This window comes from Episyrphus balteatus, chromosome 1 (assembly GCF_945859705.1).
Source record: "Episyrphus balteatus chromosome 1, idEpiBalt1.1, whole genome shotgun sequence".
Classification (NCBI taxonomy): domain Eukaryota; kingdom Metazoa; phylum Arthropoda; class Insecta; order Diptera; family Syrphidae; genus Episyrphus; species Episyrphus balteatus.
The window spans coordinates 152,887,700-153,176,057 of record NC_079134.1 but is presented as its reverse complement, the minus strand read 5'-3'; the positions used below and the strand labels follow the sequence as shown (position 1 = coordinate 153,176,057).

At 29.3% G+C, this 288,358-nt stretch overlaps 8 protein-coding genes across 9 annotated transcripts; 4 read left to right on the top strand and 4 right to left on the bottom strand.

The window, feature by feature from the left end:
* The first annotated feature begins 15,861 nt into the window (after positions 1-15,861).
* LOC129905567 (ADP-ribosylation factor 2-like) lies at positions 15,862-16,650 on the top strand. The gene has a single exon (XM_055981065.1). It carries the CDS (start codon positions 16,060-16,062, stop codon positions 16,630-16,632), a length of 573 nt encoding a protein of 190 aa, XP_055837040.1. The 5' UTR covers positions 15,862-16,059; the 3' UTR covers positions 16,633-16,650.
* Positions 16,651-28,474: 11,824 nt separating this feature from the next.
* Positions 28,475-29,299, bottom strand: LOC129911413 (uncharacterized). The gene has a single exon (XM_055989215.1). The coding sequence runs from the start codon at positions 29,297-29,299 to the stop codon at positions 28,475-28,477; it is 825 nt and encodes a 274-aa protein (XP_055845190.1).
* Positions 29,300-71,670: 42,371 nt separating this feature from the next.
* LOC129917422 (diuretic hormone receptor) lies at positions 71,671-190,834 on the top strand. Of its 2 annotated transcripts, XM_055997689.1 has the most exons (13): positions 71,671-71,818; positions 137,970-138,228; positions 143,689-143,887; positions 144,090-144,183; positions 144,457-144,550; positions 148,847-148,927; positions 149,194-149,264; positions 149,480-149,590; positions 162,496-162,684; positions 162,941-163,065; positions 173,121-173,192; positions 190,332-190,494; positions 190,785-190,834. In XM_055997689.1, the coding sequence occupies exons 1-13, from the start codon at positions 71,816-71,818 to the stop codon at positions 190,809-190,811; spliced, it is 1,488 nt and encodes a 495-aa protein (XP_055853664.1). In that variant the 5' UTR covers positions 71,671-71,815; the 3' UTR covers positions 190,812-190,834. The 2 variants fall into 2 exon arrangements, with proteins under 2 accessions (XP_055853664.1, XP_055853665.1); XM_055997690.1 differs by lacking the exon at positions 173,121-173,192.
* A 19,527-nt stretch (positions 190,835-210,361) lies between these two features.
* On the top strand, positions 210,362-211,133 carry LOC129905707 (28S ribosomal protein S28, mitochondrial). The gene is made up of 3 exons (XM_055981248.1): positions 210,362-210,661; positions 210,726-210,847; positions 210,907-211,133. Exons 1-3 carry the CDS (start codon positions 210,428-210,430, stop codon positions 211,073-211,075), a joined length of 525 nt encoding a protein of 174 aa, XP_055837223.1. The 5' UTR covers positions 210,362-210,427; the 3' UTR covers positions 211,076-211,133.
* Positions 211,134-213,507: 2,374 nt separating this feature from the next.
* LOC129906155 (regulator of nonsense transcripts 3B) lies at positions 213,508-219,058 on the top strand. The gene is made up of 4 exons (XM_055981811.1): positions 213,508-213,767; positions 213,851-214,430; positions 217,912-218,651; positions 218,709-219,058. The coding sequence occupies exons 1-4, from the start codon at positions 213,663-213,665 to the stop codon at positions 219,042-219,044; spliced, it is 1,761 nt and encodes a 586-aa protein (XP_055837786.1). The 5' UTR covers positions 213,508-213,662; the 3' UTR covers positions 219,045-219,058.
* Positions 219,059-220,955: 1,897 nt separating this feature from the next.
* On the bottom strand, positions 220,956-222,202 carry LOC129906856 (uncharacterized protein C16C10.8). Its single transcript, XM_055982808.1, has one exon. It carries the CDS (start codon positions 222,061-222,063, stop codon positions 221,014-221,016), a length of 1,050 nt encoding a protein of 349 aa, XP_055838783.1. The 5' UTR covers positions 222,064-222,202; the 3' UTR covers positions 220,956-221,013.
* Positions 222,203-223,872: 1,670 nt separating this feature from the next.
* Positions 223,873-227,395, bottom strand: LOC129906386 (probable hydroxyacid-oxoacid transhydrogenase, mitochondrial). Its single transcript, XM_055982134.1, has 5 exons — positions 227,267-227,395; positions 227,129-227,201; positions 226,687-227,061; positions 226,484-226,625; positions 223,873-224,713 (listed from the first exon to the last, which is right to left on the bottom strand). The coding sequence occupies exons 1-5, from the start codon at positions 227,317-227,319 to the stop codon at positions 223,971-223,973; spliced, it is 1,386 nt and encodes a 461-aa protein (XP_055838109.1). The 5' UTR covers positions 227,320-227,395; the 3' UTR covers positions 223,873-223,970.
* A 2,542-nt stretch (positions 227,396-229,937) lies between these two features.
* Positions 229,938-274,095, bottom strand: LOC129913033 (reticulocyte-binding protein homolog 2a). The gene is made up of 9 exons (XM_055991380.1): positions 273,893-274,095; positions 273,571-273,661; positions 245,161-245,203; positions 234,018-234,293; positions 233,640-233,907; positions 233,331-233,578; positions 232,938-233,268; positions 231,233-232,877; positions 229,938-231,172 (listed from the first exon to the last, which is right to left on the bottom strand). The coding sequence occupies exons 4-9, from the start codon at positions 234,284-234,286 to the stop codon at positions 230,838-230,840; spliced, it is 3,096 nt and encodes a 1,031-aa protein (XP_055847355.1). The 5' UTR covers positions 234,287-234,293; positions 245,161-245,203; positions 273,571-273,661; positions 273,893-274,095; the 3' UTR covers positions 229,938-230,837.
* Positions 274,096-288,358: the final 14,263 nt, after the last annotated feature.

Below are 288,358 nucleotides of genomic sequence, written 5' to 3'. Positions count from 1 at the left end.
CATTAGCTAAATATAATTAAGAGATTGATTTTTGATAAGTCTAAAAAAATTACTGAAAAAATAAGCTCAACATAAAAATTGAATTCCTGAAAGCTTCGTGTATAAAACCAAATTCTTCCCCAAAATTAATTTTGTATTTTGTATCCCACCCGTGACGGAAAAAAGACTAGTTTATTTGGTAGCATTTTTATATATTTTTTAATATTAGCCCTGTTTTTTTCTACAACTCAGTAGCTATACGTTTTTTGAGTTTACTCGAAAAATAAAAACAAAATAAATACCTACTTGTGGCGTAATCCGAACGATCTAAAATGTTTAAAAATTGTTGAGTTGTGCTTATTTGCTCAAAGCTTAAAGTCTTTTTTCATTCTTTCCTCTAGTTTCCGTTTCCGTGTTAAATGATTACTCAGAGATATTAAGATTCTTTGGAAACTTCAATGTGAGACATTTCTTTTGGTCTCGTGGTTAGGTGGCATCTCAACCAATTTAGTGTGCAAAACTGAAGATAAAGTGGAATGTACAGAGGCGCACGTTGAGTTGCCGAGGCCCCGGAGCAAGTCTCCTTTGGTATTTGTTTGACGTGATAACGTCTTATACAGGGTGTCCCAAAAGTTAACGTCGAAACGAAAACGGTAGATAGAGTAGGTGGTGACAGTTATCAGAAAAATAATAAAAAAAATCGCAGCCATATATTTTGGGAGTTATGGGCATTTGAAAAAAAGTCGAAAAAATGGTCACCCTGTGACGGTTTTTCATATGCCATGACTACAAATCTTAATTTTTCTCATTTTTTTCTTTTGTTACGGAACCTTGAATAACCCTGCTATCAAATGCATTCAAAAATTTTAACTCCGCTGCATCAGTTTTAAAGAAAATATTACTTTTTTACCCAACTTAGTACTAAAAAATTTTACATGACTCTAATTCAATGAGCCGTAGTGTAAAAAAATGCACTACAATGTTTCGGCAAGTTGCCTTAAAAGTTAGTGTGTTCAATTCTCTTTTCAAAATGGTATAACATTGTTGAGAATATTCCATAAATAACCGAGATAAATTTTTTTTTCTTAAGAAATCCGACTTTTTTATGAGGTAATTTTTCCATATTATTCAAGTTTTGTACCCTTTCAGAACCTTTCAGAATACAAAAACTTAAATAATATGGAAAAATTACCGAAAAAAAAGTCGGATTTCTTAAGAAAAAAAATTTTATCTCGGTTATTTATGAACTATTCCCAACAATGTTATACCATTTTGAAAAGAGAATTGAACACACCAACTTTTAAGGCAACTTGCCGAAACATTGTAGTGCATTTTTTTTACACTACGGCTCATTGAATTAGAGTCATGTAAAATCTTTTAGTACTAAGTTGGGTAAAAAAGTAATATTTTCTTTAAAACTGATGCAGCTGAGTTAAAATTTTTGAATGCATTTGATAGCAGGGTTATTCAAGGTTCCGTAACAAAAGAAAAAAATGAGAAAAATTAAGATTTGTAGTCACGGCACATGAAAAACCGTCACAGGGTGACCATTTTTTCGACTTTTTTTTCAAATGCCCATAACTCCCAAAATATATGGCTGCGATTTTTTTTATCATTTTTCTGATGACTGTCACCACCTACCCTATCTACCGTTTTCGTTTCGACGTTAACTTTTGGGACACCCTGTATATCGATGAACCATGGCAGCCACCACAAAAAAGTGACGCCATTTTCTAGCGTTCCACTCTCGCACTTTCGCAGTGCGGAAAAAATTTCAATTTAAAATTAAAAATAAACTTTTAGAGATACAAAAATCTTCTATAGCTTATTTGAAAGAAAATAATCTCAAGTTAAATACATTTGAAGGATTTTAAAAATGTCTATCTTTTAATAGGGTAAATAGAGGTAAAACAAAATTTCAAAAAATTGGCTATTTTCTAAACGCGACAATGAAAAGAGTAGAATTTTTTTATCAATAGATAAATTTATTGCAAGACTGACAATGGTATTGAAAAAATTCTAAAAAATTTCAAAACCAAGCTATAAATGGTTTTCTAAAACTAAAACATGAGGAAGAACTTTGACAAAGTAGTGATTATAGGTAGGGGAATTTTTTTTGACAATTTGAAAGACGTCATTCGAAAGGGGTTTAATACAGTTTTTTTTAAGTCTCTGCGTTTTGAAATATGAATTTTTGAAAAACACCTACTTATTTTGGGGTATTTTTAGGTGAGTTTTTATTTTTTAAATTTTTTGTAGCATTCAAAAAATCTCAAGCTTATAGAAAATGTAGTCTATGACTGTGCGCATACATGTGGAAAAAATTGGTATTTTTTTTTGGTATACTTTTTGAATTAATAACGGGTTTTTTTGTCCCAAGTTTTTTTTTACCTTTTTAACGGTTTTTTTATTTTTATCTTTTTTTCTTCAACAGATATATAAATGAAATTTAAATTGTAGATAGATAATAGATGGGACTATATCTGTGCAAAATTTAAATCAATTTTGTAGTCACAATTTTGAGATAACAATAAAATAAAATTTTATTATTCAACAGGTTCTATCTTTTGATCTAAAGCAAATATGTACAAATTTGATTTAACTTTATTGAGCATCCTGGTGATGTTACCTTTCATTTGATATATCAAACATAACTGTTCATTAACTACAAGCTACACAATGTTAAATTGAAAAACTTGCGAAATACCTCAAAACACCTGTGGAGATCTGTTGATCATGAACAGCCACCAGTGTGGGAAGTACCGTAATCTCAGTTTGGAATTTCGACATATTTGGCTTTAAAAAATTCTAACTTTTTTTCTAGGCATCGCAGAAATAAGATTAAAATGTCATATGAAAGGTGAAATTATAAGCTTTTACATGATATACAATTTTTATAGGTTGTCTAAAAAAAATTGATTTAATAGCGTGAGAATATAAAATTATATGTTTTTTTTTTTTTGCTTTTTTTTGATGAAAATTGATCGAGTTCAAAAAATTCTCGCACTTTTTGTAGATGCCTAATAGACATGATCGATATATATATTTTGAGCTGAAGCAATAAGCTTTTAAGTGGTATAAAATTTATTATAGGTTGTTATATCAAAAAAATGAATTTTTGGGTGATGGATTTTTTCACTTTTTTGTCATAAGAAATGATTGTTTTAAACAAATTATTTTAATACTTTTTGCGCATTGTGAAAATTTAAAAATGGTTTTGTTATTTAGAAGAAATATTTGGCTTTTTAGTGATATAATTTTTTTGTAAGCTTTTAAAATAAAAAAATTAATATAATGAGAAAAGAAAAGAGGTAATTTTGTTTAGTTTTTTTTTTTGTAAATTATGATTGTTTGAAATAAATAAACGCTTCAATTGACTTATTTTAAAAGCACACAACCTTTTTTGCCCCAATGGTGTGTACGCCCCTGGGAATGTAACCGATTAAAGTAAAGATTCTCTCTTTGTTAAACAGCTAAACATCCCTTTAAAAAGCTATAAAACTTAAAATTTGCCTAAACAGAAATTGCAATTAGTCCAATTGTTAAAAACAAATACTCTCAACAATCAAAATTTTATTTACATATATCAAAATATTCAATGAATTTGTATTTCATTAGAAAATAAGAGTTTTGTTTCTTTGTTTGTAATAGAATATTCTCTTAAATCATTTATAAATTCTCAGTAAAATGATTTCTTTCTTTAACAAAAATCATAAAGAACAAAAGTATTCCTCTGAAGAGTTCTGTATCAATATTTATGAATTTATCATAATAATATTTTGCCTTATTCAACCATCAAAATTCCAAACTCACATCATCTTCGACACAAAAAACTTCTACACACATTGTTTTTGTGAAATCATAAAATATCAACAAAAAAAAAATACGTCTATCGAATTTTCTTAAATAAAGTGAAAGACATGTGGAAAGGTAAAGAATGGAAAAGTTTATTTTTTTTTTTTTCTTGAGAAAGAAACGTGAAATGTAATATTTATATCCATTGGATTCAACAAAAAATATTCTATTATAAAGTTTTTTTTTATATTATTTTGTTCGTACTTTTGTTTGTTATTGTTCTAAAAAAAACTTTTTAACGAAGTCATACAAAACTTTGTTGCATCAAAATTGGGTTTTATACCTACTTTTGGCTTAATTTAAAATTCTCAAGAATTTGTTTTCTATGAGATTATCATAAAATAACAGCAATATATCAGTTTTCTTTTGTTCAGTTTTTTCTTTTTTTGTTTAAAGTTAAGAGAAAAAAACAATAATAAATTTTGTTATTTTGGTGTCAACACGTGCATAAAATGAAAGATTATTGTTATGATTATATTACACTGAGAGAAAAAAAAATCATGTGTGCAATTCATACGTGGTAGAAGTGAAACCTTAAAAAAAAAATTTTCGTAAAAAAAAACTACCTATTTTGTATTCTGTCTCCTTTAAATACATGTTTTTTATAATGACAACCTATATTAATTGTATATCATCTGAAAGTTTATTGTTTCAGCTCAAAATATTTATATCGTCCATGTCTATACAACATCTACAAAAAGAGCTAATTTTTTTCAAACCAAATCACTTTTCATCAAAAAAGCAAAAAAATCAATCTTTTTTCTCTTTTAACACCATTAAATATAATTTTTTTAATGACAACCTATAGTAAATTTTATATCATCTGAAAGTTTATTTAACCTTTTATATGACGTATGAATCATATTTGTACCATGCCTAGAAAAAAAAAATAAGACAGATCTCCACAGGTGTTTTGAGGTATTTTTCAAGTTTTTCAATTTAAGATTGTGTAACTTGTAGAGCTCGTACAGTAAATTGTGATATATCAAATGAAAGGTTATGTTATCAGCATGCGTATTAATGTTAGATCAAAAGATATAACTTGTGTAGAAAAAGAACATCTTTTTACCGTTATCTCAGAATTTTGAGTATGAAATTAATTGAAATTTTGTACATTTATAGTTTATTTAATTACCTATCTACAGTACAAATTTCATTGATCTATCTTCTTCTTCTTCCTTTTTCTCGGCGCTGTTATGATCTCGATGTCGAGGGGATCATAACCTTCCCACGTTTCTGCTTCACACTAGTGATCCGCCTGTGGGGTTCGCCGGGTTGACCTCAGAAATCGGCGGCAAGCCTCCCGGTTTTGTATTGTTCCGTTTCTGAGGCCAACTGAATGCTGGTGTTTTTGCATTTGCTTGTACCAGGAGTTTTTAGGCCTACCTTTCTTATTATTTCGTGTTGGAACGTTGTATGATATTGTTTTTTTGATGGGGTTCTCAGGATCTCTCCTTTGAACATGGCAATACCAACTGAGTCGGTCGTGTTCAATTTTTTGGGAGATGGTGTTTTTAACATGAAGGCTTCCTCGGATCTTCGTACTTCTAATTCTATCAAGCTTTGTTACTCCTGCTGTCATACGAAGCATCTTCATCTCAGCTGCCGTTAACTTACTCTCATACTTTTTGTACATTGTCCAACATTGTGAACCGTATGTGAGTGCTGGACGCACAACTGCGGTGTAGAGCCTTCCTTTCATTGATCTATCTATTAAAACAAAAAAGTTATAACAAGTTGAATTTGCGTGTCGCGTTTTCGTTTCATCTTGTTTCAAATCGCTACGATACTAAAGAAGTTTTTACTTTAAAAAACGCAGAGTTAAATTTGATATGGTAAACGTTGATTCTTTTAAAGATCTTTCATGTAAACTTAAGTAGCCCATATTTTTAAACCTTTAACAAGAATGCAGTAGGTATTTATTCACAAAATTTTTTCTCTCTCATGCATTTAAAATTTCCAAGATATTTACCAAACAGAAAAAACAAAAAAAAACGATCATAAAACAAAAATGCCAGAAAACAATATTACAGAAATAATAGAAAATAATACCCTCGTGTTGCATTGTTATAGTTAAACGCGAATTCGAGCAGAATCTCTATACCCTAAAGGAATAGAGATACGAATGATGCAGTTGCACTACACAAAAATATCCTTTCTTAAACAATATTTTGCAAACTCCACAAGAATGATGATGGTATAAAGTCTTTGGCTGTTGTATATTATGTTTTTGCCAGATGGTGTGCAAGTAAAGTCCTTACTCCTATCGTCTTTATATCCTTTCTAAGTATATTCTAGTCCAGTGAGCACAATTTCAATAACTACTACTCAAATGATGAGGGAAGGGGTTTCTTTTGAATAAAAACACACCAAACTTGAAAGGCTTTTGAACGAAGTTATTTACATAACAAAGTTTTCAAATCATTGATATTGTACTATGTAGGATGTATTCTCTCATAATAGTGTGAGTTTTCAGAGTTTGAGTAGGATTTATTGTTTTTTTTAGAGTTTTGTGTTGATTGAAGGAAAAAAACTTTCAAAACTTGTGGCAAAACTTGTGTGAAGATGCACCTTTATTATGCTGATTGCGAAAAAAAGATTTAAATTCTTTCATCAGGAGTGAAAACTAGCTCGTGCAACATCAAAAATAAAACATCTTCGTTTTTTTTTTAAATATTTTTTTATATTTTGCGTTAAAAATAAAATAATTTTTAAAGTCAGACTTAGCTTAAAATAACTCCAAAAATACTGAGTGGGATTCCACATCCTTAAAGAAAGCTAACAAAAAATATCATATTTTTGTGTTTTTATTATTAATATGTTAATGCCCTGAGAATTTATTTGTGTTTCCATTTACATGGTGATTGTTTATTTCAAACAAATATTCGAATTTTATTCAGGTTTTGTAAGGTTACAAGATTATAACAAAAAAAAAACTACATCGATAGAAGAGGGGATTCATATCTCAAAGATTTTACATTCAATTACATATTTTTTTTCTCAAGAAGAACAACATACAAATCTTAAAGAAATGTTTTTTATACCATTATCCTACGCTGTCTTGTTCTTATTCTTGGGGATATACTCGTATAATGCCTTTAGCTGTTTATTTTTTTAAATCAGTCCATTTACAAGCTTCAACAACAGATATTTTTTTTTTTTTTTGTTTTTTTTTTTTCATTTTTGGCAATAACACTTGGGGAAATTGTTTTAATCAAATTATTTAAAATGTAAGAATGAAGGAAGAGAAATGGGGTGTGTTTTTTTGTATGTAAAACTTCCGTGAAATAAAAAATTAGATTTAAAAATATGTTTGTTTTTATTAATATTTACATAAATTTATCGTATTGTAAGTCGTAAATAGCGCGGAATTAGAAAATTTATGAAGATATTTACTGTGTCAAGAAAAACACATTAGGGATATGATATACTAGGATTTTATTTCCTTATATAAAATATTGACAGAAACTTATGCTATTAATGGAATTTAAAACCCAGACTCCAGACTGAACACTGTAAGGTGTTTTGTTAACCAATTTATGGGCTACTAGGTTTACAGTCAAAATGGACACTCAATACCAATATGTGTTTTTTTCTAACGTACCTACTTAACTTCAGGGACTCGGAAATTACATTGATTTTTTGACGTGATAACGTCTTATAAATCGATGAACCATGGCAGCCACCACAAACAAGTGACGCCATTTTCTCCCGTTCCACTTGAAATTTTTCGCAGTGCGGCAAAAATTTCAATTGAAAATTAAAAATAAACTATAACAGATACAAATATCTTTTATATCTTATTTGAAAGATAATAACCTAAAGTTTAATACAAATAATAAAGGATTTTTAAAAATTCCGTCATTTAAATAGGGTAAATAGGGGTAAAACAACATTGCAAAAAATTGACTATTTTCTAAACGCGAAAATGTAAAGAATTAAATTTTTTTTAATCGATAGATAAATTCATTTCAAGACTGACAATGGTATTGAAAAAAATTCTAAAAAATTTCAAAACCAAGTTACTAACGGTTTTCTAAAACTTAAACATGAGGTAGACCTTTGACGAAGTAGTAATTATAGTAGGTAGTAGAAATTTTATTTTGAGAATTTGAAAAACGTCATTCGAAAGATAATAAAAAAAAAACTAAAGGGTCTGATACGGATTTTTTTAAGTCTCTGCGTTTCGAAATATGAATTTTTGAAAAACACCTACTTATTTTGGGGTATTTTTAGAACATGTATATGACCGTGCTCATACATGTGCAAAAAATTGGTATTTTAAATTTTTTTTATTTTTATCTTTTTTTCTTCAACAGTTAAAAAAATTAAATACTGTAGATAGATAACAGACAGGAATATATCTGTGCAAAATTTGAATCAATTTTGTATTCACAATTTTAAGATTACTGTAAAATAATGTTCTATTTTTCAACACGTTCTTTCTTTTGACCTAGAGCAGATAAAAATTTAATTTTAACTTTATTGAGCACGCTGATAAAATTACTTTTCATTTAATATATCACACATAATGGTACATTTACTACAAGCTACACAAAACACAATTTTAAATTTAAAAAACTTCAGAAATACCTCAAAACACCTGTGTAGAGATGTTGCCAATGGCCAGCCACCAGTGTGGGAAGTACCGTATTTTCAGTTCGAAATTTCGACATGGTTGGCTTTAAAAAATTCTTACTTTTTTTGTTGGCATCTAATTTCAGCGTCATATGAAAGGTGAAATAATAAGCTTTTTTTATGATATAAAATTTAATATAGGTTGTTAAAGAAAAAAATTAATTTAATGGCGTGAGAAGATATAACAGAATGATATTTGTAGATGTCATATAGACATGGGCGATATAAATATTTTGAGCTGAAATAATAGGCTTTCAGATGGTATCAAATTTATTATATGTTATTATATAAAAAAATGGAATTTTGGGTGATGGAAGTGATTTTTTCACTTTTTTCATAAGAAATGATTGTTTTTAATAAATTATTTTAATACTTTTTGTGCATTGTAAAAATGGGTTTATTTTTTAGAAAAAATATTTGGCTTTTTAATGGTATAGATTTGTTGTAAGCTTTTCAAATAAAAAAATTAACATAATGAGAAAAGAAAGAAAAAGGTATTTTTTTTAGCTTTTTCTTGTAAATTATGGTTGTTTGAAATAAATAAACGCTTCCATTGACTCAATGTAAAGAAAAGCACTCAACTTGTTTTCTTACGATGTTATCACGTAAAATCATCGTCAAGAATCAAGAAATTTAGAAACAAAAAAAAAAACCTAACTCTTACCGTGTATGATACGACTGTACGAAGCTTAATGAATCGAGACGAACGAGAACAAAACACCTGTGAGAGATCGTTTTAATTTTGACATGGTTTTCATAAAACTAACTTTTTTGTAGGTGTCGTACAAATCTGGTTGAAGCATATTTTTAAAGGTGAAATTATAAGCTTTCTAATAATATAAAATGTATTATGAGTTGTCAAACAAAAAATGGACCTATCGAGATGGAAGAAAAATATGTCTTTTTTTAATTTTTTTTTATGAAAATTGATTGCATTAAAAACAATCCAGCTTTTTTTCTAGATGTCGTACAAACATGATTGAGGTGAATATTGAAAGAAAGAATATTGAAAGCTAAAATAATAAGCATTCAAATGATATAAAATATCAAGATAAATACAGACAGAAGGACAGACAGACGGAATTGCGGGACCCACTTTTTTCGCATTCTCTATTATCGTTATGTCATGTTTGATTGTTATCTCAAGTTCGATTTTGTTTACGAATCCTAAACATACCCTATAGTACCTACCTATATATATATCGCAAGTAAAATTAAGTATAAATGTTTCATACCCAGTTTTGATATTCTAAGAATAAATTTAAATTTAGTTTTTGTTAAAAGTTATACATTTAAAAAAATAAAAAATATAAAAACTCATATGCTACAATTGATTTATTAAAAATTGAAAATTTATTCTTCATTTAAAATCATTTCAGCATTTACTTTATCCATTAAATTTAAATCAATTTTTCAATTATCAATTCAATAAAATTAATCAGTGATGTTTTTACAATAATAATGATATGTAATTCTTTGTATTTGACCATGCAGAAAAATATATAAACAGAAATGAGTTTAAATTGATTAATTTGCAATTTCTTGCCGAAGGGTGTTTCAATAAAAGTAGTGTAGATAAATATTAATAATGATTGCTTAAATCATTATGGGATTTGATATTTATTTTTATATTACTATTATGTAAAGTGACAAGTTAAAAGTATTTAGAAAGAATTATAAAATAAACCATAATTTGTTTAAAAAAATTACTGTCAATTTGCTAAATCTTTTATTCCTTACAAAAAAATTTATAAAAGCTGTTTCCATAAAAGCCAATAAATATTTCAACATTTTGCTACCTAGTTATTAAATAACACTCTTTTTGAAATAGGTACCCATTATGATTTTATTTTTAATTTTTAATAAAAAATTAAATATGTATGCAATTTAAAAATAACCTTTAAATGATTTTAATCTATTTTTGATTTTCAAAAATAATTTCAATTTTTCAATTCAGTTAAAAATAATACTTTTAAACCATTCGAAGTATTCCACTGAATGGTGGGTAGAATTTATTTATATACATATAATTCGATTATGATTCAATACCCCAAAACTTTGTATCTATAATGTGAATATTAATTTTAACTGAGTTTCAATTATTGAATGAAAATTAAATGCGGATACTAATTATATTTCTTTTCCTAGAAAATATCCATCCTTTATGAAAACACAATTATATTAATACTTCCTGAAATAATATCGTAATCTCCCAGTTCCCAATCATGATAGAAATAGAATCTAGTAACAAAGTTGGTGGACTTTTAAATGCATTTAATTAATATAAAATTATTGTAAAAGTTCATAACTTGCAGACATTTCGGTATAACCTTTTAAACCAGACAGACTTCAAATATTGTTATAAATATTTCAAGGTTTTATTTTCAATTTTCAATTAAAAAATAGGAAAAAAAAACATTAAACATTCTGGGACTAATTGCACAAGCAATTATGAACAAATCGGTGCCAAAAGTCGTAATAGCTGACAATTGGCAAATGATGAGCAAACAAAAAAAAATGTTACAAAAAAAAAAACCAAACGAACAAAAAGAAAGTTAAGATAATTGTGTCTCTTATTTTTTTAATTCAGTTTTTTCTTTCTTCAATCTTACCTTTTTTTTATCTGAAAGAAAAACATTTACCTAAAAGTAATTCTCATCATCACCATAACATTTAACGAGACAAATTAATTGGGAAAGGCCAATTATATCACAACAGAAAATGCTTCCATTTCTTTTGAGATTTTTAAAAAGGACCAGACCAACCACCCCATTTTATAGTTCGGTCATAATATTTATCTATCATTGTTTTTTAAAACAGTTTTTAAACACATAAATTAATAAACTATTTTTCATAGGATATTCGTTTACACGGTATACAATTCTCGGAATTGTATAAAGGAAAAGGAAAAATGAATTTCAAGAATGTGGAACAATATTATTATTATTTCTTAGAATTGGGTCTTTGTAGTTGGACATAAGATAAATGAAATATAAATTAGTTGAAATTGGAATGAAACAAAGCTCTTAAGTTAAAACTCAATTAAATTCAACAAAAATATTTTACCCTTATCATAATACTGATGGAAAGGAAGATAAGATGTAGATACATGAATCCAATAAGAAAGAAAACAGAAAACTAAAATAATGAAAATAAATTCATAATTTTTGTTAATATTTTGTGCACTTTATGAATAAAATTGAATTTAAAAAGTATTTTATGACCTGTAGTCCAAAAGTCCATCATATGAAATATTGTGTGTTACCTACATGATTTTGAGATATGTTTGAATTTCTGGTGTAAGAACTTATTTGAATATCATGTAAAAAGATATTGGATTTCCTTATGAGCTAAATAGTCTTTTTTTAAAGTGAACAGTCACACAGTCGTAACAGTCACTTGGTAAAAGCTGTGTGAATTGAAAGTAAAATTTTTGCACAAAAACGTTTGCAAAATAATTTATAAATTAAAAATATTTAACAATATTTTTGTTTTTTTAACGGAACAATTAATTTTTTGAAACTTTGTCATTTAAATAATTTGTTAATAAACATATTAATTTTTGTTTAAATTTTCTTGATAGTTTTTTCTTTGAAATTTTTTTAATACATTAATAAAATTTAAAAAAAACTTTTTTTTTTTAAATGAGCTCTAACGGTTTCAAAATTCTCAAAGTTCTTTTGTTTTTTTTCTTCCTTTAAAAAGTATTTATAAAAAGTTGTTCTAATTTGTCAAGTTTTACATTATTTCTTTAAAGATTTTACTCTTAATTTTTTTTTAATGAAATTTAATTAATAATACTCTTTAATCAATTACACTGGTCTGCAAAATTTAACTTTTTTTTTCTCCTTCAAATAATTTTTTGATATTATGAAAGATTAGACTTTCCTGAATGTAAATCTGGTTTCAGAAAAAATCTATCAGGTACCATTTTTGTAAAAATGATTTTTGAAAAATGTGAGTAGTTTCTAAAAAATCATCCTTTTAGATTCATTTGAACTTGTATAAAATTTAAACTATTTGTCGCATTGAGCTCAAATTTGGAGGACTTATTCTTCATAATATGATCTATCGATTGACACTAAATATGTTCTTTTACATTTATGTTTACTCATTTTTTTAAATACTGATTGACAAAAAAAGCAGACATTTCGAAATCCTTCACTTTTTAGTAAATCCTACATGAACAAAATCACCTTTATTAAGGAAAATGTAAAATATCAATGCTAATTATATTTTAAAAGTCAAATATGTAAAGAAAACCAAAACAAAATACATTAAACAAAATTTTTACGTGTTTTGTAATTTTATATACAATTTTTCTATTTAGAAATATCTTATTTGTAATAAACCATTCGATAAACTGCCTTGTTAAGCTTCAGATTTGTTTCTCCTAGAAACAAAAGTACACATTTCTTTTAGTTTTTGATGTGCTGAGATAGAATCCGAAGTCAAAAAAATTTTATCACGTCAGGATTTTAAGATATGCGCATTAAAGTATCACAACGTCAAGTTTTTTTTTTAGAAAATCTAAAAAAAACTACTATATCTCAAAAACCAGAGCTGACCGAAATTTTTTGAGTTCGCATTCAAAATCAGCACACTAAAGTTCATTAGAAAAGTATACTTTTGCTCTAGGGAAAAAGATATATTAATTTTTAGAGATTAGTTTCTTTATGGTAAGATATGCCAAACCTACTAAACTTACTTAAATTAAGATATCTCGGAGAAGAAAAGAGATATTGAGAAGATTGAAACTGAATTTGAAAGAAAAAAATAAGTTTTTTCATAAACCGTATCAATTTTAATTGAAAAATATTACATTATGCCAAAATATTTCTTCGAAAACAGCAAAAAATGGTTTTTTGAGATTTTCTAACGGGAATATCTAAAAAACGTGACCTGCTATGTCAATTCTGACTTCGGATTCGGAATCAGCATACAAAAATCCTTTAAAAACGTATAGTTTTATTTAAAGGAGGATTTCCTTGCAGACCAGTGTTATTACATAGAAGTTTTTAATGTACTTACCTAACCTTTAAAAGTAAGAACGCGCCACCCAGCCATTCTTTTTTTTTTAATTCAAAAATTTGGTATACCTAGTTATAAAAAGTTATATAAAATTTTTTTGGTAAAAAGATACAAAATCAAAAAATAATAAAATGCACGATTAGGTCGCACGTCCTTGCACTCACATATGTAAAAAGCTGCTTGGAATATTAAAGCTTTCTAAAACTCATAAAAGATTTTTTAAGGAATACAAAAAAAACTTAAAAATTTATATAAATTTTGGTTAAAATGAATTTGACCTCCAAAGGAAGTATGACATTTAATTTATTTGCTATACAAAGAATTTATAGAAATTTTATTAAAAAAAAAATATTTGGTATGCTATTAAAAAAAAAAAACAATAATGATCGACACATAAAAAAAAGTTTCAATGAAATTCATTGATCCGTTTTCAAAAAAAAAAAATAAAAATTCGAAAATTAGCTGTGTTTTTTTTTCACAAAAAACCAAAAATTATCTGTATATTCTTAGCTACATTTTAAGACCATGATCATTAACATTAGTTGCGTCGTTCTTGTGTTATAAGCGTTTGAAGGTAGCCATATTGAATTTTTTTTCGATTTTTTATTTCTAATTTTTCGAAAAAACTTTGGTAATTTTATATACATATCTGTTCAACAATCTTATCAGGATCCATTTAAGACTTTTATCTGAAAAGTGCATTGCGTATATCTCGAGATATTAACATTTCAATGCAACCATGTCAAACAAATTTTTGATTATTTTTTTCTATGAGAGTTTTTTTCAAACCTCGTTTTCTCCGCTTTTTTTTCTTGTTAATATTTTCAGATATTTCTGTATGAACGCAACAATTAAACTACCTTGGCACTACTGTTTTTATCGAGAAAAAGTAAAATCTGGAATTGTCTGGATTTTTCAAAAATCTATACAGATAAAGTTTTTGTTGTTTTTAACACGTAAATTGTTTTGATTTCAAAAATCTCGATGTCGTTTTTTTGCACAAAATCTATATAGATAAACAAAAAAACACACCTATTATTTTAAAAATCGAAAAATATTTAAAAAAAAATTTTTTTAAGCACCCCAGCACACTACAAACTTTCTATCGGCCGACAGTTTAGTCGGTCTCTTAATCAGAATGAAAATGTATGAGAGTGCGCACACTACAACGATTAAGTATCGGCCGATCAAAAAGTTTGTTTGATCGAAAAAAAAAGTTTGTTTTGCTACACAATCGCCTTCAAACTAAAATATTTCCTAGCGACCCGACTGTTTAGTCGGCTGCCTGTGCGCACACTAGGAGCCCAACTCGACTAAACTATCGGCCGATAGAAAGTTTGTAGTGTGCGGGGGCTCTAAGACTATAACAAGGCTTTTCTACAAAATTTCTGTGGCAAGTAGGTACCTTAATAACGGCTAAAAAAATATTTTTTTAGTTTTAAAAGTACGACCTTACCTACTTTACGCATAACATGTATATTTTTTAATCTAAATCGTTAAAGCTTTTTTTTTTTTTTTGAGAAAAACAACCTTTTCCATTCTGGTCATATGGCAAGTAACGTTAATATTGGTTAAAAAAAAATTCCAAACACTTTTAGTTATGTACTTTGAAGTAAATCGCTGTAGGATGTACGTCGACAAAGAGAATTACAGAACAGACAAAATTTCGAGATCAATTTTTTCTCCATTTTTTTATGTCGTGAGTTGATAATGCATTTCCTAGCCAAATAAAATTTTTTGTTCAGGTAAGTTTTTTTTTCTGAAATTTTATTTCACATGCTTGTGGGACAAATCGAATGATTTATGGCGGTCACTGTGGTGTATGAGTGACTTTTTCAATTAACAAATTTCAACTGTTAATATAACATGTTTTTGCTCATCAAATTATGTACGCGATCCAACTTTTTATGATGATTTTGTATCCTTTAATTTATTAATATAATTTCAATAAAATAATTTCAAGGTATTACTCAAAGTGTTTTAAAATTATTTACGTTTTTGCAAAAAAAATCACCTCACGTGAAATTTGTTTTACTTTCATTACGTTTCATACTTTTACTATATACATAGGAATACCATTCGCAAGAGTTTTAGGTTTTATTTTTTCAACATTCTTATTTGAACTTTTTGCAACCTACTCTTATTCGTCATCTGTTTTATATTCACCAAAGTTTTTATGGTTTCAATTCTGGCGGTATTAAGGTATTTCTTTAATTTATTTTTTATTTTCCCTACTTTGATTTCTTTAAGAAAGTTAAACCTGAAAATCAAATTTAAAATTTAATCAATAAACGCGTTAACCAACTCTTTAGAACCTTTAGAGAACAACCCGAATAATTACTTATTATTCAATCATAGCGACTTTGTGATTATTAAATCACTTTTGACATTTCAACATCTTTTTGCTCATTCATTTATTTTGTGACAACAAACAAAAAAAAAGAAAAACAACTTCCAAATTAACCTCAGTAAAGTTAAAAGGTCCAAGGCCAAGGACGACGTCAACGAAAAAAAAAAAGTAAATTTATAAAAAAAGAGAATATCAACATCCAATCCATGGGCTTAACAATTTCCTCTCTGCTAAGTCGCCTATTTGGCAAACGACAAATGCGAATACTAATGGTTGGCTTGGATGCGGCTGGCAAAACAACAATTCTCTACAAACTCAAACTGGGCGAAGTCGTTACAACGAGCATTCCGACAATTGGCTTCAATGTCGAAACTTTGGAATACAAGAACATCTGCTTTACTGTTTGGGATGTGGGCGGACAAGCCAAAATACGTCCGATGTGGCGACATTATTTCCAAAATACCAAAGGTATCATATTTGTCGTTGATTCAAGTGACAGAGAAAGAATTAACGAAGCTGCAAAGGAATTAAATGGCATTCTGGTGGAGGAAGAATTGCGTGATGCATTGCTTTTGGTTTATGCCAACAAACAGGATTTGCCGAATGCAATGACAGCAGCTGAATTGAGGGATAAGCTGCATTTGCATCAGCTGACCGCAAGGAGGTGGTATATACAAGCTTCTTATGCAACACAAGGACATGGATTGTATGAAGGACTTGATTGGTTGTCAGAGGAATTGAATCGGAGAACAGCAGTGCCAAGTCGAGATTCGTTTTAAAAGAATTTTCGTGTGTGTGTTTGAAGAAAAAAAAAGACATAAAAGAAACGACAAACAAAAGAGATTGTGTTTTTAATTTAAAAATTGTTTTTCAGATAAAATTATTGAGTCAAAAAAATATGTACATATTCTAAAGTATTTTTAGGGCCAATTTTTCAATAGTCAGATAAACCTCAGATAGAGCTTATTCCTGGGAATAAAAGTTTTTTTTATATTGACATTTGGCAGTTTTTATTCATCTGATAGTCTAACTGACGATTGAAAAATCAGGGCTTAATTAATTAATTTTATATTGACTGTGTGTTGGAGTGAAAGAATCGAATAACTGACCGCTTTCGTTAACCGACGCGACGTCGTCGACTCTTCGAATTATAGTTTCCAAATGAGGCATAACAATAAGATGTCAAAGTATTTAGAGCTTTTTTTCCAACGATATTATGAAGATTACATTTTATTAATATGTGATATGCACTTTTTTAGAAAATGTCAATATTTTAGTTGAACGTTTTTCGCAAATAGCTATTTTTCATACACTTCATATATCCTAAGGTAAGTGGCGTAGCCAGAAAAAAATTTGGAGGTGGCTGGAAAATGTTTCAAACTTTTTTTAGAGGGTGAATGTACAAAAAATTTGAGTGAAGTGCTGTGCTGCGGTACTGAAAGTGGTATAGTAGCATTGCTCTCGACAGCTTCGTACTACTGTCTCCTCCTTTCACATTCAAAGTAGTATTTTTTCAAAGTTCCTGTGTCCCAAACATTTTACACAAACAGCAAGGAATTGGGTCATCCTTAAAAAAAAAAACACTTATTTCGTTCGAACTTTGTCATGTACTGAATTAAAAACTGTTTATAAAGATTTATTCCTATCAGGTTCAGTTTTTAAGCTACTTTTACTCATCACTATTTTCGATATAAACGCAATGTTATGCAAACCGACCGAAAGTGAATCGAAATCACTTTTCAATTTCACGTGAATAGAAATATCATATTCTTCATTTCGATCGATTTCGAAAACTTCGAAATTACTTCGAAATGTCAAAACTGAATTTTAATTTTGTTTCTAAAGTGAAATTACTGCTGCTTTGAACATGGATGCAATTTTATTGGCAATTTTAATGGAAAAAGCAGAATTTTAAAGAAAAAAATAAGAAAACACATTTTGCGACAAATCAAATATGCAAGTGAAATTAAAAACATGGGCGATATTATTGCAAATTTTAAAATAAAAATAATTTAGGTAAAGTGTTAAGCGAATGAGATTGCGAACACCCCCGACCCTCAACGTGACAACGTCAGCTAAGGTTCTTACTCAAACAAACACAAAAAGCCGTTTCAGAGTTTAGAGGGGGCTCGAGCAGCTGAGCTGCCTCTAAATCTATAAGATTTATGAACAAGTTTCAGTTAATCATGTACATTATGATGAAATCAGCTAAATAAGGCTTGGGAGGGCCCCTGAGCCCCCCAATACGCCACTGCCTAAGGGATTGCATAACTGCAAGGCACAAAGTTGCGTTTTTAAATATACATAGTTGCTTAAATTTTAAGACTTTAAGTTTACAAAAGCTAAAAAAATTCAAAGTCTATTGAACCGTTATTAAAAAATATATACTGAATATAAAAATATGAAAAAAAAAAGTTAAAATAAAGTTGGCATGTCATAATACATAATTTAAACTACTAAAAAAAATTTAAACTAAAATTTACATTAAATTCCTTGAGTCTGAGAGATAGCAGCAGATTTTTTGTGTGAAAGGTATCCGATTCATAAGAACTTTACAATCAGTTAAATGATAGACGTTTTATCTGCACCCAAACACCTGAAAGACGAACAAAAATAGCCTAGTTTTCGGAAAATTAAATTATCAAAAAAAAAAAATTTTAAGTGTTGTTTTTATTTACATAACATTAAATTTTATACATGGTTGTATAAAAATTGTTTGTTTTTTTGGCTTTGTGCTTGCCTTCAATGAATTGAAAATAAAATTTGTATTGCAAGTAAAAAAAATTTGCATTACAAAAAAAAATGTTAGGTATGGCAAATAAGAATATTTTGCATAAAAAAAACTCAATGAATTAAATAATTTTTTTTAATATTCGCCGAATTTTTTTTTAAATATCGATCATTTTTCATTATTTAATATAAATATATTGTTGTCAAATATTCAAATCTATAGGTATTTTGGCGAAAAACTAAAAAAAAATATATTTAATACATACACTTTGCATTGATTTTTTTAAATGCAAATTTGTTTTCATTTTCAACGCTCTATACTTGCTCTATAGGGCAAGTATTGGTTTCGTGTAGAAACAAAAAATCGAGGTTTTAATTAAAACCAACATTACGATGATGGAGAAGATCAAAAAAGTGGTTTTCGTCATGTTGTCCGTCGGTCTGTGCGTCTGTGCGTATGTGCGTCTGTGCGTATGTGCGTCCATCTGTACATCGAGCTAGGGCCTAAACGAATGGATGGATTTGCTTGAAACTTGGTACAGATGATTATTACGTAATTCCCTAGACTTGTTTTTTTTATTTTTTTAATATCTCTATTTTAACGCATACCTGCCATATAACGTTTTCGAGGTATTGCAAATTTCTCGAAAACGGCTCTAACGATTTCAATGAAATTTGGTGTGCGGAATACTCTTATCAATTCTAACAAAACTGCGTTTTTAGTTTTTCTCAAAAAATGCGGAGAACGGAAATATGGCGTTGCCGTTTTTCAAAAATTGACATATTTTTTAAGTTCATATATTTCATCAAAGCTTTAGTTATTTTATTTAAAATTTACAGAGATCATTAAGTATAAAATGTTAAACAAAAATATTTTTAAAAACATTTTTGAAAAAAAAAAATTTTTGAATTTAATTTTTAAACTTTTGATTTTTTTTTTTTTTTTTTTTTTATTTTATTTTCTACAAAATCTTAAATTTCCAATAGATATTTAAGATAAAGATACTGTGAACTACAAGAGCAAGAACGTGCGACCCAGTCGTGCATTTTATTTTTTTTTTTTTTTGTTATAAAAATTTTGTTTTCAATGCAATTTTTGTTTTTATTTGCAATATCATTTTTTTACTGCAGAAATTCTTTTGGTGCTAAATTTTTTTTAATTGATATTTTAAATTCCCCAAGGACAGTGCAACAGACCCTACGTCATATGTGGTAATCAAAGCTGTGGATTGGCCTTTTAAAGCTTTTGGGTATTGATGAAATTTATATAAAAAAGTAATTACAATTTTGTATATAATATCATTAAAAGAAAAACTTTTGTATACAGATAATGACTATATATCAATCAATCAAAATTTCTGCACAAATAAAAACGTGTTTAATTAAAAATTATTTTAAACTAATCAGAACTTATAAAAAAACAACCTTCATTGTAGTATGAAATTTAAATATAATTTCAATTTATGAAGCTATAATAAAGATTTTGCAATTAAAACTATTTTTTTTTTATTTTCATGGTCAATGATGATTTTTTTTTATTATACAAAATGATCTCATTAACTTTAAAACCTCCTATTTATTAATAGTTTCAGTCACTGAAAGCACTCATTTTCCACAAAACAAAAATAAAATGAAATCATTTCGACAAGGCTAGTTTTTACAAATCCATAAAATCATTTCCAAATAAAAGTTTCGATGAAAGGCAAATATGAATTATGACTCAATTAAATATAACACACATGAACTTAAAGACTCTTTATAGATTTGGATCAACAGTTTTACACAGCAGTTTCCTCTTTCACGTCACAATCCAGCATATAAAAGATAACACGAGGCACAGCAGATTCAGTTGGTATTAACAGAGTCATCATATTAAATGAACATATCTACTCACTTAAAAGAGTCTTCTAAAGTTTAACGAAAAGGATGTGATGGGTCATAAAAAAAAGATGCTCTAATAGTTTCTGCACAATTAAGCTTTTTATAAAAAGTTTTTTTTTTTGTTGAAGATTTGAGAAGAGTGTTTAAGAATTATTTTTAAGAACTTGTAGGATTTAATAACTAAATAAATCTTATATTTTGAAAGATACCTATGTTTTGAATTTTCAAAAATTAATCTTAACTTATTGAATTTTCCAAAGATTGATTACAAATTGTTTTCTATATTGGAACCAAAAGTTAAATTTAAACTTAATCGGAAATACCTACCTTACATAAAATCAAATTAAGCCTTATTCATTTTAACGTAAGTACGAAAACAGGTAAGCCTATAAAATTGGGTAATAATAATGTATTTTAAAATAATTTAAAGCTTAAACTGAAACTTACCACAAAGTTACAACATATATAGTAGATTTAAGGTTGAAAATTGAAATTCTGTCTGATGGGTGTGTAATTTAATTGAAGATAAACGGGAAACGAAAATCAGCTCAAAGGTAATCTCTTTCCTATTAATTTATAGTGTTTTTTTCTTTATTTTTGTTCAGGGATTATTGATGGCAAATTACAAATAAACCGATCAATAGAGTTGGTAATAAACAGATGTATGTTAAATGCATACAAAAGAAAATAATCAATTATTTTCAATTTTTAACATAAAAAAAAAAAATTATAAAATATATATAGAATTTTTTTTCTCAGTAAATTGATACAAAAAAATGTACTTTTAATACATTTTTTGCTTAAATTTTTATAGGAATTTTAATTTTTATTCATTTTATATAGCTAGTTTCAAAGCCATAACTTTAAACTTATTCCATGAAATTAATTGATTTTTTTTTTACAAAAATATTTGCACAATTTTATTAATAATAAAATAATGCACAATTGGAGTGGAAAATATTGCTTTTGTAGTTTAAAGTAGCTTGAAAATTTAAGTATTTGGCTAAGTTGTAAATAAGAAGAAAATTTCTAATTTTTTTTTTTGGAAAATTTGAATACCTTCTAAAAACGGAAACGTCATATTTCCGTAATTTGGTTTTTTGAGAAAAAAATTTAAACGCAATATGAATTAATAACTAAAAAAAATATCTATATAAGCTAACTTTAAACACAACTTTAACTCAAATTGGGATCAAATACGTAGATTTAAGAATCAAAGTAAAACGCTTAGTGGTTGTCTGTTAAAAAAAAATATACAGCTATTAAACCAATGTCGTTTAGTTAAAAATAAAATGCACGACTGGGTCGCACGTACTTGCTCTTGTAGTACAAAGTATAGTTATCTTAAATATCTATTGGAAAATTAAGATTTTGTTTAGTGTCGAGAAAAAAAAAATAAAAAAAAAATTGAATGTTAAAAAAATTATATTAAACATTTTTTTTTTTTTCAAAAACTTAGGTACAACATTTTTTTTTACATTTACATTTACAATTTTTGTTTGTAAATCTGAATATTATTATTTTTAAAAAGTAATGATGCAAAAACATCATTTATTAGATCTATTTTAATATCCATATGCTGTTGACCAAAAAATTGTGTGGACTTAACACTTTAGAGCCATTTGGTCTTCAAAAATAAACTTGGTCCAAAGGTGTTAAGTCAAGCAAAATCTTTGTTTACATTGATAACAAGGTTTAATTTATAAAAGAAAGTTGGAAATATTAATGTGATTAATTAACTAATGTAAAAATTCTTTTTGAAATAATATAATACAGTAGAAAAATCGCTTTTCGTTTTTTTTTTCTTCCTCTTGACTTAACGCTTTAGGATCAATTTTTTTATTTAAAAATTAAAAATGAATGCAAAAACAAAGGAGTTAAGTCAACTTACGCCCTTAGTACCATACAATTTAAAAAATTTTTGACTTAAACCCTTTGTACCGAATCATTTCTAACAGAAGGAGATACGCTAGAGCTATGGCGATAGGACCAAACGAAAGAGAAAAAAAACTGACTAAAGTCCAATAAAAATCCGAAAATCGATTTTTTTGACTTAACCTTTTTGTACCCGGCATCAAAGATATATGAACTTAAAAATATGTCATTTTTTGAAAAACGGCAACGCCATATTTCCGAATTTTTTGAGAAAAACTAAAAACGCAGGACCAATAAGAGTATTAATTACGTACACCAAATTTAATCGAAATCGTTTGAGCCGTTTTCGAGAAAATTGCAATACCTCGAAAACGTTATAATGGGAGATGTGAGTTAAAAAAGAGATTTAAAAAAAATAAAAAAAAAAAAAACGGATCTAGGGAATTACGTAAAAATCATCTGTACCAAGTTTCAAGCAAATTTTTTTTCTTCGCACAATATTTTGTCAATGTTTTTACATGACAACCAACTATTAATTATATACCGTTTAAAATCTCATTATTTCAGCTTTAAATATTGTTCTCAATCATGTCTGCATAACCTCTATAAAAAGGTTGAATTTTTTTAATGTTTTCAGTTTTTATCAAAAAACCTTCGATTAACCTTTTGAAATATAATATCCTATAACTTTCTATACTACCGAAAAGCTTATTTTTTATCGTTATCTAAAAATGTGACAGTGAAAATAATTAAAGTCTGGCACAAAAAAAAGTGCCAAAAGTCCCTATAAAATTTCACCTATATAACATAAAAAAGATATAAATAAAAAACGGTTCAAAAAGTTCAAAAATTTGGGGAAAAAAAAGTTTTTCCTGTTTTTCGGTAGAAAATCAAAATCATAAGCAATCCAAATTTTCGAACAAGTACGTATTAGAAGTCCTTTAAGTTTTAGCTTTTGTGCGAGCCTTAAAAAAATTGTAAAAATAAAAAAGAACACTGAAAATCCCCCTACAAAAATTTTTATTTTTCAAAAATTTATATTTCGAAAAGGGCCCATAAACTCCACCTGTCATTTTTATAACAGATCTAGGTATATATCTATAAAAAAAAATTCTCTAAATTCTTCCTACTGTTTAGAAAACATTTTTTTTTAACCATGTTATTTTACCCATATTTACCCTTTTGAATGATTTTTAAAAATCCTTCAAAAACTTTTCATACAAAAGCTTAACCCAAAAAAACACTAATTTTTTTTTACAAAAAAAAAAAACGTTTCTAAATTTTATCTTCCCCAAAAATAAAAAATTAAACTTTTTTTCCAAGATTTATGAAGAAAACAATTTTGTTTCAATGTTAATTTTCAATTGCAGAGAACCAAGTTTCTTCTAGGCTGCAGAAAAAAAAATTAAATTCCATTTTATCAATTAAACTACAAAAACACACAACAAATTGTTTTTATATTGCAATTTTACTCTATATTCCATTGAACTGCAGAGATAAATGTTTACAGATCGTGTATTTATTTTGTGAACTGAATTTTCAATTTATTATTTATTGTATTTGTATTAACAATTTGAATAAAATATAATTGAAAATGAATGCATCCCAGCACGTGTACAGGTTTTTAACATTCTCTCTGTTAGTTTTGATATTTTTTTTTATTTATTTTATCAACACAGAATCAATTAATGTAGTACGTACTTGGTACTTCATCAAGCTTTTTATTTGATTGTTAAATAAAATTTACACAAAAATGCTTTATAAATTAAATGTTGTCTTTCATTGAACTCTTTCATAACTTTCATCAACTAAAAAACTCGAATACAAAAAAAGAACAACCACAAAATTTTTGATTCTTAATTGCTATAAATTTTTTTAGCTTTTAGCATTAAAATTGAAAATTAATCTTTCCTTTTAAATCTGTTTAGAGAGAGAGAGAGCTCTCAATTTACCCTTAGGACAAAATCAATAAATCTCCCATCACCTTTATCCTTTTGAATTAGTAATTCCCATTTTAGTTTGTTGTGGGCAAACTTCCAAACCTATAAATCATCTTTCTCTCGGTTGACCAAAATAAAAGAATTTATACAGAAGTTTTGCCATTGACAATCTTGTGTGTGTTTGTAAAACGAAGAGGTGTTTTTCTCCATCAGCAAAGTGCAACAAAGTAAAAACCAATAAAACACGACCAACAACCAACCACACAAAGTACAGAATGGTGTTTGTCATTTTCAAATCCTTAAAAATAAAACCCTTGCAATTGCTTGGAAAGCATCTGCTTTTGCACACTTACCAGGGGAAAGAAAAAGAATAAAGGACAAATGCATTAGGACGACTGTTGCCAGGATACATTCGAATGTAACTACAAATACTGTTTCCTTATACAATTGATTTCTTTTACTTTAAAAGGTGAGGTAGAATAAATGAGTTATGTTGTCAGGATCATATAAAAGGACAAGGATACTGTTTTTTCGCACAAAGCTGTTTCAAAATAAAATATCAAGTATAAAATTGCTTACCTATAAGAATAACAGGAGTTTTCCACAATTCCTTTTTAGAAGAAAAAATAAATACCCTTTTCTAAGAACCTGTACACATTTATAGTTTTCATTTTAAATTTACCACAATTTTTCTTTCAAACTTTCTTCCTTTTGGTCAGAAAAGTTGTTTTATAATTAATCAGCAAAAGTTAATTTAATTTTCATAAACACACAAAAGTTATTAAATCAAAAAGCTTAAACTAATTATAAAAAGTTTCCGGTAAAAATAAAAAAAAAAACTAGGTACTTCCTAAGGCAAAATTCTGTATTTACCTACTCCTTACAAATTATAAACCAAAAAGGATAATCATTTAATTTATTTATCAAATCAGAAAATCAATGAACAATTTAATTATGGTATACCTATGTTTGTAATAATAAGGCTTTTGGAGTCGCAGCTGGATTCAGGCTAGTTAATTGGATGCTTTTGTGCATCTAAGTGAAAGTAATAGATCAAATTATAATTTCATTTTTTTTTTTTTTTTTTGTAGTAAAAGTTAATTATGTGTAAGGCTTTAACTTGTTCGGATTTATGAAAATTTTTGTAATCTGGGTTATGTTATGTTTTATAGGAAGGCATAAATAAATATATTCTTTTACTTTTAGGTGGAATTTTAATAAAAATCGTATGGTTCACATTTGAAACAAATAAAATCGATGGAAAAAAAATTATTTTTAATCAGGGTGTTCAAAAACGGTTTTGTTTTTTTTTTTGCGTTAAAACAAAAATGAGTTTCAGTGCACAGAAAAGTAGTTATAAAGTGCATTTTTTTGGTATTATAATATTAAATTTATATTCTTCTCTGTAAAGAAAATCAATTTTTTTTTCAAATGTAATTAAAAAAAAAAATTTGCACCACCCTAATGTAGATATTTTTTTTATTTGATAAATTGGCTGAAATAATACCTATCCACTTTGTCTTTTTTTAGGTCAAAGCAAATGTAGAAGATAACATTTTTGTAAGCCACCCTAATACGAAAATTTTCAAAAAACTATTTCAAAATTTTCGGTATGGGATAGGTAGGTATATTATTAGGTATCAATTAAACTCCTTAAAAAATAAAAAAAAAATAAAAAACATCGCTTTTAAATAGTTTTTACCTCCAAACGAAGTATGCAATTTAATTTCTTGTGCAACAAGGATTTTTTAGAGAAGTTTTGAATTAAAATTTTTTTTGAAAATTTAAATTTTTATTTTAATATAAGATATGTAAGAGTTACTGAATTGAAATCGGTCGTGTGGTTTATGAAAAAGTAGGACTAAAAATAATGGTTCAATGGGAATTGCCTACCGTTAATAACGGTTCAAAAAATATTGTTTTTATTTCAAAAGTATGACCTTATTTGCCACAATATATTCATTTTTTCTTTATTAAAATTGTGGAAAATTTTTTTTGAAAAAAATAACCTTTTATATTTTGTCATATCGTTAATTTTGGTGCTAAAAAAATTACAATTTTCCCTTAAGAAATTATTGTCCTAAAACCAGTTTAGGCTGCAGCTCGAAATACAGACAGACCTATACACATTTTGTATGTTCTGAAACCAATTATTATTTTTTCATTAGATTATCCTAATGTATAGTCTGACTGTTATCTGTGGTCTAAAACAGATATCTAAGAAAAAAATGCAAAAATGATAACAGTTTTCAATGAATCATAATAAAAATAGTTGTTCTAAAAAATATCACTAATTAGGTACACTGGTCTGCAAAATTTAACTTTTTTTTTTTTAATATTATGAAAGATTAGACTTTCCTGAATCTAAATCTGATGTCAGAAAAATTCTATCAGGTACCATTTTTGTAAAACTGATTTTTGAAAAATGTGGGTAGTTTCTAAAAAATCAACCTTTTAGATTTATTTGAACTCGTGCAAAATTTAAACTATTTGTAGCATTGAGCTCAAATTTGGAGGACTTATTTTTCGTAATATGGCCTATCGATTGACACCAAATATGTCCTTTTAAATTAATGTTTACTCATATTTTAAAATACTGATTTATAAAAAAAGCAGAAATATCGAAATCCTTTACTTTTTAGTAAATCCAACATGAACAAAAACACCTTAATTAAGGAAAATGTAAAATATCAACTCCCATTATATTTAAAAAGTCAAATATTGAAAGAAAACCATAATAAAATACATTTAACAAAATTTTTACTTGTTTTGTAATTTTATACATATACTATTTATCTATTTAGAAATATCTTATTTGTAATAAACCATTCGATAAACTGACTTGTAAAGCTTCAGTTTGTTTCTCCTAGAAAGAAAGGTATACTTTTCTTATAGTTTTTGATGTGCTGAGTTAGAATCCGAAGTCAAAAAAATTCTATCACGTGAGGATTTTAAGATATTCGCATTAAAGTATCACAAAATCAAGTTTTTTCTTGGAAAATCTCAATAAAAACTACTTCATCTCACAAACCAGAGCTGACCAAAATTTTTTGAGTTCGAAAGATGTATTAATTTTTAGAGATCAGTTTTTTTTATGATAAGATATGCCAAACCTACTAAACTTATTTAAATTAAGATATCTCGTAGAAGAAAAGAGATATTGAGAAGATTGAAACTGAATTTGAAAGAAAAAAATAAGTTTTTTTATAAACCGTAACAATTTTAATTGAAAAATATTACATTATGCCAAAATATTTCTTCGAAAACAGCAAAAAAATGGGTTTTTGAGATTTTCTAACGGGAATATCTAAAAAACGTGACGTTCTAGATCAATTCTGACTTCGGATTCGGAATTAGCATACAAAAATCCTTTAGAAAAGTATAGTTTTATTTTTAAAGGAGGATTTCCTTGCAAACCAGTTTTACAGGCAAGCTTATACCAAACTTTTTCTAACATTGGCCAAAAAAAATATGTCATTAATTTTTAACAGACTTCAAATAAGAAATTCGAATGTATTTTTTGTTTGTTTGATACCTTAGAGCTTTCTACTATGAAAACCAATTTGTATGAGTATTTTTTTATTCAAAAGCTGCCACTTTCATAATTTGATCCAGTTTTGATTATGGCGTCCATGAAAAAGAAGTCATTTTTTGACTTTTGTTAAAAAATATTATTCCACTTATAAATACAAATTTCCCCAACAAAACACAAAGTTGCAACCATCAATGCAAATCCCATTAATATCCAAATCCATTTCAAATCTTCAACTTGCATTGCCTTCAATCTTGCATCCAATCCAAAATTCAACTTTTTAACTTTTCCAATACTTAATTGTTTATAAAAAGTCCGTTTCCTCCAGAAATCCATCAATCCACTTGAATGTGTTTCCAAGATATGAAAATTTAAAACATTTTTATAAATTGAATTTTCATTTATAAAAATGGCTGATCTCAAATTATTCAACAAACACAATTCTTCGGACCAGCGAAATAATTTTTGATTAAAGAAATTTTGTTGTTGTTCGTAGATCATCCAAGTGATACTTGATACTGCAAATGCATACTTGGTATTCAGGCTGTCTCTTAGTTTTTTCAAACCATTAAAATTGGTTTCACCTTGAAATAAATTTGAATATTTCTCCATCAAATCAGGTCGCATTTTGTATAAAATATTATCGAGTTCCAGTTGAGTTGTTTAAATTTTTAATCCAGATGATTGGAGAGCATCAAAAGATTTTATCATTTTTTCCTTTGGTATTTGAGTCATGAATGATTGAAGAAATGCGTTGTATGATGTAATTAGCATGATTCCAAGCAAAAAGATCAACGAATATGTGATTTTTGTTGTGAATGAAGCTCGTGGTGTTACAGAAAATGACTGTGCCAGAATTCCTCGAAAACAATCGATATTGAAGAATAAATCACAGTTGAAAAAAGAACCATGTGGCTTTAATACCTTAGCAGCTATTTTCAGCAAAACTGATATCAAAATGAGAATCACAATTAATATTGCAAAGGCTTTCCCATTGATAATAAAGGCAAACACTTTATAAATTGGGATATTAGGTTCAACAGGGAGCATAACTCCCCAATCATACACAAAGATGGGATATGAAAACCATTCAATCGATTGCACTGGAGCAGAACCTGACATATCAATGGTTCCATTTAAAACTTTTTCATAAATGCTCAGAGGCGAAAGTGAAGAAATAATGTTAGAAATGTTCAATGTGATGTTATGTCTCTTAGCAAAAGAGCTAAATAAATTTCCAGTATAACCACCAACTATTTTATCACTATTTCCATTTTTGGATATTATTACTCCAGCTGCCATTGGTCCAAAAATAATAGATAAAGAAGCTGCATTAAGATTTCGAGCTTGATCTGGAAATATGGCATCTGGTCCATGTTCTTTGTCCCAAATGTGTTCCGAAATTGTCAAATTTCCAAAATTACTATAATCGTAGTAAACTGATGAGTTGGAGAAATTCTGGTGAAAAACTGCTATAACATTCACCATTTTGTTTTTCCAGCAGTAATTGAAAATTTTCTTTAGTTCCAAGTCATTTCGTGAAGAATTTTTGAGCACTAAAATTGTTTTACAGAATCGAAGGTGTTGAAGATGTTCCACAAGTTGCTGAAGAAGTAGATTATTTGAATCATATTGAACGATAGTAAGAATATTTGCTTTGAAATTGTCCTTTAAGTAGAATGATGAACCTCCAGTTGATAAAATCACTGGAATTCCAAGCGAAGTTGAAATGTTTCGTATGAACTTGTCATTAAAATGAGGTTTCTTTAAAGATTTTAGAAGAAAAACGCTTTCAAATCGGTCAATTTTTTGAAGATTTTCGATGAAATTCAAAAATTTTAAGTTAAATTTATCTATTTCCATAGATTCAAAACCAAGTGCTGATGCAAAGAAAACAACTAGACTGACGGTACGAGAATTCATGACTGATAGAAATTTTTTTTTAAATCAATAATAATATTCGAGCACAAAGTCTTTTAACAAAATTCACCTTGTTTTATATTTATTGCGATTCATTTTATATTCAACACCATACAAAATAATTGCAGTTTATTGAATTAACTCTTTTTAACTGTTTTTCCAAAGAATATGAACCACGTTTAATTTTAGGTGTGAATAATTAATGTAATAATTTACTTTGACAATTTTATTATTATTGTTTAACATTGTAACTTTATTTTTACAAAACTACAAAGTCTATATTTGGATTTTGATGTAATTGGTGTTGATGGTAGGTAGCCAAGTTCTCCTATGTTGAAATTATGCTGGCACAAAAAGTACTGAGGGGAGCGGGTCATAATTCTGCTTGTCAAAATTCTTTACGACAAAATTCTGCAGGGTCAAAATACTGTAAGACCATAATTCTGTACGTCATTATACTGTAAATACAAAATTCTGTCAAAATACTGTATGAACAAAATACTGACTTGCAAAATTCTATTTTGTAAAATTCTGTACAGCAAAATACTGTATTTTTAAAGAAATTTCCTTTGATAAAAAAAAACACTAAATAGTAGCTTTAAATATAATTATTGACAGTAAAGTTTTAATTTTATACAAACATAATTATTAAAGCAAAAAAGTAAATCAATTCTAGGAACACAAATCAAACTTTTCTTAAACATACAAAATACATTTTACAAAAAAAATTTCAAAATCAATATAAATTTAATTTTTTTTCAAACCGTTTTAGGTATGCAACGTGGTTTAATTCAGATTGTTTTTTTAAATAAGTGTAGTTTTGTTTTCTCTCTCTTTTTTCCGTAGCTCCTAATAAAGTACCTAGATTAATCAGCATTAGAAGCTTGCCTCTTTATTAAGTTGATCTCTTATAGAAATTCATAGTAAACCCTCTTTTAAATATATCTGTATTTCAAAATTCTGTAAAAATGCTGTAAAAAATATCGTTTTGATAATGTAAAAAAGTGCGCGCACACTTTTTTACATAATCAAAGTGCGCGCACACTTTTTTACATAATCAAAACGATATTTTTTACAGCATTTTTACAGAATTTTGAAATACAGTATTTTGACCAACCAGAATTTTGCTATACAGAATTTTGACTTTCAGAATTTTGTTCGTACAGCATTTTGCACATACAGAATTTTGACATACAGTATTTTGGCATACAGTATTTTGAATACAGAATTTTGCAACATACAGAATTTCGACCCCAACCCAGTACTGAGATGTAAAAGTGTACCAAGTTCTAAAGTTTGGGTTCTAATTCGTATCAATAAAATTTTGACAATTTTGATCTGGATCTTGACAATTTTTCTTTTAATTACCGATTTCACTGGTCTGCAAAATTTAACTTTTTTTTTCTCCTTCAAATAATTTTTTGATATTATGAAAGATTAGACTTTCTTGAATCTAAATCTGGTTTCAGAAAAATTCTATCAGGTACCATTTTTGTAAAAATGATTTTTGAAAAATGTGGGTAGTTTCTAAAAAATCAACCCTTTAGATTTATTTGAACTCGTGCAAAATTAAAACTATTTGTAGCATTGAGCTCAAATTTGGAGGACTTATTCCTCGTGATATGGCCTATAGATTGACATCAAATATGTCCTATTACATTAATGTTTACTCATATTTTAAAATACTGATTTATAAAAAAAGCAGAAATATCGAAATCCTTTACTTTTTATAAATCCAACATGAACAAAAACACCTTAATTAAGGAAAATGTAAAATATCAACGCCAATTATACTTGAAAAGTCAAATATGTAAAGAAAACTATAATAAAATACATTAAACAAAATTTTTACGTGTTTTGTAATTTTATATACTCTTTATCTATTTAGAAATATCTTATTTGTAATAAACCATTTGATAAACTGCTTTGTAAAGCTTCAGATTTGTTTCTCCTAGAAACAAAAGTATACTTTTCTTATAGTTTTTGATGTGCTGAGTTAGAATCCGAAGTCAAAAAAATTCTATCATGTGAGGATTTTAAGATATTCGCATTAAAGTATCACAAAATCAAGTTTTTTCTTAGAAAATCTCAACAAAAACTACTATATCTAACAAACCAGAGCTGACCGAAATTTTTTGAGTTCGGATTTAAAATCAGCACACTAAAGTCCATAAGAAAAGTATATTTTTGTTCTAGGGAGAAAGATATATTAATTTTTAGAGATCAGTTTTTTTTTATGATAAGATATGCCACACCTATTAAACTTACTTAAATTAAGATATCTCGGAGAAGAAAAGAGATATTGAGAAGATTGAAACTGAATTTGAAAGAAAAAAATAAGTTCTTTTATAAACCGTAACAATTTTAATTTAAAAATATTACATTATGCCAAAATATTTCTTCGAAAACAGCAAAAAAAATGGGTTTTTGAGATTTTCTAACGGGAATATCTAAAAAAACGTGACGTGCTAGATCAATTCTGACTTCGGATTCGGAATCAGCATACAAAAATCCTTTCGAAAAGTATAGTTTTATTTAAAGGAGGATTTACTTGCAGACCAGTGTTTTTAAAGTCATTTCAAAAATTGCCAAGTAAACAATCAAAATCTTATTGATACGAATTTGAACCCAAACTTTAGAACTTGGAACACTTTTACATCTCAGTACTTTTTGTGCCAGCATAATTTCAACATAGGAGAACTTGGCTCTTTTTTTAACATTAATGTTTTGTTGTGATTTCACTACTTTTTGCAAGTTATGGCTGTAGAATTGAAAATCTCTATATTTGATCAAAATTCAGTGAAAATGGGTGGTTGCCACGCCCCCTGGCTAAAATTCTCAAATTTTAAATTTTTTCCTTTGTATAAACTACCAGCTCTCTACCATTCTACCAAAATTCAAGATTCTACGATAATCAGAAGTGCTCTATAATATTTGATGAAAATTCAGCGGAAATGGGTGGATGCCAAGCCCCCTGAATTGAAAATCTCAAATTTTCCTTTGTATACACCACAAATCATATCACCGTGTAAAATTTCAAGTTTTTACGATAGCGGGAAGTTCTCGTACTTTTGTCATTCATATGAAAGTTTGATATTCTATTTTTTTATTTTCATAAAACTGAGCCATACAAGAATTTGAGAACAACTTTATGTAAAATAAGGCCAGTTAAAAATTTGTCCTAATTTTTGTATTCTCTAAAACCTACAGTTTTGTTGATACGTTTTAGTTACTCTTCACAGATCTAAAACCAACTCAATACGAACCTGTACTGTATATGAAAAATTAGCCTGTTACAATTTTTGTTTACCTTATTTAATGATATTTTTATCTATTTTTAATGGGTTTGTATCCTTAAAGATCTGAACTAAAAAACATCTAGCTAGTTCCGAAAAAAAAGTAGAAGCTTTAGATATTGCAAATACTCAATTTCCCACCGATTTTAATTTTTGTTGAACCTGTTTTAAATAGAAAATATTTCAATCTTTGCAACAATATAACTTAAGACTTCATAAGCTCAAAAATTTTAGAAATAGTGTTTTAAAACATTTTATCCACCTGCACATCAAATTTAGCATACTGTTCAACTAGAAAATCTTAATTTTGATACCTTTTTAAAATAATATTAAGTTCTAATCAAAGGACTCATTTTTTATGAAAATCATTTATTCAATTTATAAAATCAAGAAAATTTGCAATATCTTAAGCTCTAAAACTCCGCTTTATACCTAAATCCAGATTTCGGAGGCAGGGGAAGTGGGGGCAAGACCGCCCCTTTAGTGTTTGATTTTCTTAAAAACCAATAAAAAAAACTTTTATTAAAAATTAAGTCTTTATTCATTAAGTAAATTGTTTACTGTAGGAACTCTCATTATTATAAAAAAAATAAAAAAAATTTGAGAAAAAGATAATAAGTTTACAAAAAATGGGCCTTGCCCCCACATCGGGGTTATACCACCCCGCCATAACGAAATTTGTTGATATAAAGACCGTTTTTTTTATTTTAAATGCTTATTTTTTTTTTTAAATTTATCTTTCTATTTAAAAAAAAAATTAAAAGTTAAAAATTTTAATGTTTCCGATGTAAAAAATTGAACAGACTTTTCACATGAACGATAACAATTTGATGAAAAATTATCAAAATTTGCCGTACCTCTTCGGGGTCTCCACTAAAATTGCTAAAACTTTCAGACGTGATTGATCATACCAAAAGGTACCGATTTTATATTGCAAGTGTTTCTAATTTCATTTTTTTCTCATACAACATAGTACAAAAACGGTCTTGCCCCCACTTCCCCTATAATGAAAAAAGAAGTATGATGTTTTGATATATTCAATATTCTCTACAAAAACTATAAGGTCACTAGAAAATATTCTAAAATGTTGTTTTTTTTATACACTGTTTAGTATAATTTTTCAAAAAAAAAAAAACACAGAAGACAAAAACTGTGTTAAATCAATAAAGGGCATTTTTTAAATACAGAATTGTAACATTTTTAATATGATAGATAGGACAAAAATGCATACTGGCATGACGATATTTTCTAAACATTTTTTGTTATAAAATTTTGTTAAAAAATTCCGAAATTCATTAGTTCCTTCCTATTGTAATTCCAATGTTTACAAATCCTACACAAAATATTAATGGACATTTTTAGTACCCATAATTATAATACCCACTTCCTATAACGACTGCAAACTGGAACTTCTTTTATCCGTATTTCTTTTCAGATGTTCCTTTCTTTCTTATGGAATTCAAAAGAAGAATTCTCCTCTGAACTTGAACACTTATTATCTCTTGTTGGTTACGCAATAATCATGCAAATTCTATATTTTTTTTCTTTTTTTTCTTAAATCCCCTAAAATTTACCATGTTCTTGCACAATTTACAGTAATATAATAAGAATAATGTCAAAATAAAAGCCACCATAAATTAAATCCCAGAGAGATTATTATAGCTCTTAATATTATCCTTAAATTTGTGAATTGCATGTTCACAAGTCATGTTCATGTTCTCACACTCGTATCCTGTTTTATTTTTTTTTATATTTATTTTCACTCCATTGAATAAAAAACACAGAATTCATTTCATTTGAAAAAAATAAAACACCAGAAATACAGTTCCATCTTTTTGACTTTCTAAGCTGGCTGACTATGAAAGATTAAGATTGGGGGTGTCTGTGTCTGTATAATTCTTGGAAGCGATAAATCCTTTTTGGTTTTTTTCCTTCGTAATGGTGAAGATGGTATAACAATTCTAAGAAAATGCATCAGAAGAGGAAATGTTATCGTTGAATTTGATGTTGTGGTAAAGATAGTTGTTTTATATATATTTTAAGTAGTTTTGACTTCAAAGTTGCAATCGTGGTAGCTATTTAAAGTGGTTGTCTTGTCTTTAATGGCTGTCACGAACGTATTTCCACTTAAGGATAAGGATTAGGATTGCATGACGTTGACAGCTTAGGAATAAAATCACTCTTGTCGGCGGATGCACAGAAAAAAAAAGAACTCAAAATGCACAATGTTCATTATTAGCGTTATATCACTTTTTTTTTCTTTTTTTTATTATCTTTATGAATGAATATAAAAGAAAAATCGTGACATGATTTTTTATTACAATTTTGTTTTTTTTTTATGGGGGATGTGGTCTTTGAATTTTTTTAGTAGCTCAGGATTTTTTTACTTTCTTTATTAATACCTCGGTGGGGAAATAGGCTTGTGATAACCCGAGTGAAAATGGAATTCTGCCGCACCACCGCTGCACCACGTCCACATCATTATCAGAAATTTCTACTGCGCCGCACCACCTCTGCACCACGTCCGCACTATGATCAAACATTTCTAAACCGCTTCAACACGGCTGCAACACCACCACACCATTTAAAAAATTTCTAAACCACCGCACCACCACTGCACCATGTCCGCACCATTTCATTTTGAAAAAATGAAAAAAATATGAACAAAATCGCAGTTTTTGTTTTTATTTTTCAATAATCCAAAATTATGTATCATGGTGCAGCGAATTTTTCATACAAAATGAAATGGTGCTGACGTGGTGCAGTAGTTGTGCGGTGGTGGTGCACCGAAATTTTCATTAAAAATGAAATGGTGTGGACGTGGTGCAGTCGTGGTGATGTGGTGGTGCGACGAAATTTTCCTCCAAATGGCGGTGGTGCGGCGGTCAAGATTTTTTTAAATTTTTTCTTTTAAAATTCAATTTCTATTTTTACTCAGGAAAGCAAAGGATATCGACTGAAAAAGTGCAAATATATATTTTTTATAAGTTTTGGAGAAGTAATTTTGTTTTTTCGAGGCTTTTGAATTTTGCAACTTTCGGGGTTTAAAGTAAAACAAATTGATTGACTGATATTTTTAGATGACAGGTAACTGTATTGAATATACAATGCAAACGTCTATCAATATGTTCTATTGAAAATAAATATGTTGTGGCTTTCAATCTATAAATAGTTCATCCCAGACATTTATAAATAACAGACCACATTTTCGTGCACCAAATTTTTAAAACGCCCACAAAAGCAGAATTTCAACCACAGCTAAAAATGAAGAACATACCCAATATATTTTATCAAACAAAAAAAAATATCTTTACCAGGCAAATTTAAGAATATCTAAAATTTAACATCGTTCTGCAAAAAAAAAAAATCAAATTGAAATATTTTTTTACTTTCTGAATGGTAAATGAAAAAGGATACACATGTTGGTGACAGTAGGAGTAGGAAAAAATATGTTTTTTTTTTGTAACATTCCTATTTTCCTATATATGTGAAAAGGATGACTTTTAAATATTTTTTTTTTTTTGTTGTTCGTTTCCTTAAAGAAGTGAGAAATCTAAAATAAGTCACAAAAGGACCGTACCTTTGGATATCCTTTAAATAAATCACTTTTAAAACTGATGTAATGTGCTGAAATGTATTTTTTTAGGTTTTGAGTCATTCATGAAACGAATTAATTGATTTAGCTTTCCAAAGAAAGCTAAAAGTGGACAATCAAAATTGCATAATGTTAACCTACCTTATGACTTGAAAAGATTATTGTTTAAAAAACTGATTTGAAAAAAAAAAACTGTTTACTTAGCTTTTATATTACACATTTAAGTATTTCAAAAATATTGATTTCAAAAAAACCTTTTTCCTTTTATTCTTCGCAATCTTTGCATATGACATGGGTTTGTCGCTTTAATACAAACACACACACAGACTAAAAAAAGAGAACTTGGACAGAAAATATTTTATTTTATGGATTTAATAACACCATCAAACCATTTTGAAAACATAACACTCGATTCAAGTCATTTTCAAACATTATTATAAACTCCCCCAGGATCCTTAAGGACATCGACTCTTTGGGTTATCTTTGTTCAGCACATACCTTCATGTCATTCAAACGAAATGATAGAGGAATGAATTCATGCGGAGAATAGAGAAGAGACATATCATGTAAGGATGATATTGATAAATAAAAAATTCAAAATCATTTATATTATAAAAGCTCATGTGTGTGTGTCTCTGTATTGAACTCTGGAGATACAACGCAGTTTTATACTGGTTTATTGATGAAGGATCGACAAATATATTTTCAGGCTATACCCTGGAGGTATTTTGCTTAAGTGACAGCCAATTGGAACAATGGTTTATTGTTGTTCCAGATTTAAATTGATGTTGGGGAATTTGTCAATGAGACAGATTTAAGATTGTTAAAAAATTTTAAATAAAAATAATGATTTTTTATATTATTTTATATTCAACATTAAGTTGGGACACATTCGGGACACGTTCGGGACACATTCAAGACACGTTTGGTACACGTTTGGGACACGTTTGGGACACGTTCGGGACACGTTTCGGGCACGTTTGGGACACGTTCGGGACACGTTTGGGACACGTTCGGGACACGTTTGGGACACGTTCGGGACACATTCGAGCACGTTTGGGACACGTTTGAGACGCATTCGAGACACGTTTTGGACACGTTCTTGACACATTCGGGACACGTTCGGGACACGTTTGGGACACGTTCGTGACATATTCGGGACACGTTCGGGACACGTTTGGGACACGTTCGGGATACGTTTGGGACACATTTGGGACACGTTTGCGACACATTCGGGACACGTTTGGGACACTTTTGGGACACATTTGGGACACATTCGGGATACGTTTGGGACACATTTGGGACACGTTTGCGACACATTCGGGACACGTTTGGGACACTTTTGGGACACATTCGGGACACATTCGGGACACGTTCGAAAAAAGTTTTTAAATTTCAGTGTAAAAGCTCATTTCCTTATTGGATAATTTAATAAAATTTATAAACCACACCAATTATTATGGTTTATGGATTTATAAATCTAACAATATTTTTGGTTACAAATGGTTATTGTTATAAAACTCAATTACCATTCATGCAAATCCAGCAATTTGAATGTTGTTTATGTTGGAACTTGAATTTATTATACTAAATTTCAATTGCTATTAATTATATTTGAATAGAACCCAACAAAAGGGAAAGAATATTCAATAAATAACAAAATAATATTGAACTTTACGGAACTTTATGAAACTTTATCGAACTTTATGAAAATGCAAAATAATTTCTCCTTGTTTTTGTTATCATTGAAATGATCAGGAATCAAAGGTGAAAAATACAAATAAAAATAAAAAAAACTTTACCTCGTTATATTCTTCGTCCATGCCTCAAAGAGGTTTGGTTTTTTGTTATCGTTTCCCAGCTACACTGAATGGATGAGGGCAAAAAATATAATTATCTTTACTGACTAGACCGATACAAACTGCAATATTCCTGGTAGTCGTGGCCAGGTTCTTTATAGTTTATTTTGTTTTTTTTTTTTTTGTTTTGTTTTTATATTGATTCACTTTTGTAACAAGCAGCAAAAACGAGTAGAGCATAACAACGCGCAGTTAAGCATAAAATATTGCGTATACGCCAGAGTGCACTTTGGTAGAGATAATGGCTGGCGTGAACATCACACCAACACGGCACCCTTTTTGTGTTCTCTCTGTATAGTGTGTAATGGTGATTTATTAATGTTAAGGGCGTAAAACGGTTATAATTTTCTAAAGGAAAGTAAATTGGTTAACAATTTTTGCTTTATATTTTGGTTGTCAGTTTATGGTGGAAGGAAAAATACCTGAAGTACCTATGTTTTTTTTTATTTATTGACAATTGAAACGCTTTTTGAAACTTACAAAGAAAGTCTTGTTGCTTTCATTCATAAAAGAAAAATAATGAGAAGTCCTTTGTATCCCGCAAGTAAGGATATAGCAAATGCAAATTGACGGGAAGTAGTTTTGTTCCTCAAATTGTTTCATATTTTCTAATATAAAAAATTAGTTAAAATATTTTAAAGTGTGGATCGTTTTTTTAACCAGTGCAAAGGATTAAAAACTCATTTTGTCCCCCCAAAACAAATTTAATGAAAAAAACAAATTAAATATTCATTTTTCTAAATTCTTTTAATGAATAAAAAGATATTGAATTATAAACTTTTTCTATTCTTATAATTTTATTCATCATTTAGAAAAAAAAAAAAGTTTTGCATGTCTTCTTTTCGTTTTAATATTTAATTTAATTCATCAAAGGTTTTTTTTTAACTTCCTAAGCAGCTTAAACAATGTTCTTTTTCATTTCTTCAATGACGAAGAACGATGATGGACGATTAGAGAGAGGGAAGAGAAATAAACTTTCTTATAGCTTTAGCATTTTATTTGTAATTAAAATTAAAATTCAAAATCGTAAAAGAAATAATAATTACATTACTCTACTCGTATACCTATACTAAAAACATTAATGGATTTTGATTTTATACAGACCTTCTTGCTAGACCATAAAATTTAATTTGTAATTAACTTTTCACAGACTGGAATTTATAACCTCAAACACACATTATATTCATCTAAGGAAGATGTAATAATTTTCATTTATACTCTAAGAAAATTCATAAGTTAGGTATAGCAGTGATGTGCATATGTGTGGTTGTGTTTTCATGTGGTAGAAGCTAATTTAGAATGATGAAGAAGAAGTGAAATTAGCAGTATGTAACCACAAAGAAGGCAAATTAGACGCAAGGTGGTTTTTTGGCAGAAACAACCAATAAAGTACATATTTTAATTTGAAGTATTAAAAGATCTTTAAAATTTCTGTGTTAAGTCATTAAAATTCTCTCAGATGACAAGATGACATTTTGTAAAAGAAACCTCATTTTAAATAGGTATATTTAAATTGTATCTTTAAAAATGATAAAAAATAACTGTCTATAAATTTTGCGATTATTTTAAAAATGTGGCAATTCTATTTATCCACTAACCGAATTTTTTGAGAACAACTTCTTCTTCTTCTTCCTTTTTCTCGGCGCTGTTATGATCTCGATGTCGAGGGGATCATAACTATCCCACGTAACTGCTTCACACTAGTGATCCGCCTGTGGGGTTCGCCGGGTTGACCTCAGAAATCGGCGGCAAGCCTCCCGGTTTTGTATTGTTCCGTTTCTGAGGCCAACTGAATGCTGGTGTTTTTGCATTTGCTTGTACCAGGAGTTTTTAGGCCTACCTTTCTTTTTATTTCGTGTTGGAACGTTATATGATATTGCTTTTTTGACGGGGTTCTCAGGATCTCTTCTTTGAACATGGCAATACCAACTGAGTCGGTCGTGTTCAATTTTTTGGGAGATGGTATTTTTAACATGAAGGCTTCCTCGGATCTTTGTACTTCTAATTCTATCAAGCTTTGTTACTCCTGCTGTCATGCGAAGCATCTTCATCTCAGCTGCCGTTAACTTACTCTCATACTTTTTGTACATTGTCCAACATTGTGAACCGTATGTGAGTGCTGGACGCACAACTGCGGTGTAGAGCCTTCCTTTCAGCTTAGGGGACATTTTTCGATCACAGAAGATGGCAGAATTTTCCCGCCACTTCATCCACCCTACGCTTACGCGATGATTGATATCGTCATCACAAGTACCTTCGTTATTTATCATAGACCCCAGATATTTAAACTTTTCACACTTGGGAAGCACTACACCATTCAAATAAATGTCAGGAATAGGCCTGTGTGGATCAGAAAATAGGCAGCATAGGTATTCTGTCTTTTTCGCGCTTATGCGGTACCCACTACCTTCTAGAACATCCACCCATACATCAAGTGCTCGTTGCAGGGATATCGGGTCTTCACTTATGATGGCTCCATCGTCAGCAAAGAATAACTGATGCACTTTTGGGTCCGTCACTTTGCCTTCAAGCAGGTAATCAAGAACGGTAATAAAGAGCAGAGGACTCAAGACGCTTCCCTGGTGTACACCTACTGTGATTTCGAATTCTTCGGTGACTCCAGCTGCTCATCTTACTTTAGTAACTGCTCCATCATACATGTCCATAATTATCCGCACATAGGTTTCCGGAACTCCTCGTTGTCTGAGGGCCACCCATATCAGATCTCGTGGTTGTCGATCGAATGCTTTTTCAAAATCATGAGAACAACTAAAAAAGCAATTTTGTTAAAATCACTTATTTACACTTAAATTTAAAAGAAATCGTTAAAGCTATTTTCAAGATAATTGCAATACACATTTCGAAAATTGTGTATAAGAGGCACCACTCCTAAAAGAGATGTCAAATAAATTGCATGACTGGGTAGCACGTACTTGCTCTTATAGTCAAAGTGCAATTATCTTAAATTAAAGCTTTTGATTATAAAAAAAAAAAAAACAATTAAAATGTCAAAAATATTATAACCCAGGGCCTGGATTTGTGTACCCTGTAAAAAAAAATGAGCCTAAAATATTTGCTTAACCCTCTACTGCATGAATTAATATTAGCGGACGAAAAAATTTAAAAATGCTTTACATGGGTTCATTGGGTTGTTTCAAAACGGTTTTCATAAAAAAAATTTGTTTAGATTAATTTGTTTAAAAAATTTGTTTATAAGCCAAATTTGGCTTCGTTTGCATTAAGGGGTAAGAAATTTTACTAATTTAATTTATTCAGATTATGAAAAGAATACAATTAAAAATATCAAAATATAAATATTTATCATTTAAAAATAAAATAAAAGTAAAATAAATACATTGCATTACAAAAGGTTACGAATTAATTCAAATTTTGCTCATTTTAAGACAATGAATCGAGAAAAGCAATTTGTTTTTGTCCGTTATATATATTTTTTCTTGTTCAAATTCTTTCCACTGTCGAAGTAAGTCTTGCTCAAACATTTTCACCCACTCCCAGATGTTAAAAAAGCTAAAAAGTAATAAAATGATTGAAAAATATTATAGGTGAGCCCCCCTCCCCCTAAAATTTTTGTGGTTACGCCGCTGGAAATGGGGTTAACATGAGAAAAATGTCTCTAAGAGCGAAGGGGCTCCATTTCTGAAGTAAAACATAGCTTCCAAGCAAAATAACAATGTAAAGAAACAAAATTTTCCAACAAAAAAATTAAACAGATTGTGTAGATTTACAACCCCTTAATGCATACGAAGCCAAATATGGCTTCCGTACTTTTTACCCTCCCAAGAACTGGCCAATAATTTTTTACAATAAAAATTGGTTCATAGCATACACAATTAGACAATCGATCAGAAATAAATTTTTAATTCCACTTTACTTTCTAAACAAACGCAGTATTTAACACTTAAAGTATGAATATATTCTACACTTTCGATTTCAATGCACACGACTGATCGACTCACCTGTGATCATAAAATACACCTTTATTTTGGGTCGGACACACGAAAAAAACTATCTCTATGGGTTTTCAGAAACACAAAGAAGAGGATTGTATTTAATCTTTACCATTTTTTTGTAACAGAAAAGAGAAAAGTGCGTTCAAACAGACAAAACCATATTTGGCTACGTATGCAGTAGAGGGTTAAAACGACTAACTAATATACCATGAAAAATCAAAAATATTCAAAAAGTATATGAAAAAATTATTTGAATACATTTTTAAAAAATTCAGACTTTTATTAATGGAAAGTTTTCATAGCAAACAGTTAATAAAATAAACAAAAAATTTTTTTTTTTTTTTTGAAATTTGAGAACATTTTATCCTTCAAAATTATAAGGCTTCAATGTGTGTAAATTGAAATTAAGGTTGCACGTACTTGCTCTTATGCTTAAAGTAACTCTAATGTTAAAGCTTTTTATTCAAGACAATTAGGGAAAATTTAAAATTTGATATTTTCAAGAAATTAAAAAAAATAATAAAATCTGTTTTTATAACTTAATAAACACCGTTTTAAATGCTCTTTTACAAAAAACCAAGTATGCCATTTAATTTCTTGTATAAATAAGGATTTTTATAAAAAAAATTTCGAAAGTCGTTAGAGCCGTGTTTAAAAAAAAATAAAAAAAATTTCTAACTTTTATCAAAAAAAAGTTGGTCATATAACAGAAATAGAAAAAAAAACTTTACACATAAAAACTATATATTTTAAAATTTTTCAAAAACCCGTTTTCAAAAATTTGATTTTTCAAAAAAAAATTTGAAATATTTTTTTCAAAATCCAAAAATATGTTTTTTACAAACTTTCTAAAATTTTAATATTACCTTTACTTAAAAGCTTTTGTATAAAAATTTGCGTTGAAATCGGCAGTTTTGTACGAGGTATATTTAGAAACCAAAAAAAAAAACCTTTTATGGCAGGTACCGTTAATAACGGTACAAAAAATATTTTTTTATTTCAAAAGTTGGGTTTAGTCAGAACATGCATGTTTTTTTTTTTTTTTTTTATTTTATTTTTCATGCTATTTCATATGCTTGTTTTAATTAAACAACATGCTTGCTTTAATAAACCTTAAAAACCATGCTTGTCCTGACTAAACCCCTGGTCCTGGAAAAATGGTTTATACCTTTTTGAAAACGTTGTTTAATGTAGACAAGAACCTCATCAAACAATTTTAATTGAAGTCTATATCTAAAAAAAATGGCCTCATAAGTCAACACATACCTATTTTAAATCATAAAATAACTTTAACTCTCTTGGGGCGCCATCTAGTGTCAAAATAAAAATCTGGAAAAATTAGAGTATTTTTTTTTTTTTAATATTTAGGAACTTGATTCAAAAATATCGAACGCCCTAATATACACTTAGGAGCAAAAAAATGGAATCAAACTGGGTTTTGTAAAAACGATAATTGATCAGGATGTAGTTGACACACATGAATGTTAATGGTACCATTGAAAAGCTTGAAATAAAAGCTTTAAGTAAATGAACTTAAAAATCTGTTCACTTAATAAAGATGCAATCAACATAATGAATTATTTGAGGAAAAAACACTGAAATTGAAACAGAGTGTACCTCCTCTGGAAAATTTAACATTAAAAAAATGATGTGCAATTTATTGACAGATAACGCTAATACTATCGTAAGGAAAAAAAGACTGCAATTTGAAACAGACAGTATCTGGAAAATTAACATTTAAAAAAAAATTAAGTGCAATTTATTGCAAGATAGCACTAATACTATCGTATGCATTTTTATATTTCTCCCAAAAACTCAAAGTAAAAAATTCAAGCTTTAAAATGAGATCATGAAACTTTGAAGAAAAAATATTTCCATTTCCATTGCAATTTTTGTTTTTAATATAAGAATTTATTTGATTCCGTTTTTTTGCTCCTAAGTGTATATAATATATATATGCCTATCACTTATTCAATTCATAAACTGTAAAAAAGCACTCAATTTCATATTTTGCCACATCCAGTTCTTTACATACCATTTACCAAGAAAAAAACAAAAATTAAACATTCCAATGTTTATTGAAATGATTTTAAAAACTGATGCTCAAGGCTATACATCAATATTGTTTCCCTTAATTATGACAATGTACCGCACAAATAGCAAACATTTTTGATATTAATTGGCAAATAAAACAGAACAGAGGCAACAGTGCCAGATAAGATTCATAATGACCAATATAAATAATTTATTGACAAAAGGGAAATCAAAACTGATTGTTTTTTTTTTTTTTTTATTTCTTCTTCTTCGAAGCAAATAACAGACAAACAGCTGAGGGATTAAAATCTCAGTCAAACTTGCGATTTGTACGAACTACTATTAGTAGGAGATCCGGCCATAGGACGACCTACCCTCATCGTTATACCAGTTGAGAGTTATATTTTCTGAAAGCTAGTGTCTAAGGAAATAAATTGCACATGGGTTGCCTAGCGATATCCTGTCAAGGCATAGGGTTGCCAGGCCTTAAAGTTCATTTTTGCAAATTTTTGAAAATGCGACCCTGCTTATATGGCAAGCCTAAGAGTTATATAAAAAATATAATGTCATAGGAAATTTAATTTAAAAATTTTAATTTTCAGGATTTTTTAAAATTTGAAGTTTGAGTAGGGTAAACAAAGGCGAATTTAGAAAAAGGGCAAAAATCTATTATCTAAACAAAACGTGATAGAAATAAAATTGAAATTGGAATCGATAGATATTATAAATATATGAAAGCCACACATACAAATAAAAAATGTAAAAAATCTACAACTCGAGATATAGTCTTTTTAGAGTCATGATACTCCAATTCGATATTTGAGAAATAATTCACCAAAAATCAGAATGAAAGATTTTTTAAATAATTTTTATGTGATAAGTTAGGAAAAATAAAATAACTTGACACGTGTCTGTCAAATTTTTAATTTAACTTACCGTTTTTGCGAGGGGATTTTTTGAAAAGGTGCTTATTTTCGTATTTCAACATATTAAAGGAAAAAATCCCGTCATGGGACGACCTGTCCACCTCATTATACCAGTTGAAAGCTATATTTTCCGAAGGCTAGTGTCTAAAGAAACAGTTTGCACATGGGTTGCCTAGCGATATCCTGTCAAGGCATAGGGTTGCCAGGCCTTAAAGTTTATTTTTCATTATTTTTGAATACGCCACCCTGCTTATACCCAAAGCCAAAGAGTTGTAAAAAAAATATTATGTCGCAGGAAATTTAATTTGAAAATTTTAATTTTCAGGATTTTTTAAAATTTGAAGTTTGAGTAGGGTAAACAAAGGCGAATTTAGAAAAAGGGCAAAAATCTATTTTCTAAACAAAACGTGATAGAAATAAAATTGAAATTGGATTCGATAGATATTATAAAAATATAAAAGCCACACATAGAACAAAAAAATGTAAAAAATCTACAACTCGAGATATAGTCTTTTTAAAGTCATGATACTCCAATTCGATATTTGAGAAATAATTCACCAAAAATCAGAATGAAAGATTTTTTAAATAATTTTTATGTGATAAGTTAGGAAAAATAAAATAACTTGACACGTGTCTGTCAAATTTTTAATTTAACTTACCGTTTTTGCGAGGGGATTTTTTGAAAAGGTGCTTATTTTCATATTTCAACATATTAAAGGGAAAAATCCCGTCATGGGACGACCTGTCCACCTCATTATACCAGTTGAAAGCTATATTTTCCGAAGGGTAGTGTCTAAAGAAACAATTTGCACATGGGTTGCCTAGCGATATCCTGTCAAGGCATAGGGTTGCCAGGCCTTAAAGTTTATTTTTGCAAATTTTTCAAAATGCGACCCTGCTTATATGGCAAGCCTAAGAGTTATAAAAAAAATATAATGTCATAGGAAATTTATTTTAAAAATTTTAATTTTCAGGATTTTTAGAAATTTGACATTTTAGAAGGGGAAACTGAGGTAAATTTAAAAAAAGGTCAAAAAGCTATATCCTTAACAAAGAGTGGTAGGAAAAAGATTGATACTGGAATCGATAGACATTGTTAAATTATATAAGTCACACATACAAACCAAAAATGTAAAAAATCTGCTACTCGAGATATGGACGTTTAAAAGTCAAAACCGTGAAATTCGATGTTTGAGAAATAATTCACCAAAAATCAGCACGAAAGGTATTTGAAATAATGTTTATGTTCTTAGAGAGCATAAATAAAATAACTTGGCACGTATCTGCCAAATTTTCGATTTGACTTAGTTTTTGGTTCCTGTGTATTTTTGAAGAATTACAGATTTTTACAATTCAATTCACTGTTTCAGTGTTATTCTTCAAAAATACACAGGAACCAAAAACTAAGTCAAATCAAAAATTTGGCAGATACGTGTCAAGTTATTTTATTTATGCTCTCTAAGAACATAAACATTATTTCAAATACCTTTCGTGCTGATTTTTGGTGAATTATTTCTCAAACATCGAATTTCACGGTTTTGACTTTTAAACGTCCATATCTCGAGTAGCAGATTTTTTACATTTTTGGTTTGTATGTGTGACTTATATAATTTAACAATGTCTATCGATTCCAGGATCAATCTTTTTCCTACCACTCTTTGTTAAGGATATAGCTTTTTGACCTTTTTTTAAATTTACCTCAGTTTCCCCTTCTAAAATGTCAAATTTCTAAAAATCCTGAAAATTAAAATTTTTAAAATAAATTTCCTATGACATTATATTTTTTTTATAACTCTTAGGCTTGCCATATAAGCAGGGTCGCATTTTGAAAAATTTGCAAAAATAAACTTTAAGGCCTGGCAACCCTATGCCTTGACAGGATATCGCTAGGCAACCCATGTGCAAATTGTTTCTTTAGACACTACCCTTCGGAAAATATAGCTTTCAACTGGTATAATGAGGTGGATAGGTCGTCCCATGACGGGATTTTTCCCTTTAATATGTTGAAATATGAAAATAAGCACTTTTTCAAAAAATCCCCTCGCAAAAACGGTAAGTTAAATTAAAAATTTGACAGACACGTGTCAAGTTATTTTATTTTTCCTAACTTATCACATAAAAATTATTTAAAAAATCTTTCATTCTGATTTTTGGTGAATTATTTCTCAAATATCGAATTGGAGTATTATGACTTTAAAAAGACTATATCTCGAGTTGTAGATTTTTTACATTTTTTTGTTCTATGTGTGGCTTTTATATTTTTATAATATCTATCGAATCCAATTTCAATTTTATTTCTATCACGTTTTATTTAGAAAATAGATTTTTGCCCTTTTTCTAAATTCGCCTTTGTTTACCCTACTCAAACTTCAAATTTTAAAAAATCCTGAAAATTAAAATTTTCAAATTAAATTTCCTGTGACATAATATTTTTTTTACAACTCTTTGGCTTTGGGTATAAGCAGGGTGGCGTATTCAAAAATAATGAAAAATAAACTTTAAGGCCTGGCAACCCTATGCCTTGACAGGATATCGCTAGGCAACCCATGTGCAAACTGTTTCTTTAGACACTAGCCTTCGGAAAATATAGCTTTCAACTGGTATAATGAGGTGGACAGGTCGTCCCATGACGGGATTTTTTCCTTTAATATGTTGAAATACGAAAATAAGCACCTTTTCAAAAAATCCCCTCGCAAAAACGGTAAGTTAAATTAAAAATTTGACAGACACGTGTCAAGTTATTTTATTTTTCCTAACTTATCACATAAAAATTATTTAAAAAATCTTTCATTCTGATTTTTGGTGAATTATTTCTCAAATATCGAATTGGAGTATCATGACTCTAAAAAGACTATATCTCGAGTTGTAGATTTTTTACATTTTTTATTTGTATGTGTGGCTTTCATATATTTATAATATCTATCGATTCCAATTTCAATTTTATTTCTATCACGTTTTGTTTAGATAATAGATTTTTGCCCTTTTTCTAAATTCGCCTTTGTTTACCCTACTCAAACTTCAAATTTTAAAAAATCCTGAAAATTAAAATTTTTAAATTAAATTTCCTATGACATTATATTTTTTATATAACTCTTAGGCTTGCCATATAAGCAGGGTCGCATTTTCAAAAATTTGCAAAAATGAACTTTAAGGCCTGGCAACCCTATGCCTTGACAGGATATCGCTTGGCAACCCATGTGCGATTTATTTCCTAAGACACTAGCTTTCAGAAAATATAACTCTCAACTGGTATAACGATGAGGGTAGGTCGTCCTATGGCCGGATCTTAGACTATATAATCACAACTTAAGGTAACTTATTTGCTTCTTGGAATATATTTAAAATTTGAGCATATTTACATAAATTCAATTCTAGTCAATTTTTAATATATTAATAAACTTAAATACAAATTTCTTCAATATTCTTAAAGTTGTAAACTTATTTTAAAATGGCACTTTTCAAGTTTTTAAATGAACTTTTTCATGCAAAAAAGTACGACCCCGTTGTGTTTTAACCCAGAGCCATACTCCTCCTATATAAAAATGAAAGAGGAACATAAAAATCTCCTACATTTAGACCTGCAACTCTGAATTGTTATACACGTTGAACAACAAATACCCCCCAGGACCAATATATGTGCGCCATGCATTATTAATTCACATGCGACCTTAAGGATCACAATGAAAGAAATTTTCCATTAAATAAAAATAAAGAAAAAAACTGTTCGAGGGGAAATATACATAATTCAGATTGCAATTTAAATGCAAAAGAGAGCAAACCAGAGCGGAAACGGAAGTGGAAGATGAGGAAGTGGTTAGTATACAAAAAAGTACCTATGAGATCTTCTGAACTGTCAGGAAGAGTTTTCTTGGTTGTAACTTTGTGTTTTTTTTTGTGAACTCTCTTATTGGGAAAGTTTTTCTTTTTTGTTTATTCTTTTAAGTGAGTGGTGATACCAATTTGTTTCTTGTTTTTCTTTTTTAAGGAATAAAGTACTGATAAAAGTTGTTCAGCAAAGGAACTAAACTAGAAAAAAAAAGATGAGAAACAAAGTAAGTAAAAAGCACAAAATGCATTTCTTTAAAGTTGCTGCAGTCTTGTGTGGGACTTAACGCGAAAAGACCTTAGAGAATTCCAAGAAGAAGAAAATGTATAGTGAAAATAATTTCATTATTTTTATGTGCTTTTAAATTAAATTCAGAAATTTTGTTTAGTTTTAGTTATGAACAAGAATAATTCAGTAAACAAGAAATTGTATGTTATTTTGGAAGTGGTTTTTGTCTTTTCATTTTTGGTCTTATATGACCGAGTGTAAATAGAAATTGAATTTTTAAAGAAAAAAAGAAAAAAAATCTTGACCTCCGCGCCGCACTTCCACTGCACCACCGTTGCACCACCGCCGCAACACGTTCGCACCACTTCATTTTCTATGAAATTCGATGCATCATGATACATAATTTTGGATTGAAAATAAAAAAAAACTATCCGACTAACTCGAACACCAAGTCATGTTTTTACGAACTGGCAATTTGTTGCTTAAGTCAAAATAACTTTGAAGACGAATTAAACATTTGTATAAGTACGAGAATAGAATTTTTGATCATGGTGCAGTCGTGGTGCGGCAGTGGTGGTGCACCAAATTTTGCATTCAAAATGAAATAATGCGGACGTGGTGCAGCGGTGGTGCGGCGCAATAGAATTTTCTGATAATGGTGCGGACGTGGTGCAGTTGTGGTGCGGCGGTCAAAAAGTGGTGCGGACGTAGTGCAATGGCGTTGCGGTGGAACTCAATTTTTAATCGGATGAAAAACGAAAGTCATTTCCCCGGACCCCAAGACTGTGAAAAGAGCTTTTTTGTTCATTGATAAAATTACCTTCAACATATAACAGAATTAACTGGAATATCCCGTATCGTAGGTATCAAAGCCCTTAAATGTAAACTTTAAAAATCGCACAAAATACCTAAAATTAACTTCTTCAAAAATGTGTCTACCTACAAAATCTCTCATTCATTTAAAATCTTCTTTGATGTGACAAAACCCCTTTCAAACCTACAACGCAATGTCACCTCTCAAGATTAATGTCATAAATGTACACATAATTTGAAAAATTTATTCACCACATCATCTCAACCTAAGCTATGTATAATGTCTTCCAGGAGTAGGATTCATGAATAATAAAGAACAAAAAAAAAAAACACACACACTTCAGATAAAAATAAAAAATTCAGTTTTTCAAGCTTTTCATAAAGGAAAAAAGGTATTAATGTAGCAAAGCCTTATTTAGGATGCTGTCAAATAGGTTTTTAATGGTTCAAGAATCAGTCATATGCTAAAAATTATTACCAAATCGTGATGCGACACCTAAATGACTAATATAGCTATGTCCTTTTTTTCATGTCTTCATAAGAATGACAAAAACCCTGCCCTTGTTTTGTCATCGTCATCATGATTGTACGAATAATAAAGAGACTCTATATACTCTTCTTGATTATTTCATAATACAAGTTTTAATTAATGTCGCCTTATGCGTTTGAAATTATAAGTAAAATCCTTAGGGAGAGTTAAATATAGCATGGGTTTTTTTTTCTTCGAGCCTTGTGTACGTGATGAAGTGTTTTTTTAGTGACCTTGACACGTTGAATTTGGTGGGGTGTAAGAATTAAATATTTGTATACGGGTTATGGGGACAAACAAATAAAAAGAGACAAACAATAACAATTCTGTTATAAGAAGTCTTTTAATAAGCTTGTGAAATGTGCGCACAATAAAATTTAAGATGAAAAAAAAAAACAAAAATAAAATAAAATGTGTAAGGTCAAAAATTATTTTAACTTGTCTTTGTTTACCAGATATAAGTAAATAAAATGTAAACAACTTTATAATACCCGCACCGATGTGAAATTTTGTAATGAGGACACTTTCTTAATGCAAAAGCATTAATGTTGCGTTAGCATATATGTATATAAATTTTCAAAAAATAAATTTTCAATTTAAAAAAAAAATAATTTTAAAATTTTTGAAAAATCATTTTTTTTTTAATTTTAGTTTGAGATGTCAATTTTAATAATGGCGTACCAACTGCATTTTAGGAACTACATATTTAAAAAAAAAATATTTATAAAAAAATAGTTTTTTACTTGTAATATAGAGCAAGTTTAGGATTCGGAAAAAAAAACTCGAGATAACAATCAGAAATGACATTACGTTGAAAAGTGAAGAAAAGTAAATTTTTTTCAAAAAGGATTTTTATACAGAAATAAAAAAAAAATTTTTTTGGACGGTAGCTACCATAGAACCTTTTTTTTTTTTGTTTCAAAATATATCTCTTACAAGACTAACCTGATTTCCACGAAAATTTTTATACAAAAGCGTTTAAGTGTAACTCTAATATAAAAATTTTAGAAAATTTTCAAAAAAAAACACTTTTTTTATATTTTTAAAAAAATTTCAAAAAAATTTTTTTTTTTAATCAATTTTTTGAAAACGGGTTTTTGAAATGTTTGGAGATTTTGTTTTTAGGTCTTAACTAATTATTTCCTCAAAATGGCATACCAACTTTTTTTTTGAAAAATTCAATTTTAAAGTTCAAGTGACCTCAACTCCAAAGCGTTTCGCCCAGGTACGACAGTGGGATCATCAGTTAGATCTGTCGTACTCTTATTAAGCGACGACTAATTTTAGTCGATGTTTACCGACATTTATAAAACTCAGTATGTCCTACTTGCGCGAAACGCTGAACTTTAAAATTGAATTATATTCAATCGCTTCACTTAAAATAAAAATAATTTTTTTAATTTTTTTTAGTTACCTATAGGTAATGTTAGAAAATTTGTACAAAAAAAAACGGGTCTAAAAATTTTCAAAATTTTGTTATAAAAATTCTTTTTCATACAAGAAATCAATTGGCATACTTCGTTTTGTGATTAAACCTTTAAAAACGGTGTTTTGTTAATAAATTATAAAAAAAATTTTTTGTATTTTATTACATTATCAGAAAAATATGCTTTAATAAAATAAAATTACCTATCACTTCCCCTATTTTTTTTTATAAAAACTTTTAAGGTTAGAACTACTTTTACAATAAGAGCTAGTACTAGCGAACCCAGTCGTACATTTTATTTCTAAAGGCTCTCCATGATTTCGATTTATTCGTACCAAAAAATAAAGCATGTTTTCGTGAATTTTTTGTGACGGCAAAATTAAAACCTTTTTATGAAAACCAATAGTACATTAAATTATTGATTAAATAAAAGTTTTTCTCGAGTAATAGTGGAGTAACTAAAGCTCAAAAATTGGCAATATTAGGGAACCCGGCCGAACAGCTTAGATTTTGATGATCTTTTTTTTCAAATGTCGGTAATTAAAAATACTTTAAAGTCTATAGATTAAAAATTGCCGGTGTGACCGTTTTGATTTTTTTAAATTTAATTGAATATTTTTGAACACAACGGCAACACCTACAATATTTAAAAATACATTTTTAAAAAGCTAAAAGCTTAGTCACATTTGTAAAATTAAAATTAAGTAAATTGAATGAACGGCTTTTGAAAGAATGGTAACTGAACTCAGATTTTTGAAAAAAAAATTATTTAAAAAATTTTAACATGTCGTTTTTTTTTTCAATTTTTTTTTGGCCACATTTATTATGATTTGAAATTATAAAACAAAATATCAATATGTATTACGGTTTGTGAAAAAAATTAAAAAGTATTTCATTTTCGAAGAACTTTTTTAAATAAAAGTTTTGAAAAAAAATTTAACTTATTTTTTTTTTTTTTAAGTTCAACATCTATATATAAAATTATTTTTTATTTATTTAATAACCCTTACTGTTGAAAGTTAAATAGCAAAAATTTAAAGTTCCTATTTACCACAGTCTTTGAGAAAATTAATTATTTCAATGCAAAAATTCAGTTTTTATCAAAAAAACTTTCTTCTTGTTTTCTGCTTCGGAATTCAACTGATAATATTTATGGCCAAACATTTTTTAAAAACAAATTCATATTTTTTTAGAAAAAGTTTGGAAAAAAGTCATTTTAACTTTTTTTAATGACATTTTTTTAAATTCTGAGTTTGAGGACCATTTTTTCAAAAACTCTTCATTCAATTTAGTGGATAAAAATTTAAGAGATAAGAATGAGCTTCTGGCTTTTTAAAAATGTATTTTAAAATATTGTAGGTGTTGCCGTTGTTTTTATCGCTTAAACGATGGAAGATTGTCCCTTACTCCCTTATATTTTTTTTCCTTAAATTACGTAGAGAATCTTTTGCTATCATTTGTTTTAAGAAATTTAAGCAAAAAAAATGGTTTTGTTCAAAAAAAATTTAATTTTAATTTTAAAAAACAATACGGCAACATCGGCAATTTTTAATCTATAGACTTTAAAGTATTTTTAATTACCTAAGTTTGAAAAAAAAAAAAATCGTCAAAATCTGAGCTGTTCTGCCGGGTTCCCTTATAATTTGCTTTAGTTACTCTACTATAACGCATGGAGGGTTTTTGATATTCGAATTTTCCATTTTTTTTGAACACTTTGAAAACAAAAACGCGATTTTTTGCGAAAAAACGGCTTATTTGTTATTCTTATACAAAAATTTGAAAAAGAAACTCTTCAGCATATTATATACATAAATAGTGTTCCAATATTGGTTTCGAATTTTTTCAATAAATTGGATCTATAGTTTTTTATTTCTTCATTTTAATTAATTAAAATATTATATTATATCATCAATTAATATGTGATTTTTTCAAGGACTATGACCAATTCAATTTTAAATAAGAACTTTTAAGTTGGTGTAAATATTTGAAAATGCTTATTTGTATTTAGACCTTAATATTATATGGTTCAAATGAAGTCAATGCTTAAAAAAACTTTCATATGCCTTACGATAGTTATTTAAGGTGTTTTTTTTTTCCAGAGGAATGACATTGTTACGCAAAATTTATTTCGGGACAACAAAATTATATTGTGCATGATCAAAGGTGTTTTTCAATGGAGAGAATATTGTGGAAAGTGAAGTTGTTTACTCAATTACGACGTACGAGAATAAAAGAGGTCCCGAACACCGAGCCCTGAGGTACACCAGAATGGTGGACGACGAACAGTATGGTTCAGTTAATCTCATCCGCATTTCACCCGTCTGAAAACAGTTCACGAGGTACTCACTTAGGAACTAAACGAAAAGAATTATTTAAACAATTGAATTCTTTTTTCAGTTTCAGTATTGAATGCCTTTGAAAAAAAAAAATGTATAAGCGAATTCTTTTAATCAATTCATTTGTCTACTTAATCATTCGAAATCCCCATGGTAATCAATTTATCATTTAAAGCAATTATGTTTTCAATATCCCTCTTGAGATTAACCGAATTTATTCATAACCCTACTCCACATCATCATCTGGAATTGAACCTATTACCAAGTTGAGTAAAACCATATGGATAATATAAACGGAAACAGAGCCAAATCCCCCACACAAATTACACTATGACAAAACCTTCATTACATGACATTTACCGTTATTATAGACCTCCCTTATAATCGTTTTTGGTATAATTTGTCACATTGGAATTGACAACTCACACTGCGAATTGTGTGTGTTATTCTCATTCCCCACAAAAGTCTCCTAAATAAGATATATGTAGGTATACTTAAGTGGGTGGAGTACTTTAAACTTATTAGGTCCTATAGGGTTCTAATCAAATTACCACCCAAAAACATAATCATACTCCACAGAGAGAGAGAAAGCGAGTCAAAAAGGTTACGATAGATATTTTAAGGAGGACACGACCATCACGTCATTTTATATGGAACACAGAGAAGACTAAACCCGTATACGTCAGAATCAATTTTCACCCATCAAAAGCACCTTCTCTCGTACTCTCATACAAGAATAAATTTCTCATAAGAGATTTTCGTAAAAGGACTCGTACTCATTTAGAGAATGATGTGACCTGAACCTAGGGATAAATTCTATTTTGAAGTGAAAAATAGACAACGACGACAATGACACAAGAGGAGACTCTCGATTTGATTTCGAAAAGTTTGGAACATTTTACAAATAGCCTATTATGGTTTACAGTAGAAGTTTTGAGTTTTTGACCAATACTCGTCCGTTAGAAGCAAAGGTTTTCTATTTTTGCTTTTATATGTAAAATGGTAGATGATGAGTAACACATTTGAGCTTTGAGATGATATCCGTAATAATAAATTGCATGCGATAGAGATAAAACTTTATTAAAAACTTGATACTTTGGATCCGTACAGATTCATACTAAAGAGAGAATAAGAAGAAAACTTTGGCAAACACGATTTTGTGGTTATAATAGTTTTTTTTGTGAGAAGCCTTTGATAGAACGAAAATCTATTTTGTATATGGAAATGAACTTTTAAGGTGGAATTCACCAAAATATTAATATTTAAGTAGGGGAGGAGTGATACTATCTCTTACGCAAGTGGGGTTTAAATAGGCATCCAATTTGTCTTCTATCAGTCTTTTGTGATAGTCAAAAGCTTTGATTATTGGATTTGAAACTGAAACAAACAAAGTTTTCTATTTGGACTAAGGAAAAGAAAAATGTATTTGTTTCATAACACAACAAATCCGTATCAGAGGATTCTGTTGCACAATATTGATGTGATTAAAAATACCAAAATCGAAGTCAGAAATATTCTTAAATGTCACATTTTTCATATAAATCACTTAAAAAGGCGTTTCTATCTCAAAAACGTGACATATAGATTTTTGTATGACTTCGGATTTTATATAAAATATGGGTTGGGGTCAAAATTCTGCCGGGATCAAAATTCTTTTGTCAAAATTCTGCTTTCAAAATTCTGCTTTTCAAAATTCTGTTTTTCAAAATTCTGTTTTTCAAAATTCTGCTTTTCATAATTCTGTTTTTCAAAATTCTGTAAAATCATCTTCTTGAAAAATTATCTGCTTATTTGATTACTTACGTTAGTAATTTTTTGTTTTATAAATGAATAAATTTGAAAATATTAAGAAAAGGTTTTTAATACTAAACATTTCCGAAAATAATTTAAAATTTTTTAATTTGTCAAATAAAGATGAATATTCAAAAATTTTAATAAGAAAAGGAATATCTTGTATCAAACAACATCTGTTCCAATAAGTTATACATTTTATTTGAAAGAAAGTCAGTCTATGCATTTTAAAAAATATTTGCGACACTTAAACAAAAAATTTAGGAAAGTCCCAATGTTGAATTACATTGATGAGGAGTATTTTTCTTATGCATGTGCATATGCTATACAAAAAAAACAGAATTGGCAGAATTTTTTTGTTCAAGTATAATGATGGCAGAATTTTGAAAAGCAGGATTTTAAAAAGCAGAATTTTGGAATTTTGAAAAGCAGAATAGAAAAAAAGAAGAATTTTGAAAAACAGAATTTTCGTTAAAAAAGCAGAATTTTGAAAAGCAGAATTTTGAAGCCAGAATTTTGACCCGATCCCATAAAATATATTAGCTTATGCAAAGATGAGACTCAGTAAACTTAATAGATTTTCTGACAAAAATGCCAAAAATGCAAACAAAATTGTAGAAATATAACCGAACTTTTCAATCTTTGGTGATTTCACAAAAATGAGTTTTTTCGTTTTGACAGAATTTTTTTTAAAATAGATGCCATTTTTGTTTTTTCTTCTTCTTTTGCTGAAGCCTTTTAACGATATGAAATTCCATCTCTCCTTAAAAACGTTTTTCTTTATGAGTTCCCATCTTCATTTTTTCTTCATGAATCCGCATCTCCCTTTGAAACCTTTTTACGCTATAAAGACACTATTTCTTCATGAATTCGCATCTCCCTTCGAAGCAATTTTACTCTATGAAGATACTTTTTCTTCATGAAGTCGCATCTCCCTTTGAAGCAATTTTAATCTATAAAGACACTTTTCTTCATGAAGTTGCATCTCCCTTTAAAGCCTGTTTACGCTATGAAGTCACTTTTTCTTCATGAAGTAGCATCTCTCATTGAAGCCTTTTTACGCTATGAAGATACTTTTTCTTCATGAAGTCGCATCTCCCTTTGAAGCCTTTTGTATGCTTTGAAAACACTTTTTCTTCATGAAGTCGCATCTCCCTTTGAAGCAATTTTACTCTATAAAGACACTTTTTCTTCATGAAGTTGCATCTCCCTTTGAAGCCTTTTTACGCTATGAAGTCACTTTTTCTTCATGAAGTCGCATCTAACTTTAAAAACTTTTTACGCTATGAAGACAGGTTTGCTTCATGAAGTCACATCTCCCTTTGAAGCCTTTTTACGCTATGAAGACACTTTTTTTTCATGAAGTCGCATCTCCCTTTGAAGCCTTTTGTATGCTTTGAAAACACTTTTTCTTCATGAAGTCGCATCTCCCTTTGAAGAAATTTTACTCTTTAAAGACACTTTTTCTTCATGAAGTTGCATCTCCCTTTGAAGCCTTTTTACGCTATGAAGTCACTTTTTCTTCATGAAGTCGCATCTAACTTTAAAAACTTTTTACGCTATGAAGACAGGTTTGCTTCATGAAGTCACATCTCCCTTTGAAGCCTTTTTACGCTATGAAGACACTTTTTTTTCATGAAGTCGCATCTCCCTTTGAAGCCTTTCTGATGCTTTGAAAACACTTTTTCTTCATGAAGTCGCATCTCCCTTTGAAGCAATTTTACTCTTTAAAGACACTTTTTCTTCATGAAGTTGCATCTCCCTTTGAAGCCTTTTTACGCTATGAAGTCACTTTTTCTTCATGAAGTCGCATCTAACTTTAAAAACTTTTTACGCTATGAAGACAGGTTTGCTTCATGAAGTCACATCTCCCTTTGAAGCCTTTTTACGCTATGAAGACACTTTTTTTTCATGAAGTCGCATTTCCTTTTGAAGCCTTTTAACGCTACAAAGACACTTTTTCTTCATGAAGTGGCATCTCCCATTGAATCCTTTTTACGCTATGAAGACACTTTTTCCTCATGAAGTCGCATCTCCCTTTGAAGCAATTTTACTCTATGAAGACACTTTTTCTTCATGAAGTCGCATCTCCCTTTTAAGCAATTTTACTCTATGAAGACACTTTTTCTTCATGAAGTCGCATCTCACATTGAAGCAATTTTACTCTATGAAGACACTTTTTCTTAATGAAGTAGCATCTCTCATTGAAGCCTTTTTACTCTATACACTTTTTCTTCATGAAGTCGGATCTCCCTTTGAAACAATTTTACTCTATGAAGACACTTTTTTTTATAAAGTCGCATCTCACGTTGAAGCCTTTTTACTGGGAAACCGACGAAGTTACGAATACCAGAGTTACGGGCGACAGAGTTACGAGCGTCAAAGTTACGCGAAACCGAAGTTACGAAAAACTAGAGTTACGAATTCTAAAGTTATGTTAAGCTATGACATGTGAATTTTGGAAATACAAACAAGAGATTAACATTTTTCTCATTGGTCAGAACTAAATGATTAAAGCGAAAATGGGTGTTATTTAATCTTATAAAATTTTGATTGGATAGGTATAGATATACATATATGGTTTTGTTTTTGTGAGAAGATCGCAAAAACGTTGAAATAGAAAAAAAAAACATGAGTATACTTATGTAAGTTTGGGGGACATAATTGAATTTAACTTCTTATTTGTCCAAATACGTATTTTTTTTTCTATTAATTAATATAATTATTCATAGCGTATTTTGTAATACCCACTTTGTTATTATTTATATTAAAATAATAACCAAACCACCCCTTTTTTTACTGACGTTATTTTGGTGTGGTGAACTGTTGTTGCAATTGTTGCCAACCCAAAAATCACATGTCATAGCTTAACATAACTTAAGAATTCGTAACTCTAGTTTTTCGTAACTTCGGTTTCGCGTAACTTTGACGGCCGTAACTCTGTCGAGCGTAACTCTGTTATTCGTAACTCCGTTACCATTTCCTTTTTACTCTATGAAGACACTTTTTCTTCATGAATTCGCATTTCTTTTGAAGCCTTTTTACGCTACAAAGACACTTTTTCTTCATGAAGTCGCATCTCACATTGAAGCCTTTTTACTCTGTGAAGACACTTTTTCTTAATGAAATAGCATCTCTCATTGAAGCCTTTTTACTCTATAAAGACACTTTTTCTTCATGAAGTCGGATCTCCCTTTGAAACAATTTTACTCTATGAAGACACTTTTTCTTTATAAAGTCGCATCTCACGTTGAAGATTTTTTACTCTATGAAGACACTTTTTCTTCATGAACTCGCATTTCCTTGACACTTTTTCTTCATGAAGTGGCATCTCCCATTGAATCCTTTTTACGCTATGAAGACACTTTTTCCTCATGAAGTCGCATCTCCCTTTGAAGCCTTTTTACGCTATGAAGACACTTTTTCTTCATGAAGTCGCATCTCACATTGAAGCCTTTTTACGCCATGAAGACACTTTTTCTTCATGAAGTCGCATCTCCCTTTGAAGCAATTTTACTCGATGAAGACACTTTTTCTTCATTAAGTCGCATCTCCCTTTGAAGCCTTTTTACGCTATGAAGACAGTTTTGCTTCATGAAGTCGCATCTCCCTTTGAAGCCTTTTTACGCTATGAAGACATTTTTTCTTCATGAATTCGCATCTCCCTTTGAAGCAATTTTACGCTATGAAGACACTTTTTCTTCATGAAGTCGCATCTCACATTGAAGCCTTTTTACGCTATGAAGACACTTTTTCTTCATGAAGTCGCATCTCCCTTCGAAGCAATTTTACTCTATGAAGATACTTTTTCTTCATGAAGTCGCATCTCCCTTTGAAGCAATTTTACTCTATGAAGACACTTTTTCTTCATGAAGTCGCATATTCCTTTGAAGCAATTTTACTCTATGAAGACACTTTTTCTCCATGAAGTCGCATCTCCCTTTGAAGCCTTTTTACGCTATGAAGACAGTTTTGCTTCATGAATTCGCATCTCCCTTTGAAGCAATTTTACGCTATGAAGACACTTTTTCTTCATGAAGTCGCATCTCACATTGAAGCCTTTTTACGCTATGAAGACACTTTTTCTTCATGAAGTCGCATCTCCCTTCGAAGCAATTTTACTCTATGAAGATACTTTTTCTTCATGAAGTCGCATCTCCCTTTGAAGCAATTTTACTCGATGAAGACACTTTTTCTTCATTAAGTCGCATCTCCCTTTGAAGCCTTTTTACGCTATGAAGACATTTTTTCTTCATGAATTCGCATCTCCCTTTGAAGCAATTTTACGCTATGAAGACACTTTTTCTTCATGAAGTCGCATCTCACATTGAAGCCTTTTTACGCTATGAAGACACTTTTTCTTCATGAAGTCGCATCTCCCTTTGAAGCCTTTTCTATGCTTTGAAAACACTTTTGCTTCATGAAGTCGCATCTCAATTTGAAACTCTCTTGTTTATTTTATTTTATTTTATTTTATTTTAGTATATAGAATTTTTAGAATTATTTCTTGCCAAAGTAGAGGTAGAATTTCTAAAAAATAGCTTTCGGCTTGAAAAAAAATTAAGTACTTAATATACATAGCTTGTAGTTAAGCCAGGAACAAAAAGTGCTGTAAGTTGAAATTCTCCTTATATACCAGCATAATACATAAGAGTTGAAAGGACAAAATGATTGATTCAGTTGTCAGAAATGATGGATTTCACAAAAGGCATTGAAAGGCTAAAAGCACCCAGTTAAACAAGACCAGACAGACACATAAAACGGGATTTCAAAAGTGGATGCCGGATATCCTGTAGACACTAAAAGCTTATTTCATATCGTCCATTACGATATCGAGAATCATATATACCAACCAACTCCCTTCACACCATTCATCAAGTCTATCTTTTTCTGTATTGGGCATGTATATCGGCTCAACCATTGCGATTGCGTCACAAAGTACTATATGAAGAAAAACTACTATCGATTTACTGAAACGTGAAATCGAAAATTTCAGCTTGGAATTGAGTTGCGGACAAATCAAATGCAGAACCTCAAAATGGAAGAGTCACTTCCTAAAATTGTATCTCTGCTATATCACAAGAGTATGATAGGAAAAAGGATATCTACATAAAAGTATAGGCATTCCACCAAAAAACAAGCTCTTCTGATATGTGTGTGTCTGCCCCCGACAATGATTCAATGAGTTCTTCCCACACATCCTGTGTCCTACTTTTCCGCTAACCAAAAATGTACATCGAAGGTCTTTTGGCAAGGATTGCTTGATACTTAAACAAAAAAAAAAAATATGTATTCCTCCCAAGCGGCTAGGAAGTTAGGTGGGTTTTCACGTAATTGAATTTGAAGGATGTCCTTCGGGAAGGGGGAAAGGACTTTTGCTTATACTCTTTTATATTGTTTGGAAACTTTTCATAAAGCTTTGGGAATTTTGTGCGTCTACACATAATACCCACCAAACCGAAAAAAACCAAAGGAAGTTAATAGAAATCGAACAGAACTTTTTTTATACAGATAAATGCTTGGTCATTGTATTTTTTAACTCTTTTTTTTTTACTAACAATAAGTATATTTTAACTTTTTTCAACTTTTATTACATAGTAAATTATATACTACCGACATTTTGAAGCACTTGTGCTGTATTCTCTGAAGAGAGACTTTGACATCATAAAAAAAAGCGAAATAAAGATGTTGGAGAACAGTTTTATAAGCCATTATCGGTCTTGGTGACTAAAATCAAGAGAAATAACCATTTGGAGATTATAAAAAAGTTCGATGAAGGTTAAATTTGGTCTATGTAATAGTTGTGAAGGAGTATTTTTTTTTTATTATCATTTTAAAAGTTTTTGAGCGTTATTTTTTATTACATCTTGTTTAGAGTCTTGAATCATTATCAAAAGGGTATTTCTTTAATCTACTTATGGGATCCGAGGGTCGACAAATCTATTGAAACTATTTATAGGCTAAGACCCGAACCATTAAAATTATATACCGTCATCTATATTAATCGGATAAAGAAAAGGCTTATGTAGAAGGTTGCATGAAGATTTATAGACGAGATAACTTATAAGTCTAACCTTGAGCTGTTTACTAGTATATTTTGGTAAAAAGGTGTGTTTCTTTTTTTCAGGAAAATTATTTCTAATTAAAATCGTTTTTAAAGTCAAAATAAGTACATTTTTCGGGAAACATTCTTCAAAAAACAAATACCTTCTCTTTTTCTTTTATCATTTTCTAACTGTATAGAAGAAAAACTAAATCTCTAAAGAATAAATTATCAAGTCTTTGTGATATGCGTAAAAAGTATTAGAATGATTTTTTGAAATTATTAATTTAATAGAAAAAAGCAAACAAAAATTAACTTTTTCTTCTTCACATAACAATTTGTTAATGTTTTTACATGACATTCTACTAAAAATGTTATACTTTTGAAAAGCTTATTATATCAGCTAAAAATATTTAACACAATCATGACCATACAACATTTACAAAAAGAGCTGACATTTTTTGATGCAATCAGTTCTCACAAAAACAAAAAAAAAAATACTTATTTTTTTATAACTATAAATTTTATATCACCAGAAAGCTTATAATTTCAGCTTTAATTATCCATAAATGTACGATGCCGAAATTTAAAAAATAAGATTACGGTGCTTCCTTCACTGGTTGGTCGTGGCAAATGATCTCTACATGTATTTTGTGTAAATTTTTCACCTTTTAAGATTGGGTGCCTTTTAGAGCATGTACTGTTATGTATGCTACATCAAACTAAAGGGTTTACTATCTACATGAAAAATAAAGTTAATTCATATTTATAAGTGCTCTATGTGAAAAGATATTATCTACAAAAAAAAGACAATTTTTTTTACAGTTATAGCACAAATTTGACTATGAAAATATATTAAATTATGTACAAATTAAATCCTGCCCATTATCTATCCTCGATAAATATAAAATGATATAGATAAACGTTGAACACGGTCAACAAATTCGTGGCAAAAAATATTTTTTCGCGTTTATCGGTAAAAAAAAAATTGCTTAAAAAATCCAATAGGTAGATACTCGTATAAAAATCAGTCTTAAATAATAAATTTAATAAATTCCTGCAAGTTTGAGATTTTTCGCAAACTTTCAAAAATTCCTAAAAATAAAAAGAACATTCCAAAACTTCTCTAAAAATTGTTTTTATTCAAAAATTCTTATTTCGAAAATCAGACCTTTAAAAAAAATTTGAACTGGACATCGGAAGTGGCCTTTTTCTTTCCATTGATGCTACTCAAATTTCTGTACGAAAATTCCCCTTTCTATTGTAACACTCTGTGTTTATTAACTGTTTAAAAAAAAACGTTTATAACTCAGTATTTATATTTTAAATTTTTTTTAATGTCCTTTTTCCAACAATTTTATGTGTCGATTAAAAAAAAAATTTCTACGACTTACCGTTTAGAAAATAAATTTTGTGCTACAGTCTCATTTACCCCTATTTAATTTAACTTTATCACGTCAAAAAATAAATGTTTGTGCTCTCTGAGCCGATGTCCTTTGCTAAGGATACAATTGGACTCAAAAACTGATGTTTTAAGAAAATTACCATGTTCAATTTAAAACTGTCAAAGCTCTTAAAATAAGATCCTTAATCTCAAAAATTTGTCCAAAAACGCAATTTATTTTTTTTTTTATTTGAACATAAAATAAAAAAAAACCGTTAAAAAGATAATAAATTAAGAATCTAGCAGTTTCCATAAAAGGAAATAAAATCGCAAGTAACGTCCATGGTCCATACCAGGGGTTTTCCTCATCCTTAAGAATATTAATTAATTACTTAATTTAATCGCACAATTTATGTCTAAATAAGCAAACAATTTGGTGGGTGTTTTAACAATTTTAACAGTTTATGTCCATCACCAAATCGGTTCATTTTTTATTACAGCAATTTATGAAATTTATGAAAAAGCCCATGGCATTTAATTTTATGATTGTGTCCTTCACAAAAAGAAAAACAAAAACAAAAACATATTAACTGATAGGGTTATTATAATCTGATGTGATGCTGAGTGTTAAAGAGAATTATTTCAAGGATATCTTTAGAAGTGTAAATTCCACGAAATAGAAAATATCCCTTTTGTCTTTTATTTTTTGTGTTTGTTTGTAAATTTAAAGAAAATAGAAGACAAAAAACGATAGAAATTTAAACAAGGAACAAGGACATGCTGAAATGTTGGGAATTGTAAATGTCTTATTGATTATGCCTTAGAGAGTTTTTGTGTGAGAAAAAATGTATAAGAACACTTTTCCTGTGTTTGTGGGGGAATTGAAAATTGTTTTTTTTTCTTTGAAAAGAAGAAAAGCGAAAAACTGTTTTTTAAAAGAAAATCAATTTTTATGTGGAAAAAAAAGAGTAAACTATTTTTTAATAGAACTGAATTGAGCTGAATTGAGCTGAATTTGATAGCTTATTCAATGTTGTTGACTCATGTTTTTAAATTGAATGTAAATATTAAGGAATTCGTTTAGTTTTGATGCCAGAGAGGTTGTTTTAAGTTGTGTTTTTATCTTTTTGTCTAAAAAAAAAACTTTTATTCATTGACGATTTGATAAAATTGAATAAAAAATCATTTTCTCATAGTTCTATTCATTCTACAAGCAAGATATTGATATCTTTCTTATATGAAAAAATGAAAAAAAAAAATTTATCAGAAACAAATTTTGTTCCACAAAAAAAAATTACGTATACGCCTAAGTGACCATTTTTAAAAGCTTTTTATAAATGTTTTGGGTCTTTGGCAATTTTTTTAAATTTTTTAATGTTATGGTATGAAAAGGAAAGAGATAAACCTTTACTGAATTTTATAAAAAAAATGTCTGAATTAGGAAGAGGAATAAGACAAGCTGCTTGCATATGTTTTAACTTGCGATTGTTGTAGGTGCTATAAAACAATCAAACATGATATTTTGATGATAGGGGAGAAGAAAAAATTTTGTTTTCCGATTCTGTCTGTCTGTGTGTCTGTCTCTTTTTCGGGCTACAGCCCAAACTATTGAAACGATATGCTTCAAATTCGGTGGTTACCGGTTCTGGTCGATTCCCTAGAGGTCAAATTAATATTTGTTTGGACCAAATTGACGATCCTTATATTTTAATGATTTTGATTTAACAAATACATGTGTGCCTTTGCAAATAAAGTCGTCCTTTTTGAATAATTAAAAATATTTTTTGAGTCGTTATTAAGGGTACCTTTTCTAGAACGGTTTTTTTTTTTATTTCTGACTTTCTCATAAAGAACATTAACGATTTCATCGAAAACTTTTGTACAAATTTGTTTTTTATAACCTAATTTGTATCAAAAAATTGTAAAAAAAAAAATGATTGTGGATAGGTTTTCGAGACCTGATTTTTCAAAAATTTTTGTAGTTGTTTTTTCAAGCATACTTAGTATTCGGGCTATTTCTTAATTATTAAATGACCAAATTGCAGCTGAATAAATAAGCATGAAAATAATTTTGTTTGATCATTTCAGTTGTTTAAGTACAATGAGTCAAAACATTTATAGAAAAGTTTTTTAATAAAATTTTTGACAAAAAAAAATTCAAAAGTTTTCGAATTCTCTTTATTTTGTATGTAGACCTATACTTTGCAAAGTTAACCAGATATTTTTCTTAAAAATCTATTGATTAGTTATAAAGATATGACCATTTTAAAAACGATACAAAAATTTGACTTATTTTGTGACTTTTCCAAATTCTGTCTATAACTTGAAAATCAAGCTTAATTTGAAAATTTGTAAAATGTAAGTAATTTTTTGTAGAAAATTAAATTTTTTATAAGTATGCATGTTTTTAAAAAGTTAAAAAAAATTAAATTTTTTAAGAAAAAAAAACAACATTTTTGATGTTTTTTTTTAAATGCTCGGATCAATAAAGGTAAACATCTGAAATAATCCGGAAAAAATTATTCTATTGTTTTTTGTTTATTTATTCAGCTTTCAGGTGTTGGCTTTGCGTTAACAACGACAAAAAACTTTACAAAATCATATCTTGAAAACGTTTCCATTGAAGTTTTTGTATTGTGATTTGTATTGAGTGTCCATTTTGATTTAATAAATGTTTCGTTGTACATATACATTTTCATCATTCTTTTATTTCTTTATTTTTTTTTTTTTTGTAGTAAAAACCGTGTATTTGCAATTCGATGGTGTTTATTTATGGTTTTTTATATTTAACTAAATTAAGGCTTGTCAAATAATTCAATCTGCTTGAATAAACTTCAATAAGATGAACAACTTGAATTATTTAATTTCTATACCAAAATACTGCTAAATTTTGTTTCGATTAACTTGCGCCTTCCTCATCAAACGTATGTTTTTTTTTCTTATTCCAGGAACTACCTGGCTATAGAAAAAGATAAATCAAATAGATATAGGCGTTACAACACCTTTCCTTCTTCCTTTTTTCCTATACCATAGACAAGTTGCTCTTACTCCTTAACCGTTAAGATTCATTGATTCGTGAAAATTGTGTTTGCCTTGAAGCAATGCAAAATGAAAATTACCTTTTGGTTCCTTCTTTTTTTTTATTTTTAAGAAAATTATTCCTGCTCTGGAAGCAGGCAGAAAATTCATTTTGATACTTCTTCAATGTTTCCGTTTTTTTTTATTTTATTTCAAGAAGGTAAAAAAAAGTAAAAAAAAATGTATCTTCCTCCACCTTTTCGCTTGATGATGCAGGAAATTGAAATCTAATTTCGGAAGGCAACATTGAAGGATTTAATTTAAAGCTTGAATATGAATTCCTTATTTTTGTAACTCGTTTAATTGCATGACAGTTGTCCTCCAAAAATACTTTTGCAATAAATTTTATTACCAAGTTGAATGGTACTTTAAAAATTTAAAAGCCATTTTCAATGCTGATGCATTTAGTATATTTTGAATAGAACCATTTATCATTTGCATGAGGGAGAAATTACTGGAAAAGAATTTAAGCTTGAATAATCTTCAACTATCGTCCTGACTATGGTCTTGAGGCAATAATTGCATTCTACTATATCTAAATACCATAACATTGGATTGTATAGTTGTAGTTACTAGGGATAAAATTTTGTGTATTATGTAGGTAACTATGTGAAACCCAAGTTGCATTAACATTTAACCTAATTGATTTTGTGCAAGTTGAGCTCTTTTGTGTGTGTTCTGGTATAGAAACAGGACAGAGAGGAGAGTTTATATATAGTTTTTGTATTGGTGAACAAAAGAAGATCAGAACAGAAGAACAAAGTTCTGAGAAAAGATGAATTATTTTGAAAGGTTAAAGGTTCTTCAAGAACAAAAAAAAAGACTCATAAAATATATAATAGACTTGATATTCTATATAAGCTTCTATAAGAAAAGAAAATTAAATATCAAAAGATTATTTGTAATGAAAGGATGAAAATTATTGCATTCTTCGAGGAAGTTTTAGAGTGAAAAGGTTAAAATTTTAGTTATTAAAATTGTTATTGAAAATTTCTTAGCTCTGTGGGTTAAAAGTGTCAAGTTATAAGGATTTTAAGTATTTGTAAAACTTTAATCGCACATAACAATTTGGAAATTGGAGATTTTAAGGTGTTAATAGATCTTCTTGGAAAATTAATTATTTCTTTCTTAGAAATGGCAAGCCATGGTAAATGTGGATTACATTAAAAAATTGATTTATTTTCTAAATCTTTTTCTAGAAATTTGATACTATACATGCTTCCAAATAACTAGTTCAGACAAATCCGCGTTTTTTATTATTTTTATTAAAACTAAATATTTGAAGAGTACATTCTTTTTTTTCAGAATTACTCTACATTAAGAAAAGTTAGCTCATGACTTTTGTCGTTTCAATATGACTTTACAGAGCTTTTAACCAGCTTATTTTTATTTATTTTGCTTTTGGCAACTTCAACAGGAAACTTGTTTGGCTTGCTATTTTAAAAGCAAAGGCCAAACATTTTTTATTTGTAATACAATTTTTTTTATAGTGGAGTACCTAACTAAAGCAAATTATAAGGGAACCCGACCTAACAGAACAGCTCTGATTTTGATGATCTTTTTTTCAAACGTCGGTTATTAAAAATACTTTAAAGTCTATAGATTAAAAATTGCCGATGTTGCCGTATTGTTTTTTTTTAAATAAAATTAAATTTTTTTTAACAAAACTATTACCTATTAAAAATTTTAAATGTCTTTTTTTTTAAGTTTTTCGTAGTAAAATATGAATTTATTTAAAAAATTTTGGCCATAAATATTAACAATTTTGAAAAAAAAAAAATAAACATTATTTCAATTTCATTGGATTTTTTGATACCTACTGAATATTTGCATTTAAATAATTGATTTTCTCAAAGACTTTGACAAATAAGAACTTTAAACTTTAGCTATTTAACTTTCAGCAATATTCAGGGCTATGGAATGAACAAAAATAACTTTATATTTAAATGATGAACTTAAAAAAAAAATAAGTTAATTTTTTTTTCAAACCTTGTATTAAAAAAAATCTTCGAAAATAAAATACTTTATTTTTTTCTTATAAACTGTAACACATATTGACATTTCCTTTTATAATATCAAATCATAATAGCTAAATGTGGCCAGAAAAATTTGAAAAATAAATACATTCTATATCACGAAAAAGTTTTAAAAACGTCATGTTAAAATTTTTTCAATATTTTTTTCTTTTTCAAAAATCTGTGTTTAATTACCATTTTTAATGGTATTACTTAATTTTAATTTTACAAATATGAATAAGCTTCTATCTTTTTAAAAATGAATATTTCAACATTTTAGGTGTTGTCGTTGTGTTCAATTTTTTTTTTTTTGTAAGTCAATTTGTGAGATAATTGCTTTTATCGCCTAAACGATGGAAGATTGTCCTTCACTCCTACATATGTACCTACTTGTTTTCCTTTAATCTCCTAGACAAGTTTTTGGCATTAGTAAATTTATGAAATTTAACCAAAATTTTCAATTAAATTTAAAAAATCAAAACGGCAATAGTGGCAATTTTTAATCTATAGACTTATAAGAGTATTTTTTTTATTTTACAAATAAACGAAATATATAAGAGTATTTTTAACCCTTTCGGACCCAGCGTTACTCTCATGTAACATTTTTTCAAAAATTCGTAAAAAATATTAAATTAAAAAATATTTAAGGTTACGATGGCTTAATTGAAAGATAATAATGCCTAGTTGCAAAAAAAAATTTTTTTTTGTTAATGCAGAAAGTGTTTTGTTTTTTTGCTTAGAAAAAGTAGCATACATTATAGTTTCATAAAAAGTTATTTTCCCAGTTTTCCGACTCTTTTTGGTGGTCAAAGGCAGTGCATGTTACTTACATGTAGCATGAAAAAAACACATTAGTTTTGCTATTTATTATTTTGGAAAATAACTTTATGCTATTCATATTTCTTAGTTGTGATGTTTTTGACCCGATAATACCGAAAAAACATTTTTTAATATGGATTTTCATAGCTTGAGTTCGAAAGGGTTAATTAGGTTCCGACGTTTGAAAAAAAAGATCATCAAAATCAGAGCTGTTCGGCGGGGTTAACTAATATTGAAATTTTTTTAGATTTAGTTACTCAACTATTAATGCAAAATATTTTTACTTTATTGCAAATATTTTTATTTTCATTGCAAATATTTTTCAGTTGGAATAACATCTTTTTTGTTATAAGGCAAGATTTTTTTTTACTAGCAAAAAATATTTTTTTTCAATGCAATTTTTTTTTTTAGTTGCAATAAATATTTTTATTTTAATTAAATTTTTTTATTTGCAATAAATATTTTTTTTAATTTTTAATGGAAAACAAATGCATTAAAAAATTATTTTTTACAACCCATTATTTTATTAATATTTTCACCATTTAGGCTTTTGTTTGACATTTTAAAAAATTCTCAATTGATCAGACTACAAAGATAAGTTTGAAAAAATTAGTTTTGCGACAATTTGTCCTTTAAAATAGGTTTGCCATATAGAAGTAGTGTCCATTTTAAAAGTGGCAACCCTATTTTTTATTTTTTTTTTTTCCTTTTCAGTATCAACTTATCTATAATTCGATTAAAATTTTAACTTCTGAAGTCTTCCACGTGCATTAAAAAATTGATATAAGCTTATGGTACATGATCGTCATTTTTTCGAATTGAGCAAAAGATGTATTTGATTTGCAAAATGGTAAATTCAATTTGTAAAAAGTTTCATTAAACGTAAAAAAAAATGTATTTAGGCGAGGAGACTGAGCAATACATAAACTTCCAATCCATCCAGAAAATGCACTCTTCACAAAAGCTTCATTGCTTTTATTTATTTTATACAGCTTTAATAAAAATAAAACAACAACGTGTGTTAAGTTTTTTATTTAAACCAATTTATTTAACCCTTTTCTGATTTTATTTGATTTATTATTGATTTCAGTAAATATTTATTGTTTACTTTCACGCATTAAAACAAAAGCACACAGAAGCGTGTCATTTATCTATAAATTATTTATCATATCAGTGAAAACGTAAACAAATCACCTCACTAACTAAGCAAACACTATAAATTATGAAGAACTATTCCCTCCAATGTCAAACCCTTTTTTTCTACACCATAAAAGTAAAACACAAATAAAAACATTCAACAACAAAATTATTCTTAGTCCAGGTTAGTTATTCAAATTCCTTCCATTCGAATTCTAAAAAAAAACCTTTTGCAACCACTTTTTTTTTTGTTTGTATCAACTTAATACTATGCTTTATATTGATTAACAAAACAAAAATATTAAATAATTCAACAGGTTGCTTTTATAAGCAAAATGCAAAAAAATTCAAAATCATGCGCATTTTAGACTTTGCAGACAAAATTAAGCTTTTAACTCAAAACATTCCATTTCCATTTCATTCCGTCGACAAAAATTAGCTCAAACTCTCTCACACACTTTCCTACTTGCCTTGTGCGTTTGATAACAATTTGTTTGTTTCAATACAAGGAATTATTTCATTGAGTAAGAAGAAAAAAAGAAATGCATCACATCCAAGCGTTGGGCGCCATCGTGAGAAATGTTTTCATTCAAAATCAGTTTATAACGGTCATCTTAAACAAACGGATGGTTTAGCGGTAAATCTTATTTACACAAAAAAAAAATTAAATCTGTGTTTAAATTTCGGTTGAAATTGTGATTATATTAAATGTGATGAGTGAATATTTAATGAAAAATCAAAATTTAAAAAAAAAGTAGTAGATTTTTTAAGGTCACAACACAATTTTAAAGTGAAAAATATTTAATAAAAAAAATTAAAAAGATATGCAGTAATTTTAAGTGAATAACTGTGTTGAAAAAAAAATACAACTTTATATGGATTAACCCAAAATTGATTCAAAATGAATTAAAAAGGATTAACAAGACGACTTTTCAACTGCCCTCAATCCACCGGAATTTAACATCTTCTCCATAACAAATGGTTCGAAACACTTAACTTTTTTTTGAATAAGCTACTTTTTTTTCAATCTTTTTGTGTCTGAACTTTCCTAAGCAAATTGCTCTCCATGATTAGATTAGCTAATGATGATGCTGATTATGCCACCAGAGCGCTTCGGTGTGATCATTAGGTTTGCCATACTGCCACAATGCAAACCCCTAAAGTGCGCCACCTTGTATGCCTTCTTCTCAGTCATTCTTCATTTAATCATAATGAACCAGTACCGTATTGTAGAAGTGATTTAGCTATCCTACAAAAAAAAAAACACACACCACAACACCCTCCTCTAATCTTCTATTCTTCTTTTTATTATTTGTCATTTTCTTTCGCCTTCGTTTATTTGTATAATAAAATTATATGTGGAAAAGAGAGAGAAATGGGATTCTTTTGACGTCCATCAACGAATATCTTAGAAAAAAAAAAGCTATAAATTCTTGAAGAGGGGGTAACACTGGCAAAGTCTTATTAGATTTAAATAATAAAAAAAAAAATAAAATCACAAATTCAAATCTAATTTGTTTTCTTTCCTTATTTCATTTGCATTTGCACGTCCCACAAACCAGAGATTGATGTCTCTTCGTCATTCTTTAAGTTATTCATTCATGAAAAATCAGAAAAAGTTCTCCACAGGAAAAAAGTTTTAATGTGGTCAAAATCATTAATAAAAAATAAAAAGAAACTTTTTTAATTTCTGACTTTTCAACTTTTGAATATGAAATTCAATTTTTTGTGAAAAAAGAGATTCATCTGAAACTGATGGTTTCGACTTATAACCTTATAGACATTGTAATGTGATAGAATTTCTAGAGACCACGCTAATAAGCTAAATATCATAGAAGCATGAAATTTATTTATGAAGTAGGTACCTATGAGAAAGGTGTATACAAACTCTATCGTTATAGAAACTTTAAACATACCGTGGTTATGAATTTTAATTATGAATTTATGAAGAGAACCTTGAAGTAAATATTTTTGGTTGAAAGTTGTTCTATCTATAAAAGTGTGAAGTAAATGTTTTTGCTAGTTTAAGAAGTTTCATAACTAAATTTAGGATTTAAGGATTATTTAAATTTAGATTAACGTTATATTATAATAATAGTCAGCCTGAAGAAGGTTTGTATTTAATGTACCTATACAGGTTCATGCATCAAATATTATTTATGTATATACAAAGTACAGGCCGAAAGATATTTTTAATGAAATTTTTCAAGTGAGGTCAACAACTGTCTGTCTGCGTTCTGTGGACCATATTTTTGTTTGACTTTACGAAGAGTATAAATACTGAAAATTTCTAGGATATTAAAAATTCTGTTTGTATTGCTTTTAAAGATATATAATAAAACGCAACGAATTTTAAGCCTTTTTGGAAAAAGAATCAATTTTGTTTACCGTGAGTGATGATGAAAGGTTATTTCATAAAGCAAAAACAATGCTGCTTGGAAAATGGAAAATAACTAAATACGATTACTTTTTTTATAAGTTTTTTTTTTTATAAAAATGTTTGAATTTAAAATTTTGAGTTCTAATCTTGGGATTGGCCCTTTTCGAAAAAAGTTGGTATCTTAGAATACAAAAAAAATAGAAAAAAATCAACTTTATCAGATTTCTTAATTTTTTACCGACTTCCAAAAAGGAGGAGGTATTCAATTCATAACTTTGGACTGAGCGAACCAATTTTGATAATTCTTTGTAATGGAAAGCTGGTGGCTGCAATGTGGTCAAATATTAATTTCGTTTTAGCCATGGGAACTATGTATTAGAAAAACCATAAAACACTGTTTTGATCCATGGAAGTCGGTTTTGTTTTTAGATAAAAATGATTATTTATATCTGGGTTTAAAACAAATCAAGATTTGTCAGATTTGTTTTAATATAATAGTAGAGTAACTAAAGCAAATTATTAGGGAACCCGGCCGAACAGCTCTGATTTTGACGATTTTTTTTTCAAACGTAGGTAATTAAAAATACTTTAAAGTCTATAGATTAAAAATTGCCGGTGTTGCCGTATTGTTTTTTAAAATTAAAATTAAAATTTTTTTAACAAAACCATTTTTTTTTGCTTAAATTTCATAAAACAAATGATAGCAAAAGATTCTCTAGGTAATTTAAGGAAAATATATAAAAGGCAGTAAGGGACAATCTTCCATCGTTTAAGCGATAAATGCAATTTTCTAACATTCTGACCTCAAACACAAAAAAAAAATATTTTGAAAACAACGGCAACACCTACAATATTTTAAAATACATTTTTAAAAAGCCAGAAGCTCATTCTTATCTCTTAAATTTAAATCCACTAAATTTGATCAAGACTTTTTGAAAAAATGGTCCTCAAACTCAGAATTAAAAAAAAAAAAATTATATTAGAAAAATTTAAAATGACTTTTTTCCAAACTATTTCTAATAAAATATGAATTTATTTAAAAAAAATTTTTGGCCATAAATATTGAAAAGTTGAATTTCGAAGCAAAAAAGATAAAATATATCACACTTTGGAAAAAAAATGAAAAATTACTTCAATTTAAATGTTTTTTTTTTTATTAAAACTGAATTTTTGCATTGAAATAATTAATTTTCTCAAAGACTGTGGTTTAGATGTTGAACTTTAAAAAAAAATAAGTTACATTTTTTTTCAAAACTTTTATTAAAAAAAGTTCTTCGAAAATGAAATACTTTTTAATTTTTTTCATAAACCGTAATACATATTGACATTTCCTTTCATAATTTGAAATCATAATAAATGCGGCCAAAAAAATTTGAAAACAAATGCATTTTCTATTACGACCAAGTTTAAAAAACGACATGTTAAAATTTTTTCAATAATTTTTTTTTTCAAAAATCTGAGTTCAATTACCATTCTTTCAAAAGCCGTTCATTCAATTAACTTTATTTTAATTTTACATACATGACTAAGCTTCTAGCTTTAAAAAAATGTATATTTGAATATTGTAGGTGTTGCCGTTGTGTTCAAATATTTTTTTTTGTGTTTGAAGTCAATTAATAGGAAAATTGAATCTATCGCTTGAACTATGGAAGATTGTCCCTCACTCCCATATATTTTTTTTCCTTGAATTTCCTAGACAATCTTTTGGCATCAATTAATTTATGAAATTTAAGAAAAATTTTTGAAAAAAATTTGTTTTTGTTCACAAAAATCTTCAATTAAATTTAAAAAATCAAAACGGCAACACCGGCAATTTTTAATCTATAGACTTTAAAGTATTTTTAATTACCGACGTTTGAAAAAAAAGATCATCAAAATCTAAGCTGTTCGGCCGGGTTCCCTAATATTGCCAATTTTTGAGCTTTAGTTACTCCACTATAAGGTGTGATTTTTTTGACGCTGGTTGTACTTAAAAGATATTGGCAATACTGACACCTACGATTTTAAAGACTATTTGTTGAAAAAAAAAAGAAAATTAAATTGAGTCATTGATTTGAAATTTTAAATATTTTTTATGTGATTTCACGAAGGACTTTTAAAAATTAAACAGGCTTTTAAACTTTCAAATGAGATTTTTTGGTTTCACGAAGCACTTTTAAATTTAACAAGCTTTTAAGCACCCTTATAAATAAAAATAAATGCCCATTTTTGGCTCATTTAATTATAAGTTATTATTATAATTTTTGGAGATAGAAAATAATGAAAACAAATTTCTTCTTTGTATTATATCGCATGTTTTTAATAATATTTAAATGATTTGATTACAATGAAGAGCAACACAAAATTTGTGAAAGTGTATTCCGGGTATCTAACAGGAGTTTATTCTTCAATCATGACGATGTTGCTATAAAAAATATTAAATTCCGACTTTCATCTGTATATTAGTTGTTGAGTTTCATTTGATTTATTTATGCTAACAGCATTCATTTTTATATTAAAGAAACAAAAAAAAGGAACTTTGTTAATATTTTTTTTTTTTGCCTTGTTTTTTTTTTTTTGCATTTCGTAGCATTGTTTCAAGACATAATATAACATATTTCTTGCTTATTAGAAAGAAAAAAAAAACAATATACCTATTTTTCCAGGGATGTGAGGTGAACTCAATTTTAACAAAAAATCCCCTTAAATTTCCCTTTTACAGATTGATTAAACCAAAAAGATTTAAGGTCCTGATAAAATTTAAGAAGATTTTTGATACAAGTGGTTTTAGTGTTTGTTTATGAAATTAGATATAAATCTTTGTCAATATCAAATCGATTAGGTATATTGAAAATTTTGGTACCACAAAAACTATTAAAGAAATTGAGAAAAAAAAACAGAACAACATTGAATCAAAGAAATAGTTGACAAAAGAAAATATTTTATTCATCTTGATTTTAATAGATATAATTCCATTTACAAAACCAAAATATCAATTTTGTGTAAAATAAAATAATGGACTACATTTTGAAAAATTAATTTTCAAATTCAAAATTTTGAAAAAAAAAGTGGAAACAAAAATCAGTTCAAAATTTTTGTTTCCACTTTTTTTTCAAAATTTTGAATTTGAAAATTAATTTTTCAAAAAGTAGTCCATTATTTTATTATGCAACAAAATTTTGGACAAATTTTACTTAATGTTTTTTCTTATCTTAACTCAACCTACACGCTCTACCTTTTTGGTACTTACCTCTCGTATATCGTTCCTCTCAATGGTTGCCAACTCAAAAACCACGTTGCATAGCTTTGGTGTTCGTAGCTCTGGTTTTTCATAACTTCGGTTTAGCATAACTTCGGTTTTCCATAACTTCGGTTTTGAATAACTTTGACGCGCATAACTCTGGTATTCATAACTCCATTACTTTTTAATTTCATCTCAATTTACTTCCAATACTTATTTCACCCCTCTCACTCACTCTTTCACTTTCAAAATTAAGCTGTCCGCGGTCGGTGTCCACACTGATGACTTTTTATACCTGAATTTCGAAATTCGAGAATGTCTTCGAAGGTTCTCGTCTTTGCTTCTCGAAGGAGGGGGGGCTTCATACTTCCAGTGGGATATTTTGGATGGTCAGGGGTGCGTTCAGAAATTTTAAAGGCATGTTCACACTTGTTACTAAAGGTGCGTTCAGTTGTTTAGGTATCTTCACAGTTTTAGGTAGATGTTTATCTTAAAATAAGCTCAGTAATTCGTTACAATATAAAAACATTATACCTTATCACTTCTTAAATTTCAAGTTCACTGCATTTATTATATGATTTTTTATAAGTATGTATCCACGTGTATGCATTTATAATTTATATAGACCCTTATCAACCACATTATTTTAAACATGTAACAAAACTTTGACTAGATTGTTGAATATTGGATATTTTAGTGTTAAGATTGATATGTATTTAAATTAAAATTAAAATTTCTGAATATCTATTATATATATTAAAGTTTGGTTTTATGTACGTTCGCTAACCGGCCACACCGGCTAACTTATTTTCTTAATTTTTTTTTTAATCAAAGAGGAATAAGAGGAGAAGATTTAAGGCAAAATAAAATTAAGATTTTATAGGTTAAATAGGGGTAACTCGACATTGAAAAAAGAGGCTATTTTCTAAACGGTAAGTCGTAAAGAGTTGACTTTTTTTTAAATGATAGACAAATTTATTCAATAGTTAAAAAAGGTATTGAAAAAATTCAAAAAAATTTCAAAACCAAGTTGTGAAGGTTTTTTTGCAGTCATATACCTTTGACAAAAGACTAATTAGAAGTACGCAAAATTTTGCACAGAAATTTGAAATACACCATGAGAAAGATATTAAAAAAAAAATTAGGGGTCTAAAACGGATTTTTTTCATAGGCATTGTATTTTGAAATAAAATTTTTTGAAAAACAACCTAATTTTTAACGACATTTTTGAGTAGTGTTTTATTTTTTTGGAATTTTTTAATGTCTGCAAAAAATCTCAAACTTATAGGAAATATAGGTTTCAATTATGCGCATGCATATACAAATTTTTTACCTAATAACGGGAAAAACAATATTTTGTTGTCCCAAGTTTTTTGTGCGTTTTTAACAGTTTTTTATTTTTATCTTTTTTTCTTCAATAGATAAATGAATAAAATTTACAGTGTAGATAGATAATGGGCAAGAATATATTTGTACAAAGTTTCAATTAATTTTATAATGACAAATTTGAAATAACGGTAAAATAAAACTCTATTTTTCAACATATTACATCTTTTGATCTGGAGCTTATAAAAATTTGATTTATCTTTATTGAGCATCCTGATATTACCTTTCATTTGATAACACATTTTAAGCGTGAGAAAATAAAATAACATGTTTTTTTTGCTTTTTATATATATTAAAGTTTGGTTTTTTGTACGTTCGCTAACCGGCCACACCTTCTAACTTATTTTGCTTATTTTTTTTAAATCAAAGGGGAATAAGAGTAGAAGGTTTTAGGCTAAAAAATTAATGATTTTATACGTTAAATAGGGGTAAAACAACATTGAAAATAGAGGCTATTTTCTAAACGGTAAGTTGTAGAGAGTTGAATTTTTTTTTTATGATAGATAAATTTATTGTAAGGTTGAAAAAGGTATTGCAAAAATTCTAAAAAAAATTTCAAAACTAAGTTGTGAAGGTTTTTGTGCAGTGAAAACATCTGGTAGAACTTCGACAAAAGGCTTATTAAAGGTAGGGAAAATTTTTTACGGAAACTTGAGTAACACGATTGGAAAGATACTAAGAAAAAAATTTAGGCGTCTTATACGGATTTTTTTCATAGGCCCTGGATTTTGAAATTTGAATTTTTGAAAAACAACTAATTTTTAGGGACATTTTTGAGAAGTTTTTAATTTTTTTGTAATTTTTATAAGCCTCCAAAAAATCTCAAGCTTATAGGAAATATAGGCTTTAGTCATGCGCAAGCATTTACAAATTTTTAAATTTTTAAATGATTTTTGACTAAATAACGGGAAAAACAAGTTTTTTTGTCCCAAGTTTTTTGGCCGTTTTTAACATAGGCCATATTTTACATAGGCCGCTTTTGCTATTTCCCTTTTTCATTTAAAATGTTAACTAATTGTATAGAGTCGAAAATTAAAAATAAATACAAAAAATGGCGGAACGAAGTCCGCCGGGTCAGCTAGTATTAATATAATATTGAATAAATTAAGTTTTCTGAAAAACCAATTTAATACTTCAATGATATCTTTTGCATATATAATAATTTTAAATTAAAACAATTTTAGATTAAAGCACACCAAACTGACCAAATATGCAAATGACATGTCACCCCTTTTACAAATAATCTCATCAATTCATCATTCTTTCTTCCTCTTTACTTTCCTCTAAGAAAACTTTTTCTCTCTCTCTATCGCTCTCTAAACCAAAGAATCCTTGGGTCTTTTGATGACAAATTCATATGCAAATATTATTTATATTGGAGCACCAAAGTATAGTATAAGAGAATTTGAATCAATTTGCCCATGACCTTCTACTGGGTGATGGTTGGGGTGGAGGGGCTGAAAAATTTCAAACAAATTTCACTTTAGTCGGGATGAATTTTCATGGCGCTTTAAAAATATTTGTTTAATTTTAAATTCAAAGGCTTCTTTCTCTCTCCTTCTGTTTTTTTATTTTTTTCTAAGAAAACGGATTTATTTTGTTTTAATTTAAATTACTGAGAATTTAAATTTTCCCTTTGAATTGGATAGAATGGAGGATAAAATAATTGTCATCCGTCATAAATTATTGAATACAAGGAAAAATACTGTCGTAAGCCTTAATCGAGCTTCAGAAACACTTTTTTATTCTCAGAAATGTAACTTCACACTTTTGAAAATATGTAAAAATATTTAATTAAATATTTTTTTTTTTGATTTCAATGAAACAAAAAGTTAAAATAATAAAAGCAAACTTAAAGTAAAAAAATATTAATTTTTAACTTTAAAAGTCAAGACTTTTTTGAGCTCCTATAACTCTCCTACGCAAACACACACACAAAAACAAATAATTGCCAATATGTTTTCTCCAGTATAATTTATTCCCATTGAAATTGTTGGTTATAATATTACGCCAAAGGACTATTTTTAGAAAGAACCTTGCCAATTGTGCGAGGCAAAATTATTCCCTGCAGTGTTTGTATGACAGAATACTTTTCGATATTATTTATAACCCCTGTGAGTTTGTGAGTGTAGAAAGACATTAAAGTAAAAAAGGGACTGATTGCTTACACACAACATGTACAATTGTAAATTGTTTCATTGGAAGGTGCTACTCAAATAAAATTACACAATTTAATTGACAAATTAACTTCACAAACGTGACATGATATCTGCTCAACGAGGAAAGGAAAAATTTATTTCGATATTTTCGATCGAAATTGAAGAAGGAGGAATTCGTCTCGTTTTGCTTGTTTTAATCATGATACAGCAAAAACATTTTTGGAAATGGAGATAAACTGAAAATTGTTGAATGGATAAAATGAAATCGTAAACGTGGATGCAAATTGTTGAGTTAATTTATTGAGTACTTTTTTCTTCTACAGGAACAAAGTTGATTGATCTAATTAGTCAAACGAATTTCAGTTCGAAGTGACGTTATTGGAAGAAATAGGAACCAATCGATTGAGTTAAGGCACTTAAAATATAAATGAAACTTGATGAATAAATGGTCTTCATGAAGAGAAAAAAAAATCCAAAGAAAAATTTATTTATGAAGTCAAGTGACTTCAAATAAAATTTTTCATGAAGTTAAGTGACTTCAAAGAAATTTTTTTCATGAAGTCATGAGACTTCAAAGAGAGATGAGGCTTTATGAAATAAAATTTCTTCATGAAAGATGTGACTTTATTAAATAAAATTTTTTCATAAAGTCAAGCGACTTCAAAGAAAATTTTTCTTTTAAATAAAATTTTTTCATAAAGTCAAGCGACTTCAAAGAAAATTTTTCATGAATCAAGAGACTTCAAAAAAAATATGAAATTTTATGAAATAAAATTTCTTCCTGAAGTCAAATGACTTCAAAGAAAATTTTTTCATGAAGACAAGAGACTTCAAAGAAAATTTTTTCATGAAGTTAAGAGGCTTGAACTAAAGTAACTTCAAAGAATTTTTTTTCATGAAGTCAAGAGACTTCAAAGAGAGATGAAATTATGAAATTAAATTTCATCATGAAGTCAAATGACTTCACAGAAATTTTTTTCATGAAGTCAAGAGACTTCAAAAAGAGATGAGACTTTATGAAATAAAATTCCTTCATGAAGTCAAATGACTTCAAATAAAATTTTTCATGAAGCTAAAAGACTTCAAAGAGAGATGAGACTTCATGAAATAAAATTTCTTCATGAAGTCAAATGACTTCAAAGAGAATTTTTTCATGAAGTCAATAGACTTCAAAGTTCAAATAAATTCATCATGAAATCAAATGACTTCAAAGAAATTTTTTTTCATGAAGTCAAGAGACTTCAAAGAGAGACTTTATGAAATAAAATTTCGTCATGAAGTCAAATGATTTCAAAGGAATTTTTTTCAGGAAGTCAATAGACTTCAAACACAGATGAGACTTCGTAAAAATTTTTCATGAAAAGAAGAGACTTCAAAGAGAGATGGACTTTGTGATATAAAATTTCTTGGTGAATTTAAGAGACGTCAATTGTTTTTAAAGTCAAGAATACTTAAATGAAAAATATTTAAAAATATCAAAAAATATTTGAATTCCTTGTTTATGTTGTTTATAAATGTATCTTCTTCACTAGCCTTAAAGTCATATTTCAGACACGTATCAGGAGGGTGCTTTATAAAACACAAAAACGATTTGTTTTGCGCCTAAGTCGCAAAGGTTGATCTTCCAATAACAAAAAAAGAAAATGGAAAAAATCTGTAATATCTAAAAACAAAGAAATTTTTGAAAAAAAAAAAATTAAACATTTTTTTTAAATCCAACCTAACCCCTATGAATGATTGCTGTCTCGATCATTTTTATTATTAATTCAAAAACGATTTCTTTTTGTTCTATTGATTTTCTTTAACAGTTAATCTTTCTTTTAATTTTAGCAAGCACATATAGAATACAATTAGAAGACATATTTCTTATTTGAATTTCCATGAAAACCCCATCAAATTGAAACACACTTGACGCGTCCCTGTTCCTATATCCTTTCCCCAAAAAATATATCTTTTTTGCATGTTTAACTGACATTCTATGGTATAATAAAGAAAAGATAACAAAATATATATTTGTGTGTTCATGTTCATATATATTATAATAAAGAGGAAGAACTTTCTTTATACAAATTTCCTTATAAAATGTTTAGGCTTATGCTTGTGGGCTATGTGGTATTTTATAAATGTGTTGGATTTCCGAGATTTATTTGGGGGAAAGTTATTTACATATTTGGTCGTTTGTTGGTTTTTAGAATTCTATGTTTTACCAGAAAATAGTTTTTTTTTTTGGTTTCTGTTTTTCTTAAAATTATAGAGAAAAAAACCCACATAATTCGTTATACAGATGGTATCATCATTTCTAACTTTGTAAAAAATACAACTAAAAAAAGGATAAAAAGAAGACGAGATATAAAAGTTTTTGACTATCATACAAATTTTATATAAAACTTTGTATAAAAATATAGTTTAGAAAAGTTCTTCAACGTACGAAAATAAAAGGCGATATGTTATAAAATAAGGGTTTGGTTTTTAAAAGGGGTAAGTTTTTTCAACAAAAAAAAAAAAAAAACAAAATTCTATGAAACAGATAGTTTAAAATGCAATTTTATAAAAATAAGTTTTTATATATATTCTATTGTAGATAAGAGTTTATTTTTCTGTTTTGGATGCTTGAGAATCCCTAAAAAATTTTAAATATTGTAAAGTTTGCAAATGTTTTTTTAATATCTTCATGTGTTTCCAAATCTTCATGACGAATTTTTCGGGATTTGTAAGTTAGAACACAAAAAGAACTTTCTCTCAATTCGCATATTTTAAATACCAAAAATTCAAAACTAACCCAAAAATGATCAAAACATGTAAATATGTAAGTTTTAAAGTTCTACTTTCAATATACAAAATGGAAAAATCAATGAAATCTCAAATATCTACTTTTTTTTAAATAAATAAAATGATTGAAATGTAACCTTAAAAAATCACTTTTCTTGCAAAAAAATCGAAAAAATCTACTTTTTTTTTTATTCCATCACCTTTAAATATTTTTTTTATATTACAACCTATAATAAATTTTATATCATCTGAAAGTTTATTATTTCAGCTCAAAATATTTATATCAACCATGTCTATACAACATCTACAAAAAGAGCTAGAATGTTTTGAACCCAAAATCCGTTCATAACGTATTGAAATTCTTTCTATCTCTATTGCCATTTAAGTTGATCACATTTACCTATCGGTACACTTTTGGTGTAGAAAATGAATTTTGTATTACCTTGTCGTATTACCCCTGTTTACCCTACTTTTCAATGATTTTTATTTTAATCGCTTCCTATTGTTTAAAAAATGTATTACAAAAAACTATGCAAAATGCCGTAGACGGCATAATGCTTTAAAATTGTAAAATAAAAACAATGAACAAAATATTAAGCAAAAGTCCACCTTAAGTTCAAAAGACCATGCATACATCCATTAATTTTCACAGCGAGAAGTGAAAGTTTTTTAATCAAAAAGAAGCCCTTGTTCATGAAAAAGTATCCTTATGTGTCGTTTAAAAATAAATACAAAGAAGGAAAAACAATTTAAAATAACCCAGTTAATTAAAAAAAAAAAAATTAACTGCATGTTCATATTAAATGCAATTTAAAAGCAGAGAATACTTAATCATGAAAATAATGAATGGAAAATAATGTATAATCTGTCATTTCAAAGTGACCATTTAAACCATTTAATTGTCATTTTTCATTATCTGAAATAAATTTACTATCAGTCTGACCTACATTTTTGACAAAAAAAGTCCTTTTTTCTTGTTTATTTTTTTTTTCAACTTGAAATTCATTAAAAATCAATATTAAAGTTGTACAAACTATTCACAAAGAGTGCAAGGACACTATACCCACTTAAAAAATATGGTTTCAATGTCTGGTATCGACATTAAACCTTTCTTTTTTTCTATCTCTCACTCGTCTTTGATATGGTAAATGTGTGTGGTCCATGGTTTGGTGGTTAAGATGGTGGTGGTATTGGTATGGTAAGGTGGTTTTTATTGTCAACTTCATTTAACGTGTATTTTAGTTTATACTGTGTATATAGTTTTGAAGGAGTCGTTCTTCACTTTTTTAATAGACCAAGATTTTTATGATTTCACATCACACATTTTGTGAAACAAGCAATACTGTGTTCTTAAGAGAAGTATGAGATAAAAAGAGTAAAATATTGTTGGAAGTGATGTGGAGCGATATTAATTAAAAGTTAATTGAAGTTTAAAGTGTGTGGAAGTGAAATAGAATGAGGGTTATATACTGGGTAATGGTAGCAGGACTTTAATTAAAAGCAATAAGTCTTTTAATTGCTTCTATTAACTTGTTGGATCGATATTGGGTAGATATAAGAACTTCTAGAAAATAATTTTCAGATTAAAAAGTAGATATATTATTCTTTGTTTGTTTACTAGAATCTGCTTAATTTATTGTAATGAACTTTTAAATTTTAATTGTCAAAAAAAAACCAAAACTCCAAGAGCTGAGAACTCTAACAAAAATCCAAAAGGTTCTAATCTTCTTAATCTATAAATATGCCTTTTCCTGTCGTTCTGAAATGGGAAGAATTTTATTTTAATTGAAAAAGAACACATTTTTTTTTTAATTTCACAAATGGCCCCGCCAGGAACCGATCCCACGTACCTCTGCATACTAAGCCAGCACCTTACCAGTAGACCATACTCGAATATTAAAGATGAGTGGCAAAAAGGGAGCTAATTGAAACCTCACATAAAAATGCAATGTTTTTTTCTAATGTGTTACAAACATTGCATATCTGCAGGATAAAAGCTTTGCATACTTATTGGTGAAAAACATTTCATACTTGAGAGATGAAAACATTGCATACTTACAAGAACCTCTTGGAACAGGTCTTATGAAAGCCTTCTGTCACTTGAAAATAGAACGGTTCAAACAGGTCTTATAAAGGTCTTCTTTAACTTCTATTTACAAGGCTTCTTCTAAACACTTTCAGATAGCCTTAAGGAGACCTCCTTTTTTTCCAAAATGGATGATTTGCATAAGTAAGCCTTAAACTATAGCTTGCCGAATCGAAGAAAATGGACCTTATGCAAGTAAAATTGTTACTTGGGACCAGAGCTGCCAGAAATCATGATTTAGCATGATTTTCATGTTTTTTGAACTAAAATCATGTTTTAATGTTTTCGTGCCCAAAATCATGTTTTTTTTTTAATCCAAGAGAAAAATCTTATAATCTTTTTGTAAACCAACAATCTTTTTCACTAGATGAACTGTTATTTTTAATGGGGGTTATCATGAAGAAAAATTTCCCTCGAAATGTTTCCCATGTTTTAAATATGGGAGCGAAAATGATCATAAAAAGTTTCCCTCGGAATTTATTGGTATCGGCAATCAATTTTCCAGGGGAATTTAGATATCATTTCTTATTATTTTTTGCTCCGTGGAAATTAATTCCGTGGGAGATTCAGGATCGCACAAAAAATTCCGAGGGAAAAAAATATTCCGAGGGAAACAAAATTCCCCTCGAGATTCACGATAGGGCCCAATAAGTCATTCAATACCTACATGAAGTATGTATATATGAAATTAACCTTGAATAAGTACAAATTATAAACTGATTTATGTTTTCAAGTTTTATTCCCGCAATTTTTGTAATTTAAGTTTTAATTACAATGGCCACCTTTTGAAAAAAAAGTGGGTAAATTACAAAAGCAAATAATTATTTTTTCCTTCAAAGGGCAATTTTTTCCGAAAAAAAAACTATAAACGTTTTGAAGCCAAGATCTAAGAATTCTCCATCATAAAATGAGTTTGATAATTTTCACTTTAAGAATTTTTGCAAAAAGTACCCTGTGTAGTTATACCTCTGATACTTTTTACTATTTTCTAAAATGAAGTCGAAATAATTTGTTTTATTCCCCCCTAGTCACGATGTGGTTGTTCATTTTCTTTCAAATTTTGCTTTTTTTTATAAATCATGTTTTTTGAACTGAAATCATGTTTTTTATCATGTTTTTTTAAATTTCGAAATGGCAGCACTGCTTGGGACGCCAACTGCAGATACGGATAGCAATGCCAAAAAAACACAGCTGTTGTTAAAAAAGAAAAATGTTTCCACTTATTTGAAAATTTAAAAAAACACGGAGGGTTCATCACTGAACCAAAAAGGTACATAAAATTAATGAATTTGTACATTAAATTAATGTAAAAATTCATGGCAAATGAGCCAATGTAAAAATTCATTAAATTTAAGAATCTTTTTAAGAACAAATTCATAAGTGAATGAATCTTTCTTAAAAATTAAGAATAAGTTCTTAAATTTTATGAATTCTGTTAATACACGAATTCGAAAATTTTTGAACATGTTTAAGAAAAGTTTCTAAGATTTTAAGAAAAATTCATACAATCTAAGAATTATTTCTTATAATTTAAGAACAAAGTTTAAGAAAAGTTTCTTACATTTTAAGATTATTTCTTATATTTTATGATTTTTTTCATAAATTCCGTAAAAATTTGAATGAAATGTTGCTTAAATTTTATGAAAAAAATCATAAAAACTATGAATTTTTCTATGATTGTTTTCATAAAATGTAGTACACTTTTCATTAAAATGTATGCATTTATTTATATAGATGCATATAATATACATTACCATTCAAAGCATTTAATTTGTTCCTGAAAAAAATTGTGTTCCAATCAAACAAACAGCAAAAGAAAACAACCCAAAATCTAAGACAAAGAAATGAAACAGTTTTTAAAAATAAAAGAAATGTTTTATTGGTCACTTTCACTATAAATTAAATTAAAAATATAAATATAAATATCACTATAAATTTATTTTTTAATTTAATTTTTCTTTTTTAATTGATGCATCATCTGGAAAGATAAAAAAAAGTTTGTATTAGTAAAATGACTATGTACTATTTGGTTCAAAAAATCAAAATAGAAGGTAGAATTATCTTTTACCTTATTGTAATCGGCAGCATTAGGTTCAGCAGCTGAAAGAAAAAACAATACAAAATTGAATAAGTTGGGGAAAAATCACAATATAAAAAATTTAGGTAGATACAGAATTAAATAGAATAATTTGAGGAATGTTGATAATATTACTTTAAAACAAAATTTAAATATTTAAAGGGATTAAATAACATGCAACACTTACTAAATTCTATGTTTTCCAAACATGATGTGTTTGCTTTATTTTGCAATGACAACTTTGGGTGTACTGGATCTGTTGCAAATAGACTTTAGGATGGTTTTTACGGTGCAGTATTAAGTGCCCTTTTGCCGGTTCTATTATATTTCGCTTTTTTGCGAAAATAACATTGTCTAAAATTGAAGATTACTCACGTGCCTACTCGTTTCACAAAAGTATCTAAATTATGTACCTATAACAAAAAAAAATTTAAATATATTTAATATATATATAAAAGAAAGAAATTTTTAACAAATTAATTATGTTTTTATACTTATCTGAGTATATGGGAAAGAGGCAACGGGAACCAACAAGAGTCTTATACTCTTCAAAATTGTATACGTGGTTTTAAATGCTTAACACTGTATTGTTTTTTATTCACAAACTTGTTTCGGCAACGACTGTTCACTTTGAATATCAGATTTTAAACTAAATCTGCAGAGAAAACTTTCTAAGGCATAGATTCAAAACAACAGTTATTATTTTCTAGATTGATGAAAAAATACATAGACTTTAAGAAAATATACTTAAAAACTCAAAAGGTAAGAATTTTTTCATAAATTATATGTATACTTTCATAGAATTTAATGAATTAATTCTTAAATTTTGGAAAAATATGAATCTCGAACTTAAAAAGTATGAACAGATTCTTAGATTTTAAGAATAAGTTCTTAATACCGAATGCAGGATAACGGTAAAATGTTCGTTATTTTTCAATTAATGAAAAAATACATTCATTTTAAGAAAAAATACTTAAAACACACAAAATTTATGAACTCCTTACAAATGTAATTTTAAACATAGATTTTTTTTAATTTTAGAAGGGAAAAAAGTCAATTTTAAAAATTATTTTAACTCAAAATACAACTGAATGGAAAATAATAGTGAATTTCATTCATAAAAGTATGTCCAGATTCTAAGATTCAGCAAAATATCCTTCAAATTGGAGCTAGAAGTTTATGAATTTATTCATAAACCTTCGTATTTGTTCTTAAAAAAAATTCATAAAAATTTTTTCCATAGGAAAATTTTTATGAAAATTGATTCATAAATTTTATGAATCTTTCTTAAAACTAAACATTTTTTTTAAGAATTTGTGCTTAAATTTAATGAATTTTTCTTAAAAATGTATGAATTTTGGTTTATGAACGAGATTCATAGTTTTTAAGAATAATACTTTTTTCAGTGATTCTTGCTTGGGACAATATTGTAAAAATCCAGTTTCGTAAAACAAAATATCACGAAAAATCTTCAAATGCGGGACTTTAAACCCTGAAAGTTAAAACCTGAAAGCCTGAAATCCTTGAAAAAAAAAATCTCAATTATCACCAAGAATGTACAATTTAAATTGGTCCATTGTGCACTTTGTGATAAAAGCATTAAATTTATATCGTTGGTAGTACTCAATATAAGAGTTATTTTGACATATTGGGCCACCTTGTATTCCATCCGGGAGGGTAGATACAAGCGGTTTTCTGTGTTGCACCCGCATTGTTGCATATCATAGTATAGCTAATGAAACATTTGTATTAATAAAATACATGATTTCGAGGTATTTTTTAACTCCCGATCGAATAAAGTCAATACCAAAATGTCTGGACCATCATGTAAAAAGTTATTGCACTCTTAATAAATAGTCATTTATTTAAGGAACAAGAGCCAAAATATTACAAAGTACTCATTGAAAATAAGTGGTAGGCTGATGAAATTTTGTATGCACGTTTAATATACCATAGAAAAAATAATAAAATATGCCCATCACAATATTTCTGGTTAAAGGGTGTTTTTTTTTGTGCAGTTTATGATAATGAGATCAAATTAATAGGATTGTTAGTACTATATATAATCCTCATTTTATGATATTGGCCACTTAATATTTTACCTTTAAGGGTGTTTATAACGATGCACAGAAAGTAAAATTCAATGAATTTATGTAAAATTTGTGGTTATTAGAAGGCTTGTATACATCCTCCTAGGTAAAATATTATATTGATATACCAACGATATACATAAATTTCATGTTTTTATCACAAAGTGCAAGTTTTTATTGCTAAGATGCTCCACTATAATCTCCGCTTGATATTAACTTTAAAACAAATTGTATAAAGCGTAAAATTTGTGGACCTAAAGAAAAAAAAATATTCCAAACAAACGAAAACGTGGATTTCTAAACGTTGAGGTCAGAATAAAAAACAACCCAATGTCACTAAAGTCCAAAATCTAATAAATCCTAAGTCAGAAAACTCCCAATCTAAAATATCGACATTTCTAGAAACCCAAAAATCTCCCTTAAGTTCCTGTTAAACTGGGAAACTTGAAATGGAAATACCGAAATTTATATCAAACGAAAAATTTGAGCCCTTTTTGAAGAATAAACTTTTAATACCTAAGACACAATAAATTGCATATCCAACATTTTAGTAATCCTAAATCTGAAAATCTTGAATCAATTGAACGCAACTAAAATTGGATTAAATATTGACTTTTGACATCTAATGTTTTTTTTTTTTTAAACAATTTTTTTAACATTACCTATGGATTTAAAAAAAAAAATGTTTTGATTACCTAATTGGACCAAAACTTCTGAGGTGATTCAAAAATTTTATTCTAATGTTTCTTGTTTCTTTATTAGCCGGTTATGATTGGCCATTATTATTACTCAAGGCCAAATACTATGAATGCTTGAAAAAGAAAACCACGAATAAACTTAGAAAAATCTTATTTCTAAGTTAGTTCCTATTTATTTTTACCGAAATTATCGAAATTAGTTTATAATTTATCTCAATGAATAAATATCCCATGTCTCCGACCCACATTACAAACTAGCTTTTCGTTCTTTCACGTACAAATAAGAATACTACTGAAAATTCTTCCATTTCTTTCTTTTACATTAATTTGCATAGAAAAATCAACAAACCCTTTATTTTTCTGAAGAAAACATTATACAAAAATATATAAAAAAAAAATAAATAAGCGAAAGTTGAAGTTCTATTTTTGCTATTTGAATTTCAAGACACGTTTTCGATTCGCATTGCTGTATTTTTTATTGACAACCATTTTTATGTTTGTTTGTTACTTTACTATGGTTGGTATAACCTAACCGCAATAAACAGATTCTGGGAACATCTTTATCTTTTTATTGAGGTTAATATTGCCACCTTATTTTAAATGAAATTTTACATCATGTTCTCTTAAAATCGATGTAATAAATTTTCTTTTACTTTTTTTGCATTTTTATTACACAGTTGTGCGTGATTTATTTAAATTAAATTTTAATGAAGAATAATATGAAGGTAAAAAAACCTTCATATTAGGAAAGTGTTTTTTATTTTTTTCTAGAAAAAGTATAAAGATATTAAATTACCTTATAGAAGCTATTAAGGAAAAAGTTTAACGATAAATTTTTCTATTTAAAAAAAAAAAAAAATAAATCACCTTGAAATTGATTCAGAATTAATTGCTGGATAAAAATAGTTAAATAAAAAATTATATTTCTAAAGTGGATTTAACTTGAAGGTAAAAAAGGATATTTTTAGGGCCCGCACATGGAAATACGAAAAAAAAAAAACAAATTAATGTTAAGTATAATTGTATTTTTTTAACAGTTTTTATTTAATCTTTTCATTTTATATTTTTAAAAATAGAAATCATTCAAAAGTTGTTGTCAAATTATCTGGAATTTTACTTCACATGATTACAGACTATCTCCGATTTCAATTTCTAAGAAAAAAATATTTCCATTTCGAAACAGATTTACATTGTTTCATTAAATTTCAAACGAAACCATCTCATTAATTTGTAGGTAATGAAAGCATAGAATAACATGAATATATGCATGATAAAAATCATTTATAGGGTAGAAAATTCATAGAATTAAAAAGAAGGGGTTTCATTGATACAAAATTCCTCAAATAGCTTTGGTTTGATTCAGTAGCAAAAAAAAAAAAAATACAAATCCGCCCTTGCAAAAGTTTAATTATTTTACGTAGGTTCTTGTTTTAATTTTATTTTTTTTTTTTTTCTCTTTCCAAAGTATAGCAAACTTGTTTGGCCAGGTATGTACTAACAATTTTCCTTGTTCTTATAATTTACTCATTAAAAAGTCATTGCGTTAGAAGGTTGCCTTGTGGGGGCGTCCGTAGTCGAATGGGTTATCCAGGCTTGAATGTTATGACTTTTTTCTTCTAAAAGGTTGCCACACAGCCACAAAACTCTCAGAGAAAGTAAATTATTATAATGTTGTATTCTATGGAAAATGTTTATTAATTTATTTTGAGTTTAGCGCAAGCTTCTACTTCTGATGGTGGTAAGTGAGTGCTGGGATGGTGGATGGGACAAAAGTTCGTGCCTCTGGATTATAATTGTGGAAAATTATACAAAAGGACACACAAGTTAATTATTAATTGTTTTATTATAATGAGTACAATCTACTTCTTGATGTTTAAATTAAAAAATTATTTACTGCTGGGCATAATTAAGTGAGGAAATATGATTTGAATATTAAAATTCAGTTCCGTTTTTTTTTTTTGCCTAGATGATTATAGTTTTTGTTTAAGATTTAAGTATGAATTAAATAAACATATTTAAAGCTAAGAAATTTTATAGATACTTTAATTATAAACATAAAAGTTAAGTTTCATTTCAAAATTTGTTATCAAAATGGCGTAACAGCCAGTGTTGGCCAGTGTTGTTTCTGATTTAAAGACTACTACTTAAATTTTAAGTATCCTGAAAGATTTATACATTTTTTGAAAGAATAAAACCAGTTCTTATATGCACCGTTACAAATTTATTCATAATAAATTACCTCACATAAAAACATAACCTCGAAAACAGCCAAAATGACGTTTCTTGACATTTTCTAATGGTAATATTTGAGGCTCTTAGAACTAAAACGGCCTAACCCACATTTTCAAAAAAAATCAAACTGAGTACCTACACAGATCGAACCGCAATAAAACAATTTATAATATAAAAATACATACCCATTAAATTATATTAAATAGAGTTAAAATTAGAGCCAAAAACTTTTGTCACTCTAGTGGACGCCATTTTGGCTTCGGCGACAAAATTGCCTAAATCATTTATAACAAAAATGTAGTTTCGGAATAAAAAAAATATCAGACCTTATCCCAAATAGCCAACACTCCTAACTAAAAAAAATTACAAACTAAGAATTAAATAATATTTTTTTATAACTTTTACAAGCCAACAAAAAAGAAACCCTGAAAATATGATTTTCTCTAAACTCGTTTTTCTCAAAACGAAATTTTTGGGGTTATGCCGTTTTGGCGCTGAGCGCCTCATTTCTAAAACGGATCCCAATAAAAATTTTCTGACTTCAGGATTCGAGTTCAGCAAAAACTAATAGAAAAGTATATTCTGGTTCTTGTGGCAAAAACCTTGTTGACCAGTGTTATTGTTTTATTTTTATACTTTTAGGAATTGTAAAAATTAAAGTGTGGCTTTATTCTTTACGAAAATTTTTAAGCTTTTTAATGGTGTAATTTTTTGTTTTCTTTTCATATAAAAAAATTGATATACCTACATATAATGAAAGGAAAAAAAATATTATTACTTTTGGAAAAAGTGGTAAATGTATAGTCTCGTCTCATAATCTTGAAACCAATTTTTTTTTAGGATTTCACTTCTACCACGTGTCAAAAGCACACATTTTTTTTTCTTTATACTTGTTTATAAATATAAATTTTCAAACATGAAAAAAATATTATTTAATGAAAAAGTTATCATTCATTTATGTCGTTTTCGATTGGGCGTCCGGAAGCATTCAGAAGCCTTCTGAAAGCGTTTTATTCACAAAAACATGACAGCTTAAACGCTTCTCAGAAGTAAAATTCTCTTCTCGATTTCAAATCAGAATCGACTCAAAATTACTTATACATAGAAAATAAATGTCAAACAAAATTTTCTCGTACAAAATTAAAATTTTTTTATTTGATTATTGACTAACACCGATACAAACTTTCAGAATTGAGTGGAAACGATTCAAACTGTTTTATTGGATTTCAGAATGAGTGAATCCTTGAGTTAAACCAATCGAAAACGACATTATAAAACCAAAATAAATAAAAATAACATATAAAAACAAAATATCAAAAAAATGTTATCATCCCCATTTCAAGAAATTGTTTAAACAAAATTACTTTTTTTTATTTAAAAGTGGGTTTCTTAAGAATGTACTTACAACTCTAAAAAAAATAAAATGAACGACAGGATCTCACGTACTTTCTCTTATGGGATAGGTTGCTTGTAATATTAAAAAATGTGTCTGGCGGTGAGCAAGATATCTCTGATCCAAGTCACTTAAAATAAAAAAAAAACCAAAAGATTAATTTTCAGGATAGACGAATGCAGATGACGAATGTCAAAATTTCGATTTTTGACAAAATGGAGGCTTCCCAAAGAAAAAAATCGTTTTTTTTCACGAAAATTTACACTTTAAAGTGACTTAAAAATCAAATTATTGTCAAAAACCTTTTTCCTAAGTTAATTAACTGGCAAAAGAATCTAAGAAAATTTTGTAAAAATTTCAAGCCGATTACTCCAGCCGTTTCGGAAAAATTTTGCTCACCGCGAGAAACCTGTTTTTTGGAGGTCGTCTATTAGATCTACTACAAAAATAACGGAACCCAGTATTTTTTTTAAATACATAGCGAATTCTTTTAATACAATAAATTTGCTATATGGTCTTTATGTTTATATAATTAAATGCCTTGTTACAAAAAATCCACAAAAAAGGAGGTTTTTTTGCACTTACAGCTAGATATAACCCCTAAATGACAACCTACATCAAAATTATATCATCTGAAATCTTATTATTTCACATTTTATATGACGTTTCAATCATATTTCTGTACGATGCCTACAAAAATGTAAGAATTTTTTAAAGCCTAGAATGTCGAAATTTCAAACTGCGATTACCGTACTTCCTACACTGGCTGGTCTGGTCATCGGCAACAGATCTCCATAGGTGTTTTGAGGTATTTTTTCAAGTTTTTCAATTTAAGATTGTGTAACTTGTAAAGCGTATACCGTTATGTGTGATATATCAAATGGAAGGTAATATTATCAGAACACGTATTAAAGTTAAATTGAATTTAAATATGCTCAAGTTTAGAAGAGATACCCTTGTTTTAAAAACGAAAAAAATGGAATTTTTGAAGTTCGAAACCATTAAAAAATGATTCAAAGAAGTTTATATTGGAGTAAATAAATTTAAAAAAAAATAGGAATTTTAGGACACCTGGCCGAACAGCTCCGATTTTAAGAATTATTTTGTAATATTAAGTAATAACTCTGAACTAATTTTAACCCTAGCGAAACAAAGTATGTAGGTATGTCATTAAATTTCCTGTAGGAAAAAAAAAGGATTTTTTAGAAAAAAAAAATCGTTAGATCGGTTTTTTTTTTCAATTTTGTTATGTACTCATTCATTCAGAAAAAATTGGTACGCCATTAAAAAAGAAATATTTATCACCACATAACATGACAAATGTCATGAATTAGACCACTATGATTTGCAAAAATTTCACATTTAAGCCTGGTACGCAGCTCGCGCTAAATTTTAGCTCCCATACAAATTATCGAAAAACATTTATCAATGTTACATAAAATCTTAAGGTTTTTGAGTACCTAATTAAAGTGTAAATTTTAATAAATAAGCCAAAATTGATTACAACTCAACTTCAACTTTTTGAATCGTTATACCTTAGGGGTCTTAGGAAAAAAAAGTTTCATGACACTTTTTAAATAAAATAACCTGGTCTACAATTCTTGCATTGAAATTTTTTTGATAAGACTAACTGTTTTGCTGAAAATCGTGAAAAAAACATTTTTTGTGACCTTTGACCCGAAGTAAAATTTTTTCCAGGTCTCGGATCGATGAGGACTTTTTAGATTTAACTTATGATGGTGTTAGTCTAATTTGACCGGGCTATAATGATAAAAAAAAAATTCGAATTTAAGATTTTTCATTTTTGCATTCTCCGAGAACATGTACTATGGTATACAAATGTAAATTTTTGTCACACCATCAGAAAGTAGAGATTTTAAGAAACAAAATACCCACCAATTTTTTTAAAAAAGCTGATATTTTCACACGTGAATTTTCGATTGAAAATTAGGGTGTTTTTTTATTATATTCAGTTAAAATAGGGTTAAAAAATAAACATTTTAAATCAAATAAATTACTGTGTATTTGGGACATAATAAAATAGATTTTCACCAAATTTCGTAGAAAAAAACATTTTTTTTTTAAATATAAAAATAAAAAACCAAAAACTCGATTTTTTTAATTTTTCACATAAATTTTGAGGTTATGTGGAAAAATTGTTGAAAAATAAGTTGTAGATCTTTTCGTTACCTACAACTTTGCCATACAACTTTTTTCCATAATGCTTGTAGTTTTTCCAGAAATCGATATATATCATTTTTTACCATTAAAAACTCAACCCTACCACTTCCCGAACTCGGCTCACCCGTAATTTATTTTTCCTTTCATTTTTTATTATATTCACCTCCTTTTCCAATGGGTTTCATCCAACTATGATTTTTTTCTTACTTTTTAATGTTTTTGAAGGCTTCGGCACTGGTCTATGTAAAAATATTAAGATTTTAACTCAAACACCTTTACCCGTTCTTACCACTATTAAATAGAGGAAATTAAAACGTCACATCAAGCAACAGCGCAGCGTCACGAAGAAACTCAAATCGAAATCTTTGATTAACACTTCGCTTTATAATGACATCTAGCATGAACCTAATTAAAATCAAACCAAACCACTTTTCCAATAACCTGAAGGCACACAACAATATAAACTCAATAGCGGTTGTGGTAACTACATAAGGTGTAAATAACCTTTCCCCTTTCAAGTTTCCTTAGTGTCTTATTTCCTGTTAAAGAGATTTTTATTATCACCATTGATTTCTTGAAAGCCTATATATACTTGCCTCCCATCGAAGTATACAGAACAAAACAAAAATCTAATGATTCAGCTTGCGAATCACGTTCTCCGAAGGAACATTCCTTTTCAACAAGGATATCACCATCATCGCCATCATCAACATCGTCATCTTCTTCGTTGTCATAGCTACATGATATCTTCCAGGCATTTCAAGGATGCATTAAAGGTTAACGCTAATGGATCCTTTATCTTGATAAGGTATAAAAGTACAAAAAAAAAAAATCAAAGAGGAATACGAAATTCCTTAAGAAAAGTGGTGGTAAAAGGAGGTTGCTATAGTGTGATCAAGAAATCACTATAGGACCCCTTCCAAAAAAGCACTCTCACAATCCTATCAAGGACGTGTCAATGTGCCGTATCAAATTTCCACCTTTAAAGCTATGAAGAAAAGAAATTTTAATGAAAAAAGATTCTTAAAGTGATATACCCCCTCCAGGACCTCCCATCATCATTTCCCATTCCCTTCAGAAAAAGATAACAAATAAACAATATAAATTCCAAAAAGCCTACAAAATTGATTCTTTATTATAGAGTTCTTCACAATTCAAAAATACCTCGTATCCAACATGAAAATGAATACAGGCTAGACTTTTGATTTTCTCATTCGAATGCCTTTCTATTCATGTAATTTAATTGGAAAATTCAATTATTGATATGGAAAATGTGTATTTCTCAGAGAGAGAGAGAGAGAGAGCAAATATTATCAAGCCACAAGTGTTTTGTGAGGGGGTTTGAAATAGCTATGTATTGGGGTCGTGCCTATTCAATTGAGAACTAATTTTGTTATCTTATTCGAGAAGCCTTTTTTTTTTGTTGAAGTGGGTGTTTGCCAATGGAATGTGACAAGGACTTTTGGACGGACTTGGATTGTAAGTTAATTCTTTTTTTTTTTATTTAGTTTTTCATTTGGGTTTTGTTCAAAAATGTGTGAATAATATCATTTGATTAATTTAATGAAATAAAAGGGATGAACATGAACAGTTTGTTTAGGATTCGATGTGTTTTTTTTTTTCTAGAGATCCTTTGGAATGTCGGTGTTGGTTCTTGGTTCATTTCTTTTGACTCTTTGTAAGTGGTTGAATGTCTAAGGTTTTTTTGAAATGAACATTTCAAGTTGGTATTTTTTTTTAAGTGAAAACTTCTTTAGTATCGTAGTGATTTGAAACAAGATGAAACGAAAACGCGACACGACTTCAACTTGTTATAACTTTTTTGTTTTAATAGATAGATGAATGAAATTTGTACTGTAGATAGGTAATTAAATAAATTATAATTGTACAAAATTTTAATTAATTTCATATTCAAAATTCGGAGATAACGTTAAAAATATGTTCTTTTCCAACACACGTTATATCTTTTGATCTAGTGCACATACAAATTTGATTTAACTTTAATACGCATGCTGATAATATAACCTTTTATTTGATATATCACACATAACGTTACGTGCTCTACAAGTTACACAATCTTAAATTGAAAAAAAAATTAAAAGTACCTACCTCAAATAGTCCGGTCAATTTAGACATCCGAGGTTACATTAATTCCCAGCAAGCTGAAAATTGGTAGGATTGTTGGAAACACCATCATAAATTAAATTTAAAAAGTCCTCATCGATCCGAGGTCTGGAAAAAAATTTACGGCTGGTCAAAGGTCACAAAAACTGGTTTTTCACGATTTTCAGCAAAACGGTAAGTCTTATCAAAAAATTTTCAATGCAAGAATTGTAGACCAGATTATTATATATAAAAAGTGTCATGACACTTTTTTTCCTAAGACCCACCGTGTCTTAGGTATAACGATTCAAAAAGTTGAAGTTCAGTTGTAATCGTCATAATCAGGCCTATTTTGAAAAAAAACTCCTAACTGAAAAGTTCCTGAAATTTCATTATTTTTACTTGCGATATAGGTACTATAGGGCAAGTTTAGGATTCGTAAAAAAAATCGAACTCGAGATAACAATTTTACATGACATTACGATGATGGAGAATGCCAAAAAAGTGGGTCCGGCAATTCTGTCTGTCTGTCTGTCTGTCTGTGTGTCTGTGTGTCTGTCTCTATCTGGAGCTGCAGCCTAAACGAGTGAAGTGATTTTCTTCAAACTTGGTAGTTAGCAGTTTTTGGTGATTTCCTAGAGGGGAAATTGAAATTTTTTTTTTTATGACCAAAACTAATGGTACCTGCCATATAACAAAAATAGAAAAGGTAATTTTTTTCAAAAACGGCTCTAACGATTTTGATTAAAATTTTTGTGTGTAGTACTACACATAAGGGCCAACTTTTTAAATAAAAAAAATATTTTTTGTACCGTTATTAACGGTACCTGTCATAGAACGGTTTTTTTCGTTTCTGAATATCTCGTACAAAATTAACCCGATTTAAATGAAAATTTTTATACAAAAGTGTGTAGGGGGAAGTGGTCACCCTTCGTACAGTGAGCTTAAAACAAAAACTAAACGGTATTCACACACGTGCTTACTAGTGTACATAGACATAGTAGGCGCCGAGCTGCTAGATAAATTTTGAATCCTAAGTGCAACGAATTCGGTCGCCACAAGACTTTTAGTGTTTTTTAGTGCTCTGAGTAATTTTTTTATGTACATTTGATGTCATGTTGTGTTTAAGTTAAGTATGTTTTTGGCTAAACAGTAATGAAGAATTGTTGATTAAAGTGTTAAATTTGTGTTTTAATTATAAATATTGCAAAATCTCAGTACATTTTTTCAAAAATCGATTTTTTTGCATTATGTACAGCTTGGGGAGCATTCGTACAGTCAAACATGGGGCACATTCGTACGCATACGTATGCCCGCCAGTAAATTTTCTTGAGCAGATAACAATCAAAACACGGAGATACAGTTTTATTGAAATGAAATTTAAACCTCTATAATAAGTTTTTCGCATTCTATAGTAAATTAAGGTTGGTATTTTTATATATGTAAATAATAATTTGTTTCAGAATCGTCGAATCGCGAAAAATTAAGTTTTTTATTTGTTTTTGTTTTTTTCTGAGTCAAGTTCAATTAATTAATAAATTAATAAGTAATTAAATGTTTTAAAACTCAAATTTGGCATTTGACAAATCAAAAGTTAGTCAAATTAACGTTTTAAATATCCTGTACGAATGTACCCCATGTGCTGTACGAAGGTACCCCACGGGTGGGGAGGATTCGTACAAAAATCTAATCCCAGTAAAATGGCTATAACTATTTAAGCCTTTGACTTAAAAGTGTCAAATTTTTTTGTAAAGTGTAATAATATACATATTACAAATAAAGTCCATTTTCTCGAAGCTGGAGTGAGTAAATAAATAACTAAAAAAAAATAAGTAAAAACTGTACGAAGGGTGACCACTTCCCCCTAAGTAAAGATAATATTAAAATTTTAGAAAATTTTCAAAAAACGCTTTTTGGTTTTTTAAAAAATATTTCAAATTTTTTTTTTGAAAAATCAATTTTTTGAAAACGGATCAATGAAAAATTTTGAAATTTAGTTTTTATGTGTAAATTAATTATTTCTTCAAAATGGCATACCAACTTTTTTTTTGAAAAATGTTAAAAACATTTTATAAATAAAAAATTATTTTTTTAAAAAACGGCTCCTACAATTTTCAAAAATTTTTTTTCTAAAAATACCTTTTCATACGAGAAATAAAATGGCATATTTGTTTTTTTTTTTAAGATATTTTAAAACGGAGTTTTATTAATTATAAAAACAGATTTAATTTTTTTATACTACTTATGAAATTTCTTCAAAATATCAAATTTTAAATTTCTTGAATAAAAAGCTTTAACAATATAGTTACTTTAAGCATAAGAGCAAGTACGTGCGACCCCAGTCGTGCAATTTATTTAAGCTTGAATTTCGTTCTTCAACGGTTAAGAATATAGAAAAGCAAAAAAAAAATGGAATTTTTCGCCATTTTTCCGATTGGGGCCCTTCTCCCGAAACCATTTCCCTGGGAATTTTTGTTTATAATATGTCTGAATATATACAGGGTGTGCAATAGAGAATGGACAACCCTAAAACGGCTGATAGCTACACTTATGACTGTTCTAAAAACAGATAGAAAAAAGTTCTATCGCAACCAGTTCATAAAATATTGGCTTTTTTTCGTTCATTGTATTTAAATTTTATCATCTTGTGTTTTCGTTCACTACAACCACGAATGAATGAATTTTATTTATTTCTTTTTTTTTATAATTTTCTACAATAATTGTATGAGTACATAAATGCTTAAAAAACTGCATAGCTATTGCACATTTTTGTAAAAAAAATTTTGAAATCTGTTTTTTGATGCAAAATGTAAAAAAATTATTTTATGAAAAATTTTAAACACCTGTGGTATAAAATAATTCTATAGAAACCTAGGTCGCCAACTTTCTTAAAAATATTCTCGTTTAAGGGATGTACGAGTATGTTAATTATATAGGTTCTGGGTCGTTGAATCCAGATTCGAAGTCTATTTTGCCCTATGACGTCAGGTTTTTGAGATATCCTAAAGAAAATGTCAAAACCAAAAAAACAAAAGTTCTTATCTGGGTGTGTGAATATGTTAGTCGTATGTTTTTTGGGTCGCTAAAACCGAATCCGAAGTCTATTTTGAAGTATCACGTCAGGTTTTTGAGATATCCTCAAAAAATATCAGATAAGAACTTTTTTTTATTTTTGTGACATTTTTTGAGGTTATTTCGAAAACCTGACGTGATAGGGCAAAGCGGACTTCAGATTCGGGTTCAGCGAACCAAAAACTATATGAAAATCATAGTCGCAACCTCAGGTCAGAACTTTTTTTTTTTGTGTGTGGCTGTGGAATCTTTAAGGAAAATTGAAAATTATTTTTCAATGTTCATCTACGAAGTTGATATAACAACAATATCTTTCATCAAACAATACTATATTTCATCTGAAAACAAATTCACTCTACCTGTAAAACCACAATACCATTTTACTAACAAAAAACAAAAAAAAAATATAAAAGAACTTCTGAAAAGTTAAGGTTTTGCCATGCCATTGCATAATGCTTAAAAAAAAAAATGTTACCTCTGAAAAGTAGAAATTCAATTTAATTAATTTTTGTTGCAAGTTTGTTGTCAACTTTTTTTCGAGTTTTGTATTAAAGCTTTGTGATTTATTTTAGTTTCTGTTGAAAAAAAAAATATGTATAATGACTGTATAGCAAAATGTTAAACAATTGTTGCGAGGAAAATAATTATTTTACTCATGGAAAAAAAAACATTAAGAACAAAAACTGATTTTTTTTCCTGTTGCCGTATGTACTCAACGCATGGAAAGATATTTTATGGCATAATGTTGTTTCTACTTGTTTAAATAGGCAAAGAATATTGTTTCGGTTCATAAATACTGAGAGTCCTTTTGCCTTTTCAAGGTAAGAAGTGTTAGTTCATTCGTTTTAAAATTTAATGGAACAAGTTTCTTTTTAATGCAATGAGTATTTTTAATTGCGATATATCTATTATCTATAGATACATAACTTTTCAAGTTATGCATTTGTAAAACCAAAAAATTGAGATAAAAATCTGATATGACTTAGCGCTAAAAGAGAATCCAAAAAAAAACGGGTCCCGCAAGACCGTCTGCCTGTCAGTCTGTATAAGGAGGTACAACCTTAACGGGAGGACCGATTGACATAAAACTTGGTATGTAGCATTTTTTGGAGAATCTCAGAAGATTTTTGTAATTATTTTTTTTTTTTTTTGACAAAATATAACGGTAGGGGAGAGTGGGGCCAAATGTAACACTTTTTTCTAAAATCGATGGTTCTCCTACAAATTTGAAAGTGGGTCAACCAGACCTTTTTTAAATTAAAGACCCATGTTTTAGCTCCAAGATCCATCATAAAAATTTAGCAAAACATAACGGTAATGTTGAAAAATAAAGCTTCCAAAAAAAAAATCGTGTTGTTTCAACTTACCCCACATACGGGGTAAAGTGTAACACATACCGGGGTAGGTTGTACCAAGAACTAAAAATAAGAGAAAAATACCTTTATTTGTTTATATTTATTTATTTTTAATTAATAACAATAAAAACAAACCTCAGTCATGAAATTTTGGTGCAAATTTGTAAAAAATGGAGCAAATCCAAGATTTTCAGAGAAAATTTGACAGTAGTCTTAAATAAAAGTTATTCGAATTCATAAATTGTTTTATAAGCTTTATGAATTCAAGTGGTGGTTCAAAAATATGTGTTCCAATTTCAAAATAAATACAAATTCAATTACAAGCATTCATATTCAGGGTTGTTAATTATATTAGGTAAACAATTTTTCAGTATAGGTAGGTTTTTACATGGTACAACTTGCCCCGGAAAAATGTTACAACTAGCCCCAGCATGAAATTTGGCACATAAAATCAATTTAAAAAAAAGCGAAACTGATATAGACATAACATATACACGCAATTTGAGCCAAAACACAGTTGCATATAACAAAAAAAAACACTTAGCACTCTATCTTTTTTGGGTAAAGAGGTAGACCAAAAATAAAATTAAAAAAAAAAAGTTACAAACATGCATTTTTTGGGCACCACTAGTGTAACTTCTCACCCTGTCGTCTAATCTTCATCTGAAGAAAATGTGCCGGGAGATATGCCAAAATTGAGCATTTTTCTCCTTTACGCGTTTCTTAATATTGAAAAGAACATCGCTTTTTTTAGCTGTTAATTCTTACCCCTGTTACATTTAGCCCCACTCTCCCCTACCTGTCCTTTAATTAATTATTTTTCTCGAAATCTGCTTTAAAGATTTTGGTAAAAAAAATCATATGTTAGTTTTAAAAAAATTCTATCTTTCAGTAATTTTTTTTTTCCAAAATAATTATTAACTACTGATTTGATTTTAACGAATTTTTTTAATAATTTTTTTTTTTGAAAATTAAATTTTCAAAATTTTGAAAAATTAAATTTTCAAAAACGGGACATTGTATATTGTTGAAATTTTGGTTTTAGGTATTGATAGATAATTACTAAAAATAAGCATACAATTGTATTTAATTTTTTTTTTAATTATTTATAAAAAATTACGTAGTTTTTTTTTTGTTAAAACAGCTCTAATGATTTTGAAAATATTTTTTTATAAAAATGAATCTTCTTAATAAAAGATATTCAATGCATACTTGTTTTTGAGCTCTATTTGATATAAGATGTTGTTTTTTCACAACTAGGTACCACGTACTTGCTCTAAAAAATTTCTAAGAATGTCAAAGCTCATAACATAATATAGTTAAATAATAATGTTTGTTTAATTGTGTCATTAATTTAGAAGAAACGTATAAAAGTATTGAAATTTGTTTTTTTTTTTTTGACGTGATAACGTCTTATAAATCGATGAATCATGGCAGCCAAAACAAAAATGAGTCCATTTTCTAACGTTACACTCTCGCACTTTCGCAGTGCGGCAAAGAATTTAAATTCAGAATTAAAAATAAACTATTAGAGAAACAAAAATCTTCTATAGCTTATATAAAAGATAATAACGTAAAGCTTAATCCAAATGAAGGATTTTTAAAAATTCCGTCATTTAATAGGGTAAACAGGGGTAAAATTGAAAGATGAAATTTAGGCTAAAATCTAAATGCGAAGTTGTAGAGAATTGATTTTTTTTGCTATAGATAGATGAGATTAATTTAAGAATAACTGCATTTAAGAAAAAATTCTAAAAAATTTTTAAACTAAGCTATAACGTTGTGTTTGAACGTTATACACGTGTTGGGGCTATGACAAAATGATGATTTTGGGTAAAGGAAATTTTTTTTTGACAATTCTAAAGATGCCAGGTGAAAGATGAGAGAAAAAAATTAGGCGTCTGATACGGATTTTTTTCCAACACTCTGCGTTTCGAAATATGAATTTTTGAAAACACCTTGTTTTTGGGGTAATTTTCGATTTTTCTCAAACTTATAAGACATGTAGGTTTTGGCCTTATGCATACATGTGCAAAAACTTGGAATCGTTTAGTAAGCTTTGACTGAATTAATGAAGAAACAAGTTTTAAAAAAACACGTGTTTTGACCGTTTTTAACCGATTTTCATCGTTTTTTATTTTTATCTTTTGTTCTTTAATAGATACAGGAATTAAGTATATGAAGTAATGATAGACCATGACCACGACTAAATGTGTGCGAAGTTTCAATCATTTTCGTAAACACAATTTTGAGATAAAATAAAATTTTAGAATTCGAATATTAAACTTTTATGATCATCCTGATACAATTACCTTTCATTTGGTATATCACACATAACGATAGACTAACTACAAGCTACACAATGTTAAATCAAAAAACTTGCGAAAAACTTCAAAACACCAGTGGAGATCTGTTGCCCCCCGAACAGCCACCAGTGTGGGAAGTACCGTAATCTCAGTCTGGAAATTCGACATGGTTGACTTTAAAAAATTCTAACTTCTCTTGCAGGCATCTTTGAAATGAGATTGATACGTCATATGAAAGGTGAAATAATAAGCTTTCACATGATATATATTTTTTATAGGTTGTCAAACAAAAAAATTGATTACATAGCCTGAGAACATAAAAATAAATGTTTTTTTTTGCTTTTTTTAATGCAATTTGATCGAGTTCAAAAAATGCAAGCTCTTTTTGTAGATGTCTCATAGACCTTATCGAATTATATATTTTGAGCAAAGACAATAAGCTTTCAGATGGTATAAAATTTTGTATAGGTTGTTAGGGAAAGAAATGGAATTAATGACATGAGAAGATAAAAATTCATGTTTTTTTTGCTGTTTTTGATGAAAATGATTGTTTTCAATAAATTTATTTTTATACCTTTTGCGCATTGTAAAAATTTAAAAACGGTTTTATTCTTAAGAAGAAATACTTGCATAATTTTTTTTGTAAGCTTTTAAAATACAAAAATTAATACAATGACATAATAAAAAAGGTATTTTTTTAGCTTTTTCTTGTAAATTATGATTCTTTCATAATAGAAAGCGCTCGTTTTAAATCGGATTTTTCCCCTAACTACTGATTTGATTTCAACGATTTTTTTTATACCATTACAATGTAAATATAATACAAAGTTTTGAAAAAATTAATTTTTGGTGATTTTTTTAATTTTTTTTGAAAATAAAAACGGGACATTGAATATTGTTGAAATTTTGGTTTTAGGTGTTGATAGATAATTACTAAAAATTAGCATACCATTGTATTTAATTTTTTTTTTTTTTAATTATTTATAAAAAAATATGTTTTTTTTTTTTACAGCTCTAATGATTTTGAAAATATTTTTGATAAAAATGAATCTTCTTAATAAAAGATATTCAATTGCATACTTGTTTTTGAGCTCTATTTGATATAAGATGTTATTTTTTCACGACTAGGTCCCACGTACTTGCTCTAAAAAAATTCTAAGAATGTCAAAGCTCATAACATAATATAGTTAAATAATTATGTTTGTTTAATTGTATCATTAATTTTTGATGAAATGTATAAAAGTATTGAAATTTTTTTTTTTTAAGTATGAAAACACCTTTTTAAAGTGTCTAAATTTCCAAATAAAGTATGCCATTAGATTTTTTGTGTAACAAGGAATTTTTTGATTTTTTTTTTACTGTAGGAACCGCTTTAAAAAAATAATTTTTTTTTTTTTATAAAAATATTTTCAAAAATTAAAAACAAAAACAAAATTGTTAGATAAATAGTAAATCAACACATAAAAACAAAATTTCAAGAAAATTCTGTAACCCGTTTTGAAAATATTGATTTAAAAAATATTGATTTTTGAAAGTTTTTCTATATTTTTAAAACGCTTTTCTAAAAATTGATGAAACAAATCCGTTCAGCTGTTTGGGCTGTAGCATGAGATAGAGACAGGCAGAAAGACAGAATTTTAGTTCTTCAAATGGATAAACAAGTCCTTTTTTTTAAGAAATTAATGACACAGTATGAAAGACTAATATTTGATGGCCAATCAAACTTTTACGAAGAATCCAGTTACTTGTTTTGTGTGTTTATAGTACCAATATTTCAACAATACATGTTTTTGGAATAATAAAAATGCTGTCAGATTGATATTATTGTAAAAATAACTTACATGTTCCTCGTACCTTCTTGTAGCATCTGACGGTATATTTATATTCATGAGAATATTTTTGCTTGGTATGTCCCAAGGTAGTTTAATAATAAACATATACAATCCACATACCAAGAAACACACTCTTACAAACTTATGTTTCTTTTCAATATTCCATGAAGTAAACATTGAAAAGCATTCACTCATTTTTCCATTTCCATTTTTATTTTTCAATTTTTCCCAAAGAAATTTGATACCAAACAGGTGTAGGTGTACACTTGTGTTAAACTTGAGCAATGTTCACCTGGTGCTTTCGAATAAAGGGAAGGAGTTTGTATTTTAAGTGAAATTAAATTACATATACACAACGGAGAGTAGGTATAAATTTCAAAGAAAAAGTTAAAAAAAATTTACTTTTTGTTTGTAAACTAAATTATATAAAAAAAAACTGAAAAAAGAAAGATCCTAATAAAAAAAATATTTATAAAAACATTAATAAAATCAAAGTAAGAAAATAAGGTAACTCAAAACCTTTTGAACTCGCCTACAGTTTGACTTTGTGTTATTAAGATAAATCACAAAGGTGTGTAATGTAAGCCGGATAACAAATTTTGTCATACCCATGCAGGATGTAGGTTGTATATAGGATTGTAGTAGGTGAAGTGGTAAGTAAGCTTGTAAACAAGGATTTCAACATGAGGGAATTTCATACTTAAATTATTTACAAGAGTGAGATACTTTATCTGTTGGGATATTTTTTGTTGCTCTTTGAAGGTATTTTAATTCATTCGACTTTTTTCGTATTTCAGCTGAATAATAAAGTATAAGGCTTTTACGTATATACATAAGAAGCTTTATTTTTATTTTAATCTTTATTATCCGCCTTTTTGAAGATTTTTTTAAAAAAGATATCTGATAAACTAGTTGACAGTTTAATTGAATTGATATTCTGAAATACTTGAAATACAGCAAAGGTAGAAATCAGTTTTTTTTAGAAAGGTTGATTCTGAGTATCAAATTTCATTTTGGGTCATCTCAATATCCCGAGAAAAATTACATAGAAAATTTACATGGACCTTTCTGAATCATTTAACGAATAACAATTCTATTTGTTCGAATAGAAGGTATAGGTAAAAAAAAACAAAAGGTTTGCGTTTGCAATAGAATTCAAGGATCAAAATAGTCGATACAATTTTTTTTGTCATAGTTCAATTTTTATACCTCAATTTAAAAATTTTTAAAAGAAGAGTTTTTGAGTTAAATATGGAAAAAATTAACACTCTAAAAGTTTTCAAAGCAAGCATTATTATAAAATCCCTAGATTAAACTGAACGTTGATTTTTATCCAAAATTGAAATAATTTGCTCAAAAAAATTTCGATTCAATTGTTTTGATGTTTACTCAGATTTTGACCCCAAAAAAATTGTTTATTGTGTTTAAATATTTTAGATGTAAAGTTCTTGATTTTTATTAATGTTTATCTTTATATAATTTATAAATAAGTATTTTATACAATGTCATACCTGTTACAAAAAATATGTCAATCAAAATCGTTTGAGCCGTTTTTAAAAAAAAAACTAATTTTGTATAAATATTTTTTTTGGAAAAAGATTTAAAATAAAATTGGTATATGTCATTTTGTAGAAATCACTAATCAACATTTAAAAACAAAATATCAAAAAAGTACAATGTCCGGTTTTCGAAAATTTGATTTTTCAAAAAAAAATTAAAAAATTTTTTTTTTAAGTCAAAAATTTATTTTTTTTCCGAAATTCAATTTTTGGCTTATATTGAAATTATACAAATACTTCTTCACAAAAAGTTTCGTTGAAATCAAATAAGCCTTTTCGGAGAATATCTGATTTAAAAAAAAATGGTTCTATGGCAGGTTAATAATGATTTTCAAAAAAAAAAAATTTCATAGAACATAGACCTTGTTTTAAAATTTACATTTGAATTTTTTAAACAAAATAGTTGGAGTCGTTTTTGAGAAATTTCAACTTTACTAAAATCGGTACACTGAGCCAAAAAACAACGTAAAATCAATCTAAACCACTTTGAATCAATGGAAAATCACTACATTTTTAGCCTAAAGTGGAAAATGATTGAATCAAAGTAGCACACTTTAAATCAAAGTTGTTCACACATTAAATCAAAGTTGTTCACACATTAAATCAAAGTTGTTCACACATTAAAAAAATAAAAAAAGTAAAACTTGCATCCGCTGGGGATCGAACCTGCTATACCTGGGTTGACAAGCTTGTGCTTTACCACTGTGCCATCTCACTTATAAAAATTGATGTGACAAACTGTAAGTTAAGCATAGGACGACTTTTTAGAAAATTAATGAATATATTTTTCACCATTGATTCAATGTAGAACGGATTAAAAATTACTATGCGTTTTTTCTCTGGGTGTATATGACAAGTATATTTAGGGTAGAAGGGGGAGCATTTGCCAATGGGGTACCTTTGCCATCCCAGGTTTTTTTCCAAACCAACAGAATATTAAATACCGAAAAATCATTTTCTGTTGCACATTTATGATTGAAAACTTTCCACAAAGTTTGACAGCTTTTGGCTGGACACGAAATAAATTAGACGCTTGTGTTAGTTTTTTAATGAGAACCAAAATTTGAAGATACATAACCGTCGTAAATTTTAGGTTTTTGTCTTGTTAAATTACTTTTTCATACAAATATCTTTTGAAAATTATGTGTACTATGCTGTGTAGAAGTGATTTTTTTACTGTTTAACTTATAAAAAAGTTATAAGTACATTTTTGAAAGATTAGGTTGTGGGGTGCATTTGCCATTTGTTTTTGGGTAGGTTTTGCTCTGGCAAATGCACCCCATGGGGTACATTTGCCAGAAGCGAGCTTCCTCAAAAGAGGATGGCAGGATCCTAAAAAATCAATCAGTTCTTCGTATTTTCAGCTAAAAAGAAGTTTTGTTTATGATTATTGGCTTTATTTGTATTAACTTTGATATTTAGGTAACTGGCAATCCCTCCCCACCCCCGTGGCAAAGCCTCCCACATGGGGAGGCTTTGCCACATCACTTTTCGTTTTTTTGAATAAATTATTAAAAATAGAAACAATTAATATATCAAGATGAAAAAAATATTTAAGTGAAGATAATAAAGTCAATAATAATATCAGATATACAAAAATTAAAACAAACGTAAAAATTTTGCGTTAAGTCAATTTTCCTGAATCCTGGCAAATCCTCCCCCTTCTACCCTACTGTTATTTTTGGTCCAAAAAAATTAATTCCAAAAACTCCTCTGTAGAGTCTCCGAAAAATTCTACAAACTACCAAGTTTAAAGTCAATGGGTTCGTTTAGGCTTAAGCTTCTTATACAGACAGACAGACGGACAGACGCACTTCCGGGACCCACTTTTTTGGCATTCTCTACCATCGTAATATCATGGAAAAATGTTATCTCAACTTTTTTTATACGAATGCATAACTTGATAATATAGTACCTACCTACCTATATGGCAAGTAAAAAGTGATGCCCTGATTAAAAAAAGAGTGTGTGTACACATGTACACGCTACTGAAGTTATACTTCTCATTCAGTATATGTAAATGAATTTCATTTGATATTTTTAATTTCTATTATTAAATTAATTAATCCACACTTCGTTTTTTTACATTTTTATCAAGTGAACAATAAATTAATTCTTTCATCCTCCTTGCGTCCATGTAGTTTTCAATTTATTCTGTGAAATTTACTTATGTTGTAATATGGAACTTGCAGGGTTGCTACAAAGCTCAAAAGTGAGCTGAGCTCAGCTCACAGCTCAGCTTAAATTTTGAGCTAGCTCACTTTTGAGCTATGTACCATAGCTCAGCTCATTTGAGCTGAGCTGTTGGGTGAGCTGAGCTGAGCTGTTGGGTGAGCTAAGGTAAAGTGATCTTATAGCTGTGATGGGTGAGAGGATACTTTGATTTTTATTTGGAAAGTATAATGAAATATGAAGATATTTTAAACTTTTATAAAACACCATAGCTTAAGATGTTTGGTTCTAGTTATTAATGGAATTATTTTAACACATGGATATTTTTATAAATAAAACAGATAATTTTTCGTGATCTTTTCTCTTGGTTTTTTTAATAGTAAATATATTTCTATTTTTTTAGTAAAATATTTCTTTTTTTATCATACAAAAAATTTCGGTACAATCCGGTTTTTCGACTTTTTTCAAAATTCCGAGAAAATCGCGTTTGAAAGTTGGGGTAAATTTTTTTTTCGAAAAATCCCTGAATCTTTGAACGCTCCTGGAAGCTAAACCGCTTGAGAGCAATTTTTGGGAGTGATGCCAAATGATAGCTTGTGTCATGGGCCTACTCTTTGCACATTGTCAGATTTTTAAAAAATCGCCTTCCATGTTAAACCGCCACATCATGCCTATTTTTTCAGAATCGTGCCTATTTTTTTTTACTTTTAAGTTCTCCCGATTTGAGAACGCGTGGACCTACAGGGATGGGAGTTGTACCCAAATGTATATTAGAGTCCCCGCTACCTTTTAACATCAATTTTTTTTTTCATTTTCTTCAAAATTCCGAGATATAGGCGTTGGAAGTTGGGGCGCTCACTTTCAGCTCAGCTCAAATGAGCTAAGCTATGGTACCTAGCTCAAATTTGAGCTGAGCTGAAATGTGAGCTTTTTGCAACCCTGGCAACTTGCCACATGGAAATTACCACATGCAACTTGCCACACGCAACTTGCCACATGCAACTTGCCACATGCAGCTTGCCACATGCAACTTGCCACACGCAACTTGCCACATACAACTTGCCACATGCAACTTGCCACATACAACTTGCCACATGCAACTTGCCACATGAAACATGTAACTTGCAACGTGTTGTGTGTTTTATGTTTGCCGTACTGCGGCGTACTGCATTTTTAAATACTAAAGTACTGCCTACTCTAAAGGTGAAACGACAACCCTGCTACCCAGGGTGATCGCGTCATAATCCCTTTGACATTCTTGTCAAAAAGTAAATTTTCATACCCACCCTCCCATAAGAAGTATAACTTCAAAAAACATGTGTCAAATCAATATATTTCAACAAAATATCCCCCTCTGTCCCGCCAAAGGCCCTACGCTCTTTTTACAAAAAAAAAAACTATTTTCGAAGTTCCATGAAGGTATCCATGTTTTTTTTTTATGCTATACCTTGGGAGTCTTATACCTATTACTGATTTATTTTTCAATAATGCCTTAATTGAAATCTTTTTTATCAAACAAATTTGTCAATCAATTTTTGTTTTTGTTTAATGTAAGTCTGAGATAGCTCCTTCCATTGTATTAAATGAGCAGCACACATTCCCTTGAAGACCTTTTTTATAACAAGCATTTCCTATTTTTTTTTTTAAATAAGACACCAACTCAATAATACCCAAAACAATAATTTTTTTCCTGTTAAATCAAATAAATTCAATTCTTCACAAAAAAAAAAATGTGAAGTGACACATGATTTTCTTCTTCCGCCAATTTAACGTTATATTTTTCAGTGCCTTATTATTGTGTATCCTTGTGATTTCTAAAGATTGATTTTCAACGATAAATAAGATTTTCTTCATTAAATCTACCCTACAAATGGCAAAAAAACAAGTCCCCATTTGAAAATTACACCAACACTCAATCGAACAAATACAAAACACAAAAAAAAAAAACATAACAACAAAATGACAAAAATAAATCATCATGTCCGATTGTCTTTATGTCTTTCCTTTCAACAATTGTTTTTCTATGAAAACGAGAAAATTCATTGAAATAGAAAATAAGATTATGTTCCGATATGTCAAGGGAATTTGCCTCTGCACAAATTTCAGCTCCATGTCCGTACAAATAAACTCACTGGAACTCACACGCACGCCTGCACACATCAGCAAACCGTATTTCATATATCATCGCTTTGCTGTGTGATGTGATCAATCTCCACCCAACAATTTGCCCTCCTTCAACTGATGTTGATGGAAACTGCAAAACTTATTGAAAATGGAATGACTGTTGAAAACATTCTCGAGGACACTTAAAAAAAAATATTCTTCTTCTATTTTGTTTTTATTATTTTCTGCCCAACCAAGACAATGAATAGAAAGTATCACAATTTTTGAGCAAAAAACAGGAGCAACGATATTCGAAACCCCTCGGGTTTCAACTTCCAAACTCCTGTGCTCTCAGTTCTAGGAAATTCGATATTTTCCTCGAATAAAATTGCTTTATTGTCTAATGGGAAAAATCAGAGAAAATGGGAAATGTTTCTTGTTCTCATATTTTTTTTTGTTGGTAGTATTCCTATAGTCTCTTGGTCCTACTTTATTGGTAAATTGCTGAGCACATTACATACACATTTGCTATCTGAAGGATATCATATCGTTCATCGATTGCTGATTGCAATGACCTTACCATGATTTCCTATGATTTTTGTGTATTTTTGTATATTTTTTTTCTTGATTTTTTTGCCAAGTTTTTGAGGTTTTGTTGATTTAGTATTTTTTATCATTTCTTACATATTTTTTCTTTTCTTCATGATAAATTAAGTATTTCAAAGTTTTTTTTTGTAATTTTTGTGTTTTGATTTATTGTTTGATGAAATCACTTTTTCAACTAAAAAAGTTTGAAAACTTTGACCACTCAAAGGCATAAAATGTAGGTGTAGGTATATTGTGATAATGGAAATGAAAAGTTAAAGTAAATATAAGCCATTAGTGCTGAAAAATAAATGTTGTTTTTTTTTTGTAACTGATTGATGAAGATAAGTTTGATGTCAAAAAATATTTAACTTATTGATTTTTGTTAAAAGTATCAAGGTTGGATTTTTTTCAGCCATTTTTTTTTTTTTCAAACTAATTTCATAACTTGAAGTTCCAACAACACAATCAATCTATTTAATAGGAGGGGGCCGTCCAGAAAATTTTCAATAAAAATGCAATTTCTGTCATAACTTAAGCATTACAAAAGTATTGACACTACAATAGAACTTTTTTCACTGTTACACTGAGGGAAAAACCGCAACGTTGAAAAAACTAACATGATATATCTTTAAATTAAAATTGAAACAACTTAAGAAATTTTTTTATTTTTGCCGGACTTCAGCTTTTGTAGCATTTTATCACTCTAATTTCCAACAGTGAGATAGCACAGTGGTAAAACATTCGCCTAGTGATCCAAGAGTTGTAGGTTCAATCCCCAGCGGCTGCCATTTCTTTCTTTTTTTTTAATAAATTGATGCTTTTTTTCAAAGTTGAAACAACTTTGATTTAAAAATGTTTTACTACATCAAACCACTTTAAACTACACTCAGAGAACAAATCGTTTGCCGCAAACGGAAAAATTGCCCAATCGACTTTTTCGTTTGCTGTAGATATTTTCGACTTCGTTTGCATCAAATTCTTATAATCTTTGGGTTAACAACCATTTCACGTTTGTTGCAATCGTATCTTTGCGATTGTGGCAAAGAAAAAGAGCATTAAAAAGCAGTTCGTTTGATGCAAACAACCATTTCACGTTTGTTGCAATCGTATCTTTGCGATTGTGGCAAAGAAAAAGAGCATTAAAAAGCAGTTCGTTTGATGCAAACAACCATTTCACGTTTGTTGCAATCGTATCTTTGCGATTGTGTCAAAGAAAAAGAGCATTAAAAAGCAGTTCGTTTGATGCAAACAACCATTTCACGTTTGTTGCAATCGTATCTTTGCGAAAAAAAAAACAAAAAAAACGATCAAGATTTTTGTATTCGTTTGTAGTAAATGAATTGAATATTTACCCCAAATGTAAAATTCTTTGAAACAAACAACATTCTGAAAATGTTCTTCGAAAAGTATTCATTCGTTTGCTACAAACTGATCATTCGCTTGCGGAAAAATAATTTTCTTATTCCATGAAACAAACGATCAAGTTTTTTTTATTCATTTGTAGTAAATGAATTCTATATTTACACCAAAAGTAAAGTTCTTTGAAACAAACAACATTCTAGAAAGGTGCTTCGCAAAGACTTCATTCGTTTGTTGCAAACAATAATATTTACTAGTAAACAACAAAGAGTTTAGATGTAGGACGTATTTTCGTTTCCCGCAATGAACACACGAAAATTGACCTCCAAACGAATGGGTTGTTTTGCATAACGTTTGCTGTTATGGAATTACAATTTGGGTCGAATGCAATACAATTGCTGTGAATTAATAACTATTATGGCTATTGTATTAACCTCGCAGCAAATGATTTTCATTTAATGCAGAAGATATTCTTTAGCCACAAACGGAAAAAAAATTTAATTCTCTGAGTGTAACGATGTTTTACTTTGATTTTTAAATTTTCGTCTTCAACGCAAAATCATTCCGAAAAATAGTTGAATCAACGTGGTTTTCGTTGATTTTAAGTTGTTTTTTCTTTCAGTGTAACAAAAAGTTTGATTCACGTGAATATGTTTTATATGAAAGTATGGAAATGAAAACAGGAATATTGAAATGTTCCTTACTTTACGACACTTTAAGGTGGAATCAGAAAAAATATTAATTCAGAAATTGAGCTAAATAACTTATTTATTCTGTCTGTAGAAGTTGCCTTGATGAGGAAGAAGAAGAAACAATCCAACATCTTCTCTGCTCATGTCCTGCCCTTTCCAGTAGACGTAAAAAATACCTGGAAAAATATTTCTTAGAAGATACCAGTGAGCTAATCAATACTGACATCTTCAACCTTCACCGCTTTATTAAAAGCTCCAACTGGTTTAATTAGTGAGGAATTTCCTCACAAAATCATGGTATCACAACGGACCAATAAATGGTCTAAGTGTGTCAGTTGTTTTCCTGACAGCCATTTCTACCTAACCTAACCTAACTTATTTATTGTACAAACCGAAAAAATCTAGATCAGATGGTTTTTGAGTTACCTATTGAATTTCCTGTTTAAAATGTGACAAAAATTCAAATAAGTAATTAAAAAATGAGTTAAATTAACATCCAAATTTGTAGATTTTTTTTGGTAAATTTTTACTTGCGATATACATACATTATGTATGTAGGTACTAAAGGGCAAGTTAAGGATTCGAAGAAAAAATCGGACTCGAGATAACATTCAGACATGACATGATGGAGAATTCTAAAAAAGTGGGTCCCGCGATTCTGTCTGTCTGTCTGTCTGCCGTCTGTAAGAAACTCGAGCTAAACTACTGGTGCGATTTTTTTTTTTTCAAACTTTGTAGTTAACAGTTTTGGGTGATTCCCTAGAGAAGAAATTGAAATTTTTTTTAGGATCAAAACTAACAGTAGATATCTGTCATACAAGGGAAATAGAAAAGTTAATTTTTTTCAAAAGTAGGTCTTACGATTTTGATTACAATTTTTGATTTAATTGATTCAAAATATTTTTTGTACCGTTATTAACGGTACCTACCATAGAACGTTTTTTTTTTTTATTTTTGAATTTTCGAGCAAAATTTTTGTACGGAAACGTCAACATAATTTTTTAAAATTTTTCAAAAAACGCATTTATAGATTTTTAAAAAATATTTCATTTTATTTTTAATCAATTTTTTGAAAACGCGATGAATTTTATCCAAATTAATAATAATATATAAATAATATTTTGTTTAAAATGGCATACCAAATTTTTTTGAAAAATGTTAGAAATATTTATATAGCTATAAAAAATTATTTAAAAAAAAAAAAACGGCTGTAACTTTTTTTGGATTTTTTTTTTTCTAAAAATTCCTTTCAATGCGTAAAATCAAATTTTATTTTTACTTGCTCTATAGGGCAAGTACCTATTGGTTTCGTGTAGAAAAAAAAATCGAGGTTTTAATCAAAACCAACATTACGATGATGGAGAAGATCAAAAAAAGTGGTTTTCGTCATGCCGTCCGTCGGACTGTGCGTCTGTGCGTCCATCTGTACATCGAGCTAGGGCCTAAACGGATGGATGGATTTGCTTGAAACTTGGTACATTTTTACATTTTTACATTCCCTAGACCCGTTTTTTTTATTTTTTTAATATCTTCATTTTAACGCATACCTCCCATATAACGTTTTCGAGGTATTGCAAATTTCTCGAAAACGGCTCTAACGATTTCGATCAAATTTGGTGTGCGGAATATTCTTATTGATTCTAACAAAACTGCGTTCTTAGTTTTTCTCAAAAAATGCGGAGAACGGAAATATGGCGTTACCGCTTTTAAAAAATTGACATATTTTTTAAGTTCATATATTTCATCAAAGCATTAGTTATTTTATTTACAATTTACAGAGATCATTAAGTATAAAATGTTAAAAAAATATTTTTAAAAACATTTTTGAAAAAAAAAATTTTTTTTAATTTATTTTTTAAACTTCTGATTTTTTTTTTTTTTTTGTTTTTTTTTCCTACAAAATCTTTAATTTCCAATAGATATTTAAGATAAAGATACTGTGAACTACAAGAGCAAGTACGTGCGACCCAGTCGTGCATTTTATTTTTTTTTCTGCATTAATTATGAAATTCCTTACAAATATCAAATTTTAAATTTTGACATCAATCATTATACAAATTTTTTTTTTAATTTAAAAAAAAAAACGCATTTTTAGATTAATATTTCAATGTTTCAATTTTTTGGAAACGGGATGAATTGTATCCAATTTTCGTTTTTATATGTTGATTTATATTTTCTTTAAAATGGCATACTAACTTTTTTCTGAAAAATAGTAGAAATATTTATACACTAGCCCAAAAAATTAAGAGAACAAAAAAAAATCGTGATTTTTTTACTGATTTTCGATAGGCTATATCTCAGTAAAAAATGACCGCATCATGATAAAATAAAAAGGGTGTGAAAGTTCTATTCTTCTAGTTAAAGTTATTTGGCTTTAGAATTCCTTTTGTTTCAAACTTCTACGATTTTTTTTACACTGCAATATCAGTCATCAAACCAAAAACCTAACTTTTGACTTTGACTATCAATATCTCAACAACGGATCACTAAACAGAAAATTTAAGGACACATTTAAAAACTTCATTCAATTCTCTACAAAGAAATTAAGTTTGCTTTGTAAAAAAAAATGTTTTCTTATTGTTGAGATTAATTTAGGAAAGCTATCAAAATAGGCATTTTTACGGTTTATAAGAAAATGTACCGCTATTTAATTTGTATGGGTGAAAAGATTAAACTGAGGCTTAATTATTGAAGCTTAATATACCTGAAATTAATATGCAAAGTTTCAGTCTTATTCATCAAGCAGTTTTTCTGTTGTGAAGGTTTGAACTTTTGAGATGAAGTAAAACACCATATTTCTGCAGTTCTAAATGACTTACTTCGTGTTACTTTTTTATGAGCAAAATCAATTTTTTTTTGAGTTTATTTGAACATTTTATTGATAAATATCGTTTTTCAGTAAAAAACTTTTGTTCAGTAAAAAACTTTAACATTAGAGTTACTTTTGCTATAAGAGTTCGTGCGACCCAAGGCGTGCATTTTATTTATTCTAAATTTTAAGCGTAAGCGTGCTCAAGCAAATTAATTATCGTTTTTAAAAACAAAATTTTTGGCGAACCCCAATAATGAAACTCGATTTCTATTATAATATTCAAAGTTTGGCTTAAAAAATTTAGCTCAAGAGAGACCCTAAACTATAAAAAAATTAAATTCCAAAAATAAAAAAAAAATTATTTTAAAAAACTTCAATAAATTAATGACAAAAAAAATTGTCAGTAGTCGTGAATATTATTGCACTGCACCGTCGAAAACTAACGATTTTCAATAGGTCATAATAATTAATTATATGTACTCTCCAAAATATATAAACCTTGGATGTACACATGTTCTTCTCTTGAAAGATATGTTTTTTATTAAATATGAATAATTTTTTTTTTTTGAAAGAAAATGTTTTGTTTTATTAATTTTTGGAATTACACACACCAAGTTTTTTTTTCTCTAAGAAAAAATCTTAACTCTCTGGAATATTTTTAACTTCACATTTTTTCCAATTCCACTCTTCATAATGATTGTTTTACTTCTCACTTGTTGATAAATAATTACTTCATGGTTCCATAGTAAAAAAAAAAACTCAAGTTTATAATTAAAAGTGAAAACGAGGTATTAAATTGGTTTCATAGGACAACTTATCAACCTCTTTTTGTTTTCAATTTTTCTGAATGATATCCCTTTGTGTGCATATTGCAAATGATGTTAATTAAACTGCAATCAAACTGTCGCCTTTGGAGCCTCATATTCAATATGAACAAATCAATATTAATGATATATGTCGAAACTACGAGGAGACAAATATCCTAAAGGCAAGTAAATGGACATGGAACAATGCAAACCTCGAGATTTTCATTAAATAACACCTCCAGGAAAAGTCAACAGAAACGGAAGAGCTATAATAATTGCAATTGGAATTAAGTCATTGACAAAAAACATATTCATTCATGTGCCAAATACTGTTCGAATTTGTTAAGAGTTCAATAATGTGCTATTAAGTAGAGAGATTCAATCGAAATACGAAGATTAACTGTCTAAAGAAACTTGACTTCAAAGAAATCTGCGAAGAAGATATAAAAACCAATTATTTTTCAAGTGTTTTGAAAGAATTTTTAACTTCTAGTTCTGGAATTTTCTTTATTTTATTACCTCCATTTAAATAAATTTACGATCTCATTCAAAACCTCTAAGAAAAAAATTTAACGATTTTATATTCAAATTCTGTCATCAAAGAACGTAATGAAAAACAAAAACAATACAAAGTGTCATTTTATTAACCAATTCCCATTTCACCAAAAAGCAATTGTTTCATTAAAAAAAAAAACACAAAAGAAACAAAGAAAATAAACAAATTAAGGAGAGTAACACCAAAATACGCCATCGTGCATCATAAAATGCTTCAATTTTATTCTCAACTCTAAATTTTAATCAAAGTACACTCGGGCGTATACGTAATTTATTTTTGTTTTATTGGTCCCTTCATCTCTTATTACAACATACACCATTTGGATGTTAAAAGATAAAATAACAAAAAAACATGCCTCATTTTATTCTATAATTATAATTCCCTTTTGGGGTAAAATATCATCTTACCGACTTGCATAGAAGCAAAAAGATGTTAAATTGTATATTGCCTTGGGGGGGCCATCTTGTCATTGCCTTCAAATTAACCTCATTCAATATTCACTGATTTTCATAAGTATCCTGAGGCTATAATAAATTGCAATTAACATGATACTTGAAGGCAATCGGAGGGCATTAATTTAATACGACCAATATTTCGAAAAAGCTAAAAATCATACTTTTTTTTTTTGAGCCCTAGGAAAAGATCATGTTTAATTTTACCACCAATTAAAAAAAAGAATTCTGTCCTTTTTTTGTGAAAAAGAAAGAAGGACTTGACTTTTCTTTGTGGTTTTACCTACTGCCAGTTTTTTTTTTCATGATTTGTAAAAGGACAAATACCAAAACATGTTTGTTTTTTTTTTTTTTTTTTTTTTTTTTTTGAAATGAAAGAGACACGTTTTGATAATTATTGGCCAAATGTGCGGTCGTTTCAGAAATCGATAACATCAGAAAATGCTTTGGTGAATAGTAAACATTGAACGCGTGGCCTTTTATTGTGGGCTGGACGACGACGATGGTTATAAAAAGGATTCATTTGATGGATGGCAAAGATATTACAACAGCTTTATATGTGTGTTTCTTGTTTTGTTGACATGTTGACAAATTGTTGCAATTAATCACAATAACAATATACAGACAGTTGAGGCTTTATTTCTTCCTTTCTTTTTCTTTCAATCATTTTATCATGCAGAGAAGGATGTGTTATGTAGGAAAGAAAGTTTTTTTTATTTATTTATTTATCATAAATAATGTCTACTCAGATATTTTTTAGAGGTTTTCACACAATTATTACATAATAAGTCTTAATTTTATTGTAAATACAGAAATAGAAATTAAACTGAAGTAAGTTTTGATAAGTTTGAAATTTTTGCTCATAAATGTTTAATATTTTTAAAATCCTTTTTTTAGTAGAGTAACTAAAGCAAATTATTAGGGAACCCGGCCGAACAGCTCTGATTTTGACGATTTTTTTTTTCAAACGTAGGAAATTTAAAATACTTTAAAGTCTATAGATTAAAAATTGCCGGTGTTGCCGTATTGTTTTTTAAAATAAAAATTAAATTTTTTTTAACAAAACCATTTTTTTTGCTTAAATTTCATAAAACAAATGATAGCAAAAGATTCTCTAGGTAATTTAAGGAAAATATATATAAGGCAGTAAGGGACAATCTTCCATCGTTTAAGCGATAAATGCAATTTTCTAACATTCTGACCTCAAACACAAAAAAAATATTTTGAAAACAACGGCAACACCTACAATATTTTAAAATACACTTTTAAAAAGCCAGAAGCCCATTCTTATCTCTTAAATTTAAATCCACTAAATTTAATCAAGACTTTTTGAAAAAATGGTCCTCAAACTCAGAATTAAAAAAAAAATGTTATTAGAAAAATTTAAAATGACTTTTTTCCAAACTTTTTCTAATAAAATATGAATTTATTTAAAAAAAATTTTTGGCCATAAATATTATCAGTTGAATTTCGAAGCAAAAAAGGTAAAATATATCACACTTTTGAAAAAAAAAATGAAAAATTACTTAAATTTCAATGGTTTTTTTTATTAAAACTGAATTTTTGCATTGAAATAATTAATTTTCTCCAAGACTGTGGTAAATAGGACCTTAAAATTTTTGCTATTTAACTTTCAACAGTAAGGGTTATTAAATGAATAAAAAATAATTTTGGGTTTAGATGTTGAACTTTAAAAAAAAAATAAGTTACATTTTTTTCAAAACTTTTATTAAAAAAAGTTCTTCGAAAATGAAATACTTTTTAATTTTGTTCATAAACCGTAATACATATTGACATTTCCTTTTATAATTTGAAATCATAATAAATGCGGACAAACAAATTTGAAAATAAATGCATTTTATATTACGACCAAGTTTAAAAAACGACATGTTCAAATTTTTTCAATAATTTTTTTTTTTTCAAAAATCTGAGTTCAATTACCATTCTTTCAAAAGCCGTTCATTCAATTAACTTAATTTTGATTTTACATATATGACTAAGCTTCTAGCTTTTAAAAAATGTATATTGTAGGTGTTGCCGTTGTGTTCAAATATTTTTTTTTGTGTTTGAAGTCAATTAATAAGAAAATTGCATCTATCGCTTGAACTATGGAAGATTGTCCCTCACTCCCATATATTTTTTTTCCTTGAATTTCCTAGACAATCTTTTGGCATCAATTAATTTATGAAATTTAAGAAAAATTTTTGAAAAAAATTTGTTTTTGTTCACAAAAATCTTCAATTAAATTTAAAAAATCAAAACGGCAACACCGGCAATTTTTAATCTATAGACTTTTAAGTATTTTTAATTACCGACGTTTGAAAAAAAAGATCATCAAAATCTAAGCTATTCGGCCGGGTTCCCTAATATTGCCAATTTTTGAGCTTTAGTTACTCCACTATTTTTTATGTAAAATATCAAATCGCAATATCTAATCAACTTGTTATAATAAGTCTACAACTAATGCTTATGCCCCAGCCTTGAACTTAATAGCTCAAAAAAATTTACCCTCGAAAGATTTCTATTTGAAAAAAAAAACTCTTCTGCAGATAGAAAATGAAGAACTTTGTCTTGTTTTCTTAAAAGGATTCTGAGAACAATCACAATCAGAAGAAAGTTTTTTTCTTCACTTTGTAAGAAATAGACTTTAACATCAAAGAAAATGTTAAGCTCACGAAAGTTAAAGAATAATATTCATTTGTTTCCTGATGCTCCATCATCAAAACAAAAATAAAAAAAAACAGTGAAGGTTTCTAGGTTCCCAAGTATAGAAATTAAAATATGTTTAATGGCTGAGTTGAATTTTAGTTGCTATAACAAAATAGTTTTTTTTTTACGGAAAATTTAATAAACTCCAAATAGTAAGGGAAAGGATTGAGGAAATTATATTTTTCGTATTGAATTGGGTTCAAAGATACAAAAAGTAGCATAATGGAAGCGGTCCCGTTAAAAGATTTTCTTGGATTAAAAATTAAATGAACCAAGAAAGCTAGTGCAGTCATGAACAAAGGCTTGTTTAATTTCAATGTTTTTTTCATAAAAAAATTTTCGAGGTAACATAAATATAAATCAAAACCAAAATTTTCAATTATGCATTTATGGATTTTATAAAAATTTGTTTTTTTTTTTTCTAAAACGAAATATTGAATTTATTTAAAATTTTCTTTCTAAGTTGATAAATAAATTTGTAGAATTTCATACCATTTAGAATTTTTTTTTTTTTTCTAAAAATACATCTTAATAAAAGACATCAAATTACATACTTATTAGCTCAAAATCAATAATATAAATTTTTTTAATCCAATTCGTGCAAATCAAAATCTTTAAAATTAATATTTTAGAAATTCCCAAGGTTTTTTTTATAAATTTGAATCTTTATTCATATTAAAATTATATAAACATTAATTTTTGAAATTGGTAAGAGATGAAGTCAACGTAATAAACCTTCAAAGTAAAAGTAGTCAAAAAAGTTTAAAATCGTTAGAACTGTTTAAAAATAAAATAATGGGATCGGGTCAAAATTCTGGCTTCAAAATTCTGCTTTTCAAAATTCTGCTTTTTTAACGAAAATTCTGTTTTTCAAAATTCTGCTTTTTTTCTATTCTGCTTTTCAAAATTCTGCTTTTTAAAATTCTGCTTTTCAAAATTCTGCCAGTCTTATACTTAAACAAAAAAATTCTGCCAATTCTGTTTTTTTTATAGCTTATTAAAATTTTTGAATATTCATCTTCATTTGACAAATTAAAAAATTTTAAATTATTTTCGGAAATGTTTAGTATTAAAAACCTTTTCTTAATATATTCAAATTTATTCATTTATAAAACAAAAATTAATATGCATTCAAAGAATGACAAATTATTTAGGTAAGTAATCAAATAAGCAGATAATTTTTCAAGAAGATGATTTTACAGAATTTTGCAAAAAATTAAAAAAGGGTTTGGAAAATTTTAAAAAGCGCGCGCTTTTTAACATTTTGAAAACCCTTTTTTAATTTTTTGCAGAATTTTGAAAAACAGAATTATGAAAAGCAGAATTTTGAAAAACAGAATTTTGAAAAATAGAATTTTGAAAAGCAGAATTTTGAAAGCAGAATTTTGACAAAAGAATTTTGACAACGGCAGAATTTTGACACCAACCCTAAAATAATTTTTGGTATATAAAAATTTTCTAAAATACAATTTAAAAAACATAATTAATAGCTATATGCCACTTTTAAGAAATATAATTCAACACATAAAAACGAAATTTCGAAAAAATTCATCAATCCGTTTATATAAATCCAAAAATGTTTTTTTTGATACTACACACCAAAATTTTGATCAAAACCGTTAGAACCGTTTTTGAAAAAAAAAATTTTAATTTGTCCTCTAGGGTATCACCCAAAACTGTTTACTACAAAGCTTGAAGAAATCTTTTTTGGCATTTGTCATGTCTGCAGACATGATTAGGATTACTATCTTTAGTTCGATTTTCTTTCCGAATCCTAACTTACCTTATAGATACGGTGACCATCCGTCTCGGTTTACCCGGGACTGTCCCGTATTTCTACAGCTTGTCCCGGGTTTTTATTTAAGAAACCCGGGACGTGTAAGTGTCCCGTATTTTGTAATTTGTCCCGTGATTGTCCCGTATTTGCAAATTCTCTGATTTGTTCATTCAAAATTTTAAAAACTTTGTACGAAAAACAAGATAAACAGTGGTTGCAAATTAAAAGTTTTTCTAATTTTTTCGTATAAAAGCGTCAGTATGCACCGTTAAGTATGAGTGACAAACGATTGAAAACTCTCCAATTATTCTTGCACAGGTAAGAATTTCTTTCGTTGGTTAAGCTACGTAATGTGCAACGAAAAGTAAAATTTTCGTTGAGCTGGTTTTATAATTTTCAATTCGCCTCTAGACTAGGCTTTAGTTTTTTTAAATTTGTCGTCAATTATTTAACTCCAGTTTATATTTGCCAGGTTGAAAAACTCCATCAGGGAAAGTTTTTTCGAATAAAGAACAGAAGAGCAAAGAACCCAGCTAAATTTCAAAAATGTTTAGGACATGTTAGAAGTTTATTTAATTTAATTTATACAATTTTAAAATCATTTTAAATAAAATTAAAATGTTAAAAAATAGCTCTCACGATTTTGATCCAAAAAATATTTTTTTAGAAGTGATTAACAGTACTTATTAAGTATAAAAATGCTTTTTTTATTTTGTATACGACTTAAATGATTTCAACGAAAATGCTCCCATAAAATCGTTTAAGAAATCTTTATATCAAAATGAAAAAATAATGAAAACGCATTTTAAAAATTTTCAATTTTTTTTTATTTTTATTTTTTTAAAGAATCAATATTTTCAAAACGATCCGAAAAATTTTGTATGTGTCCCGGGATTTGCTTCTGGAAATATGGTCACCGTACCTATAGAAGAAGTTTTATGAATTTACTTATTATTTAAAAACTCAGTTTCTATATTTTTGAAAATATGCATACAAGTACCTAATAGTGTTTTGAAGAATTTTATTCAAATAACCCTATTTAACAAGAATTAATTTTTTGAAGAAACCCAAATGCCTTTTTCTCATGAAAAAAAAAAAATATTATCATTGAATAATTATATATAGAAGTGACACCGATAGTTTCTAGCGCTACAGAATTTTATTTTTTTCGGCAATCAGATGTAGGTACTAAAAAATCCCCAGAGAGAATGGGGCTTGTCTTAGAAAATTATTTTTCCAAAAATTTGTTTTTAAAAAAGGAAATTTCACAAATACAAACGTAACAAAACAAATATCAAATAAAAATAAATTGTATCAACACGTCGACATCCTATAGTAGAAAAAAAAATAAGGAAATTTTACTCACACATAAAACATAAAACAAATATCAAACAAAAATAAATCGTATCGACACATCGACATCCTATAAATGAAAAAATAAAATAAGGAAATTTTACTCATACATACAAAATTACACAAATATCAAACAAAAATATTGAAAAGTTAGTTGACATTATAAATGTATCCATAGTAACTCGAAACTAAAAACAAGAAATTTTGTATTAACGACGAGAATTTGAACAAAATTAAATATTATTGTTGTATATCCTAGGCACGTTATAGCTTATAGGGCATGAAAGTTACCCTTGTTTCAATAGTCCTATTAGCGTAGGTGACAAGGTGATTGCTGTTTAATTTTGCTTTCTGAGTTCGTATCCCCACAGAGATTGCTATTTTTTTTATATTATATTTTGTTTTGGAATATTATGAAATGCGTAACAATTAGAGTCTTTTTTTGCTGAATCGAAACTTAAGCATTTAATTACAACATAAATCCTTATGTGACAGTTTACGCCGAAGTCAAAATAGAGCCTTAAAATTTATGTTCAACATGAATTATTTAAGGTTCGTTTCAGCTAATGGCCCTTAAAGAAAAAAAGAAAAACGTTAAGAAAAACTCAATGTAATAATTTAAATGAGGTAAGAGCTCAAACCAATAAGTCGTTTTGGCTCAAACTTTTTGTTTATTTTTGATTCCAAGGAGGGAAATTTGAAATTTTTTAACGGCACCAACTAGAGATGCTGCAAATAATGATTCGGTCGAATACCGAACATTCGACCACGCTTATATGTACAGTGCGGTTCACTTGGTTAGACGCACCAATTTTCGTTTACATAAATTTCATTTTTTTTTGTGTGTGTGCAAGAATAACCAAAAAAATTGTATTTATTAGAATGGTTATTTAGTTCTTAACCCTTTCGAACCCAAGCTATGAAAATCAATATTAAAAAATGTTTTTTCGGTATTATCGGGTCAAAAACATCACAACTAAGTAATATGAATAGCAAAAAGTTATTTTCCAAAATAATAAATAGCAAAACTAATGTGTTTTTCTCATGTTACATGTAAGTAATATGCACTGCCTATGACCACCAAAAAAAGTCGGAGAACTGAGAAAATAACTTTTTATGAAACTATAATGTATGCTACTTCTTCTAAGCAAAAAATCAAAACACTTTCTGCATTAACATTTTTTATATTTTTTTTTCAAAATTATGACCATATATAAAAAAAAATTTTTTTGCGAAAAAAAAATATGAATTTCAGTCCCTTTCTCGATAAAAAAATTAAAGGTATGATATTTGACTAACTTTTTGTAATAATCCAGTAACTAGGCATTATTATCTTTCAATTAAGCCATCGTAACCTAAAAAATTGTTTAATTTAATATTTTTTATGAATTTCTAAAAAAATGTTACATGAGAGTAACGCTGGGTCCGAAAGGGTTAATAGAAAAACAAAAAGAATTAGTGGGTGAGTGGAAGTTAACGGTACTTTTTAGTCCTTCTTGTCCTTGATGTAAGAAAAAGGGCAGCTTTTTTCGGTTCACATGATTAGACGCACACCTTAAATTAGTTAGTTTGGCGAGATCTATACAACTGATTTTTAAGATATACAGTCAAACTTCTTTATAACGAACTTCTTTATAACGTAATTTTCTCTATAGCGAATTTCATTTCGTTCCCCTTCCCCTTAAAAAACATTCCATACGAATTAGTTTCTTTATAAGGAAGTTCCCTATAACGAAATTCTCTTTATAAAGAACTAATTTTTTTTGACCCAAGAGCAAATTCGTTTCTTTATAACGAAATGTCAATTTTCAAATTTGAAAAAAAGCTCACTAGATTTGTATACCGAGTTTTAAAAGGGAACTCCCCGTTTTGGCAAGAATTTTCTTAAAGTTATTGTATGTATGTATGTTTGGATGCATGAAAAAGGGTACATGTGTTTTAGAAATTGTACGCATATAGCCAGGTGAATCGTTCGTTTGAGTTTACATTTTAAGTTAGCCAATCACAAGGCTATTTCGCTATGAGAGAATATTGATAAAATTAAAAGTGGAGAAAAGAAAAGTATGTGGCTGAAAAATTTGATGTGTCGTTTAGTACACTATCAACAATGTTAAAGAATTAACTAAAAATTTTAAAGTTATGATTCATGTGCATGTTCAATTTCAAAGTTGATATGTTTTAACTAAAAAATATAAATGAATAAATTTCCTTAAGATGAGTTCTTTTTTGTACCATATTATTTTAAAAGAACACATGCAGTATTAAAAAATAAATTTTCTATATAACGAATTTTTTATAAAACTTCTTTATAACGAAGCAATTTTTTGTTCCCTTGAAGGTTCGTTATAAAGAAGTTTGACTGTAGTAGTTTTTTTTGAGATTTTCAAAATACTTTAATGCGAATATCTCAGAATCCTGACGTGATAGAATTTTTTTTGACTTCGGATTCTAACTCATCACATCAAATACTATAAGACAAGTATACTTTTGTTTCTAGGAGAAAAAAAAGCATTACAAGGCGGTTTAGTGAATAAGATATTTATAATTAGAAAAATAGTATATAAAATTACAAAACACGTAAAAATTTTGTTTAATGTATTTTATTATGGTTTTCTTTACATATCCCTCTGTAGGCACACCTCTTTTTTTTTGACGTGATAGGCACACGGGTGCGAATTTGGTTTATGCTTTTTCATGTCGCTAGAACTTTTTTCGGTCACAATATTTTATAGAGAATCAAGCATGAAATTAATGTAGAATATTCCGAGGAATTCGAATATTGTATTCACATTTCCGAAAAAAAAAATATTTTCACCCTTATAAAGAAACTTTTTTGTGACTACTTTTTTGAAAAATCGTAATTTTTTAATTTTTGTCCTGCCATATTATGAGGAATAAGTACTTCAAATTTGAGCTCAATGCGACAAGTAGTTTTAATTTTATACAAGTTCAAATGAATCTAAAAGGATGATTTTTTTAAAAACTACCCACATTTTTCAAAAATCATTTTTACAAAAATGGTACCTGATAGAATTTTTCTGAAACCAGATTTAGATTTAAGAAAATCTAATCTTTCATAATATCAAAAAGTTATTTGAAGGAGAAAAAAATAGTTAAATTTTGCAGACCAGTGTAATCAAATTAAAGGTTCACTTAAATATTTAACTGAATTATACATATTTCTCTCAACCAATATAAACAATTTAATACTCAGATTAAAGGCTAAAGCTCGGCTAAATTTAATACTTGAGTTTCATAACCATAAAATTTAACCGAGCATTAGCTTTTAACCTGAGTTGTTTTTATACACTAGCCCAAAAAGTTTAAGGAACAAAGGAAAATTCGTGATAGCTCCAAAACAAGTACCAATTCGATTTGATTTTTTCTACTAAGATAGATTTTTAGAAAAAAAAAAATTTCAAAATCGTTGGAACCTTATAAATTAAAAAAAAAAAAACTCAAAAATAAAATTGGTATGCAATTTTGTAGAAATTACTAATCCAAAAACTATTATTTTCCCAAATTTTCTTTCTGTTTTATATCTAAACTATATAAATGCTTTTGTATAAAAAATTCGTTGAAATTAAATTGGTAGTTTGGCACGGTTCTACGGTAGGTTAATAATAATTTTAAGAAATGTCCATGATTGCCCAAAAACTATTATATAATTTTTTTTAAACAAAATCACTGGTACCGTTTTCGAGAAAATTAAACATTTCCTAAATTGGTTTATGACAGGTATCGTTATTTTTGATAAAAAAAATTAGTTCTAAAAACCCCTATGGAGATTCTGCAAAAAAATGCTACATACCAAGTTTGATGTTACTCGGTAGATCCATTTAGCTGTTCCTTTGGGAGGTGGCAAAGTACTACTAATAGTTAACTAGCGATTTTCAATGGAACGCACTTTCAACGAATTCAATACAAATCGTATCCACTCGGGAAGAAGAGCATGAGTAGGTAGATGATAGTACTAGATTAAACAAAAAATCTACTACATATTAGCAGACTACCACCTCCAGTGGAACAGGGCTATAGTAATCCCATGTCTGATTGTTATCTCAACTTTTTTTTTGTACGAATGCATAGCTTGACTATATCATGACAAAATAAAAAGCATGTAAAAGCTACATTCTTCTAGTTTTAGAATCTTAGAACCAAATATGTATTTTATTTCAAATGGTGAAATAGAAAAATCATTGGAACTATCCCAAAACCACATTTTCTTGCATTTGCGATCAAAATATGCCCTTTTACCTTTTGAGTTTATTTTAACATTTTATTTATAAATATCGTTTAAAGTTTAGATAACAAAAATGTTTTAATTAAAAATAAAGAAAAGTATACAAAAATGGTACGAAAAGATTTTTTTTTCAAAATTTAATATTTTATAAAAACTTTTAATTTTTATTTGCAGTTGCAAATTTGAACAAAGCCGTATATCCAGAGTCCTTGTTCGCAAACATAAATCAGTTTAAGCAAATAAACGAGGTTGTTTCGTATTGTATTAAAATACTTTAAAATAATGTGAAATATGGCCATATTGTATGAACTTGATCCCTACCTACTCTTGCATTATGCGGTTTAAGAAAATAGTAAGTATATGCCACAGTGCATGTGGAAAACATTCAAACAATGTGAACTACAACTTTGGCCTAGATATTATTACAAAAAGCACCCTAATCAAAATTAAATAAACACTTCTATAACTGAAGAAAATCTTCTTGTCGTTAATAAAAACAAAAAACAAAATCCTTTCAAATATACATAAGAATAAAACATTCAAAAATAAATATTCAATTCAAAATAATACAAAAATTTAAAATAAATTCAATTTCAATATTACAGAAACAAAAATAAACAAACACACTACTAGCACAAAACAAAACTAATACAAATACACCAAATATAAATAATATTGTAAATGTGGTTACTTAGTAACCAAAAGTCCTTTTCAGGGATTTTTCGGCCATCGAATACACAATCCTAAAACGATTGTGGCGCCACCCCTCAAACGATTGTGGCTCCACCCCTCAAACATAGCGGACGTTTTTTCCGGTGTCACTTCTATATATAATTATTCAATGATATTATCCTTCTGCTATAAATAATGACTATGCATAAATTCAGCCAAAAAAGTTAAAATGGCACTATCATTTCCATGCTGCTGTCTCATGAGGCATGATTGGTTCATTATTTGTAATTAAGAGCTACGTGATGTGCACAAGCTTGTGTGCACATGCCTGCCGCAAAAAACTTATGGCAGCTTAGTTCGAAACTTTCAATTCATGTTCTTATATACAAATACCTTTTTCATAAAAAAGTTGAAACAAAGTTAAGTTTCGTTGGAAATGGAAGTAATATTCACAACTATTAGATAAGTTTTTGTTATTTCAATATTTGAGATTGAAATATTTCGATATTAGGAAAGGTATTTCTTTCGATACATTATTAAATAGTGATGTCCCTTTCATATATATTTTTTTATCATTATTTAGGTTTAAACTCTATGAACTAATAATACCTTTTTAACTCTTTTCTAGAAAAATAAAAAAAAAAAAAAAATAAGTTATTGGAAAATTTATCCGCAAACATAAATTCTGAAATAAAAAAACTTTTCAAATAAAAATTCTTGTTTTTATTTTTTGGTTTCATTGAAAGTTTATGTTGATTTAATTGATAACTCCTTTGAAACATGAAAATCCACTGACAATTTGTGTATACTTTTTAGGATTAAAATCCTGGAATTTATAATATTTAATATTATTTTTTTTTTTTTTGTTATTTCAGATTAAAACTGTTTCTCTTCGTTTATTTTTTTTTATTTTTTTGTTTTCCTGTGTAGATTTAATTTGAACTAAACTGATGCTGGACAAAGTTTTTAAAATCACCGCCCCAAGAGAATAAAACTTTATATTTTCCGAGAGAATACATTTTATTCACTAAAAATTCATAACTAAAATAAATGGAATATCAATCTCATTCCTCATTTTTCATATAAAAAAAAACGTAATATGTTGAAAAAAATAACAGAATAAACTATGCATTTAATTCTAGCAAAAATATTTATGAATTCATAAAAAATAATAAAGTTTTTTTTTATTTTTGCTAGAATAAACAACCATAGAATTAGATATTTTATGAATTTATCATGTTGGCTTTTAGTGTTTTTTTTTTTTTTTTTTTTTTGTATGCTGATGAATTTAGTTTATATTCCACATTGATTTCATGATCTATGTGGCTCTTTGGAATTTGTTTTTTTTTTTGTTTTTGTATTTTATAGAAACATTATTTTGCAGAGGATAATATTGTATTAATTGCATTTCAATATATTTAATAAGAATAATATTTACCAATTAATTTAGTAAAAAAAATCTAAATAAATTGGGGATAATTACTACTTAAGCCACATGTTGAAACAATTTTGTGCAAACACAAATTTCAATGGATTCAAATTCCTGATTATCCAAATTATTTTACGCTTAATTTTTATGTAATGAGAATTTTTAATAAATGTTAATTAGGGGTCCAATGTTTTTTTTTTGTATAAATTTCCTTTTCTTTATTCGAGGGCAATAACTAACCATTCTCTGGAGCCGACAATACCTTAATTTAGTAAGACTATGATAATCCCTATCGAATAACAAAATTTGAGGTAATAATTTTGGATTTAAAGAGGATTTGGATTGGAAAAAAAAATTGTTTTAAACTTTTTGTGTGGGACACCACACTCTTTGTGTTATTTCAAATAGAATAGCGTATAACCAACGGACAAGCAAGACGCTTCCAACGATACGTCTTTTGATAAATTATGATAAGTAGTTTAGAAGCTATGATGGAACAGATGAACATAAAAAATACTTACTATTCAAACTAGTGATGGGCACTATCGAATGATTTGAACTATCGATAGTTAGTAACTGAATGATTTGAACTGTCGAATAGTTCATTCATTCATTCATTCATTTATTCATTCGAATAAAAACTATCGAACTATTGAATAACCTATCGGATAAAAACTATCGAATAAAAACTATTGAATAAAAAAAACTATCCGAATGAAAAACTATCGTATAGTAAAACTATTTTAATGAAAAAAAACTATCGTTTAAGAAAACTATTCGAATGAAAAAACTGTCGAATAAAAAACTATCGAATGAAAAAACTATTCGAATGAAAATAGTAACTAAATGAATAAATGAATGATTTAAAACTATCAAATGAATAAATATTTTTCAACTATAGATAGCTTGATAGTTTTTATTCGATAGTTCCCATCACTAATTCAGCCATATTACACTCCTTTTAGCTTTCCCATAGTCGTGTAAAAATAATACACCTGTTCCACTGAAATATAAATCTAGTAACAAAAATTTTTTTTGTTTTGTTAATTATTATAATGTATGTAAAACAATAACGTAAAAAGTCATAAGCATAAACACATGTTGAAGCAAAAAATAACAAGAAAACAAAATTTCTCCCAAAAGCAACACGTGCTTTATATAAAAAAAAACCATTAATTTTGTTTACATTTACATGCGAGCAGAGAGTACGGGTTAAAAATCCTTGAGGCACACACATAACATGATACTACATGACACATTTCAAGAGATTTTTAATGAGGTGTGTCCTTAGCTACATATATTGAGGTAGAAGAAAAGTTGCTCATTCTATTGGAGGTTAACCTTGAACACAATCTGTGTTTTTTGTTTTAACTGAACCCTCTATCACTTGTTGTTTACAAAAATATTCTGAATAATTTTGGATCATGTTTCATACCGACAACATTGGTTAAATTTTATGGGATTAACCTTTTTATTTTAATAATGTAAACGTACCTTTATTGTACCTAAATGTAAATATGGAAAATATGCATATGCATGATATATTTTATGAATATGTGAGACTTGTTGTTTTCTTAAAATATACGAGAATGAGACTTAATTTATGAATGTATACTGATATTGAAACAGGGCTACCTCCGCTGTTTATTGATACTCTTAAAACCCACTTCGACTATGTGCTCAAAGTACTAAAAATGAGCTCCTCAAGGCTGATCTTTAGAGTTTTATTTTAAACTATCTGATCACAAACAAACTGAACTTTGTCGGAGCTTGGTTTCAAATTTCGAGTTCCGTGAATGAAATACTGGTACTCAATTTACATGATCATTCAGCATTAAAACAATCTCTTTATCAGTTGGTGACCAAATTAGATGAACAATCTCACCAGAGTTTCATCAACCAGGCCAAATCATCGCAATATAGAGATTTTTACAGCAACCTGCAGTATGACCTAGGACCTCTTAGTTATTTTAATGATAAGAATTCTACAGAAATGATATCGCTGATACTACGAGCTAGAGGGGAAATCCTTCCTCTTAATTTCATTCCACATAGACCTGATTTGCCTCTCGAGTGTGACATCTGCAACATGCATGCCAGAGAAAACGTGGCACACTTTCTAGGATCATGTCCAATTCTCCAAGAAATGAGACGAAATATTTTTGGAAAAAACCATTTGACATCAGAGGAAGTTATTCAAATTTTAAATGGGGCACAAAGTTGGGAAAATTTGTACAAATTTGTTCGTTTGGCTCTAAGTTATAGAAAGAAAACACAAACAGAAAGCTTTTGATCTATCAGTTTTGATTTTTAAAATAAGAAATTCAAAGAAAAAAAAAATTGTTCTTAATATTGTAAACTATTATATTCTATTTGAAAAATTAACAAAAAACGCATTGTATAAAATATTATATTATATTCTGTCAATCTAACTGACGGTTATATACCAGGTCGTAATCGACTTGTATTTAAATATTGTATTTATAAATTTATTTTTTTTTTATGCTTCAATAAAGTCTAATCTAATCTAATCTAATCTACTGATGTTGGAGGTGCCAACAGATTTCAAAAAAACTTGATAAATTATAATAAGTGCTTACATGCTTAGGTACCTACACAAGTTGAACCAACATCTTTACATCATATAGGTACCTACAAATTGCAGGTGTACCTACTTCAGCGATCGATGTGGATGGAGAAAAGTTTGTTTTGGGTCAAAAAAGTTTAAAAAATAAAAAAAAATTATTATTTTGAGAACCTTGGCCAACATAAGTTGCACATTGCGGTTCATGGATGAAACATTCCATGTTTTATAAAAGTAAGGATGCCATCAGATAGTGTTCAGTAAATGCTACAAGACCTCATCATTAGCTTGTTTTTGACAAAAAAGTGTTCATGTGCCGTTTTTTCCCTGGACCCTTCAAATGGTTGCATACAATTTTTGTTCAATATTCGTCAAATTTCTTACAGTTTTAGCCATCAGACCATACATTAGTGTCAATATGTATTATATTTGAAAAAGCTTATGTATGGTCAAATAGCCAAAATTGTAAGAAATTCGACGAATATTAAAAAGAAATATTTAATGCAAACATTAGAGAAAAAAGTATTTAATGCAAATTTAATTTTGAATTTAATTTATTTTTTCAATGCAGATATTTTTACTTGCTCAATAGGGCAAGTATTGGTTTCGTGTCGAAAAAAAAAAATTGAGGTTTTAATCAAAACCAACATAACGATGATGGAGAATTCCGAAAAAGTGGGTCTCGCGTCGCAATTCCGTCCGTGCGTCTGTGCGTCCATATGTACACATTTCCACAGCCTAAACGGGTGGACGAATTTTCTTCAAATTTGGTACCAATGATTTTTATGGAATTCTGAAAGTTGGTTTTTTTTTGTTTTTTTATATCTCATTTAGAACGTATATACCTCCCATACAAAAAAATACGACATTGCGAATTTCTCAAAAACGGCTTTAACGATTTTGATTTAACTTTGTATACGTAATACTTAAAGCAGTGGCAATAAAACTGCATTTTTATTTTTTCTCAAAAAAGTCAAATAACAAAAAAAAATTATTTTCATTTAACAAAATTTTGCCCTAAATGTCGGTTCTTCGCCAATTTAAATTTTTTTTTAAATTTAGATCCAGCTTTTAAAATCTACAAGTAGACTAACATAAAAGTGCTTTGAACTGCAAGAGCAAGTACGTGCGACCCCAGTCGTGCATTTTATTTTATATGCAATTATTTTTCTGTTGCAATACAATTTTTTTTTTAAACAAATTTTTTCAGTTGCAATAGATACTTTTTTAAATGCATTTTTTTTTTTTTCAATTGATATTTTTACAACCCTTGTTTCGTCAACTATTTTCATTTTTCAATCTTAAACTTGTTGATGGCCACAAAGTTCCTTTATTGCAATCCGATTCAGATACTTTTTTTTAGAAAATTATTGATAAACTACAGTCAAACACTCATTTGACGTTGCGTTCCGAGGTAGGTACTGTCAGTTTTTGTTTCATGAATCGATCGATAGGTGATGCTCATTTGAAAAGTTTGAATTCTAATTAAGTTTGAATCATAATTTGTCGGATTTTATAAGTCATTGAATATGAATTTTTTTCTGTTTTTGTTGAGGTTAGGATTTGTGTCATGTTATTTGTTGATAGTTTTAGTTATTTGGAATGTTTAAAAAAAAAAAAATTACATGGCTTTCGTTGGTCGTAAAGAGCTAATTTTTTTAATAATTGTAGAGATTAAGAGGATTGAATACCACCTTTAGAAATGTTACAACAGGTTTAACAGACAATATAACTTTTATAAAAAAAAACAATATTTTGCAAAGAAAGATAGAGGAATACATTGTTCTTTAATGTTTTTTGCTGTTCTATAGATAGAATATTCGGCAAAACCCAAAAAAAAATCCAATCCACACATGAAACCTATCTGATAATAGTGAAATTGAAATGGATATCGAAATGGCCTTGTCGTAAAAAAAACTTCATCACTTGGGCAAAAGAAGCGAGTTGGATATTCTTTTTTTTTCAATTAGTTTAAATTCAAAAATTAATTTACTGTTATTTAATATTATAATATTTTACTTTTCAAAATCGAGTTGTTCTAATTTCACTTTGATGTAAAATTTTAATCTTTTAGTGGAAAAAGTTATAAATATCAACAAAAATTCTACAAAATATTCCGAGTCTTTATTTTCTACAAATATGTTTATTCAGTTTTAATTTTTTTATTATGAAGACCTTGATTTGACCAATTCTCGTTAAGAAATCGAATTTCGAACGAAAAACTGAAACTGAACTGAAATAAAATACCATTATCTTAGCAAAAATAAGTCTGTTTAAAACAGAAATATTTCCATTTTTTTTTTTAATTTACAAAACTACATAGTTCTACTTGTTGATGGCCACAAATAGACTACCCAAATTGGAATTGGGTTTAAAAATTTTGAGAAAAGTAGAAACAATCTAATAAGAGTAGAGTTTCAAAATACGATTTTAGCTGGATTTTTTTTTTTTTTTTCAGTGTTGTTTTTTGTATTAAAATCATTAAGCTATTTTCTGAAAATTAACACAAAAATAATATAGATATTAAAAGAAAAGTTAATTGAACTGTACCAAAATTGAAGACATTGTGCGCACCCATTTAGGTGGTGCATTTATGTCGCTGGATCATCCAAATCAAAAATCATTCGTTAAATAATAGTTTGCTAAGTAAAACTGGGGGAATTATTACAAAATTTAAATTTTTTTTTACTTTCTTGGAACACTTTGAAGGAAAAACGCGATTTTTTAGAAAAAAAACGGTTTATTTGTCATCGTAAAATAAAAATTACTAACAAATTTGTAAATTACGTCCAAAAATAGTGTTAAAAATTTGAAAAGGATCATTGCAGCAGTTTTTAAGTTATGTGTAGCACTTAAAATTTTGACACATTATTCTTGTATACCTACCTAAAAAATGTGTTCTACTTCTATATTTTTCTTTCCGTGCTTAAGTGATACCGTCAATACCAATTAAACAAAATTCATTAATTAATTTTTGTAACCCTCTTGGTATAAATTTCATATTTTTCCGAAATTTCACCTTTTTTTTGTAATTTTGACCCGTTTAAAACCTTAAATTGAAGAAATTGATACAATTTTTTTTGTTGGTACAATCTAACATGCCAATATAAATATTGCTTACCTTCTTCAATGGTTGTTGATTTTGATCCAAAAAAAAAAAAAAAAAACAGATACCCCCTATTTGTATTCTTCCAATTAATTTACAATTTGCCACTTAGAACTGAGGACAATATTTACAAATCAGCTTAAAAGGGCAATAACTGTATTCAAAAGACAATCTGACAGCGTATAAACACTAAACAACTGCTGTGTTTTGTGTCCCTTCAAACCATTATACCTTCAATATTTGCACAAAAAACCCCAAGAATATATATACTACAAAGTATATTATTATACATCTTCTATCTAAAAAGGTATGTGTATATGGATGAATGTTTGTCTTCAAGTTAATGTACACAACACCGACTACAACATGTGTGCCCTTTCGTAATCCCTTTGCAACTATACAAGAGAAGAGAACCATCCAAACGGTTGTGTTTGCAGATTTTTCCTCATATTTCATGACATTGATTAAATACCTAACGTCTCAACACACACAACATCACAACATATAAAATAAACTCGTACACCGGGAGGGAACACGTTTTCCAGAAACAAGAACAAAAAACCAAAAACAAGCTAAGCCATCTATAATTTTGCCAACAATATTCACTGGAGCATAAAATTTTATCCTCTCTCTCGTCCTTGGTTCCCTCGAGAACTGTTGGAGTCGACAAAAAAACAAAAAAACATGAATAAATACAACTGAAGTGGTCCTTTTATCCTCAGGAGGAAAAGTCCTTCAAATTTTCCCTATCCTAACATATAATATTTTGGTCAAACAGGAAATAATTTGTTTCATTTTTTTTTCTTCCATTTTTTTCACAGATAACCACAGTAGAACAAGAAAGCGGTAGTGATACAAACGCAACCCATTTAACAACTGATGAACTTGATGTTATCAATCAGAGTGTAGAGCTTCAGTGTCTTGTTCAGGAACACGTTGAATATTCATTGCATGGTAATTCTACGGAATTTTGCTCGACATCATTTGACTCCATTTTGTGTTGGCCTCGGACACCACGGGGGACATTAGCCGAATTACCCTGTCTCGATGAGTTTCAAGGGATTCAATATGACAGTACACGTAAGTAGATAGCTATACTATTTTAGCAAAAAAGAAAAAAATTAGCCAGACGACAAAGATAATTATCTCCTAATTGAAAAATAAAAAGGGGTTACCATACCAACCTGACTGACTGACGGGGACTGACTTCAGGGACGACCAAGAATGATGACGACCTCGTCGTTGTTTGGCTCCTTGTGAAATGAAAAAAGGACATTATTTATTAAAGAGGTGTGTATTTGATGAAGAAGTATGTACTTGAAAGCAGAAAATACTACTTGACAGGAGTTTTTTTTTCTATTTATGTATAGTAAATGGGAGGAAAATAAAACCATTTTGTCCTTGTAAAGATGTAAGGCTAATTTAAGAGGAGGGTGCAGATAAAAGTCTCATTTTTGGTCAAAAATCTTTGAAAAGTATATTTTGAAGAAAAAAAAAATGTTGCGTATACACCACAGTGACCCATTTTGTTAATAATTTATATAAAAGCCTGTAATTTTGGCAATATTCTTTTAAACGTATAGGTTAAAGTTTCAATTGAAAGCAGACATACCATCATAACCGTTTAGAAACCCCATTATAATTTTCAAAAAAAAAATTTAATATAATGAAGCTCTATTAGAATTAAAAAAAAAAAAAAAAAAACAGGGAACAATATTGTCATTATTTATTTTTGGGAATTTTGGTAGTCTGTGTCTTAGTGAAAAATTACCGTATTTAGATTAAGCAACATTATCAAAAGTAATAATTTTGTAAAAACTTACAAAATCACAAAACTAATCAAACATGGATTAAGAACCACTTAAAGATTGATATTTTTCAGAAACAAAAAATGAGATATAAAAAAAAACAAAAAAAAAAAACAACTTTCAGAATTCCATAATAATCATCTGTACCAAATTTTAAGAAAATTCGTCCACCTGTTTAGGCTGTGGAAATGTGTACACCTGTACAGATGGACGCACAACCGCACAGACGCACAGACGTACAGACGCACGGACGGAATTGCGAGATCCACTTTTTCGGAGTTCGCCATCATCGTAATGTTGGTTTTGATTAAAACCTCAATTTTTTTTTCAACACGAAACCAATACTTGCCCTATAGAGCAAGTAAAAATCGTGTAGTCAGTATTGTAATCGTGTCTTCAATTGTAGAGATTAACCTTATTATAAGACATATGATGGAAAATATTGGGAAGTATCTAAATGAGCAAAAGGTTTAAATCACAGTAGGCCAAATTCACACCATATGCTATATCTCCATTTGCTCATTAAGATACTTCGAAATTTGTTCACCAAAAGTTTAGTAATTTTTATTATTTCACATGATGTGAAAAAAAAACACTATAGGCACAAAAATTACAAAACTATTAATCCTAAATTACTTCTTCACTTGTATATGCTATTATTTTTCAACGTTTGGGTTTTGGCACTGGTCAATGGAAAAGTATTTGTTGGCGTCATACCTTTTCTCTCCAACCAACAGAATTCAAAATCATATCTAAAGAGGTAAAACAAATGTTTCTTTTACTTTGCAGCCTTTTTTTAATTTCGATATAAACATTAGGCAGGGTCACAAATGTATGGACAAATTTTTTTTTGCTGATTTTTATACAGGCACAGTGATGAAAAGGTGCCAAACTGTGAATAGAACAATAATATAAAGTTTGGTTATAATCAGACTTTATCTTCTGCCTCCGGTTGCCCAGCCAAATTTTCTATGAACTTTGGTCCTAAAACCTTAGGAAAAAACTCAGGCCTTTTTCGAACCATTCTAACTTTTGTTTCAATAATGTCAAACATTTCACACTCGTTTTATTTGTTAACATAGTCCAAATCAAACTCCTCAAAAACTTTCAGCTATGTAGGATTAGTAGTTTCTAAGTAAAAGGCTTTAAAAAATCGCAAAAAGAGTAGCTGATTTACTCCCTAACACACTAACTAACATTTATGATAAAAATTATGGCAAACTTCTAGTTTTCATAGAAACTTGTTATGGTCATGGATCTTGAAGTACATACCAAGAAAAAAATCGAAAAATTGAGATTTTACATTCAGGGGGCGTGGTAACCGCCCATTTTGGTAGAATTAATATCAATTATTAAAAGTATACTTCTGAATACCCTAGAATCTTGAAACTTGGTAGAATTGTAGTTAATGCAAAGGAAACATATTCAAACTTACGATTTTCTACCGTGGAGGCGTGGTATAATGTTTGTAAGATATAATGTTTCATAAATTAATTAGAAAGTCTTAGTTTTGGTTTTTTTTAATTTCTCAAAAACGACAAAACATTTTTGCATCCGGTTTTCTGTTTTTGCTTACAAATAAATAAGAGCATTGAATTTTGAAAACTTAAATAGAACTTAATCACATAAAATAAAAAAAAAAATTAGTTCGCAAATTTAATAAAATTTTTTTCAAAATTTTGATTTTGAAAATTAATTAATTTTTCAAAAACTGTTTTATAAAACAGCTTTATTTGAAAACAAAATAAAAAAGAGATTTTGGGTTTAACAAAAAGGTATAACATGTTGTTGTAGGTATAACCGTTGATTTTTAATAATATTTTTTCCTAATTAAATCATTTTTTTAGAAAATTGCCCCTCCTGACTAAACGGGGGCGAATATTAAACCCCTCCAATACGATTTTTTCTTGTCCGGACCCAACCTACACGCTTAAGCTTTTTGGCACATGCTCCTGAATTAGCTTTTATAAGAAATGAGATAATAATAAATAAAGCAAAGCATGTGTGGTTTTTAGGCAAAAATCAGCTTTTTCAGAAATGAACCCACAATCCGGAGGCACTTAGGGTTAAAATAATAAAATGAAATTTTACTTATAAGCTAACCGAACCATTTAGCACCTGTTAATCGCTGAGCCTTTTTGAAAATCCAAACAATTTTATTTTTACCCACCCTAATAAACATATTAAATGTGGAAAAAAAAAATAATAAATATTGTGGCACGACATGTCATACATTCGACACCCTTTAAAGGAGCAATGCCTAGGGACCTACAGTTTACCGCCGAATCCGAACGGCTCATTTTCAAAACAATTAATTCTTCGCAAGAGGCAGTACTCCTGTGGAGTCTGAGAATCGAACTCACGACCTCTGGCACCATAGTCCATCGCACTAACCAACGCGCCACAGAGCCCTATGTTTAGATGTGAAAACTTCCAGAAAATAAATTTTGAAAATTTTGACTCTTTTTTTCATTCAAGCAATAAAAAAAGAACTCGAAATCTTTGAGATAACCATGTTCAAAATTGAAAGCTAATGTCGTTTTCGATTGGTCTCACTCAAGGACTCACTCATTCCAAAAATGACGTTCGATTAAATATGTTTTAGTGATTTTGAGTCGATTCTGATTTGAAATCGAGAAAAGAGTTTCTATTCTGAAAAGCGTTTTATCTGACGTTTCATGCCAATAAAAAACTTTCAGAAGACTTCTGAATGCATAATACATAAGTATTATACTTTCCCAAATTTTGTCCCTATCATCAATTAATATAGTCCAAGAGACCACACAAAATTTTGGAAGTGAAGGCATGTATAACCAAAATAAAAAATGCAGTTCTATAGCTTTATTAGTTTTAATAACTAATTTTAAAGTCTGGCAGCTTTAATTCGTGAGTTTATATGGTTTTTTCGTTTATATGGTTTTTTCCTAGTCTTCCAATTAATTTGAGTAGGCTAAATTCACAATTTTTCACATTCTGAATATAGGGACTGATTCTCTGTCATTTTCTCTTAGCATGAAGACCATGCGATAAATAGAACTCATTGTGAAAATTACTTTATACCATAAAAACACAGAAAATGTTGAAATGTTCTATTAGTTTTGTATAGTAAAATGTTGCGTGTACGCCATAGTGATCCATTTTGATAAAACATTGTTATACATAAACGCTCTTAAAAGCTAAGGTATAGAATTTAAGAAGACAAAGAAAATATAACTAAATATTTTATTAGGTTGTAAGGAGGAAAAAAAATAATCAAATTAAAAAATCAATCTACTTCTACGTATTGATAGCCTCCTCCTTTAAAGAGTCGGTTAGACTTTTAATTTTTAATTTTTTTTTTTATTTTTACTTGCTGTATGGGGCAAGTATTGGTTTCGTGTCGAAAAAAAAATTGAGGTTTTAATCAAAACCAACATTACGATGATGGAGAATTCCAAAAAAGTGGGTCTCGCAATTCCGTCCGTGCGTCTGTGTGGTTGTGCGTCCATCTGTACACATTTCCACAGCCTAAACGGGTGGATGGATTTTCTTCAAATTTGGTACAGATGATTTTTATGGAATTCTGAAAGTTGGTTTTTTTTTGGTTTTTTAATATCTCGTTTAGAACATATACCTTTCATACAAAAAAATACGATTAGGAATTTCTCGAAAACGGCTCTAACGATTTTGATTAAACTTTGTTTACAAAATATTTAAAGCAGTGGCAATAAAACTGCATTTTTATTTTTTCTCAAAAAAGTCAAATAACAAAAAAAAATTTTTTTCATTTAACATAATTTTGCCCTAAATGTCGGCTCTTCCCCAATATCAATTTTTTTTTTTTTTTAATTAGAGCCAGCTTTTAAAATCTACAAGTAGACTAACATAAAAGTGCTTTGAGCTGCAAGAGCAAGTACGTGCGACCCCAGTTGTGCATTTTATTTTTTTTACGTTTGTTAACTTATAACTTTCGACTGGGTGAACCAATTTTGATAATTCTTTTAATAATTGAAAGGTGGTACTTGCAGAGTGGTCCCATTGCAATTTTTTGTTTCTGAAAAATAAATACCACATTTTCTGCGTTCACTTTATTTATTTAAAATTTATTTATACATTGTATTTTAAATTGATATTTCCAATTGCCCCTCTATGCAAATGTTTTTTGTCGCTGCCAACGGAACGCCAGCGTGGTTGTTTTTTTTTTCAGACAAATTCCTATCGCAAATTTTCAATCTTTTGCGCTACTGCTTTTCTGAAAATTATTATATTATATATGGGTTCATATTACTGGTCAGTTTACATTTATAAAAAGTGCTGGGATAATAAAACAAAATTTGACTATTGTTGAATAATATTATTAAAATGGCATATATCCGTTTTATTGTAGGTACAGATACATTTATTAAGTTGATGCTTATTTCTATGAAATAGCTATTCAATGCATTATTTGTGTTACTGCCAATTCAGATTTTGTTACGGAATAAACTGTTGAGGAAGTACGCAAATCATTTTCCCAGAAGATATTTTAAACGAATATAGTTTTTAAACTGAAAAATCATTTTCACAGAATTAATATGAAAATTTTTACTTTTTGTGTTTGATGTTAAGTAAAAACAGGAAACCATCCAAAATGAACTTGAATGCTTTTACACAAAAAACTTAATGCATATTTAACAAAATCCATCATAAAACAAATTTTCAACTAATATTCCATTTATGCTTAAAAATATTGTTTTTATTTTTTTGTTTGCAGAAAATGCCACCCGCTTTTGCTATCCCAATGGAACATGGGAAAAATATACAAACTATGACCTCTGTCTTCACCTGCCCGCCCCATCATCAGTACCAGAATTCGATCCAATCATCGAATTGCCAACTATCATTTATTACGTAGGATACACCATCAGTCTGGTGTCTTTGACACTGGCAGTTATAGTTTTTATATATTTTAAGTGAGTTTTATTAGCAGGTCCTTTCACATAAAAAAACACAATAAATCCTTTTTAATTCTCCAAATTAAAAAAAAAACATACAAAACAAACCTTTTAAACATCACATTTTTATACCATCCACACCTAAAACATTTATATTGATCATCATGTTGAAATTTATGATTCCATTTTATTGGTTTTTATCCTCCGAATATTTTCACAGAGAATTACGATGTCTGCGAAACTCCATTCATGCGAACTTATTTTTTACCTACATAATGTCAGGCTTATTGTGGATCCTTACATTGTCCGTGCAGGTGAGTTGAAAATCTCTTTTGGCTTTTCTGTTATGTTACACAAAATTCCCGAAGGAATATAAAAAAAAATAATGAAAATGTGAAATTTGTGAGGCATAATGCTGACCTTTGGTAAGAGATGAAATATTTATCAACGATTGTGTCCATTGAGTGTGTGTTCTTTGTCGTGTATATTTGTGTAATCGTTGTCGCTCTTACTTGGGATTTGGATGGTATTTTGACATTTGGTTGATATTTTGTTTCTGTTTTTTTTTTTTTATGTTTTTTTTTTAGATATCAATGCGAACAGGATTGGGAGGATGCATAGTGCTAGTGACAGCGTTTCATTTTTTCACTTTGACAAATTTCTTTTGGATGCTTGTTGAAGGTAAATATTAGTTTTATTTTTGTGTACTCTGAAAATACACATGTTATTAATAACATTTTTAATACTACTCAAAAAACAGTAAAAGGAACAAATCGATTCGTAATTTTTTTTTTTTTTAATCATGCACGATTTGATACGTTTCCACTTCAAAATAACATTCTCTCCCGGTTTAGTTGTACCTACTTGTTTGCTAAGGTGCTTCAAATATGTAACGTATGCTTTGTACAATTTTCGGCTTAAATATAAATGGAAAATGAGAAAAAATTTTCTGGATAAAGGTTAAGGGATGTTGTTGATGTAGGTACTCTTTTCCAAATGCAAGATGATTTTGTTCGTTAGTTTTATTGAGAAATGTTTTTTCTAGGTGTACTTGTACCCTTGTTTAACTATATCACTCTTTTTATAAATGAAGATACATTTGGTGCTGTTATAATTTTAAAGTTTTGCGATAATCATAATCATGTCGGCAGTTTTAAAGTGATCTTTTTCCTCTATTCTGTAGATAGTAAACTTATCTTTTACGGATCTGATAGATGTCATGAGTCTTTTTAAAAATAACTTATTTTTTTAAATGCAGCTCACACACACTTTACTCTTTTGTCTAGTGTGTTACTTTTGTTTGCTACTTTAAATGATCTCTGATATTATTTCGGTTCATTATGTTTCCTAACCTTGAAAAACAACCTTGAAAAACAACAACTCCAGTAGAAGTACGTTATTGTCATAAGGAATTAAGCTAATCTTGCATATCAAACATTTTAAGACATTCCGTCAATCCCATTTTGTAACCTTGTAACAAAAACAACAATATAGTTTGTACTACCATGTCTTGTGGCTATAGAGTTATAGCTGTTTCACGGGTACCAATGCGATCATTAGACTCTTTTATTCCATTAATTTGAGTTGCTAAGTCTAGAAATTTTTCATTTTAATTGAAAAACTTGAGATTTCTACCAGAAAAATGAATTTTATAAGCTAGTATATCACATATTACGCCTCATCCACATCACCTCGCTTAAACGAAGGGATAGAGCCAGTTAACCAGCTTCATCAACAATAAACGAAAGTGACTTTGAAACAGAATTCTCAAGGAAATAGTCAAGAAACTCATCGAGGTTCAAATCCCGTTCTCTGAAACGGGAAAAAAAACGGGAACAAAAATCACAGCTTCACAAGCTTCACAAGCTTCACACTAAATTCAATTCTTGATTTGTGAAAAAATGCTTCGGATATCGGAAATATCTGGTTGTTTCCAACTTTAAGTTATAACTGCATTTTGAATAATGCACTGATTAGACGAGTTGGGGTCAAAATCCCGATAACTGAATTTGCAAAAGCTCAAACGCAAACATATTATACCGAAAAAAAATCTGGAGAAAACTCAAGATTCTAAATTTGGACAAACTTTTTATTTTGAATAATCTATCAAAATTGGTTAAAATTTGACGAAGCTAGATTTTCTGCAGTGGATTGAAGGTCGAAAAAACCAGTTTATTGCATTAAGTAGGTACAGATCTTAGGGGTGTTACGGAATTCTGAGTTTTCTAGATTCGGGATTAAATTTCAAAGTCTCAGTCATTTTTCGCGGTCATTCAGATTTTTTTACAGTTCTAAACAGAGAATTACTTGTTCTTGTTTTTAATATTTTTTTATTTTGCTGAAGCATCAAATTGGGTGTAGATTTTATAGACTGAATCTCAAAGTACAACATTTTTTGTCCGGTTTTTAGAATTCGGAGTCCGTTTTAACCTACATTTTGTGTTTTGAATTTATTTTATAAACAGTTTTATAGTTCCATTTATGTTGAATCAAATAAGTTTTTATTCATTAAATCAGTCAGAAATTGTGGAAGTTATGATTTGTTTACTCGCAAAAGAAATTCCAATTTATTGGTACAATTGAAGAAATGAAAAATTAATTTCTCTCTTTATATGTACGAATAGTAGAAAATTTTGTATGGTCTTAATTTTAAGAAAAAATGTTATTCTTTGTAACTACGTTTGAAAAATTTTGATATCGTTTTTGGTTGCTCAGATATAAATTTTAAATACTTTTCATTTTTTCTTGCCCATGATAACACAAGCCCAAAAAAAAAAAAGTGCCAATGCTTTTGACCGGATCCTTATGTATTTTGACGTGCTGAATCCGAATCTGAAGTCAGTTTTTCCCAAACACCCTCAAAATGTTAAGGAAATTGCAAAAAATCATGAAAATTGGTTTTTTTTTGCAATAAATTGGAATTTCTTTCTCTTGTTTCTATATATAGTTTCTTTCTCTTCATTATTTCATTAAAATTCGTAAAAAAAAAAACTAATTTTTCAAAAAAGAATATATTTTTTTTTTAAATCCAAATCTAATGAAAAATTTTCTCAATTTTTAAATTAAGATCACTAAAATTCTTTCATTAAAATCGTTTGCGAGAAAATCGTTTACGGGAAAGTCAGAAATAAAAATAAAGAAAACGGTTCTATGGCAGGTACCCTTAATAACGGTTCAAAAAATATTATTATTTTTATTTAAAAAGAAAGTAGTCTCTTATGTCTCTTATACAACTTTTTTAATTTGGTCACATGGAAAGCAAAGTTTATTTTGATCAAAAAAAATCAATTTTGTCACTAGGGAATCCTACAGAACCCTTAATTGCCAAGTTTGAAGCAAATCGATTTATTGGTAAGTACTGTAGCTTAAGATAGAAATTGGTCTGACTGCAAGCAACGTACCACTTATCATTCGGTAGGTAAATCGGAAAAATAACCTTATTACAATAAAATTTGTATTATTGTATTAAGAAAAACCATATGCAAAGCAAACAAATTTAAATTCATAAAAAAGACAATATTGTTTTTCAAATCCTTAGATATAGATATTATTTGTACGAATATGAAATAAAATGCCCCTTAATAGTCTATTGATAAGACCCTTTTGAATGGAACAAATTCGTTCAAGAGTTTTTATTGCTGATTATGATTCCTTGGCATAAAAGAATGCTCCAGCCAAAAGTGCTACTAAATCCATTGGTGCATTTCTGAGAAAACGGCAACACTGGTCGGGTTTCTGTTTTTTTTTTTTGATTTAACTCGAAAACCAAGCCTAACTTTGAAATGGTTCAAAGACACTTTTCATAGCAAATTAAATTTTCTGTCAAGTTAAGATGGTTCAAAAAATTTAAAAATTATTTTTGACTAAAATTCTAACCTAAAATCAAAGAAAAAAAAAGTTAAAAAATTGACGATTTTAATTTTTGCTACTAAATGATGGGGCATTTTATATATGTAGCCAGCCGGTACGTCCAAACTTTGTACTAATAAAATAAAGTAGAGGTAAAATCCTTTGATAATATGCAATTTTGAATTTATTTTTTGTCAAGAAACGACTTAAATGTACCTTTTCAAAAATTAGCACTATATTTTTGACTTTTTTAGTTAAAAGCAAGTTTTTAAAACTCGATAAAATCGTATTAATTGGTAACTTTTAGACTTTTAAAGTAAACGGACTTCGAGGGATTGATTTAATATAAACTAATTATGACAAACAAGAAAATTTATTTGCATCCTTATTTCCTTGTGTGCAATTTTGTGAAAAAATAAATACGGATCGAATGGATGGACGGAAAGCCATTAGCTTTGGTCTATTGCATAGAAGAACATTTAATACCATTTCTTTTACTGTTTTCAATGGCCTGAAAAAACAATTCTTGTACAATCAACGACCAACGAAAAGTTGGAAAGGATTTTACCTCTACTTTATTTTATTAGTACAAAGTTTGGACGTACCGGCTGGCTACATATATAAAATGCCCCATGATTTAGTAGCAAAAATTAAAATCGTCAATTTTTTAACTTTTTTTTTCTTTGATTTTAGGTTAGAATTTTAGTCAAAAATAATTTTTAAATTTTTTGAACCATCTTAACTTGACAGAAAATTTAATTTGCTATGAAAAGTGTCTTTAAACCATTTCAAAGTTAGGCTTGGTTTTCGAGTTAAATCAAAAAAAAAAAAAACAGAAACCCGACCAGTGTTGCCGTTTTCTCAGAAATGCACCAATGGATTTAGTAGCACTTTTGGCTGGAGCATTCTTTTATGCCAAGGAATCATAATCAGCAATAAAAACTCTTGAACGAATTTATTCTATTTTTGCTCTGGAGCTCCGGTCTATTAAATAGACTATAACTGTCTATGAGTAGTATTATTTCAGTATCTTTCGCTTTCTTTATACTTAATTTTTTAAAACCAAAACCTTTAACTATTCTCAACATCAAATAAGTGTCTTTTATGTGTATTTATGGTTATTTTCAGGACTCTACTTATATATGCTGGTCGTTAAGACCTTTTCAGGTGATAACATTCGATTTACTATCTATGCGCTCATAGGATGGGGTGAGTTTTCTTACTCCTTTAGTTGAATTTATACACGTATAATCTATATTACCCTATCCCTTAAGACATACTCCTATACAGAAGTATACACATACACACCTCTTGAAAATGAAAACGGAAATTGATTTTGAAAGAACTTCCGTTATTTTTCAAGAGAGGTGGAATATATCCCTATCGATATCCTTTAACATTTCAATTCGATTTTTTTGTTGTTTTTTGTATTATTTTTTTAATTATTTATTTTGCGTTCGTGTTTGTTTATGCAGGTGGGCCAGCTGTTTTTGTTACCATTTGGTCGATAGCAAAAGGTGTTACCACCTCATACACAAGAGCAAAGGTAAATATAATATATATAAAAAAATTTTAATAGAAAAATAAAATTAAATGAAAACCGAACCACACGATTATTTTTTTGGTTTATTTTTGTATATTCACGGATGAAAAACAAGTGAAACATGATTTTATACCTGTTTCAGCATTTTATTTTATTTTAATTCCTTTTAATATTTTTTTTTTTTTTTTTATAAATAAATTAATATTTATTTTTTTTAGATCGATATTGGATGTCCATGGATGCATGAAACAGTTGTCGATTGGATATTCCAGGGACCAGTTTGTGTGGTGCTTATAATGAATTTAATATTTTTGTTGCGAATAATGTGGGTAAGGATGGTTATGTTTTTATTATTCTTGTCATTTTTTCATAACATGTTTTTCTTTATGATAGGTTATTATTTTTTTTTTATTATTTGTTTTATATTATTATATGAGTATTCAGGAAAAGTTAATATTAAAATCTCATTTAATAAAGCTGGATATCGTTTGAAGGAGTGTAGTAGAACTCGATTGAACAGTTTTGACGGTTTTAATAACAAATTTAAATTTAACCAACATAATCTGGATTTATTTATTTCAATAGAATTAGCGACAAGTTCATTCATATATTGACTGAAATTAATATGACTATTTGGACAGCATTCAAAAAAATTTTGCGAATAGAAAGTATTTGATGGATAGGCACACTGTTTGTTAAAGGATTTTGATAACAAGAATATAAAAAAGGAAAATATTAATTTTCTTTTAGGGCTAATTTGAGATCGGATGACGAATAGAAAACTCTTTGACCTTTTCAGCCCACAACTTCTAATTATCGCGTAGCTTAGCTTCTATCTATCAATCTAATGGATTAGGTATTTGATGTAAATTTAAATAGTGGACCTTATTTGAAGCTAGCAGCTTGCATAACATGTAATAGTTGGTAATCTGGTAAAGTTTTGGAAATTTCACATTGGCAAAGCTATTTTTACTTGCGATATAGGTACTATAGGGCAAGTTTAGGATTCGTAAAAAAAATCGAACTCGAGATAACAATTTTACATGACATTACGATGATGGAGAATGCCAAAAAAGTGGGTCCGGCAATTCTGTCTGTCTGTCTGTCTGTCTGTCTGTCTGTCTGTCTGTCTGTCTGTCTGTGTGTCAGTCTCTATCTGGAGCTGCAGCCTAAACGAGTGAAGTGATTTTCTTCAAACTTGGTGGTTAGCAGTTTTTGGTGATTCCCTAGAGGGGAAATTGAAATTTTTTTTTATGACCAAAACTAACGGTACCTGCCATATAACGGAAATAGAAAAGTTAATTTTTTTCAAAAACGGCTCTAACGATTTTGATTAAAATTTTTGTGTGTAGTACTACACATAATAGTCAAAATTCCGAGAAAATCGCGTTTGAAAGTTGGGGTAAATTTTTTTTTCGAAAAATCCCCGAATCTTTGAACGCTCCTGGAAATTAAACCGCTTGAGAGCAATTTTTGGGAGTGATGCCAAATGATAGCTTGTGTCATGGGCCTACGCTTTGCACATTATCAGATTTTTAAAAAATCGCCTTCCATGTTAAACCGCCACATCATGCCTATTTTTTCAGAATCGTGCCTATTTTTTTTTTTACTTTTAAGTTCTCCCGGTTTGAGAACGCGTAGACCTACAGGAATGAGAGTTGTACCCAAATGTAGGTTAGAGTCCCCGCTACCTTTTGGCATCAAAAAATTTTTTTTTCATTTTTTTCAAAATTCCGAGATATAGGCGTTGGAAGTTGGGGCGCTCACTTTAAGCTCAGCTCAGCTCAAATGAGCTAAGCTATGGTACCTAGCTCAAATTTGAGCTGAGCTGTGAGCTGAGCTGAAATGTGAGCTTTTTGCAACCCTGGCAACTTGCCACATGGAAATTACCACATGCAACTTGCCACATGCAACTTGCCACATGTAACTTGCTACACGCAACTTGCCACATACAACTTGCCACATACGACTTGCCACATGCAACTTGCAACATGAAACATGTAACTTGCAACGTGTTGTGTGTTTTATGTTTGCCGTACTGCGGCGTACTACATTTTTAAATACTAAAGTACTGCCTACTCTAAAGGTGAAACGACAGCCCTGCTACCCAGGGTGATCGCGTCATAATCCCTTTGACATTCTTGTCAAAAAGTAAATTTTCATACCCACCCTCCCATAAGAAGTATAACTTCAAAAATATTTTTTGTACCGTTATTAACGGTACCTGTCATAGAACGGTTTTTTCGTTTCTGAAAATCTCGTACAACATTAACCCGATTTAAATGAAATTTTTTATACAAAAGTGTGTAAGTAAAAATAATATTAAAATTTTAGAAAATTTTCAAAAAACGCATTTTTGGTTTTTTTAAAAATATTTCAAATTTTTTTTTTGAAAAATCAATTTTTTGAAAACGAATCAATGAAAAATTTTGAAATTTAGTTTTTATGTGTAAATTAATTATTTCTTCAAAATGGCATACCAACTTTTTTTTTGAAAAATGTTAAAAAATTTTTATATATAAAAAATTATTTTTTTAAAAAACGGCTCCTACAATTTTCGAAAAATTTTTTCTAAAAATACCTTTTTATACAAGAAATAAAATGGAATATTTTTTATTTTTTTTAAGATAATTTTAAACGGAGTTTAATTAATTATAAAAACAGATTTAAATTTTTTATACTACTTATGAAATTTCTTCAAAATATCAAATTTTAAATTTCTTGAATGAAAAGCTTTAACATTATAGTTACTTTAAGCATAAGAGCAAGTACGTGCGACCCCAGTCGTGCAATTTATTTTTTTTACATTTAGTTAATCTCGACAGTAAGTGAAAGCAATCAAAATCTAACAATTTTCATCCAGAGTCATTTAGAATTTTTCCAGAAAAAACATGCAGAAACGTTGTTTTTTTAATAGCAGTTATAGATTTAACAAGAAAAACAAAAAAGCTTGAACAAAGTTTATCGATAGATTGTGCAGGTTTCAAGACTAACCAAAATCACGCACATACACGAAGAAAAAAAGACCACCTAAAATCAAGTGAATTCCGCATTAAATTAAGCGGATTCCTGCATAGTTTTTTGCCATCAAGATGACCACAATTTTAAATAAAACGGAAAAATCTTCTTAATTTCTTGAATATGCAAATTTGAAAGAAATCCACTTATTTTTAGAGGAAAATAATACAAATCTTATTTTTATGTGGAGTGGAAGAATTTAAAAAAAAAAATAAAAAAAAAAAACTGGCAGCTACTGGTGATCGAACCTATTGGGTTATAAGTCAAGTACTTTATCTTTCCCTATCTTACTGTTCGAAAAAAGTATGATAAACTGCATCTAAAGCTGAAATCTCACTGTAAGTTTTAAATTTTAATTTTTAAAATTTTAATTTTTTGTCGGTTTTCAATTTAAGCGGATTCCACTTATTTTAAGCGGAAGTTATTTTAAGCGGAAATTAAAAATTACACCCTGAATTCTTTTATACAAATAACTACTAATAAGACAAACAGCTGAATTCGAAAAACCAAAATCGTGCTTAAGTTTTTGACAAAGGACTCGATGTTCGACTTTGTCAAAAGCTTTTGAAGAGCCCATTAATAGAGTCTTTCTATTTCAGTCTTATGTCCTCTAAAATTTTAACCAGTGCTATAGATCATCTCTGTTTAGCTCTAAATCTAGATTGCTAAGGGACATCAACCATTTGCCTTGTTCGGATTTTTCCGAGGACTTTAGACATAAACGGTAAAGTCCTCGTCACAGATTATCTATACTTATTTTATCACAGTATTATTTCATAACTAATAAATAAATAGAAAATTAAGAAGTAACGTAGAGATTACTAATGTATGTTTGACTTATCAAATAGGGCAAGGTGGTACAAGAGTGCGCACTTTAGACAAAACACCAAATAAAACAATAACAACAAGAATTTAATTACTTTTTTATATATGGTTGATTATAAACTAAATCAAAGCAACGAAAAAATCTTAAAACTGGTAACAAAAAAGGGATCGGGTCAAAATTCTGGCTTCAAAATTCTGATTTTCAAAATTCTGCTTTTTTAAAGAAAATTCTGTTTTTCAAAATTCTTCTTTTTTTCTATTCTGCTTTTCAAAATTCTGCTTTTTAAAATTCTGCTTTTCAAAATTCTGCCAGCATTATACTTGAACAAAAAAATTCTGCAATTCTGTTTTTTTTTTATAGCATATGTATGCGCTGACTAAAGAAAAATACACCTCATTAATGTAATTCAACATTGGCACTTTCCTAAATTTTTTTGTTTAAGTGTCGCAAATAGTTTTTAAAATGCATAGACTGACTTTCTTTCAAATAAAATCTATAACTTATTGGAACCGATGTTGTTTGATACAAGATATTCCTTTTCTTATTCAAATTTTTGAATATTCATCTTTATTTGACAAAAATTAAAAAAATTTGAATTATTTTCTGAAATGTTTAGTATTCAAAACCTTTTCTTAAAATTTTCAAATTTATTCATTTATAAAACAAAAATTAATATACATTCAAAGAATGCAAATTATGTAGATAAGTAATCAAATAAACAGATAATTTTTCAAGAAGATGATTTTACAGAATTTTGCAAAAAATTAATTTGGAAAATGTTTAAAAGCGCGCGCTTTTTAACATTTTCCAAACCCTTTTTTAATTTTTTGCAGAATTTTGAAAAACAGAATTATGAAAAGCAGAATTTTGAAAAACAGAATTTTGAAAAACAGAATTTTGAAAAGCAGAATTTTGAAAGCAGAATTTTGTAAAGCAGAATTTTGAAAGCAGAATTTTGACAAAAGAATTTTGACCCCGGCAGAATTTTGACCCCAACCCAACAAAAAACTATTAATTCATTAGTTATAAACAAAAAACCACATAATGTCATTTGCGCACTCTTATACATACCTACTATTGTGTACGAGTGCGCGACTTAGTTTTGTAAGAGTGCGCAGGGGTAAATTCGCACAAAAGTCGCACATAAAACTGCCTATCTTTAAAAAAAAACAGTGCATTTTCGAGCCATCACTCCTTGAATAAGAAACATTTTATTTAGTCTTCGACTAATGGTTCTGAAAAAATTTCAATATATGTACCTATTCTAGATTTTCCATTCACTTTTTTTTTGTCAAACTTGTATTTGGTTTCTTTTTGGTAGGAATTGCTTTTTTTTTTAGCTACTGCTTGCTTCTATATTGGAAAATGCCAGTTATTTTGAAGCCTTGGATAGCTTTGGATCCATTTACTGGTCTTATAACCCGCGTACTCTTATACTTCATCATGGTGCGCACTGCACTCTTACACGTTTAGACATGTAATCGAAGAATTATATGTATTTCACAATGCACTTTATGACCAAAGTTATGTGTTCCTCAAATGTTTTATTTTTGTCGACTTTTCATTATCCCGTACTTTGTTTATTGTTATTCTTTGTAGTTAAGCAGAAAATTTAATTTGTTTATCAAGAAAAATTCGAAAAAAAGGGCTAAAAAACTAAAACTTACCTAGCACCTCTGTTTACAAACACATTTGAATGAAGTTTTAACAGCAGATCAAACTCACTAAGATCTCTCCAAAATAAGTGCATTCACTCTTATATTCCCTTTCAATTCGTAATAAATCGCTTTGCGACTCTTACCGACCGCGCACTCTTATACCATCCTACCCTAATAAAAGTATTTCTGGCACTCACGTTATCTTTACAATTTTTTACCACATCTCTCTCTTACCTTTTTTTGAAGTTATACCTACTTCTTATGGGACTGTGGGTATGAAAATTTGTTTTTTGACAAGAATGTCAAAGGGATTATGACGCGATCACCATCTCCGAGACAATTGGGCAGCAGGGCTGTCGTTTCAATTTTAGAGTTGGTAGTACTTTAGTATTTAAAAATGCAGTACGCCGTAGTACGGTAAAAAAAACACACAACACGTGGCAAGTTGCATGTTTCATGTTGTTGTGGCAAGTATCATGTGGTAAGTTGCATGTGGCAAGTTGCATGTGGCAAGTTGCATGTGGCATGTAAATACTTATAAATAAAAGGAAAAGAAAGCAACATAGACTAAAACTAAAACTGTGTTGATATAAAAGCCATCTATCGCCATCATCAATTAGCCCCGGAAATTGGTATGAAGATTCTTAATTTTCAATTATAAAGATTTTGTCATGCATAACTTTATTCAGGGAAGTCTTGGGTTAAGATCACCATAAGCTGAGATTGTTAAAAAAATATCCTGTTTGATTATTTTAATAATAATATAAAACAAAAATAATAAAAATTAAAAATATCAAATGAAATTCATTTAATAAACTGAGTGAGAAGTATAACTTCAGTCGCGTGTACATGTGTTTAGTTAATGGCTAAGGAAAACTAGATTCTTCTTTTAGAAAGCCAAATTATACGCTTAAAAATTTATAGACCTACAGAAGTTTTTATTCATTTCAAGCCCACTAAACATTCTTCTTGAAATTGAATTCCAAAAATTTAAAAATTTTGTGATGAAACAATACATCAAAAAGCAGTAAATTTCATCTTATTGTTTGTCCCTTGTACAAGAAGGTATAAATTCAATTGTAACAGCTAAACCAGCTATAATTCCTATACCAGACATTTTAGACGAAATAATTTCAAGCTCCATGCAAACACAATTGCAATGGAATTCCAGATCTCTATTTGGACTTTGAAATCATGTTGTTTCATTTGTTCTACTACAGTATCCATTGTTTGTTGCTTTGAAAGTACATACAAATGAATCTTAACGCAATTAACCACATATGTCTACAGCATAGGATGCTGATATCAACAACGTACCTGGTACGCCCAGGAACTTTTGTCAAACTTGATACAATTTCATTCGCATTTATCTTTGATCAAATAACTTTTCTTCAGACCCCTATTCAGGTATATGTGTGTGCTGTGAAAGCATTGTTGCGCAATATGTTTCCTATTGTTCTTCGAGTTAGAGCAAACGAAGCATTCGCTGTATAACATACATGTCGTCTTGAGTTATGTTCCTTCGCATCATGTGGAAAATTTCAGTGTTTCATGTTTTTTAAAGGGAAAAGTGTCAAGTCTCTCCTACCTTTCATTTTATACCAGAGGAACCTTGCTGTTATATTTCTAACGTATGTCAGTCACCCTTCTAACGATGGTGATGAACGTAAGTAAGTTAACGTCGGTATGATAAGTAAGGGAAAATGTCTGTAAAGCTTATAGTAAAGTAACATGATGATTTGATATCATTACCACGACATGATGATGCAGAGTATACCGCGAGAAAAAAAAAAGTACAACAAAGTGAGTTCTATCTGTATTGAGATGCGAGAGACATTTTAAATTACATCATCTCATTAATAAGTCTAAATATATGATAAGATGTTGAAAACTTGAAGACAACTCAAGGTATTTTCATATAGCAGACTCAGCTGCTATTCACTTACAATTACTCGTACCTTTATAATAAACTTTACTCAAAGTGCATGGATGTGTAAATGGATGTTTTGTTATGTAATGTAATGCGATTTTCTGTGGTGTCACCTCTCTCCCTTTTTTTGATTTAATAAAGCTTATCATTATGAATTTAGCATCAGTGATGAATTTAGCATCAGAAATCCCATAAAATATAAACCATGTCTTAAATTACATTATTACTTTGGAGTTATTATAACGTAAAGGAGGATAAAATGCTTTTAAATCAACAATCCAACAATCAAAATCGTTTTGTATTTCTAAATTAAGATTTTGTTGCGGTTATATATATATATTTCAATTAGTCAAGGTAAAGCTCCATGAAGCCATAGCTATGACCTCAAAATTTTGAACCAAACTCGTTTGTCCACCTTTTGTGAACACAAACTTTTCCTTTTCCATCCTTTTTTGGAGCAATCCTATTTTTCATAGGAAATCTGAAAAATGAAAAATAGCCTAAAACGCTCAAATTTTGAGATAGACGTATAAAACCAATTGCATTCGATTGTTCAGCTCGAGTTCTTGATATATTTACAAAATCATCGTTTATCAATCCTGCGTTTAGGAGATATTCAAAATAAAAAATTTGTACTGAAAAAATTTTAAACTCCCAAAATATTTTGTTCCAAACATTTTAGCACTTAATCTAAAGCCGTATGTTGTACAAAAAAAAAAAATTAAAATTGTATATACATTAGGGTGGTCCTTAACACAAAGTTCATGAAAACATCCACTCCATCGTCTCCAAATAAATAATAAAAAAATCCTTACTCGCCCTGTAACAAGGTGAAATTCTAGTACTTGGACTTTGCGTCTGGTTTTTTGATTTTTCTACATATCTCCTTTACGACTTGATCGATTTTGTTCTAATTTTGCACAATTAAACTAACAATGATCCTTAGTAATATTGCATTCCAAGATATTTTTAAAAATATATTCTTGAACCTCAAAAAAATCGAAAAGGAAATCGATTTTTTTTGTACTTATTATAACTTGAAGTATACTTTTTTTAGATCCAAAACGGCTCAAGCTATTTTACGCAAACTTCGTCAACACGTTAATAGATAATGTTTAAGTTATTTTGCATACTAAAAACTTTCATTCGTGTTTTAGTTTCCTTGTAAATTTATATAGTTTTCTGATATTTTTTACAAGGAAATTAAAACACTAATGAAAATTTTTAGCATGCAACATTATTAAAACATTGTCTATTAACGTGTTGACGAAGTTTGCGAAAAATTGCTTGAGCCGTTTTTGGTAAATCTAAAAAAAAAGTATACTACAAGTTATAGGTATATGAAAAAAATCGATTTCCTTTCGATTTTTTTTAGGTTCAAGCCGTAAAGGAGATATATTCAAAAATCAAAAAATCAGACGCAAAGTCCAAGTACTAGAATTTCACCTTGTTACAGGGCGAGTAAGGGGTATAGATAAAAATCTGAAAAAATTAGAGGATTTTTTATTATTTATTTGGAGACGATTGAGCGGATGTCTTAGTTAATTAATTTTCGAAAAAAAGCAAATAAGGACCGGCCTAATATACAGTGACGAGCAAAAGTGGTCAAATGTTTTGCATTTTTTGAAAAAGTTGTTTAAAACTTAGTGTTCTTTACATAAATTAAATCGTTTTTATTTTATTATTTTTCTATATTATGCCACTATTAATTTTCCTGATTAAAATTTTAAAAAATGCTTCATTGTCCAAAAATGGAGAATATCATATTGGTATTTGGACTTGACCAATTCTGCTCGTTTTGGAAAAAGGCTTTTGTTTCAATATATTGAGTGTACTAGAATTAATTTTTACCACTTTTAACCACTTTTAACAATGCCTCGAGATAGGATCTATCAATCTGTGAAGAAATAACTTTAAAATTCGGTCGTATTTCAGCTTAATGGAAAGCTCAAAGCTCATCGCTTTTAGACTTGTGTTTTTTTACTGCGCTTACAATTTCTTCAAAAATTTCAACAGATTTTCAGCCAAAATGGGTCAGGGCCTTATGCTGACTACGCAACTGTCTTAAATTTCTGATTTCCGAAGCAATATTTGACAATTTTAAAGGTTTTGGTGGGGTCTTCATGTAGTTGAAAAATGATATCACACGACACGGAGTCTTCTTTTGCCAAAAAAAACTTGTTAAATTGTACCGTTTTATATCAAGATAGATTTTCCTCTTCATCATATCTTCAAATTTTATCAAAGGTCGGGAACTCCCCCCAAAAACTCAAACAGAACATCACCAAACCTTTTTTCAAGTCAAAAATCGTTAGGTTAGATGAATTTTTACTAAAACTTTTACTAAAACTTTAACTATAACCAACAAAGAGGAACCAATAACCAATGGGAAAAGTAGATTGGATTGACGAGAACACAGAAGAAATAGAATGCAAATCTAGTTACTATCCAAAACTGGAAAAAACATTTCAGCACTATCAAGTTTATAGAACGGACATAAATTATTATGGACTCAAGAATATTTTCCGGTGTTATCTTGTGGATTGCTAGCTAATTTTGAAAAAATAATGAACAAGCGAACCTATCCTGATATAAAACGAAACAATTTACCAAGTTTTTTGGCAAAAGAAGACTCCGTGTTGTCTGATATAATTTTTCAACTAGATGAAGACCCCACCAAAACCTTTAAAATTGTCAAATATTGCTTCGGAAATCAGAAATTTAAGACAGTTGCGTAGTCAGCATAAGGCCCTGACCCATTTTGGCTGAAAATCTGTTGAAATTTTTGAAGAAATTGTTAGCGCAGTAAAAAAAACACAAGTCTAAAAGCGATGAGCTTTGAGCTTTCCATTAAGCTGAAATACGACCGAATTTTAAAATTATTTCTTCACAGATTGATAGATCCTATCTCGAGGCATTGTTAAAAGTGGTTAAAAGTGGTAAAAATTAATTCTAGTACACTCAATATATTGAAACAAAAGCCTTTTTCCAAAACGAGCAGAATTGGTCAAGTCCAAATACCAATATGATACTCTCCATTTTTGGACAATGAAGCACTTTTTAAAATTTTAATCAGGAAAACAAATGCTGGCATAATATAGAAAAATAATAAAATAAAAACGATTTAATTCATGTAAAGAACACTAAGTTTAAACAACTTTCTCAAAAAAGGCAAAACATTTGACCACTTTTGCTCGTCACTGTACATAGAATAGAAAATGGAGAAGACATCATCAAAGCATTTTTTCAATGTATATAATTTTTTTATAATTTAAGGTGTTTTGTTGACTATAAAGAAGAACAAAAATTATACAGATCCGTGTAAGCCCCACAGTCAGTTAGCAAACGACAAAAAAGTTCAGATGGTTTTGCTATTCAATCAGTGATTAAATTAGAGGAAACTAAGAAAGTCACTATGGTGTATGCGTAACTTTTGTTAAGAATTTGGAGTAATTTTGAATTGTTCGGTGCAATTTTTGTATTTTGAATATCTCCTAAACGTAGGATGGACAAACGACGTATATGAAAAGAACTCGAGGTGGACAAACGACAGAAGTTTGAATTTTTGAAAAAAGTAATTTTTGGGGATTTTAGGGGTCGCAGTTTTGGCTTCACGGAGCTTTACCTTGACTAATTGTATGTTTAAAAGAGTGAAGGAACTTGTTGGAATAACCTCACCATGGCTTATTGAGAAAAGCTGTAGGAAGGATAATTTTTCAATGAAAAAAAAAAAAAACATTGGAAAAACTTTTCCTATGGCCGTTTTGTTGTATTGCATTTCGAATGGAAGATATTGAAATGCATCGTGCAATATCCGAAAGAAAAATTGAATTATATTTTAATTTTAAGTATAAAATTTGATGCTCTATCATTTTTTCTAAGTCTGAAAACCTCAATTTTGAATATGCGCACATTAGAAGTCAAAATATTAACTTTTAAAGCCAACAACTTTGAGATTTTCTTTGAGAGTTTTCAAACGATTCAAACTACCAAAGAAAAATTGAAAAAAAAAACTATTAAAACAGGCTCGAAATTGTTGTTTTAAAAACCCAATATTTTGGGTAAAGATCTTCAAACTCAGGGAAAATGATATAGCATCATATTTTGGACTTAAAATACACGTTAAAGTTATTACATTGAGACAATTTACATAAAGTGTTAAATGCAAAAATGCATTTTAACCGTTTGTGAAGTACTTAAGAAGGACAAGACTTCTGCTCAATGTATGTAAGACTCAATTGCATCACAACAAATTGCAAAACAACAAATTCATTCCTGGAAGCGGAACGTCCTCTTTCCTTACAAATTTGCCCATTCTCCTTTTGATTTTTAAGAGGTTGGTATTTTGAAAAAAGTTTTTCTGTCACAATTTTTAAACTAAAGTTGGGCTAGCGAAAAAAAAATCTGGGACAAACGAACCACGGTTAAACTAACGATATTTTCTCAGGAAAAAGTCACAATTTTTCAGTTTCTGAAATGAAAAAAAAAAAAATTTTTATATAACTTTTTGAAAAATGGTGGGAAAAAGAATAAAAAATGTTTTGCTATCCTGTGCTAACCTTGGGCAGTTGGGGATGCAAACTTCGCATAGCCCCTTCATAAAATCTTATGGAAAAATTTTGGTCTACAAAAAGTTGCACATTTTGATTTTTTTTATATAGTAGGATACTTTACCATATTAAAAATGCAATTTTTCATAAAATAAGCCAAATTAAGGGAATAAACTAAATCTTAAAAGACCAAAACGAATAATTTCATTGCCTTTTTTTTGTACTTTAACGTGACGTCAAAATTTTTTTAACGCTTCTTAATGACAAAGATTGATAGTTAGATTGTTTACTACCAATATCAACTTTTTTGCTGTCAGCTAAACTTAAACGTCACAAAAAACCATCTTAACTATTTGTGTATGTTGTCAAATCCTAATTTCAGCAGTTTTTCCATAAAAGATCACAAAATAAGAACAAAATTACTAATTTCATCTCAAATTAATCTTATTCTCTTTATCACACCCACAAAATATACACATTAATGATTCTGCGACAAAATTACTCACAAGGATTATTTTTCTTTTTGTTCATTTGACATTAAATACAAAAAAAAAAAACTTACATCCCTAAAAATAGAATTCACATCACATATCCACATTTTCCCATTCAGGACAAGAGTAACATATTTTAATAAATAATTTAATATGAAAAATTGTTCCAACGAAGTAAGTACATACATGTGTTGGAAGTTTCTTTTTGTTCTAATGGATTTGAAAATTTATTCTGACGTCAATCAATGTGTGTATAGAGTTTTTGGTGTGGTATGGAAATTTTTGAGCTACATGAACTAAATTAGCATAAATCTTCTAAAACATGAAAATGCTATATCATCGTTTTATTTTTTTTTACTTATTTTTTGCAAAATAAGGGATGTGTCTTTATTATAATTTTCAAAAAAAAAACTCCATCATCATCGTCGTTGGTGGTTATCATTTTGTTCTGAAATTAGCATTCACCATACGTCTCCTTGTTGTTGGTTTTTAATTACACATTGTTAATTTGAAATTTCCATTAGATGGAAATCACAGCAGAATCAGCAGTTTGAGTACTTTTAGAGTTAAAAATATATTAAATTTTAATTGCAGTTTTTTTGAATCTTTTTTATTTTTGATTCCATATAAAAATGTATATTCATTTATTTTATTTGAAAATAAAACTGGACTTGAGAATCCTTTATTTTTTTTTTTAGTTAAGAAGCCATTAATTATTTTGAATGAATTTAAGTAAATTGGTTTTGTTTTTGCATTTACAGGTGCTCATAACAAAATTACGGTCTGCAAATACCGTAGAGACACGGCAATACCGAAAAGCAGCTAAAGCCCTACTCGTCCTTATACCATTATTTGGTATAACTTATCTGGTTGTGCTGGCAGGGCCGAATGAAAAAGGTGTTATGAGCAATATATTTGCCATTATTCGTGCCGTACTTCTCAGTACGCAGGTAAGAAGTTGTGAAGTCGTTTGGGGAGGGGAGGGGGCTTGAAGATTTATATTAATTTCTGTCGAGGGAAATGCAACTAACTTGGATAATTTTTCTTGTTACTTTTCTTTTTTTTTCTTTTGTATTTTTTTTTTTGTTTTTTTTTTTTTTTTTGTTTGTGGTAAATATTTTCCTCATGGCTGACTGACTTTCCTGGCTGGCTGAATATTGTTTTCTGGTTTCTTTATTCACGATGATGGAAAACAAAATTATCTAGGGATTTTCAGTTTCGTTATTTTATTGTTTTCTTAATTCAGAAGTTCGAACTGCCTTGCGGCATTATATATCAAGGTGGCAAGATGAACGCAATATTCGGATAGGACAGCTCAGACAGAGCCGGAGGTAAGTCAATTTTTTGATATGAAAATTCTTTGTTATTTTTTCAAGTTTATATAAAAAGTTTTTCTTTTTTTGTTTTATATATCTTTAATATGCACTGTTAACGAAATAAATACTTTTAAGCATGTTGTCATTATGATTGTCATTGATAAAAGTTTGATTAATTTTGTCAATGTATAAACAACTTTTAAGAAGTTTTTCTTTTGACAATATAATACCACGGGTTTTTAATTTATTTTTGACACGAAATTGTGTAAATCCTTATTTTGATTTTGAATAACAAATATCTTTTTTTTGCCTTTTTTCTTTGGCACTGTTCTTGTTGTTAACTTGAAAGTTAGCCATATTTTACCAAAATAACACTCTTAAGTTAAGCTTTCATTATACAAAGTTTTATCCCAATCGCAGTTTCCAAAATTGTATTGTCAGGCAGAATCGCAAACATTTTTTCAGAGATGCTTTTAAAAACTGTAGGTACTGATCTGATATCTTAACAAAATTTGACATAATGACAAATAAGGAATAACAATTTTTTGGCTGCTATTTTTCTTGTTGTTATGAAAAGTATTTTGGTATGTCAATAAAATTCACTACGTCCTGTGAAATTCGGTGAAACTGTTGCAGTTGGTATGATAACCAAGAACAAAAAAAGAGTTTATTTCATTCAAATATCCAAGATGAGAAAGTATGTTTTTCGAAGAAATGAAAAATTAGATTTTATATCTCAAATTAAATCCCTTCTTATTATCTAGACTCAAATTTTTTTTTTTAATTCAAGTTTTAAAAAACGCTTAAATCATTTAAAATATGTTTCTATTGCTCCGATAAGGTTGAGGTTATAATATCTAACTTTCTCAAAAAAACACCCTTTCTCCTAGATATTTAAATTATGTAAGCACGGTTGCCACTCGCATAAAAAATTTCCTACCAAAGTTTCCAAAAAAACCTACCAATTCAAAGAAAAACCTACCCAACGAAAATTTTCGATTTTAAGAGAATAAATTCTTGTTTAAAAAAATAAAATGCACGACTGGGTCGCACGAACTTGCTCTTGGAGTTAAAGTTGCTTAAATTTTTAAGACTTTTTATATAGAAATTTGGAAAAAAAAAAATAAAATTCGTTTAAACAAGTATGCAGTTTTGATTGATATATTAACGTAAAAAAAATTTTCAAAATCGTTAGAGCCGTTTTTTAAAAAAACAATTTTTTATAAATAATTTTTTGGAAAAAAAGTTTTAAAATAAATTTGTAATCCCATTATGTAGAAACCACTAATCAAGAATGTGAAGTTAGTGTCAACACAAAACATGAAAATGGATGAGTTCAGACACCAACAATGAGGATACTGCGTTTACATACACTACTTAATATTATTACTCTCGGTTTAGATGGGCACATTTGTTTGGCACAAATATTTTGGGTAGATTTGACATAATTACAATTTTTTTTGTCTATTATTAAAAATAAAATTATTTTAGAGAAAGAACTTGGAAAAACCTACCAAATTGACTTCAAACCTACCAACCTACCCAAGGTAAAAAAAACCTACCCAGTTTGGTAGGATCCTACCCACTCCGGCAACCGTGTATGTAAGTAATACCTATTTGGTTCTTGGTAATTATACCAACTGCAGCAATTTGAAGAAATTTCTTACAAATTGAATTTTATTCACAGTGTGTAATGGGAAATATTGCTAGTACAAAATCCTCTATCGCTAGTACAAAATCCTCTAATTTCCTCTAAAAAATACCTTATCGCAGGAAAATGGATTTGCTTAATTGAATCGCAAGTTGTAAGAACGGAATAAGTCCATTTTGCAAAATTGTTGGGAAAACGCAAGAAACTGAATAGCTTCTGTAATTTACTGTTTTCAAATGTTTGACCTTCAGATAAAATAAAGATTATGTAGATTTGAGTAGAATGAGACAAAAATTTTATTTCTATCTTTTTCTGGTAGGTTAGGTTAGGTTGAACGGGGTGATAATCCTACAAGTCGAATCATCCCACTCGGATCTCGATGGATCCATTGTGATCCCCAGGGTAAGGGTGGGAAGGAATCTGGATGGGTAAGGAAGGATATATTGGGAATTAGGTGTTGTGATGTGTGTTTTTTCTGGTAGACAGGTATAACGGTTTAAAAACTTTGGACTTATTCCATTCTTACAACTTACGGTTTGAAATTTCACCCAAAAGCCAAATTTTGAATGAAATAAACATATAATGTGTTTAAAACAAAAGTTTTAATGCTAGCAATCGATTAACTATTGAAAGAGTTTGAGTAATCAAAACAGAAAAGTGTTATACATAGTAAAACAAAATTTTTTGTTGTGGTCTATTTTTTACTTGAGTAAAACAAAAAATTGAAAATTAAAGATAGGTTCGAATGGTCATTCTTTGGTTATTTTTTAATGAAAAAACTTTTTGAGCCTATAATTTTCAAGTAAAATTTATTCTTCTGTTTTTATTTAGAGCAATGCATATGACTATCTCAGCCCAAAAAAAAAAATACCGTTAAAAAGGCAAAAAAACTCAAAAAATCGCTTTTCTTGATTTTTTTTTCATGTTTTTTTGGACTGTTTTGGTATAGAATTTCTTTTTAGGTTTTAAAAAACCTTTTTTCGATATTAATTTTATTCTCTACAGCAAGTTTAAAGATCAATTTATCAAAATTATGCTTTTTTTACTAGATATATTGAAAAAAGACCAAAAAGGGGGCTTTTGCACCCCTATCTTCAATTTCCAACCTCTCATTTAATAGCACTCCGCAGTATTATCTTCTCTTATAACGTTTTCAACGTTTTCTGAAATCAAAACTCGTGAACGTCTTAGTTAAGACATAATCAATACCCTAAAATCCTGGATTGATTCTGTCCTTCAAACTTATAAAACTTTTTTGTTTTTTTTTTCAACTTGGAAGATGTATCTACGCCTAAAAAAGTGCATAAAAAAGTCAATTTCGGACTTATTCCGTTCTTACAACTGACGATTCAATTCTTTATTTGTACTTATAAAAAAAATAACATCGCCAAATTTAACTAACCAATATATTCAAAAGTTAAAAAAAATATGCAAGAAAAATGAAAACTCCTAGAAATATGATTTGATGACTGAGATGTCAACCTAACTTACAAGCTCGTATTTCGTGGGCACAAAGCCAAAACCAAGAATCTGCAAAATTAAAGTTCCGAGAAAAACTGCTTCATGCAAACTTATGGAAACTCATGCAATGATCTTAATTTCTGTTGAGTCCACAATAACTTGTGAGACAGTCAATGTCAAAAATTAAATTATCTTTTGATACAAATTTTTCGGTAGTGTTGATATAAATAAATATAAATAAGTCAAGAAAGTTGAATAAATACACTAGCCCAAAAAATAAGAGGAAAGAAAAAATTAATTTGAAAAAAATATTTCGTATCATTTTTGGAAATTTTTTTTTTAAATTTTTAAAACTAAAACCGTAAAAAGTTTTTTTTTTCTGATACCATATTTCTAATTGTTTCCAAAAAGTAGAAGCAAAATTTTTAATAAATTGTACTTTATTTCTTTGTAGACAGATAAAAAATTTAAATTTTCTGTCGAATGTTCTGTAGAACAATCCGCTGATAGTTGATAGCAGGGGCGAACGCAGGGGGGGGGGGTTTCAACCCGAAAATCCGAAATTTTTTTGTTTTAAAGAAAATAAAAAAAAAACACTTATATATGCTGCTAAAATTCCCAAACTTTAGGACTTTAGCAATATTCATAGCGAATCCTCTGATCCATAAAAATACATTGAATTTTCATTTCTGCAATAAAACTTACTGAACGGCATAAAAACTAACATTACGAGTAACACTAACGTTTTTAAAAAAGAAAAAATTTTCAAATAAACTTTAGGCATAATAAATTCCAAATTCAAACCATGTGTTTTTTTGTATCCTCAGTTTTGTTTCAATATCTCAATTTGGATACAGTTTGTATGTAGTTACTTTTTAGTTATTTATCTGTTCGGCAAAGATACTCGTAGTTCCATTAAAATGCAAAGCTCAATTTTTGAATTGCAGATGATTTTTTTGGGTCAGTTAAACTTAAAATAAAGAAACAAAATTCTTGTATGGAGTGTTTTGCAGCGAATTCAAAATATTTACGTAAAATAACAGCCATTTACCTTTTAATAGATGGTAAATTAAGTCAAAGGTTAAATACAAAAAAATTTTTTTTTTAAGTAAGAAGATTTTTTTTTAATATACCTAAGTTAATAGAAATCTTTGAACTAAAAATATTTTGAAGATAAAAAATTCTAAAACTAAGTTTCAAATTACTACCTTTAAGAGCTTCCGTTTTAGCAATATTTTATGTGCTAAATCAATTAAAAATAATTTTCCAATAAAACAAAATGTACATATAATATTTATAGATGACCCATAATGGAAGTGCATATAATGGCTAAACATAAAGTAAGAAATATTAAAAAAAAAAAGGATTTTTAACAATCGTTGTTTTAATACTATGCTTTTGAACATATTTCCATGATTTGATATAAAACGTTCTTTATAAAATATATTCAAACATGTTGTGATGTTTTAGTCATGAAAAAAGTTTTTTTTAATAAATTGTATGCTTTCAAATAATAGTTGTTTGCTTTTATGTTTATAATCTTACAAAAAAATATTATGGTATAGACTAAGTAATCAAAAAAAAAATATAGATACTTAAACTATGAACTAATCTTTTTTTTTTGTGGCAGCTCTTAAATTTGAATATACATACCTAAATACATAAATTAAAACAAAAAGCCTCAAATTATTTCCGTTCATTGCTTTTTTAAGCTCTTATAAAGACTAGTTTCTGACAAATTTTATTTCAATATAATTTTGGTTTTATTATGTGATAAAATTTTTCATGAACTCTTTTGGTCCTTAGGTTTTGTTACAAACGAAACGATCATGCCAAATTTAATTAATGTCTTATTGCTAACAAAATTGCTTACATATTTTTGTATGTTTAAAAGTCAAAAAAATATCTGCTAACATTAAGTTGAAGTTTCCGAATTTTCCAATCTTAATAAAAGCAAGAAAGAACGTCAAGAAATTCCTTTAGTAAAATCAAAGCTAATTCCTTTGATTCAGTATAAACTTTAGGAATCACCACGTCCCAAGTTGATGACAAAAATTCATTAAACAAAAAAATAAAAACAAAGTGAAAAATTAGGATTTCAAAAAAGCACAATTCATCCAAGTAAATTGAAACAGTAAGATCTGCATACAAAATGAACATCCATCCTTTTCTCAACATTGTAACATTTTTTTTTTTTTTTTTTCATTTCTATTCTGCCGCCAGAAGACATTTAAATTAATTTTGCTAACAATTTGGTCCATGACTGCACTTAATTGAGTCATTCAGAATCCATTATTGTGCGGTTGCTTTTAGCATTTTCTCTTTTATTTTATTCAGAATTTTTGCTCCATCATCATTTTATCATCTTTCCTCACCAGTGATTCTGAAGGATATATACGAGTAGTAGCTACAAAATGAACAGACTTATACTAAAATGACAGCAAAAGGTAAAAATTGTGGTCTTTCTGCTTTACAGAGTAGATGTGGATTTATTCAGGTGATAAAAATATCAACAGTTTTGTGGTTATTCACACATGACAACTTGAGTAAATATGTAATTCTCGGAAGTGGTATACGTTATTTCATATATTCTCATTCTTAAATCTAAATTATTTTACTTTTAAATAAAAGTGGTTTGGAGATAAAATGTATATAAAATTGTTCTTTGTATTTGGGGCGGATGAATGATTTTGAGGAGGTTAACTTTTGGATTCTTACTTTTATAAATAGGCCCTAGTTAGAAAACAAATTTTATGGGGATACAAATGTAAGCTTTCTTTTGCTCTTAATATAAATCAGTTTTGGATCCACTTTATGATCAAAATTCTTAGAAATTGTTTTTCAACAAAGAGGCAAGGAATAGATGTTTTATTGCATTGCATAATAACACTGGTCCGCAAAAATAAAAAAAAAAGTAGGGAGCAAGAACTTTGTGAGGTGATTCTAATTGACTTAAGTGTGCTGAATTCAAAACTGTTTTCAGTTTTGTTCTATCACGTCTAGTTTTTGAGCTACACTCATCCTTATTTTCACTAAAAAGTCACAACAATTAATTTTCAATGAAGTTCCTTTTGATTTTTAATCAATCATAAATATCTTTTCCAATATCTTTGAGAAAAAAAAATAATTTTGAAAAAATGTAAATATATTTAGGACGATAATATATTGCGTTTTGAGATTTCATAAGAAGAATTTCAAAAACAAAATTTTTACGGTGGTTAAATTCGACGTCAAATGTACAGGAAAAATGCGTTTTTGACCTGTTTATATTTAAGTATTTCAAAAACCAGACGTGTCAGTGAAAATTTGACTTCGGATTCGAACTCAGCACACAAAAATCCTTTAGAAAAATATTGTTTGGTTCTAGCTCTTTTTTCGTTGCCGACCAGTGTAATCTAATTGAATTTTTTTCTATTTACAATTGACTTCAACTTAACTTATTTCTAATAAAATACATTTTTATTGTTTAATTTGCATTGAATAATGTGATGTTTTTTTGGAGATATTAAAATCCAAATTTTTCAGAATTGGTTGACATAGTTCTTAAATACAATTTTTTTTGCAAAAACGATAGGAATTGAGGACCTTGCATCAAAAGAGGGCCTACACCAAATTTAACCTTTTGTGGGAAATTAAAAAAAAAAAACTTCTCTTATTATTACTATTTATTTTTATACCATGTATTTCAATAATTAATATTAATAATTTTGTTCTTATGGTCCGATCGATTTGTTTCTTTTATATTGGGTCCCAACTCCCAAACAATCACCGCCACAGAAGATAACTAAAGCTTTCTGAGGTAATTTTAAGTCCGAAAACCTTTGAGGAAATTTTATCGTTTTTTCTTCGTGCGTGTCGTTTCTATTCTATTTTTGTAAAATTGCAGCTGATCATAAAGATTTCAATTTTATTTAAACAATATTATTAGTCGTTCAAATTTGGTTTATTCCTTTTCGTTGAAATAATTTTTAAACAGGATATTTATCAATGCTAAGCGTTTTATTGTGTACATTCATTGTGTATATTCACTACCAAAGTTTAATTTAAAAAATACATTTTTGCTTTTATCTAATGTACATACTTTACTATCTTAAAACTACATTAAATGTTTAAAAAAAAATGTTTCAATTTTTGAACAATAAATTCGCTGAATTTTAAATTTTTTTTATAGAAAAGTGTTACCGTTTATGTATATTTAAAAAATAAAATTTATGTTACTTTAAGATACGAAACCACCAAAAATTAACGTTTTTTCCACGTTAATTTTAAAATGTTCATCTTCAAGGCAAAGTCATTCCGAATAATAATTTATTTTGAAAAACGGCCCTCAAAGGGTGATATACATACTACACAGAGAAAAATAGACCACATAAAATAGAACAAAAACAATAAGATTTCTCTATTATATGGTTTTCATCCAAGAGGGAAACCTTATTAAAACAATCGGGTTTTCCTTATTGTTTTAAAATCTGCAAAAAAATAAAAAAAAACGATGACCAGGCTGGGAATCGAACTGGAAACTTTAAATCATTAGTCGCCCACCTTACCACCTGAACCAACCTGCATGATCGCGATTTTTGTTCTAGTGCTAAGTTGCAAAAAAAAAAATCAACTTTTCAGTCAAATTTTAATAAGATTTTCTCTATAAAAATAATAAGAAATCTCCTTAAAAAAAACCTTATTAATCGTTGATTTTAATAAGATTTCCTTATGAAATGTATGGACGGTAAAACAATATGGCAATCTGTTAGTTTTTAGCGGGTCATATTTTTCTCTGTGTATACACATAAATTTATTTCTATATTTACGAATGACCCACTCGTTGTTGCTCTTTATTAAATTGCTTAAATCATTAAAATTTATATAAACATTAAAAAATGAATAATTTTAATTTGATTTTATTCCCGATCTTATAAGGAAAATTATTTATATTCTCATTTTTTAAATTACAAAAATGGTTTTGACATTTAAACAAAGTATGCCATTTTGCATGAGCATTAATAATTTCTTTAGAACAGCGCATTTTTTTTTTTTTTTTAATTATTTAATAACATGGCTCAAATACGTTTAAATAAGATCTAAGGATATTAGGATTTTATTTAAACGTGTTGGAGCCATGTTATTAAATAATTCAAAAAATTAAAAAAAAAAATGCGCTGTTCTGAAGAAACTATTAATGCACATGTAGGTACACATAAAATTCATTAGACAATTTCGAAAAAAAATCATAAAATTTGTTGTTTGGAAATTTTCCATCTCTAAAAAATCTACATCTCTAGCTTTTAAGAATATTTTTTTCAAATTTCGTTATGAATCCTAACTCCCGTAGAACCTTTTTTCAAATTTCTGACTATATCCGAAATGACTGGTTCAATTTAAACAATTTTTTAATACCAAATCACTTATATTACATTAATCATAAATTTTGCACAAAATTAAACAACTGGTAAATATCGTTAGAATTGTAACTATTTTAGTGTTTACAGCATAACGTTTTTCGTTTTTGTAAAATTAGAATGAGAAATTTCGATCTAATTACACCGGCACACAAAAAAAAAAGTGTCATGAACCAGAAACCAGACCTATCTTTCTATATGTTTTTGGGACCGCTGAATCCGAATTTCAAGTCCGTTTGGCCCTGTCACCCTCCAGTTTTGAGTAATATGCAAAAAACTCAAAAAAAGGTAGTTTTTGGGGTCTTTTTTACACTTTTCTCAAAACTGGAGGGTGACCGGGCAAAACGGACTTTAAATTCGGATTCAGCGGTCCCAAAAACATATAGAAAGATAGGTCTGGTTTCTGGTTCATACAACTTTTTTTTTGTGTGCTAGCACTGTCGCGACATGTCGCTGTCATACCCGGCACACAAAAAAAAAAGTTTCATGTACCAGGAAGTAGACCTATCTTTCTATATGTTTTTGGGACCGCTGAATCCGATTTTCAAGTCCGTTTTGCCCGGTAACCTTTCAGTTTTGAGAAAAATGCAAAAAACTCCAAAAAAGTCATACAAATTCAAACAAAATGCACTCACAGCTCAAAACTGGAGGGTAATGGGGCCAAACGGACTTCAAATTCGGATTCAGCGTGCCCAAAAATATATAGAAAGATAGGTCTGGTTTCTGGTTCATGACACTTTTTTTTTTTTGTGTGCCGGTGTTATTACATATCTACAAATTTCTTACATTCTAATAATGAGCTCAAGACTTCTGGATATTTGTTAGTATGTTGCATCAAGTTACAAAGTTTTCTTGAGTCATTGAAAATACTCAATACAATTTATGAATTATGCATAAATTTTTTCAAGTTCTTTAGTTGTTTTTACTATATAAATCATAAATTTTTAATAAATGTTAGTTTTAACTATGACTTAAATTTTTTAAATATACATATCCCAAAATCATAAAAAATATTATTTTTTGAATATATTTTGGGTAGATTCTTTCATACCTTAAAATGTCTCTTAATATTACTGAAATGCGAATCATGTGCCGCGATAAATTTGGCTTCTAAAAAAGCATAAACATACCCTTTATAATAACTTAACCTTCATCAATATAAATTGCTTTAACCCTCCCATCATAGGAGGCATAAAAAATAAGGCTTAACACGCGGATAGAATCATTGCCAAGTGCGATAAAGTAGTAGTATTATAGCTCTAGCTATTTCTATGATGAAATAATCTTAAATAATATAATAAAACTTTATTACCACTCAGTAAATCTATTCCAATTTAAGTTCGCGCACACAATTTTGTTTATCCTTTGCATTATTTGCTTCAATTTGAATAAATTAAAAAAAAAATAAAAATAAATAAAAAAAAATTGCACTATATACTTTTTGTTGTTGAATTTAAATTTATTTTTTCTTTATTGTGTTGTTGTTGTGCCAAAAAAGTGACAAAAAGACACTTTATTTAATGAAAAAAAAAAATATATAAAAAAACCAAAATCTCTTACAGATTTACAACGAAAAGTATTAGTCAATCGAAGGACTACTCCCCAAGAACTAGAACTGAAAGCATTAGTATTAGGTAAGTTTCTTCGATGTGTTTTTTTTTTTTTTTTCATATATAAATGTTGTATTAGACAAGATTCAAAACTCATTTATGAGTATTGAAATTTATTTATTTTAAATTGCATCTTTACTTGAAATGATGATGTTTTAATCAAAAAAAAAAAAAAAATAAATAAAACTCTTGATGTGTCATTTTTATTTGATATAATTCTTTTTTATTAATCCATTTATTTCTACTTTTAAGGCATATAATTTTTTTATGATTTTAGGTTTCATTGCAATATAGAAACCTTAATAAAGAAAACAAAATCATTATTAAATATTTTTTTGTTTTTATTTCCTATGTGCTTGTGCAGTTTATTAGATTCGATAATGCTAACAATTTTATAGCAACCATAAGGTTTAAATAAAAAGGAGAGGTTAGAATAAGAAAGTAAAATTGTAGTTAAAATTAAACCACCATGACATGATGGCCAGCAAAATTGAGCATGAAAAGTATTGGCATCGGGAACTTTAGCAAAACAATCTGATGATAAAAGCTCAGTTTTGTTGTTATTGCTTCATGAGAAGATGGGTAATATTTGTTATTTTTATATCAGATGACACCCAGTTTTATGATGGATAAGTTTGGTAGTGATATCGTAAAAATATGTTTTGAGACAAATTATTATTAGCAATAACAATAGATTTAAGTACAATTACTTTATTGCTTCAAGAAAAAATTATGATACCTTGGAAGAATATTTTCTTGGAAAGAAACATTTAGACAAATTTGCCAAATAATACCTAGATACCTAATAACTAGATACTTTCTAAACGATGGCTTTTACAAAAATATAACTAACGATTAGTGGAATAGAAATTTAAGCATACAAACAGGATTAAACCACAACAAAAACATTACTGATAAAAAAAAGAGCCAAGTTCTACTACGTTGAAATTATGCTGGCACAAAAATTACTGAGATGTAAAAGTGTACCAAGTTCTAAAGTTTGGGTTCAAATTCGTATCAATAAAATTTTGATTGTTTTCTTGACAATTTTTCTTTTAGTTACCGATTTTTAAAGTCATTTCAAAAATTGCCAAGTAAACAATCAAAATTTTATTGATACGAATTTGAACCCAAACATTAGAACTTGGTACACTTTTACATCTCAGTACTTTTTGTGCCAGCATAATTTCAACGTAGGAGAACTTGGCTCTTTTTTTAACAGTATACCTAATGTTTTTGTTGTGAATTTTCTACTTTTTGCAAGGTATGGCTGTAGAATTGAAAATCTCTATATTTAATGGAAATTCAGTGAAAATGGGCGGTTGCCTCGCCCCCTCACAGTGGTGCCATTCTTCGTTTTTGGCGTCAAAATTCATTTGCACTGCCATTTCTGGACGAAAACTCATGAAATTTGGTACACTGAATGATAATAGTATGGAGAATACAAAAAGGCTGCCAACTTTTTTTTATTCAAAATGGCGGCTCCAAAATGGCGGGAAGAATGAGCTTTAAAATAGAATTTTCATTTTCAAAACAGTATATAAGCTAGAAAATGGGCTTAATTCATGTCAAAAAGGTGTTAGATTTAATATTTAAGATTCATAGATTCATATTCTTTACAAAAAAATCAAAAAATTTGAAAACAAAGTCCAAGAAATGCCAATTTAGTAAAACACACTTTAAGACCTCTAAATACGTTATTTCATGTATTTTTTTTTTTCATTTTTCACAATTTTTAAATCTCTTCTATTTATGTTTTATAAGAAAATTGAATTGAAAATTTAAATTCAAATCCGAAGTCGAAAAAAATCTATGACGTCACGTTTCGTAGATAAAAATTAATTTTTATCTGCTTGTATCTCAAAAACGTGACGTCATAGATTTTTTTCGACTTCGGATTTGAATTTAAAACATTAAAATCTATTAAAAGTATATTTTGGTTTACGGAAAAAATAAATTCTCAGTTTTATTGAACATTGTAACTTTTCATTATATCATGTTTTCTTTATTTATTAAAAATATAGTTGGCAACCATATAACCCCAATATTTTCAATTTTCTTATAAAACATAAATAGAAGAGATTTAAAAATTGTGAAAAATGAAAAAAAAAATACATGAAATAACGTATTTAGAGGTCTTAAAGTGTGTTTTACTAAATTGGCATTTCTTGGACTTTGTTTTTAAATTTTTTGATTTTTTTGTAAAGAATATGAATCTATGAATCCTAAATATTAAATCTAACACCTTTTTGACATGAATTAAGCCCAATTTCTAGCTTATATACTGTTTTGAAAATGAAAATTCTATTTTAAAGCTCATTCTTCCCGCCATTTTGGAGCCGCCATTTTGAATAAAAAAAAGTTGGCAGCCTTTTTGTATTCTCCATACTATTATCATTCAGTGTACCAAATTTCATGAGTTTTCGTCCAGAAATGGCCGTGCAAATGAATTTTGACGCCAAAAACGAAGAATGGCACCACTGTGCCCCTGGCTAAAATTCTCAAATTTTAAATTTTTTCCTTTGTATAAACTACTACCATCTCTACCATTCTACCAAATTTCAAAATTCTACGATAATCAGAGGTGCTCTATAATATTTGATGAAAATTCAGCGGAAATGGGCGGATGCCACGCCCCCTGAATTGAAAATCTCAAATTTTGATGATCTGTCAGTAACTGACTTTACGGTTTTTGCGATTTTTGAAGCTCTATATCTCAGAAACTATTCATCGTAAGGAGCTGAAATTGTGAGGAGTTTGGTTTTGACCAGCTCAACAAATGTAGCGAGTTTGAAATATCTAGCATCTTTGGTGTGGATGTTAGAAGGGGGTCGAAAATGGCCTGAGTTGTTTCATGTAAATAAGGGTGTAGTGCCAAAGTTGCTAGAGAACTTGGCTGGGCACTACCGTGCCCCTTGATATATTTAGCTAAAGTGCGAAGTCCGAAAAAGTGAGTTTTTACTTTTTATTTTCTATTGAACTAAAGGTTTGAGAGCAATGGGCTAGGAACTGTTTTTTTTTTAACATTTTTCAACATTTTAAAATTGAAATATTTTTCAAAAACCTACATATTTTGTAGAGAATCACTAGACTTACAAACTTCCTACAGACAGCTTTTTGGATAGCTTCTATCGTTTAAGAGCGGTATTTTCGACTTTTCGACATTTGAGCTTGAACAACTTTGTGCCCATGTAATTTTTCGGGACTTTTGGCAATTCATTCATAATGATGAAAAAAATTTCTAAACTAATTTTCAGGTTTATGCAAGTTTTGTCTAAGTTTGGTCTTTTTAGCTATTTTCAGTGTTCAGTATTCTATTAAAAATAAGCCAACTTAGATATTGTTTCTTCATTGACATTCCACGTTAATCTAAATAAATATTGAGCTCAAAATCCAAACATGAGCATTTGTCGAAAAAAAGAACAAACTGAGCCTTGACATTTCACGCCAAGCATTTAAAATATCAAATTCCGATGTGGAATTCCAAAAAAACGGACCAACCCCGTATTCTGTTTTTTTTTTTTTTTTTTGTTTTTTTTTTTTTGTTTTTGGGTAACAATTGATGTGGATATTTTGATGAAAAAGCATATTGACACCTCTTCAAATTTATATTTCATCATATTGTTTATTGATGTACATTCTTAGAAAACTTAAAGCATGTACACTGAACCAAATCCTTACGTAAATACAACGAAAAAATTCGTTGAGCCAACGAAAATTTAATTAATTTTCAGCCGATGAAAAATTTAATTGGCTCAACGAAATGGCTTTCATACGTTAACGAAGAAATTCATCAACTAACGAAAACTGTCGTATTTTAATGAAATTTTTCATAAAAACTTTCGAACGAGAATTAATGAATTTTTACATTACTTCATGAAATTTTTTCATCAATTAACGTAAACTTTCGTAAGCTAACGAATTTTTTCGTAAATTTTATGAATATTTTAATTAAATTACGAAAAAATATTCGTTAGCTAACGAAACTTTTCGTTGTATTAATTATTCTTTTAGTAGATTATACTTACTTTATTTTCGTAATCCTACGAATTTTTACGTAAGTCTACGAACTTTTTCGTTCATTTTTCTTCCCTAAAATTTGGAATTAAAACCTGAAATTCAAAAAAAGTGGAGCGGATCGAACATTTTTTACCATTAAAAACAAAAACATTTGCTATTTTGAACTTGAACTTTTTATTTTTAATAATGGGAGGGGATATTTAATACATGGAATAAACAATTTAATTAAATATATTCCTTCATGTATTTGTTGTCCTCTCCTATGCCAATCAGGAATGGTTATTGTCATTTAATTTTAATTAAGTACCCATCCATAAGGTAGCTTATGATGACATCTTTGGAATCTGAAAGAAAAAGAAATAGAAAACAAAATAAAAAGTTAGAATACTTAAAAAACAAAAATATTTTTTATAAAATGTAGGAAGCAATAATCAATTGTTACTTTCTTTCCAATATCTCATGGTTTAATTCCTCTTGGCTAGGATCAGGTTCCTGGGTGTTTGCAATTATAATCACCACTTATTTTTCTTACTTCTTGGCCTTTTTATTGATTTTTAACACTTTAATAATTTCTTTTGTTTTTTAATGAATTTATTTATTACTTTCAACTTTTTTAGAACACAATATTTTTTTTATTTATTACGCGTGATAAGTCTCCCCACTTTTGACTTCGACTATCAGAAATGCACACAACAAACGAAAATAAAGTGTGCTCTGTATGCATTTTCTCGCATTTTTTATTTTTGTTAATTGATGTAAAATTTCATTAGCCTATAAAGAATTTTCATATGCCAATTATTTATTTTCATAAAATGATGCAAATTTTCGTTAGTTAATGTTGAATTTCATAAGTTAATGAATTTTTTCGTTACTTAATTAAAATTTTGATAAATTAAGGAAAAAATTCTTATTTTTATTCATTAAAATGAGTATGAAATTTTTCGTTAAGTGATGCATCTTTTCATTAAATTGGATTTTTTGGCACTAAAAATTGAGAAAAAGTGTATGACACGTTTTCATTAGTTGATGAAGGTTTTCATATTACGAAAAATTATATATTTTCGTTGAGCCAACGAAAGTTTCGTTGGGCCAACGAAAATGTAGTGTATGAAACGATTTTCGTAATTTTACGAAATTTATTATTTTCAGTGTACTAGCAAACCGTGTTCATGTTCATGTTCATGTATCAAAACAAAAATCTTTTTTTTTTGATGTAACACCTGAATCAATCACTCGATAAATTGCTTAAGACAGGCGGAAAAACAATTTTCCTTCTTTGTCAAAGAATATTTATATTATGTATATCCTCTGAAGGTAAACACTTAATCTGCCTCAAGATTAAAATAAATACTTACACAAAAATCCACAACTTATAGACATAATACTATCCCAAACAAATAATAAACTAGTCCTATTGACAAAAGTGACCATTTTGGACAATAAATACAAACTTTATTTCATTGGCATAAGTAGTATAACACACATACTTTTTTGTTGAATGAGTATAACACAAACAAAAAAGTTATAATACCTCTGCAAAATTGCTTCTTTCTGCCTATTTTGACAGTATCCTTGGTCTTTTGATCCTCGAATTGAAAGAGATTCCTTCGTCAACTTCTTAATCTTCAAAAACAAAAACACAAAACCGCACAAGTTTCTTTGGAAAACTTCATCCTTCATAAATAGTTTTTGTTGTTGTTGTTATTGTTATTAAAGCATAAAATATAAATCCTTTCCAATGCTTTCAGATTATTATTTGAGAAAGGAATTATTTACATATTGTTGTGTCTTATTTTAGAGAATTTGATGATATTTCTGAATAAATAATAAACAATGACATATTGTTGGTATTGGTGTGATGCAGATTCATATATTTCTATGCTGTCACACAATATGGCAGGATAAATAATAAATAGATATCAGGGTTGTTTGGATAAAAGTGTTGAATCATGAGATTGAAATGGTAGAGGGTTGATGTGTGTGTGTACCATAAGTAATTGAGCCGTAAATTTCTTTGTCAATTTCAAGACATATTCTGTAATTGAGTTACATGTCTTCTTGTGCTTTAAGGTGAATAAATAATAATAAAATGATAAACAGTTCCTTGATATATTTAAGAAAAAGGAAACAATTTAAAAATGAAAGAAAATGTAGCATTTTTAACTCAAGAATATATTTTATACAAATAACCTTGCTCTTTAATTTAAGGTTAACAAATTTATATCTTTATGTAAGTGTTACACGAGTTTTCAAAATATTTACCAACAGATTGTCATTAACACTGTACGTAATATTCAAATCACATGCGAGCCAACATGTGCATGTAGAAACTCTGCATGGAAAGTGTGACTATAAAAGTCAGTGCACATATCTTCGCGGCATTAAAATGTTTTAAATTTTAAGGAAATGAAAATGCGAGGAACTTGTTTTTGAATGCAATCACTTAAATGGCATTCTTAGACTTGACTATTACTTGCGATATAGGTACTATATATGTATCATGTTATGCATTCGTACAAAAAAAAAAGTTGAGATAACATTTTTCCATGACATTACGATGGTAGACAATGCCAAAAAAGTGGGTCCCGGAAATCCGTCTGTCTGTCTGTATAAGGAGCTACACCCTAAACGGATGGACCGATTAATGTCAAACTTGGTATGTAGCGTTATTGGGCGACTCTCCAGAGGAATTTTTGGAATTAATTTTTTTGGAAAAAAAATAACGGTAGGTACTTGTCATATACCGATTTTAGTAAAATTGAAATATCTCGAAAACGGCTATAACGATTTTGTTTAAAAAATTCAAATGTTAGTTTTAAGCTAAGTTCTATTTTTTGTGAAAATTTTTTTTTGAAAATCATTATTAACGGTACCTGCCATAGAACCGTTTTTTTTCAAATCCGATTATCTCCGAAAATGCTTAATCGATTTCTACGAAACTTTTTGTAAAGAAGCATTTATATGATTTAAATATAAACCAAAAATAAAATTTTCAAAAAAATAATCTTTGGATTTTTCAAAAAATTTTGAAAATTTTTTTTTTTGAAAAATCAAATTTTCGAAAACGGGACATTGAATTTTTTTGAAATTTTGTTTTTAGATGTTGATTACTGATTTCTACAAAATGGCATACCAATTTTATTTTAAAACTTTTTTTCCAAAAAATTATTTATAAAAAATTAGTTTTTTTAAAAAACGGCTCTAACGATTTTGAAATTTTTTTTCTAAAAATGCATCTGAATATATCAATCAAAACTGCATACTTGTTTTGGAGGGCAATTTGATTTCAGATTTTATTTTATTTTTTTTTTAAACGAATTTTATTTTGTTTTTCCAAATTTCTATATAAAAAGTGTTAAAAATTTAAGCAACCTTAACTCTAAGAGCCAGCTCAAGTAGCACACTGGTGTATAAATTGGTGTAAATTCATTAATTTTGGTGTAAAATTGAGGAAATTGAAAAAAAATGGTGTATTTCTCAAAATTAGTGGTATAAAAATTATACTACTGTCTTTTCTGTAAAAAATTTCAATATTTTTTTAAGATTCCGTGCAAAAAGTACACCGATATTCAGTTGTTTTTATAATATACCATTAATATTGTATAAAATTATTCGATTCTGAAATCAACCAAAACGGTATATTTTGTACACTCTCTTTGGTGTACGAAGCACACCCTGTGGACATAAAATTCACCAGAATGCATAAGTGGGAGACGCCATATTTTTCAGTGGCCGCCATTTAAAAAAAGTTGACAGCAATTAATTATTTTTTTATAATAGTATATTTATCGACCTAATTATCCCGCAATTTAGTTTTTTCGATGTGGTATATTATATTTTAAAAGAACTCTTCTAAAAAAATGTAAAAACAACAAAAAAATTATAATTTTTGAAAAACTGATTTTTAAAATCGAACAAAAAAAATCATTAATTCACTGACATTTTTGAGGCGCTCGATTTTTAGAGGGGGTAGTATCTAAAATTAGTAGACAGAATGTGTTTCGTTTTTAAATTAGGCAAACAAATTCGTATTTAACCATTAGTTTCTTATGGCAATATTATGAAAGTGAATAAAAATTCATTTTCATTTATTTCATATGAAATGGTGTGAATTAGAATTCATCAAACTGTTTGAGTTAAAAAATAAACTTTGGTTCAAATTTTAAATCAGAATAATTTAAATGGTGTATTTTATCCGTAGATTTATAGTGTATTTTTCAATTTCAAAGGGATAATATTCACCAAAAACCAGATCATTTAATATACCACTAGTGCCATTTATACACCAAAATCGGTATATTTTTTTAACCACCGGAGTTTATTATATACGAGAAAATGGTGTATTTTTTATATTTAAAATGTATATCACGAAAGTGCAAAAAATACACCAAATATTTTGGTGTATTTTAGACTTTTGTGCTACTTGAGAGTTCGTTCGACCCAGTCGTGCATTTTATTTTTTTGTAGGAGTGAGAAACTTTTCGAATTCTTTCTTATTTTCGCATTGAAAATCTCTATTAGATGTCTTTTTTGTTAGTAACTGCAATGACGTACTTTTTTATAATCAATTAACAGCTCCCGGATTTTCTAAACATGATCTTCTTTTTCTGACATACAATTTCTCGGTTAACTATTCAGTTCCAAGTTTCCAATTTAGAAATTTCAATGCAATTGATTACAGTCAATTGGAAATAGATACTCGAAATGTCGAATGGGACCGTGTGTTATACATGTCATCGACTAATGATCAAGTAAACTTCCTCAACACGAATATACGCTCTCTTTTTAATGCACATGTACCAATTAAAACTAAAATTATAAAATATGGACTTCACCCATGGTTTACAACCGAAATTCGACTTCTTATGGAGCAACGTAATAAAGCCTATAAACTTTGGAAGCGGTATCGGTTAAACAGTCACTTACAGTTGTTTCGATCTTTACGTAATAATGTTGTACAAAAAATAAAAACATCTAAAAAAATATTTTATAGCAACAAGTTAAGTCCATCGCTTCAAGGTCGCCAGCTCTGGAAAAACTTAAATGATATAGGAATTGGAAAACAAAATTCTATCCCCGATGAAAACCTGGACTTAAATGCACTCAATCAAAAATTTACTAATTCTACTTTACCTACTGTAAGTGTAGATACGACAGACTTGCCTCTAGTTAACTCCGCTGTTCCAAGATTTGAGTTTGAATGTGTAGATGATGTTGAAATTGTTTCTTCTTTGATATCTATTAAATCAAATGCAGTAGGCTTTGATGAAGTTCATCCTAAATTTGTAAAAATAATTTTACCAGTTATTCTTCCATTTTTAGTTCATGTTTTCAATAATATAATAACATCTAGCTGCTACCCGTCCCAATGGAAAATCGCTAAGATACTACCTTTTAAGAAACATAATAGCAATGATTACAGACCGGTTTCAATTCTGCCCTTTCTTTCAAAGGTTTTTGAGCGAATATTACAGAGGCAAATAAATTCACATCTGCGTTCAAACTGTTTGTTGACTCCAATGCAATCTGGGTTTCGTAAACTCCACAGTTGTATAACTACTACAATCAGTGTAGTAGATGACATAAGAGAGTCGATGGATGAAGATAAGGTAACATTTTTGGTTCTTCTCGACTTCTCAAAAGCATTTGACACTGTTGACCATACTAAGATGTGTAACAAACTATCATCTCTGTTTAGTTTCTCGAATTCAGCTGTAACTCTTATGTCATCTTATCTATATCATCGAAAGCAAGCGGTTTCAGTGAAGAACAGTACATCTGATTTTCTTTGCACCACTAGGGGAGTCCCCCAGGGTTCAATTCTGGGGCCAATTTTATTCTCGATGTATGTGAATGAACTTCCTTCTAAAGTGTTATCTTCTGTCCACATGTATGCTGACGATGTCCAACTTTATAAAAGTTGTCCTTTAGGTATGATTGAAGATGGTGCGCATGCAATAAATAACGATTTGGATAGTATTTCGACCTGGTCTGAAGAAAATGGATTGTTTTTGAACCCTTTAAAAACAAAATGCTTGGTTATTAGCAAAAAGGTGTTGGATCTTTCCTACTTTCCTGACATTAATCTTAAAGGTTCAAAAATAAACTATGTTGAAAAAGCAAAAAATTTAGGAATAGTGTTTAATAGAACCCTTACATGGAATGACCACATTAATTCTACAATTGGCAAAGTTTATGGTGTTTTAAGGAAACTTTGGATGTCTCATAATTACACTCCACAAAAAATACGTATGTTGCTGGCAAAAACGCTCATACTTCCCATTCTTTCTTACGGTTGTGAAGTTTTTAGAAATTGCGATGCATCTAGCAAGAGAAAACTTAATGTTGCGTTCAATAATACCGTGCGTTATGTGTTTAATCTGAGACGATTTGATCGTGTTTCAAACTATTCGAAGTTATTTTTAAATATGCCATTTGATCACCTCCTTGCCTATAGGGCATTGGTTTTACTTTCGAATGTGATTGAAACTCGTCAACCTAGTTATTTGTTTGATAAGCTACGCTTTGGATCCTCTAGCAGATCTCATCAACTCATTTATCCACGATTTACATGCTTAACATCTGAGCGACAATTCCTAGTTAGCTCTATTCGCCTATGGAATTCTCTACCAGGGCAAATACGGAGGTGCGGCGGGACTGAGAGATTCAGGATCGAACTTAAGGCTCACTACTCTAATTAATATATTTTTTTTCTTCTTCTTTCTTATATTAATAAAAAAAAAAAAAAAAACATAAATGGAGATGTATGTTAAAAAACTTAAAAACTTATACATTTTTGAAAATTATTATTATTATTGTTATAAATTATAATTGTTTAATATTTTTTCAATTTTGCTTTTATTTTTTGTAATTTTTAATTTATTATATTTGTATACTGTTATATTGTCATAAACGTATATTATGTTCTGTAGCTCAACTCAATCAAATTTTTAAGCTTCACTTGCTATAAGATAATTTAAGTCTTAATGTGTAAGCATTTAATCGAAATAAAACTAAACTAAACTAAATTTTAACAAAAGAATATGACTTGGGAAATAGGTACGTATTCTTAATCAAATAAGATTGAACGTCTGCAATTTGAAGATTTATTAGTTTTAATTGTTTCCAAGACAGTGTAAAAAATAAACTCTAACTAATCAGTGGATGTTACTACAGTTTGCATTTTAAAATAAGATGATGTGCGCTTAAAACAGTTGGATTTCCGCTTAAAATAAGTGGAATCCCTGGTTAAAAAAATCTGTTAAATTTAAGGTGAATTTCAATTTATTTGAACATGAATTTTCATCATGAAAAACTGTCCAAAAATAAAAATTTTTAAATTATAGTCAGACTTAAGCACGTCCGGTTCCTGACTTAAGACTTTGAGAGGACACTTTGAGGGGGAATCAAAATAAAATATTTACATTTACCAACATCTAATCTAATCCGAAGCAGGGTCGGTTTTAGGGGGGGGGCAGCCTGGGCCGTCGCCCAGGGGCGCAAGAATTGATGTTTTATTTGTTTTTACTTTCACAAGGCGCCCCAATTTTTTTTCTATTTTATATTTTCAACGGCGCTCGTATTGTTTGTCCTAAACTTTTTGAAGAATGAAGGTGCCCCCCAATTTTGGGTTAGTTTGTTTGGCTTCCGGAAGGACAATGGTGTCCAAAATCTTCGTTCATCTTTGAAGAACAAGGCGCCCCAATTTCTTTTGAAAGACTAAAGCAATCCTAATATTCCTCCAACCAATTAATTTTTGCAAAGGCGCCCCTATAAATAAATCACTAAATCATAGCTGGTAATTTCCAGAAAACCCTAAATCCTGAAAACCCAAAAACCCGAAACCCCAAAATCCAGAAAAACCAAAATCCCGAAAACCAAAAACCCAAAACCCAGCCAAAAATTGACAGCTTCTGCATTTCTCATAAAAACTACGTTTGTGTGTGAGAATAAAAAAATAGGTCTGTTCGTTGTCCCCCCCTCCAGGGCACTCTGAGTCATGTCAATTAACTGTCAAAAAAATCAGAGTTTTTCGGGTTTTCATTTTTCATCGAACACCTCAGAGCTTTAGTTTCTTCAGCGAACATCGAGAAGGAAATAACTCTGGTTGAAAAAGGAGCTACAAAAAACGCTTGACAACGAATTCGGAGAGACCCAGAGTGCCCTAGAGCTCACAAGGAGCAAACCTAATACTTATAAATTATGTCGTTTTCGATTGGCGTCCGGAATCATTCAGAAGCCTGCTGCAACTTTTTTGTTCTCCTAGTGAAAAAAACAAAAAATTATTTTATTTTTCACCAATACAGATATTAAATTTCTGAATTGGGTGGAAGCGATTCGAATTTTTGTATTGGATTTCAAAATGAGTGAATCATTGAGTGATTCCAATCGAAAACGACATTAATGTACTTAGTTGAAAAAGTTTTTGAAAAAATATTGTTCAAATAAAACCAACTGTACCTACTCTTTAAATGTGTTTAAACAAAAAAGTCAGAGATAAAGGTAAAATTGTCAATTGAGCCTAAATGACATAAATATTTAATTTTTTTTAAGTTAACCTTATGTACTCTAATAAACTGCACATTGTTAATAAATGCATTACAGAGGTAAGACATAATCTGCTATTGCTTTTTTTCGTGATTTAAAAAAATTTTTTTAATGAAATTTTTTTTGAGAGGCGCCACTTGCAATTTTGCCCAGGGGCGCCGGTAGTGCTTAAACCGGCACTGATCCGAAGATAAATCTAGCGGACTAGAAACACTTCAGCGCTAGAAACTTAGTCCATTGGCTGCTACAACACAAGACATTAATACGGCACAGAATAGCAATGAATAGAAAGAACAACGGAAGAACATTATAACATAGAACTACGTGGCACAGAGGAAGAGATATAGTTGAAAATTGTCTCATGTTTTCGCACAGGTAGGGATGCAAACGATACATCGATGTTTTCAAAACATCGATGTTTTTGCGAAAAACATCGATGTATACATCGATGTTTCTCAAGCCGATACATCGCCGATACATCGACGCTAAATTTGCAAAACATCGACATCGTTCATTTTGTTACTCGTTTTTCTTTTTTTGCATAATAACAGAACTTAAACTCTCAAACTCAATCTTTTTTGTCTAGTGTTCAAAGCTTCAAAGTTTTGTCTGAGAGAGATGCAGATGATTAGGATTTTGATATATGGAAATATCAAAAATAACTCATAAAACATACAAAATAAATCGTCTTCAACGACAATCAATACAACTATGAGTGAAACAGAAGTAGAAATGTACCTCTCATCTCCTGTGCACCAATTAAAAGTGACGCAATTTTGTTTTGGCAAGATATGAAAACTCTTTTTCCAAAACTTGCACTGGTTCAAATGGTATATCTTCCTATCGAAGTTACGTCTGTTCCAACAGAACGTTTGTTTTCGGAGGCTGGGGCAACCATCACCCAGGATAGAAACAGGCTTCTGGGCACTAGACTGTCCAAACTTCTTTTCCTGAACTCAATTTCTGAATTACTTTCTACCAAATAAATAAACAATGTAAATCCAATGTAAGAAATAATGAGCTCCGTTTGCTTAGAATTGATAGTATTTATATACTATAAATAAAAACGAAAATCGTATTAAGAAAATATGTTTCATTTTGTTGATAAATTTTTCTTTTTTTGTGGTCTTAAAACTGAATTCAAGTTAGGTTTTTGGGTTTTAAACAGATAAGACATACAAATTTTGTTCTTTAGATACAGTAGATCGTATTTATGTCCAACAACAAAAACATCGGAAAAACATCGATGTATCGAAGATAGAACCGATGTTTTTTTAACATCGATGTTGTAAATAAAACATCGATGTTTTCAAACATCGATGTTTTTTTTAACGATGTTGCATCCCTACGCACAGGTGGATTGAGTTAAGCTGGCCAAGTAAAACTTCTGTGCCAACCCTTGGACTAGAACCTACGGTGCCGGCTCTGCAGTCAACTACCTATTCCTCAGTGCTATGGCCACCTGTCAAAAAAAAAGTTAATCTCATTAATTGTAGCTAATTAAATGCTAATTTATTGCGCAAACCATTATTCCGCCAATATAAGTCTAAAGTTAGTTGACAAAATCTAAAATAATTAAAATGAAAAGGTTGGGCTGAGATCCAAATGTGTAGTTTTTGTTCAATTCCATATAGTTCGTTTTTAAAGCCGCAAGAGTTGTTTTTTTTTGTTTTTCAAAATTCCGCAAAAAAAATGACTGAAGTTAGCGGACTAAAATAAGAAAATTAAAATTGTTTTGATGTCCAAAATTTTTAGCTAATTAAATGCTAATTTTATAGCTGCACCTAGTAACTTTAAATTTGTTCAGGCCAGTGGGGACATTAAAAAAAAAAAACTTTTTTGAAATTTCTCTTTTGTCAGTAATTGTAGCTTTTGAAAACAAATTTTACTCAAACACTTTTTAATACAAATAAAAAACATTTCCTCAAGCTTGATGGAATACCAGCAACAATTTTCGAGTTCAACTTTTGTCTGTAATATTTTATGTGTACAGCAGTGGCGTATTGAGGGGGGGCTCAAGCCCCCTCCCCCAGAAAAAATCTGTAAACAGTTTTGAATTCAGCACACGACAAAGTTATTGAAAGGAATTCTTTAATTTCTGTATTATTTTAATTATCTTCTTTATCGATTATACTTTATTCCTTTAAATTAAATCAACAACAATTTATTTCTTTGAATTCGAATATTTGAACCTTAATAACACTTGACTTAAGAATGGTTATATTTTATACAATTTCAAAGTTGTATTTGAAATCTAATTCTTTAAATATTTCGGCAAAATTTTCCATTCTTCTATTTATTATTTCGAAATAATTACATCATGTTTTACATACTATGTATATTATTTATTATGTGGTTTAAATGTTATTTGAATTTATTTACGTATATTGTTAGGTGTACTGAGTCTTATCTCATATTATGAAATTTAATACTTTTCTAAATAAACTTAAAACTGATTGCAGATACACTTTCTAGTTCATCTTTTATAACTATAAATGTATATTTAAAATTCTTCTCTGTCCATTTTATGCTAGTAACAAATAGAAAATCTTAGTGAATTTTTCACTTTTACCTCAAAAAGTGCAAATCTTTTGACCTACTTTCCTTAAAAGTATTCTATTTCTCTCTAAAATATTTATTTTATTAACAAAACCAACAGATGTCTTTATCGAAAATCAAATTTCTATATGCAATATTCATTAAAAAGCCTTTCATAAGTGCAATCCAACAGTGCTCTTTAAAAGTTTCAAAGCTATTAAACGTAAATTAATTTATTATCACCTTCCTTGAAATACATAACTTCCTATGCCGTGCAGGAAATAATATTTAAAGGTCATTAATACGCAATCGTTGGAATAGAGCTGTGGACACTGTTATATCCAATATTTAAATTGAAATATCGGTTGCTTATCAATTGCATATAGTGATGGGAACTATCGAATAAAAACTATCAAACTATCGATAGTTGTAAAATATTCATTTATTCGATAGTTTTAAATCATTCATTCATTTAGTTACTATTTTCATTCGATAAGTTTTTTCATTCGATAGTTTAGTTTCTATTTTCATTCGAAAAGTTTTTTTATACGATAGTTTTGTCATTAAAATAGTTTTTTTTTTTTTGATAGTATTTTCTTTTGGACATTATTTTTATTTGATAGTTTTTTCATTCGTATAGTTTTTCTATACGATAGTTTTCTCATTCGAATAGATTTTTTTTGTATAGTTTTTTCATTCAAATAGTTTATAGTAACTATTTTCATTCGAATAGTTTAGTTTTCATTCGAAAAGTTTTTCATTCAATAGTTTTCAATAGCTTAATTACTATTTTCATTCGAATAGTTTTTTTTATACGATAGTTTTTTCATTCGAATAGTTTTTTTTATCCGATAGTTTATTCGATAGTTTATTCGATAATTTTATTCGATAGTTTTTATTCGAATGAATAAATGAATGAATTAATGAATGAATGAATGAACTATTCGATAGTTCAAATCATTCAGTTACTAACTATCGATAGTTCCCATCACTAATTGCATATGTTTCTAACTTAAAACCAATAAAATAAATTCTACCTTAAGAAAAACTACTAAACTGGGCAAGCTTCCAAAGGAACGAAATATTATTTCTCACACTCATATGTTTACGAAATTCGTTTGCCTTCCATTTAAGGAAAAGAAACCTTGCTATTCAAATAAAAACTTGTATGCCCTAAAACTCCTAAAATACTTATTTTGTCAAAGCATTTTATCTCCATCTTATGATAACATTTATCTATAAACAAATGAGTTTATTTATAATAACGCCCACGTTTTCACTCAAAAAACTACCAAAAATTTTAAAAACAAAACCATGAAAATTCAAGGATAACATCGTGACATAATAATTTTCTTTGACAGAACAAAAATCTCCCAAGGGTATTTCATAGTTCTTGCCTTACCAGAAAACAAAAATTGAAACAATTTATTATTTTTTTTTTCTTCCTTTTTTTCAACAACCATATAATGTGCTGATGCCATGTAAGAATATATGTTGAAATAATTTTATAAAATGTTATACATCTTAGGGGTGCTTATGCACACAGACATTTGATTTTATGTGCTAACATTTATTATGAGGAAGAATATAATTTTTCGAAAAATTTTCAACATTGTGATTCTCAAAGAGTAGATCTTCTCTAAGTTTGATTAACATGAAAGTTACGTGATGTCTTTTTTTTACATTTTTTTTTTGTTCATACCCTTCAGGGTAACACAACCAAGCTACGTTTTATAAAATATTCATGCTTGCAAATTGAAATCTATTTTCAGTCTTTATGTTCATTTTGTGCTTTGCGGTTGAAATAAATTGAATCATTCTACATGCATCCAATATTTATTATTTTTTTTTTTTTGCTATACTCTCTCTCTTGTGGTTGATTGTCCAGTTTATTTTTTTATTGTGAAAAAAATAAAATTACGTATACGCCCGAGTGTATCCATTAAATTCAAACCCCTTTTTAGTTTTTTCTATATTAATTGGTTTATGAATTTTAATTAGATTTTTTTCTTTAATAATATTTTTTTCTTCATTTCTATATTTTTTAAATCCTTTCAGACCACTGACAACATATTATGGAAAAGGAAAGAGAGAATCAAGCGTCTCCTCAGCAACCACTACAACACTATTGGGTCAACATCCGCCAATGTCCCTACAACGAGGATCCAATGGAGCTCTGCATATGCTTCCATCGCCCCGAGCAATTAGTCCTTTAATGAAGGTATGTGATGATGTCCAACAATGCAGTGTATAGAAAAAAAAAGTATGTGGGATTTCTATGTGTCACATATTCTCGTTTTGATATTCCACCGGATGATACTGGTCGGAAGATATTTTATCTTTATTTTTCTTTCCGTTGTTTTCCTATTAAAAATGTCGACAAAAGAAAAGCATTTCCATTGTCATTTAGTATTATATTAACACTATATCTGTTTAATTATACCTTTTTTTTCATTTTATCTTTTGTCTTCCTTTCATTTATGCATTCGTCTGGATATAACACACATACAGCAAGGACTTGAGGAAAATGCTGTGTAACACACAAAAAATTAAAAACAAAAGGATATGGATTTTTCTCTGAGAAATAAAAATTAATTTTTATTTGTAACTATTTGACTGTGTAAAAATGTGTAAGAATTATAATTAAAAAGCAAAAAAAAAATATTTAAAATGTAAATAAAATAAAAGTAAGAAACATTAAAAAAAAAAAAAGAGATTGTATTGTAAGATAATAAAGATTTAATCGGAAAATAAAAAAAGTGTATCGAAGTTTTCATAATTTATATTGATTAAGGATATTAATTTTAATGCGCTTGCAGTTTTCCTTTTGTATACATATAATTTTTTTTTTTTGTTAATGTGTATGAAATTTAATTTTTTTATCCTGTTTATCATGTGTGTATCGATGTGATATTAATGTAAATATAATTCGATCCCAAAAATTTGTATGTGTTTCATTTCATATTTAATGAAATAAGCTTCAATTTTGTAGGTAATACAAAATTCTTTGAAAGCTTATGCAATTTAACGAGAAGAAAATCTGCTTTCTGATTTTTTAGCATAAGCTGCTTAGAGTATGGATTCCCTTATTAAAATATTGGCAAATAAACACATTCGATAACTTATCAACAGGAAGTAAAATTGATTGATGGTTCCTCTCAAAGCAACAGATTGTTCTGAGTAAATTGGTTTATACAAGAAATTCGTGATATACTGAAGAATTCTAAGAAATAATTTCCAATAACAAGACTCTTTTGGCAGTCACAGATTATGAAACCAATTTGAGTATTTTGCATAATTGAGTTGCATAAAAGTACAAAAAGATCATTTTAATTGGTGAAGGATATTAAAACTTTAATCAATTGACTGAATGTGGGTTTTATAAACGTCAAGACATTTAATTGAAAACTCAAAATTGAAGGAACATGACATAAGACAAAAGAGTATTTAAAACTAAAATAAATTTCTTGGTCGAAAGCACTTTTTCTTGTTGCTTTAAGTTAAGTTATGTTAAGTTATCAAAGTTATCGACATTTTTTTTGAAAATTGTATTGTATATTGTCTGCAATTTTTTTAATAAAATCGGCTAAGCCGTCAACGAGATAAAAGCGAATAACCAAAAAATGTTTACCTCTTAATATCTATATCTATTTTTTTTTTTTTTTGTTTTTTGTTTTTGACAAAAACTTAAAACACAGTTTTTTTTAGAGTAGGTACTAGGTACCCAATTAAAGGATCAAATTAAATCGAGTTAATTAAAGTCCTTTTTGAGATAGTTTTTTCTCTATAGATTTTGATAAAAAGTTTGCAACAAAAAGGCTCTATTTTTGAAATTAAAAAAAATATTTTTCGAACAGTTATTTATTTGTGTTGTACATTTTTCGTTGACGACTAAACTGAATTTTAATTAAACGTTATATTAAAATCTGACAAATTTTCAAAAATACTACATTTTGGAAAACGAGTGGATGTTTTTTTTTTTAGAAATTTTGTTTTAAGATGTTAAATAACATTTTCTACAAATAGCAAATACCAACACGACTAAATCGCACGAACTTCCTCTTAGAATTTTTTAAGATTTTTTATGTAAAAGAACATAAAATTTGTTCTAAAAATGAAATTGAGCTCTTAAAATGATACAGTTAAGTTTCTTTTAGAAAAAAAAAAAAACAAAACAAAATCGTTATAGACGTTTTTTAAAAAACAATTTTTTGAAAAAAAAAAAATAATTAAATTGGTATGTCATTTTGTAGAAACAACTAATCAACACTTAAAACCAAAATTTCAAAAAATTCACGCTTCTGTTTTCGAAAATTTTTAAATTTTTAAATTTTTTTAAAAACCCCAAAATTACCTTTTTCAAAATTTTATTTCTGATATATTTTAAAATTATATACCTGGGCCCTATTTCATAAAACTACAAGACTAATAATTATTTGTGAATTTACTTGTAGCTTGTAAATTATCAGCAAATTTCTGTTTCATAAAGAATTCGAATAGACTAAAAACTACAAGTATCGTAGACTTGTAACTACAAGCAAATTTACAAATGAGGCGAATGTTTCTGTTTCATAAAAGTATTTGCGCAAAAATTTATTAGTGATAGACTTGTAACTACAAGCGAATTTCTTACAAGAGTAGAAAGACTAATAAAGAAAAATATGGAGTCTAATTTGCTCTTTGAATGTTCTTTATGGATAAGGTTATATAAGTTAAATGATCAAACATGAAAATCAAGAATCCTCACCAATTTTTTGGTGTTAGTGATAAAAAAAATGTACTAGTTGTGTGGACATTTAATGAAGAACATTAGGTAGTAAAAGTGAAATAACAATTCAGTCTTTTTAATTTGAATGATGCCAAAAAAGTGGTTGGCACTAAAATCAATCTTCCTTGTCTAGTGATAAATAGTCTTGGCTTACAAATCTGTATGAATTCATCTACCTGCAATTAACACTCAAAATAGGAGCATTCCAGTGTAGCTGTTACCGTTTTAAAGGATATAGATAAGTGAAACAAGTTGAACTTAACTTTTTGATACTGTATACCGTATACCTAGCACGGTAGGAAGGATTCATCTTGGTGCCAGTCATTTTTAGTCTACATATATGTTTTTCCAAAATTAGACAACAAAAAAATGGAATCTCAATTACTTAAAAATAATGAGTTGTTATTGCATTTGAATTTCCATATAACCTTACTATAGAGACTACAAAACTTGGACATCTGAAACATACAATTTAAAGATCTTTCAATAAATTCCAATACCTAATTTTATAAATGCAATAAAATAACGAATAATTTCCACTAAATTTCGATAGTTTCATTAGTTTATGAGTTACGTTGCACGGCGCGAAAAAATGTCGTCTCGAGAAAAATGCGTTTAAATTTTTCGTAACCTACTGCATTAGATTTGGAGCGAATGGGTTTGAAGACTATCTTTTGATGCTTCATACAACGCTAAGATCACTAAAAATAGTTTTTTAGATAGTAAAGAATTTTTTAAACAAAAAGTGCAAAAAGTTTCCGAGATATTTCCACAACTTAACGCTGAAAAATAATGAAGATTAAATTTTGTTATTTTTTTTTAAAGATTAATTAACTTATAGATTAATATTTAGTTCATTTATGAGTTAAAGCTTTTTTGGCGAAAGTTGCAATAGATGATGTGTTTTGCCAAGTAATCTTTAGTACATCAATGTTTTAGTTAAAAGGAATTTCACAACATTTTGCCATTCAAAAATCGAACAAAACAACACTTATTCATTTTTAAAGCTCAATTTCATTTGTTTGTATCTTTTTTTCTCAAGAGACATAGACTTTTCTATAGCCTATTATTTAAACTAAATGTTAAGACCATAATCTACCAAAAACCAATCTTTAAAAATCAAGCTTTTAGCTTTTAAAGCCAATAATGTTTATTATATTTCACAAATATTCATCATAATATTTCGTCTCTCGCTGCTGCTACAGAAAGTGCGAATATTTGTTTATTTTCGTTATAGTCTAAGAGCCGGCAGCATATTTTGGCAGTTTTGATATAACCGAAATTCGAGTGTGCACATATCTAGATATGCACCACAGTATGTCAACGGAACAAGTCTTGCAGTGATCTTTTTCAGCTTTCCCTTGCCAGACGCATCCAAAGTGCAGCAAAAAATCAATTTTTGGCGTTTTGGTATAACCGAATAAATGATACACCAAAAAATCATAAAAAATCCCCTGATTTCGAATCTGTGGCTACAGCAAGTTTCTTTTTCAGCTTTCCCCCCGCCAGACCGCTTTAAAGCATTTTTAAATGCATTTCTAATAAAAAACCTAATTACTTATTTTCTGTTAGGTATAACCGTATGATGGTAACAAATTAATATTCTATGTCTATTCCTGGTTTAGAAAATATAAGTTTAAGCTAGATATTTTTCAGCCTTCCCTCTGCCAGACGCCCTTAAAGGTTTCCCAAACAGGTTTTTCCATACAAAAAACACCTAGTTTCAGTTTTTTTCTTATAAAATTAGACTAATACACTTGTAGTTTTTTAGAAGCAAAATAGTTTGAACTCGCCAGACTACAAATAAATGAAAATTTTTATGAAACAGAAAACTACAACTCCATACTTTATTTGTGCTTGTAACTACAAGTCTACAAGTACAACACTAATAGTTTTATGAAATAGGGCCCTGGTATACAATATACATGTAAATGCTTTAGTATACAAAATTACGTTGAAATTGAATTGAATGGATCGGCAGATAATCAGATTTGAAAAAAAAACAACAGTTCTATGGAAGGTAATGATTAATTTATTGAAATTAAACATTTTTTTTTAATCAAAAGATAGACTCTGTATAAAAACTAAGATTTGAATTTTTTTAACAAAATCGTTTGGTTTGTTGTTGAGAAAATTTAACTTTTCCAAAATCTTTAAATGACTGATACCGTTTTTTTAGTCCAAAAAATTAATTCCAAAAACCGCTACAAACCTAGTTTGATGTAAATCGGTTCGGACTGACAGACAGACGGACTTTCGGGAACCACTTTTTTTGGCATTCTCTATCATCTTAATGTCATGTTTGATTGTTATCTCAATTTTTTTTTTGTACGAATCTGTGAACTCAGTCCAAAACTATATGTGTTGATACCTACCATAAATTTCTTCAAGCATAAACTTTTTTACAGAGTTTATATTGAATATTGTATTTTGCACACAAATATATGGTACATAAAAACTGTACTCATCATAGTTTACTAATTTAGGTATTTTAAATGAAAAAAAATTCTTTTACTCTATAGAGGGCTTTCGTAATACTGCGATCAATCATGCATCCACTAGGCTATCACGTTGTAGGAAAATGATTTTTAATAAACAGCCATTCTCAATTTTTTTTTTTTTTCAAAAAAATTATTTTTATACAATGAATCAAACGACGCACTTTAAAAATATTAACAAACTCTTCAGCGTGTTCAAAATTTCGAAAGGATAAGTGCAGTAGTTTTCAAGTCATAACGGAAACCGATTTTGCCTACGTGAGCTGCGTTTAAACGCTTTAAATGGTATAAAACAGAAATTTTATAAGTGAAGTCTTATAAAAATACTCAAGTTTTTACACAATTTGCCCCAATGGACTCAAAAACGAAAAAAATAAAAATAATACCTTAACTTTTTTTTTTGATTCATTCTTATTTCGAAATTTCTGATTTTCAATTATTAAATGCAGTGGCAATTTCCCTTGAAACCTTTTCATAAGTTCATGGCAGCTTTATTTCGATTTTTGGTTGGACTTCAATAGGTACAAATTTTTGTAATTTCGAAATTTGATTTCAGATCCAATTATAAAAGTTGACTTCTACGAAATTCATACAAATTTAATCCGGTCCTGTTTTTTTGGCACAGCATCAGGGTTTCAATTTAATCATATGCACAGTTTTCTTCTTAGAAAAATTCAATAAACTAAAGCTTTCCATTGTGTTGAGCTGACATCCTTTGATCTCTGAGTCTGGCATTTTTGTCTATACAAAATCAGCCTTGTGCATGTATTTTTTTTTTTTTGTAGGAAAGCTATTCAAAAACTTTTTGTCAGTTATAATGATTTCGGTATGTTTAAGCCACTACCTATATGTGCAAATGTGCATGTTGGTTCTGTACAAACTAAAAGTCCCCTTATATCCAAATATCACAAAATATTTCACACACAGAGCAAAAAAACTAAATGAAGTTGGAATAATTTATTTTGTGCTATGTCCATAGATTCTCATTACCATCATTTGCATAGAGGAGAAGGAGATCCCATTCTTTTTGAAAATGTACAGAGTACATTTGGGAAATATTTATATTGTCAACCTAACCTAAAGGTGTTGTTTATGCAGAAAATAAATTTCAACAAAGGGAGGTTTAGGTAGAGTTCATTAGTATATTTCTATCCATATGCGGGCTTCATAGAATCGCATCAAACGTGAATAATTAAACATACTTTGTTTTAGTTTGGAAACAAGCTCAATTGCACTCACATGCAGATATAGGAACCTGGAACCTGCATATGAAATAAGAACTTGCATAAGCTTAAAAGCGAAAAGGGGTTAAATAAAGTTTGGGACGAAAAACAAAGTTATTCTCTTTATTTTGTAGATTTATGGTAAAAGTTTTCGGTCAATTTCAAGTTTCGAAACATATTTTTTACGAAAAAAAACTTGGATTATACAACAAACAATAATGCCAAAGTAAGTGGAAAATTGAATTTTAATTTAATAAAAGTGTATGTATTGTCAGAAGTTGTTTTTTTAATTATACCTATAGGTGCTTCTTTTGTTTGTTTAGTTTTTGTTTAATTATTTTATAGTTATGATTTGAAGATTTTGCAGAGTTTTGTTTTTAATCCTGGCAAAGTGGTAATGGATGAATGGGGTTTAACCCCCCCCCCTCCCCGAATTTTTTTTTTCAGAAAATCAAAATATATAGTATAAACAAATACAAGTCAAATATGTGCAGTATAGATCCTAATTGTTTTGTTTTTGTTTTTTTTTGTAATTTAATTCCCTATCTGAAAATCTCCCTAAAAGTCCCTACCAATTTCGTATCATTAGAGAAGCTGTCGATGAAGTTTTTATAAGGAAAAACAACAATTTTGTGGTCCATTACGTTTGGTAAGGGATTTTTCAAAAAACTAGTTTTTACCTCTTTGATCATTTCCTAAAGCACTATGTAAACACCTTAAAATGTTCTTTTAAGAACCCTTTAAATAACACAAGTATTTTTTATTCTGAAAGGTTCTGAAAAGGTACAAAACTTAAATAATATGGAAAAATTGCCTAATAAAAAAGTCGGATTTCTTAAGAAAATAAATAAATGCAACTTTTTTTGGGACATCAGAAGAGAAATAACAAAAATGGTGGGTAGTAACTAAAGCTCAAAAAATGGCAATATAAGGGAATTCGGCCGAACAGCTGATTTAGATAATCTTTTTTGATGAAGATTTTTGTGAACAAAAAAAATTAGTTTTCAAAAATTTTGCTTAAATTTATTCATAAATTAATTGATGCCAAAATATTATCTAGGAAATTAAAGGAAAAAAAATAAATGGGAGTGAGAAACAATCTTCCATCGTTTAAGCGATACGTGCAATTTTCTCATAAATTGACTTCAAACACAAAAAAATATATTTGAACACAACGGCAACACTTATAATAATTAAATATACATTTTTAAAAAGCTTGAAGCTTATTCATATTTGTAAAATTAAAATTAAGTAAATTGAGGAAAGGGTTTTTAAAAAAATGGTAATTAAGATTTTTGAAAAAAAAAAAAATTATTGAAAAAATGTCGTTGTCGAACATGTCGTTTTTAAAATTTTTTCGTAATATAAAATGCATTAATTTTTCAATTTTTGATGGCCACATTTATATTGTGATTTTTTTAAAGGAAATGTCAATATGTATAACAGTTTTTGAAAAAAATTAAAAAGTATTTCAGTTTCGAAGAACTTTTTTAAATAGAAATTTTATAAAAAAAATTTAACTAATTTTTTTTTTATAAAGCTCAACATTTATATATAATCTTATTTTGTATTCTCCATTCTTTCAAAAACTTTTCATTAAATTGAGTGGATTTAAACTTTACAGATAGAAATGCGATGTTGGCTTTTTTAAAACGTGTATACAACGTGTTCAAAAAAAATTTAATTTTAATTTTAAAAAACAATACGGCAACATCGGCAATTTTAACCAATACATGTTAAAGTATTTTTGATTACCGACGTTTGAAAAAAATATCATCAAAATCAAAGCGGTTCGGCTGGGTTCCCTAATAATTTACTTTAGTTACAGTTCTTATTTTTATAAATCTGTTTTATAAAAACTCTAGTTTTACTCTTTACTTTTTTTGTGGCCCATAAAAATTTAGATCTCGCTGTTTTGAACCCTAGTAACCATAGAATTTGACATGCCTGCTGTACACAATAAGATGGTTAATTAGTTCTAAATATCGAAAAAAAATCTCTAATTTTTTGGAATTTTATTTCAAAATCTTAGTCTTCCGGTACAATCCGCGAGTCTAATGGAATACTAGATACAAAAATACCTATACAAATAAAAAGGAATCGTTTCGCATGAAAATTTCACGTGAAATCCGGAAGAGGAAGTGAGCCAAATAAAAATCTAAAACAAATTAGGGAAATAGTTTCTCAACATATCCAACCGGATGGCTGTTATCCAACTGCATGTCCCAAATAAGCCAAATAAGGACCACCCTAAAACACAATGACCCGCTAAATCTTTAACTTTTACTATATTATCTGAATATGTATATTGTAAGACCCTCTTTTGGGTGATATCCTGTTAAAAGTACTCCAGAAGAATGCAAACCTTAAGTTTTTGAGACATTTTGGTTTAGGTACAAAAAATTAAAATTCAAGGCTCGGTTTAAATTGATTTTTTTAAACAAATATAAAGGAAATGAGTTTTTCGTCCCCTAAAAGGGGTAAGAGTAAATTGTGCCAATTCTATTTTTAGAATTCTTTGTTATATTTTACTACCTGAGGCCTCAGGACATGAAAACCTTGAAATATTTAGTAATGTTACTGATACGAATACGAGCATGATTTAATTTGAATTTCAAATACCTATGATATTCATCCGTTTTCGTCCGTTTTCGTCCGTTTTCTAATAAAAAACCTAAACAAAAATGTTATTGAGTAGTAAATATTGACCTTTATCATCTGATTTTATATTCTTGATGTTCTTTGGTCAATAGACCCATTTAATAATACATTTTCAGATTTTACATTATTTCTAAAAAGCCAAAGGGAAAAATAAAAATTTGTATTTTACAGAAAAAACCTCTACTCTTTTAAAAGCAACACAAAGCAAAGTACAAAAATATGCCTTTCAAAATGTCTGTATGTATTTACTTTGTGCAAAATACTAAAAAAAAGAAACACAGTGTTAGAGAAATGTCAAAGCAACCCCTAGGCTTTTAAATACAAAAAAAAAAAACTGTAAGACTTGGTATGGTAAAAATCAAATGCAAAGACACAAAGTTCAACAAAAACTATACAGCTTCTAGCATGGGCATAGTGTTTTTACTACTATGGGGTTACTGAAGGTCACATGAACCAGCTCATAAAACACCAAATTTAGGAGTGGAAGATATTTCCACAGAAAATCTTTCATAGTTTGATCTAAGATCGAGATTTTTTTAAACAAATAAATATAAATTAATAAAAAACAATTAATAATTTCTTTTATTTTATTTAAAATTATTTAAAAAACAATTTTCACAACTTTATTTTATTATTTTAATTCGCGACGCGTTTCGGAGTAAATCACTCCATCCTCGGGCTTGTGATGTTTGATGATTAAACATCAAACATCACAAGCCCGAGGATGGAGTGATTTACTCCGAAAAGCGTCGCGAATTAAAATAATAAATAATAAATGATTAAACATCAAACATCACAAGCCCGAGGATGGAGTGATTTACTCCGAAACGCGTCGCGAATTAAAATAATAAAATAAAGTTGTGAAAATTGTTTTTTAAATAATTTTAAATAAAATAAAAGAAATTATTAATTGTTTTTTTATTAATTTATATTTATTTGTTTAAAAAAAATCTCGATATTACCCACAACTTGGAGACTAAAACACCAAAATTGATTTAATAGTTGCGATGGTGTCAAGGACAGTGGCGTATTGAGGGGGGGGGGCTCAGGGGGCTCAAGGCCCCCCCCCCCCCAAGCCTCCAAGACAATGTTATTATTTAGCTGATTTCTTCATAATGTACATGATTAACTGAAACTTGTTCGTAAATCTTAGAGATTTAGAGGCAGCTCAAATATTTGAGCCCCCTCCAAATTCTGAAAAGGCTGTTTGTGTTTGTTTGAGTAAGGGCCTTAGGTGACGTTGAGGGTTGGGATAAATTTTTTTCGGATTTTATTCCAATTTGGAATTCTTCAAATATTTTTTTTTGTATTTTGGCGTCGAATTACATCACCGTCAAATTTTGTAAAACTTCTTATGCAAACTCTAAACACCGTATTTGATCGTCTTCAGTATATTTACTTTTTTTCAAAATAATATTTTTCTCAAAGATAATAGAAATTTTTGGTAACTTAAAATCTTAGTGGTCAACATAACTAAACTAATGGTTTCTTTAAAGAAATTCCAGTTTGCGCTTCTGAAAATTAGTTTTTCAGACTTTCACGTTCTGCATTTCACTTTTTGAGCATTTTTTTAAATAGTGAATTTAAATGTTCTGCATTTTTTCACTCATTTTGGATTTTCTGATCGAAATCAGTTCACTTTGTTTCTGTAAGTGAAATTGGTGCCTTTTTCAATGAATCTGCAATCTTTGGACAAAATTTGTTGTTTATTTATTTATATCATAATTCATCACTGCCTCTGTGTTTGCACGTCATTCGCTTTACACTTTACCTAATTAATTTTTACTTGAGTATTTACAAATTGCAATAATATCGCCCATGTTCTGCATTTCACTTACATACCTATTGGATATGTCTCGAAAAATGTGTCTACTTATTTTTTCTTTTAAATTTTGCTTTTTTTCATTATAATTGTAAATTAAATTGCATCCATGCTCAAAGCAGCAGTAATAATTTCGCTTTAGAAACAAAATATAAATGGATGATACTTCAGTTTTGACAGTTCGAAGCATTTAAGAAGTTGTCGAAATCGATCGAAGATCCATTTCACGTGAAATTGAAAAGTGATTTCAATTCACTTTCGGTCGAATTGCGGAAAATAGTAATGAGTACAGTTCAAAAACAAGACGTGATAGGAATAAATACGTAAACAGTTTTGATTCAAGATAAGATTACTCAATACCTTGCTGTTTGTGTAAAATGATTGAGATACAAGAACTTTGAAAAAACACTACTTTGACTGTGAAAGGAAGAGACAGTAGTACAAAGCTGTCGAGAGCAGTAAAATGCAACTTTCAGTACTGCAGTACAGCGCTTTTTCTCTCGATCAAAGACGAATAAAAAAAAGATAAAAAATGTTCCTACATTTATGTACCCTATACAAAATTTTTGAAAAATTTTCCAGCCCCCTCCAAATTTTTTTCTGTATACGCCACTGGTCAAGGATATTAAATGTCAACTGTGAATTCTTGTTCAAGAACTCTGGTGGTAGAAGCATCAATCTTTTATTAGATCTTAATTGACAGACTGAGCTCTTCTCCACTATTTTCTGGTAATTTTTTATTTCTAATAAAAATGTCGACAACATTTATTTCTTTTGAGTCCAAAACTTACCCCTAACTTCTTCATCTAAAAAAGAAAGAGACAATCCTGACAGGATTTTGAGTAGGTCTAAAACAAGACAGAAATATAAATAATTTAGTGTATAGCTTTTGCAAATTGAGGTTAATCCTTTCTATTTTAAAGGCAGTTATGCCTCATAAATGTCCAAAAGAGATTCAAACTTTACCAAAAGAAAGGATAAAATACAGAAGATAAATAAATAACACTTGTCTTTGTAGTTTTTCCTCATAAAAAACCTTCATTAAAATTGTGTTTTTGTTGTTGTTGTTGGTTTTTTTTTTTTTTTTTAAATCTCAAAAGACAAAAACCATCATATAAATTCTGTGACAGAAACCACAAAAGATACTCAATGAATTTGCAGAGAGGACGACATTTTCCTGTCCCGCAATGAGGCAAAGATATCCGCATGAAAAATATCTTCCATTGTTTTCAAATAACCCATAGCAATTTTTCACTGTCATCACCTCTTTTCTTTGTTTTTTTTTTTTTTTTTTTTTGTTTTTTGTTTGTTTGTTTAAATGTTCTACCATCACTTGTACAAAAGGCAAAAATGTATACATTCTCTCTTGATGTGAAGGAGTAGGTGGTATAGGATGTAGGAGAGCTATATCAGTTGTTAAAAGGACAAAAAGCCCATAGTCCAACATTAATAACAAAAGCATCAACGTAAACAAGAAAATAATAAATAAACACACACATCAATGTGGTTCATACTTTTTTCTCTTCTCTGTTCTCGACGAACTGGTTCGAACTTGATGTCTCTCGCTAAAAGGATTCTGTTCTTCTATTATTCATTTAGACTTTTGTAGGACTTCCGCATCCGCTTTAGCAGAGCGCAGCATTGGAGATGGACATGAACCAACAACAATGAAATATCGCCTTTAGCTGCCATATCCTCAGTCAGTATTCTCAGTATATAATACTTCCTTTGTGATGATGAACAAAATATACGACGATGGTGTATAACGTGATTAGGATCTTTAAAACTTTAATCCTATAAATATTGACACATTTTGAAGTTTTGGATAAAAATTTTTGAAACCTCCTGTATTATAAAAAAATTGATACTGTTTGTCTCTGCATTATTTTGTTTATTTTTTTCATTTTTTGTCAAACAAACTTTGAAAATAGATATGAGAAAAGTTTGGACGGTTTCCAGTTCTTTTTTCGAGGGTGTATCCTGTTTTAGTTTAGTTTATATGCATATGCGGCTGTTTGTCCAAATGGAATTAGAAAGTTTTAGATGGAATTTTTTTTTCGTGCGATTGTCATAGCATGAAATGTGTCAACTTCAGAAGGGCTTTTATTTATTGGAACAGATACGTTGAAGAGAGAGCAGTGACATTGTGATTCATCAAATATTGAATTTTTTTTCTTATTAAAGTTAAGGGGATATAGGGTGGATTTGAATCCCGAATCTCTCCCATAACCATTACATGACAAGGCATTAATTCAGTTAGATTTTTCAAAAACCGTTTCAGTTGATTCAAAAACGGCTCTAAAGATTTTGATTAAAATTTTTGTGTGTAGTATTACACAATACACATAATAGAGAAAACTTTTGAAATAAAAAAATATTATTAACGGTACCTGTCAAAGAACGGTTTTTTTATTTATGAATTTCACGTGAACGACAAAATAGATTTCAACCAAAATTTTTATACAAAAATAAACGTTATTTAAAAACTTAAAAAAATTTTTCAAAAAACACATTTTTGGATTTTTAAAAAATATTTCAATTTTTTTTTTTTTTTTTTTTGAAAAATCGATTTTTTTAAAATGGTTTGATGAATTTTATCGAAATTTCGTTTTTATGTGTTGAATAATTTTTTCTTAAAAATGGCATAAGTATCAAAATTATTTTTGAAAAATGTTAGAAAATATATATAATAATATAGGTACAAAAAATTATTTTTAAAACTGGTTCAAACGTTTTTCGAAATTTTTTTTCTAAAAATTCCTTTTAATGCAAGAAATCAAATTGCATACTTGGTTTTGTGTAAAAGTTCATTTAAATGGGTGTTTAATTAATTATAAAAACAGATTTAACTTTTTTTCTACACTACTTAAAAATATAAGTTTTTGGTTAACGGGCTTCAGGTAAAAAACTTATATAATTTAAAAAAATGTCACCAATATCAATAGATACTACTTAAAAATAACAAAATTTAAATTTTCTCTAATTTTTTTTCGGTAAAAAGCTTAAACATAAGAGTTACTTTTACCATAAGAGCAAGTACGTGCGACCCCAGTCGTGCATTTAATTTTTTTTTTTATTTTGAAGAGTTTTATTTTTTTTTGTAAATAAAAAAATATTATTAGGTATTAACTTTTTTTTAAAGCATACTTTTCTTAATTTAGGATGTTTTTTTTTTTAAATTTTGATCATTTAAGGTAAGATTTCAAATAAAAAATTTTCACGAAAGCTGAATAACAAAAATTAACAAAAAAGTAATGTACTACCCTTGTTACCTAAAAAGTTAGTACTACATAATCTCAGGTGAGAAAATCAAAAGTTCCACTAACCTACGCCATTTTGTTTTATGTTTTGTTTTCTGCATGGGTTAGTGGGTAAAAAAGAATTAACATGGGTAATAAGTCGCTTGCGGTACTTAATGGCTCCGAAATCTAAGCCTCCTATATGTAAAATTTTGACTGTTATTGAATGGTCAAAAAAGTTGAAATGGTATAAATTTGTTTTAATTAATTTGTTTGCATCTTAAAACCACGGGTCACTGTGGTGTATGTGTTACTTTTTTATATTGAAATATCTAATTGGTTAACACAAATTGTAAAAATAGTAAATTGTAATTTTGGTATTTATTAATTATACTTTTAAGAACGTTTTTCTTTTAGCAATACCAACAAATATTTTTGATCACCTTTTTCGGTCGGTTCTCTTTCTCACTCACAGGTCACAGCTGCTATTCGAACCTTTATTTTTTTTTATGCGGAAACTTACCAAAGTTGCTGATTGTTTTCTCTAAATTGTTGGTAAGACCCTTTAGGTAGATCCTTATGAAAGTGGCTTTAGACCACGAATCCACAATCGGTTAACTATTCACATTACGTCAGATCTTGGAAAAAACCCTGGAACATCAAATCGATATCTCCACATCAGTCATCACCTATTCATCGATTTTAGGGCCGCGTAAAGAGCTTCGTCTAGTTTTCGCATACCCGCCAATCTCGTCCACATCTGTGCTGGATAGCGGTTAATCAAATAAATCAATTAACGTTTTAATCCAAAAGAATCCAAACACAAAATAAAAAGGATTTTTCTCCAAAAACGAACATCGTAAAGTTAAATTTGCTTGGTTTTCCATTTCCTGTTGGCAGGATATTATTTATTTAACTTAAAATTTTGAAAAAAAAGAATGATGGAAAGTCTATCTTATTAACAATTTATGACACGTGTAATTCTGTAAGTATTCAACAAGAACCCTTAGGGTTTAAAACTTCCCACTCAAAATGCATTTGTAATAAGGTCACCCAACATCAATCAATGATGAAAACAAAATCATTCAAACAGAAATATCAATTTTTATTCTACCATCACCCTCTTGGACTTTCTCGAAATGCCAATGTTACCTTAACCGTAAAAGTCCTTTTTGAATAAAAAAAAAAATTCATATTGGTGTCATTTCCTTTATTCACACTTCCCACGAAAGGATAATAATCATTTGAAAAAAGAGAAAAATATATTAGGTAGGTACTCGAGTTCCAAGAAAGTAAAAAAATATATAGTTGAAAGCGCTCTCACATGGAGAAGGAAATAAAAATTAAGTTTATTTTTTTATTATATTTTCTTAGAATTTAAAAAAAAAACATCCTTTTTCATGACAATTGGGAGAGAATCTGAATTCTATAGTAGCTACTTTTCAATACAAAAAAAAAAAACTGAAATTCCAAAATATCTTTCCCGTATCTTTCAAACACACTTGCAATGCCAATAGTACCTACTTCACATTTATTCAGTAGGTGTATTTTATTTCAAGAGGACTTTTGTTGATATTTCTCTTATAACACGGATAAACGTACATATAGCTCTTGCGTTATCCGAATTCCATCAAACGATATGGATGAAGGTATGGATAAAGCAGGTATACATCTGAATTGTGAATATTTCAATGGATGTAAAAAAAAAATCATCATAACATTGAAGTTTTTATGAAAGGATATTATTATACTGCAGTGGAGACTTGATTAAACGTAGATAAATTCTTCATTTTAAATTTAATCCTTTTCTCCATGGCAGCCACAGTAAAACCTTTATGTTCTGTTTCTGCATAAAAAAAATTACGGATGTTTTTTTTTTTTTGCAATAAAAAAAACGTTCGTCTTTTGTGTTGATAAAATATGAATTTCTTTCCTGTGGAACAGAGCCAATTTGGTATATTATGACTGACTACCACCTCTACCTTTCTTTTATGATTCATGTGCAGTTACTTTTTGCGCGACGCAATGCCAAGAAAGTGTCCTTGTTTGAGGAGGTGTATTTAAAAATGAAACGAGTGCATTTTTCTTTATGAACTCTCATAAATATTGTATGACATGTCTGTAAACGTCATATCCAAGACAGACAGTTTTTTTTAAGATGAATAAAAATATTAAGTGAGTTATATTAATAAGTCGAGGATGAGAATACATAACTTACTAACTGCAACAACTGACTTTGTTATCACTGTCTATAATAAAAAGTTAAATGTCAATAATCCTTCTGTAATACTTTACAGAGCACGGTTAATCATCAAAAAATACACACCAAACTGACATGTGTCAATCAAATCAGTAAACATTGTTAATGGTAATCGATAAATTAATATTTTCATTTTATAATAACAAACCATGATAAGGTACTGATATAAGCTAGTAAAAAAGTTATGCAAAGCTATATTCAAAATGAGGAATTTCAAAATTTGGCACGTTTTTCTTCACTTTCCTTTTGACAAGGAAGTTTCTTGAATTAAATGCTAGAGCATGAGTAGATGATAGTACTAGATTAACCAGAACATCTACTAGTGTAAACTACTACATCCAATGGAACAGGGCTAATGCGTATCGTCTTATTCTGTATTGGTTTTAACTAAATACGTAAAATTGAATATTTGTTTTTGTAATACAAATTATTTATTTGACACTGAACCAAAAAGGTACATAATATCAATAAAAAAGTTCATTGTCCCAATAAACTTTTATATTGAAACTCGTCCAACTAACAAGTTTGTTGGGACAAATGAACTCCTGTTTATTGAATTATTTTTTCCATAAAATTTCAATAAACTGTTAGTTGATTTCAATAAACGTTAGTTGAATTTGTTGTTTGATTTTATAAACTGTTTATTGATATTATAAACAGTTAGTTGAAATATTTTTCTGGATCAATAAACGATTTATTGGGACAATAAACTGTTTGTTGGGACAATAAATGGTTTATTGAAAGTTAACTGTTTTTTGAAATTTAGATTTGGGAATCAATAAACTGTTTATTGCGACAATAAACTGTTTGTTGGGACAATAAATGGTTTATTGAAAGTTAACTGTTTTTTGAAATTTAGATTTGAGAATCAATAAACTGTTTATTGCGACAATAAACTGTTTGTTGGGACAATAAAAGGTTTATTGAAAGTTAACTGTTTTTTGAAATTTAGATTTGAGAATCAATAAACTGTTTATTGCGACAATAAACTGTTTGTTGGGACAATAAATGGTTTATTGAAAGTTAACTGTTTTTTGAAATTTAGATTTGGAAAATCAATTAATAGTTTATTGGGACAACAAACTGTTTGTTGGGACAATAAATGGTTTATTGAAAGTTAACTGTTTTTTGAAATTGAGATTTGGAAAATCAATAAATAGTTTTTTTTATGAAATAAAAAATGAAAAGTAAAAAACTTCTGATTTTAAACTTTTTATTTCAAGATCAAATCTTTTAAATAAAAATCCATTAGAATTAGAGACAAAATACCATTAGACATTATTAACATGGGCCACTTCTTGTTTTTTTTTTTTTGTTAAAGAAATCTATTCAATGAAAAATGAGTCAATAAACGGTTTTTATAATTTTTATGTACAGTATTATTTTCAGTTTACGCGATTTGTTTTGCGATTTCGTGTGAAAAAAACACTCATACGCCATACGACTGTTTTTTATGATTAGTTATTACAACGTTATTATACTGTTTTTAGACGCGTCCAAGATTTGACCTAGGTGCATCCATGATGCGACCTATACGCGTCAAAGACACGTTCAAGAAGCGTCCAAGACGTGACTAAGACGCGTCCAAGACGCGACTAAGACGCGTCCAAGACTTTTATTCTGAACGTTACAGCACACCTACTCACAACACCTCTCAACACAGGTCACACTCATGACATACTACATTAGTATTTAGAAAATCCTTTTTTCAAAGTCTCCAAATAAAATTAATCATTCTTTGATGAAATTTTCAAATATTTAAGTCAATATTTGAGTTAAAGTGGAAAATTCAACTTTAACCTTTGGCACATAATGTTCGTCGTTGATGCAATAATAAGTATGACAAAGTCAAAGTTATCCTTCGTAACTCTTGGATAAAATAAGCTAAAACAACAAATTTCTCAAAGTACGTTCTTAAGAGTAATAGGGGAAGACACAAGACACATATATAGGAGACGGAAGTAGGAGTGAGGTATTTGGAATTCTCCCTTGAGATTGCATCAAAGTTTTTGCATATTAAAAATTCATGAGATGAATTGCTTTGTAACGAGCCAACAAGTTTCATTTTATATCCTAAAGGCACTGGTGCAGACAATGTGTATAAGGTAGGATAGGTTATCCATCAGTATACCTACACCGCACCCAGAATGAAAGATGTATAAAGTAGGTACCATGCATATACATGAAGGAAACCTTAAGAGAAATAGATAATGTTAGTATTACAATGTTATAAATCCACGACTTTCGTTCGGTAGGTGCGGTAGTTATCTTCTACCTGTTTTGATTTTAAAAATGCAATCAACAACAAGATTATCCTGCTGAGGTAAAAGTAGGTTTCTGTGTAGTGTAAGTAGCTCTCTGATGTTACAAAGAGAAGGTATTGTAGTTTTTTTTGTTTTCAAACCTTGCGGTGTTAAACTTAAGAATAGATTTAACAACACCTCTTTAAATGTTTTTATAATGAGGCATGTGGTAAATTTAAAAGCTCTTTATATAACCAAATATGCTTGGTTTTGAACTGTGGTTATGTAATAGGAGTTTCAATTTAAGTTTCTCAAAAGTCAGTCATCTCACAACAATTACTCTTCATTCACATTATAGCCCTGTTCCTTTGGAGATGGTAGAGTTTAGGCACTCGTGAGTAGAAATCTAGTACAAAAATTACACATTTCTATCTCCTCGAGTAGAAGATACGTGTGAATTGTAGTATTGGATCTACTCGTGAGTTAACTACCGGCCTCCAATGGAACGGGGCTTTTCCAACTAACACAACAGCTTCTGTAAACTGAGACTTTAGTATCCCAACTAACATTTCAGCTTCGGCTAAGGTATTACAAAAGCTACATTTCAGCTTCTTTTAAACTTTAGTAAGGTTGTTGGGCATGGAAAAAGGAGAACGTTATACAAGTTTGACTCTCTATAAGGATCTTAAACGAAGCTTTACCGAAGCTCTACCGAAGCTTTGAGATTTGGCAGATAGCTTCGGAACAGCCTGCATAGCTTTTTAATACATGTCTTATCGAAATTAAAAAAAAAGAAAACAACTACAAAAACAAAAGAAAAATGTTCTTTTTCAATTTGTTTTGATTTGATTTTAAATGACGAATTTCTTCTTCTGTAATACCTTTAACGAAGCTGAAATGTTAGTTGGGTTGTCAACTAAAAAAAAAATTAAAATTTCGACTTTTCAATACCTTTAAAAGTCTTATGCCAAATTTTCACGAGTCGACGAGATAGTATCCTCATAACTAAATAAAACGAATAATCTAATAAACTATCATCAACTCATTCTCTGCATTGGAAATGATATTCGACGATTTTTCCAGCGACTGTTTAAGTTTGTTGTTGTGTAAAAAATCACGTGGGATTTTTTTCCACCGAAACAGTTATCTTTTTTCTTCTCAAACCATTATAACGAAAGAAGAAAATTTCTCATAGGTAAAATCGTAAAGTGTAAATCACATTTATCATGCATGAAAAATCTCTTACTATTAGTACTTAAGAATAGTACAATTTTATTTTAAATTTTGTAAAACATTTTCTATAAAGTGGCAGCCCTCTTACAATGGAACTTCCAGTTAAAAATTCCATTTGTCAACAATGAAATGTCACTTTGACTTTTCTTCCGTCTTTGATATTTTTGTTCTTGCATAAAGTCCATAAGGACAAGAATCCACTTTAAAATGTCTTTTTTAATTAAAATTAACAAAAATCTAATAAATAATCTACCAAAAACTATAAACAGAGTGTATCTGAATAATTCTCGACTACTTTGTACACAAATCAATGAAGAGAATGCCCAGAAAAAAGGTGGTTTTGCGAGTGCCTTCGAAAGGCACACAACACCAGTTGTCGAAGAGAAACCAGTGGATAATCAAACATTTGCCTCCTTGTTACGAAACTCAAAATTAATCGATGTAAATATTCAGAACAAGTATAAATAATTCCTATATTCTTTTCTCATATAAATTTTGTTTCTAGTTAGGAAATCCCGAAGGAAAAGTTGTTACCGGAAAAATCTTCCATGTGGTCGAAGATGATTTGTACATAGATTTTGGGTGGAAGTTCCATTGTGTTTGCCAGAGGCCACAAAGGAATGGAAGGTATACTTTCGTTTAATAAATTTGTCTACATCTAACATTGATCTATTTTTTTCTTATAGCGACTATGTCAAGGGATCTAGAGTACGATTGAGGGTTAAAGACTTGGAATTATCAACAAAGTTTTTGGGTTCATCTAAGGATTTGACAATTTTGGAAGCCGATTGTCAACTTATTGGATTAATATCATCACCTGCAAGATCGGGAGCAATGAAATCAGTTCCAGAATAAAAATTTATTGTTATTTTGTTTTCTATTTTAAAATTAATAAAAATAAGCGGATCAAAAAAAAAAACATCTACTTTCTTTCATGACAGTTATTAGTTCTGTTTGCTTTAACTTATAATTTAATGAGAGTTTTTTTCGTAGAACAACATTATTCACAATAGTTGGATTTATGTTGAGTAAAATTTATTTAAATTTTATACCGTGTGCGAATTGCGTTCAAGTTTTTGTTAAATTTTTACGTTTGGTTAAAAAAGTGATCAAATTTAATTTTTTGCTGTGCGAATCCGGTTAAATGGGTTAAAATTAATTGCAGATAAAACAAAATTACCATGTTTTTTTCTTATAATAGCCCTGTTCCTTTGGGAGATGGCAAAGTACTACTAGTAGTTTACTAGCGATTTTCAATGGAACGCACTTGACTCTTTTTTTGAATTTTCTTTTGACAATCATTCTGTGAGGCGCGTACTATTACATTATGCTTCTTTAGTCAAGGACTCGAATTTGACATTTCTCTTTTGATTTAAAATTTGTTGTTGTTGTATTACACCAAGAATAAAAAAGAAATGAGAAGGAATGTTGAAAAAAGAAAAAGTGGAAAAAGAAACTTCAAAATAGAGTCTCGGACTCACGACCCACGACTCTCCGGATAATTTTTTCTTTTATCTTTTTTCTCTTTTGCACTCATTATGTTTAAAAAGAGTCACGCCTCTTGAGGCTTCATGGTAATAGCTGACTATCGAATTCGTTGAAAGTGCGTTCCATTGAAAATCGCTAGTAAACTACTAGTAGTGTACGTTGCCAGCTGCTAAAGGAACAGGGCTAATTATATGTTCAATAAATAATTAAAAAAAAAAATGCAGTTGAAAAAATATCAAGTGGCAAGAGTACGATAACTAAGGCGGTTAAAAATAGTAACGGAATTTTTAGAACAGTCAAAGCGAAACAAAATTTTCCATACAAAATTTCCTTAGGGCCAGTTGTACAAACGTGGTTCAGCCTCGGATTTAACCCACTGATTTCGGCGGATAAGCTGCTGGTCAACTTCGTTTCAAGCATGGATGTGGCTATTTTTACATATGTGGACCTCCCAACTAGCTCAAGAGCTTCTATAAATTGAGATCTCGCAGGTACTGCTTTTTTTACAGCTTGTATTGAGCTTGCTTCAGAATTTAATTGCTTATAGAAGTTCAAACTTGTTTAACAACTTCTAATAAGTTGTGTAGATACTGTTAAAGAAACTTAAACGAAAAAGCTAATTTTCGGAAAAGCCTACTTAATGAATTTATAGAAGCTTTACAGAAATTACCAAGTTAGTATTTGATTTTTGGTTTTGATATTGAATAATCTAGTTGGGACACTTTTTGGTTTTGACATTGAATTATGTATTTAGCTCGGACATTCTTTGTTTTGACATTTCTGCTATTTGAACTGATTAAGTTTTTGACTTCTTAAATGAATATAATAGGATGGCCGAGTGGGTAGAGTGGCGGACTGCAGCCAAGCAGATACGAAGTTCGATTCCTGGGTGTGGTAAAAAAATTATATACTATTAACATTATTATTAATAGATATACTTAAAACAAATGGAATAATATAGATAATTTCAGATCAAAAGATTAAATTAATGATTTAAAATCAAATAAAAACCAGTTAAAAAAGAATTTTTGTTTGTTTTTGTAGTTGTTTTTTTAATTTCGATAAGACATGTATTAAAGAGCTATACAAATTCTTCCGAAGCTATCTGTCAAATCTCAAAGCTTCTGTAGAGCTTCTATAAAGCTTCGTTTAAACTTCGTATAGAGGGTCAAACTTGTATAACGTTCTCCTTTTTCCATGCCCAACAACCTTACTAAAGCTTAAAAGAAGCTGAAATGTAGCTTTTGTAATACCTTAATCGAAGCTGAAATGTTAGTTGGGCTTGCACCAGTGCTAAACCGGAACCTTACCACCGATTTCAGAAGATAAAAGTTGCTGAACCACGGATTAAATATTTGTACAACTGGCCCTTAGTGAAATCTTGAATTTATTTGTCACTTACTAACTGTCTTGTGCATTTTTCCTGACTCCAAGAGCAGTGTGGACGGTTTTTTCATTTTTAATTCATTTATTTCTTGCTTTAAAAATAATTTTCTGTTGATTTTTCTTGAGTTTAAATTAATTTTGAATTTTTTTATTTTGACTTTGACAGAAAACTCGATGATATTTTTTCATTAGCATTTTCGCTGTCGACTTTAGAGACTTGAACATTTTTTTCGTTTCGCATCAGCAGCGTACTAAGCTTTAACAAAAAGTAGTGAATGTAGTACTAAATTTTTTATTTATTTTTGGTTTTGAAAAATATTTAATTTTTCCTACTGTTGATATTAAAACGAACAAACATTCCTGTCATGTTCTCGAAAAAAAACGTAGCAATTAAATCAAACAAACCTAGTGAAAGTGACATTTCTCATATGAAATGAAATCTTTTGCTGGAAAGAAAAATCAAAACACGTCTCCGTATTTCTAATTTCTAGAAAAACTGAAAAACTTTAAACAACAAAAGTTTTAACAAATAAAACCCAAGTGAATAACTTTCACCTGCATCAACAAGATGACAAAAGATGAATCAACTCCAGCTAAAACAGCTGAGCAAGTAAAAACTCGAGGACCTCGAGATCGTCATCAGAAAAAAGATAAACCAAAACCTCTAACAAAGGTAATAAAAAAACAATTTCTAGGTTTCTCGCCCTTTTTCAGGTCACAGACACTCCTTGAATACAAAAACAAATTTGTTTGTAGGTCATTATTCGACGCCTTCCACCAACAATGACCGAAGAAGAGTTTCTCAAACAAATTGATCCTCTTCCCGAACATGACAATTATTACTACGCTGCAGCAGATTGGTCTTTAGGTTTCGATGCAACTTGCCGGGCATATATCACTTTTAAAAATCATGAGGACATATTCCTCTTCCGAGATCGTTTCGATGGTTATGTTTTTGTTGACACAAAAGGCGAAGAATATCCTGCCATTGTTGAGTTCGCTCCTTTTCAAGGATTACCCAAAAATAAAGCTAGAAAAACTGATCCCAAAGTTGGAACAATTGAAAGTGAACAACATTATATTAACTTCCTTCAAAAACTCGAAGAAGATCGAGAAGCTTGCAAGAGTGAGTGTAAATTGGAATTCTCTTTGCAACCCAAGGACGACAAGAAGGTTACTTCCACTCCATTGCTTCAGTTTTTAATGAATAAAAAGATGGAACGTCGAGAAGAGCAAAAGAAACGAACCGAAGATAATCGACGTAAACGAGAAGAGGAGAAACAAAAACGAAGGAATAGAGTCTCCAAGGGAATTCCAACTGCCATCAAAGAAGAAGGTACTGCTAGAATACGAGTTTGTTTTATTCATTTTACTTTTAAATACTGTAATGTTTAATTTAATAATATTTTTTGATAATAATTTCAATTTAATATTTAAATATTTGTATTCACAAAAAATTTTCCTCACTTGATTTCGAACCATGAAACAATAAACATCGTTATAATATAATAGCTGCGTTCCTTTGGAGAATTTCTTTTCTGTTAAGTACTTAAAGCTGCTTTGAACTACTTTTTTAACAGAGTAATAGTAACTGAAGGCAACTTGAAGTACTAAGCAGAAGATAAGTGCACCCCTAAAGAACGCAGCTAATAAACAAATCAGACTTTCTTCCCGAAAATAATTTTATTTTTACTTCCATTATTGAAAACACAATTTTCAACTTAAATAATAATTTAAATGCACGAAAGTATTTTACAAAAGTTTTTTCCCTGTGACGTGCCCAGGGTTCCCAGGTTGAGGGGAAAATCACCATTTTTGCCGATTTTCTTAGACGAAAGGGATAAAATAGGGGACGGGGATAAAAAAGGGGAAAAAATATCTAAAAGGGGAAAAATTTAAACTTACAAAAACGTTAGACACAATCTTTGAACAATGGAATCAATTTAAATAAAACTTAATTTCGAAATAAACTGTCTTAATCCACGCTAAATGGATTTTTTAATTTGACAGCTCTACTAAAAACTAGGGTGCTCCCATTTTTTAATTCACTCCTCAAAATATTTCATTAAGGGAATCTGAACTTTTTAGGGTATATCAAACGAAATTTTCAGCCGCGGCAGTAAAAAAAATAAAAGTTAAAAAAAAATACTTACACATTTTTAAGACATCGTTGTTAAAAAAGCCTGCCTTAATCGGCATAAATACTCCATGATTTATAAAAATACATTAAATATAGAAAATAACATCCATTTTTTATTAAATTAGCATTGATATTTTAGATTTACCCTGTTTAAAAAAATATTTAAACACAAAAATTAAAAAAAAATAAATACTTGCATTTTTTTCTGGAAAAAAGGGGATTTTTTTTACGAAAAAGGGGAAAAATAAACGTTTTGGTGTTAAAAAAAGGGGATTTTTATTTTGAAAACCTGGGAACCCTGGACGTGCCTAACAAATGGATAAAATGCATTTAACACTTTTTATGAATTTTCTCAACTTAAAAGTGTATTTTTAATGCAAAATGCTGATGCTTTGTCATTTTTCTTGAGCATGAAGACCTTAACCTTGAATATCCGACAAATAAAGACCAAAATTTATAACATTTTTAAAACTACACTTTTGAGTTTTTTTTAGAGTTTTTTGTTCAATATTTTGTAAGTTTGAATCACATGAAAACTCTCAAAAAAAAAGTCTCGATAATATTGGTTTAAAAAGCTTTTCTTTCGGTCGGATATTTAAGATTATGTCTTCAGACTCAGGGAAAATGACAGAACATAATATTTTATATTCAAAACCAATATATTTTTCACTTTGTCCTTTTCGCATTGCACAATGCATTAACACTACGAATATTGCAATACCTTACATTTGTAATGCTTTGCAGCAAAACTTCCATAGTAAAAGTTATTTCTAAGTTATAGTTCTTTCATTTGATACCAATTTCATTGATGGCCGACGAACGTAAAAAATGCCCATTCTCCTTTAAAAAATCCAAATAGAACTCTTTTGTATAACATTTTTGTTAAAATTGCGTTAGTCTTGTACGAGATATTCAGAAACCAAAAAAATACTTCTATGGCAGGTACCGTCAATAACGGTACAAAAAATGTTTTTTTTTTCAAAAGTTGACTTACATAAGTGTAAACACAAAAATTTTAATCAAAATCGTTAGGACCGTTTTTGAAAAAAATTGTCTATTTCCGTTATATGACAGGTACCGTTAGTTTTGGTCCTAAAAAAAAGTTTCAATTTGTTCTCTTATCTAGGGAATCACTCAAAACTATTCACTACCAAATTTGAAAAAAGTCGCTCCAGTAGCTTAGGGGCCGGTTAAAGCGATCAGGAAAATGAATTTTCAAATAGAAATTTTGTGATGTTTTAATTCGATTTGAAACACAAATGCTATACCTACCAATCGATTATGAATGACTCAAAGAATTTTTTTTCGAAAAGAAAATTTATAATGGAACATTTTTTTTTTTGTTTAAATTGTATTTATTTGTTTTCCTGATGCAAATTCATTTTTCGTGGCAGCTGCAGCTGATTGACATTTGAAACAAAATTAAACAAATCCTTCTCCTGAAGTGTTTCAAATTTGTACTATTCCACTGCATACGAAAAATGTTTTCGTGTGTATTTCAATCAGGAAAAGAAAAGATCAGGTAGATTTTGTGTGTGTCAATTGACGTAAGTTTTCCTGATCGCTATAAACGAGCATCAGGAAAAAATATTCAATTCCATACTGTTTCATTTTTCCTGATGCATTTTCCTGATCGCTATAACCGGCGCCTTAGGCCGTAGATCGAGGTACACACAGATGGACAGACAGAATTATCGGACCCACTCTTTGGGCATTCTCCCTTATCGTCATGTCATGTAAAATTGTTATCTCGAGTTCGATTTTTTTTCCGAATCATAAACTTTCCCTAAATATATCGCAAGTTAAAAATCTTCGGGCCCTGACAAAATTTATTTTTTTTTATCAAAAAATGCAATAAACCAATTTATATTCTATAATAATTAACAACATTTAAAATAACTCCAAGGCTTGAAAGGAAGCCATTTAAATTCCAATAAAAAAAGAAAAGAAATTGCAATAATATGATCATTTTAGACAGATCTCCCTGATTTCAACTCTAATAAAATTTTAGAAGGTGCTATTTACAAACAAATTGAATTGTGTATTATCCCAAATACACAATTTAGTTTTAAAAAATATCACTCTACAGAGTATGCAATAATGCTCTTATAGAAATACGTTTTACGAGAATGTGTGCGCGTTAGATCTAAAAAAATCATTTGATTGTATGTTCTATGATGTGACGGTCTCATCTTTAAAATTACCTCATTAAATTTCCCAGTCAATATTATAAACTTTTTTATCAGCTTTTTATCAAACCGTTGTCTTAGAATCAAAATTGGCTCTAATTTTACAAATTTAGTGCAAGTCTATTCTGTTGTCCCGCAGAGTTCCTTTCTAAACCCTTTTCCCTACAACATTTTCTTTTGCGACTTCCCACCTTCGATAAGTGCTTCACGTAATAATTACTACGCTGCGCCGACTTCACAATATTATTTGCCTTTTATGAAAGACCCCATGAAGGCATTGAATTAATTAAATCTCACCTTAATCAAGCTTATTTTGATAAATGGGGCCATTTCATTAAACTTTCAAAAGTGCAAATTAATATGTCTCAGAAATGCTTCTCTTGAAGGTCGTTACCTAGAAGTAAGGAAGAGTAAACATTAATCTCTGCATACAAGGCAGCATTTAAAAAAATGTATTTCTAAATTTGAATTTTTTGATATAATAACAGGTACTTCCTCTAAGGAGACTCATCCCGAAGAGAAGAAGAATTCAAGGGCTAAACGCCGCGCAGAGAGAGATCAACGTCGTCGTGAGGAACATGAACAGCGTCGCCGGGAAAAGGAAAAGGAGCGAATAGCAGCTGAGAATGAACAAAAAACAGGGAAGCCGTCTGACCAACCGCCTGCCAAGGAGCCAGAAAAAACAGTTCCAATTGTCATTGCCAAGCCTCCTGAAGGAGAATCTAATAAACGTAAGGAAGTCAAGAAGTACAGTGAGAGGAGAGAGAGAAATCGTCATAAGAATTCCCAACAGAATCCAACATCCGTTTCTAATGAATCATCCACCAATCCAACAAGTTCAACTGTAAAACCAGTAAAGGAAGACAAAACTCAAGTGAAAGAGAACGATGCCATGATGAGCTTTATGAAGAACATCTCGAATGTTAAGGAATTTGTTCCAAAACATAAACAAGAAGCTGCAGCTGCAAAAGAGGAGGAAAAGGTAAAGGCCGAGGAGTTCAAAACTCCAGTAGATATGGAAGAGGTTAAGGAAAAACTCGAAAAGATGTCTTTGAATGACAAAGAAAAGATAGTTCAGAAAACTGTTTCCCTAGAAAAGGATGAGGAAACAGTTGAGCCAAAGTCTTCTGAGAGGACTGAACGTTCGCATCGTAATTCTAGTTCCAGCGGAGGTTATCCAAATGAAACCAAAAGCGAAGATCGAAAGGAACGGCGTATACGCAATAAGGTAAATCTAAATTTTTTTCATTAATGGTTTCCATTTTTATATCATTTTTTGTTTCAGGATCGTCCATCAATTATGATTTATCAACCTGGCAAATCTAGACTTCGTTCAGCTGAAGATGGTCAACCAATTTTAGATACAAAAAGTAATCCAACTTCAGATACTGAGAGTTTGAAAAAAGAAGAACGATCCAATACTGTTCGTAAAGTAAGTCGTTATTCGGAGAGACGTTCTGGGAGAGCTAGAGATGGTAAACGAAGGAGCAGTGAAGATATCACAGCGACAACAAAAACAGTCCAAGTTACAGGAATAAATGATATAAAAAAGGACACTGAAGCAAAACCGATTGAGGAGAAAAAAATTGAGGAGAAAATTGTTGAGAAGGAAACTGAATGAATTTGAAAATTACACTTTTTTTTTATGAATTCTTCAAATAAAATTTGAATTTATATCGTTAAGGCATTTTGAGAAAATTAAGATTTTTCATCTAGAAAGATGGGTCCATTCGCAAACACATGAAGTTAGTTGAGGTTGTTTTCTTTTGTACGCTGCCATAGATGTGGACTCCTAGTTTTTAAATTTTTACTCTGGGTTGGATACGAAAACTCAAATTCTATTAGATTTATAGATTACTACACATTACGAGGATAACTGTTTTTTTAAAACATCAATTCTAGATTCAAGAGTGCTACCAAAGACGACTTTAAAATCGAACAATGGAGCCTTAAGGGTCTAAGTGTGTCTAGTACTTTGCCCGAGAACCACTTAAACCTAACCTATATCGATTTTATATTCATACACATTAGGCTTCATATGCCTTTGGCGTTTAGCAGTTTGAAATATTATTCTTATTATATTCTCAGCATTCTGCGGATCTCTTGTCGTATTTCCATTTTTATAACGGCAGTCTTTTCTTGATCTTTCTCTTATCACAATTTCAAACAATGATTTAGGGCCCCATTATGACAGCATTGAGAGCTTTTCTGATCGGTATACTACGATGAGTGTTTCCCAAATCGTTCGACTCGCGATCCATAAAAGAGCCCTTAATCTTCCTTGCGCTCTCTTCACCACACTACACTTCCTGCTTAAGATCTATCCAAGTTGTATTATTTTTAAAAGATTTCAGCTGCTTTATCTTTATTAGAAAAAAAAAAAATCTGGTTTTTACAGCAAGTAAGAATTTCTTGGGATCCAAGGCTGAATTCATTAACGCATCAAAAATATTTATATATGCTTTGTAGGTAAGGTAGTGTTTTCTTTCCATACAAAAAGTTGTGATGCAAAAGCAGTAATGCGTTTGTGAATTGAAGAGCTTCTTATTGGCCTATTCTCCGAATACTTCATATGAACCCATATCAGGTATTCAGTAATTTTTTGAGTCCCGATAGTTTACTCGAACAGTATGTCTTCTGCCCATCGAAACAATGATCTATGAAACGAGGATTACATTTCTTATGCCATCGCCCTCTCAGTACTTAATTCCATGTCATAAATTGGTGCACTGAAGTCCCTATCCAGATTGTCCAACGATTGTTCAGTTCTATATTATCTGTATAAAATTCCATCATTTTGTATATTCGTTATACAACAATGCTAGTTTCCAAATGTGCATTGCTATAAATTACTCCCTAAGGGAAATAGCCCCTTGAACGACCAAATTGTTTATGACAAAAGGTTTTAAGTTGCATAATTTTTTAAGTGCATAATTTCGAAGTAGCCTTTATAAAATATGCACCAAGATAGTTCAACCTAAGTGAAATGTAGTCTCAACTTTTGGGAATTCTTTCAAGCACTTCTTAGCAAATATCCTACAACACTTCCAGATATAGATCTTCTGTTGAATCGAGTTTTGCGAACGTAGTGGTAAAGTTACATTTTACTAGTTGCTGTCAGTCCATCCGCCAGGTAGGAACAAGAGTTACAACTATGTAGCTGGCACCGTCTGATTTAGTGGCCGTTGAGGCAACCTGGCTCCCAAAAAGTCTAAAATAACATTAAACGAATGTTTATGGCGGTTAAAATAAAATTTTCACAAAAAATTTTGTCTGAGGATTACTAAAACAGACATAATCAACGTCTTGCTAATACGCTTTTCACGGTCCTTGTTAAATTTTTCATAAAAATCCCTGTTATCCGCTTAAAGCGAATTCTAATTTGTTGTAAACGAATATTAGAAGCTGCTCTTTATGTGCTACTGATTGCCTACTCACCTCCTTTCATCCTCCTTACGTGAATACCATTAACAGTTATCGTTCCGGAACTAAAAAGAAGCCAACAAATAAATTCAAAACAAAAACACAAAAATCTTATATATTTTAAACATTTATTTGACCTAAAAACTATTTAGCTTCGCATCCCATTCTTATTCTACCCTAACAACATTATTCTCAATTTTCAAATTACACTTCTTAACATGTTTGGCAAATTTCTTATCAAACTTCATCTGTTGCTTTTCATTAAATGCCGTCCATTCCCGCTTTGTGAGATACATCTTTTGTATCTTCCTCTTCAATTTGTCCAACTTCATGCTATTACCATACTTCTTTATGGTAAATAGAATCACCAAAGACCATTGGAATTCATCGGGTGTAGTTGTGCTGATGGTGGGTTCTTGTTCAGCATTTGCTTCTGCTTGTTTAGCAACTGAATCGCTTGATGATGAACTCTTTTTGCTCTTTTTCTTACTGGGTTCAACTGTGGCACCAACTTGATCCTTCTCAACTTCTTTCTTTACCATTTGCAAGATTTCCGCTTCTTCATCTTGTTCAATAGTGTTTTGAATCTCTTTGTCAATTTTACGTTTCTTTGATTTCGACTTTTTCACCTTCATGGTTTCCACTTCATCGCCAATTGACTTTTCTTTTGGCTCCGGTTTTGGTGGAGCTCTCTCAATAACAACTGGTGAAATCACAGGTTTCGGAAGTTCTTTCTTTGCTGCTGCAACTTGAGCCGCTTTTTCGGCTTTCATCTTTTCCAATTCTTTATCAAGAATTGCCCAAACTTCTTCGATATGATCCATGCGCAATCGCATACAATTTGCTGCGAAATTAATAAATTTTACCTTCTTACGTGGAACATTATCGACACTTTGGAGTTTCTGGAATGTCGACCGCGTTTGTCCACTCAAATTGTATTCTTTTGTGTCGAGAATTGAGCGGATAATTTCCATCCAGTTGTCTTGTTTCTTTTGTCCAGAATTTTTAGATTCTTTTGGGACATAATCTTTGCCGGAATATTTTTCAGCTTCGCTGATGCATTTGATATGTGCCACATAATCTTCGCCGTGAAAATCCTTTTGACAATCCATACAGGAGACGTTTTTTGGTGCTCCACGACACTTGAAGTTGTAGTGTTTTTCGACAGAGGGTTTTTTGACGGATTCACCGCAATGGTTACAGGTGAAGAATACCATTTTTTTTTTGTGTGTAGAGAAGTTTTGTTTTTTTTTTTTTTGAAAAAAAAAAGAGAATTTTTGTGTATTCTTTAGGATGAAATATATGAGAATGTGGAAATATTTTTTCCTTCGCGCAGCGCACGTGTTGTATACAAACTTTTCAACCTACTGTGCAGTTTTTGACGTTTGTAATCAAATGACAGTTTGGTATTTAATAATAGAGGGCGAAAAATCGTTTAAGAGATTATTCAATTTTGTGTTGGTTCACAATAGAATAAGAATTAAAACAATTTTTTTATTTAAAATAATATATTAGATTGTATATATTTTTTTGAATATAGTTTTTTCATAAATTATTATGGTTGATTTAGAACAATACGTTAAGTTAAGTATGCATTTACTTAAAAGCCTGTTTTCAATGCAGCAGAAATGAGATAATTTTGAAAATTTGTTTAGTTTAATTTTCAAATACAATTTTTATTATACGATTTTGACATTCGAAATCAGATAATTATCGAAATTATATAATTTGGCTATAATGCCAGTTGCACAGATATTTAACCGTGGTTCAGTGTTTTAAAACTGAGGTTTAGCACTGGTTGAAGGTCCTATAAATGTTAAAATAGCCAAATCCATGCCTGAATCTGAGTTAACAACAGAAAATACGCCAAAACTGGCAAGTTAAATTTCTGAACCTAGTATGAACCAAGTTTGTACAACTGGGTCCTTATTAACTTTAACAGTTAAATTGTGATTAAACACTGGTTCAAGCATGTACTATTTTACAGCCCTATATTCTGCCACAAAAACTTCACAAGGTGATCATAAATCGATTTTGTGAGGATTTATTTTTCACAAACTTCTTACTAGCAAAAATCCAACTTGTGAGATATGACCTCCTTCAGAGCAGATCACAAATTCGAAAGTTTTGTGATACGAAAACCTCACAAAATGAAATTCAGCTTACCTTGTGAGTTTCTTGTAACTTGTGAGGTTTGCCAGAATAGGGCTCTTAAAGTGTATAAAGTCACAGTCCCTACAGCAGAGCCCTTAGACCACTTTAGTCATGATGCGGCGTATTGTGCAAATAAAATCGACTCTATAAAGCTTAATAGGTGGTAATGTAACTCCTGTAAAGCTTTATAGAAGGGACTTTGTTTGTTGGGAAGTTAGGGATTATAGGCTGTCCCACATCAACGATGACTGACAATAACCGTTTTTTATTATCCCACATGATCCATATAGATCATTAATTAACACTTATTACAACAACTACATGAGATCTTGCTTCCTCACAATCATCAATCGTGATCTTGCTTTTCATCAGGATCTCATGTAGTTGTTGTAATACGTGTTAATTAATGATCTAAATGGTTCAAGTGGGATAATAAAAAACGGCTAGTAAAAAAACACGACCGAAAGCGCTGTTGTACGAAAAAAATTTCAAACCGTTGATCTACAAGTGGGGAAAATTTTCATGCGAAAAAGTTGTTTGCTGAATTTAATTCAAAAGAACGTTTTTTTAGTGTGGAAAAGCCTATATTTTTAAAGGAATTACCATGCCGGAAAGGTATATTTGGTTGCAGTATGGGCAATTGTATGAAAAAGTTCCACACCGATTTGGATTTTTTTTGGATGACAAGCGTTTTCATTCGATGAAATCCTTCCTGTTGAGGTGACAGCCTTAAAATCTCATACAACTATTGTGAATAATTTTAAATAACATCCATGACTAAAAATAACAAAATGTCAAATGTCAAAACTCAAATTTGTACCGTTATAACTTTGTTTGTGTAATTGATTTTTTTTAAACAAAGCAACAAAGGCAATTTTTTGTGTACATTTATTTATTTTATTTGTAAAAAAATATTTTTTTATTAATTATTTTATTCATCACATCATATAAAAGGTAAGTCTTTTTTATTTTAATAATTTTCCATTGAATTTTCAAACAATTTTGCCAAATCTTCACGACTCTGTTCTCTCGGAGCCAATTTTGTTATTCTGTCTTGTGGCAATGTTCCCTCAACCAATGCATCGATATCTTCCTTCTTAAATCCCAATCCATTTAATCCATTTTCAATCTCAGCTTTTTGCATAAACCCACGCACCACATCGGCGAGTATTTTCCCGGCATCAGCTAATTTTGCATTCGACACATCTGCTCCTAAAATTTGAGCAGCTTCCAAGTGTCTCTCTGGACATGCTGGAGCTGTGAATTCAAACACTGCAGGTGCAGTTATAACAACCGATAGTCCATGTGGAATAATTGGATGGTCTTTGTTATAACCTTCCGGTATGAATGTTCGTACATTTCCCGAAATGGGATACGAAAGTCCATGACAAAGATGAACTCCAGCATTTCCGAAACCAACACCTGCCATTGTCGATGCCAAATGCATCTCAGATCTAGCTTTTATATTATCTGGTTGATAGATGGCATTTATAAAGTTTTTTCGAATTACTTGCAATGCAAATCTGGCCCAAACATCAGAAATAGGATTTCGTCCTTGATATGGTGGACGCAAGTTGGGACTTTCTGGGGCTGGGCCACGTTCAGTGTATTCGATAGCTGTAAAACTCTCTAAAGCATGACAAAATACATCAAATCCTGAGTATGCTGTTACTCTTTCTGGCTGTGAGAGAGTATGGAGGGGATCGATTAGACCTGCAATTAAATTTGAAACATTTGAATTTAAAATATTAGATACATTTAACAATAAAACAACTCTCGATCAAAATGTCGCAACTAAAAATCTATCACTTTTCTAACATAACGAACGATTCAAAATGTTGCTCTATTAATCGAAATGAATATGTGGAGGCTGTTCGTTAGCTCTTACACGATCCAAAATTTCTTCGGCAGACACATTTTGTCTGCGGTCTTAAATTTAGAATTATGTTCCGAAGGAACTTATCTAGCAAATTTATATTTCCTGTAAAAGTTCTTTCTAATTCTCCGATTTTCAAACGGTTCAACGCGCCAAACACCCAGGAGGCGTAGTAACCACCCATTTTCTCTGAATGAACATGAAACATTATGGAGCTTTTTTGATAGAATCTTGGATAGAATCTCAGAGCTGGTAGTTTATACAGATATTCCAGATTTTCTACTCAGTGGTCGTGGTAACAGCTATTTTGAAATAACTACGTGCAATACTTTTAGGTACCTTATCGTAAAACCATGAAATTTAACAAGTAAACAACTGACTTAAAAGTAGGGTTGTAAAATAATGCAATCTTTTGTGAATGCAGTCTTTGTAATTTAGTTACAAAATTCCAAAAAAAGATTGCATCCATTGACTTAGACTTCAAATTTTGCAATCACCAATCATTTTTCGTAAAATGATTGCACTCTTTTTTTTACCAATCAATTGACTGCATTCAAATGATTGCAGTCTTTTGGGATTTGCAGTCTTTGCATTCTTTTTGCAATCTTTCCATTCCTTGGCAGTCTTTTGCATTCTTTTGCATTCTTTTAAATTCTTTTGCATTCTTTTGAATTCTTTTGCATTCTTTTGCAACACCCACACCAAACGTATTGATATCACAAAATTTTTAACATTTTTTAGTTCAAGGATGAATTTGATAGCTTTAAGAATTAAGTTCAACTATAGTATCATTGTCTGTGCAGGAGTAATAGTACAGTCAAATAAAGTGAAAAAGGGGTAAACCTCGGAATGCATGCTAATAATAATAATTTTTGTTGCTTAATATTTTCGTTTTGGCATTCTATAACTTACCTCAAAAGTCTAGAAAAATCTCATGCCCGCAGGTCGTGATTTTCAAGGCCAAACCGCGAAATTAAGATTTTCGAAATAAGCAATAATAGACAATGTGCTTGTTTTTGTAGTGTTTTTTTTTGTAAGAGATATATTAACATTAACTCATGTTTCCAAAGTCTAAAGCCTAAACTTCTACTTTCTAAATATTCTTTTAAAATTATAATATTCTTCATCTGCAGTTAAGCTTTGAAGGTAATTTCCAATTTGGAAATCTTGAATTCTTATATCATCTGTTTAAGCAAATTGCTGAGTCGTTTTAAATTAGCTCTGTGTTTGGTGCCATTTCTTAGGCACTTTTCGTTTTTCTTTTACTACTAAAACCTACAAAAAGATTGCATTGAATGCAAGCTAAGTCTCTCCGATTTATTCTTTTTCTTCAGATTTATTCTTTTCAAACTCAATATACGCATAGTTCAGCAGACATACATTTGGAACAGCTTGATTTCACCGTGGTTATGATTATACTGATCTAAATTTAGAAAATACTATTTCCTATTGATTTGAAAATTATCCCAGACTAAACTTTCTTTGCTTGGAGTATACTTTCTAAGTCAAATGGCAGTTAAATTGTCTTTCTACAATTCTTTTTCTAGACCTCTAAATCTAAGTGCGCCGGTTTTACTTATTTCATTGAAAGAAAAACTTTGACTTACCCAATTGTGGTTTAAGTAGTTTGCTTGATATGCCTGTCTTTGCATGCAGTTTCTTATAATCGAAAATTGCAACTCCCGTAGTTTCCGAACCAGTTCCTGATGTTGTAGGTACTGCGATCATTGGTTTCAGCTTCATTGAAATCTTAAACAAAAGAAAAATATACACATAATAGTCACACACAAAATTATTTCTTTTCCCGAACCTCTTTCCCTTGTCCAATAGGTTTGTTAACATAATCCAAAAACTCTGCTTCAGGATCATTGGCAAATAAATTTGCTGCCTTGCAAGTATCAATAGCTGAACCACCCCCAATCGCAACGAACGCATCAAAATTACGACTTCTGGCAAATGTGGCTGCATGCCAAAGACTTGCATCGGTTGGCTCCACCCTTGTCTGATCGTAAACTTCAAATTTCAATCCATTTGCTGTCAGCGAGTCAAATGCACTTTGAACACTTTGAAGTTTTATTACATTCGGATCAGTAACAATGCAAATATTTTTCGACCCCAAATTCTTTAAGTCTGCTCCCAATTCATTTGTGACACCAGGTCCAAAGCGCACAGTTGAAGAAGACATCTAAATTAAATTTTCTTATCTTCACTGAAAGTCTGAAGGTCGATAAAGAAAATTAAAATAAACAAACCTCAAATGCATATTCCTTTTTTCTTGGTAAAATAGTTGATCCATAATTATGGGAATGTGCTGGACATTTACAGCTAAAATGTTTGAAAAGTTGTTAACTAATTAAAGATTGGGTTTTTATTACTTTTTATTTACTTACGAATTGCCAACAATAGTTGACATTAAATTGAGAACATTCTTGCGCGATTGCATTGTGTTGACTTTCTACTTGTTGATCTGGAACTTGACTGACTTGAATAGACAGATAATACATATTTCAACCATAAACAAGAATATTTTTAGAAACATTTCTGAAGTGAAATGTCATTTTTGTTATCAGCTGTTTCAAGAGAACTCTCTTCATCAACAAAACAAAAAACTTCTCTTTCTAGATTTTTAATTTGGGAAAAGATGTGCGATTCAGATGCAAACGAAACTGGTTCCTATACCACTTATGATCCAGAATTTAATGAAATTTGGGAAGACATGGCTGAGACTTTAAAATGTAAGGAACAAGACGAACAATTACAAACGCTTTTCAATAACCAAATGCATATAACTTCTATTAAAGAAAGAGACAAGTAATCGAAGTTGTTTAAATTATTATTCCAATTTTTTTAATGTAAATTTAATGTTTTGTGGCGAGCAAATGGTTCTTTACAAACCACCGATATTGTCATTACCGATATTGTCGTGGTCATTTTGTTTTGGAACTTTTTCATGTTCGCTTTAAAATTATTATTAATATTGTGATTTGATTAAGTTTTAGTATTTTTAAATAATTTTAAACAATATCCAAGATATTTTATTTATTTATATTTTTTACGTTTTAAGTTTTTTTTTGTAAATATTTTTTAAAAATCATTTTGTAAATATTTTTTATTATCAGTTTTTTTTGTTAATTTTAAATGTTTTGTTGAACGAAAAAAAAAATATAGTAGATTTTAGTACAAACCCGGTTTTTTTTTATCACAAAAATTCATTTCAGCACAAATGCGAAGGGGATTGAAAAGCAAGACACAAAAATGTATATTTTATAAGTTTTGCTTTCGTAGTTTTGATTTTATGGAGTTCCGAATTTCGCAAAGTTTGACCCCAAAAAGAAGCATTTTAACCGAGAAATAATCACTTTTCCGAAAACATAGCATTTTTTTTAAGGTCCCAATTATAACGAATGTCTAGAGGATTGGATAGTACAAAAATGTATATTTAAAAGTTTTGGAAGCCTAGTTTTAATTTTATTGGGTTTGGTATTTTGAAAAGTTTGACCCAAAAAAAAACGCATATTAACTGGGTACATTTTTAGTAGTATTGATTAAATCGGAACTTAACATCAAGATTACAGGGTCCTATATTCTAACATGTTCATGAAACTGAATCTATATAAGAATATTTTGCAATGTGATTGCGTCTAGCCTGGTCAAAAATGCATTGATAAAGACAATATTAAGTTTTTTTATGGGAGACACTGAGCAAGACTCCAAAAAAAAGTTGAAAAGTTTCTGAGCGATATCTTGTGATCAAGTGTAACAAAAGTTTTGAAATAGTCGAGGTGTATCAAGAATGAGATTTTATCGGCATTCAAAAATTTCCTGACATTCTGAACAATATTATGCAATATGCATTGATCGAAAACCAAACTGTTTAGGTGATAGCAGATTTTTAGATTTAAAGAATAGAACAATCTATACTGCATTAATTTCTCAACAACTTAAGATAAGAACGGTAAGATATTGGTCTATATTCTGTTTTGTTATAGTTTTTGGGTACCGGAATGATTTTTGAATTATTTCTCACTTTTGGTGAAAATTGTATCTATGGTGTGGGTAACAATGGTAAGATAATTGGTATAATTGCTATCAAACATTTAGGATGCAAATTAGCAAACCCTACCACGTTTGATTTTATTCCTAATAGGCTATCTGTATTGTCCTCTTGTGTAATTAAGAGCACTTTGAAGAAAGGGTGGTTCGTTTACATGAGAAACAATTGCTCTTTTGAGGGGTAAGGGTTGTGGTATAGATGATGTGAACTTTTGACTCAATTCATTGCAGTCAATTTCCTCATCGTTTTGTTTTTGATTACCGATTCCTAAGCTACGAAGATTTTTTCAGAGTTTCGGGCCAGACTTTGAGAGATTTTTATGATTGGGGTATGGTATAATCTTGTTTTCGCTGCTAGAGATAAACTCACGCACTTGTTTCACAATTAGCGTAATTATTGGCGATCTTCGGCTAGATTTCCATTTGTTAAAGATACGGTTTCTCTGAATTATGCTCTGAATTATCTCTAAACCAAGGGTAATCCCTATCCTTCTTGTTTTGAGTCGAACATGAACATGAAATAATCTAAGGCTGAATTCACAAACGCATCAATGCTTTTGCATCACAACTTTTTATATAGAAAGAAAACACTAACTTACCTACAAAGCATCACGTTTGCTTTTGATGTAAATTTTTGAGGTGTTAATGAACTCAGCCTTACATCATGATTTTGAATGATACATGATTTTAGATAAAAACAAATTGTTCGTCTGGAGATTCAAAAAAATACACATGCTGCCAATCAATAGCTCTAATGTCGGACTCTAGCGAGACTGCGTATTCGTCGTTTTTCCTAAAACAGCATATTTTTTTAGGTCCCGAGTGTATTCAATACAAATGGTTCTTTACAAACCACCGATATTGTCATCACCGATATTGTCATGGTCATTTTGTTTTTGAACTTTTTCATGTTCGCTTTATTCAGAATTAAAACACATTTATATAGGTGTATATTGGAAGCCAAATATTTTTTATTTATTTCAATAAAAATTAAAATAATATTTTATAAAAAAAAAACTGTTTTTGAAAACATATTGAATCTTTTAACATGGTAAATTCAAATTATGTTTTTAATTTAAATATTTTTGAAATATGCGTGGTTTAATTCTGTATCATGTTACTTTTGGCCCTTTCTAGTTCAATACTCTTCAATTTATTTTTACTCTTTTTCATATTTCCAAAAAAAGAAAAAAAAAATAACAAATATTTCATAAATAGTTTTTTTTTGTTTTGTTTTATTTTATTTCTGTTTACACTAAACTTAAGGGCCATGGCACTTAACTAACTTGAATAGAACAGATAAAATTGAAAATTTTAAAAAACCGCCCGATTTTTGTTTCTTTTATTTATGTGTATCAAAATATTGTTGTTTTTTTTGTTTGTTTTTGTTTATTTATACCTATTTTATATAAAAATATATTTATAGTTTATGTTTATCCTTAAAACTAATTAAAAATTATAAATTTTCAACATATACGACGCCTGTGTTAGTTGATTTCTTTTTTATAAAATAATAATAAATCGGATACTTTTTTTTGCAATGTGTTTCTTTTTTTGGGAATGTTTATTTTGTATTAGTTTGAAAAAAAATTATTAATTTTCTTGTTAGTAAAATTAAGTACAAAGAAATTTAAACAAATAAATATAACTTTTTAACTTTGTTTTTTTATTTTTTATTATTTTCGTGTTTTTAGTTTTTTAAAACTGCCATAAATTTTGAAAAACAAAAAAATTCTTAAAATTATCATTAAATACACAAAAAAAATAAAAACACTTTATCATACAAGGTCTAAACTAAATGACAAAAAGCAAATAAAAAAAAAAAATTATTTCTTGTTGCGCTTAGAACATCTTCATTGCTTTTCTTTTACTTTTACTTTTTTTTTTTGTTATTTCAAGTTAAAAAGCTTAGACTTGATTAATAGGCGAATATTTATGTATCTTCGGTTGCTTGCATGGATTTGTTTTAATAATATCTTCCGAAAGTTTTTGGTAGACAATAGAATTCTTAGATGCAAGTAGAGCCATACGATAACGTTCTCCACGTTTCCTCATCATCAAAGAAACAAATTTGCCAATAGCCAACAAAAAGACTATCACACAAGTCACCATGATGAGTGCTGGAATGAAGTATGTGTAGCCATTGTAGTAAATGCGACCACGTTCAATGATAATTTCTTCCGAATCATCATCTTCGTTATCTTCATCATCTTCATCATTGTCTCCATCAAGAAGAAGTTTATCTAAAAATGAAAGGAAATTTAAAAATTGATTTCAAGAATGAAGAAAATACTTGAACTTACTCAACAAGAACTTGTCCTTGGTCTCCCTCGATAAATCAACTTCCTTAGCATTGAATCCAAGATCATGAACCGATGGTTTAGTTGATTCAGTTTCATCTTCTTTGTCTTCCTCATCATCATCGTATGTATCTTCTTCATCATTATCTTCTTCAGTATCTTCATCGGCACTTGTATCTTCAGCCAAATCATCTTGCAATTTCTTTTCTTCTTCCATCTTCTTATCTTGTTGCATCTTGATGATTTCCTTCAATTTCCTTTCCTCTTCTTCAGCCTTCTTTGCGTTCTCAATCAGCTGTTGTTCTTCCCGTTGCTCTTGTTTGTAGAATAATTTCTGCATATCAATATCATCACCCTTAAGGATATCCTTCTTGATTTCCTCCATTGTTTGCTCTTTAGGCTTGAAGGCATCACTACTGTGTTTGCAAACTTCTTGAGCCAATTCATCCCAACCTGTTGGTCGAACATTCTCAGTAAATGTGGTAGCATCCAAATTGGCCATAGTTGGAACCTTAACAGGAAGGATATTCTTCATTGTTGCATAAACAATCATTCCCTTAAGTTCTTCATTACATTTTAGAGGATTGTGACTGATATCGAGGGTACGCAAGTTCTTGAAAGGTTTAATATCTTCAGTTGAGATCTTTCTAATTTGATTAGCTGAAGCATTGAAGGACCTTAAAGTTTCAAAGAATTTATATTGATGACTCATTCCATTGCTATTGTCATTTAGCAAGAAATGCAAATCACATTCACTGACATCGAGCTCCTTAAGCTTGGTGAATGGCATAAAGAGGCGAGTTGGAAGTTTTCTAATTGGATTACCAGCCAAATTCAATTTGGACATATCATTATTATTCATGAAGATCAAATCATCTAATTTATCAATTAAATTATTACTCAAATCAAGTTCGACTAATTTATTCAAAGCAGCAAATGCATCTCGTCCAAGATTGTTGATGTTATTCCATGCAAGTCTTAAAGTTACCAAATTTGGCATAGTTGCAAATGTCTTGTGTCCCAAAGCACCAATGGCACAATTTGATACATCCAACATACGAATATTGAAGAATTTATTGAAACTCTGGAAACCATCAGTTGGCAATTGACTCAAACGAGGATTATCATTCAAACGAATATCATCCAATTCAGAATTCTTATAGAACAACAATGATGAAACTTGATCCAATTCATTGATGGACAAATCAATATGACGAAGATTCTTAAGCTGCAAGAAAGAATCAGGCTGAATTTTTGTGATTCCATTGCCCTTAAGATTAAGATTGGTAAGTTGGGTCATTTTGTCGAACATGCCATGATGAATTTGTTTAATTGAACAATAACTCAAATCCAATTGTTGTAGCTCACTAGCACCAAAATTCAAATCGCTAGAGATTTCATTATATTTCAAATGAAGAATACCAAGGGCGGTGCGGTTGAAGACACCCCTGGGGAGTACTTTGAGGGCATTGTATGAAAGATCAAGTTCTTCGATGGTTTCGACGGTGTCGAAAATGCCTTCTGGAAGTTCCTTCAGTTCGTTTCTGGCCAAGTTGATGTATACAATTTTGGAAAGTTCACTGAAAGCATGTGGTTTCAATTCCATAAGGTTGTTGCGGGAAAGATCTAAATCTTCAATACTTTCGGACTGGAAAAGAAAGTTGTTTCAAAATAAATTTCTCAAGAAATGTATGTAAATTAGACAAACCTTCAATAAATAGTGGACATTAGACATGACACTAAGATCATTTCCAGAAATGGTCATAATACGAAGCTTCTTATTCTCAACAAAGGTGTTTGGATTGATGATTGTCAGACCGACATTGGTCAAGTTGACTGAATACAAATCGTCTAATCCATGGAAAGCATTCTCGTGCATGTATTCAATGGTACAGTTGGAGATCTTGATCGATGAGATATACTTCAAACCGATTTTAACGAAGAATTCTGGTCCAAGGAGAATTGGATATTTGGGACCAACATCAGCAACAATTAAATCAGTAATTCCTGGACCGAATTTTTGTTTATCCAAATCAAGTCTGAAATTAATTAAAGTTCGTTAAGATTCTTATAGAAAGGAGAAGTCTTGAGATGGTTATACCTGCTGCAAGTGGCAAAAACGTAGCTATTGATGTTTCTAGCGCAAACACAATCCCTTGGGCATGGTACATTTTCATTACTGAAATTGAGTTCTTCTTCGTCGCTAATATCATCATCATCATCATCATCTTCGTCATCATATTCTTTGTCATCTTCGTCAGCTAAATCTTCATTATCATTATCGTTATCGTCTTCGTCGTCAGTTTCTCCATCATCAAGAGATTGTTCAGTGTTTAGTTTCATTGTTATCTAAAAATTTATTTAATGAATTCAAATTCAAAGAAGGAAAGTTAATAATAAGCTTATGTACCTTCTCTTCTCCCTTAATTGGCTTCAATTTTGGAATCTTTTCGGTTTTAACAACAGCTGATGGTGTGGCTGCAGTACTTGTTGTTGTTAGTTTTTTAATAATTTCTTCTTCATTAGCAATACTAGCTGTTGTTGATGTTTTATTTTCAGAATTTTCATCATAACTATAATCTTCATAATCATAGTAGTAATCATCATCATCCTTTTCTGTTGTATTTGATAGAACATCGTTTAGATGATCAACAGATTCAGGTAGCATTTTATTATACCTGAATAATTAACAATTGACGTCATATCAAAACCGGAAGGATAAATAAAAAAAAAAAAAAAAACATTTGAACTGTGTTTATTTATAATGTTATCGAAAAAAAATAAATACCTGGGATCTGATGCAAGTGGGATATTTTTACTCAAACCATCTTTTTCCGGTTTTGTGGGACGATTTGTTGTTGTCGCATTAATTGGTTTCTTAATTTTTAATGTGGAAAGTTTTTTGGCTTTGATGGGAACTTCTGAAGGTGTTTCAATGCGATTATCACCTTCTTGCAATGATTTGTGTGATGATGGTTCTTCTGTGGTTGTGGTTGCCATCAATGTTGTGGCTGATATCGCCACAACGAGTACTACCAGCCATAACTGGCGACTCATGTTTGTTCTGAAATTAAAGGAAACAAAAATAAGAGTTAAAAAATTGTTTACCAAAAAAGTAATATGCATAATTCTAGTTAAAATAAATAAAAAACATAACGCATTTGGTTGGCTTTGTAAATTAGCCAATGCAGGCGAAACGAATTAATAAAGAGCTTAAAGTGGTGCTTTGTTTCTTTGTTTTCTACTCGAAATGGATTTCTATAAGAGTTGGCTAAAGATTTTTGTATCTAATTTTTGTGCTCTATACAAAAATGTCTTCTTTGTCTTTTTTTTTTTAATCAAACAAAAATATCTGCCAAAACACTACTACACGGCTGTTCTGATTTCCGTTCGAATTCTATTTTCTCCCGTTTTCAGTTTTAGCTGTTCCGAATTCCGTATTCGAACACATTTTGTGTTTCAAAAAAAACGAACGGATTTACAATCCGACAAATTTTTGCCGTTTTCAATCCGGGTAGCAATTTGTTAGCGGAAAACAATATTCTCCAACAAAAAAGTCGAATTGAAATTAGAACAACCGTTTTCAATCCGTACGGATTCAATTTTCGTTTCCGTTTTCAAATTCGAACGAATACTACAACAGCCGTGATAGACTTGTTTTTGTGGTCCTCAGTATTTTACTTAATAAACATTTTATGCTGTAAACAACAACACATGATTACTTTTATTTAGTGTAAAAATAATTAATACATACTTTATTTTTAAAGAGTCAAAAGTGTTCACTAGTTCACTAAAAAAATAATTCCCAACAAATAAAAAAACTTTTGTTTTAAAAAAAAAATAGAGAATCAGTAATGCTAGAACATTACTCAACTTTTCCAGTCATAAACATATTTCACTCTTTTTTTTATTACAATTTTCATGCAAACAACGTTCCTAAATCAGCTCTAAGTTTCACGTGAATTAGATTCCACCTGAAAAAATAGAGTTCTGGCCGAAAAGTTGCTCACGTTCGGAAAACTCACCGCATTTTTAATTTTTTTTTTTTTAAGTAATATGCAAGCTAGTCGACAGCTCTTTTCTTACTTTGATTTTGATGAAAAACAAGAAGCTTCTTAAGCTGAAAATGTAAATTCCTTTCGGAAGAAGTTCGCAATAGCTTTTCAAATTCCGAGAGAACAAACATATTCCGGGTAGAAAATGTCTACGTAAAACTCAGGATAGGGCTAAATATGTTTTCACCAGCATTGATTACATATTCATTGTGGACAACATATATGCAATATATAAAACATTCCAGATGTGTAAAAAAAGATCTGGTGGTAAATTTTTCTAAAAGTTGCTTTCTTACAAAATACCTATATTTTTTTTTTTGTAAAACGATTTTAAAGGTCAAAGAATGAACATCAAAAGTCAACTCACCCTACTCCAGAATATAGAAGAATTTACATTAAGAGTTGTCAAATACAAAAAAGTTACACATACGCCACAGTGATCCTCTCAGTTGTCATTAAATTAATCGCTTTCATTAATTTTTCACTTTCTTTCAAAAATATATTATTATTAAGTGATCATAAAACGAAATGGGGGAAATTGGCAGTAACAAAGAGTGATGTATGTATGTACAAAATTTTAAACTTAACTAACGAAGATACATTAATAAGTAGGTTCACTCAATTCATTCATATCCATCATCATAAGATTGTAAGCATAATTTCTATGCAAGACAAATTATTACCTTTATATTTTAAATTAAACAATTTCATCAGCCATGTAAATACCAAACTATACTTCTTTTCGGAAGTCTAAACACATGAAAGTCATTCATGCATCATCAATAACCATTTGCTAGCATAAGCGAACGTGAAATGCCTCACATGGTTAACTTTTTATTTGACAACACGATATGGAAAGCACGTATGTTCCGATCGTTCCACCTAATTTGAGACCCTTGAACTTGATGGCGATCATCAGGGAGATGGTTTTAATAAAAAACATACTCAACATGTATCGAATTGCCACAAGGCACAATAATGAATACAATAAAATCAATTTTGTATCTGTTTTTGCCCTAAAGATCAGTGACTAATAAAAGCTTTGGGTTTATTTTTCGCGCTGATGTAAGGAGACTGATAGTTTACTCAATCAGCTGTCTTGTTGTAAGCTACAAGATTTATTGGGGTCATATCAGTTTTCATTAGTTGCAAATGCAAAGTTATAAATTGATATTTTTTTTTCTAGTATCATTGTGTTTATAGATTGGATATTATACGATTGATGCTAACATACAAAATATTGTAACTTAAGATGTGAGCTGAGTTGTTTTGTGATTGAAACGTCAAAAATCTGATGTAATTCGATGGTGAAATCTGTCAATAATTGATTTATGTAGATATGTTTAACTTTCGCAACTGTTTTTTTTTTTTTTTACTACTGTAGAAGTGATAAAATAAACTACATTAGGCTCTACAGATGTGATCTTTTTAGTTGAAAAACTTCTTGTTGTGTGCAACATATCTAATTAATTTAATATCAAATCAATTGCTGCTCAGGTTTTAGCAACTGGACAATTTTCAAAGCGATACAAACTAATCACATACACACTTATGTAGCTGGTTCTTTCTTGGAGACCCTAATTAAATGTAAGCATAATTTTTACAATAAATTAATATTAATATTTTATTGCAAATAAATTGGACCTGAAATTTTAGGAAGGCACTTAATTATGTTAAACGAAATTGGCAAATTAAATGAACGAATGTTTTTGGAACTAATTTATGTTTCATACATATTAATGCTAAACAGCTCTTTTATCATAAATGACACTTAATTAAGGAAAACTTGTTTTCATTTAAGATGGTGATAAGAATACGGAACACATAATGTTGTTTTTTTCAATGTTCAAAATCGGAATAAAATAGATCTCAAGCTATGTAAGAGAATGTACATTAGGGTGATCAGTAAATTTGATGTAGTTATTCAGTGAGTTACAAATAATCAAATTTAAAGCTATCAAGCTTTTAGATAACGGGTTTTAATAGTGTACATATTTCAAAATTGCTTATGAGTCTCTCTATTGTAACGGGTGTGACACAGTTACTTCATTTTTTGTTCCTGATTTGGTTGCTATCCACTAAATAAGTTACTTAGTAGTTTTAACTTACAATTATATTTTGTTAACATGTCTTGTTACGTCAAAATCTCTTAAGATTAGGTGTTACGGGTGTGAAGTTATAAAATCGATTCAGTCTGCTTCGTAAATTGTAGAAGACATATTGTAGATTTTTGATAGGAAAGTCGTGTAGTTCTTATTCAATATGAAAAAAAGATTTTTTTAGCAAAATTTAACGGGCTATATATGATATATTTTTGTCACGGGTGTGACAATGTATGAAAAAAACGTACACTGAGGGAAAAGCCACCATAAAAGAACGTAAAATCAATGAAAACCACATTGATTTAACATTTTAAAATTAACGTGGAAAAAGGTTAAGTTTTGATGGTTTCGTATCTTAAAGTCACATAAATCAAAGTAGTTCATCTTCATCTTTGAAACAAAGACGTTTCAACTTCAATTTATTTTTTCCCTCAGTATATAAATAAAAGAAATTCCAATATTGCGAAAGTAAAAACCACCGTAGTATCGTTCCGTTCATTTTTGATCCATCCATGTGACGTCACATTAAAATTTATATATCCTCCAGAAGCAAAAAGGCATTTAAAAATTGTGTGCATATAATTAATTGGAAAATGATGGAAGTGAACTAATATCTACGCCACAGCCTAGTCCCAACGGCTAAGCAGAGATGCACTTATTCATGACAAAGATATATGTTGGAGGTTTTTCTCAATTCCTCGTGAGAGACAGTAGCCCTGACAAAATGACTTGGTGTTGAAGGCTCGAATTGAGCTCAGAACCTCCGACTTGATAGTCCATCACACTAACCATTGAGCCATGAGGTATTACTTTTTAGGGTGTGATTTTAGAGCAGTCGGGTTTCGGGTCTCACCCGTGACGTAAAAAAAATATTTTATTTCTTAAGTACCAATTATTTTTTCCGCAGATTGTGGGACTCTTCATTCGTTAAAACAAATACCGAAGCAGTGTTATCATATTTTTCAAAAAAAAATATATCATAACTCATAATTTAAATTCTCATTTCAAGACTTAATTTATTTTAACAACTGTAGGGGCGTATAGGCCAAAACATTTCAAAATTATCAATGTGCCACTATATTTTTCAATGCACAGCTTACTGCCTACGTAACGGTTGTGTGGGTATAAGTCAAAGACATTGCATCTGCAGTCCTCCAACTTACAGAAAATGCATTGTCTGTAACTAAAAAAAAAAAAAAACACAATCAGTAACGTCACAAAGAGTAATGTACAATTTAACGAGTGGGCGTTTTTGAATGGAAATTGGAAAGCAATTAAGTACAAAACTAATTTCTTTCCACGATCAACTGACATTCATGGTACAATAACAATAATAACAATGACAATCATAGCGGAGTTTATGAACTATAGATACGAATATGATGGCTTCCCTATAAGTTATAGCTGTAAATTTGTATACGACTATACGGCAATATCAACAGGAAATGGAATAACGTATCTTGTCAAAGAAGCCAAAAGGAATGTCAGGCATCATCCATCATCAATCAATCAGTGCGAGAGTGAGTACGGGACAATTCTACTTGCTGCAAGCAACTTGCACTGCACATACTAGATAAACAGTACAAATGTAAATGTGTGTATACATAATAATGTCGCGCATACCTGTTAAGTAAATTTTACGTGACAACCAAGTGAAATTAACTCTCATTCATATTATGTATACAAATGCGCCATCTTCTTCCCATCCACACCGACAGAGTGCAGCACATTCATTTTATGCACACATTAGATCGCGTCAAATTGCGCACTTCACAATATTTTCGATGAATAGAAGAGTCATTTTGCGTTTAGGACTGACAAGTGACTTTAAGATCACGCGAGACTCGAAGTCACTCTATGAATCACTAAAAACATCAAACACTAAATGTCAGATTTATTTGTTTAAAAGTGTAAACAAAAATAGTACTTTATGGGTATAAGTTATAGATATTCTAATGTTTGAACTGTTAACGTGCAATTAGCGTGACTCTACGGCTTGCACTCGTTGGTGTGTCGCTGTTGGTAAGTGCCCATAACAGCTTTGAATAAGTTTATTGTTATGTCGGTTACATTTACACTTTACAGCATAAGCAAAGTGCATGAGACATCGAAGAAAGCTTGAACGTTTAATAGATGCTTGGAAGGTTATTGATCTCATATGATTTTGTTTTCTTTACTTGCAAGGGGCAGTACCCCTGAACAAATTTCCTAAGTAGAAGAGGCTGGATTTGAACCCAGAACCTCTGGCGTGACAGTCAATCGTGTTAACTTTAACGTCACGAGATAGGTACTACAAGTTGTTGAGTTAAATAAACAGGATAGGTCTTCTAAAAATATAGCACGAATAATCTTTTTTATCAAAAAACAAAACCGACTTCCATGGATCAAAACTGGGTTTTATGGATTTTCGAATAGTTCCTATGGCTATAACTAAACAAAATTGAAATGGGACCACATTGCAGCCACCAGCTTTCCAATACAAAAAGAATTATCAAAATTGGTTCACTCAGTCCAAAGTTATGAGGTAACAAACATAAAAAAAAATACAGGCGAATTGAATACCTCCTCCTTTTTGGAAGTCGGTAAAAAAGTAATTAAATTTTGGTTTAATTTAACACTTTCTTTTATCAAAGTTCAATCAAAGTGCATTTGAAAATAAATTATGAAACCAAACAAAACACTCTTCCAAAAGTTACTGAAAATAACATTTCAATAACAAGTTCAATGTAATTTTTTTTTGCTTTTTGCGTTTCTCTTTTATTTATTTGTTTGTTGTGTTTGTCTGATTTAAATTTAACTTTTAAATTAATTCATTAAATTTGTGTTCCTTATTTGAATTGACTGACATAAAACAAACTTTTGTGGTGGTGTTGCTTGTCAATGTTGGGCGACGACGACAACGCACGCGGTGATTATCTTTGATAAAAATGCATATCCAATTAGGTATATTTCATAAATAAAAAAAAAAAACTTATAAGATGCATTCTTTATGGAATGACATTTTGTTCTTTCTTCTATATCTTTTAAAATGTAACTTGTTCTTTTCTTTTTTAGGAATTTGTGTATTCCCACAACAATACAAACAAGAGAGAAAGCTTAGAAGAATAATTATATTGTAAGCTAGAGAGGGATTAAAACTTGTTCAAGAATGCTAATTGTGTAAAACCCTTTTATTGTTGATTTTTCAGTTGACACATAATTTATTTTGAGAAAACTTTCTCATCTTTTTTTTTTTTAAGTCACGATAAAAAAGTGTAAATAAAAGATATTGAAATTAATTTGATCATAATCAAGTTGTTATGACTTAGTTTAGTGACCTTTTAATTTTTAAGCGTAGGTAGATACAGCTGAATCTTTTTATTTAAAAACTAAAACTTCAGGTTTCAAAAAAGTTTGGTGGTCAAGGAACTCTTATTTTCCAAAATCGATAGTTTACTTAAGGTTTAGCTCTGGTTCAAGGTTGATGTTTGTTAAAATACCCACGTTCATGCTTGAACTTTTCTACAACTGGCAATATATTTTTGAAGTAGTTAAAATGTAGTTAAAAAAAAAACGATCTCATTCTAAGAAACTGGATATAAATTACTTTAAGAAAGTTTTTCTAACGGTCATTTGCTGAATCGAAACTTAAATAATTTATGTTGAACATAAACTTGTATTCCTTTTTTTTTTCCTCATAAACTGTCACATAAGGATTTATGTAGAACTTAAATGCTTGCTTATGTTTCGATTCAGCAAACGGCTCTAAGAAATTAATGTTTTATCTGGAGTTCCACAAGGAAGCCATATTGGACCAATTTTATTTATTTTTTTCTGAATGACATTTCTACTTACATTTCGTATTGTAAAATTCTGAAATTTGCTAACGACTTCAAACTTTTTTATGGTTTTACGAATCCAAAAGGCTATTTACATATATATTTGAAGTCAGGTGACTATAGTTTTTAAGTGGACTCCATAAGGATGAATTTCAAGTTTTTTTTTTTTACCAAATTCACCTATCAAGGATGAGAATGCCCTAAAATCGACTTATTTGATTCAGTTACGAATGACGGAGGCTTGAACGGCAGTAATGTTCCCAACTACTGATCTTGTTCGCTTAAAATTTTGCACTTAAAAAATGTATATATCTGCGAAGTAAGTTCAACAAACGGAAATAAACTAGCGATGTATCCTACATACATATTTCAACCAAACTATTATTCTCAATTCTTTTATGCAGACAGCCATGAAAAAAATCTAACATATTTGACAAATGGTTTGGCCTAGACAATCAGACTTCTTCTAAACTCATTTAGCAGACAAAATTTTATAATACATTTTTTTTTTCTACAACGATAAGCCGCGAAAGAACACGCCTTAAAACCGAACTTGTCCCTATTCATAAATAATAACACATTATATGAAAGAATAAGACAACCAACGTTCCAAGATCGCAATAAATCAACTTTACAATGTTTCAAATTAAAATGCCAGACGACGACGCCCCCGACTTAATTTTTGCCACAGTTTGTTCCTAATTGCTGGTGACAGTGTCGTGCAGTTTTGTCTTACAAATACAATGCGCACATATGCACTTGCATGTTGCATTTTACACAAAAAACATTGTATACACAAACACAGACAATTGTAAATATTATACATCGAGCATTGTTTTTTGTATAAGCTTTTTGTTGTTGGATAAACAATGAGAACCAAGACTCTTGTCTGTCTTGAAAATGGCAACAACGACATCTATGACTGTCTGTCTGTCAGTCTGATTGTCTCATATTGGCATGCTATGTTATACCTGAGGACGAGACCATAAAACAAAATTCCACAAAGTCCGCATAGACATATGCATGCATTGTCGATAGGAGGAAGGTATCGTCTGCTCAAAAATGTTCAACAAAGTGCTGACAAGTTTTCGAAAATAATGCAAAAAATAAAACAAAAAGAAGAAGAACCCAAGACATCACGGTCTTATTTCTGAAACCTTCTCCTTCTTATTGTTTCGAATTATTGTCTTTTTATTGCCAATTCAGTGCCAGGCGAAAAATTATCACTCATTTACATGATGTGTCTCTTTTCACTGGCACTGGCACGACGACGACGACGACGAGCATGAAGACGATCGTCGTATACAAATAGTGACACGGTGCTGATGTGTAACCTGAAAATGCACCGACTGCGTTTGGGATGGATGATCACATCGATCGAAGGTAGTGTTGGTCTGCTGGACTGATTGCGCTGGTGAAGAGAGGTGATCGGGGTGTTGATATTCCATTTTTTTTTTTTTAATTTCTATTTACAGCCGTATAAATTGAAAAATCACACAATGGAATATAATAATTATTGTCTGTGCGGGTAGGTGACACATGTATCACAACTTATACTTATATCTACCTGGCGTCACCAACTCAAGGCGAAATAAATTAGCAGCAATATCTACCTAAATTTTATATCTATAGATACGGAACGTATGAAAAAAAAATGTATTTCGAAAGACTCACAGAAAGATGCTTTTGGGTCTTTTATATGATGAAATCTCCGATCTTGGTTTGTCATCTTATTTGCATAAGAATTGTTTGAAGTACGAAATTTGCAAGATGCCGCATAAATTCCTTCGAGTATAAAAATAATGTGTATAAGTTGCTGAGATCCTGTTTATTTTTAGATTTTGAATTCGTTTTGTGAATTTCGAATGGGAAGTTCTAAGAATATAAAAAGGTTTAGATATAGCAAATCTATGCATTTGATATTTCATAATTTTTGAAGGAAATTTTGACTAATTGTGAGTCAATAAAACAAGGCTTTATGATGACGTAACTTAATATGTACTTCTTAGCTATTCATTTATGCACTGTTAAAATTGAATCTATCAACTAAATATTTAAATTAGTTATTTTTGTGGTCAGGTCAGGTGATCATATGGTGGCTACCAAACAAGTTTTTTATTAGAGTTACTTATAGGAAGTCTGTCGGATATAAAAATAAGTACAAAATATAACGGGACAGTTAATAATAGCAAAGATTATCACAGTCTGTCAAAAATATTTTTCAAGATCCCCATGAAAATCAAGACCTAGTGACTCTCACAAAAGCGCGGCACCCCTTAACCTATAAGCTTCTTAACTAAAATTAATTTGTGGTAGTTCAGGTATAATACAAAATTCAGTGATAAGGTAAGAACAATTGATTCATTAATTGAATCGTTTATTTTCCAAAACACGATAAGTCCATTATTAATATTTTTTGTTACGAAAAAGGATGATTTTATTTATTCTTATATTTATGTAGATAAACTGATTAGTAAATACTTTGATGTATAAGGAAAAATTTTTCATTTAAAGTAAAGACCAAACTTGTTAAATACAAAAAATATGTTGTCAAACATTTTAATAGAACTCAAAGAACTGAAAAATTTTACATGATATTAATTCAATGAACCGTGGTGTAAACAAAAATGCACTACGATATTTTGGCAAGTTTCCTTTAAATAGGTGTGTTCAATTCTCTTTTCAAAAAGGTATGACATTGTTGAAAATATTCAAAAATTGCGTAAACAAAAATGTTTTTCTTTAAAAATCTGACTTTTTTCATTGCGTAATTTATCCATATTTTTTAATATTGTACCCTTTCAGAACTGAATTTTTCATAGTAGTATTTTTTTTAAAAAGTAAAAAACGCATACATACATTTTTTTTCACTTTCAGATAAGTTTTTGTTAATACATTTTGGTTATCATGCTCATTGACAGGCGTAAAATTAACTTTTCAATACATAAAAACAAAGATGTAAGCCAATTGGTTGTTCCTGTTTATATCAATGGTGGATTTATTTTGTAAAATGCTTTAATTTTAATGGAGCCTAAAATCGCCAAGTTTAGAATTTAAAGAGCCAAAATCAAATAGCCGGCTCTGACAACACTGTGTTGAAGTACAACGTCGTATATAAGATGTCATGAGACTGATGCTCTGGAACCGAAATATTTTGTATGAAACTATAAAAGAATTAAAATAGTAAGAGCTATTTAGACTTGTATGTATTTTAACGTTATTTTTACTCAAAATTTGTTCTAAGCCATTTATTACAAAAATATTCCCTAACATTTTTTAGATCGTATAGATTTGCCAATTTGGTTCAAATAATTTTGAAACTTCTTCCTGATGAAACAAAATTTTCAAATCCATTAGCTTTTCTTAACATTTGGTATGGGCGAAATAGTGTTCAAAAAGTATTACATCCAAACGAGTTACGAGATGTGAATTTTTCGAAAGCTTAATGTGTTGAGTGATACATTGAAACATTTGTATTTAAATTAATGTTTACACAACCCAGTACTTTAAGTTTTGTTTACAAAACTTTCAATCACACAATGTGTTACTTTAAACATTGACTAAAATAACAAACCTTAATAACTTTTATGTACGAAAGCACATTGCTTTTACACGAGTTGTAATATTATTATAACAAGTGTTTCTTATTGACTTATTTCGAATGCTAACTTCTTATAAGAATAAAGTTCTTCAAATAAATTAAGCCAGGTACATGAGTTTGCGTAGATATTTTTTTAATAATCAAAGGTCATAGAAATTAAACCATTCTCAATTAAATTTCTTTATTCTTCAGACGCCATTTTGAAAAGTAAACAAATTCTTATGGCTTAAGTGTTCGTTAAAATAACTAAGTCTTAGCTCATCAGAAAAATGATAACATAGGTATTGTCAGGTACTGATACCTGATGGGAAACCTGTAATTTATTTTTTTCAATAATCCAGTAAAAACGACTTACTTTTTGATTAATGCTATCAGCGCAATAAATCGACTTCACCCAGCTGAAAAGAAAAGAAAGAAAAATTTTATTATTTTCTTTGTTCATTATACAAAAAAATATTTCAAAATATTATTTCACTTAGACAAGAACATTACTTATAAATAACTTCTAAGACTTAAGCTAGAATATTGATACTATTATCTAAATGTCACACTTGATGTATGTTAAGTATCTTCTAACAAAAAAAAAAAAAAAAAAACCATTCGATAAGAAGCTTTACTTGAAAGAGTAAACAGAATTTGAAGATAAAAATCAAATCGACTTGGAAACAGCCGACAAACAATAACCCTTTCACTTTAGTTAGGGCAAGTTTAAAATTGTCGGTAAAAAAAATCATTAAAGAAAAATGATCCTCGACGGGAGGTCAACTTCCTTTTGATGTCTTTAAGAGAAGCAAGATGCAAAGTAATTATTTTTTGTTGTCTCCTTTTCTCTTGTAAAAATAACCTAGTAGCGATGACCGGTAGAATGAATGTCGTCATCGTTCAACTGAAACCACGCATGGCGATCAGTGATCATGTCATGCCACCATTCCAGCAGCCAGGTGCAAAATAAAGAAAGGGAACTTTTGTCCTGAGAATATTTATTTTGTTTTGTTAAAACTTTATAACCGCTGCTAATTTTAAGACCATGGGGTTTTTTCTCCATCAAATTTGGAACAAAAAAAAAAAATGACTAAAGTGGAACCAAAGGAGAAGCTGAAAGAATCCAGAAAATTGCGACATGTGCATATGCACAAGCACACACAAGTTAAATTTTTGTCGTATTTTATTTTTCACAGATCCTGTCCACGCCATATGTCGTGAGCGGAACTTTTTTTTGTATATTTTTTTTATGGACACGAAAGAATTTCTTGTTTTAAAGGAAAATCAACAAAGTAAACTAAATAATCTTTAGAGAAAACTTTAGTTGATGCGAGTGTCGGATAGTTTACCCTATAAGTTTTGGAGGAAAAGTATCGAAGTGTCCTTTTCAATCAAGCACTTTTTTTTACCGTTACCTCTCGAAAAAGTGATTAATTGGTTTGGTAATATTTAGCAGTTCCATGCAGTTGATTGAGAAATTTCCAAGAGGCAACGGCTATTTTTTGCCGACGAAACGGTTTTGAAGAATTTAAAGCAACCATTTCTGTACCGTTCTTAATGATGATAAAAAGAAGAGGACCTAGCTGGCTGCCTTGAAGAACCACTGACATAATTAGCAAATAAATCAAAAGTGCTGGTCTGCAATCAAGGGTATAGGAAGATATGAGTTTCTAGAAGGTAGGTTTAAAATCGTCGACAGACTTACTATTTAGAGAAAACTTCGGCTTACATTCATTTACTGTTTAAAGAAGTAAAAATCATAGACCAGTTAATACCAAATTTTAAGACGTAGGCACGTATCTACAATATTTCAGGAAGCTTAAGAATTTCGCTGGGTACTATGTGCTCACAAAGAATAATTTCGTTTTTAAAAAACAAAAACCTTGTTTACCAGTGTTATCAATGAATTTATTAGCGTCTATAATTTCTTGAAATCAAACATCGTTGGCATAAAGTACAAGATTTTCAGATTTTCTTTCATTGTCTTACTACCCAAGAATTTCAAAATTCCAAAAACCATAAAAGTATCCATGACCTTTTATTTAATTTTGTGAATGAACTTAAAACTATGCATAATATACCCTACAATTATTTAAAGGTGATACCATAATACAAAATGAGTGATGGCCCCATTAACCGGTGACATGGGCCACGTTCGTTTGGAAAATGTATTTTATAGACTTAAGGACGAAGCCAGTTGTTGGATTTTATGAGCCACGCAGTGCTGCTAAAACAATTTTTGTCAAACCTAATTTAATTTTGACATTTTATATTAAATTGGCAGTAATCAATCACTGACACAAAGTATGTTCCAGGAAGGACAATATAACTCCAAACAAAAATAACACAAATATGTTTCCTGTTATTGCTTTGGAACAATAAAAATACATTCGAGTTTATCTACTAAAACTCCTCAAGCCCCCACAATAAAAAAAAAAAAACTAAAAAAGAAAGGAATAGACGAAGAAAAAAAATCAAACAAAAGGTCTTGAAGTTAATCTTCAAATGTAGGTACTGTATAAGACTAAACAGAGAGTTTGCATAGATACAGATAATGAAACGCAAAGTTTCTTCACCTCGTTTATATGGATTGAATATATGGGTACCCTATTCCTTGTGAAAATGTTTTTATGTTTATCGTCGTCGTTGTTGTCATTGGTTGTAGCTCGTAGTTGAATCCAGGTTTCCACTACTCTTCCTACGCATGCGATTTGTTACGCTTAACTTAGTGTGACTCTCAACGCTCGTTGCACGTTGACTGCAGTTAGTTAAGTTATATAGATCTCTGCGGTTGTTCGATATATATAGTACTTATGTTCAAAACTCCTGAGACAAGTTTAAAAATTGTTGAGTTTCCAGTTAAGAGTCGAGACAGTTTTTTTTTTCATAGGTCTATACAATATCTAAAGTCTAGATACATTTTTCTTTGTTATTTTCTATTTTATTTTGAAGTCGTATTACTTATTTTTGTTTTTTTCTGAACCTTTAAGACGTTAACAGGGCTGGATTTGAGGACATTTTTAAAGTGCCAGTTTGACAGTTGAATAAGGTTACGTACTTATTAGACTTAAGTACCACTTTCCACATTAAAATTGACTGCCTTACCACAAACAGACAATAATTAAGCTTTCAAAGGTCTTCTTTAGCTTCTGTTAAGCTTTATAGAAGCAGATTTATTAGTTGGGCATCTTGCGTCATAAATTTCGAATGAAAATAGGACTTTGCATTTCTTCGTAAATGTTAACCTGCATTTATAGACAAATCAAATATAAGCTTTTAATAAGCAAATTGAATAAGCTTTATGGAAGCAAAATTGTTAGTTGGCCATCTTGCCTCTTGCGACATAAATTTCGAATGAAAATAGGACTTTGCATTTCTTCGTTAACTTTAACCTGTCAAAATTAAAACGCATCTATAGACAAATCAAATAAGCTTTTAATAAGCAAATTAAATAAGCTTTATAGAAGCAAAATTGTTAGTTGGGCATTTTGCTACATAAATGCAAAGGAGACTTTGAACTTTTTCGTTAAGTTTAATCTGTCAAAATTGTAACGCAGCTATAGACAAATTAAATAAACAAAGGTTGACCAATTGCTTTCAAATCTGATCACAATTGAACTTTTGAATTGTAATTTGTGTAGATTTAAAGATTGTTTGACCTATTCCCAAAAAGAATCACCAAAAAAATTAAACCCTCACACCTACCCTGGGTTATTGAAAAGATTGCCGATTGAACGAGTTTACGGTGGCGACGACGACTGGCGAGCGGTCTATGGGTCTATCTATCGCGTATGTTACTACGAAGTATTTATTTCAAACCTCTCCAGGTTAGATGAACGAAAAATCCAAACGAACACTACTGATTCTCATTACTTGCAGTGACAGCGCAGTGGCACTAGAAAATTTCCATAAACCAGTGAATTGCCCTTTGGTGTTTATTTAGACAGAGCCAGTTGTGTTGTTGCGACTCTGATTGATATCTTTTTTCTATCTATGTGTGTGTTAAGTTTTTTTTTTTGAATAAAAAAAGCAACTTTCGAATGATCTCTTGCGGTGGGTAGAAAACCCATAGAAAAGGAGATAAAATTATATTTTTTATTGAGTTTTTTTTGTTAAGTCTTGTGTGTTGTCAATAGACAAGAAAAGGTTTAAAGCTGTAGAATTTAGAGAGAGAAAGAGGTGAAAAGGTGTTGCAATGTTAACCAAACCGGCATCTAATAGATGTGTCTTTTTTTAAAGAAGGTAAAACCAAAAAAAAAAAAATAAACACCATTTCGGTCCACAAATTTATTTATGGAGATGACGAAAATGTAGGTTAAGCTTGTTAACTATGGAAATCTCTTTTTACTTTGATGGGTTATCTTTATTCAAAACAAAAATTTTTCTTTTTGGTTAAATAGTTGGTTTCGTTTTTTTTTCCGTATTTGACACTTGGAAAAGTTTTGGGACACTGAGACCCGCAAGTAAATCTTTAGTTTTCACTTACTTATAAGCTTCGTTTCTTGCATGGGTACCCTCATTCTGGTGACTTGTCTATGTGATATATCGACAGCTTAGCCTTAAGCTTTTAACAATTACTACAATTAAACATTTAGTTTCGCTAAATCAACACACATTATCATATGTACTCTTAAAAACAAACAAGTTAAAAGGAGTAGACATACTCGTACGAAACAAGGTGTGACGCTTTTTAACAGAGGGCTTATTATTCTGCAAAATTAAACACATTAGTTTCAATCATTTAACTTGAATAATAAATAATATAATCTTGAGAGAATTATCATACGAATATTTGCATAAAACTTAGAAAAAAAAAATTAATATGATGATCATTAGGGAAATACATATTCAGCTTAGTCCAACGTTGTAAGAAAACAACAAAAAAAAAATGTTATAGACAAGCAACTCATTTTTGTATAAAATACTTTAAACACGAACTCGTGCTAATTAGTTAACAATCTTTTTGTAATGTTGTTTTTTTTTGTAGTATGTGTCATCAAAGCTGGTCTTTCCGTTTAAAAGTAAGTTGTAAGTAAGTTGTCAATTGTGCTTAGGAGTGACATAAGATATTTTTTTTACTGGTACATATTTGGTTTGTTGATTTGTTTATCAAGTAGATGATAGTTTAGAAAAAAGAATACTTTAAGATTTAGTTTTTGGAAGTCAAATAAAATAGGCTATTTATCACTTTTCTTGAATAAAGGCATTCGAACTTTGGGGACTAAGTTTTTATCATAACAAAATGAAGACTGCATGTGTTCATAATCTCTCTTAATAATTAACTTTTCTTCGATTTTTATAAGACCATGCAATCACAAAAAAGGCTCAGGAGAAATACTTCAAACTCAAAAGGAAGATGACTATCTGCATTTGAACCCATACTCGAATTGACTTAACAAAAGATCCGTACAGGAGGATTTGATGTGAAGGATTGGGTCGAAACCTTGGATTCGATGTGTTCAAGTAAGATTTATTAAAAGCAAAAACTCTTATCAAAAACTGGATAAAAAAAACCTATAATTTGTTTTGTTTTACAGAATTACCGAGCCTTAATAGCCAGAAAGATACTTCAATGAAGATGATGCCAATTCGCTTGCGATTAAAATGAAAAAAAAAAAAAAAACTTGTTAAATAAAGTGCCAGGCAGAGTGTACACTGTTGGTGTGTAAAATCAACGGCAACGCTCACCATACAACATGGGGTAGTAAAAATATTAAAAAAATCCAGGACTTTAAGGTGCAGGATAAAAAGGTATTTATATGTAAAAAATCAGTAGATACTGATTAAGAAAAGATCACTTATTCTTGGAACAGTCAAGCTTAATCGATATTGATACAATATACAGATGTGACCATAGTTTTTAAAGTGAAACTTTGGATTTAGAAGTTAAGTTATAGTGACCTTATTTTTCGTTGACGTTAAGACTTCATTTGCTTTGTTTTCTAAGAAACTGAGTAATGCAGCCTAGACGTTTGTTTCTTGGAGAACTCGGCAATCAATTTTTGACCCATAATCTAAAATTTTATCAAGGAGTAGGGCGATTCGAATCCGTTACTAGTGTTTGGAATGGCTTAAGTAGTATTATTTAAAAGCATTACCTTGTTAAGAGAAGTATCTCTGAAATTCAAAATCAGTTGTCCTATCTTACACAAATGCTTAAAGTTTCTTCGTACGAAAATTCTTTCAACTTTTATAAAATTTGGATTCTTTTCTTAAGCATTTCCATTTTGTATCTCTTTTTTTTTTCTTTTTATATTGTTTTATGAAAACACATTTTTAGAAACGTATAAAATGATACCACAAATATACTTAAAAACCCGAAACCGTTTCTTAAGAAACTAGTTTTATCCACAAATCTGTGGGACACTAATTATGATTAGTATCAAAAACATATTAAAAGTCTTGGTCCGAAAAAAATACAAACAAAAATTTAAATAATTCTTAACTTAACCAAATACGAATTCATTTTAACACCTCGTAATAAAATTTTTCTAAACAGAAAATAAGAATTTAACTCTTTATTTACTTTCCCATGCATTTTTAATATCAAAATGCACTTTGCCCATGCACTCTACCCACATCGTATAAAAATAACGTCAAAGTTAAAAATGACTTCAATAATAAAGTGTGAATGTCAAATCAAAGAATTATTTATGAATAAAGCTATAAATTCAGACATTGGAATTTAACTTTAACGCGTGTGTTACTACGTGATTAAATTCATAATCCCATTAAAAAAAATTTCTCATTCAAATCAAAACATAATGAATTAATGAACGTAGAAAAAGACCACATATTCACTATACTAACTAGGTATACGACACAATAACGATACCACACCTACAACACAGAAGAACTCTATAAGAATATTATACGAGCATCACCATCACAACAAAGAAACTAAATTGATTGTCAAAGCATTTCCTTTTGATATTGCATCTATAACATTATAAGTTACCGGTTATCTTGGATCACATTAGATCAGATCGGATAGAAAAATTGGAACGGAACAACACACAAAGAATTTTAAAAATTATGTGACATTCGATACAGTTTTTCCAGCCTCTCTTTTAAATTTCTTTTATATCTAAGACTCTTAAAGGTTTTTGTTTTGGGTATTGGGTTTCCTACTGATTTATGCCGCTATTGACGCCACCATGTGACAACCGTAAAAAATAAAATTAATTCAGGAAAAAATAACGACATTGAAATTCTCAGAAAAAAATTCAAAGTTAAGGAAAAAAGAGTTGGATCAATTAACTTTAAGTCATATTAGCGATTCACCCTCTATTTTCCGCTCAGTGAAGATTCTGAAGGTCATAACAAAATGTGAAGCCAACCAACCGAAAAGACTTTGTCTGTCACTTGTGTCATAGTTTTTTTTTTTTTTACAATGGTGGTGAATTAAAGTAGCTGCCATCAAATTGATAGGTAAATTATTTCTTTCTGTGTAAATAACACCGCTGAATGTCATCGCATGCTGTCAAAGTAACTCCGAAATCGCATGCTTAGTTTGTCACAATACTTTTCGTTCAGTTTACCATAAATATATGGAAGAAAATGGTTGAAAACAGGTTTCGTTGAATACGAGTTCCTGTCATATTTTCATCTACATATTCATGTTTGTTTATAATCTTAAGTAAATTTTCTTTTATTTCTTCTACCTACATCGTTGTTCGCTTAGTATCTTAAAGAATAGCATGACTTGCACGTAATGCCATTTGGCCTCATAAAACGCAAGGCTTAAAGAGAGAAACTCTCATCGTCTAAATGACACATTATAGAGTTCTTTATCTCTTTTCGTTTATTTTTAATATTTTTTTTGACAGTTAAAACAAGATGGATGAGATCATAAATACTTAAAATATTGCTAACTGAACTAAATCGATATGATTAGACTGTAAAGAGTTTGCTCTTATGTCATTTGAATGGCATTCATGATGCGGCGAATCTGGTGTACTTGTCTTTTTTTTCCTCTACCTCAATCTGAATTTCTAGGTGAGGCTTCAATTCGCTTCGTTAGAATTTTATTTGCATAAGCAAGTTGTTTTGTCCATACATCAACAGAAATAATACATATCTACAACAACAACATGAAAAATACAGATGGGACTTGGGTTTGTTTTATTTTATTTAAGCATACACGATCTCTTTCGTTAAGCTTGAAACACAAGGCATACCTATTAGCTGACTTTAACCGTGAGGTAAATAAAATAAATGATGGGTTTATAAAACAGTTCATTTCGAATTGGTAATTAAAAATAATAGCTTGGGGGATTTTTTTCTGTTTTGTGTTTAAGTAGTTTTTAAAGCGTAAACATTGATTTAAAATTATTGATTTAATACATACCTTGCGTTGGATTCTGAAGGTAGATTAGTCACAAGAGGAACTACAGATTGTAGCCAAACGTCATAGGTTAATATGACGTTAAAGAATTTATAATTTAATATGAAATGGTTGTATGTGACAGCAGGTTTTAAAAATTGATCTTACACCTTGAATTCATAGAACAAATCAGTTGAATTGGTTCAATATACACACACAGAATTTTGATGTAGGAATATAATAATGGACTTGACTAGTTATCTTCGGATGCATGACATAAATTAAAGATTTTCTGAGCAAATACTATGTAATCATTGTAAAATTAGCCAAGCAAAGGTGTAAATGAAGTACAAAGCTATACAGAAGTCATCACCCTATCGGAAGATGCTATAATTTTTCTTATTAAAGGCAAGTGTAAATTTTGCTTTGACGTTTGTGAAGTAATTTATGATAATCCTAAAGCACGTGGATTGATTGTGTACAACCCAATATTTTGGCGAATTGCTCCGGTTAGCTAGACCGTTCAATTTAATTGTTCTAAATTTCTTCTTGTGAAATTTTTGAAGTCAAGAGAAGACTATATATATTAATAAGCCATAGTTTCTTCAAATATTAAATCAGATGTTTTGGACGCTTTTCTGTTAAGTTTCTAGTTTGTTTGAATTAAAAACTCTCCAAAAGAAGAACCGTTAGTTCAAAAAGTTTATATCTTCAGTTACAATTACACTGGCCTACAAAATTTAATTTTTTTTGGTGCCGAGACTATGATATACTTTTCTATAAGTTTTTGATGTGCTGAACTCGAATCTGAAGTCAGAAATATCCTATCAGCTCCCGTTTTTGAAATATTACCGTTAGAAGGTTCGAAAAAATGGTTTTTTGACTTTTTTGGAGTTAACAAGATCTTCCCCACATGAACCAAAATATACTTTTCTGAAGGTTTTGGATGTGTTGAACTCGAACCTGAAGTTGGAAATATTACCGTTAGAAAATGCAAAAAAAACGTTTTTTTACCACTTTTGATGTTATGCCAAATGCCACAGATTAAGAATGTGAGTTAGTGTAGATCTAGCCAACTCAAACGAATTCGAAAACTCACTTTGTTCAACCTCCTGAAAACCAAATAAAGCCTCGAATTAAAGCTACAAAACTTTTTAATTCGATATCAGAATGCATACAACTATCAAACTGGCTACCAAAATTTGCGGTGAGCTCTCTCAGCTATTGTGTTTTTAAATCGCAATAAGGCTTCTTGTTCCATCACATTTTTGACGGCCCTTCTAACTAAATCATGTTTCAAACTTCGATTAAACTAATACAAATAATTGCCAAACTGAAACTGGACTTAGTTATAAGCTTCTTATGAACTACGAAGGTAGATGAGGTTAAAAAGGTCTCGTTAGTCCAAAATGAAGTGAATATTGAATAATTAAATTTTTAATAATTAAGATTTTGATGAAAAACTTTTGCCTGGTGACTGAATATACCATAAGAGGAACAGTTAACAAACTGTTGTACTTTGTACAGCTCAACCGGTTCAAGGTCTTTCATTCCTAAAGATACTTTAAGTTTCCGAAATTTTCTTAAGAAACCGCGCTAAACGCTCTGTGTAGTTAATATGTACCGTTTTCACGTTTATTATAAGGCGTAAAATGTGTACCACAAATAGTACCAAATTATTCTCTAATCCAATAACATAATTTTTTACACCATAACAACTCCAAAATTTATGAAATAAGTCTAGCCAACTAATTTGGATGCAGTTTAACAAGGTTACTTTTAGGTATCAAGTATCGGCTACTAGCAAAGTTAACCATTTTTAAATTCTGGCGAGTAATCAGTCTGGCACAAGATTGGTGTTAAAAGTTTGTTTCTTAAATTTTATAAATTATAGACCGTAATACAAAGGCATTTTGTAAGAGACTTTAGTAATTCACTAGCTGATTTTAGGAATAATAGAAACTGTGAAAATGAAGAATTTGGTCTTGAAAAAGTTGATTAGATTATGCCAGCTAAAATTGCATCAGACCTTCGTACGAAAGAGATTGATTAATGTGATAACTCTTTAAAAGTTTAAAAATGGTTTTTAAGTAAATATTTTTAACTGGAGTAAACAGTATTCAGATCTTGAGTGAGTCACTTAGTTCTTTCTAAGAGATCAGTAAACATCAAATAAAAGTGTTAAGAGTGATGTACAATCTTCTTACTTTTATTATACGATAAAGTCACCTTAGTTTTAGTTTTATGATATACTCGATTTTACCCCGCCTAAACAATTAAATTATCATGGAATTTTTGAAGGCTCTAAGTTCCTTCCTTTAAATTTACATTTATAAGTAATTAATAAAAAAAATAAAAACAAAAGATATCTTACATCCATTAAGTGACAAATAAGCTGCTCAGATATAATACTCATTTTTTCAGAAAAAAAAAAAAAAAACACAAACATATTTTAATTTAAACCAAAGAAAAACACCCAATCTCACCTCATCCGATTAGAGATGAAAAAGATACATATGTAAATATTTCATGTGAGAGCTTACAATTATGAATATCTTATAATAACTTACCGTGATGTGTACCTTTGTACGTGTATATCTTGTTATATTAAGAAAAGATAAAAATCTTATCTTTTCAGTGTTTTCTTTTTTGTTTGAGGCTTGAATAAAATTAACGTATGTTTAAAATGAAGTCATTCAGTACTGAATGCCGCCATTTGTGATTGTTTTGCTTTAAAGGTTTAAACAGAATGAAAAAAAAAATAGCCTTCACATTGATCGAGGAACAACAAAATAATATCTGCTCTGAAACAGAGTATTGTTATAAAAAAATAAGTAACGCCCCTTTAATTTTGTTGTTCTTTTTGTTTTTATTGAAATGCGATTAAATTTTTCTCTGATAAATAATAAAATTAGTTTAAAATAATAATTTTTTTTTTCTAATAAATTTATAAACAAAAGAAAAATGCACACGTATTTTGATAAATATTTGTTGATTGCACGTACATTATTATCTGTTAAAACCTTTCAAGTGTCATTTGAATAGATAAATGTATTAACAAATCACTTTGAATGGTTTTTTAAATATGTTTAAGAATTTTTTAACAAGTTAATAAAGAAAAATAGATTAGATTGTAACAATTTGGAATCACCATTGAAATAATACTTTAGATTTAATTGTTTAAATAAAAAATGTACTTGGATTGATGAAATCACTTGACTACACTCTGACACTTGATGGCAAATATATGGACTTTGATCTTCAATTAAGAAAATTGTTCCTTCCCATTTTTTTTTGCTTGGAACCTGATGACTTAACGCAATTTGTGAAATATTGTTTTAAATACTTCATTTTACCTGCGTTTTGTATAAATTTTAATATGTCCGGATGTAAGCGTGACTGGTTCATTCCTTCTTTCTTGTTAGAATAATGAACTGTCAATAAAATCTATGTGACCGTAAAAATTGAAATATAGTTTCGTAGAAAAAAGATTTGAGAGGTAAGCTACCCTCAATAAAATTTATACCTGATGTGAAGTTTATTTTTGTTCACAATAAAGAAAAAAAACACGTTTTGTCCGTAATATCACAGAGATTACCTCAGTTAAGGAAATAATTGTGTGACTAAGATTTTGACAAAACAAACAGGATGTCTTTCTTCCCGTCATTGTTAAATTAGGAACACATTTTGGGAAATTCCGAGGAGGAAACAATTGGTCTTAGCACCAAGGACAAAGATTTAAATAGCTGTTACTTCAAGGTTCTTTAAATTAAGAAAAAGCAGGTGCTTATTGAGAAAATAGTTAGGAATTTTTAAGGATAAAATTTTCTAATAGTTTTCTTGATAAGTTGATTTTAGTACTTTCAATCTTCTGACTATATTCCTATCAAGATCTCAGTTGTTATCATCTTCTATTACTTTTTTATAAAAATGCTTTATGAAGCATTTTGATTATTTCATTAAGAAAGTCGATTATAAAACGTCATTGGGTGTAACACTTTAAAGAGCCGCGGAATTAGACAGACAGGAATCAATTTATCAAAAGTTACATCCTGTCTTTGAAATGTTAGCACAACTTAAAATTCTAATTGAATAGAAAAAAATCAATTCCAAAGCTTCTAAAGATTTATTTATATTCCATGAAGCAAAATAAAACTAATAAGTATTCATTTCAAATAAAAAAAGTTAAATGAAATAGAACAATATCAGAATAAATGAGATAAATACGTCAGCGAAAAAAAAAAACATTACATTATTAAGTATAATAAAATTTTTTGGATACATGAATTCAAATCACGATTGTGTGTCGCCAATGTTAACTCAATGACAGACATATATTTTTTTTTAAATGATAAAATTTATAAGTACCTACATAGCTACACACTTAAAACATTTCAAGTAAGAAATGTTCTATTGATTATCTAGATAAAGAATGCTTATAAGTACATCATATTTGAAAAAATATATATCCGTTGTAAGCATTTGGAATTATAATTGATTTTTAATTTTTATTATTTGCTTTATTTTCATTGTGAATTCCATTAAATGTATACCTAACCTTTTTAGGTCTTGAGTTCTTAAAAACAAATCCTTAGATCATTTTAATACATACATTTTTTATAATTTGTTTTCACACATACAAAAAAAAACAAAATGTGTCAAAATTTTTACTTGCGTTACAGTTTTTTAAAGAAGTTAGGTAGTTCTAAAAGTTGAGAAATTTAAGTAGAATACTTATTCACTCTCTCTTGTGTATCCTTGTTCTCTTAATATGAGTTTATTTTGAATTAACATATGTAAATGGCTTAGATACGAATCTTTAAAAATACATAGTTCAAAACTTTCTCAGCGATCAAAATAGGATTTTTTACTTTAAAAAAATGTTTATACAGATCGTATAATATGTTTGCTAAGATTGTGAAAAAATTTGATGTTTTAACGAACTTTCTGTTCAGAAATAGTTTCATAACAATGGTATCTGCAGAATTAAAGGAATGTAGTACTTAGTGTCAGAGATCAATGTGGAGAATAAAGAAATTCTTAGAGGTTACTAGAAAAATAAGTGAAGCAAAAGTTTTATCTCCTAGCGAACTACTTTACCACTCCTTGACTCTTTTATTTGTATTTATTTTAAAACAATAAATAGGACTAGTGATTCAAAATCTCTCTGTCTGGTTGAATTTTCAGATTCTAATATAACTACGGTGACCATATTTCTGGAAGCGAAACCCGGGACAGATACAAAATTCGTTGGATCGTTTTGAAAATATTGATTTAAAAAAAAAATTAAATTTTTTTAAATGAGTTTTCATAATTTTTCCTTGTGTTGATATCAAGATTTTCTAAACGATTTTATGGGAGCGTTTTTGTTGAAATCATTTAAGTCGTTTACGAAATCAGAAATCAAGAAAATGGTTTTATAATAATGTCTGTTAATAACTTTTTTTTATCAAAGTTTTTTTAATCAAAATCGGGAGAGATGTTTTTTAACATTTCAATTTTATTTCAAATGATTTTGAAATTGTATGATCTTTAACACAAAATGTCCTTAACAGTTTTTCAACTTATCTGGGATCTTTACTCTTCCATATGTTGTTCTTTATTCGTTTTTACCTGGTGTAGCAACCTAACAAAGAGAAGCTGGAACTAAATAATTGACGAACATTTAAAAAAAGCTGAAGCCTAGTCTAGAAGCGAAACGAAAATGTTCATACAAAACCAGCACAACGAAATCGTAAACGAAAATTTTGCTTTTCGTTGCACAATACGCAGCTAAGGTAACGAAATTCTTACCTTTGCAAGAATATATGGAGAGTTTTCAATCGTTTGTCACTCCCATTTATTTGTCCAGGCAATTTTTCTTGCAGCAACAGTTTTTTGACTTTGGAGACATAGAAAAATTTTCTTTTTGCTTCAGCAGCGTACTAGGCTTTATCCGAAAAATTTTAATTTCCAACCACTTTTTTATTGTTTTCCGTACAAGTTATTTAAAATATTGAATACAAAAATCAGAGAATGTGCAAATACGGGACAATCAGGGGACAAATTACAAAATACGGGACACTTATACGTCCCGAGTTGCTTAAATAAAAACCCGGGACAAGCTGTAGAAATACGGGACAGTCCCGGGTAAACCGGGACGGATGGTTACCGTAAATATAACATCATTCTAAGTCTTTACTATAAAGTAGTAAATGGTTTGTTCAAGGGCTTACATTCATAAATGTTTTAATTTTGAAGACATGAAGTTTATTTAAGACAAAATATTATGCTTAAAATATGATTTTTTTTTCACCTACTGCTTTATTTTCATGTTGTAATCATATTTTGAAGATATAAAAAGTAAAATGATTTTATTAAAAAAAGAATGTTGCGCATACACCACCGTGACCGATTAAGTTTGAATTTTCATAAATAATGTACTTTATCATTCAAAATTTTACACATACGCTCCTGTGACTATGACAAGATTTTAACAACCATTCTTGATAAAAACGCATAATTATGAAATACAATTGCTAACAAAGAATTTTCAAAAAAGTGGGAGGGAATTCAAATTTTTCATAAGTTATACAGACAAATTTTTAAACATTCAATTCTAAACAATATTTAAGTATCACATATTATTGATTAAAGTTTGTTGGGCTTCAAACAAATCAATTATATTTTGGCAATGGAATTATTTCAATTTCATCGATCAATCACAAACCCGTCAAACTTTATAAAAAACTTGAAATGACAAATGATAATCAAGTTAAATTAGTTCACAATGACAAGTTGGAATATGTTATTGCAATATTTCCATAGAAACATATTTACACAATAATAAATATGCGAGTTGTTTGATGAAATCGGAAAGAATATTTCAGGGGCATATAGGTTTTCTAAAGTAATTTTTCATATCCTACTCTTTGTTATAGCATTGAAATTACCATTTAACTGAACTAATTGTATTAATAAAATAAAATTAACTGAAGAATTTATTCTTATCGATAGACCGACTCAACCTTGTCATTATATTCTCTTACAAAATATATACTATTATAAATAATTGACCTGATATTAATTTAAAAACCTTACATATTTTTTAATGCACATTCACAAAATTGATGATATTGAAATTCCCCACATCAGACAAATAAGATAAAATAAAAATAAAGTAGTTAAGTGCAAACTAATGTAAGCTTAATCGAAAAGATTTCAAATTGAACTTGTAACTGAAGTCATGTGTGTCATGTTACTTAGTTAAATCAAGCATTCATTGGCAGTTTAAATTGATTACACGAAAAATGATATTTCTTAAAGATTAATTCTTAAAGAAACTTTACAATTAATTAATAAACAATGTTTATATTTACTGTGGCTGTCATCATGAAACCTGTTCAATCAGTCAGCCATTAAAAGTTTACTTAGAAACGTCAAAACGTAACGCAAGACGATCAAATTGCTAAGTGAATTATAAACAAAGCGCTGCTGCATGCTTGTTTATAGCCTTGTGGTATGTAAACTAATTAAAATCAATCAAACAAGAGAATTTCAACAACCAGCCAAAAGCAAACCAGGTTTTCTTCATGAGGTGTCAAAAACTAATAAACAATCCTCCATCGTTTGTCGCGAAGACTAAACTATAACGACCATAATTGACGATAAAAAAAAATAAATTAAAATGCCTTTAAAGTGTATTTCATAACTATGTACATAGTCACCTCTGTTTCTGTAAACGGCAAGCCACTTAATTAAGAAATTGAAAAAAAAAATATATACGAAAACGGTTTTCCATTTTCTGCCAACTTTATATAGAAAATGATCAATTATCATGACGCCGATGCAGCCTACTCACTTCACGATCATGACAAACTTGATATACATATAAATATTTAGTACACTAATACAGTTATATTGCAATGAATTTTTTTTTCAAATAAAATTTGCATTGGAACCGAAGCGAAGTATATAATTATTTTTTTTAATTTAATTTAAAAGAAAAAATATAAAGTACACCCCGAGGTTTAACAACACCCGGTATCTTTGTTGTTTGTTTTTTTGTTTGTTTTTTGTTACTAAAAAATCGTGCCATACAAAAAATAGACAACATTAATGCCTTACCATAAATTAAGCTGAGCTTAGCACTGAATCAATTTTCATTTTTTTTTTTTGCAAAATAATGACTATCGTGTTGGCAATTTGAAACGCAAATGAATTTAAACAAATCAATCAAATAGATAAGCAAATGTGGATATAAAATGTCAGGAGATAAGAATTTGAACAAAAATTCACCAACTTGCGGTATACTTTTATTTGGTAGCTGCCGCTGACAGTTGAAATACTTTTTGTATTTGTCATTATTTTTGTGAAATTTGTTAAGCTGGTGAAATACTGCTTTGAAACAAAAAGAATTTCTCTTTGTAGATATAAAAAAAAAATCAATAAACAAAGCAAATAATTTGATGAACTTTAAGCAAACATTTCACCCATGGTGTCAATTTCAATTATAAACAGTTTTCAAAAGTTAAAAACAAACAAATAACATTTTTGTTTATATATTGTGCCATTTTGAAGAAAATTCATTAATCCGTCTTGAAAACCTAAAACAAAATAATTACAAAAGCGCCAAAGTTGACGTAATTTAAAAAAAATCAAAAAAATAATAATAATAATAAGGGCAAAATGTTTAGGATTAGAACTTGTCCAACGAAGGTAACTTAGTCACTGTGGTGTATGTGTAACATTTTTTTTTGGGTTATAATAAAAATTTACCTTTTAGAGAAATTTTTCGAAATATATGTACAGTACATGCATACAGTAACTTACTGATTAGTTCAATAAATCAGTGATTTTTTTAGACATTTCTCTTCTTGATTTGTAACCCTCCTCTTCATCGAGGTTGGGAAACCAGTCGAAAGTTTTGAAAATTTATTTGACTTAATATCTTTGCAAAGAAAAAGTGCAAGCTCAGATTAAAGGGGTATAGTGGTATGTTATTAAAGTGGTGGTCCACAAAATATGTGAACAAGGCCCAAATGAAGTTTTTCACACTCTGTAATATCTTAAAAATAGCCTTAACAAGTTAAATTTTTTATATTAATCCTCTAGTGAATCAAGGCCTTTTTCTCGTATTGCAATTTTTTTTTCTAAATGATCTCAGAAACATGCTTAAGCATAAAATTTCTCATTCATTTATTAAAAGGGGTAAGGTTCTAAAAACGGTACGTTTTTTACAATTTTTTTTTTATTTTAAGAAAGGTGGTAGCAAAAGCTTTATATATATATAAGTAAGGAACTTAAGTGTAGCTCAAAAAATTGAGTTTATGCACGTGCTTTGTTAAAAGAAAACTCAACTAAATTAAAATGCGAGTCAAAAACCTGAATTTTAATATTTTCAATTTGTACTAAATTTCAAGTAAAAATATTAAACACAACTTGAGGTTTTGTGTGTGTACTGCGTGCCATTGATCTAGTACTTATTAAACAAGGCTTGTACAGGGAAAGAGAGGGTTGGGGTCAAAATTCTGCCGGGGTCAAAATTCTTTTGTCAAAATTCTGCTTTCAAAATTCTGCTTTTCAAAATTCTGTTTTTCAAAATTCTGTTTTTCAAAATTCTGCTTTTCATAATTCTGTTTTTCAAAATTCTGCAAAAAATTAAAAAAGGGTTTGGAAAATGTTCAAAAGCGCGCGCTTTTTAACATTTTCCAAACCCTTTTTTAATTTTTTGCAAAATTCTGTAAAATCATCTTCTTGAAAAATTATCTGTTTATTTGATTACTTACCTACATAATTTGCATTCTTTGAATGTATATTAATTTTTCTTTATAAATGAATAAATTTGAAAATATTAAGAAACGTTTTGAATACTAAACATTTCCGAAAATAATTCAAAATTTTTTAATTTGTCAAATAAAGATGAATATTCAAAAATTTGAATAAGAAAAGGAATATCTTGTGTCAAACAACATCGGTTCCAATAAGTTATAGATTTTATTTGAAAGAAAGTCAGTCTATGCATTTTAAAAAATATTTGCGACACTTAAACAAAAAAATTTAGGAAAGTGCCAATGTTGAATTACATTAATGAGGTGTATTTTTCTTTATATGCTATAAAAAAAAAACAGAATTGGCAGAATTTTTTTGTTCAAGTATAATGCTGGCAGAATTTTGAAAAGCAGAATTTTAAAAAGCAGAATTTTGAAAAGCAGAATAGAAAAACAGCAGAATTTTGAAAAACAGAATTTTCTTTAAAAAAACAGAATTTTGAAAAGCAGAATTTTGAAGCCAGAATTTTGACCCGATCCCGGATAGAGATTCACTGAAGATACGCCATTTTCTAAAGTTTTTTGATGACATTTTTCTAAGTTACACTTTAATATCTGCTTAAAAACATACATAAGAAATTTGTTGATATCACCTTTCATTCAGTTCTTCTGACCAAAAAATATTTTCATGAACATTGCTTATTTTGCTAATTTTTAAAATGTTCAGATGTGTTCATTTTCTTATATTACGTGCTCAAATAATGCGGAAAGTAAATATACCAAAATCTTTTTTTTTTTTTCTTAACACAAATTGATCTGACCTACAATAACCCATAGTTATTTAAAAAGCCACTATCCGTTAGCATTTATTTTTCACTATTTCTCTATGACAAACACAAATAAGTAACAAAAATCACTGATCGTCTAGAGTTCAAGATCAATGCAATTCATTGTTTCGCAAATTCAATCAAAATTAAAAAAGAAAAATATAAGTCAACTCTCATTTTTCTATAAAAAATTAATTAAAAAACTTAATGGTCCAAAAGAAAAAAAAAAAAAATAATAATCCATCTTTGTTACTCATGCGAGCCGACCTTGATTGAATTTCCTACAATTGCTTGGCTGACAGTGCCTCTGGTTCAAGGCGGCAAACGACGACTACGTTCATGCATTTTTTCCATTGTTTTCATAATAAAATGAATATAATTTATATTGCGTACACATTTTTCTAAGATCCCACATAGTCTGACGTTCAGATGAGATCAGTATAATATTTACCATAAAACACACCATAAAATTCAAATCCCCAAAAGGATGTTTAAACTCATATAACATCTCTATAAAAAGATTCTCGCTATATTTTTCTATATTTTGTTTTTGAAAATTTATTTACATTATTTCCAGTTGAATGGTTATAAAATTTCCTATGATTGAAAAGTGGTGCTCATATAGCGAATAATTCGACACACTGAAACGAACAAACAAAAAAAAAAAAAAATATTTCAGAAAACCAATGCACTGGAAGTTAATTTAATCGTCAATTTTTTTTTTTTGTATTTTATTTGTGATACTTTAGGTAAGTAGGTACTTAGGGCAAGTTATGGATTAAAAAAAAATTAGGTACAACCGAACCTTTTCAACCCCTTTTTTTATTGTACAAAGTTGTCTCTTTTTTTTTGACTACAAAAAAACAGATAGCCCTTGTTTTCTCAGGCTAAAGGGTAACCTTCATCTATGTAACAAATACCGCAAAAAAAACTTACCCCCTTTTTCAACTTAAAGGCAATAAGCTACTTCATACGACCCATTCGTAGTCTTTTTTTTGACAACTGAAATTTAAGTCGCAAGCAACATGTTCCTCACTTTATAAATATTCTAGGGCACTATACCGATTTGGGTGGTAAAAGACTGTATTTACTCTGTGTAATGTACCGTTGTAATAAGTATCTTAAGCACCTATTTACAGCTCATAAGCAAATTTTAAACAAGACGACGACGACGGTTTTGTTCGTGAGGCATGTCCGGTATTTTTTTTTTTCTTATTGGTACTTGTTGAGGCAACAAATCTTAGTGGACATGAAAAATATTGGTAAACTCATAGAAGTGCAAAAAGACAGACAAGTGACTGGCCACAATGGCGAGGTACTACCTTATACTTACATGCAAATACATGCAAGTAGTATCAACTTATTGACAAGTAGTGTATAGTGGATTGGAAAGCATTAAAGCATAGGTAAAAATTGGAGGTATTTTTTTTTTTCGGTGCTAACAACCTAGTAACGAATATTGTTTTAAATTCCTAGTCACGTTATGTCGTAAAAGTAAAAAATACAACAAAAGAAGATACAACGAAAACGGGTTGAAAATATTTTTTTTTACGTTTCATATTATTGCACACGTAGGCTAATATACTCTATAGATAATAATTACAATTTAATTTTTTTAGCACTATAAACATTGAGGGCAGAGAATCTCAAAAACACTTACAAAAGGTTAGTGAACTTAAAAACAGAGAGAAACCAACAGACCATGGATCAGATTAGTTCATGGTGCGTTGCCAGTATAGTTAAACTGGATGAGTCACATCATATTGCCCCAGACACTATATCCACTTTGAAAGCCACCTACACTCTTGTGTTGCAGTTTTATAGCGAAATTTCATTTTCATGGAATTAAATTATAATGACAGCAGCCAGCAATTGACTTGATCATTTTATTTTTCTGTAGATTGTTTTATACAGCTACAGATTGAAATCGTAAAAAAGTTCTTGGTTAAATGTAAGAGCTCGCACTTTATAAATATTTTTTTTTTTTATAAAAAAAAAAAAATATTAAAATAGTAAAACCCTTTTGTAAACCTGAATTCCAAGTTCTTACTTAGGGTCCATTAAGATTATACTAACGATTGTATCTTTAAGACGGCTTAATGTCACACCTTAAGACGATCATAGATGAAATATACATATGTACCTAATCGATATTGGTTTCCAAGGTCCAGGCAATTGGGTCTTGAAAGGATTTGAAAGGAGAATGGGTATTTTGGACGTTGAGCGGCCATTAATGAAATTGGTATCAAATGAAAGGGCTATATCTTAGGACAAACTTTTACATTGCATGTTTCACTGTATTGCATTTAGAATGCAAGATATTGCAATATTAGTATTGTCAATGCATCGTTTAATGTGTGAATGAAAAATTGGATTACATTTTTATTTTAAATATACAATATGAAGCTCTGGCATTTTCCCTGACCCTGAAGACATTGATCTTGAAAATCCGACCAATAGACCTCATAATACAAGATTTTTAAGCCAACCGCTTTTGTTTTTGTTCGAGAGTTTTTCAAACGATTCAAACTAACAAAAAATTGAACAACAAAACTCTCAAAATAGGCTTAAAATTGTTGTTTAAAAAAGCTTATAGTTTGGGTTCTAGTGGTTGGATATTCAAGATTAAGGTCTTCAGAGTCAGGGAAAATAACAGAGTATCATAATATGCACTTTAAATACATATTAAAGATACAACATTGAGGACAATCTGCATAAAGTGTTAAATGCAAAAATGCATTTTATCCGTTTCTGAAGTACGTCACAAGAATCAAACTTCTGCAAAACATATGTAAGACTTAATAACATCATAAAATAACAAATTCATTAATGGCCGCGTAACGTCCACGTTCCATACAAATTTGCCCATTCTCCTTTATCTCAAGCTAGTTTTTCTGGAAGTAACATTTAGCAACTTATATTTTAGTAAGTGAGGGATCTATGACTATGATACCTTGACGAGTTTAGACAAGTCAGGTTTTTGTTACATTCATCAAAAAGTTTTATACGAATATAATCATAATCAGGTGAAGTTAAGTTAAGTTGGGATCAACTCCTCCATCCTCTTATAAAAAAAATCAATGAGTACATGTATAAGACATTAAACATCACAGTCTTCTAGTTTGAAAAGTAGTATGTATTGAAAAAATTGGATGATAAATTATTTAAAACCTTCTGGGTGGCTTTGACAAAAAAGATTATTAAAGCAAAGTTCGGTCTAGTGTGCATTGGCGAAGAGTGGAGGAAAAGGTTCAGTCATGAGCTTAGTTATAATCCTATAGCCTGTAAAGTGACAACGACCTCACAAAGCTGAAAACTTAGCGGCTTAAATGACGTGTGGAGCATATGGTAACGATTCACCAGATCAGCGAATTTTCGAATCCCACCCCAATGACCAAAATGCATCCTCCACCTCAAGTAAAAATATAAGGTGAAGTTAACTACATATTTGAATTACCAAAAAATCTTCTGGCTATACAAATTTGCTCGAAGAAGCGATTTTAACCTGGACTTTGATTTGCCGATCTTTACAGTTTACAAAACTGATAATTTAAGTCGAAAACTCCCTTATGATTCACGATCCCCATAAGAACTTAATGACTTTTTTTTACATTGGATTGACCGATGTTTCCGAACGCAAAGTCTTTTTACCAACAATTGAGTTTCTAAAATTAATTTGTAAATTCTCTTAGGCTGAATGCCACTGATGATTACATTTTGCCAAATTTAGACCATTTTTCTCTTTGTGCACCGATCTTAACCGGTGCTGATGAATCAAAATCAATCTCCATGGTCAAATTAAAGTGCAGCCTAAGTGCACTTGGACCTATAAAATAGAAGTTAAAAAAAATCGGTCTATCTTAAAATCTTGGTAAAATTCGAATTTCCAAAAAATTAATGACCTTTTAAAAGCTGAATTTAAGAAAATATAGGTTCTATGGAGACCGCATTAAGTTCAAATTGTAGACATTTTTGCTTTGCAGGGCATTATGCTTAGGTTTACATTCGAAATAGAACCGCTAATTGAGTAAATTTTTTCTTTTCCTTGAAATTTAAAAAAATCTGACAAAAGAATATAAAACGCCATAACCTTGTTAATATTTTTGTCTGAATGAGGTTTGAATTAGGTAAGAACACTTAATTTTTAATCCCTAACCTTCTATCAATAAGTAGCTTTGATTAAAAACAACTGCTGTTCAGAAGTAGTAGTTGATGTTTAGAAGTAGTTTTATGCGAACATTTAACAACAACTTAAGTTATCAAATAAGCCCTTTAAATATAAAGCTATAAAGAAAATAGTCGTTGTAATTTTATTTATTAGAACCGATAAAGATAGGTATTACTTGTATTTAGGTTGTCAGATCTTTAAACAAAATAACAGCACGATTTTGGAAAAAAAAAATGAAACTCAATAATTTCAAACCCTATCAACTTTCCAATAACTCTTATAGGTACCTTTTTTTTTTGCTGAATTCTTTAACGATCACATAAATTCTAAAAAAGCCAAATGAATGATTTCATTTTACCCATAAATAGGTGATTTAATTGCCTTATCGGATCAGTTTTTTTTTTGTATGTGTGTGTAGTGTATATTATTTTCCAAGAAATACCGTCTTACACATGCCTCATTTTCGTTAATAGAAAAAAAACCTTTTATACAACCTACCTGTGTAAAAAATACTATCAAAGAACGTTAATTTCTTATCTTGTCAACAACAACGTATAAAAGGAAATGCGGTCATGATACCTCTAAGGTGTTCACTGTTCACATTTTAAATGTTGTTGTTTTAGTTTTCCCTTTTTTTTTTATTGTATTTGTACTTTTATTGAGATATCACTATTTTTTTTTTAATGTACAGTATACAAATGTTTAGTCAGACAATTTTTGTTGTTTTTATTTCTTTCTTTTTTATATTTGCGGCGCAATAACTGTACAAAAATGGAAAAATGCATATCAATTTGTTTTCATTCATTGGAATTCTTTAGATCTCAACTTCTCTCTCTATTCGAACATACAAAATGAATGACAGAATAGATAAATAATTCATTTCAATTTGTGATGATCAATTGAAAGTTTAATTTTGTTTGTACAGGGTGATTCAGATTTTTGTTTGTTTGAATTTTAATTCTTAAGAAAATTAGCACTTTGATTTGAATGATTTCAATTTTTTAACATAATTTTCAAATACAAAATTTAGAATTTTAAAAACTTAATTGAACTTTATGGGGGGAAATCCCTCTGGAAATTTTTATTTTTGCATTAATTTTTGTTTGCCTTATAAATTCATTTATCAACCGAAGAAACTATTTTCAGTGGTCTCAGGCTTAAATGAAGCCTCAAATGCCCCAAGATAGTCCCGAAACCCATGCCCATTGAACCTACCTCAGTACGAAAACGAAAACTTTAAACGCTTTTTCCTCAAAACGCGCTTATTTCCGCGCCGTGCAACGTAACTCAAAAACTAATGAAGCTATCGACTTGAAATAAATTGCAAATTACTCTTTAATTTATTGGCCATTGCATGAACCTAAAAGTTCAACAAAATTTCTACAATAAATATTTTTTTTTAACAATTTGTTTATAAAAAAACATTGTGTTTTTTCGTTTTTTTGGTCTCTAATTTTTATTTTACACTTTTTTTTACTAAATTTAGGTTCATGCAATGCGTATTAATATATTTTATTGGAAAAAAATTTCTTTTTTGATTATAAATAATTTTCTGGACCTGGACATTGCACGGCGCAAACTCGAGGCGTCAACTTTAAAGAGCTGTAGAGCCACCATTTTGTTTTTTTTTTTTTACTTCAAAAAAATTGTATCAATACTTTATAATATCAATAATATCACATACTTTCCCAAATTTCAATAAATGCTTTCAGTTTTCCAAAAAAAATTATTGAAAAAGCTGTCATCCAGAGGGATTTCCCCCCTTAAGATTTTAAAACAGCTTAAATTAGATTTTTCTTTCACAAATAGCTTAGTTTTTTTTTTATATTACTGACAAAAAAAAAAAAACTAATGAATCTTTCGAAAAACAATGGAAGAAAGTAATGCTTTATTGCTTTGTTCGAATCACAAGTCACCCTGTAAATCACTAAATTTAAAAACATCTGGAACGTATCGTATAAAATTGTTTCCGATTGTTTAACAAGTTTCCGGTTGGAATACAAATTTGTTTTGCAAGACATTTTGTATTTTTGATTTTTGTTTTTAATTTATTTTGTTTATTTTTTTTTTGCAAAGTCGTCATGTGATGGATAAAATACACACAACCACACTTATTTTTTTGTTTATGGTTTTACAAATTGACAAAAACAAACAAAAAAAAAGACAAACAATATCTTTTGGTCAATTCAATATGGCTTCCGGGTGAAAGACCATAATGAAGGTGTTTTTGATTTAAATCAATAATTGCATTAAAAGAGAGGAAAACTGTATTGTGCGGTAAGTTGCGTAGGTGTAGATGGTTTTTTGTTTCCGCACGGTCAAAATAAGATTGAATTATTTTATATGACTTGAGGATACAGGCATAATTTTAAAACTAAGAAAAATTGAAATTGTTTTACAAAGGCGTTACTTGGAATACAAAAGTGGTTTTCAGTATTTGATTCAATATAAATTCCATGGCATGTTGACAGTGTAGGCGTTTTGTAATTTATAAATGATGAATTATTATGCATGTAAATTGTACGGTTTTTGTATTTATTAATTCTAGACTTCGTTAAAACATTTACATACTTTAGAATATTCATATTTATCCATATTTTCTTTGTAAAAATAAAATTTCTGGGTTAATTTTTTTTAGTGCAAAGTTAACTTTGTAATAACTAGGCCCAATTCTTTTTTAAATATAAGAAGTTGTTGTACTACCTGTTCGAGTTCTTTAATTCTAGCAATAATAAGTACGTATTTAATTTTTTTAAATTTTAGTCAAAAAGGCCAGTCAACTAAGACAAAAAATTGGTCTTAGGTCGCATAAATTGGTCTGAACCGTTTTTTTGTGTGTTGTTAGGATATGTATAATACAAGTATATATAAATAACATTTTTCCATAATAATAAGCTTGCATTTTTTACTTTGTGGAAAAAAATTCAAATTTTTAATTCGATTTATTTTGTTTAGTTTTTGACCCACGGAGTTGTGGTAAGTCTCAAACTATACCAAATATAATCTTCTTGAGCTGGTTTCTAGAAACTATATCCATAATACAAACCCCCTTAGAATTTATAAGCTAAAAACTGAAAAATGTCAGAAAATTTAGCGTTTTTTTACGTATTATATACTTTTGATTCCACGAAGTTACTCGCCGTCGTGTCTCGGAAAAAAGTGAAATTGCGTTTCCCTCATAATTTTTGTTGCTGGATCATGTAAAATAAAAACTCATTCGTAAAATAATAGTTTTTCTCGGGTAACACTGAGAGCGTTTTTTCTTTAAACAAAACGTTATAGAAAACAAAAATTATACAAAAATTGAGAAATACTTTTTAGCTTTGCTTCGTAAATTGTAATATAAATATAAATACTGTAAAAAAATTCAAAAGGATCGGTGAAGTTCTTTTGAAGTTTTGAGAGACACCAAATTTGAAAATATGAGTTGATAGGAAAACTCTAATACTCAAAAATTAATTATTTTGACAAAATATTCCTGAGACATTATGCCTTTAGTAAACAAAATAAATAAATGCATTTTTTTGAAATGCAAATACTTTTTTCGTTTAAATGTACCTCAGAAAATTGAGCATATTTCGCAACATAAAATGTTTAAAAACTGTTTGCAGCAAAAAATTGGCTATGAAGATGAAATTTTCTTTAAAAAGGCCACTGACAAAAGTTAAAAATAAAACATCCACACAAATAAATACAGCAATACAAATGATGGAAAAGATAGGCTATATTCTAGTTACTGTTGACCTTTTTCTATATATTCTCCGTAAAAAAATAAGAAGTCAAAAAGTGTTTTTAAGTAGTGTTTTTTTTTTTTTGCTTGACTTACAGAATTGATATTTCGATAACTGTCAGAAAAAAATTGTACTTGACAATTGTTTTTTTTGAATAAATAAAGTCCCCCTGATTTTTTTTAAGGGTGTTTCTAAGAATTTCAATGAACTTTGGTATGTATATGGGTATTTTTGCCTTTATTGTATTAATTTTTTTGTTAAAAGCTATCTAGTTATTATTTAAAAAACATTTTCATGTGAAGATGTACTCTGAACTCTTTTTTTTCCTGAAGAATATTGCTTAAAATATTTAAATTAATATGAAAATAATATCAACGACAAAATAAATATTAAATAAACTATAATACTGAAACAACATTAAATGATGAATTCAGCAAAAAAAAAAACAAAAAAAGTACAACAAATATAATTAACTTATTTTATTTTTGAAGCTTTAATTTTTGTTTTTGTCTAAATACATATATACAAAAAAAAAAAAAGAAATTCAACACTTTTAACTCGCACTGTTTATTGGCTTTGCTTTTGTGTTTTTTTTTCAAAAAGGCTTATGTCAGTGTTTAAATAAATTTCATTCATATCGAATTCTTCATGAAATAATTTGTTTGCATAGCTACTTACTTATACAAAATACAAAAATTATTTCATCAGCAAATTTTAATTTGAATTGAAAATTTTATTAAGATTTACTCGTCGTCATTAAAATATGAACTTATAATATTTATAAAGTTCATAGTAATTATTTTTCTTTAAACCTCCTATTAAAATAAAGCAAAAACCTTATAGAAAATCAAAACAAGTTTTTGGTCATAATCCTATATAGACATCTGCGTGCTGATTATATGTACATATATCCATGTGGTTCATGAGTACGTTGGTACCTCTACCTAATTGAATTGAATCTTTCATCTTTTCAAGCCACACATCTTGTATAAGATGCTGGATATATCTTTCTACCTAAGTCTATAGTTACCTACCTTTATAGAGGTTTTTAACAATTTCTATACCAAAAAAAAAATGTGCATTCAAAATGCAGTCTTCTCTTCTCTTGTGTTAACAATAAAGATTTCTTTATGTTACAAACTGCTGCCACAACGGCGCTGCTAATTCAAAGTTCATAGCCTGGAAATCCAAAAACTGGATTTAAGTGCGCAATACACTTAAATCAACTCTTCCATTACAAAAAAAAAACAACAACAATTCAGGTAGATTTAAAATTAAAATAAAAAAAAAATCTGCCACAAGTAACATGTGGTGGATATACGCATAGAAAATTATGAACTGAAAAACTCAGCACAATTTTTAGGACAAATAAAAAACCCAAAACGTCATAATAATAAGTATGAAAAACCTTTTAAACCTGCCTGCCTGCCTCTGCTCACCTATCGATTGATCGATCTTGCGCATTTTACTTGCCTGCGCCGAGAAAACCCATTCGCCTTCTTTTCTCTATCTCTTTCTATCTTATACAAAATTTGTATATTCACCACTCTTCATCGATATAGGTGATCGCGTCAGAAAAAAAGTTATTCGAATTTTTGTGGTGAATTTCAATTTTTGTGTAGAAGGTAAAATGTCAAAGAGGTGAATAACTTTTTGTCAAATACAAAAGTCGATCATACACACATAGAAAACGACTAAAAATTTCCGCACTCTTGCTGCTGATTCAACAATATAAAATAAGTATCTACACATGTATGCGTAGGTAGGCGACGACGAGAAGATTAAAAAAAAGTATCTATAAGTTGGTTACCAGTCTCCATTCTTATTACCAGGTAACATGAAACCTTTTTTGTCGCTCTCTCTTTCTCCCTCTTTCATTCTGGCATTCGTGTTTTCGATCACATTTTTTTTGCGATCGAGGTAAATTAATTAAATTTTTTTATAAAATTTAACATAAAAAAAAAATTTATCTAGATACTTACAAATGGGCTGTATTTATGTAGTTTTTGAAATATTAATCCTTGAAAAAGAAGGTCGTGAATGGTATTTTTTGTGTATATCCGTATGAATCCTCTGGAAACACAAAAAAATATGTAAAAAAAAAAGAAAAAAATAACGCACTTAATATCTTTGAACACAGAAAAACTCTTTTTAAGACAGTCTTTGAACAACTATCTTTTTCTTAAGAAAAAAATACAAATATTTAATTTTATCTTTTTTTTATTTTTCTTTTAAATCGTTATCACGGTTCTTCCCCAAACAAAAAAACAAAGATAAAATTTTATATTTTTATTAATCATTCACCTGGAACAAGTAACGAACGTAATTTCTAAAAAAAAAGATTATAAAAACGACAGACAAAAAAAAAGAAGAGCAAATAGCGAACAGAAAATTAAAAAAAAAAAAAATATGTCCAATGTTAGTAACGGAACGCGAGGAATATAATAATAACTGCACACGACTGTAACACCTGTTGACGTTGAACTCGAACTGATGGCTATGGACGAATCTTGAAAGCAAATAAGGTGGTTCTCGTTGCTGTTTCGTACGACAACGATGACGGCGACAACGATTCACTGGAAGTTTGGAAGCACCTCTGGAGTTGTATTGGTGATGGATGGTATGGAAGTTTCGCTCGATATTCTTCAACAGTATTGTATCTTTTTTTTGTTTTTTTGTGAATGCAGATAAGAGTTATATTATTTTGGTTGTATTGGTATCTCTTCTCTCTGGCTTATAGTTGAAAATCCACCCACTCAATGATATCGATATAGAGGAGTACAAAAAAGTAGATAGAAAATGCAAACAGAAGCGAGAGTGTGATCATTTGTGAGATGAAAACTCACCTCAGCGGAAATTCTTCATATTGTTGGTTTGTGTATAGAATAAGTTAAGATCCACAGGTGGTTTGTTGAGTTTCCGGTGAAATATTACACACTTCCGTTTTGGAATAAGTGTTCGTGTACTATTGTTTGGTATATTAATTGTTGCATACTTCTGGGATATTAAACAGCAAAGGGTGCCTTGTCATTTTTTTTTCGTACGTACATAATATTTATTGCTTGGATGTTTAACTGCTAATGGCGTTCATCTCGAAAAAAAGTAACATCCAAACTTAAATGCTTTAAACGTTTGAAAGTTTAATATATTACTCTCACATTTTTGTGCTTTGCGAGTTAAAAAAATTCCAAAAAGTATTTAAATTTTTTAACTTTCAAGACGTCTACAAATTTCACTGATCAAATTTACCCGGGTAAAATGACACACTGTCCAAATATACGTGATTTTAAATGAAAAATCGAGTCAAAGGGCTCCTTTTCCATTTTCTTGGAACAAGTGGTGCTTAATTCCCCTAAAATTTCTGTGAGTCATTCAAAACCCTGTTCCTGTTAGTTTCTCATCTCCTTACTGTAGTTTTTGGAACTTCGAATAATTTAGATGCTTTTTTCCAGATTTTAGACGGAATCAAGGACTTTCCTTACTCCAGGGCTTCCTCTCTGTACATCGTTTATGTTTAGCAACCATTTTCACTATAAAAAAATGAAAATGTGAAAACCGGTATAAAATGCCATGTGAAAGTAAGTATACCATTTTACCCGAGTACTAAAATAGGCCATTTTGCCCATTTTGGGTTTTTTGAATTTAAGTTTTATACATTAAATTATTAAGAAATACTTCATACATACGTATATTAACTTCTTTTTCCAAAATACAATGTTTTTTATACTTTTTTTTGCAAAAAAAAATTCATAAAATTATAACGAGTGTACTTTTTGAGGTGGTTAGAGACAGTTTGACCTGTCAAATTTTTTAATAATGGTTTGAAGTTGCTAAAACTTCGTATATGTCGGTTTTGCCAGATTAACATTTGTAATGGAATTAAAGTCGATTACAAAAAAAAATAAAATGCACGACTGGGTCGCACGTACTTGGTCTTGCAGTTCAAAGCACTTTTGTGTTAGTTTACTTGTAGATTTTCAGAGCTGGCTCTGTATAAATTAAAAAAAAAATTGATATTGGGGAAGAGCCGACATTTAGGGCAAAATTTTGTTAAAATAAAAAAATTATTTTTTTTTTACTTTTTTTTTGGAAAAAATAAAAATGCAGTTTTATTGCAATCGCCTTAAATATTACATCTGCAGAGTTAAATCAAAATCGTTAGAGTCGTTTTCGAGATATTTGGTTTAAATTGAAAAATTTTTATGGGAGTTACACTTTTTAAGCGAGATATAAAAAAAAAAAACAAAAAAAAACCAACTTTCAGAATTCCATAAAAATCATCTGTACCAAATTTGAAGAAAATCCATCCACCCGTTTATGCTGTGGAAATGTGTAGGTGTAGGTACAGATGGACGCACAGACGCACGGACGGAATGGCGAGACCCACTTTTTCGGAGTTCTCCATCATCGTAATGTTGGTTTTGATTAAAACCTCAATTTTTTTCGACACGAAACCAATACTTGCCCTATAGAGCAAGTAAAAAAGATTTTTTCGACACTAGTTAAAATTGAGTTTTTCAGTTTGATACACTTTATTCATACTCCTATGTACATCTTTCTTTTAAACTTTGCATTGGTTGGCTCCGCGAAATTAATAAATACATTTTGGAGTGTTATTTCATTTTTTTAAGTGGATCGAGCTGATAAAATACTGCTTATTGTAGACTCAATGATTTCTTACAGCTTTATCAAGCTAAATCAAGCTAATTGTTGTTTCACTTTATGAAATTGAAGAATGACGGCCTATCGCAAAGATCCAAAAATACCAGATAAAACAAGTTTTAATTTCATGCTGCTCCTTTAAGTTTTCAAAATATGATGCGAATAGAAAAAACTATACTTATCAGTTATCACCCACTAAAAATAATTAAAATAAATTGAATTCCTCAAGTCCTTTTATACTCGTAAATAAATAGCTAACATTAACATAAAAAAAAAAAAATAAAATAGAAAAACAAAAGCTTCATCTATGTATGTAGAATGATCAAAGATGTCTTCGTAAAGCCGAAGCTTTTTTTTTTTAATTTTTCTAATCACGTTACTAACTTAAATTAAAGAACTCTAAATTGAAGCGTGATCAATAATTTCTCATTTGACTGAAATGCACAAAAAATTTAAATTTTTCCACACTTTTTCATCTTTTTTACCTAATTTAGAAGCCTGATTTTCTTTTAGTAATGCAAATAAAACAAAGTTCCTATCTCAAGTTAAATGTGTGTTTCTATTCATGTAATACCCACTGTAAATGAAGTTGTACACTGTGGTGTATGAGTGTTTTTAAAGAAAAAGTTTTTTAGTTGAATGTTAGTTGTTAAAATCAGTTATTTTATGAATAGTAGGTACAATGTGCTGTTGTCAAGTTATAACTTAAAAGGGTAAGTTTAAACTTAAGTCATAATTGTGTGCTTAAAATAACGCATAGTTATTACGAGAAATTAAAGATGTACAAGATACCAAATAAATTGTTCAGACTGTTTTTGTATCTTTTAAAGTAGGTATACGATACTAATACTCGTGTCTTCTTTTAATCCTTACCATAACACCAATACCATTTATTATAAATTAACTCTTAATGTGTCATTGAAAGTAAGAAAAAGAATATTAATGTAAAAAGATCTGCCTTATTACAACCGCATCTGGTCTGTTATTAAACAAAAAACACTAACTGAGTTCACTTCCCATGTCGTTTTTTGCTATTGTATCCGATTCCAAAAACAATAACCAAACTGATCCAAAGTAACCAAAACAGACAATAACATTGCGCGAACAAAAACAAACCCCATCCCAAAAAGAGAAAAGAAAAACATCACAATCCACATCCAAATCCACACCGCGCCAAAGAATTTCATCATCATCATCATGCGACTTCCCTATTTGTGTGTGCATCGTATTCCCTTATTTAGTGAACTCCCATACCTTATTCGAGAGGAGCTCCCGTTTTCCATTCGATCGCTGCTGTCTGCAACGAAATACATAATAGCCTTGTTGAGTTTAACTTACCCGCGCACAAGAAAAAAACGCACATGAAAAAAAAAAACTCATAGGGAATACCATCCAAGTCCGAAGGAGGAATATAAATCCACATATGTACCTACTTTAGGGCCCAGACCACAGTCATAAAATACAATCCGTGCCGACAAGAAGCGCGTCTGTCAGTTTATTCGAAATAAAAAATAAAAAAACTTTAATAAAATTTGAGAAAAAAAAAAAAACAAAATCAACCCCAACACGCATCCAAAGTTGAAAGCAACGACAAACACCGTCGACGACCTCACGACAGAAAAGATCGCACTGCGCATTGCGCATCCGCGTCCAGAATTTGTTTTTCCTTATTGTTTTGCCGCAACACTGCGCTGCGTTACGTTTCTTCTGCCGGCTGGCTCCTGGCGTAATCCAAAACCTAATTACCGATTGTCCATCTGCCAAGCAGTGCGAATTCAATGGACACAATTGTTGTGTCTTGAGTATGAAATTGCGACACGATCAGCAGCGTGCTGCCGTTGCCGCTACCGCTGCGAACGCATAAATTTGCCGGCAGGAGCTCGCCAAAATAAACAACGCTCCTCAGCGGGCCACACAGAGGCCAGCCAGACTCATATCTCTCTGTGGCGCAATTGAATTCAAATTTGAGTGAAAACGGCAAACATTGCGACGCGACGTTTGCTGTCGTTGGATCACGCCAGAATATTTGCCTTTCCAAAGTTCCCAGAAAAAAATAAAAAACAGGAGAGAGTGAGGACAAGGAAAGATACCTTAATCCAATCCCCCTCTATCCTTAAAAAACGGTGACAAAAAACGAAGAAAATACTACTTCACCTCTTGAATCCTGAATTGAGGTGACCAAAAATCTGGAAAACCAGTTAAACAAGTCCGCATTCGCACATGTGCAGACGATGACTCTACGACACGATGGATTGGATATATTCCTTCCAGACTCCATATAAACACTCTATCCTAAGCTACTATATTGCTTTTTAAGATATTCGGTTCATCCCTCGGGTTAACTAACGTATCTTCTTCTTTTTCGTCTTTTTTTCGAAAACGAGCAACAGTATTTTTTGTTATTTTTGTTTTTGTATCATTTTGGATTTTATGTTCATTCGCTGATGATCTATGGCTTTGCATTCGCGCACATGTTTATTTTTTTTTCGGTTTGTTTTTATTTGTGTTCATGTCCACCATTTAAGGAAGAAGAAAATTCCGATCTATCAAAAAGATAGATATTGTATCTATTTATACCCGTTTTGGAGTGTTTTGTAGGAAAATAAAAAATAAGGAAAAAAAAAGTTTAATGTGTGCATGTTTTTGATGTTTCGGGTTGCACAGCTTTTTATTGTGATTTGTGTGAGCTAGCTCCGGAAAGAAAAGAGTCAAAGATGCAAATAAATGTTATTTCGGTCAAATTTGTTTGAGAAAGGAAAAATTTTGTGTGTTACTGAAAACTGATATCTATTGGAAGTATCTTTTACAATCAAACGGGTGTATGTGACTTATTATAAATTGTGGAATTGGTCGTTATTGTTTAGTGTGACCTTGCAAATTGGAACTGTCATATCGTGGCAAATTGAATAAATTATTGTAAGTATGGATATCTTTTAAGATTTACTTTTGTTTGCAAAGTGATAAAATCAATCAGTAAAAATATTGACCTGATGTAAAAAGTCTGCATTGAAAATGCGACTTTTTGAATGAGAGTTTTGCGAAGTTAAAAATAGGCCCTAATGTACTAAAAAGTCTGCATTGAAAATGTGACTTCATGAATGAGAATTTTGCGAGGTAAAAAATATAATTTAATGGAGGAAAAAGTCCTAATTGAAAATGCGACTTCATGAATGAGAGTTTTGCGAGGTAAAAAGTATACTTTAATGGAGTAAAAAGTCTTAATTGAAAATGCGACTTTTTGAATGAGAGTTTTACGAAGAAAAAATTATGCTCTAATGCAATAAAAAGTCTGCATTGAAAATGTGACTCTTTGAATGAGAGTTCTGCGAAGTAAAAAGAAGGGCCTAATGCAGTAAAAAGTCTGCATTGAAAATGCGACTTTTTGAATGAGAGTTTTGCGAAGTAAAATGTAGGTTCTAATTGTGTAAAAAGTCTGCATTGAAAATGCGACTTTTTGAATGAGAGTTTTGCGAAGTAAAATGTAGGTTCTATTGCATTTAAAAGTCTGCATTGAAAATGCGACGTTTTGAATGAGAGTTTTGCGATGCAAAAAGTATGCTCTAATGCAGTAAAAACTCTGCATTGAAAATACGACTTTTTGAATGAGAGTTTTGCGAAGTAAAAAGAAGGGCCTAATGCAGTAAAAATTTGGCATTGCAAATACGACTTTTTCAATGAGAGTTTTGCCAAGCAAAAAGTAGGCCTTAATGCAGTAAAAAGTCTGCATTGAAAAAGCAACTTTTTGAATGAGAGTTATGCGAAGTAAAAAGTAGGCCCTAATGCAATTAAAAGTCTGCATTGAAAATGCGACGTTTTGAATGAGAGTTTTGCGATGCAAAAAGTATGCTCTAATGCAGTAAAAAGTCTGCATTAAAAATACGAATTTTGGAATGAGAGTTTTGCTAGGTAAAAAGTAGGCCCTAATGTAGTAAAAAGTCTGCATTGAAAATGCGACTTTTTGAATGAGAGTTTTGCGAAGCAAAAAGTAGGCCCTATTGCAGTTAAAAGTCTGCATTGAAAATGCGACTTTTTGAATGAGAGTTTTGCGATGCAAAAAGTATGCTCTAATGCAGTAAAAAGTCTGCATTGAAAATACGACTTTTTGAATGAGAGTCTTGCGAAGTAAAAATTATGCTCTATTGCAGTAAAAAGTCTGCATTGAAAATGCGAATTTTTGAATTAGAGTTTTGCGAAGCAAAAAGTAGGCCCTAATGCAGTTAAAAGTCTGCACTGAAAATGCGACATTTGAATGAGAGTTTTGCGATGCAAAAAGTATGCTCTAATGCAGTAAAAAGTCTGCATTAAAAATACGACTTTTTGAATGAGAGTTTTGCTAAGTAAAAATTATGCTCTAATGCAGTAAAAAGTCTGCATTGAAAATGCGACTTTTTGAATGAGAGTTTTGCGAAGTAAAATGTAGGTTCTAATTGTGTAAAGAGTCTGCATTGAAAATGCTACTTTTTGAATGAGAGTTTTGCGAAGCAAAAAGTAGGCCCTATTGCAGTTAAAAGTCTGCATTGAAAATGTGATGTTTTGAATGAGAGTTTTGCGATGCAAAAATTATGCTCTAATGCAGTAAAAAGTCTACATTGAAAATGCGACTTTTAGAATATGAGTTTTGCGAAGCAAAATGTAGGTTCTAATTGTGTAAAAAGTCTGCATTGAAAATGCGACTTTTTGAATAAGAGTTTTGCGAAGTAAAATGTAGGTCCTAATGCATTTAAAAGTCTGCATTGAAAATGCGACTTTTTGAATGAGAGTTTTGCGAAGCAAAAAGTAGGCCCTAATGCAGTTAAAAGTCTGCAATGCAACTTCATGAATGAGAGTTTTGCGAGGTAAAAAGTATACTTTAATGGAGTAAAAAGTCTTCATTGAAAATGCGGCTTTTTGAATGAGAGTTTTAAAGTTAAAAATAGGCCCTAATACAGTATCTGCATTAAAAATGCGACTTTTTGAATGAGAGTTTTGCGAAGCAAAAAGTAGGCCCTAATGCAGTTAAAAGTCTGCATTGAAAATACGACTTTTTGAATGAGAGTTTGTTTTGCGAAGTAAAAATTATGCTCTAATGCAGTAAAAAGTCTGCATTGAAAATGCGACTTTTTGAATGAGAGTTTTGCGAAGTTAAAATTAGGCCATAATGCAGTAAAAATTTGGCATTGCAAATATGACTTTTTCAATGAGAGTTTTGCCAAGTAAAAAGTAGGCCCTAATGCAGTAAAAAGTCTGCATTGAAAATGCAACTTTTTGAATGAGAGTAATGCGAAATAAAAAGTAGGCACTAATGTAGTAAAAAGTCTTCATTGAAAATGCGACTTTTTGAATGAGAGTTCTGCGAAGCTAAAAGTAAGCCCTAATGCAGTTAAAAGTCTTCATTGGAAATGCGACTTCATGAATGAGAGCTTTGCGAGGTAAAAAGTATACTTTAATAGAGTAAAAAGGCTTCATTTAAAATGCGACTTTTTGAATGAGAGTTTTGCGAAGTAAAAAAAAGGGCCTAATGCAGTAAAAATTTGGCATGCAAATACGACTTTTTCAATGAGAGTTTTGCCAAACAAAAAGTAGGCCCTAATGCAGTAAAAAGTCTGCATTGAAAAAGCAACTTTTTGAATGAGAGTTATGCCAAGTAAAAAGTAGGCACTAATGCAGTAAAAATTATTCATTGAAGATGCGACTTTATGAATGAGAGTTTACCGAGACAAAAAGTATGCCTAAATGCAGTAAAAAGTCTTCATTAAAGATGCGATTGTATGAATGAGAGTTTTGGGAACTAAAAGTATGTTAAAAATATTGTTCCGATAAAAAATATGGCAATTTTTTTCAAATGTTCACTCAATAATTGAAACCAATTAAAAATGTTATCAAGTTAAGTTATTAAATTAATAATACTTTAAGTATGTTGTACTTAATACATTTTTTCTAGAAAAAAATTGTAAATTTCATGTCAATGAAAGTATTTCTTAAGTGATATCAGCACAAAAAATTCCTGAAATTCCACATAAAATGATCCTCAATAATCGTACACATGACACAAATTCCATTTTCAGTTTATTTTTTAGTATGCCATAAAATATATCCATTACAATCAAATGTCAACATTCATTTATCCAAATTTGGTAAAATGTCAAAAAGAAAAGAAAGACATAATAAATGCCACACGGCCAATAAAGCCGCCTCTTTAAATGACAACAACGACGAAAACGAATTATAATTTCAAATGTCTGCAAAAATGGAATCAAAATACGAAAAAAATGCAAGACCGGTCAGCGTCAAGGAAAGTGTGATAACTAATCATCGACTAAAGTATCTTTCTGTGGGGGCCAGGCCAAAAGCCAAACAGGAAAAACTGATGAAAAATTCATGAGTTTACTGTTTTTTTTTTTCCCAGAACGGAAAATAAAAATAATAAAAAACCTACAACAATCGCAGAAATTACTTTCATAAATGATAAATCAACGAATCTCTTTAATTTTATTAGTCTCGTCATTTGGGCCTCGAGATGGCTCCAATGCTGCAATGCAGTTGAGTTAGAGTCACGTTCAGAAGCAACCAAAGTTACCTCTCCATCATATAGCTCGAGGCAATTTATACACAAAATGCAAGTCAATTGATCATGACCATTTAGATCATAAGGTGCCTCCAAGGTTGGCATGACCATAAGCTAACTGCAACTTCAGCTCAAGCCTCTGTGGGGCACCAGTAAACAAACAAAAAAAGTCTCCACTCTTTGAAAAAAAAAATATTATTGAACGCTTTAGGTTATGTCTGTGTTTATTTTTTTTGAAGCATATCGTGAGTTTATTTGTCGTCACATATAAAATCGATCAATAGAATTATTATAATCCGGCTTTGAGTCGCTATACTATATTTGGCCATCAATGCAATGGTGACGCTTTTTTAGCTGATTAATCACTTTCTATCGACATGATGATCGTTGCATTGAAATGTGAAGAGAGTGAAACAAGGGTGGCAGAAAAGTGTTCACCTATACGTTGCGAACATGGTTTTTAAAAGGAACCGCATTTTTTGCGATATTTCAAGTTTTAGCGTTGATTTTTTATTTAATCCTAAAGTTGATAAAGAAACCGAAAAACTAACAACTTTTAACAACATTACCTCAGAAACCTTTTTAAAAAAATCTCCTCATGTAAATAAAGCAAGAAATTAAAATGCACGGCTGTCATCATAATTATTCCTCATGACATTTTATACAACATCAGTATTCTCACTGGGGAAATTAAATCACATAATTGCTGGAGATTATTCGTAATTTAAATGAGTCTTCTGCTCAATTAAATAGTTTATGAGTGTGAGATTTTTCCATCCTTTATTTTTTGTTGTTGTTATTTTCTGGAAGCGGCATGTGTCTTGTCGAGACACTTGGGAATTGATAATTTGTTGGGTTACATTTGTTAAATTTAATGGGATTTTTTGTAAATTATGGTGTAGCATATGTTTTTTCTATAAGTTTATTTTGGTTAAAGTTAAGGAAATTCAATAGACAATATTTTGGGAACCGGAAACACACTTCATTAAACAGAACAGACTGTCAAAACAAGAATTTGAATATGTGACTAAAGCATGCCCTTATTGGGTTACTGATTATAAGATGTAGAGCAAGAAGCTTTTTTATTATTTATTATAAGAATCTTCTTAAATATGTATATACAATACATACATAGAAAAAAGCCGTGTTGATTACACTATTAATAACTCAAGAACGGCTGAACCGATTCGCATGATTTGTTTTTTTTGTTTTTTGTTTTATGTTTGTTACCTCATAACTTTGGACTGAGTGAACCAATTTTAATAATTCTTTTTGTATTGGAAAGCTGTTGGCTGCAATGTGGTCCCATTTCAATTTCGTTCAGTTATAGCCATAGGAACTATTAGAAAAACCATAAAACCCATGATCCATGGAAGTCGGTTTTTTTGATAAAAAAGATTATATAAAAAAAACACCTTTTTTCAACCAAACAGCTTTTCCAATACCAAATACAAAATTCATAAAACTTTAAATCCATGTGGCAAGAACAAACAGATGAATAAACAGGATTTTTATCTTATATAAAACATTGGAGAAAAAGTTTCATAGCAAAAAAGGAATAAATATTGCTCATCTTGTTCTCCAGTTGAAGAAACATTATTTTTGCTTGTACCTTCTTTTAATAGATAAAATAAAATATAAAAAACATAGGCATAATTTCATTGTTCTTGTTCGCGCTGTAAAAACACTAATAACAAAGAGCACGTATACGCCACAGTGTACGTGGACAACAACGGGCAAATAATGTGAATTACAACTTTTAGGTAAGTGCTAACACACCCTTATCGAAATTAAATAACCAACTACACTCAATAATTAAAAAAAATGTTCATATTTTAGACGTCAGTGTTTATAAATAAACAGACAAAAAAATCATTTAAAACAAGAATACAATAATCATTTTTATCAAAAAACAACACTGACTTCCATGGATCAAAACTGGGTTTTATGGTTTTTCTACAGCAATAACTAGACGAAATTAAAATGGGACCACACTGTAGGCACTAGATTTCCAATACAAAAAGAATTATCAAAAATGGTTCACTTAGTCCAAAGTTATGAGATATCAAACATAAAAAAAAAAAAATACCGACGAATTAAATACCTCCTCCGTTTTTGAAGTCGGTGGAAGTAAGTTAAAAATGAAAAAAAAAAGGGTTTGAAAACGGTCAACAAATTTGGGAAACATAAATGTTTTCCCGTTTTTTCAGTAAAAAAATTTCAGAAAATTTGAAAATTTTTTTTTGAAAAATCAAATTTTCGAAAATAGAATATTGAATTTTTTTGAAATTTTGTTTTTAGATGTTGATAAGTAGTAGAGTAACTAAAGCTCAAAAATTGGCAATATTAGGGAACCCGGCCGAACAGCTTAGATTTTGATGATATTTTTTTTCAAACGTCGGTAATTAAAAATACTTTAAAGTCTATAAATTAAAAATTGCCGGTGTTGCCGTTTTGATTTTTTAAATTTAATTGAAGATTTTTGTGAACAAAAACAAAAATTTTTTTCAAAAATTTTTCTTAAATTTCATAAATTAATTGATGCCAAAAGATTGTCTAGGAAATTCAAGGAAAAAAAAAATATATGGGAGTGAGGGACAATCTTCCATAGTTCAAGCGATAGATGCAATTTTCTTATTAATTGACTTCAAACACAAAAAAAAATATTTGAACACAACGGCAACACCTACAATATTCAAATATACATTTTTTAAAAGCTAGAAGCTTAGTCATATATGTAAAATTAAAATTAAGTTAATTGAATGAACGGCTTTTGAAAGAATGGTAATTGAACTCAGATTTTTGAAAAAAAAAAAAAAATTATTGAAAAAATTTTAACATGTCGTTTTTTAAACTTGGTCGTAATATAAAATGCATTTATTTTCAAATTTTTTTGGCCGCATTTATTATGATTTCAAATTATAAAAGGAAATGTCAATATGTATTACGGTTTATGAAAAAAATTAAAAAGTATTTCATTTTCGAAGAACTTTTTTTAATAAAAGTTTTGAAAAAAAATGTAACTTATTTTTTTTTTAAAGTTCAACATCTAAACATAAAATTATTTTTTATTCATTTAATAACTTTTACTGTTGAAAGTTAAATAGCAAAAATTTAAAGTTCCTATTTACCACAGTCTTTGAGAAAATTAATTATTTCAATGCAAAAATTCAGTTTTAATAAAAAAAAAACCATTGAAATTGAAGTAATTTTTCATTTTTTTTTTCAAAAGTGTGATATATTTTACCTTTTTTGCTTCGAAATTCAACTGATAATATTCATGGCCAAAAATTTTTTTTAAATAAATTCATATTTTATTAGAAATAGTTTGGAAAAAAGTCATTTTAAATTAATTTTTTTTTTAATTCTGAGTTTGAGGACCATTTTTTTTCAAAAAGTCTTGATCAAATTTAGTGGATTTAAATTTAAGAGATAAGAATGAGCTTCTGGCTTTTTAAAAATGTATTTTAAAATATTGTAGGTGTTGCCGTTGTTTTCAAAATATTTTTTGTGTGTTTGAGGTCAGAATGTTATCGCTTAAACGATGGAAGACTGTCCCTTACTGCCTTTTATATATTTTCCTTAAATTACCTAGAGAATCTTTTGCTATCATTTGTTTTATGAAATTTAAGCAAAAAAAATGGTTTTGTTAAAAAAAATTTTAATTTTAATAATAATACGGCAACACCGGCAATTTTTAATCTATAGACTTTAAAGTATTTTTAATAACCTACGTTTGAAAAAAAAAATCGTCAAAATCAGAGCTGTTCGGCCGGGTTCCCCAATAATTTGCTTTAGTTACTCTACTAAAGTGATTTCTACAAAATGGCATATAAATTTTATTTTAAAACTTTTTTACCAAAAAATTGTTTATAAAAAATTAGTTTTTTAAAAAACGGCTCTAACGATTTTGAAATTTTTTTTTCTAAAAATACATCTTAATATACTAATCAAAACTGCATACTTATTTTGGAGGGCAATTTGATTTCAGATTTTATTTTATTTTTTTATTTTTTTGTACCTGACATTCCAAAAATTTATATATAAAAAGTCTTAAAAAATTAAGCAACTTGAACTCTAAAAGCAAATTTTGTCCCAAACATCCTCTGTGAAAACAAACCTTTAATGCTGCAGCTCTGAGTATATATCAGTTTGTACTTTTTGTAGATGTCTAAACATAAACACAAATATACACACGAAAATCTTTAACTAACATTAAAATTCTTTTTAGAAGTGCAAAGTGCTACCTTTAAATTAGCTTATATTTTGCATCCATTTTGGTTTTAATCCGGCTTTAATTTACATCGAAACATTGGCCTTGATATTTCATTGATCTCAAATCTATACTTCCCCATGACTTTCTCGATTAATTGACTTAAAGTTTCGATAAATAAATAAAACTATCCAACAATTGCATACATGAATAGGAAATTCCCCAAACCTAACATGTATTTTTGAAACCGTATAAATTCTTTGATTGATTTGCCTTCCAAATAAAGGAGACACTATTTTTTTCCAATCTAGAAACGGAAATTCATTACAAACAAACGAAAAAAAAATGAAACGACACAGAACCTAACTTGTGTATAATAAAACCGCAATCAAGATGCAAACTAAAAAATATTTAAATTTCAAAGACTCATTCAAGTGTCAACAGTAAAAACTCTACAACGTCGTTGTCGATCGTCCGTCCGTTGTCGTTGTGGTTTCTCCATTGACGAGTTGATGGAAAAGTTATTTTCATAAATAATGCAATTAGAATCCGTCTGAATAATAAATTCGACATCAAACGGTCATTTGTCCCTAAATCCCATTAATCTCTTTGGCCAAGGCAAATAAATTCCTCATTTATCGTTCTCTGGAGGTTTCAAGAAGGCACACACTCTTATCTCAATCACTGTCGGGTTGGCTAGAAGAGGTTTCAAGGAGGTACTTTTACTTGAGGCTCGAGGAGCTCCTTTCAACTTGTCTATCAATTGCCTGACATCATATCGACTTGCAACGGATCACCTGGAGAGGAAATGCCATTGAAAAGTGTCAGTGTCAGTACTTGGTAGTAATCGATTGGTGAAGACGGATATTCTTGGCCATTGGCAATATGACTATGGTAATAATGATATGATCGTGTCTCCCTATATCACATCATGGTCGGTCTTGAAGTCTTGCAACCAACGCACGTCACGAAAAGGTACAAATAATGTGCTTCCGTGAAATTCTTGTGTCTAGAAGACGCCCACTTAAGGTGATTTATTTGCAACTTGCTCTACTTTTTAAACCGGCCATAATGCATATATAGGTTTTTTTTTAATCATGTTCGGCGCGCACAGTGGCATTAATGTGCTCCTTGATCATGGTCATTAGAATGCTTAATGGACATTTCACTTTGAGAGCCAAATGGGGACCACCTGCAAGTTTGACCAGCAGCAACATTAAACATTGCTTTGAACAGGCAGATTCTTGAAAAAGATGGTCTGGACGACCATCTAGTGCGCATCTGAAGAATTTCATATGCAGCAAGATCAAAACTCAAGACCAAGTGCGGTGGATCGTGGTGATTCTTCTTG

Excerpts from the sequence above, each read along its gene's own strand:
- LOC129905567 (XM_055981065.1), top strand. The coding sequence starts at position 16,060 with ATGGGCTTAACAATTTCCTCTCTGCTAAGTCGCCTATTTGGCAAACGA.
- LOC129911413 (XM_055989215.1), bottom strand. The coding sequence starts at position 29,299 with ATGGTGAATGTTATAGCAGTTTTTCACCAGAATTTCTCCAACTCATCA.
- LOC129917422 (XM_055997689.1), top strand. Across the intron at positions 149,591-162,495 it reads TTTTGTTGCGAATAATGTGG|GTGCTCATAACAAAATTACG; the intron begins GTAAGGATGGTT and ends TTGCATTTACAG. Across the intron at positions 190,495-190,784 it reads CAATTAGTCCTTTAATGAAG|CAAGGACTTGAGGAAAATGC; the intron begins GTATGTGATGAT and ends ACACACATACAG.
- LOC129905707 (XM_055981248.1), top strand. The coding sequence starts at position 210,428 with ATGTCTTTTTTAATTAAAATTAACAAAAATCTAATAAATAATCTACCA. Across the intron at positions 210,662-210,725 it reads GAAACTCAAAATTAATCGAT|TTAGGAAATCCCGAAGGAAA; the intron begins GTAAATATTCAG and ends TTTTGTTTCTAG. Across the intron at positions 210,848-210,906 it reads AGGCCACAAAGGAATGGAAG|CGACTATGTCAAGGGATCTA; the intron begins GTATACTTTCGT and ends TTTTTCTTATAG.
- LOC129906155 (XM_055981811.1), top strand. The coding sequence starts at position 213,663 with ATGACAAAAGATGAATCAACTCCAGCTAAAACAGCTGAGCAAGTAAAA. Across the intron at positions 213,768-213,850 it reads AACCAAAACCTCTAACAAAG|GTCATTATTCGACGCCTTCC; the intron begins GTAATAAAAAAA and ends ATTTGTTTGTAG. Across the intron at positions 218,652-218,708 it reads AACGGCGTATACGCAATAAG|GATCGTCCATCAATTATGAT; the intron begins GTAAATCTAAAT and ends TTTTTGTTTCAG.
- LOC129906856 (XM_055982808.1), bottom strand. The coding sequence starts at position 222,063 with ATGGTATTCTTCACCTGTAACCATTGCGGTGAATCCGTCAAAAAACCC.
- LOC129906386 (XM_055982134.1), bottom strand. The coding sequence starts at position 227,319 with ATGCAATCGCGCAAGAATGTTCTCAATTTAATGTCAACTATTGTTGGC. Across the intron at positions 226,626-226,686 it reads CTATTGGACAAGGGAAAGAG|ATTTCAATGAAGCTGAAACC; the intron begins GTTCGGGAAAAG and ends CTTTTGTTTAAG. Across the intron at positions 224,714-226,483 it reads ACTACTTAAACCACAATTGG|GTCTAATCGATCCCCTCCAT; the intron begins GTAAGTCAAAGT and ends ATTTAATTGCAG.
- LOC129913033 (XM_055991380.1), bottom strand. The coding sequence starts at position 234,286 with ATGAGTCGCCAGTTATGGCTGGTAGTACTCGTTGTGGCGATATCAGCC. Across the intron at positions 233,579-233,639 it reads CAATTAAGGGAGAAGAGAAG|ATAACAATGAAACTAAACAC; the intron begins GTACATAAGCTT and ends ATAAATTTTTAG. Across the intron at positions 233,269-233,330 it reads GTTTTTGCCACTTGCAGCAG|ACTTGATTTGGATAAACAAA; the intron begins GTATAACCATCT and ends AATTAATTTCAG.